At 46.2% G+C, this 288358-nt stretch overlaps 1 protein-coding gene across 2 annotated transcripts; it reads right to left on the bottom strand.

The window, feature by feature from the left end:
* Positions 1–144755: 144755 nt before the first annotated feature.
* TINAGL1 (tubulointerstitial nephritis antigen like 1) lies at positions 144756–265977 on the bottom strand. 2 transcript variants are annotated; one of them, XM_069223290.1, is made up of 13 exons: positions 265625–265977; positions 261871–261976; positions 254183–254522; positions 242793–242856; positions 198397–198489; positions 191592–191706; positions 181092–181215; positions 177143–177293; positions 171808–171997; positions 156381–156426; positions 154773–154896; positions 150962–151007; positions 144756–150081 (listed from the first exon to the last, which is right to left on the bottom strand). In XM_069223290.1, exons 3-13 carry the CDS (start codon positions 254493–254495, stop codon positions 149938–149940), a joined length of 1410 nt encoding a protein of 469 aa, XP_069079391.1. In that variant the 5' UTR covers positions 254496–254522; positions 261871–261976; positions 265625–265977; the 3' UTR covers positions 144756–149937. The 2 variants fall into 2 exon arrangements, with proteins under 2 accessions (XP_069079391.1, XP_069079390.1); XM_069223289.1 differs by lacking the exon at positions 261871–261976.
* Between the last annotated feature and the right edge of the window lie 22381 nt (positions 265978–288358).

Genomic DNA, 288358 nt, shown 5'->3' with positions numbered 1-288358 from the left:
CATTTGTTTATGCCCACAGCTGACGCAGCTTGTTTTACAGCAGCTACTTCATTGGTACGGTCTTGAAAAAGCACCAAGGCAGTCTCATGTGTGCTGGATGTTCCGAACAAAGAAGAGCTGTCTTCAAAATCAAAATTATCAAGAGCAGCAATTGTAAATCCTTTCCTGGTAAAGTGTCTTGGAAGTGATGTGCTGTTGGATTCACAAGATTTTACATCATGAGCTGCTAACAAGTTTCTACTCCATACTATGTCATTTTAACTTGTTGATACACCAATCCTATTCATTGAAGTGATTAGCTCTCTACTTTTGCACTTGTCATAGATTGCGTGGCCAGTGTAGTGGAGTTTTCTTTTCGCTGTGATGTAATTCATAAAACATGATATAGAAAAGGCAGTACATTTCCACAGCATAAGCCTGTCGGTTCATGGGATTGTCTTCCACTTCCTCACTTATATCTTCAAAGCCATCATCAATGTTGTCTGCTTCTGTTCCGAACTCAAGAACTTCAGAGGCATATTTTTAAGCCCCTTGCGCCACCTTACGCCACTTTAGCGTCATTTCTTTTTCACAATAATGTGACCCAACGAGGCCAAAATCCTAGCGCCATATTCACAAAGTGGCGCAATGCATGCATTGTGCCACTTTGTAACCCTTTGTGCTACATTATGCCTGCGGCAGGCATAATGTATGCGAAGGGGGTGTTCCCCCGTTAGGGGGGCTGAAAAAATGGCGCAAGGAAGTCATTTTGTACGGCACTTTTAATGCCTGCTCAGAGCAGTCGTTAAAAGGGGGCTTCCATTACTTATAGTGGGCCCTATGTACTCTGTGGGAGTAGTGCCAATCTTTTGGCGCTACTTCTGCAGAGTACATCAATAGCGTCATGAAAAATTACGCTATTACCTCCTACCCTGTGCCATGGTGAGCGGTATTTTATATACGGTGCACACACTGTGGCGATAGGGGGCGCTAAGGGGTGCAAGGAAAGTGGCTCTGCACTCGGTACAGCGCCACTTTCCATTAATCTGCCCCTTAGTTTGTAACAGTTTGTCTTTGCTGATATTAAACAATGATGTAAAAAAATTTAAGACTACATCAGGCATTCTTGTTGACTCTCATGATTTGCGGAGCGCTGGGGCATCACAAAATTTGTCATTAAGTCCAAAATCTAAATCTTTCAGGATAATTCTTAAAATGGTTCCTCCTGATTTTACTGCATCCTGTGATCTTATTCAGGCAGCAGGAACTTCAGGAGTCAAATAAGCTTAGAGCACCATAAGTGGCTCATTATTTTTGTTAGCCTGACAAAAATGAATTCTGTCATTGTACAGTCTCACCAGAATAATCTTAATTTCATTACTATGGGTCAATGCAGTTTCATCAATATTGATAGTTATTTTTCTGATCTCACTGAGTATGAACGCATAGCCAGCACTCAAGAGTGGTTTTAAAATGTAATTTGCTTTTGTAAAAAGTGCAAACTTAACTGAAGGTTGGCAGTTGCATTGCTACTGGGAACTCAGTGTACAGTCATATTTTCGGATGTATGCACGCCTGCAGTTCTAGTGGGCATACAAATCTGCTTCAGAGACATTCATCTAGCTGTTTAGATCAGCTACTCGGCTGAAAACTTCATCTTGGAAGAAACCAGCTGCAGATAAAAATATGTTTGCCCTTTGAGATGCACATACTCTGTACTTACTTCTTTCGTCAATCACTTTGGCCCTTATTCTGGCTAAACCACAGATAACACATAGAAGATCCTCTGCTTTCCGATCAGTTGTGGATGAGGGGTAGCCATCGATCTTTTAGGCGGATGGGCATTTGTTTTGATTGTCATCGTTGTCATCGCTTTCTCAGAAGACTTGGATTCTTGTTGTGTATCACTGGTTTCTGCTATTTTTTCCAATTTTTTTCCAGACTTTTTTCCATTGTATATGACTTGTAGCACTTGTTGTTACAATGATAAAATATTTGATTCTCTCCACCCATCAGTTTCAATCTTTTGTGAGCTTCTTCTTGCCATATTTCTGCAGCATCTCGAGCGCTCTTCTGTCCTGTCGCGGTTGATGTTCTCTTTTCTTTCAGATTAGTTTGGCATATGGCACATTTTTCTTTGTTGAAGGAGTCCTCAGATTTTGTAGTTAGCAACACTCTGTCAGGAGGTAAACATTCTCTGCTGCCACCTGTTTTGCTCATGTTTACTAATTTAATCAATGGAAAACCTCAAACAAAAACAATATTATAATAAATTACCAATGTGGTGGCTAAACACATCATTATAGAGCCACCGTTTTGGAAAATGGTGAAAAGGTTGCTCTGAGGAGTTATTCTCTGTCTCTAGAAGTCTACATGATCCCCAAAACCCATGCTTTGACACCAAAATGAAGTATATAGGGCTCATGGTTCCTGAAATATTACATCATCACTGCAACACATCCGCCATTTTTTAAAACGTAGTCCAGAAAAAATCAGCCCAGATTAGCAATGTATACCCAAGCCAAATTACTTCTCTAATTATACAAAAACACAAATCAAAAATGAAAATGTCTGGACAACATTTTTTTACTGAGGTATGTCAAGGGGCCAGTACCATACTACGAAGTCCGTTGTTGAACTGCAGTGGATGATCTTGCTCTAACTTGATGCCTGTTTTTGGAGAGTAGTGGCAACAATATGTCAAAAATTAGTGGCCATTCATTGATCAAAAATAGCAGGACTTCGCCTAGAACTAATGTCACTGCAAGAGACCAGTGTGAGGACCATGCACAAATCAGTGCCAGAATAAGTTTTGCAGTGATGCCCATTACTAAGTGCAGTGGTAGAACCATGTCCTTCAGAAATGTCCACCATTGTAAAGCATTGGCTGAAACATTGTTTAGAGAAATGCAAATAATCAGTTATTTGTGTCAGTCAACGGTCCATTCTGTTGCAATTGTGATTGTTATGAAGATTTGTTAATTCAGAGTAGTGGCTGGATCAAGCAGTGCAGCGATACCCATTAGATTGTTGGTGAATGTCCAGTGGCAAGAAGTGATTGCACTTCAGATATGTGTTGAAGAATGTATAGTAAAAAGGCACAAGAAAAATAATCAATGATCATTCTTTTCCCCAAAAGGGAATGGTGACTCATAAGACATTGCGAAGTCCCAAAGAAAGAGACTGTCCTCAGAGTCTAGAACTTGGGTGAGTCACTGAGCACCATGGATATGATATGGATTGACAACCACTTCTGTGCAAAACCTACTACATCAATATATCCTTACTGGATCCTTCAAATGTTGTGTGATTACATGTTCTATGGATGAGGATAGAGGTAGCCCTGTCCTTTTCACTGTCCGGACATTAGAGCCATCGCTCCAGACAGCGAAAGTCTTGTGAAGTTTTGCTTCTGGGCATGACAGGATTTTTCTCCTGTGAAGTTTTGCTTGTGGACATTGCAGGATTTTTCTCTGTCTCCAGAAGTCTGCAGGGAATGGCAGACAGGAAGGATCAGAGACAAACTACCTTTTTCTCTCTGCCAACATGAGATTCTGGATCCGAGGTCTGCCCTGGTCAACACTTTTTTGGTTTTCTCTACTCTCCAGTGGTAGCTGAAGTGCTTAATTTGAGGCAGTGGTTGCTGGTGGAGTCACCCCTGGCACTCGTTTTTGGTGACTTACTCTTATTTTTCTACATCAGATATTTACCAAGAGCAAGAGAGGGCCAAACAAGCAAAACGGAAAGGCGGAAAAAGAGAAAGACTGAAAAACTGTCATAAATGAAGAATGCAGGAACCTGCAAGAGTGATATAAAGGGATAGGGAGTGTTTGGTAGTGGATTATAGAGGCATGAGGTGGATTCAAGATTCAAGTCTACACAGTCTTGGCATAGAGCATGCCAACATTTAATTGTACTGTTGCAGGCTCCTGAGCAGAACTTTGTGCACCAGCATTCATTCTTTTACAAATTAAGCATTGGTGTAGCTGAGGTCGAGCAGTGAAGGCTTACTGTAGGAAGTAGGGTGCAGGCTGGGTCTGGATAAACATAACACTTAAGTTCTCAACTCCATGTGTTAAGGTTAAGCCCAGTTAGACATACTTCTTTATAGATGAATATGTCTTTATTATGCTGTAAAAAAAATAAAACAGTTAACATTGGTAACAGTGGTCAAAATTATAAGTGCCCAATGCCCTAATGTTCCCCTAACGTGCACCCTGAATAGACATGCCATAGCATAATGTAACATAGCATGATCAAAAGGGTGGCTAATGTCTTTACTTTGGGTTTATGTTCACTTATGGGAGGCTTTTCTTTCACTCATAAGCACTCTCAACGTTTTAGAAAAACTCTTACACTTTAGGGAATCACTGTTGTTGTGTACAAAGTTTCACATATTTAGTGACATTGTAGGGAATTAATCTCAAGCAATGTGTTTTTTATTTCAATAATGAGTGCTCACGATGCGCAATAGATCTAGCCCATGCGAGTGTCCAGCAACAACTAAACTACCCGTCATTGACCGAACCTCGAGTTTGATAGAGCGGAACGTGGTAATAATTTTACCTGTTTTGGACGCTCTTTAGGCCGATGAATCTTTTGACTTAGTGGGAACACTCTGTACTCTTAATCGATCAATCTCATCAAAATCAATAATCAATAACGAACATAAGCAACACCTTGAACAACATAACACTTAACAATTAATCCAGAATACATTTCGGCGAACCCTGACCTTTCAGTCAGGAATAACCACACCAGTTTATTGCGAAGTTAGTGAATTTATTTCCCTATATTAACAAAGCTAGCACAATGTAAATGTTTCTCAACACCAAATGATAAACATATATGAACATTAATAGCTGTCCATAACGTCGAAACAAGTGTAATCTATGTAGCATTTGAATCACAAGGCATTCGATAATAGCAATGCAAATCACTAATACTATAATCTGTAATGAACTAATGGCATACATTTAGCCAGCATAACAAGATCTCCAATTGCATCGTGCGACATATGGAATCCTCATCTAACCTCAAATTAGCATCAGCATGTGGGACTTCATGCAAAAACAATTTAGCAACATTAATTTAGAAAACTCCTAGCTAGGGATCTTATCAAAATCAGCAGTTGGTTACCTAAAAGAAACACAATGCAATTTTACAATTTCCTTTCATATTTACCAATTACGATCAGCATACAAGGAAGTCTTCGTCTCACAGGTACCGTTCTTCGGTCAGCGTGGGTACCGTTTCAATCGGCATAGGACGGGCAAAGGGGCAGGGGTGAACGGGGCAATTGCCTCACGGCGGCAAGGTAAAACTATTACTTCATGCAAAGGGATCAAATCAAAGTTACAGTCTCTAGGGCAAGAATCATTTAAAGTCTCTTTCTCCCGATTAGAGAAAGAATCAAAGTCTCTCAAAATGGCGTCACAGCAAAGTGGGCCATAATAGCTACGAAGTCAAAATGGCGTAGTGTCCGGGTAATGGCCGTAATGATCTGATCTCTTCTCGTGCACCTGGGTTTTATAGACAACAGTTCAAGTCCAGTAGGGTCTCCATTGGAGGGTTCATAGGTTAGCTTCAAATTGACCAATCAAAAACGACAGTTCTCAAGCTTTTACTTAAGCATACATTATCCTTGGAGATGGGTACGCAAATCGCAACATTGTTTCCCAATTAGCTTACTCTCTGAGCCTCCATTGTCCGCACCTGCAAGTCGACCTTGAATTAAAGAGATAATATGCCAGGCTGGCACTAACTTTAAGATAAGCATGTGAACAGTTTCTGTGGAAAAGTACAGCTTCAAGCAAAAATACACGTTTAATAGCACAGTGGAAAAATACGAGCATCTAAACCGTGAGACCAGGCAACCAGGCCAAAGCCTCCGCTAAAGTAATGCTAAGCTAAAACATTTCAAATAAGCAAATCGTAGCACACGTTTATGATTATGTCGGATTAGTGCAATTCTAATTCACCACGTTATATAAAGCACGCGTATAAATGATGGCAAACTACTCTGAGGGCACATTTTGTCCCCGTACAATCTTTATTAGTTCGGTTAATGTCACACATGATTATTCCAGCACTACGTTTAAGCATTAATAAATCAAAACCTTCATTTTCTGCTTCATCAATCCCTCCTCTGATGACTACTAGTCATCACACAAATCATCCCCACAAATTTTATTCCATTAAAATTCTGTCAGTTCCCTCTTCCTTTTAGTTCCCCTAGTTTGCGCTTTGTACTCCTCTGCCATTCTTTTCATTATTTTCTCTTCTTTTCTTCTTTTAATTCTTTCCATAATCATTATTATTCCCCTTTTTATTCCCCAAATTCCAAATACACAAATTATTACTATTAATATTCCTTCTATTATTTTCAATAGTATTCCATTCCAAATTCCCCCAAGCCAATGACCCACTGAAGCTATTCCCTTTCCAACCTTCTCCCACACTCCTGGTTCTTTCAATTCCTTCAAATCTGCACTTTCTTTTGTTAGATTAGCAAGCATAGTTTTAATCTTCACACTATTATCCGGTATATAGGTGCAACAGTGACGTGCACCAATCATTTTGCAAACACCTCCATCCTTTGCTAAAAGAATGTCTAAAGCAAGCCTATTTTGAAGAGTCATAGCTCTTTCCGCTGCAAGCTCAGCATCTATCAGGATTATAGCACCTGAAAACTTTGTCAACATGTTATCCACTATAGTAGACAACTTCCGTATCTTGATGGAATTCAGCACAACTCCCAATGAAGGAATCATGGCTCCAAATATATCACCTACCACAGCAGCTGCGGTCTCTCTTTTCTGGATACGATGGGATCCAGATGTCTTTTCAATCATCGATACGTCATCCAGTTGATAAACTTTTGGAAACACTATACCCAAATAACATCTCCCCCACCATCCCTTTGGGAGACGATAATAGGCGTTATGCCCACAAATGTAATATACACCTGGAATGACAGGGTCAAGTCCGTTCATCATGAATGTCCATTTGGCCTTAAAAATAAACGTATGTTTGCATTCACTCGCTCCTACAAAAATATTGTCATAATAAGATTCACCTCGATATATACAAAACTTCCCTACATGCCAAGCATCTAAAGCTATTTTCCCTTGTGTCTTTATAGCAGCAAAATCATAATTATCTACTGAAGTCCTCTTATGTAACTCTTTTTCTAATTTCGCCTTCATTTGTGCCCTTCTATCATCTGTGCGATCTAAAAAGCTTATTTCTACAGCAGAGACTGAACAAGTAAGGTTTTCCCTATGAGCATGAGCCGTTTCAAAAGGTTGCATTGGCTCGAAAAAGTCCCTCATAATTTTGTAATCCCAATATTTTGCAGTCTCGCTTAGCTGCGCTATTATAGGAACATAAGCAAAGGTTACATCATAATTCGAGTAAAAATACTGTATGTTAGATTGACCATAAAACCTAGACATTACTATACTACAGGTAATCCCATATGTAAGAGGCATGTGGTGATATGTTACCCCTTCCTTTACTGATGTCGGTATCTGGGTACACACATAACAATCTTTCGCATCCATAGTTTCAACATACTCTGTTAGTAAGCGATAGAAAACGTTATACGAAAGCTCTTTCTTATCGTGCAAGAGCCTCTCATCCATTGCTAGTCTTTTCAATGGTGTTAGTTTAGTGGCAGTAACAGGAGCAATAGTAGAAGCCTCGATATTCTCACTTTCACCCTTTCCATGCATTCCAAACACAATTGCCATTATTATTATTACACATGTTAATACCAAGCCTATACACACATATTTACAATATTTCTTTCTATTGTTTCGCGTCATGATCTGTATAGAATCAGAGAGCTAGAAGCACTTATAAATGAAACTATTTAGCAATTCAGTTACAAAGCTGAACAAGCGCAATGTTCACACCGTCTTCTTCAAAAGGCCAGTCACTTATCGGTTAGCAGCATTTGTCTCGATTCGGTAATAACACAGTCTTTATCAGTTTAGCAAATGTCTCATCTGGCTTAACAATGTCTCAGCTGGTTGTTTCTTTCACGTTATATTGTAGCAAGCAATATCATTTACTACTCTTTCAATCAACAGAGTCTATGAAACTTTTCTTTTCTATTGGTATCTCTTCTTCTTCTTCGTTCTCGATGCTTAGAGATACAAACTCATCAGTCCAATCATCATTGACTGCATATGCCCATTCAGGACCGGAATACCTCCTCTTCGGTATCCTTTTTCTTTTCAATTTTGCTTCTCTTTTCGACTCTGCTTCGCTGGTACTTTCCTCTTTTGTCAAGTCTTTTTCTTCACTTGACGATTGATCCACAACAGTCACTTCCTTTCTTTTCTCTTTCACTTTCGGTCTCCCTCTTTCGTTCAAACCTTCTTTGCCCTTTTCTTTTATTGGTGAGATACTTAGTCTTCTCTTTGCACCATGTCCATTTGATGGACCTGCGATCTTTTCTGTGGAAACTTGGACTCTTTCGTTCCGATCTGCCTTATCCCCTTCTTCCGGGGAATCGATCACGTTCTCCTTTTCTTTCTCGGTATCGTCTGCTTCTGGGAAAGCCCTCCTCTGATCAGGCTCTCCTGCCTTTTCACCTTTTTCGAGCCCTTCGTCACCGTTACTTTCTTCAGGCTCCTTATCACTTTCAGCTGCTTCAGGCTCCTTGTCACCTTCAGCTGCTTCAGGCTTTTTGCTACCCTCAGCTGCTTCAGGCTCTTTGTCACCTGCAGCTTCTTCGTCGCTGTCTGAACTTTCTCCTTGGTCTCCCCCAAGCGAGTTGGCGTCTTCGTTGTCGGAGAATATTTCCTTTTCTCCTGCTTCTGCCTGTTCGCTTTCAGTTCGCTTTTGTTCCGTATCAGCACTCGGCGCCGCTTTATCAGGCACTGGTACTTTCAGCGCTTCAACTTCCTCATCCGTGGGACACAGCACCTTCTTTGTGTGACTGGCGTGAATCCAGTTGGGAACCCCCGCACACTTCACAGCGGTAGTTGTCGTCAGGATCACTTGGAAAGGGCCTTTCCAACGGGGTTCCAGACACGACTTTCTCACGTGCTTCTTTACCACGACCCAGTCACCTGCTTTCAGTGCGTGTCCTGGACCTTGGATCGGTGGCAAGGTGGTCGCTTCCACCTGGTGAGAGAAAGAGCGAACCACATCAGCCAGTCCTTTGCAGTAGTCTAACACCATATCATCTGTAATATTCAAAAGCATGTTTGCGGGAACTGCAGGAAGTCTCATAGCTCTGCCCATGAGTATTTCATGCGGAGACAATCCAGTTTTTCTATCAGGAGTGTTTCTCATTGACATTAGCACTAAGGGCAATGCGTCAGGCCATTTCAAATTTGTCGATGCACATATTTTTGCCATTCTCGACTTCAGCGTACCATTCATCTGCTCCACCAGTCCTGATGCTTCAGGGCGATAGCTACAGTGCAGCTTTTGCTCAATGTTCAGTGCTTCGCAAAGTAACTTCATCACCTCGTTATTGAAGTGACTTCCCCTATCTGATTCTAAAGAGATCGGGAATCCGAAACGTGGTATTAACTCCCTCAACAATAGCTTGGCAACTGTAAGGCTGTCATTTCTACGTGTGGGGTATGCCTCAATCCAGTGACTAAAAATGCACACAATCACCAACACATATTTCAGACCCCCATGCACAGGCATCTCAATGAAGTCCATCTGCATTCGGCTAAAAGGACCGCTTGCCCTACCAATGTGACTCGCGCTCACAACTGTTCCCTTTCCTGGGTTCATCTGCTGGCAAGTGACACATCGATGGCAAACTGCTTCTGCAGCTTGACGAAATCTGGGGTTAAACCAATCAGTTTTGAACAATCTTATCATGGCATCTCTCCCTAGGTGAGCTTGCCCATGATAGAACCGCGCAAGCTGTGATAAGAGACTGTTTGGCAAAACAAATTTTCCCTCATGTGAAACCCATAACTCGTCTTGTCTCTTTATGCATTGTGATTTAATCCAGGAATCTCTTTCATCCTCCCTGACATTATTCTGTAATGCTTTTAGCTCTTCTATTGTATCTACAACCTTCAAGGCAAATGCTTCAGCTGGTTCGAGTTCTGGCTCACTTATTGTATTCCAATCATCCCTCAGTAATATACAGTTCAAGGCACAAAATCTTGCGACTTGATCCGCATATGCATTTCCCAGAGACACATAGTCCTGTCCTTTCGTATGAGCACTGCACTTTACCACTGCAACTTCAGCTGGCACTTGAATGGCATGTAACAATTCCCTTACTCTCTCCCCGTTCTTTACTGGGGATCCTGAAGAAGTCAGGAAACCTCTCTGCGACCATAATTGTCCAAAGTCATGCACAATCCCAAACCCGTATTGACTATCAGTGTAAATGGTGACTTTCATCAATGCAGACAGTTGACATGCTCTGGTAAGGGCTACAAGTTCTGCTACTTGTGCAGAATAGACTCCTTGAAGCCATCCCGCTTCCAAGACACCTGTTACAGTGCATACAGCATATCCTGCTTTCAAAATCCCCATCCCATCTCTTAGACATGAACCATCAACAAAAAGAATCTGGTCATTTTCCTCAAGCTTGGTATCTTTGATGTCCGGTCGAGGTTTTGTGCAAAATTCAGTCACCTGAAGGCAGTCATGCTCGACGTCTTCAGCGTTCTCAATTTCGGCATTTTCTCCAGGAAGCAAGGTTGCTGGATTCAACGTAGTGCACCTTTTCAGCTGCACATTCGGTGAGCCCAGAATAATCGTTTCATACCTTGTGAGTCTTGCTCCAGTCATGTGTTGCGTTCGGGAGCGGGTCAAAAGTATCTCAACTGAGTGAGGGACCATGACTGTTACTGGGTGTCCCATCACTATTCCTTCACTCTGAGTGAGGCTAATACCAACTGCTGCTACGGCGCGCAAACACCCTGGGAGTGCTGCTGCAACCGGATCCAAAGTAGCTGAAAAATACGCTACTGGTCTGTTCACGCCACCATGGGCTTGAGTCAAGACAGACAAAGAACATGCATCACGTTCATGGCAAAACAATGTGAAAGGCTTCGTGTAATCAGGCATACCTAAAGCTGGAGCCCTGCACATGCATTCTTTCAATTCAACAAAAGCATCCATCTCATCCCCTTTCAGCTCAATTTCATCCAAGGCATCCTTCTGGGTCAATTTCAGTAAGGGCTTCGCTAGGGACGAAAAGTTGGGAATCCACTGGCGACAATATCCCACCATTCCCAAAAACTTCCTCACCTCCTTCCTTGTCTTTGGTGGACTCATTTGGAGTATACTTGTAACTCTTTCCTTCATTATTCTCCGTGACCCTTTCTCTATTTGGTGACCCAAGTATTTCACTTTCTTCTGACAAAACTGTAATTTGGAAGGAGACACCTTATGTCCATTCCTTCCCAAATGATTCAACAGAGCAATGGTATCGGCTGTGCAGCCACTTTCTGTCTTTGATGCAACCAGTAAGTCATCAATGTACTGTACTAGAGTTGACTCGAAGGGCAGTTCTAATTCTTCCAGATCTTTCTTTAGAATCTGATTGAAGATTGACGGTGACTCAGAAAACCCTTGAGGAATTCGACACCAACTATACACTCTGTCTAGGAATTTGAAACAAAAGAGGAATTGACTGTCCTCGTGAAGAGGCACAGAAAAGAATGCTTGTGACAAATCGATGACTGAAAACCATTCAGCATCGCAAGGAACTTGAAACATTATCACGGCTGGATTCGGTACTACTGGGCAGCACTTTATTATGATGTCATTTATTTTCCTCAAATCCTGCACGAGTCGGACTTTCCCACTTGGCTTTATTAGTCCCATTATCGGTGAATTGCATGGGCTGCTTAACACTTCTTTCAGTACTCCCTGCTTTACAAATTCGTCAATGAGTTGGGCAACTTTCATGAGAGTATCTTGTGGCATGTGGTATTGTGGGGTCTGGGGAAAGATCGCATTGGGCTTTACCATCACTTTCACTGGTTCCACTCCTTTCATCAATCCCACCTCTTTCCCTGTCATGTCCCACACTTCCTTTCCAACTGTTTCTCGTACTCCGGCTGGGATATCTTCTTCAGTTATCATCGGGAAGAGACAAATCAGAGGATTCTCTACGTCGACTGTTTCTATCTCATCCCCCTCTACACTGTCCTCGTCTTCCCCATCATTGCTCGTCTCTATTGTTATTCCTTCATTTGAACACATTATCGAACAACCCAATTTACACAATAGGTCTCTTCCTAACAGTGCTATCGGGCTTGAGTCACACACCACAAACTGATGTACCCCTTGATAATTACCGATGCTGACTGGAACCGGATCTGTAATCGGGTTCGTCAGGTGTCTGTTTGCTACTCCCACCACTTGAACTGTCCTCCCTGAGAGTGGCAAATTTGGTACTTCACTGCTCTTAACAGTTGAACGTGTGGCTCCCGTGTCAACCAAGAATGAAACACGATGACCCATTACTCTTCCCTCTACGTACGGACCCCTTTGATCGACTTCCAAGGATGCCGCAAGCACACAGTCTCCTTCTTCTCCTGAACTTTCACTCTCCCATACGTTGTTTATTCCACTCTCACTGTGTAATGGGAACTGTTGTACGGTGCCATTTGTACTCATTACCTGACCTGTTACCTGCGGAGGAACCATCACTTGCTGCTGACTCATTGGTGCCAAGGGTATTTGCATTTGCTGATTAGGTACCATAGGTAACTGCTGTTGCATCGGCTGCATTTGCGTCATCTGCATACGAGGCATCTGCATCTGCTGCGGCTGCATAGGTTGCAATCCCTGTAATTGATTTATGGTCTGAAAATTTGGGTTCGGACCTCTCATTTTCGGTCCCCTCATTGTCTGAAATGCATTGACATCATTGTTTTGCTGACCAACACCTGCACCTACACCTACACCTGCACCTTCCTGCACCACCATCGGGCACTCGCGTTTCCAATGACCGACAATTCCGCACGCGTGACACGGCATCACCTTCTTCATTGCCTGCACACCCGTCACAACAGTGTTCAAATCCGGACCATTATTCGCAAAACCTCCTCTGCCTCTGCCTCTGGCCTGTGGCTGAAACGCCATGTTTCCCTGCAATTGTAACTGCGGCTGTGGTACCTGCTGTTGGAACCCTTGCATCCCTTGCAAGCCTTGCAGACCCTGCAGACCTTGCAAACCTGTTTGAGCTGCCTTGAGCTGCATCATCATCACCTTCTCCTTCAACCTTTTCTGTTTTACCTCAATTTCGTCGCTACAGTATTTCGCATAAGTCAAGACTTCGTCAATCGGTTTAGACTGCCAACAAATCAAATGCGACTTTATCATCTGACTTATCTCTGGCCTCAGCCCTTCCACAAATCTGAAGACAAAATGGAGCATGTCCTTCGCCTCTATGGTTTCCGTGCCACTGTAATTCTTGAACGCCTTCAACAACCTCTCATAGTAACTATGAATCGATTCCTTAGTCTCTTGGGCAGTTCGGTCAATCTTCTGCCAATCCACGTTTTTCGCAGGTACCTTCGTTTTCAAATGCTCAATCACCTTGTAGTACAAGCTCATCACCATAGGTGATGGTGCGCCCGTTTCCCTGTGTCTCTCCGGTTCACTGGTCGGCCAACCTACAGCTCTTTTGCAATCCTCCCACAAATCTGCCGGAACCACAATCTCAAACAGAGTATTCAGGTCTTCCCAGAGACATTTTGCAAGCTTCACAAACCTATCAGTCTGCTGATACCATTCAATTGGTTTCTCTCTCAGTTTGGGAAAATCGTCCGTAAAAGACTGAATGTCACTCCTGTGCCATGGTACATGTACTAATTTTCCCCCTGCTGCCTCCCTCATTGGTAACATTGTTACTGTATCACTACTCTGCGGTCTTTTCTCATTGTTCTCTGTAGCACTGTCCCTCCTCTTATCCTTCCTCTTTACCCACCTGCTTTCCCATTTGTCTAAGCACCTCCACACTTGTGCACTCTGCAACAATTCTCTAAGGTGCGTCTTCATGCCTGCTGACCTCATGTGTTCAAAATCTGTGGTCCCAAAATCTAACCTGTAGCTCCTGCTCAAGTGTTTCGTCTTGTCTATGTCAACCCCGTTTCTGTCAGCTGCTTCCTGCAAGCTCTTATGTATCTTGTTCACTTCCTTCGTAATCCTGGGACATAGATACCTCAGCTCTTCTTCCGTGTAGGACTCTAACCTGTTCACACCCATAGTCCCTTCCACCAATTCTTGTGCTTCCATGTTCAACCTGACCCTATTCATGTAGTCTTCTCCTTTCCCACTAGCTGGACTTTGTGTGGAATTCAGACTGTTGAACCACTGGGTCAACTGTTGCGCATTCACCCCCATCAAGGTAGCGTTTACATCAACTGCCATCGATGGCTGCGGCAGCTTTTCAGTGTTCGATGTGAGAGGTATTATCAGTGGGGGGCTCGACCTCACCAGTGTTGACTGAGCACATATGGGGCTAAACTCCATCAAAGACCCAGATCCAGTTGGCTGAGCCGCTATCGGAGTTATCCCTGGAATGTTTTCTATGCACCTTCTTTCTGTCCCATTCTGCAGCATTGATCCCTGACTGTTCAGACCCAAATTAGGCTGACTATACAGAGGTACCGCTGGACCTACAGTAATGGGTAAGGATATCCCGTCTGGGTTCTGTCCATTCCCCATGTTCTGAGGCATGTTCATTCCCACACCCTGGGTCATCATTGTTGGCATGCCCATCTGGCTCCCCATCATTTGAGCATGTGCGTTTCCTCCCTGCATCTGCTTTTGAGGCATCAAAAACTGAGTTGATTCCGCTTGTGCCATTGTTGGGTTGTAACCATTCTGTACTCCCATTGCGGCTGGGTCTAAAATCCTTCCTGCACTGTTATCGTTACTGTAGTACCCTGGCATCTGCGGCTGATAACTTTCTGCTGGTTTCAACACGGGCACATCTGGATATATTCTCCTAACCTGCGGTATCTGCGGGGTGAACAGCAGACTCGGGTCCTTTGATCCCGATGATGCTCCTGAACTCTGGGTTTCATTGTTCTGTACCGATGCCGGAGGGGCAGAACTGGTACTTGGACCTCGTCCATTCTCTGCATAAGGCGGTGGACGGTCGTTCAACAATTGCATTATCAACTCCTCATCCTCTAATTCCTCTTCTCTTCTCAACTTTTCCTCGTCCTCTCTATCCTTGGAACACTTTCTGTCCGTCTTACAGGTGGCTTTCTTACCTGTCTCCTCTCCTTCCTTAGTAATTGCGGGGAACAATTTTATCCCCTGCAATACATCTGACCTCCACACCTTCTGTGCATTATCCCACCTAGCATCCGCTAGTGTCTTTTCTACCTTCCTCATTCTGGTCTCGAACTTATTTTGCTGTTGCTGTCTGGCCATTAGTTCCCAAATTGCTAGAGCCTCAAACTGTGCTGGCCTTGGAGGCACCTTCATGTCATACATCGTGAATCTCAAATTCTCTAAAATCTTTATATTGAATGTCCCATATATCGGGAACGCTACGCTCCCATGTTTCTCTGTCAGTTTATGCCATTGCTTTAGCCAAAGACACGGAGCTACCCCCTTCTCTTCCATTACAATGTAAGCTGGTGTACCCTCGGGCGGCGTCTCTTCTCCTACGCTCGCTTTAATGTAAGACTCCCCTTTCATCGCGCTCCTGAATGCTTTAAGGAATTTCATTTTCTCGTCTTTTATTTCACAAAGTTTGTAATCAGTATGTGACCTTTATTCCACAAAATTTGTAATCAATAGGTGACTTTAATTCCCGGAATACTCTTCACCTGCCTTTCCCCTTCCAATCGAGTGCAACGGACTGCGTCCAATCCGTGTGCGACCCTTCTCTTCAACCAACCTATCCCAGCGCGGCTCTTAGTGACGTCACACTCACACACACTGCGGCTGACAAAGCCTCACGGCTAGTCCTCCTTCACTCACCTCTTCTCGTAACAACTTTTTGCATATATTGCGAGCTACCAAAAAATAAAACAGATCTGTCGGTTTACTACAGGACGGGTAACACAATCGCTTCAGGACCTTAGGGACTTTTCACCAGCCTCGGCCACTATTCGATCTCTTTCACCAGCCTCGGCCGCTATTCCGTCTTTCTCAGTCCCCACATTCGCAAGCAAATCTGACCCGCAGACTTACTCTCAACTTGTCAATGATCTGTTCTAGTGCACTTAGAATCTTGTCAAAGCCCGAAGTCGAAGTTTCTTTCACTCCCTAATCACACGTACCGACTTGTTGACCACGCCCGATCAACCTACTAAACCGCCCAGACCACAACATGGATCAACATACTCCGGAGTCTCTTGACCTCGCAGGGCCCGTCTCAACAACAACAACCACGTGGACCTTTTTATGCACAAAGCGCCAGACGCACATGAAGTTCGACGACTTCCCTACTCTCGTACTCGGAGCCGCACCTCCGATATCTCTATGAAGTTCGACGACTTCTCTACTTCTACACTCGGAGTCGCACCTCCGCTATCCTCAAAAAAGAAAAATCCTCGCAACCTTTTCACACACCCTGCGGCAATAAGCTGTGCAAGCGCAAAACCCTAACTTCACTCATACCATCACTAGTACCGCCAACGCTGATTCCACACCTCCGTTCTCTCCATTCGCAAGCTCCGAGATCCCGGGAAAGTCGCGGTGGACCTAGCCCATCATCATCTTGTCAATCCGTTCTACCCAAGAAAATCTAACTCAACTTTTCGAATGGGGTCTCAAAATGCGTAACCGTTAATTCGACACCATATACTCTATTAGTACAGGGTCCCAAAAGACGTAACCGTCCTCTGCTACCATCTACTGATAGAGCGGAACGTGGTAATAATTTTACCTGTTTTGGACGCTCTTTAGGCCGATGAATCTTTTGACTTAGTGGGAACACTCTGTACTTTTAATCGATCAATCTCATCAAAATCAATAATCAATAACGAACATAAGCAACACCTTGAACAACATAACACTTAACAATTAATCCAGAATACATTTCGGCGAACCCTGACCTTTCAGTCAGGAATAACCACACCAGTTTATTGCGAAGTTAGTGAATTTATTTCCCTATATTAACAAAGCTAGCACAATGTAAATGTTTCTCAACACCAAATGATAAACATATATGAACATTAATAGCTGTCCATAACGTCGAAACAAGTGTAATCTATGTAGCATTTGAATCATAAGGCATTCGATAATAGCAATGCAAATCACTAATACTATAATCTGTAATGAACTAATGGCATACATTTAGTCAGCATAACAAGATCTCCAATTGCATCGTGCGACATATGGAATCCTCATCTAACCTCAAATTAGCATCAGCATGTGGGACTTCATGCAAAAACAATTTAGCAACATTAATTTAGAAAACTCCTAGCTAGGGATCTTATCAAAATCAGCAGTTGGTTACCTAAAAGAAACACAATGCAATTTTACAATTTCCTTTCATATTTACCAATTACGATCAGCATACAAGGAAGTCTTCGTCTCACAGGTACCGTTCTTCGGTCAGCGTGGGTACCGTTTCAATCGGCATAGGACGGGCAAAGGGGCAGGGGTGAACGGGGCAATTGCCTCACGGCGGCAAGGTAAAACTATTACTTCATGCAAAGGGATCAAATCAAAGTTACAGTCTCTAGGGCAAGAATCATTTAAAGTCTCTTTCTCCCGATTAGAGAAAGAATCAAAGTCTCTCAAAATGGCGTCACAGCAAAGTGGGCCATAATAGCTACGAAGTCAAAATGGCGTAGTGTCCGGGTAATGGCCGTATTGATCTGATCTCTTCTCGTGCACCTGGGTTTTATAGACAACAGTTCAAGTCCAGTAGGGTCTCCATTGGAGGGTTCATAGGTTAGCTTCAAATTGACCAATCAAAAACGACAGTTCTCAAGCTTTTACTTAAGCATACATTATCCTTGGAGATGGGTACGCAAATCGCAACATTGTTTCCCAATTAGCTTACTCTCTGAGCCTCCATTGTCCGCACCTGCAAGTCGACCTTGAATTAAAGAGAAAATATGCCAGGCTGGCACTAACTTTAAGATAAGCATGTGAACAGTTTCTGTGGAAAAGTACAGCTTCAAGCAAAAATACACGTTTAATAGCACAGTGGAAAAATACGAGCATCTAAACCGTGAGACCAGGCAACCAGGCCAAAGCCTCCGCTAAAGTAATGCTAAGCTAAAACATTTCAAATAAGCAAATCGTAGCACATGTTTATGATTATGTCGGATTAGTGCAATTCTAATTCACCACGTTATATAAAGCACGCGTATAAATGATGGCAAACTACTCTGAGGGCACATTTTGTCCCCGTACAATCTTTATTAGTTCGGTTAATGTCACACATGATTATTCCAGCACTACGTTTAAGCGTTAATAAATCAAAACCTTCATTTTCTGCTTCATCAAGTTCTCATTCGAAACATTCTTAACAAAGAATGGAATTACCTCGTGGCTACAATTTTAAATGACAACATAACATACGTAAATAAAACATAACATACCCATTACAACATACATCTGCAGCATTGTATAGTATTGTTGAATTAACCAGCACTTGGTACTCCAGATGAGGCACTGAAGCACATTTGCAGACATGTAACACGCTGCTCAGTGGGAGTTCTGTGGATGGAAAGGTGTGTGTGTGTCATGTGGCCTATAGGGCTAGTGCATGATGTCATGCGTAAGGACCAGAGATGTGATCTTATCACGTTTTGGCATTGAATTTGAGGCAAAATGAGTGAGCGATATGAAGGTTAAGCTCAAGCATTAGATAATAATATACAGATGAAAAGGGTGTGTGTATGTGTATTTGAGCCTGGGTGGGAAGTCATTTTCTGTCATCCCTGCATACTCCAGCCGTGTAGCTGTGCCTACTCATAGGTGTAAGAGAAAATCTGAGAACTGAAGCAGTCATGCACGCATGTCCGCCCTCTGTGGAGTGGTCTGTGATTTACAGTTAAACCACATTTACTATGAAGCCTGGAGTAGTTCTGAGAGGTAAAAGGTATTACCATTAAAGACGCAGTTTTGGAACATCTATAGTCTCTGCTCTCGAGTCCACACTGGTGGAGTTAACGAGTAACACGTAGACCTGGGCATTATGTAATTCATCATAATCTGTGCTTCTAATGGGTCCATTGTAAGACCAGCCATAGTGCATGCTTAGAAGAATCCATCCAGCGTGGCAGGGAACAACCGATAGTAACTGGCACTCTGCACCGAGTCCACCGAGTATGGCAGGCACACAGAGATGCAGTTCACAATGGTGTTTACATAATCTTGTACTGTAGGCCTGCTGACATCAGAGTACAATGGGCCCTAATGTATGCAAGGAAAACAGCTCCTCCCTTTCATCTCCACGGTTTGTCAGTAAATTAGTCATTATTGGTTTGCAGGCCAAACACATCAACAGGTCCTGGTGCCACTACACATGTGGCACTACTGATATCTGTCCCCCCGTTGCTGCTGTTATTTTTTGCTTCTATGACGACCATCCGAACACCTCAATGTCAATGTTAATAAATCTAATTATTTTCATCTGATTACAGAACATTTCAAGGGAGGTGTTGAGATTCATAACAGATACTCAAACTCACGAAACCTTTAAACGAGGTGCTAGCAGGAAACTAAAATAACAGCAAAGTGAATCTAAGCTCAATATAAAGTTAATAAATCTTAAACCATTGGACATTCCAGGTGCCGACAGCTGTTTCTGCGAGAGTTCATGTAGGAACATCTCAAAGGGAAGCTATATAAGACAGGTAAATCTTGTACAGCAATCATATATCAATTAGTTATATGAGCGGGTAACGACGACAAGGCATGAGTGAGTAAGGGAATAAGTGTTCGGTATTCATTTCCAGAGAAATAAATCAGTCGAAAACATTATTCTAATGTTACCTTTCAGGAAGTTGCTAATTTTGCTAAACGGTAAAATGAGGCAAGCTCGCCACCTAGAGGGTTATAGGATTATTGCAATAATAAAAAAGTAAAAGCGAGACTTGTTTCTGAGACAAACTTGAAGAAAGCACATCCTGCAAGCCTCTCCGGTTAAGTTTCCTGCAAGGCTCATCTCTTTGGGCGCGCTGCTTTACAGGTTGCTGATAGCCCATACTTAAAATCGAAAATGGAGGGTGACGACGGCACTCATACTGCTCAACACTTAACGAACATTTTTCATGTGTAAAACCTGCAACGGGAAATCAAGCAATCAGTTATTTGTAAATCGTGGCAAATCATCCGTGAGGGTCTCAAGGCGCTGTAGTTGCTGGCTGCTGCGTGGTGATTAGTTCATTGGAACAGCCATGTCTTGAGTCCTTTCCTGAACTGCTGGAGCAATGAGGAGGTTCCGAGGTGAGGGGAAGGTTGTTGCAAGCTGTGGCCGCCAGATGAGTGAAGGAACATCCTCTGCTGTTGGCTCTGCGGATCCCGGGGGCATCTGCGAGGAATAGGGAGGCAGATCGTAGCTGTCTGTTTGGTCGGTGGACGGTCAGGTGCTTGTTGATGTATGTTGGTCCTAAGTTGTGAATAGCTTTTTATGTGAGGGTCAACATCTTGAACTGGAATCTTTTCTGGATCGAGAGCCAGTGCAGTTTCTTAAGGTGGGGTATGATATGCGTTCATCTGGGGATGTCGAGGATGAGTCTTGCCGCTGAGTTTTGTATTGTAGAACACGCCCACTGTAGAACTGTTTTGGGGGCGAGTTTTCCCTCCTTGACCCTGTTTCCACTTTGTCTGCAGTAATAAAAGGCATCCTGCTCAAGGGTGTTGGCGCTACTTCCCTCACATAGGCGGCTTCACCTTTGAAGCTCACCTTTTGGGCTAACACCCTGAGTGGCCATCCTGAGGGAGGAGATTATATCTCTCTCCATGGCAACTGCTTTTTTACTCTTGCTTGGGAGTGGTTCACACATCTCCGCAGTTGGTCAGAAAACTGTCTGTGTGCCGGGGCCTTTGTTATGCCACTTGGCTAGCTGGAGCACAGAGTAGCAACTTTCTAAAAGTTGCTTATCTTTAATAGTGCTATTAAATTCAACCTGAGCATCAGATCACATTTAATGACACAATTAATTTGATATCCTGCATAACCCAGTTAGGTAGTCCCATTCAGGAGTTAGCCAGGTTGGGATGCTATCTGGGTACCCTGTATTATCCAATGGGGCTACTAACTTAATGCACAGCAAAATAACATTTTGGAAGTGTTGCTGTTAAGACATATAAAAAATGTATGTCTTACCTAGTAAAATACAGCTGGCTGCCCTAAGGCCCTATAGACCTTCCGTAGGGAAAATTACATATAATGTTAAGGGAGGAGGTGGCTTTGCCTTTGGAGTGAATGACGAAGTTGAACTGGCAGTGAAAACACTGCCTTTCCAGTCTGCAGTGGTAGGTTGTGGGCTGTTATGTACTTTGTCACACACGGGGTGGCACAAACAGTGCTGAGCCCTGAGTGGACACTCTGCCTTACATGCCATGGGTACCAAATACCTGGACTTATAAGTAAGTCAGTCCATGCCAATTGGATGTATCCAATTTGATATGCAATTTGTATAGGGTAGAGCAGTGAGGTCTAGTTTGCAGGCCTCAGTGCACTCTCAGAGTTGGAAAAACCAGTAGCATCAGTCCAAAAATATGGAGGTGAACATGCAAAAAGAAGCATTTCCTTACATGCATATATCTCTGTCTCTCAAGACTACAAAACAGCCCCTGTTTAGCTTTGAATTAAGTAATTAAATTTAGCTCTATAACTGATAAGTAAGGCTATAATTTTTCAATTTTTACTGATCATTACTTATATTTAGAGGCCAAAAACAGTTTTTCTATCTGTGTTTGTTGTTTTAAATAAAAGAGGGAAAAATCCTGAAATTGGGTCTTCTCTCCAGTGTCTCTCTTTACTGCCAGCTATGACTTATGCGCCAATAGGTATGCTAACTGGAAGCACAGAGTGAGAGAAAGAAAGAAAAAATGGGATTTCCTAACAAAGATTACATTTATTTACATATGTTTCTGCTAAATTGATAATGTTTGCAAGTGTTATTGTATATGGTTCCTGTTAGAGATTTTGTACGTTTAAATCAAAATGTGCATTATGACCATTATGCAGAACACTGAATCTACACTTTAATTCACATGTCTATACTGACATAAAGCTATTACAAAGGAAACAAATGTGCTATGACATGTTGAAGTGTGTTTTCTGGCTTATGCTAACTAGGCCTCAGTTAGGCCTCAAATACCATTTTGTAAAAAAAATGTATTGGTATTTTTATCACATCTGGTATCAGTCATGATGTAACAACACAATAACACAAAGAACATAACAAGTAGTGCATGTCGGCAATTCAATAAAGGAGCAATCCCAGAGGCCTGAGCATGGGTAAGGGCAATACATACAATCTAGATCACATTTCCACCGGAGCTGGGCCCCCAGCTTCTCATGGCACATTAATTCCCAGGTGAACCAGTGACCACACACCTGAGGACCACCCGGCAATACTATGAGTCATCAAACGTCATGACTTCACTACAAAGGTGTCCACACATCACTCCCCCTCACTAGAGCCGTCTATAGAGTCATGTTCGTCCTCCTCTATAAAATTGTACAATTGGGACCCCCACAGCTTGATGACCTCCGAGGCCACCCCTGTCTCTCTGGGTATTATGCATATGCACCTCCTCCACTACTCCACATTCAAGGAGATCCCTCTGCCTCGATGCCTCCCAGGGAACCCGAGCACTCATCCAGCATATGGACACTCGTCTCTTGGCTAGAATCAATGCCAATTGGGCCATTTTATGATGTTTTTGTTGTCCCTTCCCAGAAGGCAGGCTTCTGGGTTAAGGGTATCGCTATGCCAATCCCCTCTGTTATCTTAGGAACTACTTTTTTCCAGTACCCCCAAATCCCCCTCATGTCCAGGCTAGATGGCGCTTAGCTCTCCACATCTCGTGCATCTCGCCTCCCACTCAGGAGTTATTCTATTAAGGCGCCCTGGGGTCACATATGTATGGTGCAGGAAGTTAAAATGAAGCAATTTAAATCTGTGATTGCAGGACGCTTTCTTCACGAGCAGACACACTTGTGCCCAATCAGCATCTGTTACCGGCTCCTCTAACTCCCTCGTCCATGCAGCATGTGCCACACACTGAGGTAACACCTGATCACCTCTAACAGCTATATAGAATAATGAGATGAGGTGTCCCCCCTCTCCCCAACGAAGCAAGCCGCCCAACACTTGGGATGGGTGTGGGGCAGCCAGGAACCCAACCAAAACCTCCTGTGCCACACTTTCCAGCTTGACATACTGCAAAAACTGGCCCAGCCCCACCTGCGGGAACTCAATGAATACCTCCCCGGGGAAATTTCCCTGCCAGTCTGACAGCCCCCGGCCCTCCAACGATCCACAGACATATCGGCGTAGATGGCCCTGAATGGGGCAAGGTCCCAAATGCGCAGCTCCCTGTCGAATGGCACCCTACTCAGCACTTTACCCACAAACGCCTCCCAGATTGCCGTGGTCTGCCTTACCAGATAGGGAACTCCCTCCGTCGACCTCCTTCCCCTCATCAATAGTTGTGCCAATGTGTAACCACCCAACACACCCAGGAACAATCTTTTCTCCCAATTGCCTGATATCCTCTGCCATCATGCAGCATGTTGTAAATGGGCTGCATAATGGTAATGCTGCATATCAGGTAGGGCGAGACCACCGTCCTCCATATATTATTTAAGAACCGACAAGGCCACCCTACTATGATGTCTGGCCCAGACCAGGGAGATAAGCAAACTGTCTAACTTCCGGAAAAAGGAGGAATGAACCGGGAACATGGCATTCTGAATCAGATGAAGGCAACGCAGAAGAAAAAGCGTCTTCACCACAGCCGCCCTACCCATCACAGACAGGGGGAGTCGACTCCAAAATGCCACTGACCCCTCAAGATTAGTCATAACTTTATCCTCGTTGAGGCGTCTATATGTTTCCCACGTATGGGCCACCCATATACGCACATATCTAAAGCCTTCTAATTCCCGGCAGAGGCCAAGCGAATGCAATCGATCAGCAGGAGCCCCCACTAAGCTGCCCATTGGAAACAGGAGCGACTTTCCAACATTAACTCAGAGGCCCGAGACCGCACCAAAAGTCTCAAGTAGCTCCATCAAGACAGGTACTCCCCAGGTAGGTGTATGGACATATATCAACGCATCATCCGCAAATAAAGAGAGAACATAGGCAGAGTCACTAGTCCTAATCCTCCATCACTCCATCTCCCCATGCAGCAGAATTGTCAGTGGTTCAATGGCAAGGGCGAATAGTAGCGGCGAGAGGGGGCAGCCCTGCCTGATACCCCTTCCCACCTCCCACTCCCCTGATAAGTCTCTCCCTATTCAAACCCAAACTGAAGGGCTAGTATGCAAAAGGTGCACCCAACTACAAAAGGCAGGACCAAATCCCATTTCTTGTAGCACAGCCATAAGGTATGCCACTCCACTGTATCAAACGCCTTTTCCCAGTCGAGCGACACTAAAGCCAAGTCAGAAGCGCAGTCCATCATTTCGTGCAATACATGTGTGAGTCTACGAATGTTAAGAGTGGTACTAGGTGCAGGCAGAAAACCACATTGATCTTCATGGACTAGTGTGTGGACCACCCTCGACATCCGCATTGCCAACACTTTGCACAATATTTTAACAGCAGTATTCAGCATCATGAGGGGCTTGTACGAAGGTCGGTCAGCCACATCCCTCCAAGGCTTGGGCAACAGACAGATAACATCCTCCTTCATTGTACGTGGTAGTATCCCCTATCCTGAACCTCTTTGAAAACCTCTAACAGCTTTCCTTCCAGAGTGGCAGAATAAGCTTGAAAAAATTCTGCAAGAAATCCATCCCCGCACGGGGATCTGAATCTGCTGAGGGCCTGAATAGCTACCCCCAGCTCCTCCAGTCTATCTCACTCTCCTATTCCTGTAGAAGTTCAGGGGCCAGCTTGGGAATTCCTCCAGGACATCTTGATGATTTGTTACAAGGTCCCCATTTAGAGTGCGGACCTGTAGAATAGGGGGGAATTCCTGTTCCCGTCTTAATATCCATGCAAGTAGCTTGCCTGATTTGTCCCCCTCTCTATGAAGTTACTGCTGATACACCCTAAGTGTGTACCTGTCCAATGAGTCCCATGCCAACTGGACTTCGCACCGCACCTGTAGCATCTCCTGTCGCACCTCCTGCGATGTCTCCCCAGAGCCCTGCAGAATTGCCAGCCTGCGTTGCTGAACACTCAAGGTCGCCTCTAGCTGACGCCGCACTCCATATTTCACACCCATACAAGCCCCACACATGACAGCCTTAAGTGCCTACCAGCCCAATGCTTTGGTAGTCACAGAATGCCAATTAAACGCCAGATAGTCCGCCAGCACACCCGCAATAGCCTCTCGGCATGCTGGATCTGCTAAAAGATTCGGAGGCATATGCCAACTGCGTACTCGCTGCCTAGGCAGACCCCACTGCAACACCAGTAACACCGGCGCAGGATCAGATAGGAACCGACCCAAATGAGTCACCTCCACTAAGGACTGCAGATCTATGTCACTCACTAATATATGATTTAAACGACTATAAGTATTATGCGTCAATGAATGACATGTAAATTCATGATCCTCCATATGTAAATCACATCAACTATCCCTGACCCCCAAATCACACATAACTGCTGTGAGCGAGGTCGACATCTGTGGTTTAGTGCCCAGTCATGGCAGTTGCCGATCCATTCGGCCATCCAGGATACAATTGTAGTCCCCTGCCCATATTATCAGTGTCCCTATACAGCCGTCCAATAACTCTCGTAAATGCATGAAGAATAATTTATCATCTATATTCGGTGTATAAGTGTTAAGCAGTATAACCTCTCTACCATCTGGCATCCCCTGGACCAACACATAGCATCCCTCCACATCTGCTTTGCTATACGTGTGTCTGAAGGATGCCCCAGGTGCTATCCAGATGGCAACCCCTCTCGCATAAGAGGAGTAAGTGGCAGAGTGCAGCTGCCCCCTCCATTTCTGTCCCAACCACTGAACCTCCTCCCTCACTAAGGGAGTCTCCTCTAGGTAAGCTATTTGTATCTTATTACGGCAGAGGAATGAATGAACCCTATAGCGTTTAGAATAGCCCTTTAATTCCCGGATGTTCCAGGTTAAGATGTTTGTATGCTCTGCCATAATGATCTATGATCTACTGTCAGCCCTGACAAGCCGTCCTACCTCCCTGACCAACCACCCTCCCATGCCCCTCCAGATATCAGGTTTGTGTCTGAATTCACGCATGCACTGTATGAACACAGCCCCTCCTTAAACCAAGAGTAGTATTAAACAAGTCAAAACCCTCAACATCCCCCTCCCCGGGTAGGCAGCATAACAATTGAAACAACAATCACTACGCATCCAGAAAGCACCATGCTGTCAGGACCCACAGCCTTATACCAACCCTCTGAAACATAGCCTAACACTTATAGTGGAAAGAGGCATTTCCGCCCCCAGATCATATAACTTCCCAACCAGTGACCCAGTGCTTAATTTGTAAATAAGAATGTGCCAGTGCCCAAGGTCCTCCTGTTAAAACACGTGGCTGCTGCAATTAAAAGTGCAAACATGGAATACTTAGGCAGCGTAATCCTGAAGTCATCTCGGGCCTCTTCAATCCATTTACAGCCACTCCCTGCCCCTTCAGCTGCAGCTTTCTGCTTTCTCCAATTGTGACGCTTTTTCGTGTGTTTCTCTTCCTCCGTCTTTCCCATATGTGTCTTTTGCTCGCAGCAAATGCTTGAGGCAGAAGAATAAGCCCCGGCCCTCAAAAAAATGTGTACCAGAAACAAAAAGCACGAATTAAGCACTGTGGTGACCAATTATTTCAAGTCGAAGCATCCATATCACCACCAGCCCCCCTCTCCGATGGAATCTGCGCTCCACCCCCCAAACGCCGGAGCAGGCAAGAGAGACTGGGCAGAAAGAAAAAAGAAAAAAAAGGGGAGAGCATATCAGAAACATAGCGTACACAGTACATCTAACAATTATACAATCAAGTTCCAGTTCCAACAACTTCCGCCTCCCCTGAATCAGCCATCTCCATTGATTCAATTGTCTCATACTGATGTGTCAGTGCCATCGTGCCATCTTCCTGAATTTCGACCCTGGTTCAACTTGCCCCCTCTCCTGGAGACAACTCCAACTGTCCAGCTGCCTCCCAAGACCTCCAATTCGACCTACAGGCCCCCGTGCAGCTCCATCTTCCTTCCTCTAGCTCCCCCACGAGGTACCTTGTCCCATATCTCCAGCCATTTCCACACATCTTCCGGCATGTCCCATATCCCCAGCCATTTCCACACATCTTCCGGCATGTCATGACTTGCCACCATGAAGGACCTTTAGCCAGGCAGGATACAGCAGCATGTAGCGTATGTTCATCGAGCCTAGCTTGGCCTTGACCTCCAAGAATCCATTCCTGGATCCCTGTACTTTGTTGGTGTAATCCAGATATATTGAAATCTTATGATTGTCAAAGTGAACTGACTCAATTTCTCGACTGGCCCGTAGGATGCAATCTCTGTCCTTATAGTTAAGTATGAGGGCTATGATGGCCCTCGGGAGCACCCCTGGCTGAGGGGGGCAACCAATGCATGGTGCGCCCTTTCAGTTGCAAATATTGGGGGACAGTCCAATGGGTATGAGTACCTCTTGAATCCAACGCTCCACAAAAGCCTCCATGGACGACCCCTCGGCCCGCTCCGGGAACCCAATAAGCTGAATATTATTGCAGCAGGACCTGCCCTCCAGGTCCTCCACCCTGTCCTCGAGGGTCCCGGCTCTGGATATAACCTCCACCATCTGTTTCTGTAGTACATCAATCTCCGTCCTGAGCTCGGAAATCGAGCCATCGGTGATTTGTACCCTGTCGGATACCTTCCGGAGGTCTAGCCGGAGGAGACTGCCCTCGATTGCCACTGATTCGATCTTCTTCTCCAGGGACTCCCTAGATCCCTGAATTGCCACCAAAAGTTCAGCTCTCGTGGGTTCCATGATAGGGGCATCCAACTCCTCTTTAGTCCTGTGCCCAGTCAGGCACTTCTCCCGCTGTACAGACAGGGCATGGGTGGTGTATAACTCCATAGTGTTGCCCTGCAGCGGGGCCGGTTGCTTGCTTTTACCCATCAGTGGGGCTCAAATGGGAAGAACCCTGAATTTCCCGCGTGGTGCCATAGCCAATATTTATTAGCAGGATAAGTCACAGGAGGTGAGAAGCAACCCCTGCCAGTCCAATGATTCCTGGCAACCACCAGTTGCCTCCGGTGACGTAGTTACACCCCTCTAATCCAACAACAGGGACTCTTCCACTTTTCACAGGGTCTATCGGGGACCCGGGTCCCAGCCCACCTTCAGGGCCCAATCTCCCCTCACTACTGTCAATGATGCCGCGCAACACAGGGACCCCAGCTTCAAATACAGTCATCTTCAGCGGCGCTCCTTGAAGCGCTCCAAACTCCAGATCCTGTGGGCCAGCCTGCCTTAGCTTAGGGCCCTTCTCAGTCTTCAGGCCCCACGGCCAGGGCCACCCCATCACACTCACCTCAGGAGCCCTGGCGTTGCTGCACCGCGACCTCCGCTGCAGAACACAGGCAGCTCCAAGCTTGGTCCGGCTCCCGTCTATCCCCCTCTGCTCTGCCGGTCCTCTGTACTTCATTGAACATGCGGGCGTGCCCACACACCATGCCCGATGCTCTGGGACCGGGCAGAGGAAGATGAGCTTCACCCACCTCTGCTGCCAGCCCCAGCCGCAACAGGCCGGACCAAGCCCGGCACCAGCGGACCGACACTCTATGCCCCGACTGCAGCCCTCAGCTTGGCCACGAGCACCAGCAAAGCGTTCACGGCCCTCCACCATCAGCAGGGAGCCCCAGACACCCCTAGAGCACTTGGAGGAGGATCCAGCTATCCGCTAGCCATCATGATATGCCCGGTTGGGCAGGATAACTTGTAGGATTTCGTTGGAGACGCGGTAGCCTCTCAAAGGCACGTCATGGCCATCTTGCAGGGCCACGCCACCCCTCAAATACCATTTTAATTAAGACTGATGCCACATCTGTCTATATTTCTGCTTGGCACTATGTGCAGCAAGATGTGAGTAATTACTTTTGAATGACACTGTTTTGTAGAGCCTGCTGGAAGAGAATTATTTTGCAACATTTTCCATGGACCCTCTGCTTGCACGTGGCATTGCATTCATTCACAATGGTTCATGGTGGCCATGTAGATCATTTGGGCCTGATTTATACTTTTTTAGCACCACATTTGCATCATTTTTTGATGCAAAAGTGGCGAAAACGTAGAAAATATAATTGAATTTTGTAAGTTTGCAGGGCTTTTGTTACAAAAAATGACGCAAATGCGGTGCTAAAAAAGTATAAATCAGGCCCTTTGTTCTAACACCTCTGGACAACATTAGGCATGAAGGGCCAAATCAATATTCATGCAATCGGTTAGTGCTAAGGATATACTCTGTGATGTTTTAAATTGTAAAATTGTGATTTGTTGGAGCAATGGTCATGCCATGCTGGCTTTTCAGATTGACTACTTTGCTATGCAAAAAAGATGTATATAAACACTTGTACTCAAGGGTGAGCTAAACGACATTCCCTGACCCCAGGGAGGCTGCCCAATTTTTCACAGATTTGTCTGAACATTTAAGACTGTCTATTTCAATATTGCCTATTATTCTGTATTATTTTTATTGCTATGAGGCTTCATGGCAGTGACTCTTTGCATGTAAATGTGACATTTGCTACGTCTGCATTTTACTATTTCTGTATTGTATCTCAGAATGTTTGTAATAAGCCTTCATGTTTTTCTCTAATTGTGCTCTAGAACTCAATTTTGCATCTTTTCTTTCCATATTGACTGCATTTTACATTACCTCGTGATTTGAGGTTAACACCATCCTGATCCACCCAACATTTGGAAGTGGTACTGAATTAGGAAATCTTTAGAAGAACAGCGTGCTTACAGTTTTTGGTAGCAGAGAATGGTTCAAGAGATAAGAGGTTGATTCAGAGACTATTTTTGACTGTATCCCTAGTCTGTATTTTTGTCTGCATTCGCAAGAGCTCACACGTGGAATAATTGCAAAGACCTGGTGTTCCAGTATTGTTCATAAACAGAAGGATTGTGAGTATTAATATGGCAGAATGATTGGAATGATTTTTGCAATTGAGAATGTTTAGCGTGCCAATGATGTATTGTGGAATTTGTAATTGAAAGTGTGGGTTTGTGTTGAGTCATGAATTGTTCCGGGCTTTATGAGATTTTTAGTTTTGCACTGTTGATTCCTTGTTCAGATGGTGGTTTAATCACTATGATTTTGTTGTATTTATCATATCTATGAAGTGTGTCAAAAAAGGTTTTAGTTTAGCTATTTGTTGGTTAAGGCAATCTAATTTCTCAAAATCTAAGATCTTGAGATAATATTGAACTTGTCTGCAAAATGGGAGTGTGATTTGCGTTGCGCACAGGATAGGGATTTTCTGACTTAACCAGTTCTCTTTAGGTTTCGTTTGTTTAACTTGGGTTAGTGATCTTCATTGCACCGAAGTAAATACACTAATGGGACGTGGATTTTCGCTGGACAGGAATCTGCTTTAGTGTGAATTTGTGTTTGAGAAGTGCTGTGAAGGTATTAGTCCTATTTCTATTGTTTATGAGATTATTTTCATTTAATTTTCTGATTTTCTCCTGTTTAGGTTGTGCAGACAAGAATTTATTTGTGTCTTGTGTGTGTGTGTATAGTGGTGAAAGGCATTGTGTTGTTTTTCCTATTCACGGAAAAGCTGTGCTGCAATTTGCTGACTAATGCTGAGAGCCGTGCTAGGATTGGTGAGACACCATCATGAGGTTCACTGTCATTGGTTGGTTACTGCTGCAGTGGTGCTGTAATGGGTTAATCTTTGCGCAAGCCGTGGCAGGATTGGTTGATTGCTTGTTTGTTTAGTTAGTGAGAGTTCTGGGTTATTTTGAATGAAAATAATGGCTGCTGAATTGAAATGCCTAAAGCCTAAATTGTATCTTTCATGGAGGGAGAGAAGATTCCTCCTGGAAGTTCTCCTGCATTTGAAATGTTTATGGATATCAGACCTTTAACAAGACCTTGGTCAAAAGATTGGCATGAATATTCTCATGGTGACAAGGACATGCAATTCCCTTTAGAGAGTACTTTTAATAGTAGAAAGCCTGATTTCTCGGGCCACACAATGTGTGAGAGAAAACCAAAAAACGCAAACAAGACCATCACAATTTGAAGCATTGAATGACTAGGACAGAATGGCCTTAGGGAAAGGAAGAAAGAAAGAAAGAGAGAAATAAATAAAGAAAGAAAGAAATTATAGAGGCAGTTCAAAGCTCAATGAGGCAGTGATGAAGATTCGGAAACTGACAAATGAAATAGAGTTAAAAAAGTTGATTCTGAGGAGGAGGATAAGTTCTTAAATGAGTAGTTGAATTCCAGGACTCCTTCTCCATACACAGATGGTGCAAAGACAGAGATTTAAAGACTGTCAGTACCTGATATGGGTATGAATGGCGAAGCAAGTAATAGTATGAAGGGAATAACAAAGATTGAATTTGGAGAAAATTTGTAAGGAACAATTGATTTGAGTAGGGTGCTGATAAATAATTCAGGTGAATTGAGATACATGGTTAAAGAAGCACCAATGTGTGAAAATGGAACACATTATAATCCTGAAGATTTAGCCGATGAATTGAGAGTTCATATAAGCAGAACAAAGGGCTTGCAGAAAAATTACAAAATAGAATTAAGTAAAGCACACATTAGGGACATAGGTCTAATGACTTTAAGAGCTCGTATAAAAGACTTAGTTGAGCACATAAAAAATAGGAGAGATTTGAGGATGTTTGGGTACAGGCAGTGCTTAATTTGTGCTTGTTGTTTCTGGTGCTGAGCACCGGCACCTATTTTTGAGGGCCGGCGCTTAGTCTCCTGCCTCAAGCATTTCCTGCGAGCAAAAGACATGTTTGGGAAAGACAGAGGAAGGGAAAAAAGAAAAAGCGCCACAATGAGAGAAAGCAGAAAGCTGCAGGTGTGAGCTGAAGTGGGAGGGAGTGGCTTTTAACTGGACTGAAGAGGTCCGAGATGGCTTTGGGTTTAGGCTGACTCAGTATTCTTTGTTCGCACATTTAATTGCAGCAGCCGCGTGTTTAAGAGGAGGGCTTTGGGCACTGGCACATTTTTATTTACAAATTAAACATTGGGTACAAGCATGAGAAGAAGGTGTCGCGTGGGCTCTCATTATCCTAAACGAGACTACTGGATTTCTAGGTAGCAGGATCGTTCCTGGTGTGGGGGACTGAGTCTGATCCACTTAGAAGGACCTCTGTCACCCTAAATCCGGTTTTGCTCCGGCTAACTAGCAGTGCCTCATCTCTCCCATGGGGGAGGGATGATTGGGCAGCCGAGCGCATGCCATCTTTGGAACTTCTCAGGGAAGTCGTGGTCATTCAGATCCAAACCAATTCTCTCATTTACAGTATGATCTCATATACAAATGACAAAGGCAGTTTGAGTTTTATATATTGTTTTAATAAAACGACTGCATTTGAGATATTAAGGCGTGAGCCTCAATAACCAGAACCATACAACACAGTAGGATTGAAATAGTCATGAGGAGAGTGAAACATAAGAATAACGCTATCATGGTGTTAATAAATTCTACTCTCTCTCAGTTAGTTATATTTCGAGCACAGCATGTTAAGCTCCTAACTTGCCTTTTAGATTCCCCGGGAAACCATCAACCCTCATACCTGAGCATAGACCTGTGATCTGGTTCAGCATCTGCAACGAGGCAGTCAGCATCTAGTTGTGGTTCCCTGGTCGGAATCTCCCTCTCCCTTGTACTAGGACTAGGAAGTGTTTTTATAACTAACACACCGGTGTTCTAAGAAACGTCCCTACGTAAGAATGTATACTTTCTACGAACCCTAAAGACTAAACTCCTACCACGTCTATTGGCAATGTACCAGACTGTATCCTTGACTGAAGCACAGAGCGAGCAAGAATGTATTGTTTGAGAACTCCGGTGCTGAAGTAAGCTAAACAGTGTGATGGAGAAAAATAAAACAAGAGCGTAGAACTGGTTTATTTTCAAAATAACAGTATGAAGCTGAATAAAAAGCATTTAGAGCAAAGTGCACAGAGGCTCTATGCTGCGAGCAAAGGAATAAAATATATCCAGGGCAAAGTGCATGAAGGCCTAAAGCCCAAAGCTAACGCGCAAAGGATACATGAAACTAACCATACTACAAAGGCTAGTTATAAAAAGAAGACTATTGACATAGAAAAGACATTTGATGTTGTCATGAGTGATCCTGAAGTAGAACCAGAGACAGAATTTCCTTTATGAGTAATACATGGAGGGAATGATGTGCATGTTCATTGGTTCAGTGGTGATCGCTGGGCTTTTATGACAAATGTTCAGAAACTAAGAGAGGAACCTATTAAGTGGTATAAAGAGGTTCACAGAAATGGTGACAATTTTAAAGGTGTTTTGACTTGATATCAATACATTATTTAAAATGTCTGTTCCTATGATTTGTGGGCAGAATACAAGGCTGCTGTCACCTGGCAGACAAAAGAATAAGCAAGGGTTATACCTAATGATGTGCTAGCAGATTTGCTTAAAAATACAAAACAGTGATAAAGCATTTGAAAAAGGAGATTTTGAAAAAAGAGATGAACTGGGCAAAAGTAATGACAGCCACACAAGAGCAGAAAGAGTCAGTGCATGCTTAATATGAGAGGTGTTAGACATGACAGCCTTAGGGAGGTCACCCCTAACTTTTTGCCTGCCTCCCTCCACTTTTTGGACACTGTTTTTGCTGGTTTTAGGACTCTGCACACTTTACCACAACTAACCAGTGCTAAAGTGCATATGCTCTCTCCCTTAAAACATGGTGACATTGGCTCATACCCAATTGGCTTATTTAATTTACTTATAAGTCCCTAGTAAATTGTACTACATGTGCCAGGGCCTGTAGATTACATGCTACTAGTGAGCCTACAGCACTGGTTGTGCCACCCTCATAAGTAGCCCTTTAACCATGTCTGCCATTGCAAGGCCTGAGTGTGCAGTTTCACTGCCAATTCGACTTGGCAGTTCTTGCCAAGCCTTAAACTCCAATTTTTCTACATATGTCACCCCTAAGGTAGACCTTAGGTAACCCATAGGGCAGGGTGCTATGTAAGGAAAACGCAGGACATGCACCTGTGTATGTTATATGTCCTGATAGTGTAAAACTCCTAAATTAGTTTTACACTACTGTGAGGCCGGCTCCTTTCATAGGCTAACATTAGGGCTACCCTCATATTCTGTTTAAGTGGTAGATTCTGATCTGAAAGGAGTAACCAGGTCATATTTAGTATGGCCAGAATGGTAATACAAAATCCTGCTGACTGGTGAAGTTTAATTTAATATTACTATTTTAGAAATGTCACTTTTAGCAAGTGAGCATTTCTCTGCACTTAAATCCTTCTTTGCCTTACAATACATGTCTGGCTGGGTTAGTTGACAGCTCCCTTGTGCATTTCACTCAGACAACCCCAAACACATGATGCTCAATCACACCTGCACACATCTGCATATTGAATGGATCTTCCTGGGCTGGGAGGGTGAAGGGCCTGACATTTACATGTCAAAGGACAATGGCCTGCTCTCACACAATGGACTGGCAAACCCCCTACTGGGACCATGGAAGACAGGATGGAACTGAAAGGGGACCTTGTGCACTTCTAAGCCACTCTTTGAAGTATCCCCCACTTCAAAGGCCCATTTGGGTATTTAAACAGGGCCTCTGACCCTACCACCTCAGACACTTGTGGACAAGGTCCTACTGGTGAAGAAACTCTGAACCACAACCTGCAATCTGCCAAGAGAAACTGCCTGGATGCCCAAAGGACTCACCTGACTGCTTTTCTGAAAATGACTTCTGCCCTGCTGTTGCTCTGCTGCCTTGTTGCCCTCTGGCTCTGCTGAGAAGTGCTCTCCAAGGGCTTGGATCAAGCTTGCCTCCTGTTTTCTGAAGTCTCAGGGCCAAAAAGAACTCATCTCTGCAAAGAACTCCTTGTGTGGTGAAATTTCAACGCACAGCCTGCCAGAAACGATGCACAGCCTGCATGAGAAAATCACAAAACCGGAACGACGCAGCCTGGCTCCCCGAGTGGAGATCGATGCAGTGCCAGTGTTGTGACCGGATCTTCGACGCACAGCCCACTGGATCGACGCATAGATGAGCTGGAACAACACAGCCATACTTCCTGCGGGAAGAATCGACACAGCACCTGCATGCAACAGAAATTTCCACGCATCGCACACCAGACCAACGCAGCTCCTGTGACTATGTCCTGCATGCCCAGGATTTCTGCGCATCATCCCCGGGGCATCCAAATACCCTGCAACCCGAAGAGGATCCAAGTCCACGCTCCGGAAACTGACGCAAGGCCCTGGCTGCGTGAAAAATATCAACTCATCATCTGTGTGCGCCCAGAGTAACTGGTGCACACCTCCCCGTTTTCTACAAATCTCCTCCTCTGCTGTCCCTTGCTGATAATTTAGATGCAAACCAGGTACTTTGTGCTTGCAAGAGACACTTATTGCTTTTAAGAACTTAAGACTCATTTTAACATTCCTAAAGTGATATTTAAATGTGTACATATCAAATCTTGATCATTTTGACCTTATTTTATCCGGATAAATATTCTATCTTTTTGTGGTGTTTATACTGTGTTATTGCATGATTTATTGCACAAATACTTTACACATTGCCTTCTAAGTTAAGTTTGACTCCTCAGTGCCAAGCTACCAGAGGGTGGGCACAGGATAATTTGGATTGTGTGTGACTTACCCTGACTAGAGTGAGGGTCATTGCTTGTACAGGGGGTAACCTGACTGCCAACCAAAGACTCCATTTCTAACAAGAGGCTTATCAAATCTACAGTAAGTAAAGTTTAAGATCCTAAAAGGGAAAGCATTAGTGGATTTATAGCAGCTTTTGTTTTGTGTTTGTCTCCGGAGGTTAGCTCTCAAATTCAGACAAGTGTACTGTGCTTGTAGACTAAGAGCATCAACAAGATATTGAAGTATGCCTAGTACTGTAGTGACTGTGTTATAACTTGGGTGCCATTGGCTCTACAGTGTTCCACTCGAGTCATGAGTCATGACTATGTTCTCTGGCAACAGTGGAACACTAAGGGGCAGTGAAAGTAGAGCTGTTGAACAAGGCTAAAGCTGTGATTTGAACTAAGCTGAAGCTGTACTGGGTTGGTGGATGGAATAAAGTTATAGAAGATCATACTGGCACCAGCATTGATCTTAACAGACTGCTTTGACGGGAAGGAGAAAAAGGTCAAGGGCAAGATGATGATTGCTCAGATGAAGCAGATTGGAAGGTACAACAAAAATCAGATTAGGAATTCTGATTGAGATTTTGTACAGCCTGAACATGCTAGTATGAGCAGGATGCAAAGAGTGCAGGCATGAAATGATGTGGTGCCAATGCAGGGCCAGAGTCAAGCTAGAGAGTTCATGAACATTTCTGGAATGAATGAGAATGTCAATTTGTTGGAGAAGAGCACTGCTTGTCACATCTGTGGGAACATTAGGCACTGGAGGCATATTAGAAAATACAGCCTCAGGGTGGTCATCCTCCAACTTTTTGGCTGCCTCCCTCCACTTTTGCAACACTGTTTTTGATGGTTTTAGGATTCTGCACACCTTACCACTGCTGTCCAGTGCTGAGGTGCATATGCTCTCTCATCTAAACATGGTAACATTGGTTCCTACCCAATTGGCATATTCAGTTTTAACCATTTCTCAAGCCTGCCTTTGCGAGGCCTGTGTGTGCAGTTTCACTGCCACTTCGACTTGGCATTTAAAACTACTTGACAAGCCTTAAACTCCCCTTTTTCTACATATAAGTCATCCCTAAGGTCGGCCCAAGGTAACCCATAGGGCAGGGTGCTATGTAAGTTAAAGGCAGGACATGTACTTATGTGTTTTACATGTCCTGGTAGTGAACAACTCTTAATAGACTCTCATAGACTAGCATTAGAATTGCCCTCATATACTCTTAAGTGGTAGATTCTGATCTGGAAGGAGTATTGATGTCTTGTTTGATATTTTCAGACTGGTGATAGAAAATCTTGCTAACTGGTGAAGTTGGATTTAATATTACTATTTTAGAAATGCAGTTTTAGACAGTGGGCATTTCTCAGCTCTTACTGCCATCTGAGTCTTTCAGCCTGTCTCCAATCCACGTCTGGTCTGTGCTGGTTGACAGCTCCCCTTGTGCATACCACCCAGACAACCATAAACACAGGACACTCAGTCACATCTGCATTCATCTGCATACTGAATGGGTCTTCCTGGGCATGAAGGGTGGAGGGACTCACACTTACATTTCAAAGGCCAGTGTCCTGCCCTCACACAAAAGACTGATAACCCCCCAAAGGGATCCCGACACACAGGACTGGGCTGAAAGGGGAACCTGTGCACTTCAAAACCACTTTTTGATGTTTCCCAACTTCAAAGGCATTTTTGGGTATATAAACTGGGTCTCTAACCCCACCAAATCAGACACTTCTGGACCTACACCTGCACTCTGTCACAGGAACTGCCTGGCTGCCCAAAGGACTCATCTGGACTGCTTTGCTGAGAAGGTCTGCTGGCATAGTTGTTGCCCTGCTGGCCTCTGAATCATTTGGAAGGACTCTGCCTTCCTCCTGAAGTGCTCTTCAGGTGCTTGGATTGAGCTTTCCTCCTGTTTCTGAAGTCTCAGGGCCAACAAAGACTTCACCGCTTTAAGAAACTTCTTGTGCGTCAAAAATCGAAGCAATGCCTGCAGAAATTGATGCAAAGCCTGCACCCTGGCTGGGAAATTGCTGCCCTGCCAACCAGAACGACACAGCCCCGACTTGGGAAACTCAATGCAGCGCATCGCCTACCGGATCAACACAGCTCCTGATCCTTCTAGGAGCGCCTCAAGGATTTTCAATGCATCGCCCCAGGGTGTCAAAATACCCTTGCATCGCAGTGAGGAACCAAGACTGTGCCCCAGAAAAAATGAAGCAAACGGTTGCAGCATGGAGAGAAACAATGCATCTTCTCTGCTGCATCGGAAAATCCGATGCAACACCGTATTTTTCCATGCATCTCCTCCTCTGCAGTCCCCGTGCTCCGTTATTTTCGACACATCCCAGGTACTGTGTATAACAAAGAAACAACTATTGATTTCTATGGATTGAGACTCTTTTAAACCTTTTAAAAGTGATATTTCAACTTGTGTTTATTTTATCTTTGTCGTTTTGACCTTTTATTCAGATAAATATTATGTATTTTTCTAAGCCTGTGTGGTGTATTTTTGTGGTGTTTTCACTGCTGTACTGTATGATTTATTGCACAAATACTTTACACATTGCTTTCTAAGTCTGACTGCTCCATGCCAAGCTACCAGAGGGTGGGCACATGATCATTTGGATTGTGTTGTGACTTACCCTGACTAGGATTGTGATCCCTACTTGACAAGGGTGCATACCTCTGCCAACTAGAGACCCCCTTTCTAACAAACCATGAGTGTAGAGAGAATCCAGATGAACTTCAAAATTATTTTGTTCCCATATGCAGCAGAATGCTAACCAGGTGCAGATGCAGTTTCTAATCCCAGCTCAACATAATCCTATGCAGAATGTGCAAAGTCAGGACATTTTCATAAGAATATGCTAATAACTCCAGTATGACAGTAACATATAAGAACAAGACGCCATATAATTCAGGGAATCAGGAGAATCCATTCTTTCTGAGCAATGATTTCCCCTAGTTTTCATCAGATGTGACGCATTTGCTTGAGGAGGAGGAGGATACTTTGTGCAGTCCTTTAGGTAGACCAGAGTAGGCCATGCATACATAATGAGGTGAATGGCCACACTTTATCATATTTGATGGATGTGTGGGCTACCTGCTCCATTGTTTGTTTCATGGAGGTCCCAAACCAGCCCCTCTCAGGAAGAGAAGTCCAAGTTGTAGGAATTAGTAATAAACAGATTGCGAATCAGGTTTCTGCAAATGTTGCAATTAAAATAGGGTCAATACAAAACAGTCACCAATTTATATTGTGTGTTTCAAGTCCTGTTAATTTATATCAAGAAGATACATTGCCTGAAGCAGTCAAAAGAACGAGTAAAAGGCAACACTGGATGAACCAGAGATAAGAGTCAATCAGAACCAGAGCCAATTGAAATTGATTCTGGAAATAGTATCAGTGTTGCTAAGAGACCAACAAGATGAATAGTCCCAAACAGATATTACACCTCACTTGAGTGGACCTATCTAGCATCTGTGTTGGAAAAAGAGATAGAGATAGAGATTTAGAGAAGATCCAGAAGAAGAAGAGTCACCGTTATTATTTTTTTGTTAAATCCTGATGAGTATGAAACTAAGAATTTCAACTTTACAAGAAACTACTGATTTTGTTTTGTTGAATCTAGATATATAGATGAAAAAAATAGATTCTTGAATTCAATTGAAGTTGGCAACAGCAAATATTGTAACATTTTTAGCCTGGTTTCATTAGTAGTGATATTGATAGCTTTGATTGTCTAATGTTGAGCCTAATTTTTCCAGTTGGATACGACCCTCCTTCACTAGTTCAATCAACTAAAATACATAACAAAGTGGAACAGATGACATTAACATGCAAGAACGGATGACTGAACAGTTATTAGGGCAATACCTGTGCTAATTTATTAAATGAATATGTGAAACTCATGGGTACAGAGAATTGTTTTGTGTGTACTTTCCACCCCTCTTCTGTAGGTGGAGGCACAACGTACTACCAACTATCGATGTCTTATAGACTGTTGTATAGTTTTTTATCAGTATATTTAGCAAGCAAAGGTTTTTATCACCATAGCTTCAGACTTTGGCGCTTCACTGGAGGAACTTCATGTTTCTAATGTTTTGGGAATTCTGTGCTTAATTCTAAATATTTCACGAAAATTGCATACCCTTACCTAAATATAAACAGACTAAACGGGAATACGTTTGCAGCTTGAGTAAAGAGGAGTGTGAATCTGTTAAAGAATATAGTGAGAGGAGAGTGAAGATATTAAGACATTGGAAAGACATTGGAAAAATTAGAACACAATTAGAGAACAGAATGATTCTGAACATACTTCCAAAATTGAGACTGAAGCATGGAAGAAATGGTGAAATATGTAAGGTGCATAATAAACTTACAGGAATTAAGCCAATATAATTTGTTGGAAAGAGTGAGTGTAAATGGAGTTATGTTCTTAGTAGTGAATTTTTGATTGGTGAAGAGCAAATATTTACGGGACATTATTATGTGTATGGTAAGACTGCTTATTTTAATCTACCCATAACTGGATGGAGAGAAGCTATCTTTCATTTGTATGCCTAATAGCTTTCTATGTGAATGTGATGAGTGATGCTGTTAATTTGAGGATAGTGAAGCGAGGATTTGGACAACTAGTATTAAATATGGGGGGAGATATGATCCTGTTGGAAGGTGGGTAATTAGTTGTGTGGCTTGCACAAGTAATGGGTGCAACCCATTGTAGTCGCCTGACTCTCACAGGGTAGCATTGCAGAGCAATCCAAGGCTTACTCAAGGGAGGTGGTGTGGGCTAGTAATCAACATTCAAAAGCACACATGAATAACGCTCAATAAATGTCAGTCTGTGCTTTTTCTTTTGATAAAGGAAAAGTACATTTATTACACACACACTACTCAATACTATGCAACAATTTACAAATATGCATAAGCTTATGGAACTACTTTTGGATGATACTGCATAAGCATTCTTGTCTATCCCAAAGGAACATATAAACCAGCAACCCACATGGTAAAACATTCACTTGTATTCCAGTGCAATATCTGACTGTACCTTGGAGTGCGAGCCCCTAATACTAGCCATAAAGTACATCTACTTTGATCACTAGTGGCTGTCAGTCTCATTACTCAAATAAAGCATTAAGAAGAAACATGTATAGGCATGTTGGAATGATTTGTGCTGTTACAATTACTCTCTGCATGATCTATGCAGTCTAACCACACCACTAAAGAGTTTTGGCAAAGATTCATCATATTTCACATTGAAGTATTCAACATGAAAATGATGCACAGTTGACAAAGTCCCTAAAGAACATCACTTGGTTGTTTTTAATTGCACAATACAATGATTCACCCCTAGGGGTTGCCGTTTCCTATGACCATAAACATGACACATTATTTGCCACAACACTGCAGCCATACATTGTTAATTACATTTAGCATAAAACACTACTATGTGACCATAGTCACTAAAGGACTCCGTTTCTGTAAATAACACATGTAATTACAGCCTTTCACACCTGGAGGGTGTTCACCATTATAACAATCCATTGTTAATCACATAAAGGCCACAAGGATTGCAGTCTTGATCTTCACCCTTAGGAGGGTGCAGTTCTACCACCAGCTGTGACCAAATTTAAAAACACATAGGGGCCCTTGAGGGGTGATCCTTTTCAAGTCCCCTGAAACTGATGGTGAGGACATTTGGAACTTTCTTGAGGGGAGGCTGCATTCCTCCTGCAGCTCCCCCACACGTTGGGATCAATTTGGTGGTGACCCTGCTCTCCTGGGGTCACCACCGCGCCAAAAACGAGGTATTTCCTGGCTTAAGTGATCTGCTTCACAAGGCATTATGGGGCATTAATGAGAGGCTGTCCCGCTGTGCCTGGGAGAGCCGCTCTGTTGTGGTCTTCATTGGTGGCCTTGCGCTGCAGTGGATTCACCTGCTTCACTCCACGTGAGATAAGGGTCGTTGGGGAGCAGCGTATGAAGCCTACCCCCAGCTGCTCCTAGCGTCTCCTGGCCCGCACAGTCATGCAGGTACTCATCTCCTGTTTTGAAAATCTGCCCGCTCTGGTGGGCAGATGCTGGGGAGGCAGCCTGGAAACAGGCCGCACTGGGGAGGTGCTGCAGCACCCCTGCCTCTTCTTTTGTGTCTGCAAGATGCTGCGGGCAGACGCAGTGTTGGTGGTGGCCCTCCTGGCCACTCCACTTCCAACCCTCTGGCCCAGGGATGGGGTCCTGATCCCCCGGTGAATCTTCACAGGGAGCGCAACGATGTTCCCCATCATTACTTTGGCGTGGGACCCAGGGATGGGGACCTGGCCCCTGCAGCATCCTTATGGGAAGCTCAAGGGCACTCCCTGACTTTACTTCAGTCTCATGGTTCAGGTATGAGGTCCTGGGCCCCTCCTCCTCTTCAGGGAGAAGCACAATGGCGCTTCCCCCAGAGAACTTCACATTTTCGTGGGTAGCCCCTAGGCCCTCACCCACCCCGAGGCCACGTGGAAATCAGCAGTGGAGCCCCATACGCTTTTTTGCTGGTCCTCCTTGGGGGTCAAATGTCATGTACCTTCCCTCAGGATTATCTCAGGCCCCTGTTGGCCAATTTGGGTGATCTTCATCTCCTTTTGTTCCTGGTGACAAGCCCTTGCCACCTGGAGCACTTTCTTCAGGCCTCCCGGCCTCAAAGGTCCCCAACTTGATAGGGAGCCCATCTCACTGACTCCCTGTGCTAGCTTTTCATTTGGATGCCTCTCTCTCTGTGGGCAGCACGCCCTCCTCGTGCAAAAGCCCAGGCTTTCCCCCAGCTGGCCCTCAGTGGGAGAAAGGGGTGGTCCACTGAGTCCTTGCCCCAGTGGGCCGTCAGGGGGTTCTTCTTTCCAGTTGCCCATGATGAACATCTTCAGTCCCAGTGTTCTGCAGAAAAGCACATCCAAGGGAGAGCTCTACTGTGCAAGACATTTTAAGTGGGGGAGGAAGTGTCTAGCGGGGCTGTGCCTCTGGTCTATCCTGATGTGCCACATCACTTCTCCATCCCTGTCCCAACCTTCCTGCACAGTCTTCTGGGATTCAAAATGGCCTCATGTGCTCTGAGGGTCTCATCTCACCTCCTCTCTGACATTTCTGCCAGGGCCTTTCCCAGAAATTCCTCCAAGGAGCCCCTCTTCACTGAGGGGCTGGGGGCAAGACTCCTTCCTGGCACAGAGTGACAGCTGGCTGATTGATGCAGGGCCCTGTTCCTGCAGCTGGATAGAACAGTAATTAATCCAGCCCAGCAGGGTCACAGGGGACTGGGCCCTGATCCTGAGCTGAGTCAGAGAAAGATGACATTCCTGGATGACCCATAAGCTGTACACATATACTTTTGTAACTTACTGCATTGTTCTTTTCATACAGGTTACAGTGTATATTGGTGCAACTCTGGAGTCAATTGACCCTAGAAAACTGGTGTTGCATCATAGGGCAGCCTTTCCGATTGGCATATAATGGAGTGTCACTACAATGAAGACGGTAAACACACTGACTATCCCTCACATGTGTAAACCCATCTCATAAAGCCTACTCCAGGTCACCACCCATTCTGCATGGTCCCTTCTGTGCCAGGCTACCTAGGTGCAGTCCTTGGGCTGCGCACAACAGGAATCCTCCTCTGCACAGCCCTCACAAGGGTACACATCTGTGTGCACACGTGATCATGTGTAATCAGCCCTGGGCCTCCTACCATTGCTACGTTGCAGCAGCCTTAGCTTAACAAGGCAGCACCGGCAGTAAACAAGTGCAGTACATTTTACCATGAGTTTACTGTGGGTGAGTCCCAAACTATGAGGCTCCCTCACAGTAAATTGTCAAAAATCAGGTGATCAAAAAGCAAAATATCTGGGCAGACCAGATTGTCAGAACCGCCCTCTCACAGATCCCATTAATTGAAGTGGCTCTGAATGGTGTAAAAATTAGAAGGTCATTTATACTTGTAGATTCTCTTGCTTCTAACACTACTGGTGCATTAAATCAGATCAATGATAAATTAATTGCAACGCATGCAATGACTGTGCAGATCCGCCTTGTGTTAGACATCCTTCTTGCAAAGGAGGGCATAGTCTGTTGGGGTTTAAAGGTAAGAGATTGCTGCTCCTTCATCCCAGATAACAGTAACAGCTTATTAATGCATAACTAAAATTTATGGTGAAGTCTAAGCTTTTGAAGAGTATGGTTTGTGTGAATCCACTGGCTCTTAGTTTGGTGAGATTAGAAAGGGCTTCAGAAAAGTTGGTGAATGAGTTGTTAGTTTAGGAAGTTGTGTGTCATGTTAACACCTATAATTATTATGTTAATTTGTGAAGTTGTTCTGTTTCTTTTGTTCAACTTTTCTGAAGTTATGATTTAAAAAGTGTATTCAAATTGTGGGTGTAAAAAAAAGGAGATGATGTTGTCCAAAAGGGAAAACGTGATCTAGAGATGAAAGATGCTGGAGGACGCTTTTATGAACAACGTAAGTTGTTTAAAATTGTGACACAAGATGCAAACTGTACTGTAAATAGTTTGAGGGGTTTAGTGGTGATACAATTGTCAGGGCAGGGAGTTTAAATCACATTTTGCGTTAATAATAGTGTGCAGAGCAACTTGTCTACACTTGAATTCACATGTGTATACTGACATGAAGCTATTACAATAGAAACAAATTTGCTAAGACATGTTGAAGTGTGTTTTCTGGCTTCGGCTCTCTATGCTTCAGTTAGAGCTTCACGCCATTTAATTAAGATGGAGGCTGATCAGACAGGATGAATCAATATTTATGTGGAGGATTAGTGGTAAGGTGATAAGCCTATGTAATGTTTCAAAATGGTAATTTGGATTTGTTGGCACAGTGATTATACCATGCTGTTTTGAAGGATTCTGTACTTTCCAAAGCAAGAAAACTGTATTTGGTGGTAAGCCAGAAGACTTTCCCTGACCCATTGGGTTGATGCCCCATTCTTCACAGATTTTGCAGCACATTTGAGACTTTGGCCCTCATTATGACATTGGTGAAAAATCCCACTTACCGCCACGGTGATGGCTGTCAACATACCGCTGTCGTGGCGAATATCCATTCGCCATATTATGACACACACACACCAATCCGACAGAATACTGCCACATACACAAATCCACCAGCCCACAGGTCAGTGTTAAACTGTTGGTACCAACACCTATACCGGTACGGCAACAAAACAACGCCCACCACCTCATGACCCACGAATCACCATGGAGGACATTCAACAGCAGTAAACCATTGGCAGTACATACCGCCACGCTCAGAATGGACACCCAAATACAAAACAACACTACATTGGCCAATACCAAAAACACACACCTGACAATCAGACACCCACCACACCCACCCACCCACAGCACCATAAAACACACATACACATTACCCACAACCCTTTACAAACAATTACTGCCAGGAGATTGACACGAACAGCACAGAGACAACTAGACACACACACCACATACACCCATACATCCCTCACGCGCCGCACATCACACACCCCACCACATTACTCAGCACACTCTCACCAACACACACCACACAACATCCATGTCCCCACTAAGGCACCCCCGTTTCACTGATGAGGAGTTAAGGGTCATGGTGGAGGAATTAGTCAGGGTAGAGCCACAGCTGTTTGGAGCACAGGTACAGCAGGTATCCATTGCCAGGAAGATGGAACTATGGCAGAGAATCGTAGACAGGGTGAACACTGTGGGACGGCACCCAAGAACAAGGGATGACATCAGGCAGAGATGGAATGACCTACGGGGAAAGGTACGTTTAATGGCAGCAATGCACCAGCTCGCCATACAGAGGACTGGCGGTGGACCCCCACCTCTTCCTCCACAGCTCACAGCATGGGAGGAGCAAGTCTTGGCATTACTGCATCCTGAGGGACTTGCTGGAGTAGCCGGAGGACTGCTCACTTGTAAGTCAACATTTACCATTTATCACCCCCCATACCTGCATGCCATCACACCCCCTCACCCTTCCTCCCATCACCCGACTCCATCCCACACACTGCACCTACACATATGACTAACCCCAATGCCAAATCCTGCATTCCATACCAATGCATGGACAGCCCTCCCAGCCCTGCATGGACACCCATCACTAAAGCATGCACAGCATAGGGAAACTAACAATCCCACAATACATCACCATACACAATTAAAGGTGGGAGGGCAACAGCAACAATAGAGGGGAAGCCAGGGATGTACAATATGTCACAGACATGAAGCATAATACATCACTTACATCCCCACAGGTGCCCCTGCCAATGTCAGTGGAGACGAGGTGCAACGACCATCCAGTCGCCCAACAGAAAATGCCCCCAGTGATGACAGTAAGTCTGGACTTCAGGATCTGGGTCAACAATCTGGCCCATCAGGGACCACTGGACCGTCAGTCACCCCAGCCCACTCACAGTCCACCACAGAGGCTCCCACCTCAGTATACAACACCACAGCTCCCACCCAGCGTACCCACACCTCTGTCCCCAGGACACGTCAATCAGCAGTGTGCTTTACAGGGACCACAGTCCACACCTCGCCCCCAAGACAATCAGGGACCAGGGGTCAGTGGCAGTGGGCATACCGTTCAGACGACAGAGGCACAGGGCAACAGGGCCACTGGGAGGACCGCTGTGCACCAGGGGTAGGACAGGCCCAGGGAACCGACTTTGCAGGAGGAACTCACCAATATCATGGGAGCCTACCAACATTCCCAGGACACAATGGGATAGATCCTTGACAACGTGGAGGGGAACAGGCGGCTGCAGGAGGAACAGTATCAGGGGATCAGGGAGGACTTGCAGGCCATCAACACCACCTTGATCTCCATTGCAGGGGTGCTGGCAGACATAGCCAACATAATGAGGGAAGCAACAGAACATCAGCGCGCCCCTACCACTAGCCAGTCTATTGACCTGCCCTCCACTTCCGCTGCAGCTAGTGGGCAGGAGGCCCAGCCACAGGACCCACAGGCCATCAGCACCCCTCCCCTACAGAAGGTGAACCACCCCGCAAACGTTCCATGCGACCCAGACAGAAGCAAGAGACAGTTGCCAAGACCACCTCCATGAAATAAGACTCTCCTGATTGTCCCCCTTGTGTCCCACCCTGTCACCTTGTCCACTTTGAACTGCCTTTGCTCCCCTTCCTATGGCCCCTTGGACACTGGACCTGTGCTACAAACAGACTGGAACAATACCCTGGACTTACCTCTAGCATCATACCATTCCATTGCACTTTTCCCTCAATTTGAGAGCACTACAATAAACATCCTTGAACACATCTTGACTACTAGTATTGTATGTGGTGAAAGTGTGCATTTATGGAAACAGCCACATATAGTGCAAATGATCTGAACACTGTGAGAGCATAGAAATAATGACCTGTAGCTGTCTGTAGTCATCACAACAGGAGACTGTTCTCATATCACCAATATCTGGCAGATGACAAGCCATAGGTGACAGTAAGTTGAGATGCAATGAAAGGTAATGCCATTATGCTACAGCCACACAGAAAACATAAAAGGAATGCTAAGTTGCACTGTCTCACCTGTGTGTCATTGGAAGTATTGACGTATAACTGATGTTCCGTTGTCCTCATCCTCTGCCTCCTCATCCTCACTGTCCACTGCTGCCATAGGGGCATCCTCAGTCTCCTCCTCCTGCAGAAAAGGTACATGCCATCTAAGTGCCAGGTTGTGCAACATGCAGCATGCCACTACTCTCTGGCAGACCCTCCTGGGTGAGTAGCACAGGGATCCACCTGTCAGATGGTGTAGACCGCAGCAGACTTGACTGCCATTTTCTATCTGATTCCTCACTTTTTTCCTGACCTTCAACAGGAGAACACCTACACTACGTGTGCTGCTGTGACCTGTGTCTGGAACCTACCATGGCCCGTGTGACTGGGGCAAGGGCCAGTGCCTTCACTGCGGAGGAGTTGGAGCGATTGGCAGATGGGGTCCTACCCCAGTACAGACTGCTTTGTGGGCCTCCAGACAAACAGGTGAGTACACCTTAGGCACGATGCCTGTGGGAAGGATACATGGAGATGTTTGTGCAAGAATCGTTGTCATCGGGGGGATGTCTTGTGGTGGTGTACATGGTGTACGCCGGGCGATGTGTGTGCCAATTGTGATGGAAACAGGATTTGTGGGCCATATGTGTGACAGGCTGGATTGTATGTTTAATGGTGTCCTCCTGTCTGTATTACCTCTGCAAGTCAGCGCCCATCAAAAGAAGGGATTATGGCATGCCATCACCAAGGACGTGTAGACCCTGGGGGTCTATGGCAGGCTGAGCACCCACTGTCGGAAACGGTGGGAGGACCTGAGACGCTGGGCACGGAAGACCATGGAGGCCCAGCTGTGGGTGGCCTCCCAGCGAGGAAGGGGTGCCCATCAGAACCTGCCCCACCTGATGGCCCGCCACCCCAGGCACCTCAGGCCCTGCCCCAGTGAGCCCTGCTGCCCTGAGTGAGGAGGCTATTGACCTCCTGCGATCCATCTCTGTAGGGGAGTCAACCATTGTGAATGCCATCCAGGGGCTGGCATCCCAGATGCAGCAATGCAGTGCAGTCCTGAAAGGCATCCTCGTTGGATTGACAGACCAACAGAGATCGATTCAGGCTCTGGCCTCTTTTCTGATGGCAGCCATTGTCCCTGTTCCTACCATCCCCCCTCCAACTACCACTTCCCAGTCCCAGTCTCCTCAACCCCAACCCATCCCATGCACACATACAGGCAAGCATGCACACAAGACAACACACATGAGTGGCACAGTCAAACACAGGCACCACACTTTATCCCACAAGCATTCACGCAAACACCAGACAGTTGCAGACACAACCACATCCACTGCCTCCACTGTCTCCCCCTCATCCTCCTCCTCCACCTCCCTCACAGTCACGTCCACACTCACACCTGCATGCACTCCATCAACAGCCACTACCAGCATCACCACACCAAGCAGCACACACACCTCACTAGCAGACACCTCCACTACATCCATCCACGCATCCCCTGTGTTATCTCCCACCCTATCTGCCCCCCCAAAGGACACAAACGCAAGCACTCAGACATCCAACAGCCATCCACCTCACATCAGCACACTGCCCATGCACCTGCACCCAAATTCAGCAGACATTCACCTCCAACAACCACTCCCTCAACCTCCACTCCCATCCCTCCTTCCTCATCCCATCCCACCGTCCCTAAGAAGCTTTTCCTTGCCCAACATGACCTCTTCCCTCCCCCTCACTCCGTCCTGCCCGTAAGAGCAGGGTCCCAACAACCCAGCCCAGCACCTCAGCCAAACAGTCCACGCGGACAGTGGAGGCACCTCCTAATCGTGGAGGCAAGACAGTGAAGGATCCCACGCTACCAGCCAGGAACGGTAAGGATCCCACACCTCCTGCCATTAAGGGGAAGAAGCCCTCAACTCCTGCCATGAAGGGGAAGGAGCTGCACCTCTGCCATGAAGGGGAAGAAGCCCTCAAGTCCTGCCAGGAAGGTGGCTGTTTCCCTTTCAATATTTTTCATCACTGCCTTCTTGTTGTCCTTGCATTATTATGCTGTGTGTCGTATGCCATTGTTTTTTTATCTGTAGCTGGTTGTGTGTATGGTGTGTGTGTGTCTGGTGTGTGCTGTGCGTGTGTGTGTGTGTGTCACTCTCCTTTTCCTCCCTCCCTCCCTTGTGTGCTAGGCGGCTCTACTCACTGTCATCGTCTTTGTTGGCGCTGGTGTTCCAGGTGGAGCATGGCGTAGATGAGCCTGGGGAAGACTTGCAGTTCCGGTTCCATGGCGGTTTTGTCCTTCTCTGTGTCTCCGATGGTGAGTCTTTGGTCTTCTGTGTTCTGTTTCCACCAGGCTTTTGATGGCATTGATACCGCCCCAGAAATCGTGGCGGTTTCCTGTGTCATGATATGGAGGGCGGTACTTTGTCTTCCGCCTGGCTGTTGGTGGCTACCGCGTGGTCAGTGGTGTTAACGCCCTGGCGGTTGGTGTGGTACATTGGCTGTCTATGGGAGCTCTCACCGCCAGGTCGTAATTTGGCGGTAGTTACCGCCAGCCTGTTGGCGGTATTACCGGCACTTTAATAGCACCGCCAATGTCATAATGAGGGCCTTTCCTCTTATTCTGCATTGTTTTCATAACTTAGAGCCTTCATAGCAGTGACTCTAAACATTTAAACAAGATTATTTCTGCAGCTGCATTTTACCATTTATGTACAGGTACCTTTGAATGTTTGTGATTAACCTTCATGGTTTTTTAAATTCTGCTCTAGAACTCACTTTTTTGAGTCAGTCCTTTTTCTTATTGACTGTATTTTAAAATGCTGTTTTGAACTTCTTCTCTATGACACATTACCTCATAATTTGAGGTTAACAATGTTCCAGATCCACCCAACATTTGGACGTGCTATTAAATTATAGATTTTCTAGATCAGTGGTTCCCAACCTGTGGTCTGGGGACCCTTGGGGGTCTGCGAAGCCTTCTCAAGGGGTCCGCGACTGCTTAAAAATGAAATAATATCAACATATTAGCTCCCCAGCTGTCACTAATGAGTCAGTTGGGGGTCCCTGGATTACAATTCTGATTTAGTGGGGTCCCCAGGTTCCAGTAATAATAAGGTGGGGGTCCACAGAAGTCAAAAGGTTGGGAACCACTGTTCTAGAGGTACAGTGTGCCTGAGTGTTCTAAAAGTCAACGAACATCAAAGTCTGACGATACGTTTAAATGTACGTGCAAAATAATTAGCTGAAAGTAAAATTTTCACAAATCAAGTAAATGAATATGTTTACATGATAATGATTTCAGAAAACATAAACGTAGGTAAGTACAGAAATGTAAATATATAAATCTCTAGTTAAAAAACATCAATAGGATATTTGAATGCAAAGAAGCACAGGAATACAGATGAGCAATTCAACTGAGCTACTGCTAAACTCCTGATAAATTCCTCTCACCTCGCTTCCCAAATTATTTAAAACACACAGGCCCAGATTTACAAGAATCTGGTGCATCAGTACTGATGTGCCTAATTTCTTGCACCCCCCACCGCCACCTAACGACACCATGGGTATGCCGTATTTACAGTACGATGCACCATGGCGCACATTAGGTCAATAGCATCAACATTTTTTGTGCTAGTGGAGCAAAGTGCAAGGAGCCCCATTGATTTCATTGGGTGTGTCCTTTTAACGCCTGCTTTGAGCATGCGTTAGAAATGACGCCAAAAATGGTGCATTGAAGTCTTCTAGATTTAATTGCGTCATTTCTGTGGGCCTCCTAATGCTGGAATGCCACCCTTGCATACATTATGCCTGGCACAGGCATAATGTGGCACAAGACGTTGCAAAGTGGCGCAATGCATGCATTGCACCACTTTGTAAATATGCCATGGGGATTTTTTGCCTAGCTGAGCCACATTAGTGTAAACAAATGACGCTATTGTGGCACGAGGAGGCTCTAGGGCCTTCTAAATCTGGCCCATGCTATTTGTCATTTTAATACATTAAACCACTGCCATTCCACCTCTCCTTTATCTATCTGTCCAAATCTTTCTTCACAGTTCTCTCCATCCTGCTTCTACTTTCATTGTATGAAAGTGCTTCTGTAAATGTTAAGACACACTCTATAGGCAATATGTGACGTATGAACGTGTCCCTGCACTTAAAAGATCCCTCTTTCGTCCCTATGTAAGATTGTTTTACTTTGCAAATCTTATGTAACAACTCAAAGTACTGTAAGTTGCTGTCTAAAATGCTCCAAGCCCTCTGGATAAAGTCCTGCTAAACAAAACTACAATTTGACTTGAAAAAAAAAACGAACATGGGGGTTCGGGGGCTTTTGTGGCAGGAAGGAGAGTGGAGCAGCTTCCGCTGCTGTCTTGCAACCACCTTTTCCATCACCGAACAGGTTTGGTAACTAGGACAGATGTGTGAAGGGCATGGTGTACACGACCAGACAGAGGCCCTCATTACAACCCTGGTGGTAAATCCCACTTTCCACCGTGCTGAAGACCGCCAACATACTGTTGCGGCGGTGGAATTCCGCTACAGGTATTATGACCCTCATTTCGGAATCCGCCACAATACAGACACCCACACAAGTCTGCCACACCAAAGGTCAGTGATAAACTGGCGATACCAAAACCTACACTGTCACGCCAACAAGAATACGCCCACACTATCACGACCCACGAATCAACGGGAGGTCTTACAACTGCGGTAATCCATTGGCGGTACACACCGCTGCGCTCAAAATACACACACATTTACAAAACACAACCACATTGGACAATTTAAAATACACATACCTGATACACATACACCCACCACACCCACACACACACAACACTATGAAACACACACCCACATTACCCACAACCCCTTACAACGAAATTTTTTGAAAAAGCAGAGAGAGAGAGAATAGCAAACACAACACCAGCATACACAGGCACACAACACCATCACTCATACAACATCCACGCACCTCAAACAACACACACCAACACAACACCTCACACAGCACAATAACCAGCACCTCACACATTACCCACACAACATCATGGCACCTCAAAGACACCCCACGTTTTCAGAGGAGGAGCTCAGGGTCATGGTGGAGGAAATCATCCACAGCTTTTCGGATTACAGGTGCAGCACACCTCCATTGCTAGGAAGATGGAGATATGGCAGAGAGTCGTGGACAGGGTCAACGCAGTGGGACAGCATCCAAGAACACAGGATGACATCAGGAAGAGGTGGAACGACCTACGGGGGAAGGTGCGTTCAGTGGTATCCAAACACCAGATTGCTGTACAGAGGACTGGCGGTGGACCCCCACCTCCTCCCCAACAACTAACAACATGGGAGGAGCAAGTCTTGGCAATACTGCATCCTGAGGGCCTTGCAGGAGTAGCAGGAGGACTGGACTCTGGTAAGTCATATCTTTACTACTATATCCCCCCCACCCCACCTGCATTCCATCACATACCCCCACCCTTACCCTCACTCCCATCACTCCATCATCTCAAATATGTCCCACTATCACAACTCACACATCCCAATACCAAGGCCCTGCATGCAACACCTATGCATGGACCACCATCACCAAAGCATGTCCAGTACAGATACCCACACAGACCCCAAACCAACTATCACAAAAGGGCAAACACAATGATGCAAGCCCAGGAGTAGAGGGTACCTCACCCAATGCACAAGATGGCACACACAGATACTAAAACTATGCATTTACACCCCAACAGGACCCATACCCAACGTCACAGGACAGGAGGTGCCAGACATATCCAGTCCCCCCACAGAAGAGGCCCACAGTGATGACAGCAGCTCTGCACGGTTGATTAAAATGGCCAGCCTGGCCCATCAGGGACCTCTGGACAGTCGGTTCCACTGCCACTGTCACAAGCCACCACTGAACCTCCCCCCTCAGGAAACACCACCACAGCACCCACCCTGCGGGCCCATCCCTCTGTCCCCAGGACACGTCAATCAGCAGTGTGTCCACCACTACAGGGAACCCAGGCAAACCCACCACCCCAAGACCATCAGGGACCTGGGGGCAGTGGCAGTGGGTACACGGTTCAGGGGACAGAGGCACAGGATAACAGGGAAGCTGGGAGGACTGCTGTATGATAGGGGGAGGACAGGCCCAGGGAACCCACTCTCCACGAGGCACTCTCAAACATCATTGTTGTTGCTCCCCCTGCCGCTGCAGCTCCACCAGCCCAGGCTCCTGACACCTCCCAGCAAGATCGCTAAAAACAGTAAGTACTCCCCCCGCCCAGCCCCTCGCCCAGCCCGCGCTACTCACCTCTCTTCTCCTGTACCTATGTCTTCTGCCTTCCGCTCCCTCCTCCAACCTCTCTCCGCACCTCTGCTGTCCTTCTTCCCTTCGCTCTCTGCTCCTCTTCTGCAGCCCTCTTGCTGCGTGTTCTGCTCTTCCTCGGCCCGCTCCTCTTCCTCACCGCGTTCTCTTCCTGCTTCTTTCTTCATCCTTGGTCTTCATCTGTGTTCTTCATCTGTGTTCTTCTCTCCCCTCTGCACCCCGTCCTGCGTGTTCTCTCTTCTTCTGTGTCCTCCTTCTGTATTCTTCATCTGTGTTCTTCATCTGTGTTCTTCTTTCTTCTCTGCACCCCATCCTGCGTGTTCTTCTCCTCCTCTGTACCTTTCTCTGCGTGTTCCTTCTCTTCCTCCGTGGTCTCCTCCCATCTTCTGGACGCTTCCCCTCTGCTTCTCAGGTCTCTCCTCTTCTGCCTGACTCCTCTCCTTGACTCTTCTCTCGTCCCTCCGGACTCTTCTCCTCCTCTTCTTCTTTACCCTTCTTCTTGACTCTTCTCTCTTCTGGTCTTGACTCTTCTCTCTTCTGGTCTTGACTCTTCTCTCTTCTGTTCTTCACTCTTCTCTCTTCTGTTCTTCACTCTTCTCTCTTCTGTTCTTCACTCTTCTCTCCTCTCCTCTTCTATTCTTCCTTACTCTCCTCCTCTTCTGCTCTTCCATACTCCCCTCCACCTCTGTTCTTCCTTACTCCCCTCCACCTCTGTAACCCCCCCTCCCCTATCTTTTCTCCCCTCCCCTCTACCTGACCCCCCCACCCTCTGCTTTCCCGCTGCCACCTCCTGCTCGGCCCCGTCCCCCCGCTCCCATTCGTCGCCCCTCTCCCGCCCCCCGCCCCCCGCCACCAGCTGACCCCTCCTCCCCCCCTCCTCCCTCGTATGGCGGCCGCTGCGCGGCAGAGTTAGCGACCCTTGACCCAAGGGTAGGTCGCTCCCCCTGCCGCTGCAGCTCCACCAGCCCAGGCTCCTGACACCTCCCAGCAAGACCTGCTAAAAACAGTAAGTACCCCCCCGCCCAGCCCCTCGCCCAGCCCTCGCTACTCACCTCTCTTCTCCTGTACCTCTGTCTTCTGCCTTCTGCTCCCTCCTCCAACCTCTCTCCGCACCTCTGCTGTCCTTCTTCCCTTCGCTCTCTGCTCCTCTTCTGCAGCCCTCTTGCTGCGTGTTCTGCTCTTCCTCGGCCCGCTCCTCTTCCTCACCGCGTTCTCTTCCTGCTTCTTTCTTCATCCTTGGTCTTCATCTGTGTTCTTCTCTCCCCTCTGCACCCCGTCCTGCGTGTTCTCTCTTCTTCTGTGTCCTCCTTCTGTATTCTTCATCTGTGATCTTCATCTGTGTCCTTCTTTCTCCCCTGCACCCTGACCTGCGTGTTCTTTCTTCTTCCTTCATCTGTGTTCTTCATCTATATTTCTTCTTTCTCCTCTGCACCCCGACCTGCGTGTTCTCTCTTCTTCTGTGTCCTTCTTCTGTGTTCTTCATCTGTGTTCTTCATCTGTGTTCTTCTTTCTTCTCTGCACCCCGTCCTGCGTGTTCTTCTCCTCCTCTGTACTTTTCTCTGAGTGTTCCTTCTCTTCCTCAGTGGTCTCCTCCCATCTTCTGGACGCTTCCCCTCTGCTTCTCAGATCTCTCCTCTTCTGTTCTTCCTTACTCCCCTCCTCTTCTGATCTTCCATACTCCCCTCCCCGCCACCTCTGTTCTTCCTTACTCCCCTCCACCTGTGTAATCCCCCCTCCCCTATCTTTTCTCCCCTCCCCTCTACCTGACCCCCCCACCCTCCGCTTTCCCGCCGCCACCTCCTGCTCGGCCCCGCCCCCCGCTCCCATTTGTCGCCTCCCTAAAGCCCCCTGCCCCCAGCTGACCCCTCCTCCCCCCCTCCTCCCTCTTATGGCGGCCGCTGCGCTGCCTCGCCACTGGCGCGCCAAAGGCAAGCCCGTCTGCGCCCGTCCGTGCCTGGACCGCGGCCAGCACCACGACCCCTGGCCCCCAGCACTCCCAAACCCTGCAGCACCGCTACGACCCCAACACCCTCCACGCCCTCAACCCAGGGCGCACCAGCACCTGCTTCCTAGCCAACCCGAAACGTACCCAGGGACCCTTCGCTTGCCACACCTGCAAACTCACCTTCCACCGCGAAATCCACCCCGGCCGCCAGCCCACGCGACAACAACCACCTCAAATGCAACCTGATCAACGCACGCTCCGTCCACAAGCACGCCATTGAACTATGGGACCTCCTGGACTCCACCGCACCGGACGTCGCCTTCATCATTGAGACCTGGATGAACGCCTCTTCGGCCCCCGACATCGCCATAGCCATCCCCGACGGCTACAAGATCTCCAGGAGAGACCGCACCAACCAAGTCGGTGGAGGAATCGCCATCGTCTTCAAGGACTCCATCAATGTCACCACCTCCACAGAAGACACCCCCCTCGCCGCCGAACACCTACACTTCCAGATCCACACAGACCCCAGGACCACCCTCAGAGGAACTCTCATCTACAGACCCCCTGGTCCTCGCGCCCTCTTCAGCGACTCTATCACTGACTTCATCTCCCCGCACGCCCTTGCCTCGCCGGACTACATCCTCCTCGGTGACCTCAACTTCCACCTGGAACAGAACAACGACCCCAACACCACCGCCCTGCTCGCCAACCTCACCAACCTCGGTCTCAAGCAACTGGTGAACACCCCCACCCACATTGCCGGACACACGCTCGACCCCATCTTCTCCGCCAGCAACCACGTATCCTTCAGCCACTCCTCCGTTATACACTGGACCGACCACAGATGTGTCCACTTCACCTTCCGACGCGGGAGTCGCCACCTCCGCACACAATCCATCCCACGCCGACATTGGAACAAAATCCCTGCGGAACAGCTTCTTTCCACTCTCAGCGACAACCAACCCACCTTCTCCACCGACCCCAACGACGCAGCCCTCAGCCTCACGCACTGGATCACCAACTGCGCAGACAACCTCGCTCCCCTCAGACACCTCCCAAGACAGACCAACACCAAGAAACCTCTCTGGTTCACAGACACCCTCAAGGAATCTAAAAAAAACAGCTGCACCCTCGAGAAAGCCTGGCGCAAGGACCACACCGCAGATAACATGTCTGCCCTCAAGAACGCCACCCGCGAACACCACCAACTGATCCGCGCCACCAAAAGAAATTCCTTCACAGACAGACTGGAAAAGAACACTCACAACAGCAAAGAACTCTTCAACATTGTCAAAGAGCTCTCCAACCCTAACGCCAACGTCAACGCCATCACGCCCTCACAAGACCTCTGCAACTCCCTCGCCACCTTCTTCCATCGTAAGATCACCGACCTACTCGACAGCTTCAGACACCAGACCCAGCCAACCACCACAGAACCTACAACCCCAGCCATCACCCTCAACGCCTGGACTCACATCAACACGGAAGAGACCAAAGCCACCATGAACACTATCCACTCCGGTGCCCCCTCGGACCCCTGCCCACACTTCATCTTCAACAAAGCCGACGACATCATCGCCCCGCATCTCCAGACCATCATCAACAGCTCGTTTGCTTCTGCCACCTTCCCCGAGAGCTGGAAACACACAGAAGTCAACACCCTACTAAAGAAACCTACGGCAGACCCCAGCGACCTGAAGAACTTCTGCCCCATCTCGCTCCTCCCCTTCCCCACCAAAGTCATAGAGAAGACCGTCAACAAGCAACTTACCAACTTCCTGGAAGACAACAACCTACTCGACCCCTCTCAGTCCGGATTCCGAGCCAATCAGAGCACAGAAACCGCCCTCATCTCAGTCACAGACGACATCAGAACTCTGATGGACAACGGAGAAACAGTCGCCCTCATCCTCCTCGACCTCTCGGCTGCCTTCGACACCGTCTGCCACCGAACGCTAATATCCCGCCTCCGCTCCACCGGGATTCAAGGACAGGCCCTGGACTGGATCACCTCCTTCCTCTCCAACCGCTCCCAAAGAGTCTACCTCCCACCTTTCCGCTCAGACCCCACAAGATCATCTGCGGCGTCCCACAAGGCTCCTCGCTCAGCCCGACTCTCTTCAATGTCTACATGAGCCCCCTCGCCGACATTGTACGCAAACACAACATCAACATCACCTCCTACGCCGACGACACTGAGCTGATACTTTCCCTCACCAAGGACCCCACCAGCGCCAAGACCAACCTGCAAGATGGAATGAGAGACGTCGCAGAATGGATGAAACTCAGCCGTCTGAAACTGAACTCAGACAAAACGGAAGTCCTCATCCTCAGAAACACCCCGTCCGCCTGGGACGACTCCTGGTGGCCCACGGCCCTTGGCACCGCACCAACCCCCTCAGACCACGCACGCAACCTCGGATTCATCCTGGACCCTCTTCTCGCCATGACCAAACAAGTCAACGTGGTATCTTTGTCCTGCTTCCTCACCCGCCGCATGCTCCGAAAGATCTTCCGTTGGATCCCCGCCGACACCAGAAAGACCGTGACCCACGCCCTCGTCACGAGCCTCCTGGACTACGGCAACACCCTATACGCAGGAACCACGGCTAAACTCCAGAAACACCTGCAGCGAATTCAAAACGCCTCCGCCCGCCTCGTCCTCGACATACCCCGCAACAGCCACATCTCCGCCCATCTGAGACACCTGCACTGGCTTCCCGTCAACAAAAGGATCACTTTCCGGCTCCTCACCCACGCACACAAAGCCCTCCACAACAAGGGACCCGAATACCTCAACCGTCGCCTCAGTTTCTACACGCCCACCCGTCAGCTTTGCTCCGCCAACCTCGCACTCGCCGCCGTCCCACGCATCCGCCGCACCACGGCAGGTGGGAAATCCTTCTCCTACTTGGCGGCCAAGACATGGAATTCCGTCCCCACCAACCTCAGGACCACCCAGGACCACCTCGCATTCCGGAGGCAACTCAAGACCTGGCTCTTCGAGCAGCAGTAACCCCTTCCCCTAGCGCCTTGAGACTCTCACGGGTGAGTAGCGCGCTTTATAAATGTTTTTGATTTGATTTGATTGGAGCATACCACCATTCCCAGGAGACCATGGGCACGGTACTGGGCAAGTTTCAGGAGACTTAGCGGCTGCAGGAGAAACACTACCTTGGGATCAGGGAGGACCTGAAGTCCATCAACAACACCCTGGTCACCATTTGCAGAGGTGCTGGCAGACCTTGTCAACACCATGAGGGACACAGTGTCACACAAACGGGCCCCTGACACTAGCCTGGACGATGAACAGCCCTCCACCTCCGCTGGCGCTAGTGGACAGGAGGCACCGCCACAGGACCAACAGGCCACCAGCACCCCACCCCCTGCAGAAGGAGAACCAGCCTGCAAACGGTCCCTGAGATCCAGGAACAAGACAGAGAACATTGCCAAGACCCCTGCCAGGAAATAAGACCCTCCTGAATGTCACCCTTCTGTCCCACTTTGTCACCCTGACCACCTTAAACTGCCATTGCTCCCCTTCCTATGCCCCATTGGACAATGCACCTGTGAGACCAAGAGACTGGACTCTACCATGGACATTCCTCCACCATCACCCCAGCCCATTGCACACCCCCCCTCCACTTATTGGCAGATAAATAAACACCCTTGAATCACCAAATAATCTGGAGTCAGTCTGTGCTTTCACAAATGTGTAATTGCAACATCTCTGAAATATAGCAATGTCAATGTACTTGTTCACATACCAATGTTACACAGTTGTAGGCCAGCAGTGAACATAGCAGAGGACACAAAGTGGGACCCAGATCTGTGAAATGGAAATCCAAAGTGATAAGTCAAGGACCATACACAGAGGTAAAAAGGCATATTTATGCTAGCTCCTACAATAGTATGAGATGTGTGAAGCAGTTCCATCCTCTTACCTGTGTCTCACTGGAAGTTATTGCATGATGATGTTGTTTCGGTTGTCTACATCTTCTTCTTCTGCCTCCTCTTCTTCACTGTCCACAGGCTCCACAGCTGCCACAAGACCACCATCAAGCCCATCCTCCGGCAGAAAAGGCACCTGGCATCGCAAAGCCAGGTTGTGCAACATACAGCAGGCCACGATGATCTGGCACACCTTCTTTGATGAGTAGTATAGGGAGCCACCTGTCAGATGGAGGCACTGGAACCTGGCCTTCAGGAGGCCGAAGGTGCGCTCTATTATCCTCCTAGTTCGCCCATGTGCCTCATTGTAGCGTTCCTCTGCCCTTGTCCTGGGATTATTCACTGGGGTCAGTAGCCATGACAGGTTGGGGTAACCAGAGTCACCTGCAAATATTGAGGGACAACTGTTCGACATCCTCCAAACATTAGGGAATCTCCCATACCCAGACAGCAAATGAAACTGTGTGGGGACTCTAAGCTCACCTATTAGCCACACACGGTGCCTCTGGAGTTGCCCCATCACATAAGGGATGCTGCTATTTCTCAAAATGTAAGCATCATGCACTGAGCCAGGATCCTTGGCATTCACATGGGAGATGTACTGGTCTGCCAAACACACCATCTGCACATTCATAGAATGGTACCCTTTGCGGTTTCTGTACACCTATTCATTCCTGCGGGGGGGGAAATGCCACATGTGTACCATCAATGGCACCAATGATGTTGGGGATATGTCCCAGGGCATAAAAGTCACCTTTCACTGTGGGCAGATCCTCCACCTGAAGGAAAATTATGTAACACTCTGGACAACACGTTAGAGAATATTGGCTGTGACATCCATGATGCCATGGCCACTGTTGTTTGAAAGGACCCACTTGCCAGGAAATGGAGTACTGACAGGACCTGCACTAGAGGAGGGATTCCTGTGGGATGGCGGATAGCTGACATCGGGTCTGGCTCCAACTGGGCACACAGTTCCTGGATTGTTGCACGAGTCTGTAAGTGAAAATGATGTGTCTGTCTTCCATTGTCGAGAGGTCCACTAGGGGTCTGTACACCGGAGGATGAAGCCATCTCATCACCTGCCCCAGCGGACGTGCCCTATGGAGGAGAACGGTGAGTAGAGGGTCATACACCACATAGGTTTCACAAGGCTGTTTAGCACAATCGTTAAATTTTCTCTATGTTCCTTCGTCTGTCTGTATTCCAGGCCTAAATAGGTGTGACGCAGTTAGTTGGCCTGCCATGTGGCCCCCTGAAATGGCGGCTGCCTGACCTGTAAGGTGGGACAAGGGGAAATGAGGTAACTGCGCTGGCATTGTACACCGTAGTGGTAGGCTGTCGAAGACCGCAGCGCAATTCAGCCTTGGTTATCATTGTGTCCTATGGGTTCCAGGAGCCAATGACGATGTACGCCGGTGGTGACGGTATGCACTGCCGCGGACGTGACCACCATTTTCTATCAGTTCCCTCACTTGATACCTGACCTTCAACAAGAGAGGACCTACACTGCAAGTGCTGCTGTGACCTGCATCTGGAAGCGACAATGGCTACAGTGTCTGGGGAAAGGGCCCCTGCCTTCACTGCGGAGGAGTTGGAGAAACCAGTGGATGGAGTCCTCCACCAGTACACGCAACTGTACGGTCATCCAGACAAACAGGTGAGAAAACTGTGTGCATGGTGGATGGCACATGATTGTATGGAGTGTCGTGGATGGAAGAGACGGGGGGACAGGCCAGCATGTGAGGATGGTGTGTGTATGTATTTCTGGGCCAGGGTGGGAGGTTTGTGGCCAATGTGTGAGGAAAAATGTACGGGGAGTAACATCCATTCTTACTTCACTTTTCCTCTAGGTCACCGCCCACCAGGAGAAGGGGATTTGGCGTGCCATTGCCAAGGAAGTGCGGATCCTGGGGGTCTACCATAGACGGAGCACCCACTGCCGGAAAAGATGGGAGGACCTGCGCCGCTGGACCAAGAAGACGGTGGAGGCCCAGCTGGGGATGGCCCCCCAATGCGGAAGGGGTGCCCATCGCACCATGACCCCCCTGATGTACCAGATCCTGGCAATGGCATATCCTGAGTTGGATGGGCTCTTGAGGGCATCACAGCAGCCACAAGGGGGTGAGTACACTCTCATTCAGCTGACTCTGCGCTCTTGACGGGGTCTCTGGGTGGGGGAGGTGGGCTGTGGGTTCCCATAGGCCAGGGCAGACGCTCAAAGGTAGATCATTGATTTCCAGCCTCATTCCCAGTCCAACCCCAAAGGTAGTATTTGCCCTCTACACCTAGTCAGGCTCCAATGGCTTCCAGCTGTGCATAAAATGGTTCTCGACAGAATCCCCTATGGGCATGTGCCTTTCCCCTGCCCTGTCAGTGCATGGCTTAGTGCATAGGGCTGCTCCCTGTGTGTTGTGTCCGCCAACAGTAGTGGTGTAGCAGGCCTTGACCATGTGTCTCTTCTGTCTCCCCCCCCCCTTTTGTTTTGTCACCCTGTTCTTGTGTGCATTAGCATCATCTGGCGGAGGAGCAGTGGCATCAGAGCAGGAGGGAGCTGCATCCCATATGGCCCTGGAGGGTGAAGTAACGGAGTCAGAAGGCACCAGTGGGACGGAGGTCTAGGGGAGCTCCACAACGTGGACAGGAGCAGACACCAGCGACTCCTCCTCTGATGGGAGCTCCCTTGCGGTGGCGGCCACCTCTGTGCCCATAGCATCAACAGGTACAGCCGCCATCCCCCTACCAGCAACGCCCTCCCAGCAGCCTCTAATCAAGTTTCCTGTGCCCGCTCACCCAGGAGGGTGGGCATCTCCTTCGCCCCAGGCACCTCAGGCCCTGTCCCAGTCAGTCCTGCTGCCCTCAGTGAGGAGGCTATTGACCTCCTGAGATCCCTCACTGTTGGGCAATCAACCATATTGAATGCCATCCAGGGTGTTGAGAGGCATTTGCCCCAAACAAATGCATACCTGGAGGGCATTCATTCTGGCGTGGCAGCCCAACAGAGAGCATTTCAGGCCATTGTCCCTGTGTCCAGACTCCAACTTCATCTGCCCAGACCCAATCCCCTGTACCTCAGCCTATCCCAAGCACACCATCAAACCAGCATGCACACTCATCAACACACAAGAGTGGACATGGCAAGCATAAGCACCACACATCCCACAGGCACTCACACAAGCACCATCCCCATGCAGACACATCAACATCCACTGCCTCCACTGTGTCCCCCTCCTCCACGTCCTCCTCCTCCCTCCCTGTCTCATCTCCACTCACACCTGTGTGCACTACATCTTCATCCACTACCTCCATCACCAGCACGCCCCTCAACACACATCGCTCACTTGCAATCACCACCCCCACTACCATTCACACATCCCCTGTGTCCTCTCCCAGTGTGTCTGTGAGCCCTCCTCCCAAAGTACACAAACGCAGGCACACACCCACCCAACAGCCATCCACCTCACAACAGCCTCTGGCCCATGCACCTTCACCCAGATTCAGCAGACGTACACCTCCTACAACCACTACCTCTTCCTCCACTCCCAAAGCCCCTCCATCTTCCCGTCCCAGTGTGTCTAAGAAACTCTTCCTCGCTAACTTTGACCTCTTCCCTACACCTCCCCCCGTCTTTCCCCTAGGGCCAGGCTGTCCAGGTCCCAGCCCAGCACCTCAGCCACCAAATCAACCAGCACAGTGGTCTCAGCAATTCCGGTCACATCGCGGGCGGCACCCATCAGGGCTGCCAGTGTGCCACCTAGCGAGGCCAAGGAGCAGGCCATTCCACCACCTGCCAAGGTGAAGAAGGTGCCCACATGCCAAGCAAGGGCTCCTCCAAGCCAAAAGGGGACAGTGGCAAGGCACCAGCAGCGACATCAAAGGTGGGTAAGGGACACAAGCTGAAGAGCAGGTCAGGGCAGGGCACAGAAGCTCTAGCTGAGGGACCAGAGTCAACCCTTCTGTCAACCAGAACAATAACCTGTACGGTTGTGGACACCACCACCTGCACCGCCACCTGCACGTCTGCTGCCTCAGCAACAGTCCCCAGCATCATCCCCAGTGGGCAGCCATTCGACGCTGCAGGAGACGTCCTGCTGTGTCCCTCAATAGGTGCAGACACATTCACCACCGCCAGCACCTCCGCCACAGACACTGCCGCAACCACCGCCAACAGCCCCACGACGTGCTCAGACAGTGCCACCACAGCTGACATGGCAATCATCCCCAGTGGCCAGCCATCCGAGGCTGCAGGAGACGTCCTGGACCATGCTCAGCATACATGAGGCATGACTCCCAGCACTGTTTGTACCTGCATGTGGCAGGCGAAGTCGCAGCAGGGTGGAGTGTGTCTCTGCCTCCATGGAGTATCATGCTACCTGTTCCCTGGCAATCTCGTGGCACACACACCCAGGTGAGGGAATGGGACCTTCCACACTGCATGTGAAGCACTCTGGGCACAGAGCCCCCTCCAGAACCAGTGGAGAAAGGCATCCACTACCCCAGTCCTTGGCAGGATGAAGCACTCTGGACACAAAGCCCCCACCAGAACCAGTGGAGAAATGCATCCACTACCCCAGTCCTTGGCAGGATGAAGCACTCTGGGCACAAAGCCCCCTACAGAACCAGTGGAGATTCACATCCACTACCCCAGTCGTTGGCAGGATGAAGCACTCTGGGCACAAAGCCCCCTCCAGAACCAGTGGAGATTCACATCCACTACCCCAGTCCTTAGCAGGATGAAGCACTCTGGGCACAAAGTCCCCTCCAGAACCAGTGGAGATTCACATCCACTACCCCAGTCCTTAGCATGATGAAGCACTCTGGGCACAAAGCCCCCTCCTGAACCAGTGGAGACTGACATCCACCTGAGAGACTGTGGCTTTGCACTCCCAGGATAAAGAAGTGGGCAAACCACCCACTGGAGATACTTGAGAGACTGTGGCTTTGCACTCCCCAGGATAAAGCAGTGGGCAAACCACCCACTGGAGAGACTTGAGAGACTGTGGCTTTGCACTCCACAGGACCAATCAGTGGGCATGGAGCCCCCTCATGGAGCAGTGGGGACGTCCGTTCATCCGGCTGAGGTGCCCCCCTTCCCCCTCCCCCTGAGGTGCCTGTTTATTTTCCATCTGATGCCCCTGCAGTGTTCTCTCCGTTTCGAGTCAGGTATCTTGTGTGGGCTTCGCCCATGCATTTTGGGACACTGATCCACGGACAATGATTTCATTCATATATGGACTTGTGTAGTTGGTGTACATATTTGTATATACTGATATTTGAATTTGGCCTATCTGATATTTCAATGATTACTCTCGTTACAATCATTTAATTTTGTCCTTGCGTTCTTCTAGGGGGTGACGGGGTGTATATGTAATGTTACTGCATGTATTTGTGTGTATGGTGTTGTGGATGAGGGTGGGGGTGGGGGTGTTGCATGTTGCGTGTGTGTGTCACTCTCTTTTACCTCCCCCCCTCCTCTGTGTGCTAGGTGCAGTACTCACCGTGGTCGTTGCTGGCGTCTTTGCTGCTCCTGATACAAGAGGAGGTAGACCAGCATGGGCAGGACCTGTAACTTGGGCTCCATGGTGTCCTGGTTGTTCCTAAAGTGTTGAAAGGTGAGTGGTTTCTGTTCCAAAGACTGTTTCCTGCCGTGCTTTTGATGGCGTTGGTACCGCCCCGGAAAAGGTGGCAGATAGGCGTGTTGTAATACAGTGGGCGGAACCTTGTCTTCCGTCTGTCTGTTGGCGGTGACCGCCGCGGTGTTTGTTTCTACCGCCGTGGCCGTCGGAGTGATAAAGTGGCTGTCTATGTTGGTTTCCGCCATGGTCGTGATTCCATTGTTTTTTTCCGCCGGCCTGTTAGCGATATTACCGCTGCTTTAACACCGACCACCAGGATTGTAATGAGGGCCAGAGTGTGGAGTTTGGGAAACTAGGAAAGAAAATATGAAAAGCTTGTTGCACATAATCAGAGTTTGGCCACAGACAGGCAGTGCTAGGCGTTTTGGAACCATGGCAAGACAACCTTGTTGTATCTGGTCAAACAGTGTGAAAAACGTGGTTACATGGACAGGCAGTGTTAGTTTGGGAACCAGGGACAGAAAACATGTGGAGCTTTTTGCACATGGCTGGGAAATGTAAGAATCTTGGCCACATGGACAAGCAGAGTTAGGTGTTTGGGAACCATGGGCAGAAAGTATGATAGGTTGGTTCACTTTGTGAGACCTGCTTAGACACCGTCTGTGGCAGAAACACATTTGGGCCCAGAGTTGAGAAGGCCTAGCACCTCCTTTGTGCCACATTAGCGTCATATCTTATGATGGTTATGTGGCCCAACAAGTCCAAATTTGCCACGTCATATTTACAAAGTGACACAATGCATGCATTGCGCCATTTTGTAACCCCTTGTGCCACAATATACCAGGCATAATGTATGTAAGGGGGGGCGTTCCCCCATTAGGGGGACTGCAAAAGTGGTGCAGTGGAATTTAAGAAATTCCACTGCACCATTTTTAGCAGCTATTTTTAACACCTACATAGAGCAGGCATTAAAAAAGGGCATACCATTGTTTTTAATAGGCCCCTATGTACTGTGCAGGATTAGCACCAAATTTTTATGCTATTGCCCCCGCCCTGCGCCATGGTGCACCGTGTATTTAATACGGCGAACACATGGTAGCGGTAGAGGGGCGCAAAGGGGTGCAAGAAAAGTGGCGCTGCATTGGATGTAGTGCCACTTTTTCTAAATTTGGGCCTTAGTGCCTTGAATGCTGCTGGTGAATAAAATGATCTAGTACCACCCCCCTTTTCCATCCCCTCCATGCTGTCAGTCCGGTCCCTGGCTGATTACATCAGAGCAGTGACTGGTCTTTAAAAACATACATTTCCACACCTCTCCTAATTCACCTAAATCACTAGCTGCTGAGCTCCATCACACTGCTGCCATGTTGTTTGTTTGGAGAATTTCTGCCCTATTATTTGGTGGCAGGGGTTGAGGGAGATAGGAGGGCGAAGAATGTTCTGAGGAAGTGGTAAAACACCACCTGTAGTGTATTGTCTCATTAGAGACAAGTGCTTCTCTGAAAATTGTTGCCCTGGGCCTAGGCCCAGTTCGACAATGCTGAAAGCCAGCCCTGCATGCAGGGTTAGAAACTGAGGAACTACGGCCAAGCTCCAGAAGAAGCTGCAATGCATCCAGAACGCCTCTGCATGCCTCATCCTGGACATACCCCGCCACTGCCACATCACAGACCATCTGAGAAACCTGCATTGGCTCCCAGTCAATAAGAGAATCACATTCAAACTCCTCACAAACGCTCAGAAAGCACTGCACAACACCGGACCGAAATACTGTAACAGACGGCTCTCCTTCTACACCCCGACCCAACATCTCTGCTCCGCTGACCCCGCCCTCGCAACCGTCCCACGCGTCCGCAGAACTACAACTGATGGTAGATCATTCTCGCACCTCGCTGCCAAAACGTGGAACACTCTTCCCACCCACCTGCGCCAGACCAAAGACCTCCTCACCTTCAGGAAACTTCTCAAGACCTGGCTGTTCGAGCAGTAGCAGCACCTCCCCCCCATCATCCCCCCCCCCACCCCCTTGAGACCCTCACAGGTGAGTAGTGCGCTTTACAAATTCCTGATTGATTGATGGACAGAAAACCTGAAAAATCTTGGTTCCGACAGATAATGAGATGAGTTTAGCTACATGGTCAGACAGTGTTATGAGTTTGGGAAACATGAGTTTGGGAACCATGGAAAGTAAGTCAGATAAACTTGTTGCACATGGTCAAAAAGTGTGAGAGGTTTTGCAGCATGGACTGGGAATGTTAGTAATCTGGAAGCCACAGACAGAAAACATTAAGAGCTGCTTGTTGCATGTGGTCAGAATGTAAGAGGGGCTTGACTACACAAACAAGTAATGTTAGGAGTTTGGGAACCATGAAAATGAAGTAGGACAAACTCAAATATTGTGAGGAGCGTGGTTACATGGACAGAAATGGACATGGGAAGAAAACATGAAGAGCTTTTTGCACATGGCTAGACAGTGGCCACATGAACAGGTAGTGTTAGGATTTAGGGATCCATGGGCAGAAAATATGAAGAGCTTTGTGCACTTGATCAGATAGTAGGAGGGAACTTAGGGGCCAGATGTATCGTTTTTTACAATAGCGATTACCTAATTGTGATTTTAAGCGAATCGCAATTAAGTAATCGCTATTGGAATGTATGAAACTCCAGGAGTTTCATACTGCGATTGGCAAAGGCTTGCAAATCGACCTACCTCATTAATATTGATGAGGTAGGTCGCAATTTGCGAGCCATTGCGAATGGCTACAATCACAGGGATGGTGCCCTGCTGGGCTCAGCAGACCACCATTTCTGTGATTGCTTTTCAATAAAGCAATCTTTTTTTTTTTTTTTAAATAAACGGGATGTATTTAAAAATGAAAAATGAAGTTTTATTTTCATTTTTTAAGAGTAGGCAGTGGTCCGTGGGACCACTACCTGCTCTTATAAACCGTTTTCGCATGCATTCACAAAGGGGAAGGGGTCCCATAGGGACCCCTTCCCCTTTGCGAATGGGTTATCACCTACTTGAAGTAGGTGGTGACTGTGATTGTTTTGCGACCGCATTCACGGTCACAAAACAATCATACATACCTCTGTGATTCGGTATTAGGAAGGGACGCCCTTGACACAACCCTTCCTAATACCGAATCAAGTTACCGAATCGCAAATTGGACTTGTTACATACCAAAACGCATTTTTGCAATCGCAAAAATGTTTGACACATCTGTCCCTTAGCCAGATGGACAGGCAGTGTTAGGAGTTTGGGACCCAAAGACAGAAAATATGACAGCTTAGTTTACATCTCATGTGTGGGATAGTGTGAGGAGATTGGCACATGGACAGACAGCGTTAAGATTTAAGGAACCGTGGACAGAGAGTCTGAACAGCGTGGTGCACTTTATTGAACATTTTAAGGAGTGTAACCACATGGGCATGCTGTGTTTGGAGTTTTGAGCACTGAGGGTGAGGACTACTGGGCACATTTACAGGCAGCTTGAAGACTGACAGTATAAGAAATGGAAGCACAGAGAGCACATGAGCAGGGTGAGGATCTAGCTTATGGGGCAGTGAGTAAGAGGCATGATTGTCAGATGGATAGTGATGACACTATGGAGCCATGTTTGTATTTTTCTTCTTCCAATCTTTTTAGGATGCTTGACAGGTAAAGGAGAGTTAAAATCAACTTTTCAATTCAATTAACAGTTTAACCTATTTGGTTACACATTAAATCCAGGAGGTGGAGGATAAAGTTCAAAAGTTTATTACAAATTAAGGGTCAAACTGATGTAAATGAATCTAAAAAGCATGCCATATAAGTACAAAATTACCAAAGGTGAAGTGTTGAAAGAAATTAAATTGCACAAGCATAAGGCATACGAGAATTTCAGTTGAATTTCAGTTGAAGCACTGCAAAAGATAAGAAACAGAGAGGCAAATTTATGGAACGTGGCGCTGCACACAGTGCAACATCACTTTCCCTGTGCCCCTTAGCACCCCCCTACCACCACGATGTGTGCCCCGTACTTAAAATAGAGGTGGGGGTAAGGGGCAATAGCATGATTTCTCATGACGCTATTGATGTACTCTGCAGGAGTAGTGCCAAAATATTGGCGCTGCTCCTGCAGAGTACATAGGGCCCTATTCTAAAGAATGGAAGCCCCCTTTTAACGCCTGCTCTTGACCAGGCGTTAAAAGTGCCATAAAAAATGGTGCAAGGAAATCTCATAGACTTCCTTACACCATTTTTCCAGCTTCCTTAATGGGGGAACGCCCCCTTTGCATACATTATGTCTGGCGCAGGCATAATGTAGCGCTAAGATTTACAGAGTGGCGCAATGCATGCATTGCGCCACTCTGTAAATACGGCACAGGGATTTAGGCCTTGTTGGGCCACATTAACGTAAAAAATTATTACGTTAATGTGGCGCAAGGTGGCGCTAGGGCATTATAAATATGCCCCAGAATTTGATGATCTGTATGTAAATTGTGGTCTTCTTGCCTAATGATTGGAGAATCTAAATTAAAGTAGGCACCTTAACTAGATTAAAGATAAATCCCAATTTAGCCTCAGGAAATATAGGAAAGTGTCAGCATAACAGAAACCTCAGCAGAAGGTCTAATAACAGAGGTGATGCATAGCATAAAGCCACACAAAGAAATAAAAAGTAGGGATGTATATATCCGTCCAAGTTTACAGGGAATCTGTCCTCGTTCAACTATGTGATTACCAAATAAACCTACAGAAGCTTACAGAGAGCTACGTCATCCATGCCAGTAATTCCTCCACTTTCCCTGCACAGTTGAAATTGGCGACTCCCCTCAAGTTCTCATCCCAAGAATCGAACAACAGGATGACCTTGGACATCTCCCAGTGCCTGGTACCCAAACAGGAGTCTTTTCTTCACAGTTCGCTAGCTCTCCCTGTCCTTCGCAAACTATCCTCCCGTATCCCACTTTCTTCAACACACAATGGCCCTCATTACAACCCTGGCGGTCCAAGACCGCCAGGGCTGTTTTGACGGAAGCACCGCCAACAGGCTGGCGGTGCTTCCTCGCGTATTACGACCGCGGCGGTAGTGCCGCGTTCGCACCGCCAGGGCCGGCGGTTTTCCGCCACAATAGCCCCGGCGGTTGTAATCCGCCAGGGCAGCGCTGCTTGCAGCGCTGCCCAGGGGATTACGAGTCCCCGACCGCCAGCCTTTTCTGGCGGTCTGAACCGCCAGGAAAAGGCTGGCGGTACAGGGAGACGCGGGGCCCCTGGGGGCCCCTGCACTGCCCATGTCACTGGCATGGGCAGTGCAGGGGCCCCCTGACAGGGCCCCATGCGGCTTTTCACTGTCTGCTATGCAGACAGTGAAAAGCGCGACGGGTGCAACTGCACCCGTCGCACGGCCGCAACACTGCCGGCTCCATTTGGAGCCGGCTCCCATGTTGCAGCCCACATCCCCGCTGGGCCGGCGGGCGGAAACTTAGTTTCCGCCGGCCGGCCCAGCGGGGATCTCCAAATGGGCACCGCGGGAGTGCGGCCGCACGGCGGTTACATCTTGGCGGGCGGCGGTAGCCGCCCGTCAAAGTTGTAATGACCCCCAATATGTCTTTCATTAACAGTAGAATCACATGGACATACCTGCAAAGAAAGAATATTGCAATACGAGCAAAACTTCATGTTGAAGGTTAAACATGAGAAACCAAATGTTTCAAGTCTGTGATTATGCTAACTTAATAAAACATTCAATGCACATTCAAAATACATGATTATAAGTGAATTTGCAATTATAAATGAAAACAAGAATTATAAATAAAACATGATTATATTCAGTTACATCATAGCACCACAATCAGAATACATACAATATAAATGTGCATGAGTACTACAATTTAGCATGTTAAAGTCAAACATTAGAATAAACATATACATGAACTTCTAGTCTTCTACTGTGAACGCACCTTCAATAATATGATTTAGGTGCCTCATCTTACATTGTTAACGTTAAGACACACAATTTATGTATTGTAGATTACATTGTCATGTCACTCCTGTAATACATGATATGCCACCAATCCCCCTTGTAATGATGCATTGTCATCACAATCATGATAAAATCTTTTAAAGAGACTGATCAAAACATTGTAGTTTTCATCAATTTCTGTCTAGACTCCTTCAGACACTTCATGCCATCATAATATTTACATTGATTCTCTTCCAGCTCCACATCCGCTCTCTAGGTCTTCATTGCCTGATTAGCTTTCATCCTCTGGAACATTCTGAAGCCCACCACTATAACTATTGCACAAATGACAAGAACTAACAATGGTTTCAGAATAAAACCCACAATTCCACTTCCTAAGTTTCCAAACCATTTGCCTACAGCAGCAAACTCATTTCCAATAGCTTCCCATGCACCCGTTGCTTCCAACTCTTCTAAATCCTTCTTCAAGCCAGTAATGTTCTGAATGTATTTCTCTAAATCCTTACTCTTGTGTTTGATGTAAGTACAACATTGCTGAAATTTTAGCATCCAACAGACTCTGCCCTCTTTTGTGAGAAGGTTGTGTAACGCAATTCTGTTCTGCAAACCCATAGTTGTTATTGCTACCATCTCAGTATTACAACCAATAAGGAACTTGCTGTACTCATTGCCAGTTTATCCACTATTGTAGATAGCTTTCTGATTTTTTAATCATTCAGAATCACAGCAATAGACAGAATCAATGCACCAAGAATAACCCCACTATTTCTCCAACCCTAAAACCTCGCTTAGTTCTAGGTTTTGTTTCCTATACAGGATCTTCAAAATGTTCCACATGATAAATCTATGGAAATACCATATCTAAATAGCATGCATCATACCATCCCTGGGGTAATTTGAACTAAGCATACTTTCTACAAATAAAGTATACTCCAAGAATCAAAGGACCTTTTCCATCTAAAATTGATTCTCATTTTCCTCTAACCTCAAAGGTGTGTTCACATTCACCCTTTCCAAAAATAATGTATCCAAATAACTTTGGTCAATTTGTATATACAACTTTCCCTTGTGCTGTCAATCTAAAGCTAATTCTGGTCAATTTCCCTTCACTCAATGTCAAATTTCTTCTCTATTCCAATTGTGTTGTCTCTTAAGATTGTTATCTTTTTCAGACTTAGGCTACATATCCCTCCTTGGGTCTTCCACTTGATTCATAAATGTATTTTCTATTTCTGTCATTACATGGGTCAAATTATGTCTATGTGCGCTGGCATTCTTTAGTGTTGTGAAGGATAGAAAATATTTACCTGTGATTTCTGAGCCTTTAAAATAAGTATTCTTATTCAGGTGTTTAAACAAGGGGACTTCTGGAAGAACTAAATCATAGTTTGAGAAGTGATATAGAAAGCTACCCTGTCCATAAAATATACTCAATAAAAAACTACAGGAAACTCCATAGCTTAAAGGAATGTGATGGTATGTGATGCCCTTTAAAACTGAAGCAGGTAATTGCCTACAAAAATAGCAATCCCTTGCATTCATATTGTCAATCTACTCACAAAGAAATCTAAAATATATACTTGCAGAATAATATCCTCTAGAATCATCTATGTGCAAAGCATTATCATCTAATGTGTGTAAGCCAATATTTATAGGACTCAGGGTCTCATCTACAAGAAAATGGCCCAGTGCAGTGCCGCAAGCAATATTGCTGCGCTGAGCTGCGTCATTTCCAAAGGACAGCAAAGTGCCATATTTAAAATAATATGGCACAATCCTGTGTTTCCCCTGCACAGATGCTAAATTAGCTGGCTAGTTCCAACCCAGCCACCCTTGCATGCTGCCGAACGCAGCATGCATACAAAGAGCAAAAAACAAGGAGAAATAAAACAGTTTCTCCTCTGTGCGCAACTCTAACGCCTCTGGTGGGGAGGCGTTAGTTTTTGGCGCTACCTCAGGTTTATGATTTCTCATTAAATTGAGTCAGTGTCAAAATGTAATGGGTGCTGCATGGGTACACCCACAGCAACACCCATTGCACACCCCTTAACTGCGGAAAACTGCACTGGGGCGGCTCAAATCTACAAGGCCGCATTAAGCCAGGAAAAGTGGCTTAACGTCACCTTGTAGATATGGTGCACTGCACAGCATAATTGGAGTGTCGCAAAAAGTGTTGCTTTGGTGGTGCTAGGGCCTCGTAAATGAGGCCCTCTGTGTTTGAGGGGGAACACTAGATTGTAACTCATTTATTACAGAAGTCATAGAACACAAATATCCTACCAATAAACCAATTACTATTACAAGAAAAACAATCAAAACTGCACCTAATAAATATTTGCAACTATGGATTTTGTTTTCATAACTTCTCCATAATCAGACCGTAAGGTGGACCTCAGCAGCAGCACAAAAGGTTCGCTTAAATCTCATTTGAAAAACATAGTCCATGTGATAAATGACAACAGATTTATTTACAGGGTCTTCACGACTCTTCCCTAGCCATACTCCATTTTTTTTCTAAATGGTAACCCTCACTTCTTCGGCAGACTCAGGCCTCTGTAATTCCCTAACAAAGCCAGTACAAAATCGCTACATAAGGCACAGTTCAAATTCACTAATAATTACATCCAAAGTTAAAATTCTCAGTCCATTCAACAGCACAGAGAACTCAAAGTAGAATCTGAGCACACTTTTCAGTTCAAGGAGGTTCAAATGGATATGCAGGATTATCCCAAAACTCTCCATATTTTCTCTTCCTGTCATCAGCAGAACAATATGTCCATTCAGGTGAAGAGTACCTCCGACGGGGTATTTAGTTCTTTTAGATATCCTCAGTGCCAATCCTTCATTTTCTCCTTCACTAAGATCAGAGTTCTCAGTGTCCTTTGGAATTGTTTGAAGCATATGCTCCTTGGGTAGATTCAGTTTCTCTCTTTCTTGCCTTCTAGGACAATGGTCCACAGCTTCCACTCACTTTCTCACAGCACTAGGCCTTTTGTCAGGGCTTGAATCTGAATTTGACTCATTCACCACTACAGAACGAGTCTCTTCTGTCTCAGCTTCAACTGACACCCCTCAGGCACCTCTGTGACCAAGCATGTGCTGTTTCAGACTCTCTTTGATTCCTGACTGCTTGACTAACCCACTCCCTTTGTCTCTATGTCACCACCAGTACTTCTGGGACAGGCGCTATCACATCATGGGGGCACTCAACTCTCTGAGTACGGGAAGCATTTATCCAGTTAGGGAGACCTCCAAATTTAACAGCTTTTGTTGTCACCAAGTTGACTTGATAAGGCCCACGCCAAAGAGGCTCCACACACATCTTCCTTATGTGTTTCTTTGCCAAAACCCAGTTGCCGGGACTGAGGTCATGGCATTGTTCCTGATGTGGTGGGGCTGTGGTAACTCTGACCCGATGAGACACAGAATGCACCACATCAGCCAGCCCTTTGCAGTAATCAAGGATCATATCATTTGTAATGGTCACACGTGCATTCTCAGTTATAGCTGGCAATCTCATAGCTCTGCCTATGATTCTCTCATGGGGATACAGTCCTGTCTTCTGCTCAGGCACACTGCGAAGACTCATCAGCACAAGGGGAAAGGCATCAGGCCATTTCAAAGATGTCTAAGCACACACTTTTGCCAATCTGGATTCCAGTATCCTATTAACCTCTTCGACAAAACCCGAAGCCTCAGGTCTATATCTGCAATGTAATCTCTGTTCCACTTGTAAAACTGCGCACAACAATCTCAAGACCTCATTATTAAAATGAGTTCCTCAGTCTGATTTTAGAGAAGTTGGTAAGCCAAACCTAGGAATGAGTTCTATAACACAATTTTGCTACAATGAGACTGTCATTTCTTCTGGTCGGGTAAGTTTCAACCCAATTCGAGAAGATGCACATGATCACCAGGACATTTCTCAGCCCATTATACACCTGCATCTCACTAAAGTCCAGCTGCATCCTGTTAAAGAGATTGCCTGTTCTTCCTATTTGGTCTCATCCATTCCCTCATTTATGTACTCTCCATTAATAGCACAGGTATTGTGAGCACAGTCATTTGCGACCTCATCAGCATATCCGTTGCCCATAGTTACATGATTGTCTCGACTACGGTATATAGGGCACTTGACCTCTACAACTTCTGCAGGCATCTGTAACACCTCAAAAAGATTCCTCACTTGTTCACGAGGTGATCCAGAAGATGTCATAAACCCCTTCTATGTCCATACCTGCCTGAAGTTATGCACAACCCCAAAGCCATACTGACTATCAGTGAAAATCTTCACTTTTAGCTGGTCTGAGACACAGCAATCAATTCAGCCACTTGTACAGAAAATGTTTCTTGAAGCCAGGAAGCTTCAACAGCTCCTGAAATTATGCAGACTGCATATGCAGCTCTTAAACCACCTCTATTGTCTCTTAAACATGAGCAATCCACATACATCACAGAATCAGTCCCAGGTAGTGGCTCATCTTGAATATCTGGTCTTGGCTTGGTGCATAGTTCAGTGACATCAAGACAGTCATGCTCCGCATCGCAACTATCCTTATTATTGTCTGGTACTGGTAACAAAATAGCAGGGTTTAGAACAGCATAGCATTTGGCAATCCCATTTTCAGCTGCGAGTATGGATTGTTCATACTTAGTAAGGCACCTACTTGTCAAATGCTGGGTTCTCGTCCTTGTCAATAACAACTCAACAGAATGGGGAACATAAACTGCCAATGGGTAACCCATAACTATTTTTTCACAGCTCTCCATTCTGGCACTAACAACCGCCACCACTGTAAGGCAGCCTTGCAGCGCTGATGCTACGGGATCAAGAGTAGCAGAAAAGTAGGTCACAGGCCTTCTGGTGTTTCTGTGTAACTGTGTAAGAACTGAGAGAGCGCAGCCATCCCTCTCATGCAAAAAAGTCCAAATGACTTATTGTAATTAGGTATTCCCAGTGCTGGGACACGACAGAGACTTTCTCTTAGCTCTAGGAAGATACTCAAGCAATAGTAATCTGAGGGTACCGGATCAGACACATCCTTGTGCGTAAGTTTCTGTAGAGGCTTGGCCACTAGAAAAAAGTTGGGTATCCACTGGCGACAGTAGCCCACCATTGCCAAAACTATCCTGAGTTCCCTCTGGGTAGCTATCAGATAAATTTTCAGAATTGTCGAAATCCTCTCTTGTAACACTTTCCTTGCGCCTTTCTCAATACAATGTCCAAGGCACTGGACCTCTTTTTGGCATTTTTCCAATTTTTTAGGGGACACTTTGGCCCTCATTATGTACATGGTGGTCGAGACCGCCACGCCGGCGGTGGCGGAAATTACTGCCACCGGCATTGGGGTCTCAACCGCCATATAAATAACAAGGGAAGACCGCCACAGGCGGTCCTCCGCCACCGCCAGGCTGCCGCCGACAGGCAGCCTGACGATGGCGGATTACATCATCCAACAGGTTTCCCTGGCGGGTTCCCCTGCCATGGAAAGGCTGGTGGAAGTGGTGCTTGGCATGGGCAGTGGAGGGGCCCCCGTGCAGTGCCCCGTTGCGTAGGTCACTGCCCGATATATGGGCAGTGATCTGCGCGACAGGTGCTGCTGCACCCGTCGCACACCAATATTGGCGGTGTTAAGGCCCTTTTCCCTGCTGGGAAAACATTGTTTTCGCCCGCCGGCCCAGCAGGGAAAACATTATACGGCCGGTGGGGGGTGGTCGCGCTGGCAGTCTTCTGTTGACCGCCAGCGCTGATCACAGCGGTTTTTACCGCCAAGATCATTATGAGGGCCTTTATGTCCATTCTTAGCCCGGTAGTTCAACAATGCGATAGTATCTTGTTTAAAGGCTTCTTGGGAATTCAACACCACCAGTAGCTTGTTGAAATATTGGACTAAAATTTAATTGCAAGGCGTGACCAGGGACTCCAGATTGTTCTTGAGAATCTGGTTAAAGATGGAGGTACTTTCAGTATACCCTTGTGGGACTTGGCACATGTCAAAACAGGATTACCGAACCAGAATGCAAAGAGGAGCTGACTGTCCTCATGCTACAGTACAGAATAGAAAGCCTGGCACAAATCATTAACAATGGACCACTTGGCCTCACAAGGAACCTAAAGCAAAATCACAGCTGGATTTGGTACAACAGGACAACAGAGAACAACAATGTTGTTCACTTTCCTCTACTATTGAATGATGCAATATTTACCAGTAGGCTTCTATAAGCCCATAATAGATGGAGTGAATGGACTCCCCATAATCTCTTTCAGAATACTTTGTTTGATCATAGATTCAATTACTGGGGTAATCCCAGCAATCGTCTCAGATGTCAAATTATATTGGGGTGTTCTTCGATATTCAGCATTTGGCTTCACTGTGATTCAAATAGGTTCAACACCAATGTCCTTTCCTGAAAAATCCCAAACCTCAGGCCTGACTGAATCTTTAAGGTCTGGCAGCAAGTCATCAATAGTCACCATCGTAAACAGTTCAACATAAGAACCATCATTTGCCAGTTTGAAAGCAACATCCTCATCATGAGTCTGCATTTCTACACCTTTCAGCATACAATAAATGACACAGTTGAGCTTGAAAAGGAGGTCTCTCCCCAGAGGACTCACTGGACTAGAATCACATACCACAAATCAGTCATTCTCCAAAAAGACCCTATTTTCACAGGTACTTCTGTCATTTTTGGGGCTGTTTGTTTATTGGCAACTGTTATAACTTGGATAATTTTTCCCGAGAGCAGTAGGTTTGGGACTTCTACTGTTCTCCGAGTAGGCTGGGAAGCACCAGTGTCAACCAAAAATGACACAGGCCATTCACTTCATCATCTATGAATTGGACTACTCTGGTCTATCTCCAAGACTGCGCCAAGTATGTAATCTTTCTCCCCCTCAGGCACTGTCAGGCTGACTGATCAAAGCCATAGTTCTCAGAGGACTCAAACACGAGACACTGTTGGAAGGGATTACTGTCTTGGAGTGCATTCAAATTCATGTTTGGAGCTTGATTAGAATTCAATCTAGGGCCATTCGCATTTTGCTGTGCTATCGGGGGATGTGGAACCTGCATCATTAGAGCTTATGGTACATTAAAATTCTGCACTCACTGTCTCTGCACATTTTTCATTTGTATGGGGTTGTTACTCTGGGGCTGTACAAACCCTGAATTCTGGAGCTGATTAGCTGGATGGACTACTCACATCCATCCCTGTACTGGAATCAATTGGAGCACCTCAACCTCTATTCTGCATTGTTTAGCTCCCTGCTGATACAATCCTTACATGGTACTGACATTGCTTCAAAAGGCTGGGTCTGACCACTTCTCTGAGCAGCCTTCATCTGTGCAACCATTAACTTCTCCTTCAGTTTCTACTGTTTCATCTCTATTTCATCACCGCAGTACTTCACATATCTCAAAATGTTATCAATTGATTCATACTGCCAACAAATCAAATGCTGCTGAATCATCTTGCTAATTTAAGGTATCAATCCTGTCACAGACCTCAACACAAAATGTCCCACGTCCATTCCACTATACCGCTTGAACGCCTGCAATAATCTCTCATAGTAAGTATGAATTGACTATCTGGGTTCCTGAATCATCCTGTCAATCTTAATCCAACTGATATCGTTGGGCAACACCTTCAAATTTAAAAATGTCATCACCTGCTGATAACTTCTCATCATCAATGGTGAAGGACCTTTTGTCACTGGGTCTTTCATCGGCTATCTTTCAGGCCATTCAATGGCTATCTTACATTCTGCCCACAAGTCACTCGGAATCACAATGTCTAACAGAATATTCAAATCAACCCACAATACTGCTCAACCTGCTTTTACTACTCTACTGAATTTTCCCTCAGCTTTGAAAAGTCGTTAGTGAATGATGTAAGATCACTTCTGCTCCAAGGCACATGAAAATTACCTCCTCTTGGCACTTCTGTCAACAGGAAATTTGATATGCTCGCTCCTCCTTCTACAAGAGGTTGTGGTTCCCTTATCTGACTTCTTGGTTCTTTCTTTCTCGACCATCGACTTTCTGATTTATCAAACTAATTTCATTTCCAAATGTGCTCAAAATAGCTCTTTAACTGTATTTTCATCACTGACGTTCTCATGCAGACTTTTGTCTTCTTCATTAAAACATACACGGTAACTCCTCTGCAAGTCTTTGACCTTATTCAAGTCTATCTCATATTTTTAAGCCAACACTGATAGTGTGTCATAAACTGGTCCTGCACATCTGGTAACATCCTTACACGAATACAAGCTCATTTTCTTGGTAAGATTCTAAACAAGTCATTTTAAGATTCCCACTAATCATCTCTTCCAATTGTAACTTTAGTTTATCCACATCTACCAAGTTCTCTCTCACAGGTGACTGAATCATTCCCTGACTCAACTCTGAGCTCCCGCCACCACTTGAAAGAGAATAAAAGCTTTCACCTACTCATCTATTTCCTCAGCACTGAGACTATGTGACACCACAAGGATACTAGACATATTCCCATCTCCATGGATACCGCTACTGGAATTTAAAGACGGCTCCCATACAGCTGTACCAGAAGTTGGCATTCTCTGAAGTTTACTTATGGGACACACTGTTAGATTAAAAGTTGAACCAGCACTCGCCACACCTGGGGAGCGAGTGTTTGTCAGGACTAGAGGAACAAATCCTCTCATATTGGGACTCAAAGCAGCATCACCTGAAGCACCTTCTGCGCTAGGGGCAGCCAAATTATAAGTTGTTTTTCCTAGGAATTCAGGCTTGTACAATGGAACCACAGGACCAATAGTAACTGGAACACTGAGAGTTTCAGCAGTATTTAAGATAGGGGGTTAGCAGGAACACTCATCCTCAGCTCCCTTCCATCAGCTTAAGATGTATATTCACTGGAGTAACCCCCACTGAACCATGATTCACGTTTATTGGGCAGTAGCTAATCCAAGATTCCTACCTCCGTTATTGCAATCTCCACCCTTCACTCGGGTCTCATTACATGGAGATGGGCATTCTGCCAATAATACATTTAGAAAGCTATCACCAAAATCATTATCACTGATCTCACTTATATCATCTGCCTTCTTTTGCTTTCCTTCCTTTGCTTTCTTGTCCTTTTTCTTTTCCTTCTCTCCCTTGAATGCTTCACTTGTTAAGGCTGGGTACAATCTGACTCCCTCTATCATATCAGTCCTCCACTGCTTTTGTTCAGCATCCCATCTAGCATGGACATAAGTATGCACTGCTTTTCTCTGATACTTCTCTTTCTCTCTAACTTGAACAGCATGTTCCCAAGAGTTTAGTGCCTCATACTGTGCAGTTTTAGGAGGTGGTTTCATCTCATATAATACCCTCCTCAAATTTTCAATAATTCTCAGATAAAATGTTCTGTAACGTTGAAACTTCAATGTACACTTCTTTTCTGTGATCTTGTGCCATTGACCAAGCCAAATACATATGTGGAACCCTACATTTATTGCCATATAATGTCCTGGTGGTATCTTCAGGTGGGTCTCTTCTCCCTCTCTAATAGGTACAGCTGCATCTCATCTAAACAACTCTTGTATGACCCTAAAACGATATATTTTTCAATCAAGTATCAATAAAAACAGGTAGAATTTTGTTCCGGAAACAACTCTTTTGTCCACAGTTCTCATTCACCAGCAACAATCGATCACAGCATGACCCCTTGTAACGTAAACAACTAATACCAGCGTAACACTACACCAACTGACCAATACCAGTGCAGCACACTGTGACGTCATGCTCACTCCTTGCAGCGGTTCACCCTCCTTTACATTCTGCACACATGCACTCTTCTCAATATCAAACATGCATAACAAAATACAATACAAATAACCTTTGTCTGCTCCTCTAAATATTTAATTGTATCCAACCATACAAGAGTCAAAGCAATCAAACACTCAAAAGAAACCTTGACCTGCTGGGTATCATTCAGATTGGTACAGATTCACCCTGCACATTAGGATCCACTATACCAAGCACACCTCACATTCATGCAAAGATAAATGTCTCTATCTCAATTGTTTCATCGACGACATCTCACGAAAAGCACCACCAAACTTAGCAATTACAATACAGTGTCTTCTACACTTTTTAATATAATCCCAGGATTGTTATGTCACTTCTGTAAGGCATGATGGTGCAACCAAAATTATGCATCACCAATAGACTGTGAGGAGCCTGAAAATTTAAATAGAACAATAACTTAAAACTTGAGGGCCTGAGGCACATGAAAAGTACATGGACCTACTGGGCACAGAACGTGTTAGAAATTGGGCTTCTGGTTTGCTGGGGTGTGCACCTAAGTTAGGCAGAACCCATCACTCTAGTCAGGGTAAGCTACTCACATAGGATAACCTGTGCTCACCCTCTGGTAGTTTGGTGCAGAACAAGCAGGCTTATCATAGGAGGTAATTTTAAAATATTTGTGCAACCCACACACACAGTAACTCCAGGAAAACACTACAAAAAGACTCCACACAGGTGTAGAAAAATAAGAAATATTTATATATATAAAATGCTACCAAAACAACAAAAATTCCAATCAGTAGATTCTGAGATATGACTTTTACAAAGCTAAATATCAGAGTAAAAGCAGTGCTTCAAGCATTTCCAGCAGGCATGTTGTACTGTGATCCTTGGAGAGCCAGCACGCTTCTTTTAGAACATTTACTCTATTACCTGCAGTTTAGTTGCACTCTACCCCATAGAGCGACTGGCTGGTAATAAGTTTACAGAATCCCAAAAGCGGCTGCGAGAAGCGCTGTATAGTGGGCAGGGACCACTCGGGTCCAGTTGCTTAGGTATTCGGAAGTAGGTGCTCTCTCAGCTGTGAGGAGCACAGATTCGTGACTCAGGGACCGCCCAGGTCCCGTTAGAACAAGAGAATAAAGTGTGCTGGCACTCCGCTGCAAGGAGCGCAACTCCATAACCCAGGGACCACCCAGGTCCGGCTGCACACAACAATTACCTGCAGTGAGGCAGGAGGAGAAGTTTCTGTCCATGCTGCACTCCAGCCATGGAGATGAAGTAGGGTTGAGATGCTCGGCTCTGCTGGGTGTGGCAGGGTGCAGCTTGGGGGGGCGATGACGTTGTCAAGGTCTTTCACAGTCTCATTGCCCTAGCAAACAATAGGGATGGCATTTTCAGTGCTCGGTGCTGGGACTGGATTTCTCATTAACACTCTGAAGCCCTCGAAATGTAGAGTGTGACTTTGGGGCACCAGTCAGCATAGAGCAAAAAAATGGCCTCAACTGTAAAAAAAAAGCCACAAGACCTGCCTGGGAAAACCACAGCACTCTGGGTCCACGGCAAGCCAATTGGGCAAGGCTGCAGTTTCATAAATGCATCTCTGGGTCGGTTGCAAAATCTTTGATGTCCCTGAGACCTTGGGGATAACAGGATGCAAATCAGCAAGCACTTGGAGTCACTCTGGGCTTTAGTCCTTGGTCCTCTTAGCAGGTCAGAGTTCAGCAGGCAGCAGGGCACTCAAGAAAGCAGGGATGCAATTCCTTAGAAGAGTCAGGCACATTGGAGTGGCAATCCTTCTACACTGCAGCCATTACTCCTGCAGGGTTTTTTCCATGTCCAGTAGTGTACTGATTTCATGGGGTCAGAGACCCAGTACTTATACCCAAAAATGCCTTTGAAGTGGGGAATGACTTCAATGGATCTCTCCGAAGTGCACTGGTTCCCATTTCATCCCTGCCGTGGCTCAAGACTATCAATTGGGGGTAATGAGCCCTTTGTAAGGGGCTCAAACCACTACACTTTGAAGTGTAAGTGTGAGCCCTCCCCATCCTCCCTGCCCAAGAAGACACATCACTATGTAGATAAATGCAGATGCAGTTGAGCGTCCTGTGTTGTGGGTGACTGAAGGGAATGAACAAATGTAGCTGTCACACAGCCCAGACTAGACGTGTATTGGCAATAGGCTGTACAGCACACAGAGCAGTAAGAGCAGAGAAATGCCCACTTCCTAAAAGTGTAATTTCTAAAATAGTAATAACAAATCCAACTTTACCAGTGAAGAAGATTTACTGTTACCTTTCCAATGATATGAAATATGCTATAGCTGCTCCTTTCAGATAAGGAATTACCGCTTAAAAGTATATTAAGGAATTCCCAATGCTGGCCTATGAGAGGAGCAGGCCTCACAGTAATGAAAAATGACTTTGGGACTTTTTCATTACCAGGAAATGTAAAACTAAAAGTACGTCCTGCCTTTTACTTACATGGCACCCTGTCCTATGGGCTACCTAGGTTCTACATTGGGGTCATTTAAATATAAGAAAAGGGGAGTTTAAGGCCTGCCAAGAAATTTGGAATGCCAAGTGGCACACACAGACTTCAATGGCAGGCCTGAGACATGTTTAAGGGCTACTGAAGTGGGAGGCACAATCAGTGCTGCAGGCTCACTAGTAGCATTTAATTTATAGGCCATATGTATGTGGTATAGCTCGTTACAAGGGACTTACAAGTAAATTAAATATGCCAAACAGGTGTAAGCCAATGCTACCATGTTTAGAGGAGCGAGCACATGCACTTTAACACTGATGAGTCAGAAAGAGAGGAGGAGGAAGGCAAAAAGTTTGGGGTAACCTGGCAAAAAGAGCCAGGTCCAACAGCACACCTGACACTTAAAGAGACTTTCTGAGGACCTAAGAGCCACATGCCCAGGTGGTTTGAGGAAATTAAGGACCGCTAGCATTGTGAGGAGTTTGCAGCACATGGACAAACAGTTAAGAAAACTTGGGTACATGGACGCGCAGTGTGAGGAGCATAAGGCACATGGACAGTTTGAGACACTAAAAGGAGATGGACAGATAATGCGAGGAGCTTCCGAGGGACAGACCGTCTAAGAACACTGAGGCGCCTCATCTGACAGTTGGGGAGCTTAAGCCACATGGACGTACAGTGCTTCGAATGTCAAGACAGTGTGGGGTGCTTAAATTACATGGACAAACAATGTGAGGCGCAGCTTTCCTGTGAAGGCCGGTCTTTATCTCTCTTTTTCTCAAACCATCAAACTTGCTCGTGATTCAGCTCAAATCGTATGCTTTTTTTAAATTATTTGAAAAGTGTAACATCAAACAAAGCGCACATAAAGAACAGGCTTAGACTGCATTCTTTATAAATTATACTTCCCCCATTATTTTTTTCAAAGAATGCATTTGTGATCACCGGTAGGCTGGCATAGCCAGAGGCTGGGGAGAGCTGTGCTGGTTAATGTACTTTGGTGCAGATTTAAGAGCCCCTAGTGACTCCTTGCTTCACATTAGCGTCATTTTTATTACGTTAATGTGGCCCAACGAGGTCAAAATTGCTGTGACAGATTTACAAAGTGGCACAATGCATGCATTGCACCACTTTGTAACCCCTTGTGCCACATTATGCCTGCACCAGGTATAATGTATGCAAGGGTGGTGTTTATCTGTTAGGAGGGCCCAAAAAATGACGCAAAGAAATCTAAAAGATTTTGTTGCGCCATTCTTTGGGGCATTTTGAACGATTGCTAATAGCTGGGGTTAACAGGGGGCGTGCCATTGTTCTCAATGGGCCCCATGTACTGTTCAGGGTTAGAGCCAAAATGTTGGCACTAACCCTAAACAGTACATCAATAGCGTCAGAAATTATGACGTTATTGCCACCTACCCTATGGTGCGCCGTATTTTAAATACGGGGCACACGTGGTGGTAGGGGGCGCAAGAAAATTGGTGCTACATGTACTGTAACGCCACTTTTCTTAAATCTGGCCCTTTGCGTCTCAATTCCCAGAGCACTGGCAGACCCGTGGTTGATGGGGGATCTGCCAACAGACGTGCTGCTGCAAAGACGGAAGGGTTGGGCAGAGAGTGGGGCTTTCACACATGCTGGCCATGGCCGTCAGAAAGAGCGCGGACTGGCAGGTGGCGCTGTGAGGGCTGCCCGTCTGCTTCCAAGCCACTTGTTTGTCATTGTGCCAGCCACGAGGAGGCGGCTGAAAACAACAGCTACGCGAGAGAGGAAGTGAGGGGCCCTACGGAAGGAAGGGGAAGCCCAGGAGATGTTGTTCTACACGAAAGAGTTGACCGGGACGCATGACTCATCCTCAAAGAATTTCCCATTGGGACATTATTTTGGACGCAGTATTTGGAAGGAACGTCCCTCAGTGGATGCCAAGAGTGTGTTGGTATGCGCGGTATCTGTGTACCTAGCTAATGGAAGCATCTTCCAATTGGCAGGACAGAGGCCTGTTCTCTGCCATCGGTCTGGGGCATATGAGATTTAACACTTGATGCTGAGTGAGAAATTCGGTGGCTGATTCAGGCTTGTGGGACCAATCTGTGGTTCTGCCCTTTCACCACTCTAGCCTTTCACAAATCCTCGAAGCCCTCCAGGATTATTAGGGTTGATGTGCAGCCATTGCTTAATTTGTAAAACAATCGGTGTTAGGGCCCTTGTCAGGAGACCACCGCATCTTGCGCAACCCATTGCCACTGCCAGCGCTGCCAATGACATACTTACACAGCTACTACAGCACACTGCTACAAGTGTGACAATTCCGAGCGTTTGGGGCCCCCAAAGCTATAAGAATCGCCTGGCAGCAGGTATTGGCGTTTTTTAATTGTAAGTGATTTAATAACTGATTGTTGGTCTGCTCATCTATAGAGTATACAAACAGTGCCACCACGTGGCAGCTGTCATAAGTATCGGTGCTGGAAATTAAGTGCTGAGCACCAGAAACCACAGGCTCAATTAAGCCCCTGGTATAACTACTACTTATTGTCAAACATATATTTCAAATCTTTTGTGGTGTATAGAATCTAACAGTGTTTGTCAAAATGTAAGTGCTAATTAACAGCAACATTCACAGTTAATTCTCATGTATTACTTCTAAATTTTATTGTGTGATTCAGATGAATCGTCTAATGCTCCCACTAATAATTTATGATAAGTGCCAAAGTGTGGGCCAGGACATTTCACTCTGTTTACTGGATGAATGTTATGCGAGGCTTATGTATTGCCAGTCCATCCTTTCAGAAAGTCAAGCCACAAGGTTTGAAGCAATGATCAGCATTTCTAGAGAAGACTGAGGTCGGATGTTTGGATCCATATTCAGATGCAGCTCATAGCCATCTTTCATTTCTCATATCTTTAGAAGTCAAGTGTTATTCATGGCAGAACATTTTCTTGATGAAAAACTGCCCCCTTTAAAAGCACCAGGCAAGTGCATCCTATGTTTTAAAATGTCTCTGACTCATTCATAAAGTCAACTCCTCAATACGTGAAAAATGCATGAGATTTACATTGGTAAATTACCTTACATTTTCTTTTCACAGTTCCATTACCTAGTAAATTTTTATTGGTCATACATTAAGTCTGCATCTTCAGTGCACCAATAAAAACAAAACTTGAAAATATTCACAGTAAATCATGTACGGTGCACATTGCTAAGTTTGTATCTCACATATGACTGTAAAGAGGTTGTAACATCCCTTTTTTGATGAAGTGACAGTTATTCTCGCGGCCTATGATAACTCCCCCCACCTAATTTTAATAGTGCTTGGACGCTGACTTTTGCGTGCAGGGGATGGCAAGGTTGTGTGTCCGGCAATGGTTTGTTGATGCTCGATAAAATGCATAAATACGTTGATTATTTATTGTTCATACATTAGGGCGGGCTATTTCATTCCGGAATTGTTTCCATGGACCATTATGTATTAAAGGACATCCTGCCGGGCACGTGCCTGTCTTCTTGAGTGACACTACTGGAACTACTCAATGATTTGGTGGACCCGGCTCTTATGGTCCGATGCACATCAAGAAACCAATAACCATAGAGTAACGGCATTAGTATACTATTAGCAAATTACCATAATTTATTTATATTAGGCGACTGGTGACATCGAAACGTCATGCATGCGTCATGAAAGGTGATATAAGCTCAAGTTAATATTATCATTGCTAATATTAATACACGTTACCTGTCTTTAGCTTAAAGTGCCTTAAATACCAGGGTTTCAAACGCTCCATATATGGTGGGGTGTCTCGAGAGGGGCCCACATTTTGTTCTTGTTCTCCCTGCACTCTTTTCTGTCCCTATACAAGGCCTACATTGTGCTCAACATAACGCGCCCTTTGAGGCGAGCTCCAGTGTTTCCGGAAGCTGCCTTCGGCGGATGGTTTTACAGCTCATCCTTAACCCTGATCTGCCCCACTGGCACTTTATCTCACTGCTGCGCTAGAGTCAATGCATGTGCCATGTGTTAGCACTGCCTGTCTACTCCGTGCTCACAAGTTGCTGTCACCCACTTCCTAACTTTTATACCTCTCCTTCATTGACATTGATGCCTCCAGCACACCCGTCAGGAGGGAAGTTTTGAACTGAGTTTTGTAAGATGCCTGACAATCGAACCATAGGTGGTATAGGAAGCCGAGCTGAAGGTGTGCATTTATAAAATGTCACAACACATGCACAGATCTTAGACATGACAGACGTATGACGGATGACCGTGTGATTTTTGTATGTACTGGTCCGATTGGGGGCCTGGAGGTGAGACAGACAGAATTCAGATGTTACTGGGCCAGGGATTTGACCTTACTCTTGGACCCAAAATTGATCATCAGGTAAACCCTTTACACTTTACTATCGGAGAAGCGTGTTGAGCAGTACAAGGCTTACTCAGGGACGCGATTGGGAAACGATATCCTGCAATCAGCAGAAACCAGGGAAAAAAATACCTCACTGTCCAGTCTGCACTTTGGTTTTAGACAAAAAAAAAACAACCATTGACAAACCCAATAGGTTGCGCCTATGCAAGAGTTACTAGCCTTTCCAATGTGTATTAGCCATTTTGTACACCAGCGTGGCTGATGTCCAGCATGGCTAAAGGTTGGTGGTGTAGAGGAGGGTCGCTTGGAATGATGAAGAGTGGAGTAGAGTGGCAGAGAGTGTTGTATATTGACATAGTGTGAAGTCACGTAGAGTGGCATACACTGAAGTGGCATAGAGTAGAATGGACTGGAGTAGGGTCCACCCATTGGTGTAGAGTTTTGCAGAGTATAATGGTGTAGAGTGCTGTGGCATCAAAATCAGTGGAATACAATGCAGCATGGTAGAATGTGGTGGCGCAGATTAGAGCGGTACATAGAAGAGTGAAGTGGTACAGAGTGGAGTTGTGTAGAGTGCAGTGGCGTAGAGTGGTGCAGAGTAGAGAGGCGTAGAGTTGAGCGATGTAGAGGGCAGTGGCCCAGGCAGGGTCAAGTGGCATAGAGTGCAGGTGGCATAGAGCATAGAGTAGAGTGGCATAGAGCTCAGTGATGCAGATTGGTACAGAATAGAGTAGCATAGAGTGGTGCAGAGTAGAATATAGTGCCATAGAGTGCAGTGGCATAGTGTGCAGTGGTGTAGAGTGGTGTAGTGTAGAGTGGAGTAATCTTTAGTAAAGTGACAGAGTTTATTGGCAGATAGTGCAGTGTTGCAGAGTAGAGTGTTAGAGTGCAGTGGTGTAGAGTGGAATGGAGTGGCGTAGAGAGCAGTGTAGAGTGCAGTATTGCAGAGTAGAGTGTCAGAGTGCAGTGGTGTAGAGTGGAGTAAAGTAGCATAGAGTGCAGTGGCATAGAGTAGATTGTTTCAGAGTAGAGTGAAGTGGCATAGAGTAGAACGGTGCAGGGTAGAGTGCAGTTGCATAGAGTGGCATAGAGTTTATTGCGTAGAGAAGTGGTCTAGAGTGCATAGAGTGCAGTGGTGCAGAGTAGATTAGAGAGGCATACAGTGGACTGGCACAGAGTGCAGGGGCATAGAGTTGAGTGTTACAGAGAAAAGTGCATTGGCCTAAAGTGTATTGGCATAGAGTGCAGTGGTGCAGAGTGCAGTGGTGTAGAGTAGCTTAGAGTGCAGTGGCATAGAGTGGAGTTGTGCAGTGTAGATTGGTGTGGCCTAGACTAGAGTGGTGTAGAGTGCAGTGGCGAAAAGTGTAGTGATTTAAAGTAGAGTGGCAAAGAGTGCATTGGCATAGAGTGGTACAGGGTAGAGTAGAGAGGCATAGCATGAAGTGGCATAGAGCACAGTGGTGTGGAGTGGAGCGGTGCAGAGTGCAGTGGAGTAGAGTAGTGTAAAGTGGAGTGGTGTCGAATAGAGTGCAGTGGTGTGGAGTGGTGCAGAGTAGATTGACGTGGTGTAGAGCAGAGTATGCATGGTATGATAGTGTACAGCCATTACAGACAACACATTTTCAATTGAAATTACTATTACTTTTGCACAGACATACAGTTTTACTAATGGCACTATACATTGCACAAATGAAAATGTGTGGAAATTGCAACACCTAGTGTAATGATTTTTTTGATCATATCAAAGTATTTGTTTCCACCGTACTTCAGAAATACCAAAAAATATGCTTAATTTGTGTTTCTAATTCCGATACATTCTGAAATACTTACACAGTTCATTTAAATGCTGTCTGTACCAGAAAAAACCTCTTTCCTAACCCCAGAAACCAGTAAAATTGCCACTTATATCCTCGGACATTGAAGCCAGAGAATGAAAATTAAACAAGCACCCTCGGAAGACAGCGTCTGACATTTGACCTCAGTCTTTGAATGCACAGCAAATGTGACAAGGTAAGCACAAGATGTACAGATCTGTTTACAGAAAGGGAGCACTCGGAAGGATACTGTAAACACATTTAGGCAATGGGAGGGATGAACTGAACCTGGAGCGCCTAAAGCAAATAAAGCCAGCAAATAGAAAACACCAGAAAACCTGAGATACAAACCACAGAGGCAATAGTAATCAATAGGCAGAATGCATTCCTAGGTTAACTTTCTAAAAGTCTCCCTGTTGGCTTTAGCTGCAACCTAAAAATACTTTGATTTTACCATACATAAAAATAGATTAATGCACAAAATTCAACAGAGGACAGTTATTCAAGCACTTACAGGATGACCCTCAGCTTTTGTAGAGCAGTGCCTGCTGCTCTGTCCACTTGCAGTCACAACCAAATAGTTTCTCAGATTTCACTTGTTTACACTGTAGGAAAGTGCCTCTTTTGGCATGGTTACCGCCCCACTTTTTGCCTATTATTGATGCTAACTTGACTGAGTGTGTGCTCGGATCCTGCTAACCAGGCCCCAGCACCGGTGTTCTTTCCCAAAACTGTACCATTGTTCCCACAATTGGCACACCTCTGGCACACATCTACGTCCATTGTAAATGGTATCAGTGGTGCCAAGGGCTCTGTGATAAGGGAGGGTCCATGAGGGCTGCAGCATGGATTGTGCCACCGTAAGGGACCCCTCACCAAACATGTGTACACTGCCATTGCAGATTGTGTGTGTTGGTGGTGAGAAAAAGGTAAAATCAACATGGCATCCCTCACAGGATGCACTGTCCACAACCCACTGCCTGTGGCATAAATAAGCCACCCCTCTAGCATACCTTACAGCCCTAAGGGTGGGTGCACTGTACCACAGGTGAGGGCATACCTGCATGAGCAATATGCCCCTACAGTGTCTAAGTCCATTCTTAGACATTGTACGTGCAGTCTTGCCATATTGAGTACATGGACTGGGTGTTTGTCATTGCGAACTCCACACCACCATGATGGCTTCACTGAAGACTGGGAACTTTGATATCAAACTTCTCAGCACAATCAACCCACAAGATGCCAGTGTTGCACAAAGAGGGCATCTTAGAAATACCCCCTGTATTTTACCCAACCCTTTAGTGCCGTTCTGATCAGTCTGTGCCATCCTGCCACTAAAAGACAAGTTTCTGACCGCATGGGGTGAGAGCCTTTGTGCTCTCTGGGATCAGAAGCAAAGCCTGCTCTGAATGAGGGTGCTTCATACCTCCCACTGCAGGAAATGTAGCACTTGGAAGTGAGCCTCAAAGGCTTAGGCCTCCTGTTACAATGCATCAGGGCACTCCAGCTAGTGGAGATTCCTGCTTCCCGGACCAAGACCCACTTTTGGTGACAGGTCCGGTGGGAAAATTAGGTAAAACTGGGAGGAGTGATCACTGCAGCTAGGACCACACCTAAGGTGTCCATAGCTGAAGTGACCCTCTCCTTCCGGAATCCTCCATCTTGGTTTGGAGGGTAGGGACCAATAGGGTTAGGAATGTGCCTTCCTCTCCAAAGGGAGTGGGTACCGGAAGGGTGTGGCCACCATCAGGGACAGTAGCCATTGGCTACTGCCCTCTGACCCTTGTAACATCCCTAAATCTAGTATTCAGGAGCTCCCATGAACCTTACTCACCAGATTCCTGGCGACATCAAGAAGATGAAAGAATAAAGAAGGACTGCTAAGCTGACCCCGGCACAGAAGACTCCAGACAACAACTGACTTGGCCCCAGCCCTTCGGCCTGTCTGCAGCTTCAACGACTTCTGCTCCAAAAAGGCGATGCATCCTGCAGGACCAGCAACCTCTCAAACCCCCAGAGGACTGCATGCCTAGCAGAGGACCAAAAACTCCTGAGGACAGCGGCCCTGCCCAGCAGTAATTTCCAAAAGTGCTCCAGAACCACCCTGGATCCTCGAGCCCTGTCCACTCTGCACCCGATGCCCACGGCCCGAGTCCCGGTGGCTCACTGGTCCAGAGAAGGTCCCCAGGTGAATCCAACCTCGACCTGGGTTGACCCCTCCTGGCCAACACTGTGACACCTGCAGCCTGAACGGGGAGGACTCCTCTGACCAGACCCATTGAGGATTCCCGACACCCAACGAGACCCCTGCATCCGCAGACCCCTAGCCCTGGGGAACCCGACAGGCGGTTCAGCAATGTCCAGCAGGCGATTCTCCTGCCTGTCCAGCCTTTGGTTTCCCTTAACCGACCCCCTGGACCCAGCCTGCAGCATCTTTTGTGACCCTTGGGGTCCCCCCTTTGAAAAGCATTGGACGCTCAGCTCTTTGTTTGCATCCTGCACCCGGTCGCCTCTGTGCTGCTGAGGGTGTGTGTTTGGTGTGATCCTGTCCTTCCCCCCCACTGCCGACCTAAAACCCCCAGGCCTGTGTCCTGAAACCACTGGTACTTACCTGCAATCTCTTTTTCTATCAATTCCCCCCAGTCCTTATAGGATTCCATTGCAAACCCGACGCCAACTTTGGTCTCTGCACCACACCCAGCCGGCCCCATGATGCTGGGGGTGCACTTTTGGGGTCAGCCTAAATTTTGATCAGTAGACATCCTAACCCCCAAAGACTGGAATTGTAAGTCGAGCACTTACCTGTTATCTGGGCTAACACTTGCCCCCCAGGACTTTACTGACTCCTATGAAGAATTGCACTCTCAACTTTTGAAATAGAGAAGTGTTAGTTACTTGTAAATTGCTTTATCTGCAAAAACCAAACTATGGGCCAGATGTAGGAAGCCGTTTGCATGGTGCAAACTGCGAAAATCGCAGTTTGCGCCATGCAAACAGCCTTCTGCGATGCACATTCACAATTTGCGAGTCGGTACCGACTCGCAAATTGTGAATGCGACTCGCAAATAGGAAGGGGTGTTCCCTTCCTATTTGCGACTCACATCACAATCCAGAATTGCTTTGTTACCGCGAATGCGGTCGCAAAGCAATTCGCAGTTACCACCAGTGTCACACTGGTGGTAACTCATTGAATGTGGGCAAAAAGGGTTTTTCAGAGCAGGCAGTGGTCCAATGGACCACTGCCTACACTGAAAAAATGAAACCAAATGGTTTCGTTATTTTTTTTATTTTGCAACTCGTTTTCCTTTAAGGAAAATGGGCTTCAAAATAAAAAACAAAACTGCTTTATTGAAAATGCAGTCACAGACATGGAGGTCTGCTGACTTCAGCAGGCCACCATCCCTGTGAGTGCAGGGACTTGCTATGGGGTCGCAAAATGCGACCCACCTCATTAATATTAATGAGGTGGGTCTTTGCGACCCCATAGCGAGTCACAGAACGGTGTCTGAGACACCGTTCTGCATCCGAATTTGCGATTCGGACCTTGCTACATCTGGCCCAAAGTACATTTGATGCATATGCTTGATACCTATTGACAACTGTATTTATCTGCAACAAAGTTCTTTTGGTTCTAGTAATAAAGTAACAAAATATATTTTTGCTATATAAAAACAATTGGCCTGGAGTTAGTCATTGAGTGTGGGCCTCATTTCTTGACTGTGTGTGTACAACAAATGCTTTGCAATATCCTCTGATGAGCCTAACTGCTACACTACCTCAAAAGAGAGCATTAGTATTATCTACTTTAGCTTTTGCTAAGCCTCTGTGGAACCCCTGGACTCTGTGCACTCTACACCTCAATTTGCTATAGTATATGTAGAGCCAGCTTCCTATATACACTTCAAGTTATGTTATGTTATGCTATGCTATGTTGTGTCATGTTATGTGTATTTGTAAAGTGCACAATCACTCATGAGGGTATCCTGACACTGAGCAGGTATACGTGCCTAGTCTTGCCTATGGCAGATTCGTTTTTTGAGAAGCCAGGTGTTTAGCTTCTTGCAGAAATCAAGAAGAGAGTAGGAGGAGACTCTGAAGTGGAGCAGGAGGCCATTCCACACTCTTTAGGAGTGAAACACATCTTCCTGATCTGGTTGTGTGCATGCATGGGATATGTGCAGTTAGGAGTTCTGCAGAGAAGAGGTGCCTTGGTGGTTGGTGGAAGGAGATGCAACTGTTCAGGTAGGTGGGGCCTAAGTTCTGTGGTGCCTTGAATGTGTGTGTGAGCAGTTTGAATTGAACACATTAGTGTATAGAGAGCCAGTGGAGCTCTCTGAGGTGTGTTGTGATGTGAGTTCTGTTTTGGATGTTGAGGATGAGTCTAGCTGACGAGTTCTAGATGGCCTGAAGTCCTCTACAGAGTTACTTGATGATCCCTGTGTTGAACTTGCTGGTAAGTAGGGTCTTAGTGACAGTTTACAGTTTTTCTAGTATAACTTGGGAGCCATTTGAAGATCTTCCTTAGTGTGGGAAAGTGGAGAACTATGCAGTGATGCTGGTTCGGCTTCACTATGTAATACCATCACAATACCCCAAAGATGGCCCTTAGATTCACAATAATAAATCCTTACCTCAACCTTGGTAGTGTGGCAAAGAGCAGTCAAGCTTTACTGGAAGAACATGAACATAAATGATAATGCCTACAACATCAAATTTTCTAGCCAACATAGTACTACCCGAGTTGACTATTTAAACATTACTTTGTATATAAATAACAACAAAATATGTTCCAAGATGTATAGGAAACCCACGGCCGGCAATTCCATACTGCACGCCAATAGTTCTCATCCTCATTCACAAATTAACGCTATCCCCTATGGAGAAACTACCAGAATCAGTCAGTACTGCAGTCAGGATAGTGAATTCCTAAGTGAGTTATACTTGATGGAACAGCCTTTCACAACAAGGGGTTATCCTAGGAGCCTCACAATTGGGGCCAGTAACAGGATAAAAAAAAACTAAACTGGATACTTTCCTCACTACCCCCAACAAGGACAAACATAGGGAACACATTAAATTGTCTCTCATTACCCCTTACAGTGCTCTCAGTCCCCAGATTGACAAAATTCTTCACAAACATTGGTCGTTTTTACTAGCTGACCACACCCTAAAAGGGGGAATTACAGCTAAACCGATTGTTACATATAGCAGAGGCCATACGCTACGGGACTTTCTGTCCTGCAGTTTTTTACCACCTGATACCACCAAAACCTGGTTACCCAAACCACCCTGTGGTTTTTATAAATGTGGGCATTTCAACATTTGTTGCTATGCCAAGGACAAGATTGTTGTGTTTCAGTACACCACTAAGGTTTCACACTAGATCTCGAAATTTATGAACTGTAACACCAGATATGTGGTTTACTGTTTAATATGTGTGTACAATTGTATCTATGTGGGCAGTACTATACGGCTATTTAACAAAAGAATCCAGGAACATATAAGGGCTATCAGACATAACAACACAAACTATCCCTTTGCAATGCATTACAATACCATTCATGGACAAAGAAAAATCTTGGGCATTACTGTCCATGGTATCGACACAGTAGGTGCTTTACCACGGGGAGGGGATAAGGCTCTGATGTTGAGATGTATGGAGAGTAAATGGATTATTAGACTCAGAGTGATGGAAGAGGGTCTGGTCTCAACATTGATAAAGACTTACATGTTTTCCTCTGAACACGTATGAACTACATGATCATTAATATAAGCTCTATGTCATATGCCATTTTAGTTTCAGTCCTCTATACTGTATTTGTATGCTATTTAAAAACAGTTACTGCAATGTGTTACAATCTATACCACATCTTCATCTGTCATTTATTTTGTGATTTGTCGTAATGAGGGCTCATAGTTTATTCATTGTTGAAGTACTATGCTTTGTGGGTCTACATGAATTTACTGTGTGATAGGCAATCTTTTCTGTAAGGTCGGTAATTCCAATCAGGACAACATTAGGCCCTTCTCTATGTCTGTGTCATTGTGCTATCACATGCATGTTTCACTATATCATTTTTTTAATTTAGATTTGTGACATGTTTTAATGAAGCTTACAGAGTTCTAAATATTGAATAATAACAATTTATGGATTAGATGCTATTCGACATTTTCTAAATATTCACAAATGTGTGTGCAGATGTAAAATTCTGTTCATTACTACATTAGGCCTTCTTCCATGTCGGTGACACAGTTCATTTACTTGTATGTTTATTGTACCAATTTCGAGCAATGTGGGCTTCAATTGATACTTAGCATTATATAAACAGAATATATTTGCTGTATGAATTTTATATTTTTACAACACCGGTTAAGAACAATAGTTTAATATGCTGTTTTTCATATTCTAAGATGGTGCCTCCGCTTTCCTTAACCCACCCTTTTATTCACACATGTAGACCGGCGTCTCTCACACGACCACTTATTTTTCCTTCACTCTTCACAGTACTAACATTCGAGGTGAGTCTGCGGGTTCCTCTTTTTATGGCTTTCAACTCAGTGGCTACTTGTTTCGGGGATAAGTTTCCTTACTTTACAAACACTCGGATTCTATCTGTTCCTGAGTGTCTATGTCTAATGAGTTGGTCTGTTTCTTGTAGTATTAGCAATGCTTGCAATTTCCATTTCATTGGATATTTCTTGCCCTGTTAGTTTTTGTTCCATTTTAGCGCTATTCGTACCTGTACGTTTGGCTTTATTGTGTAAACGCTACTTACCATAAGCGTTACAAGACGTGTTCAGAACTTTCATTGATATACTCTAATATAATATGGACTTTGTGGTCTTGTTTGGTGTGCTCGGGCAATTTAAAATAAACTAGAAAAACATGTGTTAAGCATTTCAGAGTACCAACATGGATCATAAGTAATTCACACGACTCGAAAGAAATCCAACACCAATTTATAAAAACAGAACAGATTTTTATATTAATTTAGACACCAAAACAAACAAAATCAGATGTGTATAACTGGGGTTATGGAATTTTAAGTGAAAAATAAATAAATACAGTTAAAGTTGTCAAAGTTTACCATTGCAAGCAATGGGTAAAATCACTAGTGAAACTCGTGGGGTGAGTTCAGGGGATCCCACTGGTTGTTAAGGTTGTGTGGGTCCCAGGACGAAGCTGCAGCTGTCAGACCAATTTTACCTGGCTTGTGGGGCCCAGATGCAGAGGTATCCTGGCTGTCCTTGGTGATAAAAAGGCTGAAAAAGGTACTTGTGACACTCAATCACTTGCAGGCCGAGATCAGTGGGAGCCCACTGGGGATTAAGCTTGTGTGGTCCCTTGGACCAGGATTCACCAAGCAGAACAACTCCACCTAGCTTGGGCATCTCAGGTGCATAGGTGTGCTTGGCTATCCGTGGTGCTGAACAGGAGCTGCAATTGCTGTGATGGTGCAGGTGAGTAAACAGATTTAAAAATGCTACAACAGAGCCACTCGTGATGGCGGATGCAGATGTTGTGGTCTGACCTCGGGGTTCAGCATCGAGTAAAGGTGGTGATGACTGGACTGGCCATCAACAAGCCTTGGCAGTGGTAAGGTGGAGGAGAAGCTATGTCCCCTTCTGGGGATATTGGTAGCTGGCTGTAACTTGGTGGGAAGCTGGACTACACTATCTAGAATGCACTGGACAACCTGCTTTTGGGTGATCCCTTGGAGGGTCCAATGGCCAGTGCTTCTTTGGTTCTGGTAGGTACTTTTTACTTGCAGCATGCAGGGAACTGGTGCCACTAGTCCAAGGGAATCTGGTCTTCCCTTTGGCTCCCAAAGGATTGCCTCTTGCTGGAGAAATTGGACTCTGGTCCAGGATGAGTCGCAATCAAGCAGTTCCAGAAAGGTTGCCACAGGTTCAAGTTATCTTGCCTTTGGTTTGTGAATGTTTCTTTTGTTTTTGATGCAGGTCTGCTTCAGTCACAGTTTGTTACAGATTTGAGATTCTGGTGCCAGGGGTGTCTGTTAAATCCTAGATTTAGGGGCATTGAAGGTGTAGGTGCAAGTAGTCAATGGCCTAAAAGGCTACTTCACCCCTGAGGTGACCACATCCGGTGGGTTGGGGTACCTTTTTGACCCAGAACCCTCTATTATGCCACTTTTCTAGATTGCAGAAGCTGTACAGAGCAGATAGCCCACTATAAAGATGTGGTTAGCCTTCTGGGGGTGTACGCCTCCTGATTAACTAATTTTCCTGTGTGCCTGAGGGAAATGTGCCTGGGGGCAGGGGGATTGATTTGTCCTCCAATGGGGTACAGGCTGCTTGCATATCAGAGGCAGTGTGCCCTATGAAGGCTTACATCGCAGATGTGCCACTTCACTAGGTTTCCTGGGAGGGAGGCAGGCAGGTGTGACCTCCTTTCTAACCACTCCTTTGTCCTGATTCCTGGCAGTGTTCACACTTCTGCCAGGGGGTCAGAATCCTGTCTTGCTGTGAGCTGGCAGCCAGAGCACAGGAAAACTGGGGCAACTAGGTGGGCAACCTGTAAGGTGCTCTCTGGGTCCATGCCACATCGCCCTCGACCTGAGATTCATGTCAGGGGCAAGAAGGCACTTTGTATGATACCAAACATGACCTAGGGAGGAGGAGCCAAAATGGCGGCCGGGAAGGACGCCTAGTTAGCGAGCTCCGTCCCGGACTTGCGATAAATATCCTGTAGGGTGCCCCCCCCCCCGGAATTTTACCGACGCCGCAGAGGTTGTGTGCTACCCCCCCCAGGTTGAGCGCGACCGGGGGGAGAGGACACCCAGTGGGACGAGCCGGAGCGGCCGAGGCTGGACCGGGATCTGAGGTGAGGAGCTGGGAGCTCCTAAAATGGCGCCGCCCAACGTGAGTTGAGCTGCGGCCGGCGGACCGGCTCTCCCTTTCCCCGTGGGGTGCTGAGCCGCCGCTCTGCTGCTGGAGTTGGGGCTCGCCCGAGTCTCCCGGGCAGCAGAGGGGCAAGGTGTGCCCCCTCTGCCCCGCCTCCCCTTCCTGGGCGAAGCTTCGCTGGCGGCCAGACTCGCCGGGCAGCCTGGAGGATCTCACTGCGCACCCGACAAGAGGGGCAGCGCCGCGAAAAAGAGGCGGCGGTGGCCCCGGACTGGGGCCCGGCATTAAACCACAAGGATTAAATTACAAGGTGACCTGCTGGAGGCCGACCAAACGCCGGGCTTTGGACGTGTAGGAGGTCCCGGCCCGACCTGTAGGCGGGAGAGGCGGCTCGGCCCCCGCCGTGAGGTAGGAGCTGTGACCTTGTCAGCCGCGGGGGGACCAAGATTACTGCAGCAGGAGAGGGGTGGCGGCTGGGAGCGGAGCGGGCCTCTCTCTCCTTCCCCCCTGCCCCCCCCCCTTGTTGGAGGCATTCACTGCGGCGCCGCTGCCTGGCTGTGGGGCGGGCCCGCGCTCCGCTGGGCACCGCGCTACGGTCTGGGAGGCCCCACCCGGGCGGGTGGGTGAGCGCAGGGGCGTACCCGGCCCGCGGGGGCCGAGAGGTCCCACGCCAGATTAATAAGATCCATGCTGGGACGGAGAACACTGGCGGATACCTACCCCTGGACCTGGGCCGTCGTGAGCGGGTTGGAGCGTGGGCCTGCCCCGGCCTGAACACTAGGCCGTCTCCCCCGTCCCCATCTGTGCTACTGAGGCCCGTCCCAGCAGTTGCCCCCTCCGGGTGACTGAACCACTAAAGTAGCAGGCGCGGAACCTTGGCCCTAAGGAGGACGCACCATCACATCCCGGGACTACTTGACCCTGGTCCTGTCGGATGTAACGACGGTCCCCAGCATTGGCCTGGGGACGGAGGCATGCTCTGATCAACGGAGGAGGGAAGAATAAGCCCCGCCCATACTCCACCAACTAACGTGGTGCCAGGAGAGCAAGTGAGCAAATTCGGTGCCCAGGGAGGACGGGACAGGGGAAAACCACTGCGAGGTCCAAACAAAACTGTACAGAGCGCCACCGCATCCCACATGGCTTCCTTCAGGCAGGCATAATGGCAGGCTGGCTCAAGTCGTCCAAGACCGGAACGCCCAAAGCGTAGCGCCTTGTGACCAACAACCAAATCCGTCTCTACAATCATTAGAAAGCACACTCTTGTCACACTCTGCACAATTTGAGAAAGTATTACAAGCGATCATGGACACTAAATCATCCCTGGAAAATAGAATAGATGCAGTCTCCCAAGATCTAAGCCTACTCCGAGTGGATCACTGCAATTTGTCGGAAAGAGTGAAATCGGCAGAGGAGGTGATATCCGAACTGGCCCCCACGGCCCAAGATAATCAAAAACAAATACAGCGCCTAGATGCTGAGGTGAAGGCGCTTCGGCGGCGATCGGAGGAAGCGGAGAGTAGATCGCGCCGCAACAACATTCGTTTTCTGGGGTTCCCTGAAAATATGAGGCAACCGACCTTGGAGCTATTCTTGGAGCAATGGCTCACCAAGGAAGTATTAGATGGGGCTCCGTACAAGTTATTCTCCATAGAAAGGGTGCACAGAATCCCGGGTAGACCCCCAGCCCCAGGTCAACCACCCAGACCATTGATTGTGAGATTTTTAAATCACAGGGATCGTGACGCAATCTTGCAACAGTTCCGCAATAAAGGCCCATACAGCTACGAGGACTCAACTATTAATGCATATCCAGACTTCACACAGGAGGTGCAAAATCAATGCAATACCTACGTCAAAATCAAACAGCGCCTGCGAGAACATGACATCAAATATGCTCTGTTGTTCCCCGCTAAACTACGAGTGGTCTCGGAGGATCACACCCACATCTTCACCTCCCCTGAGGACGCTTGGACATGGTTACACGCCAAGGGCCTGGTGCGCCCCCGGGAGGGCGCGGAGGAAGCAGAGGAATGGACAACCCCTGCATCGAGGAAACAATATAAGAGACGCACCAGGGGCCAACCTAACGATCGACAGGCTGCCAAAGAAAGGGCGAAAGTACTGAAGGAAACACCCCTGCTGATGCGGAGCATCTCCGGAGGACCCAGGTCGACCCCCGAGATCAACTTAGACTCCGACACGGCCAGCTCTGACTCTACACTAACAGCAGGGTGGAAAGGTCCGAGAGTTACCCCTAGATCAGCAGACGAACTTTAACCATACCCCACCGCTCCACCTTTTCACTAACACCAGCAGTGGCCGTGTTCGTGTGACACCAGGGCCCACCGAGGGGGGATGACCCTGGAGAACTGAACACTAACAACAGCGTGTATCTTTTGCATAATCACCCCAATCTCCTGGGGCGTGTGCATGTGGGGATGGGGGGGGACGGGCAAACTGGGGGGGGGGCAGGGGAGGCTCCCTCTCTCACTCTCCTTTACAACGGGGGGGGGCGCCCAGCGTTATTAGCAGATTAAGTCTGCGGATAGATGTGAGCCCCGTAAAAGAGCCACATCTGGTTGCTAACATTACACCACCACGGATATCCAGTCGGATACAGGTTTTTTCACACTGTTTTGGGTTAAGTAGTTTCACACAAATTTTTTGTAGGGTTAAGGTTGTAGCTGGGGTGGGAGGTAGTTGTAACTTAGTAGTAAAGCACACGACAGATCCACTTAGAAGGCAGGGCTCACTGCCGCAAACGGAATCTCTATTAAAAGTCACAGCGGAGGGGGTGACTGAGCACGGGAGGATGGCAATCGGCAGGCATGCACTACTAGGCGCATCTTATAAAACCACATGACACCCCCCACGAAATGTAACATAAATCAATACGACATTGCAACCTGGAATGTGAGGGGATTGGGAGCGCCGAGTAAACGGTCCCGGGTGTACACACGCCTCAAACGCATGAGAATACACATCGCTATTATACAAGAGACACATATGCTGGAGCCCGATCTGCAGGATCTGCGTATGAAGTGGGGTGGGCAGGTAATAGGCACAACATACTCGGCCTTCGCGAGGGGCGTTCTGATCTGGATAGCAGGCGGGGTCCCATTCCTCCAAACAGCGCACAGAATAGACCAATGCGGAAGATTTGTGGTGGTGGAAGGCCAATTAGATGGCAGACAGCTGACAGTAGTCGGCATATACGCCCCAAACTGTGGGATCGCAGGCTTCCTGAACACTCTCACACCGTCACTATTGGTCAACCTCTCGGCTCCGGCCATCTGGGGGGGAGACTTTAATAGCACACCAAATACAATATTAGACAGGTCTTGCGCCCCAACGAGCCCAACAGCAAAAAGAAACACCACAAGTTCATTACAGACATGGGCGGGGGATATGAGATTATGGGGGTCATTCCGACCCCGGCGGGCGGCGGAAGCCGCCCGCCTGGCGGGAACCGCCAAGAGACCTTACCGCGGTCAATTCTGACTTTCCCGCTGGGCCGGCGGGCGACCGCCAGAAGGCCGCCCGCCTGCCCAGCGGGAAAGCCCCTTCAACAATGAAGCCGGCTCCGAATGGAGCCGGCGGAGTTGAAGGGGTGCGACGGGTGCAGTGGCACCCGTCGCGATTTTCAGTGTCTGCACAGCAGACACTGAAAATCTTTATGGGGCCCTGTTAGGGGGCCCCTGCACTGCCCATGCCAGTGGCATGAGCAGTGCAGGTGCCCCCAGGGGCCCCACGACACCCGTTCCCGCCATCCTGTTCCTGGCGGTAAGAACCGCCAGGAACAGGATGGCGGGAAGGGGGTCAGAATCGCACGCAAGCAGCGCCGCCATGGAGGATTCCTTTGGCCAGGGGAAAACCGTTGGGAAACCGCCGGTTTCCCTTTTCTGACCGTGGCTTTACCGCCGCGGTCAGAATTGGCCAGGAAGCACCGCCAGCCTGTTGGCGGTGCTTCCGTGGTCGTTGGCCCTGGCGGTCGATGACCGCCAGGGTCAGAATGATCCCCTATATGACCTATGGCGCATGGGACACCCGCAACAGAGAGAATACTCATTCTACTCAGCACCACACAGAACTCACTCTAGAATAGATATAATATGGGGCACCCGGGACATAGGAGCATTGGTTAATGAGTCGGAATATCTAGCAAGGACACTGTCGGATCATTCACCAATGAAAGTGTCACTGGACTGGGGTAGGAGGCGACAGGCGATTCTAACGTGGCGCCTGCAGGTAGACGCTCTACAAGACCAGGCATTCGTGGACATTCTAAAAACCACACTGAATCAGTACTGGGAAACAAACGACTCAACAGTAAACTCACGGGCAGCCGAATGGGACGCCCACAAAGCGGTGGTACGAGGACAATGCATGTCCACCACATGGGGAGTAAGACGCTCCCTACAGGTGGAAGTCGGCAAATTAGAGCAGGTGCTCAGGGTAGCAGAAATAGCGGTGGCACGCAACGAAATCCCCCACTCAGCGTTAAAAGAAGCGCGCTCGAACTACAACGAAGTAGACAGCAGACTCCGATGTCACGACTATAATTACCACTTATCGCGCTTGCACACAGAAGGCGATAGATCGGGCAGATTGCTGGCGTGGCTGCTACGGGAGGATAAACAGCACTCCCCCATTGGGTCCATACGGGTAGACATACACACTACGGTAAACACGCAACACAAAATAAACGAAACGTTTCGTGAATATTATACAAAGCTGTACACTAAATGCACCTCGTGCACGCCACTGCAACTCGAGTCCTTCCTGGGAGACTCTCTGTTACCGCAACTATCCCCAGCAGACAGGGACTCTCTCTAAACCACCGTGACAGTGGGTGAAATAGACTTAGCCCTAACGCAAATGCCTAAGAACAAAGCACCTGGCACAGATTGCCTCCCGATAGAGTATTATGCCACCTACTCCTCCCGCCTAAAGCCCCAACTGCTGAAGGTGTTTGAGGAGGCGTAGGCCAACGAACAGCTTCCCCCATCTCAGAGGGAAGCTATGATAGTGGTTCTCCCCAAGCAGGGTCGTGATCCCACTGATGTTAAATCTTATAGACCGCTCTCGCTTCTAAACTTAGACTGCAAAATATTAGGTAAAATATTGGCTAACCGACTAGCTCCCATAATACACACCCTAATACATGATGATCAAAATGGCTTCATCCCGAAACGCAACACTTTCTTAAACATTCGCAGATTGCTGAGCATAATGGGCGATACCCCCCCGGAGGCACTTGATGAAATGGTGCTGTCACTGGACATTGAAAAAGCGTTTGACACGCTAGAGTGGGACTTCCTACTAGCCACAATGCGGAGAATGGGAATAGGCCCCAATTATATTCGGTGGGTCCGGACACTCTACTCTAACCCCCAAGCGAGAGTGAAAACGGGGGGAGTCATATCGGATAGCTTCCCAATCTCCAGAGGCACGAGGCAGGGATGCCCCCTATCCCCGTTATTGTTCGCTATAGCAATGGAACCACTAGCAGCAAGAATACGCTCGATGAAGGACGGCTGGGGGATAGTCAGGAATGGGCTCCACCACGCAATCTCGCTATATGCTGATGATGCCCTAATCTACATTCGTAAAAGTAGCGAGGTGCTGCCAGCAGCAATGTCACTGCTGGCCGAATTTGGAAGCATATCCGGCCTGGTGGTAAACTGGGATAAGTCGTGCGCATTCCTGCTGGCCAGGTGGCCACCGGCGAGACAGGAGACTGCCCCCCCGGGCCGACTGAAATGGTGCTTCGAAACGTTCAAATACCTCGGGGTAAACATATACCACAACACAGATGACTTGAGAGACGGGAACCTTGGGAGAGCACTAGCCTCCATAAAGGGCTCGTTACGATTCTGGAACAGACTACAACTCTCGCCCCCAGGCAGGGTGGCGGTCGCGAATATGCTAATACTACCGAGGCTATTATATTATTTTGCGGCTCTGCCGATTAATATCCCAAGGAGCTTTTTCAGGAATCTGAACACAGCGCTTCTACAACTCATATGGGGTGGGGGTGGAGCGCGGGTGGGAATAACCTCACTGCAATGCCCAGCGGACGCGGGCGGTCTGGGAGCTCCTAATTTTGAACTGTATTGTGCGGCTGCCCAACTGCAGTGGTTACAAAACTGGATCCACAGGCCAACACCAGCAGAATCCGAATGGCTGGAATCCTGGTTAAAGGGGACCCCACTGATAACGTGGCTGTCAATTAAACACCCTAAAAGTGAATTGGTTAACCCACTGCTGGCAGCGGCATACGCATGCTGGGGCAAATATGTCCAAAAAGACCACAAGACGCTCTCTTACTCCCCGCACATCCCACTGGATTTCCTCCCGGGATGGTATAAAGCTGCAACGCACCAGCCGTCTGTGTGGACAGAGGCGGGCATACAGTCAGTGGGTGATTGCTTCGAGGACGGCAAACTAATGTCATTTGAAGCCATGCAGGCTCTCACAGAAGTAAACCCCGGCCAATTCCTGTCATACCATGCCATATGCTTGGCAATAAAAAAAATGTGGGGCGCAGGAATTCTAGAACCAAAGATCTCCCCCATTATTCACCATATCCTACAATATGATGCCCATACAAAAGTAGTATCGAGCCTATACAAGCTCCTTAATAGTCCCCCTGAGCCGCATATGGTGAGGGCTAGGGAAAGGTGGAACTTGGTCCTCCCGGACCCAGTGACACAGGAAGATTGGCCGAAAGTCTTGCAACATGCTCGAGGAGTGTCGAGGAACCCCAGATTCCGCTACACCCAGTTTAACTATACACACCAAACATACTTATCCCCAGCCAGGGTGGGGCGAATGTTTCCCGGCTCGCTGCCGACATGTCCCAGATGCAAAGCCCCAAGGGCGCACTTCTACCACATGGTTTGGGAATGCCCTCAAGTACAAAAGGAATGGAGAGAGGTGGTGCTAGCGATCTCGGAATTGACAGGACTGGGGCTGACAGCTGATCCCAAGTCATGCCTCCTGGGGCTGAGGACAAGAACGAAAAGGCACAGACACTTACACAAATTTGCTGATCTAGCATGCGTGATGTATAAAAGACTAATAGCAATGCACTGGAAAGCGCCTAGAGCACCTGATCAGAAATCATGGCACACCCCCACATTGCGCTGGGCCCGCACAGAATATCAAGTACTGAGGAAACTAGCACGGGCGGGGAAACAACACACAGGCTGTGACACCTGGGAAGCATTGGTGTCCAAACTCGAAGCTAAAAACGATGACAAACCCCCATGAAGCGGGCGCCCTCCCCCGCACAACACACTGAGCAGTAACACGCCTGCGCACCCCACGACGGAGCGGCACCCTCTCCCCGGATGCGCAACTAATTATAGACTTACAAGCGCAAAGATTCATGCCCTTGCTCCCTAGCTGCCCACTGGTGCTAGCACTCCAGTACTTACATACGGTAAGCACATTACCACACACCCCGCTCATCACCACGGTATACACACATAGGCACCATTATTTATCACTAAGGGAGGACCCAGTGGTAAACAATCCATATCAGTGGGCGCATGCAGGGGTTTCCCAATTCCATAATACAGGCGCAGGAGCCCAACCACTGCGGAATGCATGAATATTGTTTTTCATAGGTGGATCTGAAGTGTGCACAAGTAGGGGGGGGGTTAGGTGTTTGAATGTTACCAACTCAGATAAATATGATCCTATTGCAAAACAGCACAAGTACATAATATGTATCTGGAATGCAAAACAATAAAAATTATTTAAAAAAAAAAAACATGACCTAGTACGGCGGTACAATGGTGGAACTGGCGACATCAGATTTGCCTTGTTCCCAGCCCATGTTATCCCATGGACGGACTGCCTTTTACTTATAGTAGCCTTTAATGGAAAAGGCCACTCTAGGGACATATAAGCATGCATTTATGTGTCCACACCGTTAATGTAATGCACTCTGCCTTCTGGGCTCAGGGGGCCTTTCTTAGGTGTGACTGACATATATTAAAGTTAGTGCCTTTTGCTGTGCCACACATGGTGTGGGCACAGTCAAGTTCGAGCAGTTTGCACTGCTCCTGCAGTCTGCAATGGTGACCTGCTTTCAGTAGTTTCCTTGGGTTACTCAGGCTGGAACAAACAGTCATTCAGACCCTGGCGCCCCTTTAACACCCATGCCCTGGGTACCACTGATACCATATACTAGGGACTTATAAAGGGGGTTAAAGTACTTGCCAACTGGGGAAATCAATTCACATATATCAATTTAGGGAGAGACCACTGGCACTGGGGCCTGGTTAGCAGGCTCCAGTGCACTTTCAGAGTCATAACTAACAGTGCCTAGAGCAAAAAGTGTGGGGTGATCATCCAAAAAGGGCACTTTCCTACACTCAGCATCTTCAGGGTGTGGAAACAGGATGCAGTAATGGCCTTGACTTATGTGGTCAATCCAATTTGCTGTCTATGATTATTCCGAGAATCCTGGTATGGGTGAGAGTTTGGCCAGCTAGCAGTTGGAGTCCCATGATGAGGCATTTTTGCCATTGATCACTAATTATGTCTTGTTCATGTTGAGCTTGAAACAGTTGGCTTTCATTCAGTTAGTGACTTTGGTCATGCAGGCAGAGAACTTGTTTCTTGTGATAGGGGTCTTGTCCGAGAGGGAGAGTATGAGTTGCTCATTATTGTCGGATGAGAAGATGTTGATTCCATGTGCACGGGTGACATTGGTCAAGGGATCATGTATGTGTTGAAGACGGTGGGGCTGAGCAATGAACCTGAGGCTCTCAGCACATAAGTTACAGGTTTTTGAGAAGTAAGGTACCAGGCTGACAGCTTGTGTTCTATCTATTAGGAAGAGCATATCCACTTGAGAGGGGGGCCTTGGATGCCAATCTCCTTCAGGCATCTGATGAGAATGGAGAGTGAGACCATGTCAAATGTTGCAGAAAGGTTCAGGAGAATGACAGTTGTTGTTTCTCCTCTGCCAAGGATCAGGCAGATGTCTGTGGCAGCAAGTGCCGTTTCTCCACTGTGGTTGGGTCTGAATCCGGTCTGTGTGGTGTCAAGCAGTGCTTAATTTGTGCTTGTTGTTTCCGGTGCACAGCACTGGCACGTCGATTTTTTCATGGCCAGCGCTTATTCTTCTGCCTCAAGCACTTACTGTGAGCAAAAGACACATAAGAGAAAGACGGAGGAAGACAAAAACGAAAAAGCGTCACAATGGGAGAAAGCAGAAAGCTGCAAGAGTGAGCTGAAGATGAGGGAGTGGCTGTAAATAATTAAAGAGGCCCGAGATGGCTTCCGGATTACACTGCCTCAGTATTCCGTGCTCTCACATTTAAATGCAGCAGCCGCGTGTTCAAGAGGAGAGCTCTGGGCACCGGCACGTTTTTATTTACAAATTAAGCACTGGTGTCAAGGAGACGGTAGTTGCTAAGTTGTTGGCTTAGGCATCAGGTGATTCATTTCTCTAAGACCCTTGCCAGGTATGGTAGGAGCAAGATGGGTTTTTGGTTGGTAAGTGTGGCTGGTTCAGCGGATGGTTTCTTGAACAAGGGTGGGATGGTGACATGTTTTAAAGTGCCCAGGAATGTGGCTGAGTCACTAGAGGCATTGAGGATGGTTATTAGTACTTCACCTATCAGTAGGAGTCCTTTTGTGAAGGTGTGGTGGGGCAATGGTCAGATCATGTGACACCTAAGAGGTTGGTCTTCATGGAAGGAGTGATTTTGATGGTGGTGACGACGGGTTATAATGTCAGGTTTCATTCTTCGGTCATGATAAGAAGTTGAGTTGCGATGGTGACTGAGTCGGGTTGAGGAGTAACATAGCCTATACATGGAGGTGATTTTGTTACAGAAAGATTGCGAGAGCATGTTGAAAAGGGTTTTGAGGGGATGATGTTGCTGGAGTCAGCAGGGGTCATGGTGAAATCTTTGATGATAGAGATTTGTTTGCTGCTGTTAGTGCCAGTGTCAATGCGATCTAGAAGAACTGCACGCTTGGTGTTCCATATCTGTTGTTGGTAGCATCAGAGGGATGATTTCAAGATCTCATTATCTGTGATGTCTTGACTCTCTCTCTCTCTATTTGTTCTTCAGTTGCTAGTCTGGCTGATGAGGGATGTTACCCCGAAACCGGTCCCAGGATGCTTGTTCCTGGTCCAGGGAGAACCTGGCATGGCAGTTCAGGCTGGACTGTTTCCATGGGCAGCAGGGTGAAGACTGATTTGCATATGGCTGGGCCCAAACTGGGGTGGCATGGTAGGAAAAAAAACAATGGATTAAACCCAGATCTCTGCGACTGGGGTAAAGGTTTGCATTGTTCAGCATTCCGTCCATCATCTGTTCTTTTTGTTTCAGTTGCTTGCAGTGGCGTTCCATCAGCCTGAGTTCCTCTGTGTAAAAGCTGGCTTGTGGTTGAGCTCTTGCTGTTGGGATTTGCCTGAGAGGAGGCAGGATGTCTGTACATGTGGTGATCCAGCTGTTCTTAATGGCTTTAAGCAAGTTGCTGGTGTGCTTGGGCCAATGCCCATAGAGGGCAAAAGCCCACTTCTCTTCTGTAATGCTTTTTCAGCTGTGGCCAGAGGTTCAGGTTGAATAGGTGCCAGGTAGTGTAAGTGGGTTTAGTAACCTGCTGGGTGAGACCAAGGTTTCTGAGGTTGTCTGGAAGAACCATTAAGTTTGGGTCAATGTGGTCTGCTAGGTGAGAGTTAAGCTCTCAGGGAAAGATGACGGTGCTGGCACTGATGTTGAGGGGTGTGTGGCTAAATTGGTGCTTGGTCCTGTATAGGAAGGTTCCACCCCAGAATAAATTGGCTGTGATAAGGATCTTGAACGAGAGGTGTTCCATGTAGCTAGTGGCGGTGTCCAAGTAGGTGGTGCAGCTAATGGTATCTTTGAATGTGTTGGCAATTCCACCTCCAGGCGTGTGTTGATGGTCTTGCTTGGTGGTCTTGTAGCCAGTGGGAATGGCTGTAGCGATTTCCAGTGCAGCTGGTTGGGTTTAGCCACATTTCCATGAGAAAGAGCAGGTCTGGAGTGTGGTTGTGCAGCTTGTCCCATAGCCCTGTGGTGTGTTTGGTGAGAAAGCGGATGTTGGACATGCATGTAAGTGTGGTGTGTTGTGTGAGTGGTGTTTGGTTTGTGTGAGTGGATGGCTGGTTTGAGTAAGTGTGTGCTAGTGGGGTCGTGTTAGGCCGGGAATGGTGTGTGTAGAGTGTGGGAGAGTGGATGAGAACTTGGAGAAATGATAGGTGAATGTTCTTTCTGCGTTGTGTGGCAGCAGTGCAGTGAGCACTGGCTGGATTTGAGAATACAGAGGAGAGCCACAAGGTAGCAGTAGGTAGGGGGAGCACTAGGGTTCCTGGTGCTGGGCAAGATCTAGGAAAGAATGGGTGCAGATGGGGTTACCTACATTACCCTCTCCAGGAATAATGTCAGATTATCTTTTCATGTCTGGATGTTGGAGGTTGTGTAACACACACACAGCTGCAGCCTCTGTGTGTCACTGTCAGATGGGCTGTCCCTGCTTTGGTTGTGTGCACCAGGCAGGGCTTATCATCAAAGATGTTTCATTCATGGTCCCAGGCCAGCCGACAGAGTTCATACTTCACATTGGCACACTGCCCGTAACCTAGGGTATGTCATGGCAGCCTCAGCGCAAGTCAGTCAGTGGTATGAATTTCGTTGCAGATCTCATGGTTGTTGAGATCTTGTTGCTAGTGTCTCCCTCAGACCCAATTACAAACCTTTTAACCAAGCAGGTGCCCTCCTTGGGTTGCAGTCGGGGCACTCCCCAGACTTTCTTGGCCTTCTCTTTGGTACTTGGAGCTTTCCAACTGTGCCGATGGTTGTAGCTGTCACACCAGATCATTACTTCTGGGTGCTAAACCTCATCTGGGATTTCTCTTTTAAATGAATTCCAGAACACCATCAGTGATGGCCGTTGATATCACCAATGCCAGCGAAACATGTCCATCTATGGATCCTGCTGACTGTCTCTTAATGTGGACTGTGACCCTTATCACAGTGTTAGTGTCGCTTAGTCTCTCTTGTACTGCTCGCAGTATTTCCTGTCCTTGAGAAAAACAGTTTTTTCCAACAACACATCTGATATCCTTCTTGAGCAGCCGACGAGCTCTCTCCCTTGAACCAGGATGCAAGCAGTCCTCCAGGCAAGATTAGTGAGCCAGTTCATGGTCTCAAATCTGACAAGGAAAGTTGGCGGTCAGTACTCCCACCCTGGAGCTCGAAGGAATCACCCAGTCACCTCTGGGGCAGGGTCCAGGTTTCTAGTTACGAAATCTTGCAACAATTATGAGATTTTCTGCCTTATCGTTATACCCAAAATGCAAACAGACTTTATGTAGTCCATGTAGGAAGGTAGCCTCTTTCTAGCCTTGTTACCCCCACTTTTGGCCTGTTTGTGACTATATGTCAGGGTGTTTTTATTGTCTCACTGGGATCCTGCTAGCCAGGGCCCAGTGCTCATAGAGAAAACCCTATGTTGTCAGTGTGTCTGATATGTGTCACTGCGATCCTGCTAGCCAGGACCCCAGTGCTCATAAGTTTGTGGCCTATATGTGTTCCCTGTGTGGTGCCTAACTGTATCACTGAGGCTCTGCCAACCAGAACCTCAGTGTTTATGCTCTCTCTTTGCTTTAGAATTGTCACTGCAGGCTAGTGACTAATTTTACCGATTCTCATTGGCACACTGGAACACCCTTATAATTCCCTTGTATATGGTAACTATGTACCCAGGGTATTGGGGTTTCAGGAGATCCCTATGGGCTGCAGCATTTTTTTTGCCACAAATACAGAGCTCAGACAATTCTTACACAGGACTGCCACTGCAGCCTGAGTGAAATAACGTCCACGTTATTTCACAGCCATTTTCACTGCACATAAGTAACTTATAAGTCACCTATATGTCTAACCCTCACTTGGTGAAGGTTAGGTGCCAAGTTACTTAGTGTGTGGGCACCCTGGCACTAGCCAAGGTGCCCCCACATTGTTCAGGGCAAATTCCCCGGACTTTGTGAGTGCGGGGACACCATTACACGTGTGCACTACATATAGGTCACTACCTATATGTAGCGTCACAATGGTAACTCCGCACATGGCCATGCAACATGTCTCGGATCATGGAATTGTCCCCCCAATACCAACCTGGGTACTGCCAAACTGCCTTTCTGGGGTCTCCACTGCAGCTGCTGCTGCTGCCAACCCCTCAGACAGGTTTCTACCCCCCTGGGGCCTGGGCAGCCCAGTCCCAGGAAGGCAGAACAAAGGATTTCCTCTGAGAGAGGGTGTTACACCCTCTCCCTTTGGAAATTGGTGTGAAGGGCTGGGGAGGAGCAGCCTCCCCCAGACTCTGGAAATGCTTTGATGGGCACAGATGGTGCCCATCTCTGCATAAGCCAGTCTACACCATTTCAGGGATCCCCCAGCCCTGCTCTGGCGCGAAACTGGACATAGGAAAGGGGAGTGACCACTCCCCTGACCAGCACCTCCCAGAGGAGGTGCCCAGAGCTCCTCCACTGTGTCCCAGACCTCTGCCATCTTGGATTCAGAGGTGTGAGGGCACATTGGACAGCTCTGAGTGGCCAGTGCCAGCAGGTGACGTCAGAGACCCCTCCTGATAGGTGCTTACCTCTCTTAGTAGCCAAGCCTCCTTTCTCAGTAGCCAAACCTCCTTTTTGGGCTATTTAGGGTCTCTCCTCTGGGCTATTCCTCAGATAACGAGTGCAAGAGCTCACCAGAGTTCCTCTTCACTTCTGGCAAGGATCGACCTCTGAATGCTCCAGGACACCTGCTAAACTGCAACAAAGTAGCAAGAAGACTACCAGCAACATTGTAGCGCCTCATCCTGCCGGCTTTCTCGACTGTTTCCTGGTGGTGCATGTTCTGAGGGCTGTCTGCCTTCACCCTGCACTGGAAGCCAAGAAGAAATCTCCTGTGCGTTGACGGAATCTTCCCCCTGCCAAAGCAAGCACCAAACTTCACCATCACCGGTCCTCTGGGTCCCCTCTCATCCTGACGAGTGTGGTCCCTGGAACACAGGAGCTGGGTCCAAGTGTCTCCCACAGTCCAGTGGCCCTTTTGTCCAAATTTGGTGGAGGTAAGTCCTTGCCTTCAGTGGTGCTTGTGGTTCTTGCAGAATCCCCTATCACGAATATTCTGTCTTTCTGGGGTAGCAGGGTAACTTTGGCCCGTATTTATACTTTTTTTAGCGCCGCATTTGTGCCGCTTTTTGACGCAAAACGGCGCAAACCTACAAAATACAATGGCATTTTGCAAGTTTGCGCCGTTTTTGCGTCAAAAAACGATGCAAATGCGGCACAAAAAAGTATAAATACGGGCCTTTACTCCTTACTTTTCAGGGTCTTGGGGTGGGGTATTTTGGACACCCTTACTGTTTTCTCACAGTCCCAGTGACCCTCTACAATCTTCCATAGGCCTGGGGTCCATCCGTGATTTGCATTCTACTTTTGGAGTGTATGGTTTGTGTTGGCCCTAGGCCTATGTCTACCTATTGCATCCTATTGTGATTCTACATTGTTTGTGCTACTTTTCTTACTGTTACTTACCTGTTTTGGGTTTGTGTACATATAATTTGTGTATATTACTTACCTCCTAAGTGAGGGTATCCTCTGAGATACTTTTGGCATATTGTCACTAAACTAAAGTACCTTTATTTTTAGTAACTCTGAGTATTGTGTTTTCTTATGATATTGTGCTATATGGTATAAGTGGTATAGTAGGAGCTTTGCATGTCTCCTAGTTCAGCCTAAGCTGCTTTGCCATAGCTACCTCTAACAGCCTAAGCTGCTAGAAACACCTCTATTCTACTAATAAGGGATAACTGGACCTGGCACAAGGTGTAAGTACCACAAGGTACCCACTATAAGCCAGACAAGGCTCCTACATTGGTGGTGCAGCAGTGGGATAAGTACTTGTAACTGCTTTACCACTTTGTCATTTGGTGCTTTTCATAAGAAAATCTTATACCAAATAGTCCAGTATATGAAAACACTTCTGCAACCTCCAGCACACCGTGGGACATCTTCCATCCAAAGGAGAAGTTCCTAGCCCTTTTCGTTGTTGCAGAATCTTTGGCTTCTTCCACCTGGAGGCAGCCCTTTTGCACCTTGATCCGGGGTTTAGTGGGCTCCTGCCCCCCCCTGGACACTTTCGTGACTCTTGGACTTGGTGCCCTTGCTTTACAGGTCCTCAGGTCCAGGAATCCGTCTTCAGTGTTTTGCTGGTGCTTGTGGTTCTTGCAGAATCCCCTATCACGTCTATTCTGTCTCTCTGGGGTAGTAACTTTACTCCTACTTTTCAGGGTCTTTGGGGTGGGGTATTTTGGACACCCTTACTGTTTTCTCACAGTCCCAGCGACTCTCTACAATCTCCCATAGGTCTGGGGTCCATCCATGATTCGCATTCCACTTTTGGAGTATATGGTTTGTGTTGCCCCTAGGCCTATGTCTACCTATTGCATCCTATTGTGATTCTACATTGTTTACACTACTTTTCTTACTGTTACTTACCTGCTTTGGGTTTTTGTACATATACTTTGTGTATATTACTTACCTCCTAAGTGAGGGTATCCTCTGAGATACTTTTGGCATATTGTCACTAAAATAAAGTACCTTTATTTTTAGTAACTCTGAGTATTGTGTTTTCTTATGATATTGTGCTATATGATATAAGTGGTATAGTAGGAGCTTTGCATGTCTCCTAGTTCAGCCTATGTTGCGTGCCATAGCTACCTCTAACAGCCTAAGCTGCTAGAAACACCTCTATTCTACTAATAAGGGATAACTGGACCTGGCACAAGGTGTAAGTATCACAAGGTACCCACTATAAGCCAGGCCAGCCTCCTACATTCCAGAAGTACAGTTCTGTGTCTGGGTATTTCTGGGAAAAACTCGCAGCCTGACCAGCCTTGTTTTTCATCACAGCTGTATGCAGGAAGCCAGGGAAGAGCTAAGAGTCTCCTTTCAGGAGCAACCCAAACAAGAGCACATGCAAAAATGAGGCTGTCCCACTTACTACCCATTAACCCGAGGGGTGGGAGAGGCATCTTCTCCTTGGTAACAGTGGGTCAGGAAGTGGAAGGTGAAACTCCCTAGGGCCAAAGGGGCAGTCTGTCTCCTTTTGGCAGCACTCCACTGTCCGATGTGCTAAAAGAGGTCCCTCAAATGTCTGGGGTGAAACCCTACAGTATATACTTACTGTCTGGGTCCCCCCTCCAAGTCTTCAACTTAGGTTCCATACAGAGCTTTCCTGATACAAAATGGAATCCCTTGTTTCTGTAGCCACATGCAAGCAGTCTTGCTCTCTATTTGAATTCTATACGTATAACACATGCAAAATCTACATACCTGTAGTACATGCACACAAAGTATTCATCTCTTTAATAGATGGCTGTTTGTAGTGACTGGGAGACCAGTTTCAAACGTGAGAGGCTGATTGGCTTCTCTTCTAAAGTTGGTAACAGGGCAAAGGGTCTGGCCTATACTACAACCATTTCACTGTCTTCATTGCCGGTCATTTACAGTAAGGCAGAGATTACTCTAGTCTCTCTCCAAAGAATGAGGGAGAGATGCACTTGGTGTACCCTTCCGACTACAGAGCCCCACTCTGGGTCTCATTAACTTTCAGGGACAGCCCCATGCTGTTCAATGCCTAAATTGTGTCACTCACCAAAATCATTCAAACCCACAGAATCACCACCATCTCCAACACCACTTCCATTACCTTGTCTATGTTCACGCCCTGCATGCATAAAGCCAACAGCTAGATGAAGACCCACTCTGTTACGCTCAACTCAGATTAGGCAGAGATGGTACTCTTTGTAAAATACACCTAATTGTTGATCTCAGCCTGGCAGCCAGATGAACTCAGATCAGCACCCATTTCAGCCAGCCAAGACAAGAACCAAGACACTCTCCATTACCAATTATATCAACACAGTTTCATCCTCCTACTTCTACATCTTCAAGAAGCTCAGGGAAATCTTCCAACAATCTTAGAACTGTTACTCAGGCTGTTATCACCAGCAAACTGGACTACAGCTACACACTCCATGTCAGCATCACCAGTCAGCTCACCAAAAGACTCAATTTCATTCAAAATGCAACAGCAAAACTCATACTCAACTCCCACCCCAAATGCACATCTCCACCTACCTCAAAGATTTCCACTGGCTCCACATCCATAAACATGCACTCTTCAAGCTTCTCACACACTCTTACAAAGCCATATACAATCTTGACCCCAGAGACTTCAACAACTGCATCAGTTGCCACCTGCTAACACATGTTCCTCACATCCGAGGAGCCAGAGCCGCCAGCCAAACTTATTGTACGTGGTTCTTAAAGCTTGGAACAACCTCATTCTGCACATCTGAGCCATCAGTTCAGCCCTTGAATTTTGTAAGAAACTGAAACCTGACTTTTCCGTTAGGCCTGGGTGAGATGTGTGCTATACAAATAAAAATATAATAACATAATATAATATGACATAAAATAACATAGTTTCACAAAAATGATCATCATGAGTGCTGCGGTGGGGTCAAAAACATTACAGATTGCTATGAGGACATCAAGGCAGAGACTCACATTTTCCAAAGCCATGCAATGGTCCTTTGGTCTTCCCAAAAAAGTGTGTGTTATTTTCTGAAAAGGTGTTCCTCTGATGGCGCTTCAGTGCCTGGTAGCTTGTTGATTACACACAGATACTGCTTATGCCCACAGGTAATGATCACAGATAAGTCCTTCACTATTTACCATCCCTCACATAACACATCATGGGCTATTATGGGAAGCAACTTCGGTGATTCATCTAGCTTGTGACAGACCTTTTACTGTTCGTGGTCTTAATATCATAGCACATGCCATGTCTCATCATGCAACATCTCTTGCACACATTCCTATCACTGACAATGATGTAGCATTAATTTATTCTTTGTACTACTGCTCCTGGACCTGTTCCTGTAACCAAGAGTGTTATCACATGCTGTGATACCTCAGATATAAAAACCTCGTGAATCTGTTGTTGCACTGAGAGTGATATAACAAACCCAGATTCCTCATATAACTTGCCATGGGTCTGTTGTCATTAGTGTTTGTGAACCACTGCTCACAAAACATTTCATGAACTTTTTCCCATCACTGCCAGAAATATGGCAAGACTAATTTCTTTGTATACATACCCAGGGTCTGTTGCTCTTAAGAAGAGTGATATCACATGCTTCCATTCCTCACCTAACATCTCAGGGCTATTTCTGTTACCAAGAGCACTTTTGTACTTACTTACTGGCCATTGTGCCAACTGGCATTTAATGCAGCAATGAAGCATTGCCAGTTCTGTCTGTCTTGGGCATGTTTCTGTATGGTGCTCCAACTGTGATTTAGGGTCTTCATTTCTGTTTCAACAGTTCTTTTCCAAGTGATATTTTGGTCTCTCTCTCTTTCATTTGCCTAATGGAGTTCAGTTTAGAGTTGTTCTTGTGGTGGAGTATTGTTCTCCTCTGATGGCATGTCCTATCCATCCATCTCCATCGTTTCCCTGTAATGATGGTGTCCATGCTTTATTGTTTGCATCAGGTAAGTAGTTCCTGCTTGGAGATGGATTGCAGCCAGAAAATTAACAAGATTCTCCTCAGATTACTGATGTGAAAAGCTGGCAATGTGGTGATGTATTTTTCCAGCATCCAGCAGCATTCTGATCTTTACAAGAGTAGACAGAACTCAACTCTGGTAATGCATCAGCTTGATGTTGATGCTGTATTGAGATGACCTCCAAAAATTGTTCACCATTCTGAACATCTGGTCTTGATGTCACAGACAGCCCCTCCATCATGTCTGATAGTACTTCCAAGTAAGGGTGTGCGTAGGAAAGTATCTGTTTTGACATGGTCACACACCCCTTTTTTCCTGGTTTCTGATGCAGTTTTGACTGAAAGTGAACTGGGTCCCTGCTTAACAGGTCCCCAGTGCCAGATCTCTTTCCCCCAAAACTGCACAGATGTTTTCCCAATGGGCAAACATTTAGCTACCACTGTAAGACCCTAGTAAATGGTACTCCTGGTACCTAGAGTATGGGTGTTGGACTTTTTTCCTTATGCAGGGTCATCCCCAGTCTTTTTGCCTCCTGTTTTTTCTGACCTGTTTTTGTTGGCATTAGAAGTCTGAGCACTTCACCACTGTTAACCAGTGCTAACGTGCATATGCTCTCTGTGTAAATTGTATTGTTGATTTGATTTCCATGATTGGCATATTTGATTTATTGGTAAGTCCCTAGTACAGTGCAATCGAGGTGCCCAAGGCCTGTAAATCAAATGCTACTAGTGGGACTGCAGCACTGGTTGTGCCACCCACATTAGTAGCCCAGTAAACATGGCTCAGACCTGCCACTGCAGTGTCTGTGTGCAGTTTTAAACTGCTGATTCGACCGGGCAAGTGTACCCACTTGCCAGGCCTAAACTTTCCCTTTTCTTACATGTAAGACACCCCTAAGGTAAGCCCTAGGTAGCCCCATGGGCAGGGTGCAGTGTATGGTTAAGGTAGGACATATACTAATGTGTTTTACATATCCTAACAGTGAAATACAGCCAGATTCGGTTTTCACTGTTGCAAGGCCTATCCCTCTCATAGGTTAACATGGGGACTGCCTTTAAATATGATTAAAGCGTAGATTCCCTTTGGGAGCGGATAGACATGTGGAGTTTGGGGTCTCTGAACTCACAATTTACAAATACATCTTTTAGTAAAGTTGCTTTTAAGATTGTGTGTTAGAAAATGCCGCTTTCAGAAAGTGGGCATTTTCTTGCTTAAACCATTCTGTGACTCTGCCTGTTTGTGGATTTCCTGTCTGGGTCAGTTTGACAGTTGGGCTGTTTGCATTGCTCTCTAGACAGTGACACAAAGGGAGCTGGGGTGTAAACCGCATATCCTGATGAGCCATCTGTACTAGGAGGGGGGGAGTGGTCACTCACACCTGGAAGGGCTGTGCCTGTCCTCACACAATGCAGTCTCCAACCCCCTGGTGTGTATCTGGGACCTGGCCTGGGCAAGGCAGGATTTCATGAACAAGAGAGACTTTCCTTTGAAGTAGGCCTCCTTCAAAGGCAGAACTGGGTATAAGAAGGGCACCCAAACCCCAAAAAATTAGATCACTTCTGGACATCAAGAGGAACCTCTGCCTGGAGAAGAGCTGAAGAGCTGAGGAGAAGTACTGCCCTGCCTGTGACTGTGCTTTGAGGAGCTATCCTGCAGTTGCTGCTTCTGCCTGTGCAAGAGGACAAAGACTGGACTTTGTTGTGCATTCCTGCTTTTGAAGAAATCTTCAAGGGCTTGTCCTGCCCTTGCCTCCTGTTGTTGAAGTCTCACGGCCATCAAAGACTTCTCCTGCCAGCACCTGGACTATCTGCTGAAACTCCTGCCCTGCCAAGTGGTGCCCTATCCAGTTCCTGGGCCCTTAACAGGTGAAGCTAGCAGACCAAGATTGAAAATCCACACGCAGACCGCAGTGCGGAGAAAATATCAATGAACCTCACAAGATGCGGCTAAAAAACGACACACCGGCTGCTTCGCAGCAGAAATCGATGCTCCACCGTCATCGCGGGTGGAAGATCGATGCACGCAGCTGGAGAAATGACGTGCAACACCCGCTGACGGAGGCTGATAACGTCACAACCCACATAGCGCGATTTTGCTGATACCCTGAGGCATGATTTTCAATGCAAACCTTGCTGGGCGCAGAAAAATGACTCAAAGCCTGCCCGGACCCGAGTGCTTGCCCGGATCGACGCATCGCTCCCCTGCAGAGAGGAAAAACAACGCAGGCCGACCCGACCGGAGAAGGAGAAACAACGCACAGTCTCGCGGGTGAGAAATCGATGCACGGATAACCTTTTTGAGGCACACTCGCCCGTGCGTGTTATTTTGAAGCTGCCCCGGTACTTTTCAATCCTAACAGTGTTTTTACTATCTTCTCAAGGATTTAAGTCTCTTTTTGCTTTTTAATTCCTAACTTGACTTGTGTACAGTGGATTTTTGCCATTTTGGTCTTGTTTTGTTTAAATAAATATTTTCTATTTTTCTAAATCTGTGTTGTGTCATTTTGTAGTGTTTACACTGAGTTACTCTGTGTGTTGGTACAAATACGTTACACCTAGACTCTGAAGTTAAGCCTACTTGTGCCAAGCTACCAAGGGGGTGAGCAGGAATTAGCTGAGGGTGATTCTCCTTTACCGTGACTAGAGTGAGGGTCCTTCCTTGGACAGGGGTTAACCTAACTGCCAACCAAAGACCCCATTTCTAACAATGGGGCACTAAAGGAAGACACCTGAGGGCTGCAGCACGAATTGTGCCACCCTGAGGGATCCTCTCACTAAGGGTACACAGTGCTGCTTTTGCAGGCTGCGTGTCTTGGTACAGAACTAAAATGAAAACACAACATGGCCCACAGCCTGTGTGCCCTGTCCCTTTAATACTGCATGCAATATATGTAAGTCACCGCTCTAGCAGGCCTTCCAGCCCTAAAGGCAAGGTGCATTATATTACATGTGAGGGCATGCCTGCATGAGCAGATATGCCCTCACAATGTCTTTGCGTATTCTCAGACATAATAAGTGGACAGGGAAGTCATTTTAAGTTTTAAGTACATGTGCTGGGCACTGGTCATTACAAGTTCCCCAGCTACATGATGGCTTCACTGGAGATAGGGATGTTTGGTATCAAACATCTTGCATAAATAAACCCTCACTGAATCCAGTGATGGATTTATTAATACATGCACTCGGAGGTGTCCCCTGCAAACCTACCAATTTCTAGCAAGGACACTGACTGGTCAAAACCAGTGAAGCCACGTTGGACAGAGTTCTTCCCCCCTGAGGTAAGAGCCAGTGCTCTCGAGGGCTCAGAACAAAATACTGCTCTCTACAGAGGTGTGACCTCCTCTCCCAGGGAGGATGGACATTCCAGGGCGAGGAGCTTCAAAGGTCTTGCCACCTTTGTAATGCAACCCGGGTCTTTCCAGATGGTGGAGATGACCCCACTTTTGGTGGAAGCACAGACAGGAAAATTAGTTAAATTAGGAGGAGTGCCCACGTCATGCCTGTTACCCCTGTACGGTGGACGAACTAAAGTGGACACTACATTTTAAATTCCTCCTTCTTGTTTGGAAGGAATTAGGCCACTAGGGTTAGGGTTCTGCACACTTCCCAACAGAAGTGGTCATCAAAAGGGTGTAATCCACCCCCCATTAAGGTGAGCAGCCCATTGGGTACCACCTGGCACTCCCTCTAATGCCCCTAAGTTCAGTATTTAGGTGTCACCCCTTAACCCTAGAACTGTGCACACAGGACAGGCCGGTGCACAAGAGGCCTCAAACAGCAGCTTTCACTGCCTATGGCCCTGGCCTGAATTCAGGCCAGGGCCATAGGCAGTGAAAGCTGCTGTTTCAGTCCTTGTTTGTGCACCGGTGTGCACAAATAATGACCAAGAGGAGAGGAGAGTAGAGGACTTACCTGGGTCTTCCTGGGGGGGTCCTCCTCTTCAGTGGCTGCCTCCTTTCTCTGCTCCAGTGCATGCTGCAATTCAGTTATGGGCTGCACAGCACAAGCGCAAACTGGGCTGCAGCATATACCGGGAGAGTGGAGTTCCAAAAACTCCATTAGCTCCACCAGCAGAGAGGACCACCTCGCACACCCCTAAACATAAGTTTCCCCTAAGGAGAGCCTCTGGGGAAGAGTGGAAGGGGGCTATATGTTATTAAGTTGGACATATGCTTTTAATCTGTCCTGACAGCAACACTTCGAAATTCTCGTTTTGAAGTGGAAAGGTTGGAAACCCCACTTAACCCCACTGGCTAACACACAGTTACTGCCTCTTCCCCCCCCCTCCAGCCCCAGTTAAGCTAACATCTGAATTTGCCTCACCTGACCTGTGCACTGATACGTAACCGCAAGGATACCTCTGCCGACCACACAACACCCAGAGCATCCTTGTATTTTCCCATCTCCTGCATCCCCACCATTAGGATGCCTATTAGGACCACCCCATTACATTCTATGGAGATCATGGTGTAAAAAGTATAATTTAGAGTTTGGCGGATGGGATTACTACATCACAAAAGTGACGGATATACCGTCCACCGTACTACGATCCCAATATATCCTATGGGAATCATAATACGCTGGACAGGATATTCATCACGTTTGTGACGGAGTAACCCGTCCATCAAACTCTAAATCAGGCCCTAAATGAACTGGGATTTATAATTTCTTTAAAAATCCATATTTTCAGAACTTTCCAGTGGATTTTGCTCATCTTGATCTCTAAAAATTCTTACAAATATAATCTATTTTATAAATTGGTATTGGATTTCTTTTGTATTGTGTGACTTTCTTATTTTGCTGTTTTGTGCTTCTAAATGCTTTACACTAGTTCCTTGGTTTAAGCCTGCAGCTCACCCTGGGTTGAGCTAATGATTTTGCAAATGAGCCTGACTGGACTCAAGACAACATTTGCGAGTGTATTACACAGTAAGTCTGTACAACCATACCACATAATGTACCCAAGACCCCACATTAACGGTTTTGGGATGATGAATGGCATGCCTTCTGATTTCCTTGTTTTTATCTTAAAGCCCACTTGCTGTGCGTGGATGTTTAGGAGAGACGTCTTTTTTCTGCATATACAGTTTTGTGTGACAGAGCAAAGATATTTCATCCACATAGTCAAGGTCCTACAGTGTAGAGAAAGAGGTCCATGTGATGCCTCTGACTTGGCCTTCAGTTGTGCATAACTTCACCCAGTCAATGACTAGATTGATGAGCAACGCTGACATCACACATTCCTGTCTCACACCATCTCGACTTTGAAGCTATAATTACTATTTTACACCATGCAGGTAAAAATATCATAGAAGCTCTTGATGAAGAAAACGATCTGCTTCAGTATGCTATAGGGCCCCAGTATGCACCAGAGGCTGTAATGGTGTATACTGTCAAAGGCTTTCTCATAATCAATGGAGTTGATCTATAGTTGTCTGTGCCGGCATAGAGGGTGTTGCCATATTCAAGTCTGCTGGTGACCAAGGCAAGGGTTATGGTTTTGTTTTACAGTTGTTAGGGATCCATTTGAAAATCTTCTGGAGAAGTCAGAGTGTGTGAAAACAGGAGGATATGACCGAGTTGACATGACGGGTCATGGTGAGCAATGAATCCAGGATGAAGCCAAGGTTCCCTCATCACCAGACACCTAAGGGACCTCCACTGGCTCCCCGTTGAAAAGAGGATAAACTTCAAACTCCTTGTCCACACACTTAGGACCCACCTGCCTCAACCAGCACTTTGCCTTCTTCTCCCCCGTCAGACCGCTTCATCCCTCTCAACAAGCACTAGCCACCATACCCCGCATACGGCAGACCTCGGTCGGAGGAAGATCCTTCACCTACCTCATGGCAAAGAGCTAGAACACCCGGCCTCTTCACCTCAGACAGTCACCATTGTTGCCTCAATTCAGGAAGGAACTTAACTGGCTCTTCAACTGAAGCACAGAGGAATGACTGCTTCAGCGCCCTGAGACCCTTATGGGTGAGTAGTTGCGCTCTATGAATATGGTTGATTGATTGTGAGTAGGTGTGTGGGTCTGTGATTGGGTGTATGTGTTTTTAATAGTGGTCTGTGTCGTGGATCCACCAGAACCCACCTGAATGCCTGAGGATCAGTGTGAATCGTGGTGAATCTGCGGGTCCTCGCACTCTAACCAAAACAAAATTGGGACAATTTCTGGCCCATGAGGGATCGCTCACAGACCACTCCATCAGTCACATGGGGTCAGGGTACTTCTACCCTGATCCCTTCTATCACTTTTAAATCCAATTTTCTCTGCTGGGAACCAAGGGCCAGATGTAGGAAACAAAATTTTTGCGACTCGCAAATTGAGAGTCGCAAAATAAAATGCAGGAACAATGTCAGTGTTGAAATAGCGACTCGCACCCGGAGTCGCAACACAGAGAGCGAGTCCGCTGATTGCGAGGTCGCTTTTTGCGACCGTGCAAAAAACGAACTCGCAATTTGCGAGTGGGTGTCGCAAATTGCGAGTACCTTGTAAATTGCTTACAGGTGCTGCAGAACACTCCAGAAACCACTCCAGAACACTCTGGAAACACTTCCTGGCACATGATGATGACATCACAGCCAGGAAGTTTACAAATACACCTGGGAGGAGGGAGGACCACACCCTTTTTAACTGCTGAACTGCACACAGGAGAAACAGCAGCTGCAATGGAAGGAACTCCTAGGAAGAGAAAACTTAAATTCTCAGAGAAGGAGCTGGAGGTGCTGACAGATGAATGCTGTCAGCACTATGACAAATTATTTGGAAAGGCAGCCCTCAATGTGCCAGAAGCCACCAAAAGGCAACTGTGTCAGGACATCCAGGAGAAAATCAACTCCCTGGGGGTGAGCCACAGGAGTGTTGACGAAATAAAAAAAAGGTGGTATGACCTCCGCTCCCGGACCAAGAAGAGGGTGGCTGAAAGGCTCTGGGAGATGAGAGGCACAGGAGGGGGACCATCTTCAGTACCACCACCCACACCCCTGGAAGAAAGGGTGGAGGAAACCCTGGAGCAGGAGGCAGTATCAGGATTTGGAGACCTGGACACCTCAGAGCCCACCACATCCACCGGTGAGTACCATGTGATATGCCTGTACCCCTATCAAAGCCATACCCCCACCCACCATGTAGACAGGGGCATGCTCAAACAAGATAGCTCCATTTCAGGGTAGCAAACACCAGAATGATGCATTATGGGAAATGTAGTCAAGTAGGCAGTTCATAGGCAATTGTTTATTAGGAAGTGTGCAACAGATAGTAGACACTGACAGTCTGTTCCCCATGTCCCACAGGTCTCCCATAAGAAACCATCACACCCCACAGCAGCCAGCCCCATGAGGACAGTGCAGGAGCCGCCAGCACTCCCACCTGCACAGCCAACATCATCCCTGAAATGTCAACACCTGCTGCAACTGTGTTCCAGGAGGCTGCGCCAGCAACAGGCAGGAGTGATACAGGTGAACACACAGGGCAGCCACCGCTGCGCAGGCGACGCAGGTACAGGAGATCAGGGCTGCAGGCTACATCCGGCCGTCAACCTCCCAGCCACAGTGAGGCACAGCTGCTGCGTGGTCAGCGCCTGCAAAATAACATATTAGGGAGGATTAGTAGTGTGCTGCACCGCTTTGTCCGCAATAATGAGGCCAGCATGCAGCATCTTAACTCCAGAATCAACCTGATTGCCACGAACACTGGGGACCTTGCCCTGTCCATGAGGGATCTGGCGGCCGAGGGTGGGCGGCGCAGGGACCGTCAGCTCCTACAAAGACTAGATAGGATGGCCACATCCATCGGCAGACTGGCTGTGAACACCACAGGCCTGTCGAGGAGGACAGTTGGCCTCCAGGTCGAAATGGGCCATTTTGCTGGAGATGTGGCTAGGGGCCTGGGACGTATCATACACATGATAGACTTAATGGAGGCACGGCATCTGTCCAGGGGCACAGGGGAAACACCCCAGGACAGTGAGGAGGGCTCTACAGTGAGCAGTGTCTCTGCCACTGACACTAGGGTGCTCCGGAGTACCAGGCAGAGCACAGCAGAAGCACCAGGGACCAGCCAGGCTGGCAGGAGCCGCAGAAGGACATAGACATTACCCTGGCCCTGTTGATGTGGCACATGACATCAATGTGCCCCATGCATAGTTTGCATTTACATGTCCATGAACAGTCATTATTTGTAAATAGTTCTATTTCTGCACAAATTAAATAGTTTTTTTATTCCACTTAACAAATGGAGTTTTTGGTCAATAGGTGAGTATGGTTGGAGTTGACACGTACCTTCCAAAGTATTGTGTTGCGATGTGTTCCCGTCTCAGTCTGCCTTGATTAGCTATACTCCGATCCCCATGATGGCGATGTGGTTGCTCTTGCTCTTCATCATCAGGATCTGGGTCTGCAGGGGTGAGAGGTTGCCCACGTCGAGTGGCTATGTTGTGGAGGATGGTGCATGCGACCACAATTTTGAATGCAGTAATGGGGGTATACTGGAGGGCACCTCCACTGCAGTGGAGGCATCTGAATCTTGCTTTCAGGAGTCCAAAGGTGCGTTCGATAAGGTTCCTGGTCCTCTTATGTGCATTGTTGTATCGCCTCTCACATTCATTGCTGGGTGTTAAAAACGGAGTCATAATCCATGGCCTTAGAGCATATGCACTGTCACCTGTTGGGCACAAACATTACACTGTTAGAAAGTTCTGGTTGGTGTGCACAGTGACCTGTCTGTATGTCTGCAAGGTGTATGCAGCTCTACCTAGGAGGTATCCGTCTCCAAACTCCCCACGTTCCAGGCGTTGATGTATCCCACTGTGCCTAAAAATGTAGGAGTCATGGGTACTGCCTGGAAACTTAGCTACAATGTCAGTGATGACATAATGGGCGTCACAAACAACCTGTATATTCAGTGAGTGGGTACACTTTCTGTTGCGGAAAAGATGTTCCAGGTTTGCAGGGGGGCATATTTGAATATGTGTCCCATCTACACACCCTATGACATGGGGAAAGTTGGCAATGCGGTAAAAGTCCAGCTTGGTGCTGTTAATTTCTGCCTCATTCCTTGGTAGCTATATGAAGTGAGACATGTGTGTGAGTAAGGCATCTAGGAATGCCCTGAGGAACCTTGACACTGCACTTTGAGATACCCCACCTGCCACAGCAATGACCCCCTGATAGCTCCCTGAGGCCAAGAGGTGCAGTGAGCATAGCACTTGCACATGCGTAGGGATGGCGCAGCCACGCAGAGTCTGGTGTTCTAGCTGTGGTTTCAGTAAATCAATTAATTCTAGTATGGCAGCGCTGCTAAGGCGATATTTGTCATAGATCTCTTCCTCAGTTTGCTGAAAAAGAGTCTACCTTGTTCTATATATCTTCTCCTGTCTGTGGCCCCCCCTCCTCCTCTGCTGTGCGGCGTGGACTCTCCTCCTCACTGCTATCAGGTATATCTCCGCCATCTTGAGTAACCCAGATGCCTTCTGGGTCTCCTTTTATACTTTGGTTATGGTTACCACCTGCTCTGAGATAGTGGTAAATTGCAAGTGCAAACTGGGCTTTTTGCGACCAGTCGCAATTTGCGAGTTGCAATTGCATAAGGTTTGCGACTCGCAAATTGCGACTTGCTATTTGCGGGTCGCAAAATGGGGTCGCAAATTTTGCGAGTCGCTAACGGCTCACACCGCTTTTTGCAAGTCGGAAATGGGGTTTTTGCATCCCATTTCCGATTTTGCACAGTCGCAAATAGCGATTCGGGCCATTTGCGACTCGCAAAACTTTGCTACATCTGGCCCCAAGTTCCAATGAACAAAAAGACGGTCGCAACTTTCCTTTCAGGTTGGGGGCAGCTAATCGCTGCATTTCTGTTGGTGTGTTGATACACAAATCAGCTGGGATACGAGGAGGCTCCGCCCCGGATCCACGTCTCTAGATATGCATAAATATTTGTATTTTAATAACTCCAAAACTGCTGAACAGTTAGCCTTCTGCCCATCTGGTGTATTCCGTTCACTGGTTCACGCTATAGTCGTGTCTAAAATCCCTACTGGAAGTCACAAGGGGAAAACGTCTTTTGGGACCCCCCCTTTTTTCAGCCCCACTTGAAATATATATATATATATATATATATATATACACATATATATTTACACAAATATATATTGATATATATATATATCTCTATATATATATGTATATATATATATATATTTCAATTCAAATAACTTTATTTCGGCCTAAGCCATAAAAGTAAACAATAAATAACATACAACACAAATAAATAACATCACTCCAACATTAAGAAACCACATTTCACAACATCAAAAGATTATGTTGAACAGCTTGTGAATTGGTCCAATTATTCGTAAAATTCCCCACAAAAAAATCATATACAATAACTACAATGTAACAGTCACATTAAAAAAGTCATTTTAAATAAATCCAAAAATATTTCAGAGTCTTAGAGCAATTGTAACATTGACAGCCCATCTTCTTACTCAGATCAGTCCAAAATAGAATTCACAAAAACGGGCTGTATAATTTATAATCACAATGAAAAAGTATTTCTAATTAAAAATCTTAAGATCGCATTACAACAATAACAACCCTTTTTTGCCCACATTAGGCCCAAACATTTAGCAACTATGCAGGCGTATAGAGGAGCTGGATCTGTTCTCAATATCCTTAATGCTACCCGAAGACTTAGGGTACCCAACTGCCCACACATGTAGCAATCCAAGAACAGTGAATCCTAGCATAAGCAGGGCATACAAAAAACACATGTGAAATTGACTCAATTAGACCTTCACATGATGGATAGTTCACTCCAGTTGTTCCCGGCCACCTTGTGGTGAATACCCTTACAGGAAGAGAGCCCATTCTAAACTCGTGGTATAGCTTCCTATAATGCAGGACAGTGATCAGGTCCCAATAGTGCTGTAGCCCATACGGGGAGCTTAAAATCAGGAAATTCCCAGGTTAGCTTAGGGCCCCTGGCTTTAAACTTCTCCCTCTGTAGGGTGTAAGCCCAATAATGTTTTTTCAGCACACCCACTGAGGGAGTTTTGGCACCTCTGAGTGAGGCCCAAGGTCACCCAAACAAGGTCCTTTAGTAACTGCTTGATAGATGACAACCGTGAGACTTTGTTGTATCTATCCATTTAATAATTTCACCTAAATCAAATCAAATCAAATCATTAACATTTATAAAGCGCGCTACTCACCCGTGCGGGTCTCAAGGCGCTAGGGGGGAAAGGGGGGGTTATCGCTGCTCGAACAGCCAAGTCTTTAGGAGTCTCCGGAAAGCGGAGTGGTCCTGGGTGGTCCTGAGGCTGGTGGGGAGGGAGTTCCAGGTCTTGGCCGCCAGGAAGGAGAAAGATCTCCCACCCGCCGTGGAGCGGCGGGTGCGAGGGACGGCAGCAAGTGCGAGGCCAGCGGAGCGGAGGGGGCGGGTGGGGACGTAGAAGCTGAGGCGTCTGTTGAGGTATTCCGGTCCCTTGTTGTGGAGGGCTTTGTGTGCGTGGGTGAGAAGACGGAAGGTGATCCTTTTGCTGACTGGGAGCCAATGCAGGTGTCTCAGGTGTGCGGAGATGTGGCTGTTGCGGGGTACGTCGAGGATGAGGCGGGCCGAGGCGTTTTGGATGCGTTGCAGGCGGTTTTGTAGTTTGGCGGTGGTCCCGGCGTAGAGGGTGTTGCCGTAGTCCAGGCGACTCGTGACAAGGGCGTGGGTCACGGTTTTTCTGGTGTCGGCGGGGATCCAGCGGAAGATCTTGCGGAGCATGCGGAGAGTGAGGAAGCAGGCGGAGGACACGGCGTTGACTTGCTTGGTCATGGTGAGAAGAGGGTCCAAGATGAAGCCGAGGTTGCGGGCGTGGTCTGCGGGGGTCGGTGCGGTGCCGAGGGCCGTGGGCCACCAGGAGTCGTCCCAGGCGGACGGGGTGTTGCCGAGGATGAGGACTTCCGTTTTTTCAGAGTTCAGCTTTAGGCGGCTGAGCCTCATCCAATCTGCGACGTCCTTCATACCCTCTTGTAGGTTGGTCTTGGCGCTGGCGGGGTCCTTGGTGAGGGAGAGTACAAGTTGGGTGTCGTCGGCGTAGGAGGTGATGATGATGTCGTGCTTGCGTACGATGTCGGCGAGGGGGCTCATGTAGACATTGAAGAGTGTCGGGCTGAGCGATGAGCCTTGAGGTACGCCGCAGATGATCTTGGTGGGTTCTGAGCGAAACGGAGGGAGGTAAACTCTTTGGGAGCGGTTAGCGAGGAAGGAGGCGATCCAGTCCAGGGCCTGGCCTTGGATCCCGGTGGAGCGTAGGCGGGTGATTAGGGTGCGGTGACAGACGGTGTCAAAGGCAGCCGAGAGGTCGAGGAGAATGAGGGCGACTGTTTCACTGTTGTCCATCAGGGTTCTGATGTCGTCTGTGACTGAGATGAGGGCGGTTTCCGTGCTGTGGTTGGTTCGGAATCCGGTTTGTGAAGGGTCGAGCAGGTTGTTGTCTTCCAGGAAGGTGGTCAGCTGTTTGTTGACGGTCTTTTCTATTACCTTGGCTGGGAAAGGTAGAAGAGAGATGGGGCGGAAGTTTTTCAGGTCGCTTGGGTCAGCCGTAGGTTTCTTTAGTAGGGCGTTGACTTCAGCGTGCTTCCAGTATTCGGGGAAGGTAGCAGAAGAAAAAGAAGAGTTGATGACGGTCTGGAGGTGCGGGGCGATGATGTCGTCGGCTTTGTTACCTAGTGCATCTGCATAATGGACCAACTTCAGGGCAGCGCAAATGATTTGCCAATAAAGGAGAGAGTGCAAGGGAGCTTAGAGAGCAACCCTTTTTAGACTTATATTCATGAATAAGAGTACTGGTTGGAATTGAAACCAATGCTCTCACAAATTTAGTCTCTGATTTCACAATATCCGTGAAGTTCCTAAAACTTATACTTCTTATGGTGGTTAAATGCCATAAATTTGGTTTTGTCAACATTGACTTCTAAACCTTCCCTGACTTCTAAAAGCTGCTAAAGCTAGTTAATAGTTTTTTGATAGTTTTTGCAGGCCACTTGGGGTTTTAGAAAGTAGCAAGGTGTCATCAGCCGACAACAATATAGGTCTATTGCCCTTGTTTGTAGAAGGGGCATCCGCCTCAACTTTAGAAAGATGGTGTACCAATCCATTTACATATAAGGAAAATAGGGTTGGTGCCAATACACAACCTTGTTGGATCCCCTTTAGTACTGGAATTTTATCATTGAATTGGCTCTGTAAGCTCCACCTTATCTGAGCAAGGTTCTTATCATATCATCTAATTAACAGAGACAGTATGTCAAAAGACATACCCATCTCTTTCAGGGCGAACCATAACCTTGGGTGTGGCACCAGATCAAAAGTGGATTTAAGACTGACAAAAGCATCATATCGGTCGCTCTTGTCAATCAAAACCATCTTTTAGTCAATTATGGCAAATATAAAGACCTGGTCTATGGTAGATGTGTTGCCTCCAAAATCTGCTTGTAGTGGGCTTAATATGTCATTCTTTTCCATTCACTCATGGATCTTTCTCAATACCATTCGATAAAAGACTCTCTGTAAACAGTTGATTAGGCTGATAGGCCTATAATTAACAGGGGGACTCTTATCCCCCTTCTTGTATACTGGCACCACCTCCGTTTCCTGCCATGATTCCGAAATAGGAGCACCCAATGCTTGCTATCTCGTTTGCAATGACTAATACAAACTTCATCCACATATCTAAATCATGAAGATAGACATCTACTGGAAGGCTAAAAGGACCAGAAAAAAATAAGCAGCTAACTTCTCAAAAAAAACATTGTGCATCTCAATGATCTCTTGTTTAGATATATTCATCTCCCTACAATGCAATAATTTAGGCGGCAAAATCTCTTGGACATCGGTTCTGATGTTTACTAAGAGTTCAGGTTTCCCCCTTACTTGCTGTCATTTAAGGTGACATATAACAGCTGTATACTCAGTATTCCAAGCACTACTAAGGTTTGAACAGTCAATCAAGTGCTTAGTGAAGAAATCGTCCATCAAGAGGCATAAGGGATGATGATCACTCTCCGCAATTTTGTGGACATGCATATCTTTTACTAAATGCCACAGTTTTCGGTCAATCATTATATTATGAATGTGACTTTTCAACATGTGGTTGTTGAAAGTGTATGCCCCATTTCAATCTGATTTAGTCCTGCCACTTGCAGCCCAAACACCCAGCTCAATAGTGAGCGCTTTCAGCTGTGAGGCAGCCCGCGTCCGTCTCTTTACAGGGGCAACCTCCAACTGCAGGATGGCACAAATGTCATCCTTTTCTGCCGTGACTTTAATGATGTCCATGTCAGGGGGACTCAAACGTAGTGTTAAAGTCCCTAAAAGGATCAAATTGGCACTTAACAGCTGCTTGTCCACGAAGGCCTCAAAAGATTGCATTGTTGGTGAAACAGCCCTACTCTTTTACCCTTCTGCATAAATGTTAAAAAGCAACACATTGAGCTCTTTACCCCCTTCTCATTTCAATGCCTAATATATCCTCACTGTTGATCTTTAATTGCCGTATTTCACAATTTAGGGAGGCTTTAACCCAAGTTATCAAGCCACCTGCTACCTCCCCTCCCCCCCAAAATACACACACACACACACTTGGCCTTGCTGGAATACAGTATGTCAAAAAGTCCAGTTTGTATACAGGACTCATACACCATGGTGGTCATTCTGACCCTGGCGGTCTTTGACCGCCAGGGCGGAGGACCGCGGGAGCACCGCCGACAGGCCGGCGGTGCTCCAATGGGGATTCCGACCGCGGCGGTAAAGCCGCGGTCGGACCGGCACCACTGGCGGGCTCCCGCCAGTGTACCGCCGCCCCATTGAATCCTCCACGGCGGCGCAGCTAGCTGCACCGCCGCGGGGATTCCGACCCCCCCTACCGCCATCCAGATCCCGGCGGTCCGACCGCCGGGATCCGGATGGCGGTAGGGGGGGTCGCGGGGCCCCTGGGGGCCCCTGCAGTGCCCATGCCACTGGCATGGGCATTGCAGGGGCCCCCGTAAGAGGGCCCCTACATGTATTTCACTGTCTGCTGCGCAGACAGTGAAATACGCGACGGGTGCAACTGCACCCGTCGCACAGCTTCCACTCCGCTGGCTCGATTCCGAGCCGGCTTCATCGTGGAAGCCTCTTTCCCGCTGGGCTGGCGGGCGGTCTGAAGGCGACCGCCCGCCAGCCCAGCGGGAAAGTCAGAATTACCGCCGCGGTCTTTCGACCGCGGAACGGTAACCTGACGGCGGGACTTTGGCAGGCGGCCTCCGCCGCCCGCCAAGGTCAGAATGAGGGCCCATGTTTCTTGAAGGAAGCATGTGTCGAATTTCTCAATAAAATCACACCAATGAGGTATGGACAACTTGGCTTTAAACCCTGCAATGTTCGAGGAAGCAACTGATGTTATAGAAGGGTAAAGGTTTGTACGGTTGTACAGGAGCTGCACAAATGGTGATTGTTGACCTTAACAGGGTTATCTAAATTGCTTGATGGAATGAATCCTGCCATATCATTACCAGGGTTTATTAAGGCGGTAATGCTTTGGTTCCTCCTTACTCAGGAGAGCCTACATTTATCAAGGAGAATCTGCATATGTATATGTCTTAAATTATTGGGATCTCCAAGAATGACTACCATACTATCTACTTCAAGGCGGTCATTGTGACCCACCTTCCGGCCTACTTTGGGACCCTCAACGTCACTGCCTGTGAGCCCCCCGACATCATTCCATATTGAATATCAAGGGCCCATTCTCTCACAATAGGCACATTTATCTGTGTTGGGAGTTCAATGGAAGCACCAGGTCCATCCTTGAGTCAATTGTTCCTATCCAGCCCAGATGTAGCAGCTGGTGGGTGCATAGATCTCCCGAATCCAATGATCCCCTGCTTCCTGCCCCCATATATTTAAATTGTATACTTGAATTGTTGTCAGGACAAAACCTAATATCCAAAGCAACAAGGCCATCGACAATGTGCCTATCCCTAAATGTAGCTCCATTATATCAAAAGGTGATGCTACATCAGAGCATTGTCTAGCTCCAATTATATCATCCCTGATGGCAGAATAGCAACCCCTAGTGTGTCTTATCCAGTGGGTTGCCTTATTCTTGATAGACATTTCGTCTTCAATTTTCTTTGCATCGGTCAGTGTTGGGAAATTAATGATAGCTACACTAAACACAGTTGTGATATAGCTGTTTAAACGATTGCTTTCCCCAGATTATGCCTCTTCTCTATTAGAAATAGAAGATGAATCACTGTTAATATTACTAGTGCTTGCCCTCAGGGTTTAAGGTTTAGTCATGGACCTATGGCTCTGTGGTTCACTGTGTGTTTCTTGGGTCGAATAGGTAGGTTTGAGCAAACTCTCATGTTGTATTTTTATAGGCACTGCTACTGCTTAGATGTCTGTTCGAGCAGCAACATTTCTGGGCATATATGATCCCCCTTGCTGAGTCAATAGTCCTTTTAAAGACAAGACCTCATCCTTATTCCTCATAAGGAAGCATCAGGTTAATTTTAGCGCTCCCCCTCAGCTTTTAAATCTGTGATGAGGGAGACGTAAGTGGCCATGTCAAGTATCATTGAGGTTGTGGGTGTTAGATTATGAACTTGAACACTCTTGTCATCAGTAACTTTAGGCCCATCATTATCTTCCATCAAGGGAAGGAATGGATTCTGGCACACTATTGATGGAGCTGTGGGAGAGGCTTTCGCCTTCCTCACTTCTTGATGTACAGGTCCCAGACATTGGGTAGTAGATGGTAATGCTTGTTTGTTAAAATAGCTAGAGATTTTTGGGGATGATTTTCTCTCGTTGGACTTGCCATCATTGTTAGCAGGAGTGACTGTACCTATAGTTGATTCCATTTCCTCGATTAGCTGATCTATCTCGGTTAAGGTATGTCTTCCAAGTCGCCAAATTGCCTTACTATATTTGGCTGTGCCCACTGCAGGATCTACCGCCTTACGTTTCCTCATGTTAGCAAGGTGTCCCTATCACTCAGAAAAAATACACAGATCTCTCAGGAACCAATAAGCTGTGACTCACCACTAATCCAACCTGTTTCAAACTCCGGCTACTTAACTTACTTACAAATCCTCCTAGGTCTTGTGAGGTCAGGGATTCTCCCCCTCACCCCTCCCACCTCACCCAGATGCCTTCCAAACTGGTATTCTTGCCTTAGAAAACTAGTAGGAAATGGTAAAGATGGTCCAACAAGCGGCAACAGCACCCCCGCAACAAAAGTGGGAATGTAACAATTAACAAGTATTCACTATTGTCTGCATCATTAATTGCAGAGCAGTTTCCATAAAAATTTCCATCCCGATATAATTTAAAGCATCTAACCACAAAACCAATTCAGTTAGGGAATCAATTTGGCTGCCATTTCGGCAACTGGAGCACACAGTGGGGCGGTTATATAGCTCATCAACACAGATTTCAAATAACACAACAGTTGTATAAGACACTGAGGCCCAGATGTAAGAAGGCCTAGAGCCTCCTTGTGCCACATTAGCATCATATTTCATGGTGCTAATGTGGCTTAACAAAGCCAAATTTGCTACGAAAGATCTACAAAGTGGTGCAATGCATGCATTGCACCAGTTTGTAACCCATTGTGCCACATTATGTCTGCGTCAGGCTTAATGTATGCAAGGGGGGTATTCCCCTGCTAGTGGGACCGCAAAAATGGTGCATTGGAATCTACGAGATTCCACTGCACCATTTTTAGCAGCTATTTTTAACACCTGCACAATGGCTGTGTTTACCAAATGTAAAACACAGCCATATAGTTTTCTGCACAGAGTGGCTGTGTTCTTCATTCTGTGTTTATCTGCATTCTGGGTTAGGGTCTTAGATATAACGTAAGAAGAAGGTTTTACTGTTGTTCCCTGCCTATTTACACTTTTTTAAAGAGTTAAAAAGTAGAGGAATTAATTTATAATTTTCTATATTTTTTACAGCAGTTTAGAGAGAACTGCACATTTTTTTTAAGTAGTGCAGTAATTCGTAGGTATTACTGTGGTATTCCATTGACATTGTTGGCAAGATTTAAATGTTAAAAATAGTAAATACACTGTACTACACTACATGTGTAAAATATAGGGTAGTAGAGTGTATTTTTAAACTTTTAACAGATTTAGTTTTGGTTTCGATGAACTCCTGAGGTAGTGCTGCAGTACTCTGTACATTTTTTAAAATATATAGAAACTTATAAAATGTTTTCCCTACCTATTATCACTTTAATAAAGTCCTAACAAGTAGGAGAAAAATATCACACCTAAAACGTACCTTTATTTAGGGTGAAAGGCGGAACACAGACAGAGTGTACCTAAAAACAACATGACTGCCTTTAACTTTTGTAACGACAGTCATTAGACAATCATATAATGCCTTGTCATCGCAATGCACACTACATTCGTTTTAAGTATGACACTCCACTCTACTTCACTCTAGGCCACTTCTCTCTACACCACTGCACTGTACACAATTACACTGTATGCCACTCCACTCTAAGTCACTCCACTATATGACGGTATACTGTAATCTAATCCACTGTATGCTGCCTCACCCTACCCCGTACCACTTCAAGCAACTTCACTCTACACCTCTCCAGTCTACGATATTACACTCTACACAACTACATTTTATGACATTCCAATCTACGCCACTCCAATGTACGTCCCTCCACTCAATATCATGCTACCACTCCTCTCTGAGGTATTCTACTGTGCACAACTTCACTGTACTACACTATACTTTACGATACCCCTCTTTATCCCACTTTACTCTATGCCACTCTAGTCTATACCACTGCATGGTAAATTATTCCACTGTCCGCCACTCCTCTCTATGCCATCCCCACTGTATGCCACTCGACTACACTCCACTACACTATGTCACTATACTCTGACATTCCACTGTATGCAATTGTACTGTACACCACTCACTCTACAGTACTCCACTGTATGTCACTCCAATGTACCTTGCTCCACTCTACGCTACAAAACTAGACACTATTCCACTTTTCTCCACTCCACTCTACACCATTTCACTCTATTCCACTCCACTCTGCACCACTCCACCATTCCTATTCTGCTGTGCACCATTCCCCTCTGTGCCCCTACCCCTTATGTTACTCTACTGTATGCCACTCCAATCTATGTCACTCCACTGTACATCACTACTGTATGCTACTCCCGCTATGCTATACCACTCTATGCCACTCTACTATACGCCACTGCACTGTACGCCACAACACTCTATGCCATGACACTCTATGCCATGATACTTTATGATACAACATTGTATGACACTGCACTCTATGCCACTTCAGTCTATACCACTCTACTCTATTCGCCTGTATGCCATTCCACTGTATGCTACTCCACTCTACTCTACACCACCTCACTGTATGCTATTCCACTGTACACCACTCTATGCCGTTCTACTCTACGCTTCTCTACTGTACACCAAACCACTACGATATTCCATTCTGTGCTACTCCACTCTACGGCAGCCTACTCTACAGAATTCCACTTTATGCCCCTCCACTGTATGCTGTTGCACTCTATGCTACTCCACTGTATGCTACTTTACTCTAACCCACTCCACTGCACACCACTCCAGTCATGGCCGCTCTATTGTATGCCACTCCACTGTTTGCTACTCCAATCTATGCAATTCCACTCTACGCTACTACACTGTATGCCATTCTACTCTACTACATAACATTCTAAGAGATGACACTCTAATCCACGATACTCTGACACAACACTGTACGACACAACACTGTATGACACTCCAATCTATGCCACTCAAGTGTACTCCACTCTACGACCATCTACTCCACTCTCGCCCCTTCACTCTACCAAACTCTACTACACTCTATTCTACTCCACTGTACAACAGTCTGTCACTGTACAACTCTGTAGTACATACACACCTCCCTCTATGACACTTCACCATAATTTACTCCACTCTATTCTATAACACACCAGTCCACTCTACTTCACTACCCCACTGTATGCCACTCAACGGCACTGTATGCCATTCGACTTTACAACATTCTGTGCAACTCCACTGTACCATACTCTATCACACTCTAAGGTACTCTAACTCACTCCTCTCTACCACACCTTATGCCATTCCACTTTACTCCATTCTACGACAGGTTCCTGCACTCTACAACTTGCCATACCACACCACTGCACAACACACCACTTCACTCTATGACACTTTACCCCAGTGTATGCTACACCACTGCACTCTATTCCACTCCACGCCCACCTCCGTACACAGTCCTCTTGCATCAATCACCACATTACATTAACTATAACTCGCCACTCTACCATACACTGGGCCTGATTCTAACTTTGGAGGACGGTGTTAAACCGTCCCAAAAGTGGCGGATATACCACCGACCGTATTACGAGTCCATTATATCCTATGGAACTCGTAATACGGTAGGTGGTATATCCGCCACTTTTGGGACGGTTTAACACCGTCCTCCAAAGTTAGAATCAGGCCCACTGTGTTTTCACAAATCATGTTGTTTGAGATATCATAAGTGTTTCTATAAATGCGATCATTTTACATGATATAAGTGATTAATATGCCAGGGTATAAGTAGTGTATGGAGAAGAAAGGAGTTATACTTAATGTAGCATGGCGATTAATGCAACAAGTCTGTTTATGGTGGTGGATGATTTATAATATCTTGAAGAAGGTGTCTAAATTCTAAATTTGTTACAAGTTTAGAATTTCTAATATTTGTCAAGTTTAGGTTGAATTTGTATAGACATAATAAGTAAAGTCTTCCTAGCTATAACTTAGCTTGAACCTTTGTTTTTATTCCATCCACCCAGCACCTCTTTTGATAACATGAAGGTGTCCATGCTGTAAAATTCTGGCACGACATTTTCTCCAGACTGCCATAATCCACACCCAAGTCCTTCCGCTCCTGAGGCAATATCCACGGTTAGCAGAGTGGGAGGCCAGTCCCTGGTGGTGTGAGCCGAACTTGGAAGTCTGCACGGACCTCGCCTCAGCCAGGCTTCCCGTTCCGTCTGTCACACTTCCCTAGGCCCCGAGGACCCTGCGCCATTGTTCGGTAGAGCCGTTAATCTTCCAAGTCGGAAATTCTTCGCATACGTGAACGAGGGAGCTTTGCCCCAGCACGCAAACCAGCCTAGAGCTGCGGGGCTGGTCTGTCCTTTTCTGTTTGGCTTTCATTCACGACCAGCAATTGATGTCCAACGATGCTGGACTCAGATGACCTACGCCAGCCTCTGGCATAGATAGCATGGGCACAATAGGACCTAATGCATGCGAATGAACGGGCTCTAGGGGGGTGGTAAAAAGAGCCACATACCCAGTGCTTAATTTGTAAATAAAAACGTGCCGGTGCCCAAAGCCCTCCTCTTAAACAGGCGGCTGCTGCAATTAAATGTGCCAACACGGAATACTGAGGCACCGTAATCCTGAAGCCATCTCGGGCCTCTTCAATCCATTTAAAGCCACTCCCTGCCCATTTAGCTCACTCTTGTAGCTTTCTCCTATTGCGATGCTTTTTCGTTTTACTCTTCCTCCGTCTTTTCCATGTGTCTTTTGCTCGCAGTAAATGCTTGAGGCAGAAACATAAGTGCCGGCCCTCAAAAATAAGAGCCAGGCTCCGCACTGGAAACAACAAGCACGAATTAAGCACTGCACATACCGGAAGCGTCGGACTCACATCCATGGCTCTGTTGCCACTGCACCTGCTACTGCCCCTGCTACTGCCCCATACCGCAGGCAATGGCACTGATAAAAAAAAGAACGTTCCTTCTGTAACTGCCCCGCACCACCTCTCTCGGCAGTTTGCCCATCGAAGACCAACCGTCGGTCCCTTGTTTCCATCTTTTGCCAATGATCTTGTGCTGCCATTTTTTATTTGACACAGTGTCTGTTTTGATTACGTCTCTTGTGACTGGTCCCACCCGATGTCCTTACCGTGACCGTCATCTCCGGTGTATCCATTTCCAAAAGGTCGTAGGTCACACGGTAACTCTGCAAACATGAAACATCTCCCATCACTTCTGCTTGTCTAGGGAGAGTTACACGAAACGTCCGCTCCACCTGACTTTAGAACATGTGTGTTGGGTACTCCTTATTTAGGAAAACTGAGTATTACATGCTAGGCCAGTTGGGCTGGGTAAAGCCACAGGCCCCGCGGGTTGTTTGACGGAACAACCCAGGTAGAAACATCACATTTTTTACCCGGTGGAGTTTGCTACCATACTGACACCGCCTCAGTCATCTCGGCTTTTTGGAGGGCACCAACACCAGTCTATCAGCTAGTCATATTTCCATCTCCCATCCGAGTTCCTTCGAGAGCGTTCAGTTCAAGAATGTGTTAGCAAAAGTTAACAAGCTGTGACATAGCCAAGCAAGGTGACCCTCTGAAGTTCTTCCAGAGCTAATCTTGAAGTGTGTCGTAAACGCCCTTGACCCCCTCATGGAAATCACAAAAACAGTCCGTGGAAATGTTCAAAATATGTCTGAAATGTTTACAGAAGACAGTACGTGAAATTTCCTAATGGATGCCCCCACAGTATGATTGTAAGCTGTGTGCTGCTGAGAATGCCCCATTCTCCCTCTACCAGAATCATGCTTCAGTACTTTTAACCAATGTCATATCTTTATTACTCTTCTTTGAGTACAAATGTGCAATCTTTTTGTCTAGCATTTGCACAAAAGGTGTTATTATGAGGCACATTGACTTCGACTTTAGAGCACTGGTGCTGACGGCATCCCACAGACACGGACAATGCATCAGTGATTATGACATATCTTTGAGGATTGGCTGCTTTAGTCGGAAAAGTGCATATTACAAAGATGCGGCGGTCTTTCCATCTTGGCATCATGTGAAGGGTTTGTTTTAAATAATAGAAGCTGAGAGTGGATTTGGACATGCCTCGCTGAGAAGCTGCTTGTGCCTTGGCCTGGGGTGGAAAACCTCCCAAACTCATTTGGCACATATTCAATATAACCTATTATTTGCCTTAGTCATAATGTCGTTATAGTGCATTATTCTTCCACGGGGTTGCTTAGAGCGCTGAGCACAGCCTTCCCAAGAGATGGGTATAATGAAGACCGCCTGCTCTACGCTTCTGTTGTTCCATCTGCTCTTTCAATAGGTTGAATTGTCGAGTTCTTTTAGAAGCTGATGTGCTGTTCAACACCTTGAAGGCCCCCAAAACATTCCACTGTGACCTTAAAGGTCCTTCCTGCTGCGCTCACTCCCTTCCTAATACTGTGTGGTCATTGCAGCTTCGTGCTGCTGCTTGATCCGGTTGGAAGGCCTCTTCAGTAAGGGCTATTGTCTCATTACCTCAGGAACTTGTTTTATGTGGCCCCATGAGCCAGCCAAAACACTGTGGATTCTGCTCCAGGTGTTACTGGCGGCAGCCTGTTGGTGGCCATTTCTTCAACTTGACAATGCATTTGTGAACACGTTCCTCTGTCTCCTGTAGCATCTTCAGGTTAGAGGCTGGCATACTCTCTATTGTCAAGTGATGTGGTAATTTATTCTGAGGAAACCATTGCTCTTAGCAGTGATGTTCTTTGAGGGTTTCCTACACATAGTGGTATATTCTTGGCCACTTTAGCTGAAAATTGAACCCTTGATCCTCATCTTCCTTTAAAGGTGTTTGCTTCCACACAAACTCCTGCCTGGGTATATCTGGCCATTGAAAGGCAAGAGGAGCCATGGGAGAGGCTTGGACACAAAGAACCCTGTCTTGTCGCTGTTGAGGGCTAGATAGCCTTCTTCTCTTCATCATACTTGGCCTGAACACTAAAGCTACCTGCACCACCAACTGGATATCATCACATAGATTAGGAAATGTTAACATTTATGTTTTGACCACTCTGCTTAGAGGCAGTTATTAGAGATGAGAGGGGACAGTGTTGAGCCATGGGTGACCTGCAGGCTCGAGTTTCAAACTTTGAGAGAAGAGGACCAATTTATTGACTGTGACTATTTTTCTAACCAGTATTAACACAGCAGGTTTGGATTTAAAGCGCTTAAAGGGGCACACAGGACTGAGCCAGCAGAAGACACATAGAACTGAAGTTGTAAAGAAGTCCCTTATGCAGTTCAATTCAACCACTAGAGTGAAAAGTAAGAATGTACCCAAATATTTGTTAGCACTAGGTGAGGGATGATTACTCCTCTGGGATGTGACATGATTGAGAGTCCCACACTAATGGTGAAAAAAAGGAAGTTTGAGGAAAGCCAGTGGAGGAATGGAGAAGACCAAAGCCCACTCCGTGTATATTGTTGACAATAGGTCTGTTTGACAACTGTGATTTTAAAAAGAAGACAAAAAACAGAAGTAAAGCATCTGTTAACCACCCTGATGAATGCTCTTCCTCTTTTCAATATAGCTAGAAGACACTTGTGACAAGGTGTCAAAAGCAGCTGACAAGTCCAATACTGGCCACACCCCCTGATCTACAGCATATTGTAGTTTTTCCTCAGATATCAACCACTGCTCTCTATTTCACAATACTGCATAACAGTTGTATGGTAATGTTTCCTCCCCCAAGAATGTTTATAACTTACGTTATTCCACTCTATAAAATTTGCCACTGTTGGAATTTTAAATGTTTTCTAAAGTAAAGTTGGCTGTCACTTCCTTTGATAAGTTAGGCTTCTAGGGTAAGTTGGTTGTCTCTGCATGCTTTACTGGAGACCAAACTTTCACTTTCCTAATGATTCATTAGCCATTTTTCCTAAGCTTGTTGGCCACGAGCAGCACTCGAGATTTACATGAGTGCAACTTACCTTGATGGAGGCACCTAGTCGATGTGGGATCCCATTATTCGCCACACTGTCGAAATGGTGGGTGGGACTGTGGGTGTGCAAATCCAGTCTTCATTTGTTTAATGAGTTTATCAGATGGAGAAGCCTCCACGTACTGTGTTTTTTTTTTTAGCTAGCCACGAGGTTCACTCTAAATAAATGATCATGTTTCTGCAATTGCACAGTAAGGATCCAGAGGCCTTGAGAGTACTCCTAACTCCCAGGAGCTGTTTGAACTGATTGCACATTGAACTGTGAGTTGTTTTAATACTTTCATCTTTGTCTCTGTGGTCCCTTCTGTGATCTACTTTTCTAGCAGCAGTTTATCATCTGGAGAAGGCCTAGTTTTCCTCTCAATGAAATCTTGTTCTTTGATAATCTTACATTTTTGAGGCGTAGTACTGAGATTGCCGTGAGTCTTGGTAGGAAGGGCCTCTCTACTCTCCTCTGATATCGTGAATGTCAGGCTCTTGTTCCTCTCATTCCCCTGGTCCGGTGCTGCCCCAGGTTCATGCCGTCCCTATAGGCAATGCAAGTGGCACCAAGTCAAGGCTTTGCTCCAGAGTGGTTAAATACTATCTGGTTTATTTCAGGTATTTCCTCAGTTGGGGTGGATCCTGAATGTTGACATGTGCTTTAGCATATCCCTAACAAGGGTTCCTTCCTGACTCCCACTTGCCCGGTGGTAGTGATGTCACTGCAGCACCTCCTCGCTCTCTGGTGTGCCATAGTAGGGGCTATGGGTTACCATACCAAGAGTATATGACGTATAATTACTTATCATAACCTGTACGTGCTCCTTAAACATAGCCACGTGTTTACAAGTACTATACAAAAAGTGGGATGCTCTGACTTCTTTCTCATGCCTTGCAAGCAGTGGTCCAGCGAGCAGTGATGTCAGCACACCAGCTCATTGTATCCCAAACAAGACAAAACAGGCTAGTCCCTTAGTGATATGCATCACGATGGCAAATATTTAGAATTGCTATGTCACAAATTCATTTGTAAGACTCCAAACAAAACAAAACATCGATCACTGCTTTGGGCCAGAGGAAATGTTTTTATATAGTGACAGTACTGGGACAGGCCTATGATCAATGTGCGACTCAATTCCTAATAATGTATATACAAGTGTCTGCCCTTGAAGGAGCTAGGGATTGGTTGTTTTATCCGTAGGCCTACGTCTTGGAGCTGTTTATCACTCATCCACAGTAACTTAACAGCAAGTCGTGTGCCCCCTACAGACTCTTTTCCATTCTGAAGAGCTTAAAAGAATGAAACGGGGGTGTCAATGGCTACAGCACTCCAGTGACAACAAAACTATGAGCTAGTGGACTACCTTGAACTGCATTCAGAATGGTCTGTGACATAGGTGCAAGTCCATCTTCCTTTGTGAAAGTTACTATAAACTGTCTATTTCTGCTTCATTCTATTGTACCCACTACAGATATAATTTGGAAAAAAAGAACTGTAAACTCCTCGCTCTATTAATGCGGGTAGAATGTGTGTCCTCCAGGTAACAAACATGACTAACATCAAGCTGCCCTTTCTGCTCCCAGAGACGGACAACTACACCCTTTACCTATAATGATGGGAGACTTGTCTTGTCCATAAATGAAGGTGACCTAATAGCGCTGTGGGTTGACTGTTGCTATGGAGAGCTGCATATAGTGTTGATGCCCGAAGATCCACACCCAGAGGCAGGCATACATGAAGACGCATATAAGTGAGGGGGGCAGAGGGTGAAGGGGAACTTTTGAGTTGGGAAATTACCAAAGCTAGTATTGTTTTAAGTACTAAACAGTAATTCAGTATACTTTGTGTATTACACTAAGGTTTCATAAAATCCCATTTTCACAATCAGTAAACTATAATCAGGGCATCTAGAATTATGTGGTTCTGCTGTTGCAGTGTTTTCCACATAATTGTAGATTTACTGAATGTGCCACATAATCCACCATCTTCTGAATATTTTGCAAGCTTTAACAAAAACTATAGTTTGTAGTTGCAACGGATTAAAGGTTACTAAGGGAAAAAAACACATGTGGTGCGGCACACTTTGCTAATGTTAACTGGTCATCTTTAATTGCTGACTGCTGTGTCTTCGGACGTTAAACAGGTATTAATGCAATAAACCCTATACCCAGACACCATTAGTGTATGCTAGCCTGCAAAATGGTGAAATAATACTTCCACAAGATGAGCCGCATTAGGCCGCATACTTTTCCTTTTCTTTGTTGAATTATTTAGTCCTGCCTAATTTCAGAGGCCCTGACTGTAATTCAAAATGAGATATGGTTTGAGAAACTCCTAATGTACTTCTGGTCCTGCACTAAAATGCAATTATGAGTTTGGGGTCACTTAGTTGAACGACTACTCACGGGAAAAGAAACTTATTTTACACTAGATACAGTATATTCTGGGAGGCACAGGCTTTTTATTACCACTAAACTGTGTTGGAATTGAGCCCGCATTCTGAAAACGAGAATGTACGTGCCTGGTGCCAAGTTGGTGCCCCATGTGTTATTCTTTCTCCTCCAGTAAGGGCCACCCGCCCCCCTCTGGCACAATGACACACTGTTCTCCTGGGACGCCCAGGGCAGCCATACAATAAATGACTCACGGATAACATCTCAAATCGTTAAATAGAAAATATTTATATCACTTAAATACAATCCGGATATATGCACAGTTTCCCAGGCAGTTTACGGGCCGCTGGTCCCTTCAGAAGGCGGTGAATGTCGTGTGGGTCTCAGGATGGTCGGGCTCCAGGAGACCTGCAAATGATAAACAGGGACTGCGACGACCCCGGGGCTTTTAACACCATACAGAGGAGAGGCTTGAAAGGGAAGCTAAGCGCTATGCAAAGAGGACAGGCACCTGTGACTTTACAGAACATATTTTCGCGCGGCCACGGGTATTTTGCAATAAGAGTGTAAGTATGGTGGAACAGGCAGTGCGCGTGGGAGTCTGCAGACAGGACAGGCAGGGCCGGCTCTAGGGCGGTGCGACCGGTGCCAACGCACCGGGTGCTGACTTCGGGTGGGAGCGCCTTGTTTGCAAACATATCATGATTTTAAAAGCACATGCTGCAGTGTTCCTTGCCTCCAGCAATTTTCAGGCAACAGTAAAAATGTCAAAGATAATCCTGCTGATTAATGTTCTGCATAGGAGAGATAGAAGTTTTGAGGGGCATTGTTAAAGGGTGTTAGTGAGGGAATAAGTGGCGGATGTGGTCACTGGGGGAGCGACAACAAATACTGTGGCACAAGGGGGTACCAGCGCCAAGACCGGCCCTGAAAACAGGGGTTCGGCTAGTAGGGCCAGCACCGAGTGCACTGGCGCCCCAAGTACGTCCCACAGACCTAGGTGGGATGTGCGTCCTGGTTCACACTGGGTGTGGTGAGGATGAGGGGCGTCTGTGAGGACCTCAGTCGGCAGACGGGCGATTCAAAGACACAGTCAGCTTCCATGGCAAGGGTTCGCCCCACTGACCAGGTCTTACACATCTGGAAGGAACCATCGAACGGGAAGGGGTGCGGCCCAGTCAGTGCGATGCTCCAGAGAGTGGGCGGGACAAGCAGCTCGTGCCCACTGGAACGACAAGTATTCCGCCGTCGAACACCCGCCTCCAGGGGGAATTCTCTGGCCAGGTGGGCCTTGAAGTTGCGATGTGAAGCGGAGTTATCAGGTGGAGGTCAGTGCGGCTCTCGGGGTGCACGGCTAGACCTGCCCCGCACTGCCCTAACACGACAGCTTTACACCCCTGCCTCGAGGACGTAGAGTGTGTGCAAATTACATTACAGAGGAAATCAGATATTCAGTGCCATTTTCAGAGGTTTTTGGCGTGTAGCAAACGATCGTCATCAAATGTTGCAAAAAGTCTGTTGCCATGTCCCTCACCCCGACCCCTTTCAGGCCGCCTCAAGTGTTGTGATAACAGTGCCATCCCCTCACAATAACAATTTCCAGACTTGACATGCAGCTGTCCTGTGTGGAACGGAGAGTCCGGTTCCTCCAGCCGAGCAAGAAGTGAATGGAACACGTCAAAGGACGTAGCACAAAGTACAGTGTGGCTTCCATACTTAGATGGACGTTGTAAAGGAGCTCTAGAAGTTTCTAGACAGAGGACGAGTGACCCTGTGTCTGACAGTGGCGAAACCAAAACAATTATGGCTGTCCCCTGCAGAATAAGATGAAGGGCCCCGAACCCCCCATATCTCACTGGTAGTCATTGGGCTAGGACCGAACAGGGTCCCCCTGATGAGTTTGGGGCCCCTTAGCGGGTCACCCCCCAGGCCTCGCACAGCAGGGGCTATAAGGGCCTGCGTTAACACCCGTGGTGTCTGGCACAAGCTGCGATAATAAACAAGAACAGCCTCTGTAGTTTTTCCCCTCACAGCGGACTAGGGACACGAAAATTAGATAAAGGACAGACGTGGAAGGAAGGGGCCACTGGTCTTCTGCGCTTGGAAAAATTATCTCACATGACATAACCTCTGTCATTTAGCAGTTTAGAAGCCCCATCTTCTAGCCCCTGGCTCAGGGTGATGACACGAGTCGCCTCCTCAGTCTGTTCACTATACCAATCTGGCAGTGGATTGTGGGACTTTATGTGCACGCAGAGGTAGGAGGGTGCTTAATTCTGTGTATCTTAAATTCAATGGCTGCAGCTTAGTGCTTCGCCCTCCTGTGCAAGATTCACAAGAAAAAAAAACACAACACTAAGCAAAAAATACTGACATTGCTCACCCATTAACAATGGGGGCCGGGGCCTAGCCGGGATTAGGGGGGAAACTGTCCAACACAAAGCCCAGAGAATGAAAACACGGCTGACCACGGCTGAGTAAGCCAGATCCTCTGGTGTCAGCAGAAGCCCATGGTGGGTACTAATAACATCTCTCCGCAGGCGCCAGTGCTTGGGAAGGGTATGGCGAGAGTTCATTGACTTTCAGCTGTCTAATGTACTTGTTGCTCAGCTCCTGTTTAATGCAATAAGGAACAAGTACCAGGTTCAAACCCTGCTTATGCAGCACTAGACTTGCTGCCAAATCTTCTGGCCCTGACAGCAGTAGAGTTGATAGGCTGTCTTACCTGCCTCCTCCCAGCGGGCGGCAAAGATACTGGTCACAGAAGGATACAGTCTGGCCTTTAAGTATTGACATCATGCAAGATGCTTATCCTCCCATAAACATGTCCAATGACAAATGGAGACAGTCAGTCTTCTCCTACCCTTTAGGCACTGACATCATTCAACAAGAGCACAACATGAAGGTCTTGGCCAAACAAAGATAGACAATCTTCTGCTGCCCTGTTGGCACTGACACCATTCAACAAGAGCACACACTGAAGACTTGGCCAAAGAAAGATAGTCTTCTACTTGCCCTGTGGGAACTGACACCATTCAGCAAAAGCACACCATGAATACCTTGGCCAAAGAAAGATAGCCAGTCAGTCTTTTGCTTGCCCTTTAGGCACTGACACCATTTAACAAGAGCACACCCTGAAGACCGTGACCAAAGAAGGCTTGCTAGTTAGTCTTCTGCTGTCCTATAGAAGCTGACATCATACAAGATGCACACCCAGAGAAACGTCTCCAACAAGTATGAAGTCAATATTCTGCTGCCCTCTCACGGCTGTCATCATAGAGCAGTCTTTTAGTGTCCAATACACAAGTGACCCATTCAAGTAAGGGTGCTTTGCTGATGACTGTCCAGGGCATATGAGGCCAATAGACCTCTTTCTACAGTGGTATCACAGTGATAGTCCTAGTTTTTTGCCCTGAGCTGCACCCTCATGGCAGCACTTTCTGCTATTTCGAATTACTAAATGCAGTTGAGGAATGTATAAAGTTCCTCAAAATATTGGCAGCCAGTCCAGGCTGGGGAGTACTTAATGTGCTGACAGTGGAAGCGGTTTTGCCTACACTGAGACCCTAATGTCCAGGTACACAATAAAGATCCCAGAGGAAAAACGTGGTAAGTAACACCTTGGCCATTGCACGAGCTCAGCTTCCCCTGAGAATAGTAATAGTGAACATGGGTGCCCGTGTTCACATACAATGAAATCTAAGATATTTTTACAGGCAGATGCTTTATAAAGAGGGTTCAATGACCTATGTGGTGGATCGGGAGTGTTTTAGGGTCAGAGTGCACTAGATCAAAGGTAGATGCTATTCTAACCATAATATAGGTTGGACTTGTCAAAGTAGCATTTGATGGCCAGCCAAATTCCAATAAACCCCTTCTTGCCGTGCATCACTTACTGGATTTACTTTTAGATCTAAGGCCCATACCTTTTTTCAATGGTGGAGAGTAGGGTATTAAGGGCAGAGAGGGATTCCTATCTGGGACAGGCATTTTCAACAGCAAAGAACAATGTATATCAGAAAAAGGGAATTGCTTGAATATTATTTCTAAGCAAGCAGACAGATTATTTCTAAGCAAGCAAGCTAGTGATATTACACAATTCAGACCAAAGTTATGAAAGCACAAGTATCATGTGGGTAAGCAATGCTTCAAAGATGGGGCTGCATGAGTAGTCAATAAACGAGGGCCTCTAGGATGATAATTAAGCTACCTACATCACAAGTATTGGAATGCAGGACAATTACATTACAGTTATAGGAATGCGGTTAATGGCATCATGATTGTAGGGAAGCAGGTCACGCTGATGACATCACTAATGTGTTATGGCAACACAATGACATCAAACTTATTCTTGGGCTGATGACATCAGAAGATCATACTTCAATTAATGGCATAAACGGTAGGGAAATGAAGGCTGTTGACAGTGTATGCATTGGAATAGGGAACGCAGGCTGAGAATATCACAAGTCTAGGGGTACAGGCTGAGGAGATCACTGATGTGTTAATGCAGGGAGGTGATTTCACAATAATCATACTTGGACTGATGAAATCCCAAATACTAGACTGCAGGATCACAACATCACAATAGTGATATTACTGCTACCATGAGCCCTACTGCAGGCAAGGAACATCACTGGTCTGTGTGGCTGAAGGCTAGTGACATCACTAGGATCCTACTTTGGCTGATGACATCGCAAGCATGGGAAAGCAACCTCATGACAGCATAAGCATTACGCGTGCAGTCTATAGGCCAACAAAATGACTAATGTGAGATTACAAGTTGATGACATCACAAATATAGTAAAGCATGCTGATAAGGTAAGTGGCATGGAACTGTCGAAAATCCACCACTTGTGTGGGACTAGCTAATGATACCACTAAGATGGGGCGTAATGCCGATGATATTATGGAAATCATAAATATGGTGATGGCTTCAAAAGGATATCTTGATATCACAAGTGTGAGAAACAAAGCTAAAGACATCACACATATTTGCTACAGCATTATTATATCCCTAGTGCTGTACTGTGAGCTGACAGCACGACATATGGAAGTTAGAGGATGATAACAGGAGTTTGGAATGGAGGCTGATGGCATCACAAATCTGGGTCTGTATGCAATGCCTTCACACATGTGGGATTGCAGACCGATGACATGACAAGGATCTGACTGTAGACTGAAGTCACGGAAGTGGAACTGCGAGCAGTCAGTGTCACAGTGCACACAGTTCATGTGTTCTAGCAGCTGCTTGTGGCTTTTCCGAGGGGAGACCTTCTTTTTTGAAGCTACAGAGTGTTAAAATTGCAGCCTTTGGTTCACAACATGCCACCTTTCATAAGACCCCATCAGTCATGTGCAGAGTGTCCAGTCACCATCACGGATCACAGTCTGTAGTGTGTAGAGTTCATGGGTGTTTCAAGGGAACACCATCCCACTGCATAGATGCTCACTTCTTGCGTTTCATGTCCTCCATGCTGACGTGTCCCCAAACACCAACCACAAATGCTTCAATGTCACACTCGTTACTGCCACGTGCGATGCGGAAGTATCCTCGCTCGCCCCAGTCTTTGCCCCAAGAGTTGGCTGCAAGCTGTTGGAAGGAACATCTTTGATTTAGTAACCAGGCACAGGCAACATGCACCCTAAATCTTGAGCCACGGTAGGTAACAGATGAATTCACAATGCAAACTAAATTACTTAATGAGGTTTAGCCTAGCTGCATTATTGGAATTAATAGTCACCGCATTGTATTAATAATATTAGATTTCAAATAGGTCCTCTATTATTAAAGTAGACTTACAGGCATGTATTAACACAGACTGATTTAGTACCCATGGGACTGTTACATCTTAATTTAACAGGCACTATATTCTTGAAGGTTGCTTTACTATGAACTATTATTAAATGTTATTTAACAGACAAGACATTGTTTAATAAAAGTGGATTTAACATAGGTACTAAATGATGAAAGTGGACTTAACACTGCTGTTCTATTAATAAAGGTGGACTTAACCAAGACCCTTCCTTATTAAAGGTGATCTTACCCTATGCATAGTTTTATTTTAAGATGGTTTTGCGTAAGGCACTCATAATATTTTGGGTGACTTTAACTTAAAACCGCAATAGTTAAGGTGGGTTGCACAAGTTCTATATTATCAAAGGTAGATTTAAAAAGCATTGGATAGATGAAAGGGGAGGTTTAAACTAGGTGCTCAATTGTTGAAGGTGGATTTAATGTAGATACAAAATTATTTATGGTGGATTAGAGGTGCTACGTTATTACAGATGGATTGTTAAGGATGAATTTAATATAGGTACTGTTCAATCAATATTGGATTTAACATAGAATACCTTTAGTGTAGGATTTAAACTTGATAAAGTGTAAAGGAATATGGATTTAGCATGAGTAATGGGTCAAAGGAAAATTTGATGTATGCACTTCATGATTTAACCATAAAAGCAAAACTCACCCAGTATTTCTGTGTCTGTCCATCACGACTGCGTTCTTCACCCCACCTTCACCAGAAAAGACAAATGAAAATTACATCAATGTATTCTTGTTTGATTAAAGGAAAAAAGAAGATGCACCCTGTAACTCTGTGATCAAATCTATGTGTTTGTACTAGAGCTACATAACCGTGATCAAATCTCCGAACCCATATGAGTGTCAGCAGATTGTCAAGCTCATAGTTATGTATAAAATACATGGCAGCATTATCGGATATAGTTCTCTGGGTCACATCTATAAATATCAGAGAACACGTATCAAATGTACACCTTTGTATAAAGGAGATCTATAACATGCACACCTGCGTTGAGAGCAATACAAAACACACATCCATAGAAAGGAGATATCAAATGCTTGACTTTCTACATGGAAGAAATTGAATCTTAGCCACTCCTAGAGGGGTATATTAATTCATTATTGCTCTAGAAGACAAACATCACGTCGATACAAATGTAGGAGGGACATTCAAGTCTACACACTTCTAAAAGGGAAATATCAAGTCTGCACCACTTTGTTAGGAATATGTCAAAATGACACCTCTGTCTGAGGGACACCTGAGAGCAACAAATCTATGCTTATGCACAAGGCTCACTCAGTTCCTGTGAATAAGGGGTAAGAGAGGATATTTATACTATGCCTCATTACAAACAATGGGGTAGAAGTCATATCTATCACAGTATTTAGCACACCATTTCTACACATTTGTATAAACGGCAAAGAGGATGCTAAATCTATACCTATGTATAAGGGATAGAGAGCGGATTATAGCAATACTTCTTTGAATAGTAATAGGGGGGCACAACAAAACAATACTTCTCTACAAGGAAAAGGTAGGGGTACCTGGTCTATAGCATTAGAAATATAGCAAAATGTACATCTCTTTATAAATAAGGGGTCATTGATATCAAACTACTCCCAGAAAGAAAGAAAAGACAAGCAATCACTAATGTTTCTGTAGGAAATGTAGGATAATCACTTATGTACAGATATACAAGGGAGAGTCTCTCTTTCACCTCAAGTGGAAAATCCTTGTTTGTCCCACTTCTGCCATTTTCTAGCTATCTCTCCTTTGTACCGTCTCTCACCACCACGCAGTGCCACCACTCAATGACAGATCTCAGATATCTTTCTGAGTAAGCAATATAAGTGCTATATTAAGTCTAAACTTCAGCATCAGAATGTAGGAGCACTGGTGGGAAGGCAGTGATTATTCCCAACATGCTTCACCTGGAAATGTGAACTTCCCACCCACTGACAGGAGAAGGAGGGTGAAAAAAGATGTCTGCTGCAATGGGGATTGAATATTCTTATCCAGATATCTGTTTTACCGAATCAGCTTTTCTGGAAAAATGAGAGCTCTGCTCTTCGTGTAGCATGGAAGGGGAGGTGTTAGTAAGGTGTTTATAAAGGGTAGAAGATTACTGTATACATGTGTGCCAAATAACTGCTGTGTCTTCAAGGTGCCAACCACAGGAACGCTCCCATGATGAAGCAAGTTGGCAGGCCTTCAACTTCAGCCAGGGGACCTCCATCTTGTGCTACAGTCACTGTGTCTCACAGAGGACATAATCTATGCAACGCGGATTACATACAACACGCGCACAACCGGGAGAAGTGAAAGGTCACATTTGTGGTGGACTGCAAGGATATAATGTGTCACTAGATTATTCTCTCAAGAAAGCAGGTAAAAATCCCTGTACTTCAAACACTGCCATCAACAGGCTGTCTCATAGAAGCCTCATAAGGAGGCAAGAAGGACTTGCCTTCTCTATCGGTGGGGATTCATTTTTAGTGCACCTCAAAGCCCAGCAGAATCAGTACTAGTTTGAAAGAGCACAACAAGCAGAGATCAGCACCACTCGTTATCTCTAAAATGTCAGGGTCACTGGAGAGAAACATACAGATTAAGTCAGAAAATTTAAAAAAGGAAAATATGTTACAGGCGTCCCTATAATGGCAATTTCATAAGACACCCATCAACGCTGCAAGATGAGAAGATGAAAGGGAAAGATATTTTCAATTAGTGTGGAGGCAGCTGAAGGCCACTGTTATCCTTTAGGTTGGCATTGGTTTATCTGAGCCAATATTGAGAATGGCGGGCCCTAAAATCACACTAAAACGTACATGATCGTCAGTTCCAGATTTCAGTACAGAGGTTTGATAAAAGGTTCACGGGGTGGGTAAAATTAGACATATATTCCACGCGTAACACGTGCCATTGTTTTGTACAAATTATGTGTATTACACAAAATACACTTTGACGTTTACCTGTGGGAAAACTATGCGAGGGACTCTCTGCATACAAAACTCACCCAAGATAATAGTGAGAGACTGATTTGAGTATAAAATGCCCCACGGCCACTACAAACACCAGCTGCACAATCCCATGCAGACATTTGCTGCGTAAAACTATTTTCTATGGTGACAAATTATGCAAAGAAGCATAACAAAAAACAAAATAACATGACACGTGCAAACATCAGCAGTAGGAATTTTGCGAGATGCCATCACAGGAATAAAAATGCTTGGGCTTTTATTTCAACAAGGCCCTCCTGTTTCGAGAGCAGGTGAACATATTAGAATGGGACGAGGCAGAAAGGGGCGCTACAAGATATCGTGTTCCATAAAGTAAGGTTTACTTTTACATCACAGACTAAACCTCTTCTGTAAAAGTCAGTGCTGCTATCTATTGTCACTGGAACTGAATTAATATGCCCCATGTTTGAAGCTATGTCCCCAATTTTTCCTAAACAGGAAATAATACAACAAACATTTCTCAAACAACACACTGTGAAAGGGTACCTGCAAAACTAATGCAAATCGCGGCGGTCTGTGGCCTTGTCTGGGGCGTGAATCACTCTTCGAACGCAGCGAATGTATCTACAAGTAGGTATGGAAGCAGGAGGCAGGACATGGAGGTTCCCTAGCCCTCTGATGCACCCAATTTTTATTCTCGAAATTGATTTATGCGGTAGCTGTATAATACAGCGCTTGCCACTACCATACCCACGATGAAGTGTTCAGAAATCTGTCTTTATCGAGGTGCTAGGCAGGGCAGGTGAGGAAATTCACCTGGAGAAGAGCTGGGAAATATAATGAGGAAAGGCATGACTGGTGAGAAGAACTGTGGTGGTGGTGGTGTGCCTGTGGGGGTGTGGGGCGGGGGAGCTGGCAGCCACCTCAGAGTATTTTGCTTGCTTTTCCATGTTGGAAATCGTTTCCAAGGCAACAACTTGTTGACTCCATCATACACAGCCAGCGATACCACGGCTCCAGGACAAAGGTCGCCTCAGTTATGCTAGTTTGTTATGAAAAAGCGCCAGAAGTCACCCTCGAACCCGGTATACGTCACATATTCCTATGGAATGCCACCATAAATACAAGCCACATACCCACCCCGCCTTGGTCTCAACACTAGCACTGTTGATATTCCTTAAGGGGACAACAGTAGCGCTACTCGGAAGGGCTGCCGTTCCCTATATGGGACACGTTTCAGCATGGCAGTTATCCATTAAATGGAGTGGTACCAGTGCTTCCCTGCAGGGCAGGTAAGACTCTGCAAGCACCCCCAACAGGCTGATTGCCTTTAATACCACAGTACTCACAGAAGTAACACGTGTCAGTATGACCACTACCTCTTAAGTGAATAGTAGTGTACAACCTGACCGCTATATTTTAATGAGAGAGAACCTGCCGCTCTCAGCAGTACTACCAGCCTGCACCTCCGTGGAAAGTGCATCTGACTTTAGCAACAATCAGCGCGCACAACTCACCCAGTGATCTTCACGGAGTGCGTGCCCTGCCGCCGGTAGCGTTCTGGTTTGGCGAGCCTCACTGGAGTGTGTCGGTAAATGCCGCTCTTGTACACGAAGAAGTCCTCGTGTACTTCCAAGATTGCTGCAAGAGAAAGGATAGGTGGTCAGAGATCACTCGTGGAGTCCGATCCAATCACATTCCAGATTGCTTATGACACTCAAATAATGACAAAGGCAGCTAGGGATAAAGAATAAAGGGGTGGGTTTCTGGGTAGTCATAAGTGCATATATATATAGCTGTCAATATATAAGATTTCTCCCCTTTTCCCAACATGCCTCTTCATGGCTTTGTGGCAACCATCCATCAGCTTGCCCAAAAGCAGCATCAATCACTGAGAGCACAGAGTAGTTAAATATCTTCCGATTATCTCATTTAAACCACACACATATGGCACTACAGCTTCTTATACATTGGCCCTCATTAAGATCTTGGCGGTCTGGGCCTCCATGCCGGCGGTGGCGGGAAATACCGCCATCCGGCATGGTGACCCAGACCGCCATATAATGTCCCGCCCAAAACCCCACAATGGGATACACTGCCACTGCCAGTGGTAATGCTGGCGGGGGCAGTGTATTCCTATCCGACAGGGCAGCTCTGCAAGCAGCGCTGCCCTCCACATAATGATACCCATTCCGCCAATCTTTCCCCAGCGGTTCACACTGCCAGGGAAAGGCTGGCGGAATTGGTATCTTGGGGCGATTTTGGGGCCCCCTGGCATGGGCAGTGCAGGGGCCCCTGTGCAGTGCCCCATCGCGCAGGTCACTGCCCGATTTACGGGCAGTGATCTGCGCGACGGGTGCAGCTGCACCTGCCGCACAGAGGCATTGATGGCGGGTCAATGTGGAGCCGCTGGCAATGTCCCGGCCAGGCATTCTGCTGGGCCGCTGGGCGGAAACAATGTTTCCACCCGCCGGCCCAGTGAAATGTTCTTTATGCGGCCGGCAGGGTCCCAGGGGGGCTGGCGGTCAGTTAAATGACCACCAGCCTGAACAAGGCGGCAAACACCGCCGTGTTCATAATGAGGGCCATAATGTTTGGAACCATACAGAATTTGGATCCCCAACATTTGCAATTGTCCTATTGACAAATTGTATCACTAGATGGCCAATAATGTGAGTTCTGAACACCCCACCACCCAGTCCCTACACCCAGCACTGTCCACCGAGACTATCCCTGGCATTCCTAACCTGGCCAAAGTGGGCACCATGGGTAGGGCTGAGGCTGACATGAGAATCCCTTGTCCCTAGATGTCGTACATGTGGAACACCCTGGAGTGTGAATGATAATTGGAGTAGGATCTATGCTTCAAAGTTCACATCAACGAATCAGTCAGGAAATTTCAGCTGAAGGCAAGGGGGGAGAAATGTCCTATCTTCACCCAGAGACGAAAGTGTATTAAAAATCATCATCTACACCTAGTGTGAGACATATTAACGTCAGCGGCACTCATGAATTTTTCTAGGTGTGGGACTCCAGGAATGTCTATGGGTCTATTGAACCTGCCTCTGTTTGGGGCTCCATTCTCTTGACTAGAATGTGAGACAGGCACGGAATTCGAGGCTCACCTTGCACAGGTCCATTCTCCATCACTTCCTTCATGATCTCTTTTTCCTGAAAAACAAATATATTGGTTTAGGTTTGAATAGGTCACGGAAGATAGTCTTTTGTTCTGTAAGCAAGTTGGCGATGTCCTTATAAGGAACAATCAAACCTCTGACTAGGCCAGCTGTGTCCTAAATACTTTTATCTGCATGGTAACATATCTAGGATGGACATTCTTGCTAAGCCCTGGTACTCTGTATCTGCATAGTAGCATGCCTTAGAGGGGCAGGTCTATTGAGCTCTGGCTCCCTTTATCTAGATAGTAACATGCCTTAGAGTGACTAGTCCGCTGAGCCCTGGCTCCTTGTACCTAGATAGTAATATGCGTTAGGGACAGGTCTGCTGAGCCCTGGCTCCCTGTATCTGGATAGTAGCATACCTTATGGACAGATCCAATGAGCTCTGGGTCTCTGTATCTGAATAGTAACATGCCTTGGAGGGACAGGTCCACTGAGCATTGTCTCCCTTCATCTAGATAGTAACATGCCTTAGAGTGACTAGTCCACTGAGCCCTGGCTCCTTGTACCTAGACAGTAACATGCATTAGGGGCAGGTCTGCTGAGCCCTGGCTCCTGTATCTGGATAGTAGTATGCCTTAGGGACAGGTCCAATGAGCCCTGGCTCCCAGTATCTGGATAGTACCATAACTTACAGGGACAAGTTTGGTGACCCCTTGCTTCCTGTATCTGTATGGTTTGGGAGGGACAGGACAGGCCAGTAGGGTCCTGATTATCCTGTATCTGAATAGTAAATAATAAAATGTCAAGGAGGGACAGGCCATCTGAGCCCCAACTCCTTTCTGCATGGTAAAATATCTGGGATGGATAGGCCTGAAAAACCCTGGTTTCCTAAATATGCATAGTACTTTGTCTGGGAGTATCAGGCCAGCTGAGCTCTGGCTCCCTGCATCTGCACAGTATGTGCGTGTTAACCTGTCTGGGAGAGACAGGCCTGCTGAGCACCAGCTCCCAGTATGTGAAAGGTGACATGCCTGTGAAAACAGGCCCACTGAGCCCCGGCTGAGCCCCGGCTCCCTGTATACATAAGTGCTCATCGCTTGGACAAACTGGCCTGTTGAGCCCTGGCTCCATGTATCCTCATTGTAACATGCCTGGTAGGGGTAAGCCCACTGAGCTCTGTCTTTCATATATGCATGATCTGGGAGGTACAGTCCAGAACAGGCTGTCAAGGTCCTGATGTCCTTGTATCTGAATAGCAAAATGCCTGCGAGGGGCAGGCCCGCTGAGCCTTGGATACCTTTATCTGAGTGATAACATGTCTGGGGGGGATATCTATCTATCTATCTATCTATCTATCTATCTATCTATCTATCTATCTATCTATCTATCTATCTATCTATCTATCTATCTATCTATCTATCTATCTATCTATCTATCTATCCCAAAGGTGAAGGTAATGTTATAGTTAAGTGAATATGTCAGTGACAACATTACATCCTGAACTAAAAAAATACAGGCATTTATCAGTTATAGTTACCAGAGCTACTATAACTAGCGACCCCGCCATGCACTGCTTATGATCTCAAATATTACATTACTCATGACATGTTCTATGACACTGTTTATGATATTCCTGATTGCATCTCAAATGGCATCATTGATAGCATCACTGATTGTGTTAGTTGTTAGCTTGTTCCATAGTTTAAATAGTTGCGGGTAACTACCACATTACATTTCTACTTCATTTTATACAACAGGAGTCTAGCTAATCAGTGCCAGTGTTTACAAAACAAATGTGCTCCTAATGCATCATAGGTGTGTAGTGGTATTGAACACATTGTAAATGTTTGTATTGGAGAGTAACTCTGTGTGCAGATGACCGTTGATGACTTGTGTCCAGTATGTTCCACACAACTTTTCTGTTTCTGCAGAAAATGTTTCTAGCAGGACAAATATTCTATGCAGTAGATACAAAGTATTGTAAGAAGCCTTGAATTATTAGACAGCATAATCTCAGTGTGTCAAACTCTACATACCATAAAAGGCTGCGTACACCAGGTACTAAACTGTGTACATGTGCTTCTTTTTCTGTAGAAGATGGGCTATTTGTGAAGTTTTCACCACAGTATGAAGGTTGAAGGTAATATGATCTTTAGCACCTTCAGTCATTGGTTATTTTAAGCAAATAGTGCCTTTTTTGACAAGTGCTCCATAGCATGAGCATGGTTTATAGCAGATACTTTTTTAGTACTCTGTGGTGTATTTCTCATAAGACTTTCGCTCTCTGCAAACAGTGTTGTACAGAGTAAACTCTCTTTATTGAGTAAACACTGTTTACACTACCCACTTTTCTACACATATCAACTTAATTTCTCAATGTAGGTTCAGTGACTCTGAGAGGTTTGATACAGATAAAAGCTGTCCATAGTAGGGCATTTTTTTGGGAGTAGATGTTGAGTATTTTGAGGAACCTGGCTTTCTCTGAATACATATTGAACAGAATGTGCAATGAGGATTTCCTGTGTATCTGTGGTTGATTGTTAATGTGAACTAGGCTGCCTGAGAATTGTATGATATACCGTCAAAATTGCAAATGACACTTGCTTGCAACAACTAAGGCAGTTGTATCTGTGATGGCATCAATGATGCTTCATATTATTCTGAGCTACTTTTTACTTACTTCCAGGCATCTAATGCCATAGTAGTTTGTGAGAAACTGGGTTGTTGGTTGACTGGGGTGTGAGCCCTAAAAAAGTCACTAAATTACCCTGTGCTTAACCCTGGGTAGCTTGGCACAAAAAAACTCAGGCTTAACTTAGAAGGAATGTGTAAAGTATTTATGCAGCACACAAACAGAAATAAAGTGAAAATACAACACAATAAAAATCCCAAACCAATTTAGAAAAAGAGAGTACATTTTAATAAGCTGTTTAGAGTTAGGAATTGTTAAAGTTTTAGGTTCAAAATAGCACCTAAAAGTCAAAAGCACCAACTGCCGACATCTGGTTGCGCTAGACCAGGGCAAAGTCAAAAGTTAAGGTCGAACGCAATGGAGTGTGGTTCAGATGCAACGTGGATTGGACCTGGTCAGTGCTTATCTTCGGACTAAGAAAATATTTGAAGTAAGAATGAGGGATGAGAGGTAAGGATGATGTATGATGGGTGAGAAGTAGGGATGATGGATGAGAAGTAGGGATGATGTATGATGGATGAGAAGTAGGGGCGATGGAAGAGAAGCAGGTATGATGAATGAGAAGTAGGGATGATGTATGATGGATGAGAAGTAGGGATGATGGATGAGAAGTAGGGATGAGACGCAGGGATGAGAAGGTAGGGATAATGGAAGAGAAGTAGGGATTATGTATGATGGATGAGAAGTAGATATGATGGAAGAGAAGTAGCTATGATGTATGATGGATGAGAAGTAGGGATGATGTCTGATGGATGAGAAGTAGGGATGAAGTAGGCATGATGGATGAGAAGCATGGATGAGAAGTAGGGATGATGGAAGATAAGTAGGGAAGATGTATGAGAAGTAGGGATGATGGAAGAGAATCAGGGATGAGATGCAGGGAAGAGAAGTAGGGATGATGGATGAGAAGTAGGGATGATGAATGAGAAGTAGGGATGATGTATGATGGAGGAGAAGTAGGGATGATGGATGAGAAGTAGGGATGATAAGCAGGAATGATAAGTAGGGATTGTGAGAAGGTAGCCTCTTTCTAGCCTTGTTACCCCCACTTTTGGCCTGTTTGTGAGTGTATGTCAGGGTGTTTGTCACTGTTTTCACTGTCTCACTGGGATCCTGATAGCCAGGCCTCAGTGCTCATAGTGAAAACACCATGTTTTCAGTATGGTTGTTATGTGTCACTGGGATCCTGCTAGTCAGGACCCCAGTGCTCATAGGTTTGTGGCCTATATGTATGTGTCACTGGGACCCTGTCACACAGGGCCCCAGTGCTCATAGGTGTGCATGTATATGTTTCCTGTGTGGTGCCTAACTGTCTCACTGAGGCTCTGCTAACCAGAACCTCAGTGGTTATGCTCTCTCATTACTTTTAAATTGTCACTAACAGGCTAGTGACCATTTTTACCAATTTACATTGGCTTACTGGAACACCCTTATAATTTCCTAGTATATGGTACTGAGGTACCCAGGGTATTGGGGTTCCAGGAGACCCCTATGGGCTGCAGCATTTCTTTTGCCACCCATAGGGAGCTCTGACAATTCTTACACAGGCCTGCCACTGCAGCCTGAGTGAAATAACGTCCACGTTATTTCACAGCCATTTTACACTGCACTTAAGTAACTTATAAGTCACCTATATGTCTAACCTTTACCTGGTAAAGGTTAGGTGCAAAGTTACTTAGTGTGAGGGCACCCTGGCACTAGCCAAGGTGCCCCCACATTGTTCAGAGCCAATTCCCTGAACTTTGTGAGTGCGGGGACACCATTACACGCGTGCACTACATATAGGTCACTACCTATATGTAGCTTCACCATGGTAACTCCGAATATGGCCATGTAACATGTCTATGATCATGGAATTGCCCCCTCTATACCATCCTGGCATAGTTGGCACAATCCCATGATCCCAGTGGTCTGTAGCACAGACCCTGGTACTGCCAAACTGCCCTTCCTGGGGTTTCACTGCAGCTGCTGCCAACCCCTCAGACAGGCAGCTGCCCTCCTGGGGTCCAGCCAGGCCTGGCCCAGGATGGCAGAACAAAGAACTTCCTCTGAGAGAGGGTGTGACACCCTCTCCCTTTGGAAAATGGTGTGAAGGCAGGGGAGGAGTAGCCTCCCCCAGCCTCTGGAAATGCTTTGTTGGGCACAGAGGTGCCCAATTCTGCATAAGCCAGTCTACACCGGTTCAGGGACCCCTTAGCCCCTGCTCTGGCGCGAAACTGGACAAAGGAAAGGGGAGTGACCACTCCCCTGACCTGCACCTCCCCTGGGAGGTGTCCAGAGCTCCTCCAGTGTGCTCCAGACCTCTGCCATCTTGGAAACAGAGGTGCTGCTGGCACACTGGACTGCTCTGAGTGGCCAGTGCCACCAGGTGACGTCAGAGACTCCTTGTGATAGGCTCCTTCAGGTGTTAGTAGCCTTTCCTCTCTCCTAGGTAGCCAAACCCTCTTTTCTGGCTATTTAGGGTCTCTGTCTCTGGGGAAACTGCAGATAACGAATGCATGAGCTCAGCCGAGTTCCTCTGCATCTCCCTCTTCACCTTCTGATAAGGAATCGACCGCTGACCGCGCTGGAAGCCTGCAAACCTGCAACATAGTAGCAAAGACGACTACTGCAACTCTGTAACGCTGATCCTGCCGCCTTCTCGACTGTTTTCCTGCTTGTGCATGCTGTGGGGTAGTCTGCCTCCTCTCTGCACCAGAAGCTCCGAAGAAATCTCCCGTGGGTCGACGGAATCTTCCCCCTGCAACCGCAGGCACCAAAAAGCTGCATCTCCGGTCCCTTGGGTCTCCTCTCAGCACGACGAGCGAGGTCCCTCGAATCCAGCGACACCGTCCAAGTGACTCCCACAGTCCAGTGACTCTTCAGCCCGAGTTTGGTGGAGGTAAGTCCTTGCCTCACCTCGCTGGGCTGCATTGCTGGGAACCGCGACTTTGCAAGCTTCTCCGGCCCCTGTGCACTTCCGGCGGAAATCCTGTGTGCACAGCCAAGCCTGGGTCCACGGCACTCTAACCTGCATTGCACGACTTTCTAAGTTGGTCTCCGGCGACGTGGGACTCCTTTGTGCAACTTCGGCGAGCACCGTTTCACGCATCCTCGTAGTGCCTGTTTCTGGCACTTCTCCGGGTGCTACCTGCTTCAGTGAGGGCTCTTTGTCTTGCTCGACGTCCCCTCTCTCTGAAGATCCAATTTGCGACCTCCTGGTCCCTCCTGGGCCCCAGCAGCGTCCAAAAACGCCAAACGCACGATTTGCGTGTAGCAAGGCTTGTTGGCGTCCATCCGGCGGGAAAGCACTTCTGCACGACTCTCCAAGGCGTGGGGGATCCATCCTCCAAAGGGGAAGTCTCTAGCCCTTGTCGTTCCTGCAGTATTCACAGTTCTTCAGCCTAGTAAGAGCTTCTTTGCACCAACCGCTGGCATTTCTTGGGCATCTGCCCATCTCCGAGCTGCTTGTGACTTTTGGACTTGGTCCCCTTGTTCCACAGGTACCCTCAGACAGGAATCCATCGTTGTTGCATTGCTGATTTGTGTTTTCCTTGCATTCTCCCTCTAACACGACTATTTTGTCCTTAGGGGAACTTTAGTGCACTTTGCACTCACTTTTCAGGGTCTTGGGGAGGGTTATTTTTCTAACTCTCACTATTTTCTAATAGTCCCAGCGACCCTCTACAAGGTCACATAGGTTTGGGGTCCATTCGTGGTTCGCATTCCACTTCTGGAGTATATGGTTTGTGTTGCCCCTATCCCTATGTTTCCCCATTGCATCCTATTGTAACTATACATTGTTTGCACTGTTTTCTAAGACTATACTGCATATTTTTGCTATTGTGTATATATATCTTGTGTATATTTCCTATCCTCTCACTGAGGGTACACTCTAAGATACTTTGGCATATTGTCATAAAAATAAAGTACCTTTATTTTTTGTATAACTGTGTATTGTGTTTTCTTATGATATTGTGCATATGACACTAAGTGGTACTGTAGTAGCTTCACACGTCTCCTAGTTCAGCCTAAGCTGCTCTGCTAAGCTACCATTATCTATCAGCCTAAGCTGCTAGACACCCTATACACTAATAAGGGATAACTGGGCCTGGTGCAAGGTGCAAGTACCCCTTGGTACTCACTACAAGCCAGTCCAGCCTCCTACAGGGATGAGGAGTGAGGATGTCCTAAAATGGATGCTGTACCTATGGGAAGGGTATTTCTCACAGTAGAGAACATTGAATTGGGGAGTTTTTCACTACTAGGACCTGAGAAACTAACTTTAAAGTACATGTCTTATATTTTAATTATACAGCATCCTGCCCTCAGGGCTACCCAGGGCCTAACTTAGGGGTGACCTAAATGTAATAAAAGCAGAGTTTAAGGCTAAGCAAGGGGTTTTACATGTCAAGTTGTTATGGCAGTGCAACACTGCATTCAGGCTGCAATGACAGGCCTGTAATGTTTTAAAGGGCTACGTAGGTGGGTGGCACAGTAAGTGCTGCAGGCCCACTTGTAGCATTCAATCTACATGTCCTGGGAATATTGTACACCACTCTTCAAGGGACTTACAAGTAAATTAAATATGCTCATTAGGTATTCATCGATTAAACCATGCTTTAGGGAGAGAACACAAACATTTCAGCACTGGGTAGCAGTAGTAAAGTGCTGAGATTCCTAAGGCCAACAAGAACAAAACTTCAGCATAAGTAGGAGGAGGAAGGCAAAACGTTTGCGGGTGACCCTGTATAGATGGCCATTTCCGTCATAGTTTATACAGTACTGTGTCAAAAGGAAGCTGGATGATGTCCTCAGTGAAATTATCAGTTATGTCATCAATGTAAATTTAGATATTATCACTGATGTCATAAATGATGTCATAGAACATGTATTGAGTGATGCAATAAGCAGTGCCTGGTGAGGGTACAAATCATAGTTAGCTCTGCTAACTATAACTGGTGAATTTCTGTGTTTTTTTTTAGTCTCACTGACATATTCACCTAAATACAATGTTACTTTAACCTTTTGTTTTTTTCAGTTGATTGCTAAGGTTTTTAAAATCAAAAACACATATTTTACCACACCTAACTATAACTTTACTTTAACCTTTGTTTTTTCAGTGAATTTCAGTTTTTTTAACATAAAGTAATATTTTATCACTATAAGTAAAGACAAATCACCACCTGATATGGCCTTTGGCCACAGGACCTAGACAAATCACAAAAAGCTCAATCTGAGTACCAAAATCTAGCATCCTGCCAAATTTGGTGTAAGTCTGCTCAGCAGTTTTTTCAGTAGTGCTTCTTAAAGAAGTCTATTGAAAAAGCCTTGGGATTTTGTGTGTTAGGACCCCCTTTTTTCTCAACCCCCCTTGAAGGATCACTCCGAAACTTTCCGTGCACAGACAAGTGAAATAGAAGCACCTTTTTGGAAAGCTTCGTAGGATTCATCCAATGAGGCCAAAGTTATTAGCAAAAAAAAGCATTTTCTATGGAAATGCTGATCTAACTAAACTACCCGTCACTATATGTAAATTCATTTAGAGAACTAAAGGTTAAAGGACATTATAGTTAGGCTCACAGTTCAAAAGTACAAAACCATAGAAATTCAGCAGCGGTTATAGTTAGAGAGAGGGAGATTTTAAATTAAATGCAGATAACTCATTAAAAGGGAGTGATTGCTACTCCAGAATTGATGATTTCAAAATCTCTTGACAACGGTTAAACATCCTATTCTTCCTAACTACGGGAATTACATCAATACCTCTGCAATGAAGTGAGTCAGTATTTTTAAGAATCAAATCTGTAATAATTTTAGAGTGGAACTGAACCCTTGTTTTTGATGCTGCTGGAAGATACTTTAAGGGTACCAAAAAATGTAATTGGATTGAATCATCTTAAAGTTTTCAATCTCAGCATAACAGGTTAATAAGAAAGAATGAGTCATATTTATTTCAAAATCAAAGAGGGCCACAAAATCTAGCACAGAGGTATCAACTGGAACATACGGAGGTAAATGTTCAGAACCCTTAGTCAGCGAAATGTTCTTAACTTCCTGTGAAGCTAAACAAAAACAAGCAACTAGTGAATCTAGGTCTACTATCTGTGATTCAGAAGGCCCTGAATTTATATCATGTACAACAGCTTCTCTACTAGCTGGCAAATTTATTATATTGCAATAATCCTTCCTTACAGCCAGACCTCCTTTGGCGCCAGATAGAGATCCGTTGCTGTGAAGATTAGTGGAGTTCTCCCCAGTTTTTAAGGATGTGGGCACCAGATTCACCCAGTTCTTGGAACTGAAAATTCCGTGCATTTTTCTTAGAGAGTCTCCTTTTATTCTTTTTTCACAAGACTTGTTTTTTTAGCTTGGATCTTCCCTTCATTTGTTTAGGAGCCTCAAGAGCTGCTGAGCCCACTGCGGATCGATCATAGGGTGTAAAAATAGGTGAAATCTCTGGGGCAGTAGTAGGAGGTATTCACTGAAGTACTTGGGCCCACTGGGCTAACAGGGTCAGGATCAAACAGATGTTTTAGTGAGTATATAGAACAATCTTCATTATGTTTCTTCTTTATAGATGCCACTGCCAGCTTAATTTGTGATTTGTTGGCTTGCGAGCCCTGATTATAAACTAACAGTAAGGAGGAATTGTTGTTGCTCTTCTGAGGCTGAGAGTGCTCTACTTGCAGGCTACAATCCAGAAGTCCCAGTCTATTACATGCCTCATTTGTAGCTTTTAGAAGTGCTTGATTAGAAAACACCCCTTCCTCCTTTGAACTCAACAACACCTTCAATATTACCAATAAGACATCTTGAATATGGTCCGAGTTATTCACTGACTTCTCCAAAAGAGATAATACTGATGACAAAACAGTTTCTATGCACAAAAGTGACTTCGAAACGTGTGTGTATTGTCCACGACGGGTACAAGGCAGGTTCTCAAGTATTCACAATTCAGGTGTTACAGAAGTTCGTAGAACTATAGATGATTGATCTGACGGAGTACTATTAAACAGATTAAGGCTGGTAGCTTGCCCCGGACACGAAGGATTCTTAGAAGAACACGTCATTATTAGGGAAGGGCATCTTGAATTTGAATTCAAGCCTGGTATCGTTCAGTCCTCATTATGAAAACTATCAGGCTTCTAAGGCACCGAGTTACCTCATTTGAAGCAGATGGTAGCTGAACAGAAGATTGAGACGAACTGACCTTTAATTCGGTTTTTGTGGTGATATTGCATGTCTCCAGATTAGAGGGGAGGGCATCATACTTAGTGATTGACAGAGTATTCTCTTTTTGGAAAAAGGAAAAGATCAAATTCGGACCTCTCAATAGAGTAGCATGTAGGAACTTATTTCTAAGGGGATTGGATTTTGATTTTTAACATGCTTTCATGGTATTCAGGCCCATATTTATTCTTTTTGCCACAAAACTGCGTTAACGCAGTTCTGAGGCAAAAAGTTTAGCGCCGGCTTGCGTCATTTAATAACGCCAGCTGGGCGCCGTGTGTGAGAAAGTAGCCTCTTTCTAGCCTTGTTACCCCCACTTTTGGCCTGTTTGCGAGTATATGTCAGGGTGTTTTCACTGTCTCACTGGGATCCTGCTAGCCAGGGCCCAGTGCTCATAGTGAAAACCCTATGTTGTCAGTATGTTTGTTATGTGTCACTGGGACCCTGCTAGCCAGGACCCCAGTGCTCATAAGTTTGTGGCCTATATGTATGTGTTCCCTGTGTGATGCCTAACTGTCTCACTGAGGCTCTGCTAACCAGAACCTCAGTGGTTATGCTCTCTCTGCTTTCCAAATTTGTCAATAACAGGCTAGTGACTAAATTTACCAATTCACATTGGCATACTGGTACACCCATATAATTCCCTAGTATATGGTACTGAGGTACCCAGGGTATTGGGGTTCCAGGAGATCCCTATGGGCTGCAGGATTTCTTTTGCCACCCATAGGGAGCTCTGACAATTCTTACACAGGCCTGCCAGTGCAGCCACGTTATTTCACAGCCATTTACCACTGCACTTAAGTAACTTATAAGTGACCTATATGTCTAACCTTCACCTGGTGAAGGTTGGGTGCAAAGTTACTTAGTGTGTGGGCACCCTGGCACTAGCCAAGGTGCCCCCACATCGTTCAGGGCAAATTCCCCGGACTTTGTGAGTGCGGGGACACCATTACACGCGTGCACTGTACATAGGTCACTACCTATGTACAGCGTCACAATGGTAACTCCGAACATGGCCATGTAACATGTCTAAGATCATGGAATTGTCCCCCCAATGCAATTCTGGCATTGGAGGGACAATTCCATGATCCCCCGGGTCTCTAGCACAGAACCCGGGTACTGACAAACTGCCTTTCCGGGGTCTCCACTGCGGCTGCTGCTGCTGCCAACCCCTCAGACAGGTTTCTGCCCTCCTGGGGTCCAGGCAGCCCTGGCCCAGGAAGGCAGAACAAAGGATTTCCTCTGAGAGAGGGTGTAACACCCTCTCCCTTTGGAAATAGGTGTGAAGGCTGGGGAGGAGTAGCCTCCCCCAGCCTCTGGAAATGCTTTGATGGGCACAGATGCTGCCCATCTCTGCATAAGCCAGCCTACACCGGTTCAGGGATCCCCCAGCCCTGCTCTGGTGCGAAACTGGACAAAGGAAAGGGGAGTGACCACTCCCATGACCTGCACCTCCCAGGGGAGGTGCCCAGAGCTCCTCCAGTGTGGCCCAGACCTCTGCCATCTTGGAAACAGAGGTGTTGCTGGCACACTGGACTGCTCTGAGTGGCCAGTGTCAGCAGGTGACGTCATAGACTCCTTCTGATAGGCTCTTAGTAGCCTCTCTTAGTAGCCAATCCTCCTTCCTAGCTAGCCAAACCTCCTTTTCTGGCTATTTAGGGTCTCTGCTTTGGGGAATTCTTCAGATAAGGAATGCAAGAGCTCACCAGAGTTCCTCTGCATCTCCCTCTTCACCTTCTGCCAAAGGATCGACCGCTGACTGCTCAGTACGCCTGCAAAACCGCAACAAAGTAGCCAGACGACTACCAGCACCCTTGTATCGCTTCATCCTGCCGGCTTTCTCAACTGTTTCCAGGGGGTGCATGCTCTGGGGGTAGCCTGCCTCCTTCTTGCACCAGGAGCTCTGAAGAAATCTCCCGTGGGTCGACGGAATCTTCCCCCTGCAACCGCAGGCAACAAAAGACTGCATCACCGGATCCTCTGGGTCCCCTCTCAGCACAACAAGCGTGGTCCCTGGAACTCAGCAGCTCTGTCCAAGTGACTCCCACAGTCAGGTGACTCTTCAGTCCAAGTTTGGTGGAGGTAAGCCCTTGCCTCCCCACGCTAGACTGCATTGCTGGGTACCGCGTGATTTGCAGCTGCTCTGGCTCCTGTGCACTCTTCCAGGATTTCCTTTGTGCACAGCCCAGCCTAGGTCCCCGACACTCTAACCTGCAGTGTACAACCTTCTGAGTTGTCCTCCGGTGTCTTGGGACTCCCTTTTGTGACTTCGCGTGGACTCCAGTTCACTCCTCTTCTAAGTGCCTGTTCTGGTACTTCTCCGGGTGCTGCCAGCTTCTGTGAGGGCTCCCTGACTTGCTGGGCGCCCCCTCTGTCTCCTCATCCAAGTGGCGACATCCTGGTCCCTCCTGGGCCACAGCAGTATCCAAAAACCCTAACCGCAACCCTTGCAGCTAGCAAGGCTTGTTTGCGGTCTTTCTGCGTGGGAACACCTCTGCAAGCTTCTTCATCACGTGGGAAATCCATTCTACAAAGGGGAAGTTCCTAGTCCTCTTCGTTCTTGCAAAACATCAAGCTTCTTCCATCCGGTGGCAGCTTCCTTGCACCCTCAGCTGGCATTTCCTGGGCTCCTGCCCTCTCTCGACACTGTCGCAACTCTTGGACTTGGTCCCCTTGTCTTACAGGTACTCAGGTCCGGAAATCCACTGTTGTTGCATTGCTGGTGTTGGTTTTCCTTGCAGAATCCCCCTATCACGACTTCTGTGCTCTCTGGGGGTTGTAGGTGCACTTTACACTTACCTTACAGGGTCTTGGATTGGGCTATTTTTCTAACCCTCACTGTTTTCTTACAGTCCCAGCGACCCTCTACAAGCTCACATAGGTTTGGGGTCCATTTGTGGTTCACATTTTACTTTTGGAGTATATGGTTTGTGTTGCCCCTATACCTATGTGCTCCTATTGCAATCTATTGTAACTTTACACTGCTTGCATTACTTCCTTTTGCTATTACTGCATAATTTTGGTATTGTGTACATATATCTTGTGTATATTTCTCATCCTCATACTGAGGGTACTCACTGAGATACTTTTGGCATATTGTCATAAAAATAAAGTACCTTTATTTTTAGTATATCTGTGTATTGTGCTTTCTTATGATATTGTGCATATGACACCAGTGGTATAGTAGGAGCTTTACATGTCTCCTAGTTCAGCCTAAGCTGCTTTGCCATAGCTACCTTCTATCAGCCTAAGCTGCTAGAAACACCTCTTCTACACTAATAAGGGATAACTGGACCTGGCACAAGGTGTAAGTACCTCTGGTACCCACTACAAGCCAGGCCAGCCTCCTACACCGTATTTATTGAATGGCGCAAGCCGGAGCAAATCATGGGCTAGCGTCTAAGAAGAAGAGGGGGAAGGAGGCGGTTGTGCATCAGAAAATGACACTAGCCTGGTTAGAGGCAAAAAAAAGCCTCTAACCAGACTAGTTCCATTTCCTGGTGCACAACCACCAAACACATGACTCCTGTCTTAGGAAAGACAGGAGTCACGCCCACCACCCCAATGGCCAGCACAGGGGACAAGTGTCCCCTGGGCATAACCATTGCACTCTCTGCCCACCACCCCAATGGCCAGCACAGGGGACCAGAGTCCCTTGGGCATTGCTATTGCACCTACTGCACCCAGTACCATGCAGGGGGGCCCTTGTTGGGCCCCTAATGGCACTTTAAAATAAATTACAAAATACTTTTCAATACTTATCTTACTTACCCAGGATGGGGTCCCCCATCCTCTGGTGCTCTTCTGGTGTGGATGGGGGTGTTCCTGGGGCGGGCACCTGTGGGCCCCTTCCATGGTGTATGATCATGGAAATGGGTCCACAGGTCCCCTAACACCTGGTCTGACCCAGGCGTGAAATAATGGCGCTAAGCAGGCACCACAAAAAATTACGTTCACGCCTATATTTTGACGCTAGAAGGGTCTAGCGTAAAAATATCAATATGGAGATAAGATTGCTCCGAATTAGCATAAAAAAATACACAGATTTGTTGCCAAACAGAGAATAAATATATCCCTCAGTCTGCCGGAGTATAGTTTTTGGACTGTCACCCTGGATAAAAAATATTTGGACACAACACCTGTTAGTAAATAAAGTGAAAAGAAAAAAAATAAGAGGGGTAGCATGAAGCTGAGAGCAAGCCTCTCCACAGACCTAGCTGGGCCGCTTCTGCACTTGGCCAACTCTACCCTCAAAGAAGAGCACTAGCCTCTCTACTTACACATTAATTGGCTTGGACTATTCAGATGTTAATATGAGCCAATCCGCATCAACCAAGAAGTGGCCCCTAGTCCAGAGTTAAGCACCACACTCCTTCTTTCTTCATAAGATATGTCAACTAAGTTATGGGAAGAAGCACACATATGCTACACAGCTAATATTTCACAGAAAATAGGCAGGGCTTATAGTAGGGCTTACTGCACCTGGGATCATTATTTCCCAGAGATTTACTTGGAGATGATCGCTGGTTTTCTTCAATTGACTAGAAGTGCAAATGCTCTTTCTGATTGTGCAAATGCCACTCAATGTGCCCGATTGGCCCAATCTGCATGAATTTAAGCCAGGTATCATGAATTTTAACTTCTCCTGAAGTTGAAACGGTGATGTGTTGAAATATCGTTACTTCAATCTGGGGGTATTAGACATTCAGGTTGAAATGTGCCATGCGGGAGTGGAGGTGCGGGGATCTCAAAGCGGAACGCAAACCACACCACGGACCTGGCCGGGCTGCCTCCGCGGTCTGATGGCTCTATCCTTAGGGGGAGCGCTAGCCTCCCCCCACACACAACAAGCCCAACCGCTGCAGGCACATCTTAAGTGTGCACAGAATTTCTTCTTGGTCTAAGGCTCCTGCTGGCATCAGTTAGAATGGTGCCAGTCACACAGCCCTTCAGGGAACACTAGACAAAACAAAGCAAAGGTGGCAAGGCAGAAGTTGTGCAGTTTTTACAAAGTCTCCAAGATTAGAGCGCAAACACCAGGTGCAGCAGCATACCTGTGGCTCACTCGGTGCTACAGGCAGAGGTGTATGGAGCGCTGAGGGCCAGCCATTCAAAGGCGTTCAATGGCACCATCACATTGCGGCTGGTACACCGCTAAGCCATTTGCTTACTGCCAGCAGTTCCACAAAAGTCAACTAAACCCTGTACCCCCAGGTCTCCCGGACTTTGGATGGTACTGCTCGGCATGGGATAACGTGTAGCTGCATTTCATGGCTCAGCTCATGCATGGGCTCTTAGAGCCTAGCCAGACCCTCAGCTCGGCTCTGGCTCGGCGCTTCCTGTTAATTTGTCGGCTCGCCCACCTCTGTTTAACACTACGCAGCATTAGTATTCAGCAGGTGACATTTAATAGTGTCGGCCACAGGCTTCTAATCAGAGCTTTGGGCACCAGCCCACTTTCTTTTACAAATTAAGCAATTCATGCAAATAGAGTTGTGTCACCTCCACCTTCCCACTGCTACTCACGTTGGATGCAAGCCTGTAGGCTGGGGTTGACTGGTAGATCTCATTGTCCTGGCTGTGGCTGTTGGGGCAGCGGGCTGTGGCTTGCCTTTTGCCACGGCCAGTGGGCCGGCTGTGCATCATGCAGGGGGCGCCGGTAGGGGGTCTCTCCTTCTCCTGGCTACTGAACGGGTAACATTCATCAGTCACCACTCTGGAAACAAAAGAAACAGTTATACAAGGCTTTTCACTTACAACATTTCTAGAACCCCCCGACTTGTGGACTTCTTCATATTTTAGGCATAGACCGCAAAGCTTTGGAAGGATAAAGTGTAAGCCAGGCCTGCAAATATTCAAACCTGTCCCACCGCAAGGAACACATTGTTATCTTTAGCAGGTGTTTAACCTCCATTACTACCTCAGGTTATACAAAGTTGATGGTCCTATGATGCAGTGGGCGGGGATCCCGTGGTTTGGTTGGGTGAGGTTGCTATCACCTACAGCAAAAGATCAGGGCCTGTATTATGTATGGTGCCCCGAGAGGCAACGGACATGTGAGCCTGCCTTGTGCGCCCCCGGGGCACAATAGTATTATATATGGGGTTGCAGACCCGTATGTGCCCCTCCTTAATAATGATAGCACTGGTGCACACGTACATCAGTGTTATCTTGAGAGAGAGTTCCCTCATTTGCTTCTATGCCTGCCTCTGCGCAGAGGCAGTGATGCCCTCATTTGCCTCTGCGTTGCATCCTACTATGGATGTGGGGGCATAGACAAACCGGCCTTAGAAGGAGAACTAACAGTGCACCACACCTGAGGGCAGCCCTCTCGAAGGATGGAAGGAGGTCCAATGGAAAATCTAGACATCCCCCTGAAGGTGAGTGCAGTTATTTTCTTCACCCACCTGCTGGGGTATCTCTTTTAAAGTGCAGGCAGTGCCGCCTGCACATAGAGAGCGGGAGCAGTTGCTTTATCAGCCGTTCTGTGTTTCACTGAATGTGCCTACAGGGAGTGCAGAATTATTAGGCAAGTTGTATTTTTGCGGATTAATTTTATTATTGAACAACAACCATGTTCTAAATGAACCCAAAAAACTCATTAATATCAAAGCTGAATATTTTTGGAAGTAGTTTTTAGTTTGTTTTTATTTTTAGCTATGTTAGGGGGATATCTGTGTGTGCAGGTGACTCTTACTGTGCATAATTATTAGGCAACTTAACAAAAAACAAATATATACCCATTTCAATTATTTATTATTACCAGTGAAACCAATATAACATCTCAACATTCACAAATATACATTTCTGACATTCAAAAACAAAACAAAAACAAATCAGTGACCAATATAGCCACCTTTCTTTGCAAGGACACTCAAAAGCCTGCCATCCATGGATTCTGTCAGTGTTTTGATCTGTTCACCATCAACATTGCGTGCAGCAGCAACCACAGCCTCCCAGACACTGTTCAGAGAGGTGTACTGTTTTCCCTCCTTGTAAATCTCACATTTGATGATGGACCACAGGTTCTCAATGGGGTTCAGATCAGGTGAACAAGGAGGCCATGTCATTAGATTTCCTTCTTTTATACCCTTTCTTGCCAGCCACGCTGTGGAGTACTTGGACGCGTGTGATGGAGCATTGTCCTGCATGAAAATCATGTTTTTCTTGAAGGATGCAGACTTCTTCCTGTACCACTGCTTGAAGAAGGTGTCTACCAGGAACTGGCAGTAGGACTGGGAGTTGAGCTTGACTCCATCCTCAACCCGAAAAGGCCCCACAAGCTCATCTTTGATGATACCAGCCCAAACCAGTACTCCACCTCCACCTTGCTGGCGTCTGAGTCGGACTGGAGCTCTCTGCTCTTTACCAATCCAGCCACGGGCCCATCCATCTGGCCCATCAAGACTCACTCTCATTTCATCAGTCCATAAAACCTTAGAAAAATCAGTCTTGAAATATTTCTTGGCCCAGTCTTGACGTTTCAGCTTGTGTGTCTTGTTCAGTGGTGGTCGTCTTTCAGCCTTTCTTACCTTGGCCATGTCTCTGAGTATTGCACACCTTGTGCTTTTGGGCACTCCAGTGATGTTGCAGCTCTGAAATATGGCCAAACTGGTGGCAAGTGGCATCGTGGCAGCTGCACGCTTGACTTTTCTCAGTTCATGGGCAGTTATTTTGCGCCTTGGTTTTTCCACACGCTTCTTGCGACCCTGTTGACTATTTTGAATGAAACGCGTGATTGTTCGATGATCACGCTTCAGAAGCTTTGCAATTTTAAGAGTGCTGCATCCCTCTGCAAGATATCTCACTATTTTTGACTTTTCTGAGCCTGTCAAGTCCTTCTTTTGACCCATTTTGCCAAAGGAAAGGAAGTTGCCTAATAATTATGCACACCTGATATAGGGTGTTGATGTCATTAGACCACACCCCTTCTCATTACAGAGATGCACATCACCTAATATGCTTAATTGGTAGTAGGCTTTCGAGCCTATACAGCTTGGAGTAAGACAACATGCATAAAGAGGATGATGTGGTCCAAATACTCATTTGCCTAATAATTCTGCACTCCCTGTAGAGGCCACCTATTCTTTTCACAGCCCTACGCTTCTTGTCTCTTTTTCTAATTCGTGTTGTTTCCTTTTTTCTATGTTTTTACTATGACACTTTTCTTTCTTATCTTTGTCTTCTTTTTCTGCTTTCTCCCTTCTGCCTTCATGCTTAAGTCTGATCTGGGGATGTGGTTCGAGGGCAATTCAGTCTATCTAAAGCACTAGGAAATGCTGTGAACACTGGCAGACACTGATCACTTATTATGAGCCACATTTTCTCCTTCCAGAGGGTGTGCAAACATTTTAAATGTATGTGCTGTGGAAATAAAAACACTGCAAATATATAAAACCAAACTGGTTTCTGTATTGTAGTCTAGCCACACACCACATCCCATACAGACCAATGCATAGCACCTGCGGAGTAACAAAGGCCCCCGTGGTGCGGGAGGGGGTGAGGTACGAGCTCCAGGGGGGACCCTCAGCACAGTACCCTGGCCAGAGAGCTCCTGGTTGAATTCAGAGGGGGCCCTCAAGGTTCCTTACACTACTGCATAGCACCATTTCTTTGCTGCACTAAAAATGTTTGTAATGCTTCCTCTAAGCCACGCTATATGAAATATTGCAAAATAAAATGAACAATAGAGAAAATAGACAACATCTTACTATGTTTGTGGCAGTTTACATCACCCCGGTAAGAGCGTTCATTTACTTTTTACTTTTTGTGTGTCCTGCAGTCGTAAAGATCACTTTACCAAAATCCCAGTGGTAGCAGAAGTGACACCACACACCCTTTGAAAGCAATCACGTCACAGAGAGTGACATCATATGACCTTTGACCACGAATCCCAGAAAGTGATGCCATGTGACCTTAATCCTCATAATATCACAATCATTTATGCCAAGGAAGCCTGCTGTAACTCAAACAGAAAGCCTATTGGTTCACAATAAAGAGGTTTAAAAGAATACAGTAGTGGTTATGCTCACCGCTATGAAGCCATATGGAACATATATTGATTATGAACTACGTTATTGACCTATTTACTCCTTCTCATTGATAACACTTCTTAATTCATGATCACTAGTAAGGAACTATTACACTGGCAAAGCATACAGATGACTGTTTTGTTCAAATTATTCAAAGGGTGTGGCCTAGAGACAGTTTTAGTTGTTTAGCCACCTTCATGTAATGGAAAAAAACGTAAACTAAAAAACAGACATATACCAATTTCGAGGTCTTTTGGGTCAGCTCTATTTATCCATTGGTCTATTCAATAGTTATTCACATTTGTCGTCCTCTCACTGCAGCATACAGGATGGAGCAATCGGTCAACCTTTTCATTCATTAGCTGCCTTGTGCTGTAAGTGGAAGCATTTTGCCTACTCACATATGCACATTTGTCTAAAAGAAATGGATGTCTGGGGTGGTGAGCTAACATTTACTTTTCCAATTATTATTTTCTTGTTTCCATTCTTTATTGTTATTTTGCCATCCTTCTTGTCTAATCTACGTCTCCAGGTTACAGTATTTCTTTGCACTCGCAAGAATTATATGTTTCTGTGACATAGATTTAAACTAAATAACACGTTTCCAAGTTGTTCTAAGTGCCCATGTTTGCTTGGACGGACCCTTACTGGTCTATTTTAGGCAATGTTGTTTAATTTAAAATTGCAATTCTAGGCATATGGTGCATCCCAAGGCCAGACACAGTGGTTTTGGCAGTGTTTGTTTTTCATGTATTCACTAAAATGAAGCATTACAATAAGTGTACAAAATGTGTACTTTTTGATTTGTCTCAGTTTATGATCTATTCTCAAGAGTGCTGCAATGATAAATGCCTTTATTTTACCAAACAGAAAGTGTAATCCACCTGTGGGAGTTGCAAAAACTAAACACTGCTCATCAGGACACTGTCTAACTTCTGTCCTTGACACTGCTTTTATTACCACTGAGGCTAGTTGTTACAATGGCAAGGAAACAAGCGAGTTACGTCAGAAAGAAAAAATGTTTATTTCTCATTCATGAAGGAACAACACGCAACATCTCCGTCAAAGGCTCCAACTGATCTCTACAGGAGTCTGGAACGCCACACAAGAGATGCCATCAATGACATCCGAAGGTTTAAAGAAACACAGCACAAGAACAAAATAATACAACACTAGTGAAACTAGCCCATAACACTAAGGTTGCAAAAGCAGCGTGGGGACCTCCAGTGGCAATCCCTAAATGATGTCTGTTTCTGCAGCTTGAACGCCTGGGACACATGGTTCTGTCTATCCCCCAAAGTGTGTGCATGGTGATTATGAGCGCACTACTTGGCTATCACCCATTTCATCCCAGCTACCCGGGGTTTCCATTACCTGGTACTTCTATGAATGCATTTAACTGTGTGATGTACCGTAAACTAGTGGCAATGTCCTTTGGAAAACAGATCCATGCACATGAAACTACAGACAGATCCATAAGACAATCTTGCTGCCCACTATCCGATGAAGTCCCTTGCCATACAATGCACTGATCTGTTCTAACCTCTACGGCCACTATCCATTAAGACTCTCTTCTAAGGATTGTGAAAAACAACCAAATGCAATTTCAAAAGATCACTTTGACTCAAGTCATCAAGTACAGTAGAATTATAAATGGCACCCAGATTCCAAAAGTACTACTGGGCCAAACAAATTGTATTAGACACTAGATAAAGGCACATAAATGCATTTGACATTAGAAAAAGTCAGAGTATTTTTAGATAAATTTCAACCTGAGTTGGTGCTAGGCCAGGAAGTCAAGATGTCTACTGTGATGTCTATTAGCTTACCCTCTACGGCGCAGGTACCACCAGGCCCCGTCCAGTCTGCCACCATGGCAGCCATGCTGGTTGCGGGTGTCACAGGAGATAAGGTTCTGTGGGGACAGTGCTGGTGTCAGGTGACCCATGGAGTGGATGGATATCCTGTCCGACGCCACCGCTGTCAGAAAAGGAGAGCTTTGTTAAAAGGAAGAAGCAAGTGCTGTACACTCTAGGGTTCAAAGGAGTGTCTGCCTTGCCCCTGGAATTTCAATGTATGGAGTGCTCTGAACGTATGCAATGAATTGGGTGGAAAAATTATGGATCCTCCATCGTTGTGTGAACTGGGTGAATGTGTTTGCTGGGTATGTCTACAGATGTGTGCTTATTTTGTCTATTCGTGCCTTTTTGTATTTTCATGTGATTTTTTGCTAATGTGTGTAGAGTGATTTGGTGTCAGTTTTGGCTTTGTGTGTGTGTGTGTCTTTGTAAGAGAGAGGTGGTGGAAACGGAATAGCTGCCACTAATCGAACATGTTGTTGATTATGAATGGTGTTCGATCTCAGAAATGTCCGAAGCCTCTCAGACTTCGTGTATTGTGAATGGAGATGCAGTTGTGATGTTGATTACCTATGTTCTGTAGGGATCTCAGTCACGTGGATGGCTGAAGTGTTCTAAGGGTATGTTACCTGGTTTCTACAGACAGTCCGGGATTTGTGTTATCTCGTAGGCAATAAGGGATAGCACTACTGGGGTCCTGCAGTGGGTTGGAAGTAGGGGGGCAGGGTGTTTTCTCTGTCTCAAACATAGAGGTACGGTGGGGGTGTGGAGCTATATGGAAGAATGTATTCGACCACTACGAGGGTGTTACCAGAGTACTGAAAAGACTTGAGCGTTTGAGTAGAGGAAGGGAACAATCACAATGTTACCAGAATCCGGCATATATTTGTGTCTTTGGGTAGTGGAATGATGGTGCTCCCTGAATCCTAAAGGGATTTGTGTATTTTCAGATAGGAAAGAGGTTTCAAGAGAATGTTAACTGAGCCAGCAGGTTTTCCTGTGTTTTGGTAGTGGAAGAATTTGCATGAGAGTGTATTGAGGGTTTGGAGAGAGAATGGGGTTTCAAGGAACTTTTACTGGACTCCTGCTGGGATTTGTGTACTGGAGTGATGTGAGGGTTGCATGGGAGTGTTACCAGAGCCAAGCTGGGATTTGTGGGTTGGTGTAAAGAAAGGGATTGCGGGAAATTGAGATTTGTATTTTTGGGTATAGTAGAGGAAGGGGATTCAGGACAGTGGTACCAGAGCCTTGTAAGTATTTGTGGGTTAAGGTAAAGGAAGATGTTGTTGAAAAGTTCTGTATTGGTGTAGAAGAAAGTGTTGCAGGGAAGTGCTACCTAGTTGTGGCATGGACTTGTCTATGGTGAGTTGAATGGGTGTTGTATAGTGTACTGGGAGGAGATTTATTCTATGCACGTGCGAAATTGGAGTAATTTGCTTCCATGTAATTATGCCAAATTTTGGTAAAATTATTTAACATTATGTATAACTGTGCAAAACGCAAATGTATCATTTAGCGCTAGATGTTAGGGCAAAATTAATTTTCACGTTAATTTTTGATGTGAGGACACTTTTGTGGTAAAATAATAGTGCAAAAAAAAATAAAAGCACATAGAACAACAGCCGCCTGCTTTCTGTTGTTCATGTGCTTTTGCTATAAATTGTTACTGTGGCTGGCATGTTTGTGGTAAATTTCAACGAGGAATAAATACTCCAAGTGTATTATTGGCATCATTTTCTGAATTTCACAATACAAACATGGCATGAAATTCTTTAAATTAATCAGACTAAGACAGCCTCATTTAATTTTCATCCAGGCCTAATTTTAATTCAGTGTTACCCACAGCTCTGCTTCATATTTCCACTTTTTTGCTTCACCACATTCTGGTCTATTTAGTTTATCTCGCAGACCCTCAAATTCTGAATATGAGTGATGTTACTGTGCTTTATTAAGTAATATACATGATATGTAAACGAAGAAAAAAAAACGATTTAGTATGCAGTCTAGAATTGTCCTAATAAAAGGTCCCTGCTATTTTTACTTTCATATCATGTATTTGATAGCTGGTGACAGCCAGACTCAAATACAAAATACTAGCTCTGTTGAGGTGCAGATTGGGATGTAACCTGAATGGAAACTGAAGGGGGGTTTTGACTTGTGAATGTAAATGGTGCAGATGTAGCGATTCAATGAATTGTAATTTTTCCAGAATCCACCTTTTTGTAAACGACCTTTGCTTTATATCCTTATGTTGTGTCTACGTACGTCCCTTGTTTTTAAAATACAAAATAAACATTTGTTCACAGGCTGTTCTACTATTTGGTCAAAATTAGCATGGCAAAGTAGCAATCAGCTTCAAACATTACTCAAATACTCTAGAACAGGAATCTCTACTCCTTTCATTAATGCATAACAGCACAGATGCAATGCTCTATCGCCGAGGTAATAATACCAAGGTAATAATATTGTTGATAAGTCGCCCAATGCTGCATGCTTTATATGTCAAATATCAGTTTTAAGCATATTTTGGTAAATATAGGCTCTGAAAATAAACACATTTTCATCTCTGATACACATTTTTGAATTGCGGTATACATATACTAATTTGACCAAGCAAAAACTTCTAATTTATTTGACTGGATACACAAAACATAGCTACTCACAGGCAGATGGAGAGCCACCAGTAGCTCACAAGCTTCTCGTTGAAGAAGCCTGGTCTTAAAAACTTTTCAATTGTTTATGTTCCTTCTCTGATTTAATTGTGTTGTTCCATACATTTGGTTCTTTTACACTAAAATTAAATGTTGTAAATGCGTATGAGGTTTCTGCCCAGAGAAATAATTAAATCATTATTGGACGTGTTCTATGTACAGCACTTTATGTCTGAGATGTTCCTTATACAATTAAAATGTTCTTTATAACGCTACCTATTGTTTTTTGGGCTTGGGCACTGTAACCTGAAAATAAATGTTTCCACATTAGTTATGTGATGGGGAGGAGCTTGAGCTGTTGCTTTTCCCGTGGGTACTGGAGGAAACAACTTGATAGGATGGAAGACAGTGTTACCGGGAGACTCTTACTAGGGCCCTGCAAGGACTTGAGAGTTAAATATTGAGAGGCAGTTGTGTTACAATATTACCTGGGCAAAGCAAGCTTTTGTGTTTTATGAAGTGAGGTAGACAGCTTTCGGTATATTACTGGGTTTGTGCATCTTTTAGCAGAGGTAGCTAAAAGTCTGTAGGTTCCTGCACACATTTGTACATTTAGAGTTGGGAGACGTTTGCATTAAAGTGTTACTATGGTCCTGCAAGGAGTGGTGTGCTGGGGGAGAGGGTTATTCAAAGAGATTTCAGAATCTTTGATGGGATTTGTGTGCTGAGAAAAAGGTTGGTTTGTGTATTAATATGACTGTGTAAGAGTTATCTGTTGATTTGGGAAAGATTCTAGGGTGTAACTATTAATAGTGCGGCAGGCACAGTGGCACGAGGTCCCAGAAGTCTGAGGGGATCACTGTACCCAAATTATAGCTATGTTTTACAACCAAACCACCAGTGAATAATATGCCCGTTTTCCTTCCTTGCATTGCAATCCATGGTATTCTTGCTTCGCACTGGGATGGTTTTGAGTACTTTCATGACCCGCAGGATTCCTGTGTTGGGATTGGAATGTTACTGTGATTTCAGAGCCCTGCAGGATTCTTGTGTTAGGATTAAAGTGTTTTCATGACTCTTCAAAATGTGTCTATTGGAGAGGCTTTTTCTGGGTGCTGTAGGATTTTGCATGTTGGAGGAGAAGAAAAGTATCAGGGACAATGTTAGCAAGGTCCTGCAGGAACTTGTATGTTGAGTGAGGGTTATTAAAGGGTTAGAGAGGTTGCCTTTGGGTAGTGGGTGGAGAAGAGAGTGCCAGAAAATGTTACCTGCAGTCGAGAAAGCCCAAGATCCAGCGCAGTTGCCTTGATCAAGAGGTTCATGGATCATACCCGGCCACTTGTCCGCTGCATTGAAAGAGACCGGAAGGACCTCATTGTTCCCTATTTTCACCTGCAGGAAAAAATGGACAGTTCACATAAGGCATCACAAGGGCTGGGTTGAGGCTAACAAAGCAAGAAAGAGCACGAGGGGAAGTGTTGCTCAAAACGAGTGAGGGGACCAACAAGGACTAGGGAGGACAGTAAGACTAAAGGTTTAAAGAAGCAAACCTTAGCGGCTTAGGTCCTCTGAGCAAGAAAACAGTTATAAATGCTGAAGAAAGATCCGAATGGCTAACAAGGTGTCAAGAGGGCGAGATACATCCACACAAGTAAATATGGCTCAGCGCATTCTAAGAGGTCAATTAGATGTAGCAAAAGGACTGTGCTGCCATTCCAGAATGACTGGTGGATGAAGGCTACCGTGCAATATAATTTCGGGATAAAGCTTTTCAATACAGAATCCTCCAACGGGGTTGATTCCATCAGTAACGATTGGTCATAAGTATCTGTTTTTGCACCCTTGAGATAAATGTAAACCTCGCCATGGCCCTTGAATGTGCATTACCTTAGCACTAGCCTGCTTTCCCAGTGGTAGAAGACAGAGAACGTGATATATTAAGCCACTTACCAGTTGCAAATCCTATGAGTCGCTAAATGACAGGGTTTGAGGCCACTAAATGGCTTCATACAATGGTTGCTTCTGTAAGTGTTTATGAAGTTGAAAAATGAATTTAGAAATGCACATCGAATCGCAATTTGGAATGGGCATGTTTAGGGCTTCTCTTCCAAATTGTCACTCGCAACGCTATGTACCAATTGTTTTGGACTGTAATTTCGGTGGCAAACCAATGATAGGTACCTAACTAAACCTAGTCGCTGTCATATAAAACTGGCACCCTTAGGGTCTCTCGCTCACACCACTGACATGCAGGACCCCAGAGATGCCTCTTCAGGCCCTGAGAACATACTTCTACTGGAAACAGCAAGGCCTTTGAGACTAAATGTGAGCCCGAGCCAGGAAAGCTCCGACCCGGTCTCTGCAGTACGTATTCCCACTTCGCCTTATCGGGAAAATGAGCATCTAATTTTTATGAAAATATTTATGTTCTTTTAGCTTTGTTTCCACAATTGGAAGCAACGTGGGCGCCAGCAGAGTGTTCAAAGTGCGTTTCCCACTGCGAGGGGGAAGGAAACATCTCGCTCATCGAGGCCTTGTGTTCACCCGCCCCCCTCTCCCCCCTCCCCGGAAGCTCAACCTCGCAGCCTCTTACTCTCTCTCCCCATCGTCTCCATTACCTTTTCTCATAGTATCCAGAGTCACCGTCGCACTCGTCACCACAGAACTCTTTCCCCTCAGCAATGAAAGAACCCTCCACAACCGCGCCGAGTTCTGAAGAGTGGTGACCTGGCTAAACGCAAACACCTTCCAGCTCTCAAACTTATCTCACCAGCTAACACCAATCACCCGCCACACTGCGTCCCCTACTGTCTCATACTGGCCTAAGCGGCCCCCATATCTCCGGATGCCGCTCCCTTAGGGTCTTCTACCACCCCAACCTTGTAATTTCACATCCCCCCTTTTCTGCACAGTGTCATATACGTTCTCCTTTGTTTTGAAGATATGGTTATGCTAGCTTCATTTCTGGCATTTCGTGTGCAATATAAGTCAAATAAGTGCATGTGCCACTAAAAAATAGGGTGTTAAGTTTGTAGCTAGCCCAATCTACCTCACAGCTTCCTACCTCCGGTCACAACAGGCACAACTACAAGTTCACAACATGGTTGAGGACAGAGACGTAACACAAAATGACAAAAAGGACAATGATCCATCCTCCCCCCGCAGAAGCCGATGAGGAGTCCCTGATTACCCTATATGTTAGACATATTCATTAACCTTCGGCCTAATAGGATGCCCCCTTGAAGAACTGGGGGTTCCTTGGAGGATTCCCTGCCCTGCACACCTTGTATCCTCATGATCCATTGGTATCCACTTCGGTTACATAACAAACATGCACTTTTCTACTCATATTCAACAAGTGAGGAATCCTTTAACACGGCCACCAAGACAGTGGTGTGCTCTGGGTAGAATTGATACAATACAAAACGATATTGTACACTCTCTCCCACAACTCTACTCCAATTGTAATCTATTCCATTACTCTTTCCCGGTCTCCTACCACCTCTCAGTCCTCCACATCACTCCATACAGACCCTCTTTTTTCTGTCTCCTCCACAGACCTGGTGACCCATGTAGGCAAGAGGAAGACATACCCATCTCGTGTCAAAATTGCATAGCATGAAACCTGAAAATCTGGGATCAATCCTGGCTTTCAACTTGACAACAATGTGCGCTGTTAGGCACAAACGAGCATTCTTTTATAAACATTGTACAAAAATCTCGTGTGTTTGATTTAATAGGCTATCAGGGCTATTCACAAAAGTAACTCACATTTATCAATAAATCTACATGTGCAATTTACTTTTACACTTTTGAGTAACTTTACTATTTTTGATTGCTCACATAATCCGAGTGCAAAGTAACTCAAAATGTGCAATTTACATGTCTCCACCCTCTGAAAAAGGGCTCAGGCCTAACTTACAAATGTTATTTACCACTGAAAAAATATTAGTAAGTCTAGCCCACACATGGCCAAACACTGATGGTGCAATATCTCCCATAGAAAATCATGGAGTTAGGGACTTAGGCCCAGTTGTAAGAGGGCCTAGTGCCAACTCAACGCCACATTAGTGTAATTTTTTTTACGCATATATGGCATTGGAAGGCCATAAACACTGCACCATATTTACAAAGTGGCGCAATGCTTGCATTGCACCACATTGCAACCCCTTTCGCCACATTACGCCTGCGCCAGGCATAATGTATGGTCCGGGGGGGGCGTTCCGGCACTGAAGGGTGGCGGGGTGGGGGGAGGAATGGTGCAAAGAAATCTAAGAGATTTCTTTGTGTCATTTTTATCTGCGTTTTAAACACCTGCTAAGAGCAGGTGTTAAAGGGAAGCTCCCATTGTTTTCAACGGACCTCTGGGTGCTTTGCAGGATTAGCGGCAACATTTTTGACGCTAATCCTGCCAACAGCCGGACTAGCATAAAAATTATGACATCAGTACCCCTGAATACCGCCATAGTGTGCTGTATTTTAAACACAGCGCACACATGGTGGCATTAGGGGGCGCTAAGGGGCACAAGAAAAGTGACACTGCACTTAGTGCAGCACCACTTTTCATAAATCTGCCCCTTACAATTTAAGGTTTAAATAAAGTCCTAAAATATTTTACATTTTTAATTTAACTACAAAATATTTTAATACATTTTCGACATAGAAAAATTAATGTAACAATAAATGTTATTAAAATATAATTAAATTACTTTTAGATACATTTTATATGTAACTTTTCAAAATTATTAATTCAGTATAAAATAAATCATTGTTTTACCCTACATGGGAATTTATATTTTACTTTAAACATCAGAAAATTATTTTATTTTAATTGATTATATTTAAATCAATCAAAAGGTTTAGTTCGAAATTGAGTTAATAGTGCTGTTGCATTTTTACTAGCGTCTATATTTAAACTAAATATATAAAATAATTAGCATAAATATTTATCACAAAAAATATTTCTAATACTTCATTTCGAGTTCCATACCGCATCAGTAAATGAATTGATATCAACCCTCTCATGCGAGCATCTTCATCAGTTTTCAATCAATCAATCAATCAATCACATTTATAAAGCGCGCTACTCACCCATAAGGGTCTCAAGGCGCTGGGGGGGAGGGGGTCAGTGCTCGAAGAGCCAGGTCTTGACCTGCCTTCTGAAGGGGAGGTGTTCGGGTATGGCGCGAAGGTGACTGGGCAGGGAGTTCCAGGTCTTCGCTGCCAGAAAAGAGAAGGATTTTCCTCCGGCGGTGGTTTTGCGGATGCGGGGAACGGCTGCCAAGGCCTGACCGGTGGAGCGCAGAGTGCGCGGAGGGGTGTAGAAGGAGACGCGGGAGTTGATGAGTTTGGGTCCGAGGTTGTAGAGGGCTTTGTGTGCGTGGGTGAGGAGTCTGAAGGTGATCCTCTTGTTGACCGGGAGCCAGTGGAGTTTTCTCAGGTGTCCGGAGATGTGGTGGTGGCGAGGTATGTCCAGGATGAGTCGTGCTGCGGCGTTCTGGATCCGTTGAAGTTTCCTCTGCAGCTTGGTGGTGATGCCGGCGTACAGAGTGTTCCCGTAGTCCAGGCGGCTGGTGACGAGGGCGTGGGTGACAGTCTTCCTGGTGTCGATGGGGATCCAGCGGAAGATCTTGCAGAGCATGCGGAGGGTGTTGAAGCACGCTGAGGTCACCGAGTTGACCTGTCTGGTCATCGAGAGGGAGGAGTCCAGGATGAAGCCGAGGTTGCGTGCGTGGTTGGTCGGTTGGGGAGTGCTGCCTAGGGCCGGGGGCCACCAGGAGTCGTCCCATGCGGAGGGGGTAGGGCCGAGGATGAGGACCTCCGTTTTATCTGTGTTCAGTTTCAGTCGGCTGTCTGTCATCCAGGTCGCTACTTCCTTCATGCCGTCGTGCAGTCTGGTCCTTGCTGATGTGGGGTTGTTGGTGAGGGATAAGATGAGCTGGGTGTCGTCGGCGTAGGATATGATGTCGAGTCCGTGTTTGCGTGCGATGTTTGCCAGGGGGGTCATGTAGACGTTGAATAGGGTGGGGCTGAGGGAGGATCCTTGGGGTACGCCGCAGATGATCTCCGTGGCTGCGGATCTGAAGGGGGGGAGGCGGACTCTCTGGGTCCTTCCGGAGAGGAAGGAGATGACCCATTCCAGGGCCTTGCCTCTGATGCCGGCGCTGCAGAGGCGGTCTATCAGGGTGCGGTGGCAGACCGTGTCGAAGGCTGCAGAGAGATCCAGGAGAATGAGGGCCACGGTTTCACCCTTGTCGGTCAGGGCTCGGATGTCGTCCGTGGCTGCGATGAGGGCGGTTTCGGTGCTGTGGTTGGCCCTGAATCCGAACTGAGTGGAGTCGAGGGAGTCGGAGGTTTCCAGGGCGGCGGTGAGTTGAGCGTTGACGATTTTCTCAATCACTTTGGCGGGGAACGGTAGGAGGGAGATAGGCCGGAAGTTTTTGAGTTCGGTGGGGTCTGCTGTAGGTTTCTTTAAGAGGGCGTTGAGTTCTGCGTGTTTCCAGCTTTCAGGGAAGGTAGCAGTGGTGAGGGAGGCGTTGATGACGTCTCGGAGGTGGGGTGCGATGATGTTGTCGGCCTTGTTGTAAATGTGGTGAGGACAGGGGTCGGAGGGTGATCCCGAGTGGATCGAGTTCATGACGCGGGTGGTTTCCTCGGTGGTGGTAGGGTTCCAGGCGAGGATGGTGGAGATGTCGTTTGCGGCTTCCGGGGGCGGGTTCATGTTGGTGGTCGTGAAGCTGTTGTAGATGTCGGCAATCTTACGGTGGAAGAAGGTCGCGAGGGAGTCGCAGAGGTCCTGTGAGGGAGGGATGGGGTTGGTTTCTGCGTCCGGGTTGGAGAGCTCTTTGACGATGCCAAATAGTTCCTTGCTGTTGTGGGCGTTGTTGTCAAGTCTGTTCTGGTAGGCTGTTTTTCGTGCGGTGCGGAGGCGTTGGTGGTGTTGGCGGGTGGTGTCCTTGAGAGCTGTCAGGTTTTCCTCTGTTGGGTTGAGGCGCCATGTCTTCTCGCGGAGGCGGCATTCTTTCTTGGAGTTTTTGAGTTTGGTGGTGAACCAGGAGTTTTTCTTGTGGTTGTTGGTGTTGGTTTGGGTCTTCAGAGGGGCCAGGAGGTTGGCGCAGTCGGAGATCCAGTTGGTGAGGTTGTTGGCGGCCTCGTTGGGGTTGCTGGTGCTGGTGGGTTGGTTCAGGGAGAGCGTTGCTGCGAGTTGTTCTGTGGTGATTCGGTTCCAGTATCTTTTTGGTGGTTGCCGGGTGTGGTGATGCACAGTGGTTTTCTTGAAGCTGAAGTGGACGCAGCTGTGGTCCGACCATGTGAGTTCGGTGGTGTGGCTGAAGGTGATGTGTTTGCTTGAGGAGAAGATGGGGTCGAGCGTGTGTCCGGCGTAGTGGGTGGGGGTGTTGACCAGTTGTTTCAGTCCCAGGTTGGCGAGGTTGTCTAGAACGGCGGTGGTGTTGTTGTCGGTGTGGTTCTCCAGGTGAAAGTTGAGGTCTCCTAGGAGGATGTAGTCGGTGGATGAGAGTGCGTGGGGGTTGACGAAGTCTGCGATGTCTTCGCTGAACTTGGTGCGGGGTCCTGGTGGTCTGTACATGAGGGTGCCTCTTAGGGTTGTCTTGGGGTCGATGTGGATCGCGAAGTGGAGGTGTTCGGCGTCGGGAAGTGAGTTGTCGGTGTGGGTCGAGATGCTGATGGAGCTTTTGTGTGCGATGGCGATGCCTCCTCCGGTGCGGTTGAAGCGGTCTCTCCGGATGATTTTGTAGCCGTCGTGGATGGCTATGGCGATGTCGGGTGCCGAGGAGGGGTTCATCCAGGTCTCGGTGAGGAAGGCGATGTCTGGGTTCGTTGAGTTGATGAGGTTCCACAGTTCGATGGCGTGCCTGTGGACGGAGCGGGTGTTGACCAGGATGCATTCGAGGTTGCTTCCGGGGGCGTCGTTCTTGGTGGTGGCGGTGTGGGTCCGTAGGCAGGTGAAGCGGCAGTTGCTGCAGGTGAAGGGTCCGTGGGTACGTTTGGGGGTGGCGCGGTAGCAGCCCGGCGCGTGGCCGGGGTTGAGGTTGGCGAGGGTGGCGGAGTCATAGGTCAAGCGGGGGGCGCGGGGGCCAGGGGTTCGGGCACTAGGCGCGGTCCAGGCGCGGACGGGCGCAGACGGGCTTGCCTTAGGCGCGCCTTCGGCGCGCCAGCGGCGCGGCCTCGCAGCGGCCGCCATTTAAGGGGTAGGTGGGGAGGCGGGGTCAGCTGGGAGGCGGGAGGTGGGCGGGCAGGGGAGCTGGAAGCGGCAAAAAAGAGCCGCAAAAAAGAGCGGCAAAAAAGAGCGGCAAAAAACGGCGGGAAACGCGCGGTAGGAGCGGCGGGAAAAGCGGCAAGACGGCGAAAAGGGAACAAGAGCCTACTAAAATCTACTAAAAAGGAGGGGCTGAGAGGGGAGGACGGCGCACGGCACTCGGGGGCACACGCACGGGATACAAGGAGAGAAAAGGGGAATTTCAGTCACTCGGGGGCACACGCATGGTATACAAGGAGAGAAAAGGGATTTCAGTCAGCACCAGCACAAGCTCAAGCACTCGGGGTACACGGGCAAGAAGGGGGGAGAACACTCACAGGAGAGGAAGGCAGTCAGGGACTGGAGGCGCTGCGTGAGCAGGGGAGCGACCTACCCGAGGGTCAGTGGTCGCTACCTCTGCCTCGCAGCGGCCGCCATTTAAGGGGTAGGTGGGGAGGCGGGGTCAGCTGGGAGGCGGGAGGTGGGCGGGCAGGGGAGCTGGAAGCGGCAAAAAAGAGCGGCAAAAAAGAGCGGCAACAAAAAACCTGGGAAAAGCGCGGTAGAAGCGGCCGGAAAAGCGGCAAGACGGCGAAAAGGGAACAAGAGCCTACTAAAATCTACTAAAAAGGAGGGGCTGAGAGGGGAGGACGGCGCACGGCACTCGGGGGCACACGCACGGGATACAAGGAGAGAAAAGGGGAATTTCAGTCACTCGGGGGCACACGCATGGGATACAAGGAGAGAAAAGGGATTTCAGTCAGCACCAGCACAAGCTCAAGCACTCGGGTTACACGGGCAAGAAGGGGGGAGCACACTCACAGGAGAGGAAGGCAGTCAGGGACTGGAGGCGCTGCGTGAGCAGGGGAGCGACCTACCCGAGGGTCAGTGGTCGCTACCTCTGCCTCGCAGCGGCCGCCATTTAAGGGGTAGGTGGGGAGGCGGGGTCAGCTGGGAGGCGGGATGTGGGCGGGCAGGGGAGCTGGAAGCGGCAAAAAAGAGCGGCAAAAAAGAGCGGCAAAAAACGGCGGGAAAAGCGCTGTAGGAGCGGCGGGAAAAGCGGCAAGACGGCGAAAAGGGAACAAGAACAAGTTTTGAAAGTGCTTTTCAAGATACTTTGTGAATTTATATCATGGTGGGTCCACGTGACCATGAAGCACAATCAGTGATCTAAGGCTGAGCACCGTGCGGCACACTGACTTGGGATTGTTTGTGCGGCTATATATAAACCCTGTTTGAGAGGTGGTGACCTAGTTTGCTGGCAGCCTGATGGTGATATACCTTCTTAGGCAAGCAGCTGCCCTGTTAGACAGACTACTTGTCACACTCTCCAACTAAGGATAGCACTTTAGGGACACTGTCAGCACCACAAGCACTCCTCCATTAGCAGCCAAAGTGTACTGCAGTGTATACATCATCATTTGAGCACTGCTTATCTTTCCAAGACTCGAGGTCCTATGCAGCCTGTAACTCAAATGACAAAGATGCTGAACCAAGAGAAGTTTGGGCAACAGAAGAAACCCCTAACTGAAAATATCCAGGGCAACAATACACAAAGATTATTGCCTCCTGAAGAGCTGACCGTTCTGTTCCACCTTTGTGCACTTCTAAAGAAGCTGAAAAACCCACACCACCCAGTGCACTCCTAAAGAAGCAGGCAGCACCCTAATATGAAATATGCTTGTGAGTAAGCAAGCCGGACACTATCACCATTGCGTATTCCTGAAGAAGATGGCATGACTCTCCCGCCCTTGTGCATTCGTGAAGAAGCTGGTAACATCCTGGCACCCCGTGCCTTCCTTAAGGAGCTGGCAATGTCCTATTACTGGTAGCCTGTTGCCACATCCTGGGAGGACATTAGCACCCAGTGTACCTGTGCAGAAGCTGTCAGCTCCTAACGAAACTGGCAGGACTCTGTCATCCTTGTATAATCCTGAAAACCTGACAGGAATTTACAAAACGTAGTGCCCGCATCTCTATTCCTCCCACCTGCTTTATTACCATGCTGAGGGTAAGGGATGTATTGTGTGTTCCATGCTCACAACCCTTAACATCTTCTCTTACAGTTCGGATGGAGGGTGAAATGTTAGAGCCCACTTGAGACTCTGCACAGCTCCTCACTGTGTGCATGTAAAAAAGATGGAAGGACCCTAGCACCATCCTCTGTTTCTGAAGAACCTAGAGGTACAATTTCATCCTTGTTCATCGCTGGCAGTGACTTGTTCTCCTGATGTTGCTGACAGTGCTGTAGCTCCCTTGTACATTCCTGAAGGAGTTAGCCATGTCCCATTGCCTTAATGTGCTCCCTGCCTCATGCTGGCAAAGTTGTCGTCATGTCTCCTGTAAAGAGAGGAAGAGGTGGAGGCCGAAGGAGAGCCTATAACAATATGTGCTCAAAGTTTCCTCCCCACGGTGGCGGGCTGGATTTCCTGGAGGAAATGAATTGATAAGGACCAGGCCGGCCTATCGCACAGATGTCTTTGTGCGCCTTCCAGCATCGTAACTCAGATTCTGCCTGGATGAAAGAACCATTATATTTTCAAAAAGGAGCATTCTTGGACCGTACCACGTGACAGGTGAGAGAGCTTTGAGGAACAATATAAAGATGTGAGAAGGTGTGAGGAGAGCATTCTTGTTGGCGTCTCAAGACCACTGGGGCACAGCTGACTCCTGCAAGGGTGGCAAACATAATGCATGAAAAACAGGTGACATAGATGATCAGCGAGGACCTGTGCGTAGGCTCAAGGGGGCGGTAGCATTTCACCGTCTATCTGGAGTGATGTGAGCAGTTGTGAGAATGGGACCCACACCGCATCCCTTAGTGAAGAGAGTGAAGGCATTACACCACCAACATGGAAGATAAAGTACTTGGGAGGAACAGAGATAGAGGTGCCAAATTTGAATGCAAAAGGGGAGAGAGGTTCAATAAGGATCTTGGAAGAGCTATGAAGAGATCATTCAGATCTTAGTCCTGTATGGGCAGATCAGGCTTAGGTATTTCTGTGATGCTCTGGCAAGGTACAGCTCTGTCTCTAGCCCAACCTGAGCATCAGTACAGCTGCCCCCAATAGCAGGATCTGAAACAGTGCATGTTTTGTGGTTTATGTTATTTCCTTACATGAGAGGTCTTTGAACAAGATTTATATTTTCTGAGCAGCCTCACACACATTTGTGTGCTTTTCTAAGAAATAAACCGGACCTACAGCTAGTTTTCACCCACGGAATAATGGTCTCGTAGAGCGCTGCAACTCTGAGATGAAGAGCACATTCATTATTTTGAGTGGCAGGATGTGCTGCAGTGGGAGAGATTCCACTATCTGCTATGTGTCTCTCGCAATGTTCTCAAGCAGAGCTCTTCTGTTTGTCAGGGGCTCTCTTTACTTGTTAGAGGATTTAGTGAAACTCACTAATCTGCAAATCTCTGTATTAATCCCCTGTGGATAACAGTAATGAAGTTGTTCTGCAATACTTCATCACTGTAGGTAAACCATCTGTATGACAGAAGTGCACTCACATGTAACTCATTCATGTTCATGACGGATGATGGAGGTTTACTCGTCCCCAGGCGGTAGCGGATACCCTCGTCCAGCGTCATCCCCCAAAACTGACTGTAGTTGGTGGCACGCCAGCTGCAGGGAGAAAAATGGAAACACTTCTATTGTAACACAGCTCAACTCTTAGCCATTCAGTTTTATCAGAACGGGTCAGTCATAGAAGGAGCCTGCAGCAGCAGAACTGGGTACATGTTTAGTTAAAGCACCCTCTGTGAATTTATTTTACACTTGTTTATATCTGTTTGCCTTGAGTCATACTCCTACCTACTTAACTCCTTATGTCACTCACCACATGAACACTGAATATAAAATCTCTGTCTCCATTAATATAGCCTCCCAACCCACTTTTCTGAGTTTTTCAGATTCTGAACCAAGCCGATAGATCTGAGATGTAGCGGGTTTGTACTTGATCTTTCCCCCTCTCTAATGACCCAACTCACCTGGCAGCTTAGCCATGACACAAGCGGATGAGTTTATCATTCTCTCTCTCTCTCTCTCTCTTTCGCTCTCTCACACACACACTCACACTCACATACATATTGCACACACATGCAGATGCACACACACATATTCCACACAGATGCACGCATACACACACACCCGTAAACACATGCAAACACACAAAACAGTTACGCACACACACCCAACCACATACACAAACATACACACACATGCATGCACACTTATTTGCCACCTGTTTCTGGGATCACTTTCTTCATGGTTACAAACATCTAAAACGAGGTTGGCATTTAGAAAAAAGGCCCTTAAATTAAAGAGCACCACATTTAAGGGTTGTGAAGGTAATCAGTTATAGCCGCCCTTCTCCCTCATCCTCATCACCTAACCCAGATTTGCAGGCTGGAGAGGAGACAGACATGCATTTGGCGACTTAATGTGATGCACGTTCCTTGAACCAAGTAAGAGTTACACGCAAAAGACATACACTGGGCAAGTGCTCTCCAAATCTGGAGCTGTCTCTCAAAGGTCAAAAAATGACTTGCAAGTGAGGTCCACTATAATGTAATGAAATGCTCAGCATCTTACAGACTAGCTAATTACAGTCCTGAGTTGTGACACGCTTGCCTGTCAACAGGGATAACATGGTATTACATCAAGCTGTGTGCAAAATGGGAGCGAATCCCACATTGTGTCGCAGTACTAGCAGAACAGTCAGAGGTAAACACTCTGCAGTGGTATACAATTATAACTTGATATATTGAATCAGGGCCAGTCTGAATACCAAAATGACCCCTTGTAAAAATGTTTAAAATAGATTCACAGTACAGGAGATCCCAGCTAAAGTGAGCATATTGGACTTTCATAGCAGGGTCATGGTAACCCATCCCTCTCTCAAATCAGTCACATGGCTAGCAGCCTGATGGAAAAATGCCAGATTCACTGAATGGCCTATTCAGTCCTAGAGTGAATCATAAATTCATAAGCCCACAATTCTTAGGAATGAGGATGGTTAAATATTTATGATCTCATCATTGTTGACACTTTTCAGTGCTACAAAGGAGAAATCATATTCGCCACACTTGTGCCCAAGTGTCACGACCAAAATGGTGGCTTGTGGAAAACTACTGACAATGTGGAATGTAGGAAAGTGCCTCTTTTGACATGGTCACCCCCCCTTTTTGCCTGGTTTCTGGTGCAATTTGGACTGAAAAGTGCATTGGGTCCCTGCTTAGCAGGGCCCCAGTGCCAGATCTCTTTCCCTAAAACTGCACAATCATTTTTTCCAATTGGCAAACTTTTAGCTACCACTGTAAGTCCCTAGTAAATAGTACCCCTGGTACCTAGGGCATGGGATACTAAAGGAGGGCCCCTGAGGGCTGCAGCACAAATTCAGGCTCTGTGTCTTGGTGCAGAGCTACACGACATGGCACACAGCCTGTGTGCTGTGTACCCTTTACACTGCATGTAATATATGTAAGTCACCCCTCTAGCAGGCCTTCCAGCCCTAAAGCCTGGGTCCATTATATTACATGTGCATATCTGTATAAGCAGATATTCCCCTGCTATGTCTTTGTCAATTCTCAGACATAAAAAGTGAACAGGGAAGCCATTCTAAGTACATATGCTGGCCCCTGGTCACTACGAGTTCCCCAGCTACATAATGGCTTCACTGAAAATAGAGATGTTTGGTATCAAACATCTCATATTAATAAACCCTCTTTGAATCCAGTGATGGATTTATTAATACATGCACTCAGAGGGCACCTTAGAGGTACCCACTGGAAACCTACCAACTCCTAGCGTGGGCACTGACTGGTCAATACCAGTGTAGCCCCTTAGAAAGAGTTCTGGTTCCCAGAGGTGAGAGCCAATGTTCTTGAGGGCTCAGAACAAAGGCCTGTGCTGGACAGAGGTGTGATGTCCTCTCCCAGACAGGATGGACACTCCAGGGTGGTGAGCTTCCAAGGCCTTGCTGCCTTTGAAATGCAACCAGACCCCTCCAACTGATATAGAAGGCTGACCTTCAGTTCCTGACCCCACTTTTGGAGTCAGGACTGGCAAGAAAATTAGTTAAATTAGGAGAAGTGCCCACTTCATGCCAGTCCGAGCCCTAGGGTGGATGAGCTGAAATGACCACTACTTTTTAAATTCCTCATATTGTTTGGAAGGAATTAGGGCAATAGGGTTAGGGCTATGCCCACTTCCCAATGTTACCCTAGAGGTGATCAGCCCCTGGCAGTCCCTGTAACGCCCCTAAACTCAGTATTTAGGTGGCACCCCTGAACCCTAGAACTCAGATTCCTGATGACCTAAGAAAAGACAGACACCACAGAAGTCGCACCAGCAGAGAAAACTGAAGACACCAACTGTCTTGTCCCCAGCCCTCCCGGCCTGTCTGGAGCCCTGAAAGAGCCTGCACCCAAAAGATGACTTGTCCTGCAGCCCAGCGACCTCCAAAGCCTTGGGAGGACCGCCTGCCTTTGACAAACGCTAAGAACTCCTGTGGAAAGCTGACCTGTCCAAAAGAAACCAACTCCAAAGAAGAAGTATGCCTGAGGATTAACGAAACCGCCGCTGGATCCACTTCTGCACCCAAAACCCACAGCCCGAGTCCAAGTGGCCCACCGGTCCAGTGAAGGTTCCCCAGCACTTCTGAACAAGAGTCCACCAATGACCAATGTTTAGGGCCGGGGTATTGCTGGTGACTAGCAGCAGGGGAGTGGTGCTCACTCCACCAGTTCACACTGTGCATGTCAGTTTGGCCAGCTGTCTTGAGATGGCCAGCGTGACATGCGCAGTGTAAACCTCTCCACCTACCTGTCTTAGATGGCTGTGTGGAGAGCAGACACAGGCCCCTGTGCCTTGCTAGAGCATCGAGGCAGCCCGCTCAAGGCAATCCAGCCACTGGTCTCATGCTGCTCATCTGCAGCATGAAAGCAGCATGAAGATTAAGAGAGAGAAGCTGGCTGAGGATCCATGGGGGGCTGTGGTGCTGACTGCACGAAGACGAAGACCGTGGGTAAGTACATTTTTAAAAATATGTTTAGCTTTTGGCCCACTGGCAGGCACTGTGAGAAACTTGCATTGCCTTCAGCCTTAATTTCAGAGCTCTCAGTCACAGCCTGTTATAATAACAAGCCATGATTAACAGCTTTGGAATGCGAGTCTAAAGGTATTGTGATTTTTTACCGTGCCTGGCACTGGACTGGCACTCTGCTCAATGACCCTCCCACTGTTGAGGATCACTGGCTGCCGTGGCCTGGATTTTACCAATAGTGAATAGGGAATAACTACTATCGCTAGCATGAGGAGGCAGTGGAACAGGGAATTGCAAAAGAAAGAAATGAGACCTCAGGGATTGTTTATGAATGTCATATGTTTCCTTTGTGCGGGTAGCGGTACATATAAAATACTTATCTTATTTCATACATGTGACTATTCGGCTGAACAATGATTTATTGCTGTTGTTGCAAGCATTTTGAGTTGTAAGCCTGCGTTCACTACCCTGTATCCACTCCTTTCCCCCGAGGGAGCCTTGGAGTGTTCGCACCATATCTACCCTGAGAGTCAGCTATAGAAGGGGTAATTGGCCATTTACTCAAAATGCATGATAAGTTGGGCCCTGGAACATCAGGAGTGAAAGCCCTCAACCCCTAAAGTTGGGCCCAGTATACCCTGCTTGTGTCGTGGCCCTCTGAAAGGAACTCTGACAAAAGCCCTTTCAATGTCTCCGGGGAACATAGACACACATTACCTTTCTTTTTTCACACTGGTTTGATGTACTACTCGCTAAATTATCAGACCAGTCCTCTGAGATTATCATTTCACTGAAAGACTTGCCTTAAATATCATAGCAAAACCAGTATATGGAGCCCTAATTTCATTGTCTATGTCATAAAAAAATATAGGTTCTCTAATCTCTGAAAGAAGCAGGGCAACCATGGATTTGGTGAAGAAAGAGCCCTACCAATTTACAATTTCCACTGATTTCTAAGCAAGGCCCTTAGAGTTACTTGTGACAGGACTAAATGCCACACTCATTGCTTTCGGGTGGTCTGCACATTTAAATGGAAATGGAATCAGAAAAAGAGAGCGAGACAGAGGGAGAGAGATAGAAAAAGAGGGCAACGGAATGGTATACAGTTGAGGGTAATTAAAAGAGAAACAAGCATTGGCAAAGCCAATACGTCACGCCTTTGGGAGAGCTACTAAGTTTGTCAGATTCTTTTAGCCAAGTGCAATATGGCTGGAAGTTACAAAAAAAAAAAAAAAGCTATGATCCAGCCAGTGCTGACCATGAAGGTATTTTCTGCCTTCAGAAAAAAAAAAGTTTAATTATTTTGTGTTTAAGCTGAAGTTCACAGTGTTAGTCTCACATGAAGATAGTGTCAAAAATGCCAGGTATAGCAGGGATTAAAGTGCTGTCTGCATCTTTGTAGCATTTTGAAACACTTTGGTGTGACTTCTGGGTGGTTTTTTTCTGCCAGCAGGAAAGAGAAGGGGCAGGCAGCAAAGAGGGAGTGGTGTAGGGGTTGGTGGGACAATCATCAATGGGGTAAGGGCGGGGTGGACCGAACAAGCAACAATTCAGGAGGAGGTTGGGAGGCAGGACAAGAAACAATGCAGGAGAGGAGGAATGGGGTGCAATTAAAAGGAAACAAAAGTACCCCTGAAAGCAGCGAGCAGTAGAAGGACACTGGGCAAGGGAAGCAATACTTGGGCCATGCTCCACGGTAGGGGAAAACACACAAAGATGAAGTAAAGCCAGCACGTGCTAACGAAAAAGGAGCAAGGAAATAAGAGTGATGATAAAGTCCACCTGTTGTAAGCAATGAGCTGGTTCTAAGCTCGCAGTAAATAAACAAAAACTCTTCCAGGTGGCAATGCATGTGTGTTCTCAGGCTAGACATAAAGTATAGTGCATGGTGGGGGGAGAAAACTGTCAAAGATGTTAAGATACCTGTAAAACACACTGAAGGGCATAAAACAACAAACAATGGCCCTCATTCCAACATTGACGGGCGGCGGAGGCCGCCCGTCAATGTTGCGCGTCAGGAATACCCCTCCGCGGTCCAGAGACCGCGGAGGGTATTCCAAGTTTTCCCCTGGGCTGGCGGGCGGCCGCCGAAAGGCCGCCCGCCAGCCCAGTGGAAAACGACCTTCCCACCATGAAGCCGGCTCGTAATCGAGCCGGCGGAGTGGGAAGGTGCGACGGGTGCTGTTGCACCCGTCGCGTATTTCACTGTCTGCAAGGCAGACAGTGAAATACATTTTGGGGCCCTCTTACGGGGGCCCCTGCAGTGCCCATGCCGTTGGCATGGGCACTGCAGGGGCCCCCAGGGGCCCCGCGACTCCCCCTCCCGCCATCCGGTTCCCGGCGGGAGAACCGCCAGGAACTGGATGGCGGGAGGGGGAGTCGGAATCCCCAAGCCGGCGCAGCAAGCTGCGCCGGCTTGGAGGATTCCTTGGGGGCTGCGGGAAACCGGCGGGAGACCGCCGGTTTCCCTTCTCTGACCGCGGCTAAGCCGCCGCAGTCAGAATGCCCCGCGGGGCACTGCCGGCCTGTCGGCGGTGCCACCGCGTCCCCCGGCCCTGGCGGAAGTAATCCGCCAGGGTCGTAATGACCACCAATGTCCCCAAACTTTTTAGAGGTGCAAGAATGAAGGCAGGTGAGTGTTTAAGGAAGGGACAGGATCTGGTCTGCCTCAGGGGAAGCAGCCTTTACCATGCAGAACCTTTACCATGCAGTTTTTACCGTGCAGGTAAGTCCCATGAAGGTACCTATTTGTACCTTTACCATGCATTTCTGTGTAACACACACACGCGCATTTTTTTTTAAATAACATACTTTTATGTTATTTAATAAAAGTGATTTTAGGATTTTGGGATGGATAGAATAAAGCAAGGTGAGGGTGACTTTAGGGTTCAGCGGTATGTGGAGGTAAAGGGAGGTAAGGGTGACTTGAGGGTTCAGGGGTAGGTAAAGGAAAAGGGAGTTAAGGGTGACTAGAGGGTTTAGGGTTGGGTAAAGGTAAAATGAAGTGAGGGTGACTTGAGGGTTCAGTGGTGGGAAGAGGTAAAAGAAAGCAAGGGTGTCTTTAGTGTTAAGTGGTGGGTAGTGGTAAACGGAGGTGGGGTGAATTGAAGGTTCTTGGGTGGGTAGAGATAAAGGTGGGATAGGGTGACCTGGGTTATGGGATGGGTAGAGGTAAAGAGATGTGAGGGTCCAGGGGTGGGTCGAGGTAAAGGGAGGCAAGGGTGACTTGAGTACTCAAGGGTGGGTAGAGGTAAGGTGGACATATTTACCCGTAATTCCCTCTGTTGACTGCATCGATCATCTGTTCATCGATCAGGCACACATGTTCCTCGCAGTTCCATGCTCCGTTCGCACTGCAGGTGCTACATTGAAAATAAAAATGACGTTAATATAACCTATTCATCTTTCTTGGGACACCCGTGGGCAAAGATCACAAGTTCAGTAGAGCCAATAATCTCAAGAATGCGCAAATAAATGGCATAGAATAAACGTTTACCACTGGCACTGTTGCCACCTCAGCAACCTTGGCTCTCATTTTCTGGTTTAAAGGAAGTTCTAGGGCAGTCTTTTATTTTTCATTAATTCATTCACTTGCAAAATATAACGTCCTTACTTTTTTTCCAGATTAGCTTTATTGTGCCAAGATGTCATGAAAATGTTGCCCTTAATACTAGCGTCTTGGAAAGGCCTAACAGGCTCTAGGAGCTCGTTATGCATTTGTCCCAACAAAACACCCCTTGACGATGCCAAACAAAATGTTGTACCCTGTAGCTGTGCAAGTTTAATTTGCTATGCGTACTGGGGACAAGTCTGATTCTAAACCCATAGACCCTTGTGACCTACATGAGAACTTAGAAAGAGGAAGACAGGGGCACCGATCTCAAAGCTTTGACGCAGTGCAGGGCATCAAGCAATACTAGAGGCAACAGAACTGCCATATCTATAAAGAAGTGGCTCAGTTCTGCCCTCTTCCTACGCTGGTGCACTTACTGCAGTCATGTGCCAACACATGGCAGTCATGTGCCAAAGTGTAAGGGTGTGTGCTCTGTGGTCAGCATATTACTGGGCACGAAGGGGTGTCTTCCTGCACCAAACTATGCTGAAAGGCAATTTCCTCTTTGTGCAAAAGGAAAGAAATAAGGTTAAATACAAATGTTTCTCCTCTTTACGCCAACCACAACAGGCGCAGGATTTTGGCACAAATCCACATCTAAAATTATTTGTAGATATGGATTTGAATCCAAATTCGTGGGTTAATTCACGGGAACGCCCTGCCACCATGTATGGAATGCCTCCTTTATTTAAAAGAACGCAAGGCAGCGCACTGGGTTGCACTAAGTTACCTCTGGTTACAAATCAACACAAATTGCCATTTGCACGGGTTTGTAACTGCCAATCCGGACTTTGCATCAAGTCTGCAAAAAAAAAAAAAAACGCAAACCTAACACATTTTTTTTTTGTAAATCCTGTTCAAAGTGTTTCTCCTGTGATCCAACATTCTGTCAAGTGGGAAAGTTGAGATTAAAACCAAGACAAGGAGTGTTGTCTTTTTAAAAACTACTTCATGAATCGGGAAACATGGGCTAATTCTGCAATTATATTTCTCAGGGGGTGCATTTGCTGAGATTTGGCAGATGAGGAAAAAAACCTTGTAAAACAGCTTTTTTTACTCACAGTAATGTACTTCCATACTGTTTACAAGCTATTTTCATCTTTTTAATCACCAAGGAATCATTACACTTTTTACAAGCAAATCAACACTTTTTTCTTATTTTTAACAGTTACATTGGATGTTAAAATGTAATCAAAGTTGAGATTGTTTTAAACGGTTAGTGCTGGCTGAAATGTTTCCACAAATTGTTTCCCACCATGCAGTCAAAACTTTTCTCAGATCTGGGAACAGTCAGGGAGATGGTACAGAACGCTGTCCGTTAGCTTAAATGCTAGGCACTGGGCTTGTATAGGTTAAGTTAACCCTAGCTAGTTTCCTTGTCTTACCATTGATAATGGATCGACAGGTGAAAGTTTGAGAGAGTGCACCAGCTGCGGTATAACACACTTATTACAGTAAATGTGAAGATGTAATTGAAGCTTTGGCTTACACCGGTAATATCTTGCTTATCCCACAGCATACACAACAGTATAATGTACATCAGGGGCCAAAGCTAGAAGTCTTTAGCTCTAACTAGTTCAAACAAATTGCTTGAAACAAAAGCGGGGGCTACGCCAGCTATAAAAACACAACAGGGCGAAAGTTATCCTATGCAGTCAATGTTCACCTTCAGAAGGTCAACGTTTTTGAGAGGGATTTAACTGTCCAAGGTCAGATGACTCTATGTTTTGGGGGCATGTATCTCTACATTTTACCCTGTTTTATGTGGTTTAATCTTTTGTGTTTAACATTTGCGGAGAGTGAGTCGGAAGAGTGCGGTAGCAATTGATGGCCTTCGATAGAAGGGTCCACACACAGCTGTGTTATTGGGGTAAGGCTTCCCCACAACACACAGGCCACTCTCTTTCTAACCACTTTTCCAGATCCAATGGCTCACAGACTCCTCCTGGGATTGTGGCAGGAGGTTGCTGTTTGACTTGCGTTGCCTTCTATTGAGTTTACATCTTTGTGTGTCTCACAAGTAGAGTAGAGAGTTGCGCTGCGCCATGGGTGTGGGCAAAACTAGTTTCTCCAGCAGAATCCTGCCTCTGCTCATCAGAATGAGAGGAAGAAGCCAAGATATGTGACATGGATGCTTGTTTATAGGGGTGCGGGTAAATCACAAGGCTTTTTGAAGGAAGTTTTCACTTTGTATTAGCTGGTGGTGACCCTCTGAGGGAGATGTACCCTTGCAGCACAGACTGTTATTTGACCTTAGCAAAATGCTTCATGAATCATTTTAATTGCTTACAACCCGGCACCACGTTTTTAGTGTGCCCACAACGTAGTTTTTCTGCGATATTTGTTTTAAAGAAAACATCAACAAAAACATCAGCTAAATCCTAAATAAATTCATTTTTTTTACCCGATGAGAAAACCAACCCAATTTTTGAAAAAAACACCAGTATAAATATTTTTATAACTATACATATGTAGGCATTTGAGTGTAGGAACCTAAAGAAAAGAGAAACGAAGGCTAATAATTTGCTTAGGGCTTTCCTTAAGGTTTTCACTGATACCGCCAGTAGAAAAACATTCGAATTTAGTTCTAACGACGTTTACATTTTAGAACTGCAAAAAAGTTGTTATCAGTTTTTTTCCTGACCAAAAATTCCGTAAAAAGACGCCCAATGCCGATTCACGATTTCTTTTTTTTTTAATTAATAAAAAATTGCACAGCATGCAGAAAATGAATCAAGGCACATCGACCAGAAGGAACCAAAATCAGCCATTCCAAAAATGATGAAACTGGCCTCACATGACTTCAGGTAAGTGAGCTTAGCGAGTAGCCCTGTCTCTAGGGTTTGTATGTGTGTGTATGAAAAGGGTGTTCTCCACCAATCAGTCCAAATCGTGCAAATCTAGGCAAATATTTTACTAAGAACATTCAGGATTGGATCACGCCAGCCCACTGGTCCCCAGCCTTGCGGTCCACCGGAGAAATGCCAAAGTGCTCGACTTGCTATGTGATTTCCAGTTACAACCCTAACCTCAGTGGGCACTGTAGGGTAGACTTGCGGCTGAATATACCCCAGCCGTGCTGCCTGGTCCTAACGTGTGACCAGTTTTAAACTCTCCCAAATTCCACAGGTGCCAGTTCACCCCCGCTCAATGCATCCAGGCACTATGCAGTGGGAACATCGACTGGACACACAGAGGCACCCTTCCACAAGGGGGGCACGTGAACAGCTTTTGTCCTCACTGGCCACAAAACATGAAAGTGAAAATGAGTTTATCAGCAGCAGGATGGAGCAATCCTTGGACTTCCTCCCGGATCTAATCTCAGTTCCTCAGACTCGTGCGGTGCTATTTTGGTGGAATGTTTGCTAGTTTAGATTATTCCTCGTACACAACTAGTGGAAACTTCCAGTGCGCACAACGGCTGGCTGACATCCGAGTACTGCAGCGTTAGCAGCTTTTCCCTCGCTCGAACCTGACTGAGCTCTGACGGTACGAGAGTCCTATGGGCCCTTCACTCACTCACTCACTCACTCACTCACTCACTCACTCACTCACTCACTCACTCACTCACAGTACTACAGTCTTAGAGTACGGCACTGCCTGACATAAAACTGAGGTCTCTCACTTCTCAAGCCCCTGAGGCTACTCACTGATTAACAGCAAACTGAGCTCTCCCAGTACTACAACTGTCTGTGCCCTACTCTCACTGACGACAAACTGAGTTCTGCCAGTACTACGTCATTTTTACCTTACGCTCACTGACAGTAAGCGCAGCTCTTCCCAGTACCATACGTGTAAGAGCCTCACTGTCATGGGCACCAAACAGAGCCCTCCCTGTACTCTAGCCTTACGTGCTTCACACTCACTGGCACCAAGGTGAGTTCACCCACTGCCATCGCATCAGGACTTCATGCTCACTTGCACCAAGTTCAGCTCTCCCAGTACTACAGACTCAAGACTACACACCCACTTGGGCCCAGCTCAACTCTCTAGCATCAGTACCCCACAGTCCACACTCATTGGCTCAAATTAGGCCTCACAACTCCACACTCACGGGAGCCAAGCTCAGCCCTCCCAGTAGTAGAGCCTCTAGACTCCATACTCACTTGCGTCGCGGCCTCAGCTATCCCAGTCCCACAGCCTCAAGACTCCACACTCACTGACACCAAACTACATTTTCTACAGCACTGTGACATCAGTAACTTTACACACATCAACATCAGGCAGGCCTATTCTCTGTACTAAATATTCATTTATTCTGAGCTGCGTTCTGAGACCAATTCTTTGGGAATTCTGAACACGAACAGCAAATAGCAAGCACTGTTGAAGCCTCCACCAAACCGTAACCATTTTATTCACAAGTTACACACAGAAGACTCTTAGGGCTACATAACCCTACTCAGCTTTCACACAATTGTAACTATGTACAACTGAAGTATCATTTTGTAGAGTCGCAACATCCACCATTGGTCGAGGCATTCCTTCATTTCATCTTGAAATGCTTGCATATCCTATGGGAAAGTACGCTTTTGGGAGATTTACATCTGGACGAAAAGAAAAGCGTTTGAAGAGATCCATTAAACCATTGCAGAGGTTGGGGCTGTATGCTAATAGCGCCCTATTCTCTGACTTTAGATATGAACCTCTGATGGATGTTAATGCTCATAGTATTTTTTTCTTTAATTCTGTTTTTTATGTTTGTAGACCTTGGTCCCTTAAAAATTATTGGTGGATTATGCACAATGTTTTCAACTCACTTCCACTTTCTACTGGAAGCCAACAGAGATAATGCAGGCCATGTTTGATCTGGTGTCTCAGGCCCAAAAAACAAAGCAGGCAGCTTTATCCTGGAAGACTGGTAGCTTTAGGGGAGTTTTCTGTGGTGGTTAAAGGTGCATTCAGTCACAGTTGTCTGTTGAAAAGCGAACATTGTCACTAAGAAGTGTCAATTAGGCACTGGCAAGTGTTAGTTGTGAGCAAACTGGAGATGGCTGTCCAAGGATATTGCTGAATACATCTCATCTTCAAAGTCTGCCTTCTGGTGGAAGATAAGGCTTGCACTCTGACACCGATGACTTCTGCTGAAAGAGGGGCTCTTGGACAATACAGCGTCGGCCGCGGAAATAGTTACTAACACCCTGGTGTCATAGACACGTAGGGCTTTCTAATGTGTGGACACCCAAATATACAAACATAATCACTGACAGGTTCTTTTTGAGTATTTTAAAGTTTAATTTTGTTAATTGTTGCTCCGCTCCTCCATCTCAGAACCATTTCATGGCAGGGAATTTACACTGGTGAGAAGTTGTTTGTTAACGTTTTCCCTACAACGAAAGACCAATTGCTAGCTGGCAATTTCGAGGTAATGGGGAGATGGGCGGAGGCCCAGCCGCCGTCCGTGTAGTATCAGCCACGGCCTCCTAGGTCCTTAACACCCATGCCAGCACCAGTCCATCCACACACATTGGCAGGGTGTCCTACCTCATCTACCTCGCTGTCCCGAGCTCCTTGACAGACATGGCCTGCCTCTGCCCCCTAGCACGACTTTGTCTGTGTTTCTCAGTTCATGTATGAGATGCATAGCACCTTGTACAGACATGCCACACAAAATAACAATATATATACATAGGGCAATAGTGAGAGAATGAGGCATGACCTTTCATAAACATTTATAACTCCTTACACCACTTTTAGAGTCAGGGTGTGTGAGTAGGAGGGCCAAATAGACGTGATGTTCTGGTGGGATTGCTGATTTAGTAAAGTTTAGATGAGTTGGATACAGTATGAATAACAAAAACTAAAGTTTCTACGTGACAGCTACCATAAGACAAGCTTTTGCAATGCTGTGGGTCTCACATTTTCTCGAGTTAGGGCTATTAGCGTTGTAAATTCCTACGTGGATTTTTCTTGCCACTTAAATTCAAAATAAAAAGTAAAACAGGTGACATAAGCGAACCGACTCAAAGCGCCATGGCCTCCATGAGAAGGAGAGACACAAAAAGAAAAATACATTTGCTCGCAGTCAAACGTATCAGCAGTCATGCAATTACCCATGTAACAGGGGCAGTCTGCAAGGTGGTAACAAAACCACCCCAAGGAGGGACAGACGTAAAGCATTTACCAATAATAACAAAGGATTTTTTATAGGAACGCCCACGAACGAGTGAAAGTGATGGGCTTGCAGTGGGTGTGGTTAAAAGCCCACAATTCTTACAAAAGGTCAAAGTGCTCAACCTAAAAAATGAAAACAGGAGACTTTATGTTTAGAATGGTGACTGTAGAAGGTAAGGATAGCCTGCATTTGCTTTGATCATTTGTGTTTTGCTTTCCTGCAGTAAGAGGTGATTCTAAAGACCTGCTCTGAACATATGGAGTGAGGGACTCACTACATGTTAGGCAGAAGGGAGTGTGTACCCCCCTAATGTGAGCCAGTGGTTGCTGGTGTGGCCAACCGGGACTCAATTTTGGGGACAGGCATTTATTTCTCCTCCTCGGAAATTTCCAGAGAGCAAGAGAGGGAGAAACAAATCAGGGCCAGACTGGGAACCCAAAGCGGATCCAAATCGACCCTGTCGTATTATGCCAGAACAGCCTGTAGGGTGGATAGCCAGCAAGCGTGACCACTACAATGGGACTTCTGGGGGGAGGAGAGGTTCAACAAGACAATTTGGGAATAATGGCAAAATATGTGCATTTTACAACACATTTATCGTTATATATTCAGTTGTAGGAGTTTGTGTATCATAGTAAATGATTACCTTACAGTGCATCAGGATATGACATTTTTTGCTTGGACCCTTCAATGATTCCCTCAACATCATCATCTAACAGTGCCTCTTATCTCTCCATAGTCTGTCTCACATGTATTTAATTTGTTTTATACCACCTCTCTTACCAGCGTATGATGTTGGAGAACCTTATGTCACACACACATACAAAGACAATGAATCATACTTGTGTAAATCAGCATATAGAAAATGTTACATAAGACAAAGGGGACTACAGCGTGTAGGATTCACACGTAATCCATACTAGTAGGTATTTTTTAAGAGTGCTTGGTCTGGGGGAAGCATAAACCCAGGATTCAGATTATAACACAGTGGTTAGGGTTGACTTTCCTAATAACAATTTATTTCTACCGTAATAAACCCTTTTTTGATCAAAATTAGGATAATCAAGCCCAAACTCTCTGGGAATCATTTAAGACAGTGATAAGAGGGCAGGGACTATCTAAACTATCCTAAAACACAAAAAGGTACAGATGGAGACACTAGAGAAAGACATGACTAAACTGGAGTCCAAATTTGTGTCAAATCAGATCAAACTATCCAACATACACTTAGTCTGAAGCAATGGGAGTATAAAGACCTAGCGACCAATGCAGCCAAAAATGAACACAACGCAATCCAACATTGTCTTTATGAAGCTGGTGACAAAGCCAGAAAACTCCTAACGTGGCTAGATAAACACAACAAAGCCAGCCAATGGGTCTCCACGATCCTGACTGAGGCGAACAAGCACATACAGGTTAAATAGACAGTGGGAGAAACATTCTCTACCTACTATTCTAAGTTATACTCTCCTGTAACAACAGCTACAATTGACAAATCCAAATGTTAGAAGGGGACCTTACGGAAGCAGAAATAGCTAAAGTTATCAGAGAACTGCACTAGGGCAAGGTGGTGGGTCCCAATGGGATCCCCATAGAACTGTATAAAATCATGGTGGTGAAGATAACCCCACACCTGCTCAAAATGTTTCTGGAAAGTTATGCATTGGGTTTCCTTCCAGAAGACGAACAGATAGGTAATATAGTAGTCATCCATAAAAAGGGTAAACCACCAGATAAATGCACATCCTACAGACCCATATCACTTTTAAATGCTGAAGTAAAGATCCTTTCAAAAGTATTTGCCTCATGACTGGTGCAAGTAATAACGACCCTTGACCACCCTGACTAAACTGACTTTATGTCGTCAGAAACACAGCCCGCAACCTGCGACAGCTCCAGGAGGTGCTTGGGTGGATCACCTCCATACATGAGGGTGCCTTGGTCTTTTCCTTAGATGCCAAAATGGCTTTCAGTAGTATAGAATGGCCCTACATGCTTGCAGTGCTGCAAAAGATGGGCCCTGGCCCGTGTTACACTCACTGGATCAAGCTTCTGTATACTGAACCCCTGGCCCAAGTTGTGGTCAACAGTGCGGTTGCACATACATTTTGGCTCCAACGAGGCACCCGTCAAGGTTGACCTTTCTCACCACTCATATTTGCTCTCGCCTTGGAGCCCCTAGTGGCTTAGATTAGGCAGGACCTCTTGATCCGGTGCCTACGTTGGTCAGAAGACTGGGAGGCCAGAATCTCACTCTACGCAGACGACGTTCTACTCTATGTCTCCGACTCATCATCATCAGTTGACAGGATAATGCACATATTCATTCAATTTGGAACCTATTCAGTCTATACCATTAACTGGCAAAAAAGTACACTCTACCTACTCCATGGGGACAAACCGAGACTACCGCGAGAGTGTGGGGCAAAGATAACACAAGATGGATTCCACTATTTGGGAATGTATGTCACTCGTGACCCCAATATTTTCTACCCCAATAAACCCTTACATGCTTCAAAAGAGATGTGCAGCACTGCAGGACATTGGCCCTCACCTTACTGGGCTGGGCGGCCATATTTAAAATGATGTCCTTGCTTTGCTTCCTCTATGTGTTACAGAACAACCCATACCCAATCCAAGAATCCTATTTCAAAGATATTGAAAGGGAGATGAGAGCACTGCTCTGGGATGGAGCATAGCTGTGCATCGCCATTCGCAAACTTACAAACTCTTGATATGAGGGGGGAACTGCCCTTCCAGACATTCAGAAATACTACTGGGCTGCCCAGCTGACAACAATGCATTACTGAATACACCTTCCAGAGACAGAACCTGCCCTCCACATGGACAGATGGATAATGCACCCTAGGGGCTACCTACGTGCCTAATGTGGCGGTAAGCATCCTTCAGCCTACAGGGGCCCCACTGCCATAACCTTAGCAACCTGGCATGCATGCCATGTGGTGGCATATTAAAATAACTCTGGCCACCCCCCTTTGGGACACAGCTGGTGTGGGAAACCTTCAGACACAACCCTGGTTTGCAAAATGGAACCTTATAGGCCTGTCTAAAGTGGGGGACTCATGAGCACATGGCAAAATGATCTATTTTCCCGACCTGCTAACAGATTACTAATTAGCACCTACAGAAATTTATCGATACCTCCAGATACACCACACATTAAACCAAGCCTTAGCCTCAGGCACCATACTCCAGGAGGCATCACCTTTGGAAATTATACTGCTTGATGGATACATGCCCCATAAAGCCATATCACTGACATATCAAACTAATCAGCAACATGCCAGGGACTCTGACAAACCTACAAACACAATGGAAAAAAGACCTAGACACCTTGGAGGATGACGAATGGCAAGAGGCCCTAGCATCCCCCATAGAAGTAGCTGTAAGAATGCATTTTCATTTAATACAATTAAAAATTCTGCACAGGGCATATTATCCCCTTTCTGTGCTGATGAAATGGGGATGTCTCAAGACAATACTTTCAGAAGGCACATTGGTCAGTTAGGAACCTTTTGTCACACCTTGTGGGATTGTACTGTGGTGCAACAATACCGGCGAAAAGTAATAGATTATGTGGGTCTTTACAACCCTGGCGGTCCAAGACCTCCAGGGCTGTTCTGGAGGAAGCAGCGCCAACAGGCTGGCGGTGCTTCAAAGGGAATTACGACCACCGCGTTCGCACCGCTGGGACTGGCGGTTTCCCGCCAAAATGGTCCCGGTGGTTTCCCGCCACAGTGGTCCCGGCAGTTTCCCGTCACAGTGGTCCCGGCGGTTTCCCGCCACAGTGGTCCCGGCGGTTTTAACCCTCTGTGCGACCATAGATGAGTCAAAACTGCCAGTAGACAAAACTCCGATCTCTCTCCAGCAGGTACATTAATCACGAGAGTTATATTGACAATTTTAATTGGTGCCTGAAAACGTTTAGATACACAAGGAACACTGCAGTGCTTTTAAAACTGCTGCACTGCTACAAAACCAGCCCCCAGAGACAAAAGTGGATCCCCAACCTTCCAGCCTACCGGGGAAATGCCCGATGTCCGATATGGCCTGTCTGGCCGTGAAACAAATCAAGGGGGAAATAAGGAGAAATAGAAAGACTGAAAACTGTTACAAAAGAAGGAAGCAAGATCCTCCAAGAGTTAGACAAAGAGACAGGGAGTGTCTGGTGGTGGATTAAAGAGGCATGAGGTTCATTCCACACTATGCAGCCGTGTAATCGGTGCACCAACAGATAATGGGGAGTTTTAAGCAGAGCTTTGGACACTGGCACTTATTCTTTCACAAATGAAGCACTGGCCCTCGTAAGCTAAAAGACCATAAATGTGATGCAGCACATGGGGTGGTTTACGTGAGACCAGAAGCTTCTGATTGGCAGATTGAAGGATAAGGGGTGATAGCATGAGAGATACAGGGAACGTAATCCCTTCACATGCTTACCTGGTTATCAGCTTACTTGCTGACATTATATACATTCTTATTAGTGTATCCTACTGACCAAATTAATGTAAGCTATGTCTTCAGTACTAATTTACAAGTCCAGGTACCTACATACAGTGACAACCATGAATATTAAACATAAACTGCTGAGCCATGTTAGCATTTTATTTACAATGTCTACATTTGTATTTTCATTGTATGTGCTTCGTGGAGTGTGAGTGATGTCTTCATATGTATATATCCCTCTTATTTTTTTCTATGGTAGAATGATTTTATGTCTACTGAACATGTACTACAAAGTGTTCTGTCACTCTTGCGGTGTACAGAACCACAATATCGAAAAACGTAAGTAAAGCGTATATGGCCCTGCCTAGCTGATGGTAATAGAAAAATAAATGGTGTACATAATTAGAATGTATAAGGTTTTTGTAACAAAGTTTTAGACTTTGGGTCAATTTAGATCTTGAAAACACTGTCAAGTTGACCGTGTTCCGCCTGCCGTATTTAGGTGTATTTCAATTGGACCACAGACCGCCACAGGGGAGTGCTCTACATAGCCATCAGGCTGGTGAGTTCCAACCAAACCCAATTTAGATGTTACAGTCCTGTAGGTAGTGTACTAGCGGCGGATTGCTGACTGAGGGAGACCATAGTAGGAGCCACTAGGCATGGTCCAATGGCAGCGGCTATCGCATAGAGGTAAGTGACAGTCACACACTGTACCTTAGCTATATGTATCCACCTGCACAACACAACACACAACATATAAACTATTATCCATTGCCATTCTACCACAACACAACATCTACAAGTAGAAAACACACATTGCATACATCCATGACATAACATAAACACAGTATTGATACTACACACACATACAACACAACCACAACAACCAACACAATGACACACCCATCTACACAAGCACATGCATACAAAAGCACAATTGCACACATCACAATTACAGCCACCACACAACGCACACCTGAATGTTGCACATGGCAACACAACACACAACCCAAAACACACAACAGACATCAGACCCACATGCATGTGGCACACATACAGACACAACCACATCACCCACTCCAGCTCCCTCCACCTCAATCAGCCAATCCAATTTCACACACACACACACACACACACATACACCTACTGACTCACATACACAACTAGCCTCACAAAATCACATGTACTGAATCACTTGCAATGTGCACACTTAGACAAGGTGATAAGGGTGATGCCATAATTTTTTTTTTTATGGATAGCATTTAATTGGCAACGAATACTGACACTACAATAACAATTGCGCATGTGTGAGATAAATGACCTGTACAACTGTGTTCCAATCAATCACTGACACAAATATGTTCATGACAAATGCATGTCAGAGGTGTTTAAAAAAATACCTGTGGCATGTATATTACTGCAGAGGCCCGAGCTCATGTGCAGTGCCCACACAATGTACACAGTACATGCAGTGTCCCTACCTTCGAGTCTGGTGATGCAGGGTCGTATGTGCTCCGTGGTCTAGTGGCAGCAGCAATGGCAGGAGATGTCCATTTGGGTCCAGTCAAAAATTGAAGTGGAAATGTGGAAAAGGTAGGATTTGTGCCCCTATCCCCTCCAATACACCAACTCAGGTGTGGAGGTCAGACCGCCACAGTTGTCTTGGTGGTAAGGAACATCCAAATCTGCTCGGTGATAAAGGAAGCTGGAGTCCCGTCACTAGCCCTTATTCTCAATGCTGCCTTAAAGGTAGCTGGAGATGCTAGGCAGAGTCGGTGGGACTCGGGTGCTCTTTCTCCTTTGGTCCTGCCAACATTTAATTCAGAAGGCAGACTGCCTAGTAGGTGGACAGGTTTTCCACTGAAAAATCAACATTACCGCCAAGATCTAAATCATGCCCTTAGTCCGCAGTAACGAACCACCAGCAGGATCCTGCATTAATCTGGTCAGCAGAGTGCTAGTGAATTGATTAATGTTTTGGCCTTGCGGGAAGGGATATTCGTACAGATGTGCCATGTATTTAGTACTTGAAACCTGGATGCAGTGGATGTGGTTGTAATGAAGTACTGAATTTGCATGGAGAAGATACACAGAGCACTACAGTTTCTAGCACAGGAGGCATTGCTGAGAGAGTCAGAGACTTTAGAAAGGGTTAAGTCGTGATGCAGGAATAGATGTGGTGGTACAATCTATTACCTCACTTTTGAATGAGTACAACCCGAGGGAGCAAAGATCCATTTAGTGGTGAATTGCTAGAAGACAGTTGGATATTCAGCATTGAAGGAGAGACATGAAGGTCGTAAATGAGAAGTGGATTTGGTTATCATCTGCGAATTGATGATAGGAGAAATCAAAATGAGAGACAATATCACCAAAGGAAAAGGTGTAAAATGAAAATAGGAGAGGTCGCAGTTGTGAACTTTGGGAGACAACAGCCAAACAACCAGTAAAAAACTGGGTGAGGGAGAGCCTCGATCCCCAAGTGGCAAAAAAAGAAACAGTTAATCCAGGTCTAGTTATGGAGGAAGTAGGACGAGTTGCTTGACAGCACTGACTGCTGCAAAGAGATTGAGGGGTATAGGATAGTTGAGAGGTAACCGAGATACCGTGGTAAACCAGGACACCAAACTGGGAGGTTATTCCAGGAGCACCCCAATTTGCTTACTTGCAGAAAGTATTAGACCACTTTGGAGTGCATCCACTAAGGGCCTTCCCTCACGACATGCTACACATGCCTTGTCATCCTTTTCCTAGCTCATTATCTTTTGTACTACACTTCCCTCCAGGCTCCTCCCTTTCTTCCTCCTTCTTTTTCCAGACTCTGCCTCCTTCCCCTTGACAGGGATGGGATTTAAAGAGCAGCTCAGCACTAAAGAAGAGCGCTCGCAAAAGCAGCTCAGTGACAAAAATGGGAAAATCACTGCAAATAAGAAATGGAAAGTTCCGATTCATTATCTACCTGAAAAACAATGAACTGCCATGTTCAGTAAAATAATAACATAAGGTGCAGGGATTTCGGCACGATATAGAGACTGTCCTCAGAAGAGAACATGACAGCAGCAGCAAGAAAGCATATTTGGCCAGGGTTGAAAAATGTATTTTCCAGTGAACACCCTTCCAGATAAGCAGAAGCAATGCAAATACCCTACGTTTTCAGAAAAACGAATGAACCTTAATTCTTGGTTGCAGAGTTCTCACCACACCTTCACAATAAATGTGTTTGATGAAGTAGATAGAAGAGGTACCAAAGCGGAGTAGCTCTGCAGAGATGGCGGCCAAGAGTCACATGCCTTGTAGTTGAAACTAACGCCCATTAGAGAATATGCACGGCTGGAAATAGGAAGAGAAGAGAAACTCCACGTGAAGATGTGGTCTTCTGATGGACTTGAGTCGGTAACGTTCTAATAACAACCAATTGAATCAGCAATGTAATGAATAAACAACCTCACTTTCAGAAACTCAGTACTCACTGATCCACGCTGGCACCCGTGATCAGCATTCAGCAACATCTACACCAAAGTGGGGCAGCAAAACAGCGACTGAAGTATTAGTGAAGCTCACAAGAGACTTGTCTCCAGTCAAAACGCAAATCCATTGAAGTCACATGCTAAATAAAGGAGGACCACAGCCTTTGCTATGGTCTTTCCTTTATTTATGTGACATCTTCTGGGAGATTACAAAGGCCACCACATGGACTCCGGGGCAGCACATTGTACAATATGAAAAAAATCAATGAAAGGGAGAACCTACATGTCAACCTGCATATGAACAAAGAGAGGGTAAAATGTTTGCTGCTATTATAAAATACACTCCACTCTGACTGGCCCTTCTGAGACTCAGCAGCACACCACGGTCCCCCTAAAACTGGTCCCTCAAAGAGAAAAGAACAGATACTCAAACAGACGTGGGATCAGCTATGGCATCACGAGAGAAGAGGAGCAAGAAGGATGCCAACGCAAACACAGAAAAAGCAAGTGAACAAAATGCAACATATTCTTTCCTGATCAAGCTCTCAGAGCAACAATGACTAACCATATTTTCTTACTTTCTAGTATAGACAAAGAATACGAATTATATATTGGAGAGACTAAAAATCACGCTTCACACACAAAATCAACTTAAGCAAAACATTTCCAACATTCAGAAGTACACATTTCAAAAGGAGAGAAAAACACTTAAATAGAGCATGAAGACGGAGAGTAGCAGCTTAGCAGTGAAATAGTTAAACATCAGCAATTGTAACGAAATAGGACAGGAGAAAAGTATTACCGAGGCAACATATAGCGTAATGATGCAAAGCAAATGAAACATTGATTAAAGATGTTTGTAGTAACCCCATACAGCAATCATACCTTGAAGAACGAAAAGTTTCCAACACAAACACCACCAATAACAAACCTAGATTACACACAGTATAAAGAGCATAAGCACATGTAAATAAAAGCACTGCTCAAAATGAAGGGACCCTGTTGTTTGCCCCATATACAGAGGGCAAAGAACAGATGCCAAAGACAGCCTCTTAGTCAAAGATCAGCATCTTCTAGCCCTACTGCTATCCACTAGTATTTTATTTTGAGTCCTTTCATAGTCTGTGAACCCTAAGTGTAAAGCCCCTCGCACTTCCAAGTTGCAATGTACCTGGTGCATCCTTTTCTTCTATTAGGAAAGAAACATAAACATACTTCCTGTACAGTGTGCTCACCAATGACACAGGCGTTCCTCTGAAAGCCTTGATTTTTAAGAACATTCATTCCATGACTGTCCACAGGGTAGTGGGAGTTCAGTGTCCCTGTCAGAGAAGATTTATGACACGTTCAGTCACATATCTGCCTCTGTACAATCTGCGCGCCCTCTGACAATAGTTTCTTTGGCCCAGGTGACATTATGAACCTACAGTCGGAAGATGTAAGTCATCTTCGTTCACGAAACGATGCACTTTATGTACATGAATTATTCTATTGGGCAGTCAAATAGAGACGAGTGACTATTAGAACTGTTGCACTCCAGGATAACTCATTCACCCCCACAAGGTTCTTTTCTCCTTAAAACAGTGGAAACAGACTTGAGATTTACAACAATTATGTTTAAACACAAGTAAATGTGTGAAGGAAGGGAGAGTGACTGAATCTTCAAATCACACTGTCCACATCATTGGATCAGTTTTGTCTTAAGTGTGATGACTCCCCACAGTATCCCAGCCAGGCTTCATTGTAAAGTAGAAATACACATTTATATTGTCATGGCTCCTACCTTGCACAGCCACCTGATAGCTAACTGGATGCCAAACAGCAACAGCTGATACAAAGGCCTCTAAGAAGTGGCATTAAGACACTGACAAGTAATAGTCGTTACCGAATGATATATTGAAAGGTGACAGGGTACTCTTTTAAAATGTGTTGTGGTGCGATGTGATGCTGTGTGTGAAACATGCATTGTGTCAAGTAGTAGGGTGAAATATATTTTTGGGTGTTGTCGCGTGGCAGATGCAGAATAATATATGTTATGTCCAGTGAGTGGGAGGTGTGTGGTGGGGCAAGTGTGGTGTACTGTGACATGCTGTAGAGTGCAGTGGAAAGATGGGTTGTTGTTCTGTGCAGTGTAGTATTTTATGGAGTGTTGCAATGTGGTTTGTCAGATAGCGTGTTGTGATATTCTGTGTAGTGAGCAATGGTGTCATGTGATGGTGGTCTGTTGTGATATGATCAGGTGTTTTATGGTAGTCTAGAGGTATGCCGTCGTTTGGGTTATTGTGAAGTGGTACCTCGTCGTGGTTTGTGAGTAAGGTGTCGTGTTGGGGGTGGAGTGGGGATGGTGTGGGGTGGTTTGATGTAGTGTGGTGCTGGATGGTATGTAACATCATGTGGTATACAGTCATAAGGGTAGTATGTCATGAAATTACTTCAAACCTAACATCTAAATGGGACTCTTGTATGAAGTGAACTGTTCTGTCTTAAGCACACTTTCTGCAGAAATATAAGCAAAATATTACTAGAGGTTCTAATTTACAGTAATGCTTTGCATTGAAGGCAATATGAGATTCGAATACATGGGAAGAGCATGGAAAAACGCAATGAGCATGTGCGGGACATGCTGACGGTGCTGTGAGACAGGCGTTAGACAAAGAGGTAGTACAAACCTAAATTTATGATTAGGTCGATAAGATATTTGCTTCATTTCATTATGGGTAGGGGAATCAAGCCCAACGATGAGTTGATGAAGGCCATAGTGGTGCACTGATGGCAAAACGCAAGTAATAGGTTTCAGCTTTTCTTAACATGGCTGAATTCTTGAAGGGATTTGTTCATTACAGTGTAAACGTAAGACAGTTACATAAGAAAATAGCAACGTTTCTATGAAATGAATCATGACAAAAGTAGTCTGAGGAACTATAGAGAGGGATAGTGGTGACACCTGTTCTTAAAAGTTAGCGGCCAAAGGCCAGGATGATAGTAACAATCGATACCTGCGAGAGGGGAATGTGAGACGTACTATCACAATGCATAAATGGCATGAAGAGGTCACGAGCTTTCATCCAGGTTTCTCAAAGGGATGGAGATATGATATTCTGTCATAGAAAGGAGGCACTTATTGTATGGGCTGTCAAATTTTTAAAAATCTTGTGGCCTGGATGGCTTCTGGAATGAATGGATTCCACTCCTTTGAAGGATTGTTCATTGTAAATGACTTGATGCCGTGTCCGCTAAAATACTCAAGCGAGTTACAAGTATGTAAGTTCATGCCCTCGACATGAATTTCCGCCAGGGGCAAGTTACATGACAGCTAACTCTCACTCCAGGTTACTCCTGTCAAAGAAGGACAAATTGATAGAGGAGGTAGAAGGATAAGAAGTGCTTGAGGTGGGAGAGGAGATAAGTGATGGAGAGCAAGAGTTTGAACAGAATGAGTTTCTTAGGCAAATAAAATAAATTCTATAACTCATTCACTGGAAAAAACAATAGTTAAAGGTTTGTTACAGTGATGTGTTGGAATGACACAAAAGCTAAAAACCCAAAATACACTGAAATACACCCGTTATTATTCAGGGAATTAACTATAACGTGCGTTCCTAACATGCATTGTGGGGTGAGAGTAAGTTGTGCAATTTGATGTAGCTTAATTATGCAAACTTGCAGCAAAGTTATGTGACATTACACAGAAATACGTGAGGAGCCTAACTCAGCATTTAGCGGTTATTTTATTTTTTTCCTAAGTATATCTTTATTGAAATTTAAGTAGAAGTGCAAACGTCACCATCAGTACAGTAGCTTTAGACAATATACATTATCATACAGTATGTCCGCAACGCAGTTCTAAGCGTCGTGGTGTTATCCATACCCAATTTAGCTTCACACAGTATCCCATCCATAATCACTAGTGCACGGTACACAACTGCATAACCTAGCCTGCACAACGAAAGCAACAATGAATGTACCGTCCTCTCCTCCCTTCAAGCCCAAAAGTAAGCTCGATGGAAGGGGGCCTGCACGAGGACTCTGGGAGAGGCTATGTGTGTATCAGATGGAGCTGTAATATGGTAGAATAGACAACCTGTGTCCATGTGGTCAGCCTGGGGAGGCAGTGAAATGCATTGCACTGCAGTGGACAGCCCATAATGTCCATCAGGGCCCGAGTAACGTCCCACCAGTACCGAGCAATCTCAAGTCATTTCCACAGCATGTGGGAAAAATCGGCTTCAGGACATGTGCATCAGGGGCACCCCGGTGGGACAGTTGTAAAGATGCAGTGCAAGCACTTAGGGTCAACTATGTTCGATAAACGTAGCTAAACTGAATGTATTTCAGATGAGAGTTCCTGGGGACACCCTACACCTGCTCCAACACAACCTCCCATTGTGCATCCATCAACTGATGGCCCAGGGACCGAATCCATCCATCCCTGAGAGCCTGGACAGACTGGAAACAGAGTTCAAGCAATCCTCTGTATAGTAGCGTGATTGTACCCCTACCACTTTCATGTCCTAAACACACCTGAAGTAATGAGGACACGGCCGGTTCAGCACTATCCTGCCCCCACACCATCCCAATCGCTACCAACCAAGGTGTTGTAAGTCAGGAATTGGCCTTCATGAATCTCAGGTGTCTCCCATATCTTGGAAGGTCATCATGAGCTGATGTTCATACAGATCCCTGAGTGAGAGAACGGCCTCCGTCCACAAGCTCGTGTCATGCCGAACTGCAATCTAATGAAACACCAGGGGCCAGATGTAGCAAAGTTTAGCGAGTCGCAAATGGCCCGATTCGCTATTTGCGACAATGCAAAATTGGAAATGGGATTCAAAAACCCCATTTCCGACTTGCAAAAAGCGATGCGAGCCGTTTGCGACTCGCAAAAATTGCGACCCCATTTTGCGATCCGCAAATAGCAAGTCGCAATTTGCGAGTCGCAAAGCTTATGCAATTGCAACTTGCAAATTGCGACTAGTCGCAAAAAGCCCAGTTTGCATGTCCCATTTACCACTAACTCAGAGCAGGTGGTAACCATAACCAAAGCATAAAAGGAGACCCAGAAAGCATCTGGGTTACTCAAGATGGCGGAGATATACCTGATAGCAGTGAGGAGGAGAGTCCACGCCGCACAGCAGAGGAGGAGGAGGGGCCACAGACAGGAGAAGATATATAGAACAAGGCAGACTCTTTTTCAGCAAACTGAGGATGAGATATACGATAAATATCGCCTTAGCAGCGCAGCCATACTAGAATTAATTGATTTACTGAAACCACAGCTAGAACACCAGACTCTGCGTGGCTGCGCCATCCCTACACATGTGCAAGTGCTATGCTCACTGCACCTCTTGGCCTCAGGGAGCTATCAGGGGGTCTTTGCTGTGGCAGGTGGGGTATCCCAAAGTGCAGTGCCAAGGTTCCTCAGGGCATTCCTAGATGCCTTAGTCACACACTTGGCACGCTTCATATACCTACCAAGGAATGAGGCAGAAATAAACAGCACCAAGCTGGACTTTTACAGGATTGCAAACTTCCCCCATGTCATAGGGTGTGTAGATGGGACACATATTCAAATATGCCCCCCTGCAAACCTGGAACATATTTTCCGCTACAGAAAGTGTACCCACTCACTGAATATTCAGGTTGTTTGTGACGCCCATTATATCATCACTGACATTGTAGCTAAGTTTCCAGGCAGTACCCATGACTCATACATTTTTAGGCATAGTGGGATACATCAACGCCTGGAACGTGGGGAATTTGGAGACAAATACCTCCTAAGTAGAGCTACAGACACCTTGAAGACATACACACAGGTCACTGTGCACACCAATCAGGACTTCCTAACAGTGTACTTTTTGTGCCCAACAGGTGACAGTGCATATGCTCTAAGGCCATGGATTATGACTCCGTTTTTAACACCCAGCAATGAATGTGAGAGGCGATACAACAATGCACATAAGAGGACCAGGAACATCATAGAGCGCACCTTTGGACTCCTGAAAGCAAGATTCTGACGCCTCCACCGCAGTGGAGGTGCCCTCCAGTATACTCCCATTACAGCATTCAAAAATGTGGTCGCATGCGCCATCCTCCACAATATAGCCACCCGACGTGGGCTACCTCTCACCCCTGCAGACCCAGATCCTGATGATGAAGAGCAAGAACAACCACATCGCCATCATGGGGATCGGAGTATAGCTAATCAAGGCAGACTGAGACAGGAACACATCGCAAACCAATACTTTGGAAGGTACGTGTCAACTCCAACCATACTCACCTATTGACCAAAAACACCATTTGTTAAGTGGAACAAATAAACTATTTAATTAGTGCAGAAATTGAACTATATACAAGTAATGAATGTCCATGGGCATGAAAATGCAAACCAGGCATGTGGCACATTGACGTCATGTGCCACTTCAACAGGACCAGGGTAATCTCTATGACCTTCTGCCCCTCCTGCCAGCCTTGCTGGTCCCTGGTGCTTCCGCTGTGCTTTGCGTGGTACTCCTGAGCACCCTACTGTCAGTGGCAGAGACACTGCTCGCTGCAGAGCCCTCCTCACTGTCCTGGGGTGTTTACCCTGTGCCCCTAGACAGATGCCGTGCCTCCATCAAGCCAATGACGTGGGTGAGACGTCCCAGGCCCCTAGCCACATCCCCTGCGAAATGGCCCATTTCCACCTGCAGCCCAACTGTCCTCCTCGACAGGCCTGTGGTGTTCATAGCCAGCCTGCCGATGGATGTGGCCATCCTGTCTAGTCTGTGCAGGAGCTGACGGTCCCTGCGCCGCCCACCCTCGGCCTGGGCCAGTAGTCCTCCCGCCAGTTCCCTCATGGCTAGGGCAAGGTCCCCAGTGTTCGTGCATATCATGTCCATCCTGGAGTTCAGTTGCTCCATGCTGGCCGCGTTATTGCGCACGAAGCGGTGCAGCACACCACTAATCCTCCCTAAAATTCTATTTTGTAGGCGCTGATCATGCAGCAGCTGTGCCTCACTGGTGCTGGGAGGTTGTTGGCCGGACTGCAGCCCTGATGTCCTGGACCTGCGTCGCCTGCGCAGCGGTGGCTGCCCTGTGTGTTCCACTTTCACACTCCTGCCTGTTGCTGGCGCAGCCTTTTGGGATACAGTTGCAGCAGGTGTGGATACTGCAGGGATGATGTTGGCCGTGCAGGTGGGAGTGCTGGCGGGTCCTGAGGTGTCCTCATGGGGCTGGCTGATTTGAGTAGTGGTGGTGTCTTGTGGGAGACCTGTGGGACATGGGGAACAGACTGTCAGTGTCTACTATCTGTTGCACACTTCCTAATAAACATTTGCCTATGAACTGCCTACTTGACTACATTTCCCATAATGCATCATTCTGGTGTTTGCTACCCTGAAATGGAGCTATCTTGGTTGAGCATGCCCCTGTGTACATGGTGGGTGGGGGTATGGCATTGATAGGGGTACAGGCATGTCACATGGTACTCACCGGTTGATGTGCTGGGCTCTGAGGTGTCCAGGTCCCCAAATCCGGATACTGCCTCCTGCTCCAGGGTTTCCTCCACCCTTTCTTCCAGGGGTGTGGGTGGTGGCACTGACGATGGTCCCCCTCCTGTGCCTCTCATCTCCCGTAGCCTTTCAGCCACCCTCTCCTTGGTCCGGGAGCAGAGGTCATACCACCTTTTTTTGATGTCATCAATGCTCCTGTGGCTCACCCCCAGGGAATTTATTTTGTCCTGGATGTCCTGCCACAGCTGTTTCTTGGTGGCTTCAGGCACATTTAGGGCTGCCTTGCCAAATAATTCGTCATAGTGCTGACAGCATTCGTCTGTCAGCTCCTCCAGCTCCCTCTCTGAGAACTTCAGCTTTCTCTTCCTTGGAGTTCCTTCCATGGCAGCTGCTGTTTCTCCTGTGTGCAGTTCAGCAGTTTTAAAAGGGTGTGGTCCTCCCTCCTCCCAGGTGTATTAGTAAACTTCCTGGCTGTGATGTCATCATCATGTGCCAGGAAGTGTTTCCAGAGTGTTCTGGAGTGGTTTCTGGAGTGTTCTGCAGCACCTGTAATCAATTTACACGCAACTCGCAATTTGCGACACCCACTCGCAAATTGCGAGTTCGTTTTTTGCACGGTCGAAAAAAGCGACCTCGCAATCGGGGGACTCGCACACTGCGTTGTGACTCCGGGTGCGAGTCGCTATTTCGGCACTGTTGTTTTGCCTGCATTTCGATTTGCTACTCACATTTTGCGAGTCGCACAAACTCGCAAATTGCGAGTCACAAAATGTTATTTTCCTACATCTGGCCCCAGGAGCACCCATAATAGCAATGCGAGTGTGCAAAGTACTGGTTCCTAGTGTGGAGTCACATGTTTATTCCATCAGGATTTAGCCACTCTAGAAAGACACGCCTCGCGTTGAACCCCATGTCACTGGCTCATCAGCCAGTCCAGAATGTCCACTCACCCTACATCCCTGAGGACACAAACATGCTCCAGACTGGATCCTGCCCCAAGCCACTGCATGGACTACTGCAGTTGGGAGGCAGTATGGTGGGTCTCATTGTGCAGGCCACCCAGACCCCTATCTCTAGAGGAGCAAATAGGTTATGTAAGGCCACACGTTTCCTTCCTGCGCCCCATATCAAGCCAGAAAGACAGGAATTCATTTCCTTTAAGAAACACAGGGGCAGACAGACAGGTAAGGCTGAGAAATAGTATAACACCCGGAGCAGTATCAGCATCTTGGTGATGGAGACTCTGCCCATCGGGGAAAGTGGCAAAGTGGACCAGAAAGCCAGTGAGTGGCGTGCCCCTGCTAGGGCCCTGCCCAAGTCACCATCCTCCAAATCCCGATCTGCATTAAAAATATTCACTCCGACGTAGCGAAAGGTGTCATAGTGCCATATGAGACCAGAGCACTGGGGGCCCTCCCACTTCTCTTCAGTAATCTTGTGAAGCAGGAAAAGAGAGGACTTTGCCCAGTTCAACTGGAAACCAGACAACCCGTCGAGGACATCTAGTATCTCCATCACCTCGTGGAGATCCCTACAATAACCTCGAAGGGAAACCAACGTGTCATGGGCATCATTTGACATCACCTCCCAACTATGAATGCTCCTCACTCACCACTGTGGTCCTTGGTGGCAGAAAAAGCCCTCCAGCTGTTCCGAGGTAAGCACGAATATGAGGGGAGAGAGGGGACACACCTGCCTGGTGCCCCTGCATACTTTGAAGGCAGCTGGGATTTTCCTGCTGTTACATACTCTAACTACTGGTTCTGTGTATAGAAGAGCAATTCATTTCAGCATCTCCAGGCCTAGGCCCTTACATCACAGCACCCTTCACATATAGGGCCATCTCAGGGAGTCAAAGGTCTTTTCAATGTCCAATGACTGTGGCTGCTCGTTCATAAGATGGAATAAGCAACACATATTTAGAAAGGTATTCCTCCCAGGGATAAAGCCACTCTGATCAGAGTGGACCAAACCAGAGAGGTGTGGCAACAGATAGTTTGCAATGATCTTACCCAGGACTTTTCAGACTGAGTTGAGAAAGGAAAAGGGCTGATATGATTGCAGCTCCAACACATTTTTATCAGGCTTTTGTAGCACCATGATCAGCGCCTCTCATGTAGATGGTGGAAATACGGCAGCAGACTTGGCAGACTGGAACATATGCAGGAGCATCAGAGCGAGTGCAGCTTGGTACTTGGAGTAAAACTCTACCAGGAGCCATCTGTACCTCGTGTTTCGGACCTCTGTGAGTGTCAGAGGTGGATTGAGAGCTCATCAGTGGACAGGGACAAAACAAGGAATTGGTAGGCCATTTAAATACGCTGATAAGGCTGGCTCCCCAATCCCACCATCCTCCTGATACAAAGAACTATAATAGTTAAAGAAGGCCTCGTTAATGGCCAATGGCAACATGAGTTTGTCTTCTGTCAGGGACTTAATGGCTGTCAGATGGGGCCCCTCATTTTTGGAGCATAGCAGCCAAGCCAGAACACATCTCGCCTTGTCTCCCAATGTGTGTTGTTTGGCAGTGTATTCGGCATAATCCAGCCTCCCAAGTCTGTCCGCCAGAGCCCTGTGATCTGCCCGAGGGAGGACAAATCCTTGAGACACCCTCCTCCAGCCCAATCTCGATTTCAGCCGATCGGATAGCATTTGTGGCTTCCATTAGTTTGTGCCTCAAGGAAACTTTCACACCATACACTGTCTTGATACAGATGTCACTCAGAACCACTTTGAAGGTGTCCTATTCCATGTCCTATTTGGTGGTGTCCTTTAGTTTAAAGTACTGGGTAACATGGTTACCTACTGTCTCATAAAGCATTGCATCCTGCATTGCGGGAGGGAGCAGGTTACAGGAGGGAATTGGGGGCCGACATCTACCTCAGGCCAGTGCCACCAGGAGAGGATTATGGTCCGACAGAGTGGGGCCCAGGCATTCAGCTGTCCAGACAAAGGGGATTATCGTGGAATTACAGAAGAAGATATCAATTCTGGTGTGGAGTTCATGAACGTTAGAGAAGTGGGAGTATTCCCGCGCCACTGGATTTAAGTAGGGCTACATATCATGGAGTCTGTTGTGTGACAAGCAATTAGTAAGGTAGCCCACCTTGCAAATTGCCTGTGTACCTGTGTGGGGAGTGGAAGGCCTGTCCATGTCTGTGTTATGAACTCAATTCATATCACCCCCTCGCCCCCATAGGCTCAGTGCATGCAGATCTTGGAGCATGCCTGGAGTGAGGGGCACAAAGAGATGGGATTGCCCCACATTGGGCGCATAGAGCGCTACTAGGGTGATAGGCCGTCCAGCTGCCCCTTTACTATCACATGTCTTCCCTCCAGGTCTACCATTTGACACACAACCTTTAGGCGTACCATTGGTGCCACCCATATCAACACCCCTGTGCATAAGCCGAGTAAACAGTTGCCACTATTTGACCCATCTAGCGGCGTTGTGCTTGTAGTAACTTTGCCACTGTCATGTGTGTTTCCTGGAGGTATGCTATGTGTATGTGTCTGCATTTCAGGTAGGAATAAATCTGATGGCATATCTTACGTATCCCCATCTCTCGCACATTGCAGGATAATAAGTTATATTGAGGGGGAGAACCGACATTTCCTGACGCCATTACAAGAGATCACAACTCTCCCTCCCCATAGCTCACATACAAAACGCTGCCCACCGCTTCCCAACCCAATTCCCACCACACACTCACATTTGCACAAAGATGGGAAGGAAAAAACAATAATGAAAACAAGAACAATATCTTCAGCTCAGCAGCAAGCCTAATTCCCTTCCCCAGGTTGAAGTAGGAATGAGCCCCAGACCAAGTACCTACCAAGAAACAAATCCAATCAAATGAAGACCCCCAAGTTCAGGGGGAAATCCGCAGACATACGTAGTCAAGCGTGCCCACCACACTCTAACTCCATATAGGACAAGGTCCCACACCACCCTCCCAAGTACAGCAGTGTAGAATATAGAGACAGCACTCAGATCACTTGATACTAGGGCGAAAATGGAGTGAGTGCTGGGGCCAGCCCATAGCCAGTTGGTGGTCAGCCAGTATGCACATCCAGTCATTGACCAGAGAGGACATGGAGCAGGCCAGCAAGTCCATGGTATGGCTATGGCAGGACTCCAGTTCAGCTGCAGCAGGACCAACTCCCTCTTGCAGCCTGCTCCTCAGTGAGCCCGCCCTTGGGAAAACCCTGGCACAGTTGCCATCGAGGGATGCATCTGTGCTGTCCTCCACCAGCGCCTGCCAACTCTCACGTTGAAAGTGGAACCCCTTTAGACTCCAACTATTCCCAAGGCTTGGCCTGTGTGACAAAGAAATGAGAGGTGCCAAAATGAAGTACTCGCAGTTTAGCAGGGAACATCAAGGAGTATTGCAGACCCATTTGGTGAAGCTGTTGTTTGACCTGTATGATTGAGTTGTGCTGAGATTGTACCTCTGATGTGAAGTTTGGGTACATATTCAGTTAACTGTTCTCCACCTGCCAGGGGCCCTTGGTGCAGGATACCTGCACAATGTGGTCACAGTCACTGTAGTTGAAAAACCGTGCCACTACTGTGCGAGAGAGAGGCCCAGGCAGGTACTCAACATGAGTGCTCCACTGAATAGCTAATCTTCAAGAATGAGATCTATACTGTCCCCATAGGAATGGCATTATAATGCTTCATTTGCTCAGATACATATGAAGGCCACCTCTTCTTGAGGGGCTTTCAGCTGAGATTGCATATCCACTGTAGAAGGGCATAGTCCATCAATAGCAGATTCATTGATCTCTACCCTGTCCCTCAGTTTGCCCTGGTCAGCCCTAGCAGGCTCATCTCTACTGTCAAGACATCCAACTTAGGGTTCAGAATGACCTTTACGTCCCCGATGGCCCCCAACAGTTCATCAAACCAGTCCATGGGGGCAGCCCCTCCATCTGGCCCTGGGACCCTCCAACCCGCAGCTCCTGGCTCAGGGAGCTCCCCTTCATGCAGGGCTGTTTGACACCGGTGACAGGTTAAGGCTCCCGCACAGCACAGCTGTGAAGCGTCCCAAACACTCTTCTAGTATGGAGCTACCAGGGACCAGCACAACTGAGACAAACACCACTCACCAGCAGTTCTCAAAGGAGAGGGACAGCCTAGCCAGTTGAGCTGGCAGGAGGCTGTGTCAATCAATCCCCACTATGTTATGCCGAGTCTCCACTGATGGTAGTGGAAGAAGGCCCCCCAATTCCCTCAGCAAGCCAAAATAGTAATGGTGACAGCACTTTTTCCAGTGGCACACATATACGTCCCCCAGTCATGCCAGGACATATGCAACGGAAAGCCCCTGTGTAGCTGGTAGTCCTGTCTTTCGATGGTGGTGTCCCACAAAAGGCCACCTACAGTAAATGTGCCCCCCCGTGACCACCAAGTATCGACTCCCCTCAGCCAGTACCACAAAGCCAGAAGGGGAATCTCCAACCAGTCACTGCCAATCAGGGACCCCCCTTGTCCTGCAATCTCAGCCAAACCAAGATGAGGCCCCTTTAGGTGTTGTCCAGCAGTGAATGATGGCTGCTCAAGGTCTGCAGGTGGGCACCCACCAGCTAGCAGGTCCAAGATAAGGGGGCGAGTGTGCTGTCTTGCGTCCCCCCATCAAAGAGCTCTAATACTGTCTGCAGCTGGAGTTACCTTCCCTGTGACTAACGCCCACATCAATGGACCGAATAAGGCCCTGGGTGCACTCAGACTGGTGTCTCAGGGAGCTGCTGCCCACTGTTATCCTGCCTCCTGTGCTCAGCACTCAGGTCAGTTCATGTGGATGTTCATGCAGCCTTGATTTTGCCTCAGATGAGGCTCAGAGCCATCTCTCCCAGGAGAGAATATGGGGGCCTCCAAAGTATTTGGATGCTGAGTGGCAAGTGAGCCGCACAGAGCTCCTCTACCAAACATCTGTCCTCATCACCATCTTTGCACGCCCCCCTTTAGCACTAGTTTCTTAACGCAAAATACATCCTCACATCCAAATTAACACTAAATGCAACTAAACGTAGGCAGTAGCAGCCAGCAACTGCGTGTTAAGTTCTCTGTTCCAGAGGTTTTGCTGTAGGATTTTTGTGTCAGATTACTCACAATTAGGAGAAAAGGCATAATTTAATATTTTTTGTTAGTTTTGCATCTAAAGAGTAATTCATAATTACTCCGCTTACTCTGGCGTAATGAAGACTTTTCCCAGGCCTAATGCACTGCTTGTGACCTAACTCATTACATCACTCATGACATGTTAAATTACATCATTGATGATATCACTCATGCCATCTCAGTTATAGCCTCAGACTCTGCATCTCATCCACATCAAGACCTGGATCTACCTCACACTTGTAATCTGGTGGATTTATACCTGCATTAACATCTCAATCCTCATTTACTTCAGCCTGCTTCTAAGGAAAGATTTTAAATTCAACAGATTCCATTCCAAAGAATGGTGTCCAGGAGTGCCTCACTATGGCTTCAATAAAAAAATGTTAGTGCTCTAATTTTACATTAGAACTTTGTGATGATGATGCAATTCATTACTAGGTATGTAACTGACAGACTGCTTCTCGTGTTTAAAGTTTTGGGAGCACGTTTCAGTCTGCATGTCAGAATGTTTTACTGAAATGGATGGGGAAGATATTTGATAACTCACAGAAAATGTGTCCTTATTTTACATTTCTAAAGCGATAACCATAATTTCTATTAAAAGAAACCCCCTTATTTTGTTCATATTTTGTAGTATTCGCTGTATTAAATTCCTTTCTGATTCCAGTTTTGGTTCCAACAAGATGGTGTTCAGGTGTGCCACGTTTATGTCATAAATTCAGAATGTGAGAGCTCTTGTTCATTGGAACTCTGTGGTGAAGCTGCAGTTGTTCTATGAAAGTTAAATGGCAGACTACTGCTGGTGTTAGAAGTACATGTTTTGTCTGCATTTCAGAATGTTTTACTTACATGTATGAGGAAGATATTTGAGAACTTTTCCTTGTTTTATCTTTCTGGAGCAATAACCATAATTTCTGTGACAAAATGACATTTCAATGGGGATCATGCTCTGAGTCCTTTAATTGTTGGGACAGCATGCTGTAGCCAGCCAATATGGGCTGGGATTCCTCTGGGACTCCCCTTCCCCAGTAGCCTAGGGGTCAAGGTGTGCTCATTCTGCTCCTTAGATATTTTTAAATAATGTTCAGGATGCAGGGACTATATCCCTGACTCCTACAATGGCTGCCACAGCATATTGTGACCAGCCAGTAAAGATTGAATAGACCTCTTTAATTTGGCCAATCAGATTGTTTTACAACACAAAAGTTTCCAGAAATACCTAACTTTTAAACCCCTTCATGCCCAAACCAAGCCCCTCTTTAAATGCCGGTTTCTCCAAAATGACTGAATGAATTTACACCATATAACAAAACGCATGATTTCTGAGTAAGTTTCTAACTTTTGCCATATTTGGTGTCATTCTGTTCAGCCATTTTTTCTGAATCAGGATGGGATTAACTGGGAAATCCTGCTTTTGCCCCCCACCCCCATATTTTTTTGGCCCCTGCTTGACGAATCAGCGCAAACCTTTACATAAAGGAGCCAAAGCGCGTTGGTGTCAAACCCCTGTGTGCAGCAGGGGGTTGGTTGTAGGCTCTGCCCACACCCAGACCCTGAGCCAAACTGACATAGAAGGCTAACCCCCACTACACAGGAAATTGGGCTCTGGCACAGGACATTGGCAGCAGCACATGTTCTTCGGCCAGGGCTTGCTTTCAAGCAGCTGTGGCCAACTAATCCCTGCAGAACACTAAATTTGGCTTAGAGTTTCTAGGGGAGAAATCCCTTTTTAATGGAAACCTTAATGTACTTTGGTGTAACATATATATAAATAAATATTTTTTTCATGGTTCACTATGAAATACGGATTTCATCATCTTAATGACATCCCTCAAACCAATCTACAGAGGTGTAACATTTCCAGGGTTTGTCAGGGATTGTCAGCAGGGAGGACCAAATTATGTGGCAAGGTTAAATAAATTATGCAAAAAAAATGGAAATTACGCAGCATGTTCTTTCTCCACTATTATTTTCATATTTCTAGGTTGCCATTGATTGGTTGCTGAATGAAGTGGGAAATGTCAGAAGGACGTATCTGTCAGAGAAGGACTGCTGACAGACAATAAATAACAGTTGAATTTTTGAGGAACAATTGGAGAAACTGCAGAACCCTTGTTCTTTATCAACTGAGGCCAATGGGATTGAAGGGTTCAGTCATACAATCAATGAGTGTAAGAAGAAGACAGAGAGTAGATAATGGGTCGGTTGTAGGCCAAAATAGCCATGGTGTTTTCTGTACTAGGATCCTCTTTTCAGTGGAGGGAGAACACTGCTGAGGCTGTTACACGGTCACAAGTTCTGTGAGTGAACAGGTCAGCAAGAGTTTCAATTCATGAAGTTATGCAGGATATGACTGGAAGTAAACAGGAATATATTATTTTATCAACACATGGACTTGAAAGATTTGAATTTGGTTGATAATGACTGTGTGAGTGTGAAAACGCCAGATAGACCAGCCTGACATTGAAACCTGTTTGTATTCTTTGTGAAGAAAGGGATTACTAAAGTCCAGAATCCTATTAGATAAGAGGACAGTTTATGTGGAAGAACAGGCATATTGGCAGGTGTGTAAGAGAAGACCATGTTAGGTGAACGGTGTGGTGGCTGGTGAGGAGCTGGGAATATAAACCTCGGAAAGAGTGACCAGGACACTGGTTGCCATTTATCCGTGACTCAGATTTTTAGGTTGAGCATAGTAGCGTGCATGCGCTGCTTTTCTGACATGTTGGTATGTATCTGTGCTTTTAACAACGCCCACCTCACGCCCATCACTATCACTCGTTCGTGGGCTTGCCCTTCAAAAATTATTTGATGCCATTGGTAAAAGGTTTACGCTTGTCCCTCCTTGGGGAGGTTTTGTTACCACCTTGGCTATCGCCCCTGTTACATGGCTAGTTGATTTTTGCCAATAAGTTGGACTGCAAGCGAGCTTCTTTTTCCTTTTGTGTCTCTCCTTATCGCTGATACTCATGGCGGCCATGGCGCTGTGATTCGGCTCGCTTATGTGAAACTGTTTTACTTTTGATTTTCAAGTTATGTGGCAAGAAAAGTCCGGGTAAGAGTTTACAACGCTAATAGCTCTAACGCGAGCAAAGGCCAGACCTTATGCATTGCAAATGCTTGTTATACTTTTCTTTCTCTGTCCATCTGGTGTTTGGGCCATAAGTTGTTGTGTGTTGTATTTTTTCTGTAACGTGCTAGGGGAGAGGACATGCCCTATCTTGTCCTGTTGGGTTGGTTTCTGATGTTGGTATTTGATGGTTTTTTACTCAGTATTCTTCGGGTCCAGTCAGTTGTGTTGGGTATTCCCTGAGTCAGGCCGACAGGCCAAGTCTGGCGGTGGAGGAGAAGGTTGTGTCTCTGGTGTGTGTTAATTTCAGTCTTCCGGTGGCGTGCCTGCTTCAGCTTTCTACTCAGTTACTGAACAACAGACTGTCTTCGCCTCACATAATCAGGTTAGTAAATATATTAAGAACAAGAGCAGCAGGAAAGTATTCGCTTGCTTCGTTGACTCTTGACAAACATCTGCCTCAATCATTCTACAGTTTCTTTCTAAACATTAAACTACAGGAGCCCGAAGTAGGGAGGAAAACATAACAATAAAACACCAAGGCCGACCTCAATCAGCTGTGAACTTAAAATAAGGAAAATGCAACCTGGAGACCTCTGGGCTGTGTGGAGAGTCGGGCAGCAAAGCGACCTTAACCCAATGTTCTTTCACTTCCATGTGAATGACTTGCTATGGCTGCTAGACAAATTCCTGGCTAAATAAAGTGCTTCTTGTCTGCAGACGCCTAGTCACCTGACATTCACAAAAATTCCTATGAGAGCACCATAAATGTAGAACCTGGGGCTAAGCCTAAAAAAGAAAAACTGAGAGCCTTTTTGGAAAAAAATCAAAGAACAGAAACAAGTCGGAAATCGTTCTGTAAAAGGCTGGCACGCCAAAGACTTACCTGGAGCTCAGAATAGGAGTGTCTGGGAGCTTTAAATCCACAAAACAAATGGTTAAAGAAAAAGTCTCTTGTGCATTATAGAAGCACTTAACACACTTCACTTCACCAAAGAAATGCTAAACATCTCTGGAACCTTAATCACCCAGATCTTATTTTATGGAAATTAAGCGTGATGTATATAAAATGAGCACAGAGAATGGGCATCAGATTATGTGCTGTACAGATGCTAAACTACAATGACAACAGCAAACTGACCTAGAAACTCTACGCCTTTAGTTCTGTAAAAGAGGTACTGTGTGTGCAGAAGGTACCGAAGTCCAGAGAAGAGATCAGAACTTAGTATAGTCCCTTGCTGCTTACTGCATGAATTAGTGCCACACACATCCCACAATACACAGACATTAAAGGACTAAAGAAACACTTGAATACTGCCACACCACTCTACTGTACGCTTGCAGCAGGACCCGAAAGTAAACTAGCAGTAAAGGACAAAGAAAGGACTGCCTAGCAACTTGGAAAAATCATCAGAAAAGCCCCATACAGCACAAGGGAAAAGTATACTTGTGGACACGTGCCAGTGGTCACTGGGGAAAACCTTAACCATGCACAGTCCCTTAACTTGGTCAAACTTAGAAGAGAAAGACACACGTAATAAACACAAACTGGAAATAAAAACCTGCTGACACAGATCAAAGCTTAAACCTACAGTGGTTACAATACCCCCAACAATATGTCCTTGAAGAAGTAGAGACTGGGAGACACTTAAGCACAGATTTATACTTTTTTTGCACCCCATGTGTGCCATTTTTTACGCAAAAGAGGCGCAAACCTACAAAAAAAACAATTTGATTTTGTACGTTTATGCCCGTTTTTGTCAAAAAATGGTGCAAAAAAAGTATCATAAATTTGGGCCTTAATCCTATACTGTCCTGCTTGCAATGACGTTCTGAACACTAAGGGGAAGATTTATGGAAAGTGGCGCTGCACTGAGTGCAGCGCCACTTACCCTGCGCCCCTTAGCAACCCCCCAGTGCCACCATGTATGCGCCGTATTTAAAATACGGCACACCATGGCGCAGGATAGGGGGCACTATTGTAATTTTTTAATGACGCTATTGATGTACTCTGCAGGAGTAGCACCAAAATATTGGTGCTACTCCTGCAGATTTCCTTGCGCCATTTATTACGGCACTTTTAACGCCTGCTCAAGAGCAGTCATTAAAAGGGGTCTTCCGTTCTTTAGTAGGTGTTAAAAGTGCCGTAATAAATGGCGGGGAACGCCCCCTTTGCACGCATTATACCTGGCGCAGACATAATGGAGTGCAAAGGGTTACAGAGTGGCGCAATGCACGCATTGCGCCACTCCGTAAATACAGCACGGGGGTTGGCCTCAAAATAAATGACGTTAATGTGGCACAAGGTGGTGCTAGGTGCTTATAAATATGACCCTTAGATCCTAATTACAATAGGTCGAGTAGTGGCGAGGTATTTACCATACCTGTAGTGCAATGGATGTTTTTAGATGTGATGGGGGATTTAGATGCAATGAATGGTTTTTAATGCAACTGAAGATTTCAGAGTCGTATGGAGAAAATATTGTATTATGTTAAGAGACTTTGTGTTAACTCTGCATATTTAAGTAATGAATTATAGCAATTTAATGTTGAGAATCGTCATTTATTTTTTAGTTTTGAAACGTTTGATGAATTTAAACACATTTTAGACAATGATTTTTAACACTTGTTTTTTGGATAAGGATGAAGTTGCATGTGCATATATCTATAAGATGAATGTCGTTGAAAGAATAAATTGTTACTACTACTTACTACTATACCTTGTAAATACCATTAACATGTGAGAGGTATTTACTGGGTGTGGTAAATATCTCCTACTCCAAGTGTTTCACTTGGAAATAAGACATAACATGTGAGATGTTGTTTAAAGCTCAAAATTCCACGTTTTGCCTTTTTTTCCACTCACCCTCCCCAGTACTTTAAATAGGCAGGTACTGTCTGGTACTGAGTACCCGCACTTCTTTAATTTGAAGGGAAGAGACCCTGCACTTCTCGCCACTGTTGCAATACATTACAATGCACAAGTACCTGTACCTCTCAGGAGCAAATCGGTACTCTAAATAGATTGTACCTGCACTTTTATATTTCCATTAAACCACTGCCCCTCCAGAAAATAAAGTTGACAGGTCTGACCTGCAGATATCTGTCAGAGGGAAGCAATGTAGATGTATAATTGATTGCACCATTTGGAATTCCGATTTCTACTTAAACTCCAGTTTACATAAGGAACAGAATTTAATCCTGTCCTTGCAATCATGACCTTTGTGCCATATAATCTGTGGTGAAAATGAGGTTTGTACTCGTAAAATCAAAGAACACCCACCAGGAGCAGCGGCAGGAAAACCAAAATGTATCTATGCATTGAAATAAAGAGAAAAGGTGCATAACAACGTGACCTTTTATAATCTGGAAACCAGTGATCACCGGCAGAGAGACTCTAAATATGCTACATTCTATGCAGAAAAATATTTACTTAGGAAATGCACGTCTAAACTTGTATGGTATTTGTTGGACCTGGCTTTTTGACAGGGTCATCCCCAAACTTTTTGCCTTCCTCCTTCTCTTTTTCTGACCTCATTTTTGCTGGTTTTTAGACTCTGCGCACTTTACCACTGCTAACCAGTGCTAAAGCTCTCTCCCTTAAAACATGGTAACCTTGAATCATACCTGATTGGACTATTAATTTACTTATAAGTCCCTAGTAAGGTGCACTTTATGTGCATAGGGCTGGTAAATTAAATGCTACTAGTGGGCCTGCAGCACTGGTTGTGCCACCCACTTAAGTAGCCCCTTTTCCTTGTCTCAGGCCTGCCATTGCAAGGCCTGTGTGTGCAGTTTCACTGCCACCTCGACTTGGCATTTAAAAGTACTTGCCAAGCCTAGAACTCCCCTTTTTCTACATATAAGTCACCCTTAATGTGTGCCCTAGGTAACCCCTAGAGCAGGGTGCTGTGTAGATAAAAGGCAGGACATATACCTGTGTAGTTATATGTCCTGGTAGTGTAAAACTCCTAAATTCGTTTTTACACTACTGTGGGGCCTGCTTCCTTCATAGGCTAACATTGGGGCTGCCCTCATACACTGTTGAAGTGGCAGCTGCTGATCTGAAAGGAGCAGGAAGGTCATATTTAGTATGGCCAGAATGGTAATACAAAATCCTGCTGACTGGTGAAGTCGGATTTAATATTACTATTCTAGAAATGCCACTTTTAGAAAGTGAGCATTTCTTTGCACTTAAATCTTTCTGTGCCTTACAATCCACGTCTGGCTGGGCTTGGTTGACAGCTCCTTGTGCATTCACTCAGACACACCCCAAACACAGGGTACTCAGCCTCACTTGCATACATCTGCATTTTGAATGGGTCTTCCTGGGCTGGGAGGGTGGAGGGCCTGCTCTCACACAAAGGACTGCCACACCCCCTACTGGGACCCTGGCAGACAGGATTGAACTGAAAGGGGACCTGGTGCACTTCTTAGCCACTCTTTGAAGTCTCCCCCACTTCAAAGGCACATTTGGGTATAAAACAGGGCCTCTGCCCTACCTCATCAGACACTTGCTGGAGAAGAAACCTGAACCAGAAACTACACCCTGCCAAGAAGAACTGCCTGGCTGCTCAAAGGACTCACCTGTCTGCTTTCTACAAAGGACTGCTGCCTTGCTGTTGCCCTGCTGCCTTGCTGAACTCTTGTCTGGCTGTGAAAGTGCTCTCCAAGGGCTTGGATAGAGCTTGCCTCCTGTTCCTTGAAGTCTCAGGACCAAAAAGACTTCTTCCTTTCACTTGGACGCTCCGTGCGCCGAAAAATTTCGACGCACAGCTTATTTCGCGGCGAGAAAAACGCCGCACACTGATGCTCATTGACGCGACGCCCTCGGGACGATCGAGACTTCGACGCACAACCTCGCAAGGACAAAGCCGCCCGACTTTCCAGGAGAAATCGACGCGACGCCTACCGTGAGCGCGAAACTTTGACGCACGGCCTCGCAAGGACAACGCCGCGCGACTTCCAAGGAGAAATCGACGCGACGCCTGCCGTGAGACCAAAATTTCGACGCACGGCCTCGCAAGGACAACGCCGCCCGACTTCCAAGGAGAAATCGACGCGATGCCTACCGTGAGATCGAAACTTCGACGCGCAGCCCCGCAGAACGACGCGGAGCCGGAAAACAAGCAGGAGAATCCACGCACAGACCCGGGACATCTGGTAATCCCCGCGACCCACAAAAAGAGACTGTCTGCGCGCCGGAAAACGACGCCCGACTTCCCCGCGTGGAAAAGAACGACGCAAGTCTGTGTGTGCTGAGGAGAAATCGACGCACACACCCCTTTTTCCACGCATCTCTTCTCCTGTGGCCCTCTGAGGAGATTTCCCACCAGAAACCAGGTACTCTGTGCTTGAAAGACACTTTATAGCTTTTTAAAGACTTAAAGACACTTAATATCACTCTTCAGTGATATCTTTACAAATTCGTATTGCAACTTTGATCGTTTTGACCTACAATTACCCAGATAAATATTCTATATTTTTCTAAACCCTGTGTGGTGTATTTTTGTGGTGCTATATGGTGGTATTGTATGATTTATTGCACAAATACTTTACACATTGCCTTCTAAGTTAAGCCTGACTGCTCGTGCCAAGCTACCAGAGGGTGGGCACAGGATAATCTTGGATAGTGTGTGACTTACCCTGACTAGAGTGAGGGCTTTTGCTTGGACAGAGGGTAACCTGACTGCCAACCAAAAACCCCATTTCTAACATTGGTGATCAGCGGTGAGGATAGGACTTGTATTTGTGCAGTGACATACAGTAGCTAAGTATTTCACTACCTACCCACAGTTGAAGGTCAACTTGGTTTTTATCTCTTTTTGCAAATCCGTTTTTTTTTCCTGACAATTTTCAAAAACTAAATCCTCACTCAACATGTCTCTGACTGGGTCTCAGACAGTGGACTTTGACCTAGTCCAGTTGGATACATATATGGTCAAACAACTAAGAGGATTCTGCAGGGCATTGAGGGTACCCACCCAAGGGGCCTCCAGAAAGGAGGACTTTCAAGTGGCGCTGAGGGCCTGGGCAGAAGCCCATTTAGAGGATGATGAGGAAGAGGAGCCAGAAAATGGCCCCTCAGAGGAATTTTCACTATCTGTGGATGGTGTTACCACTGCAATTGTGCACCCTTCCAGACCAGGGAGCAGTGTCTCTGTGCAAAGCCTGACCGCAGAGGAAAGGAGAGAAGAAAGGGAGTTCCAATTGCAAATGGCAAAATTGAAAATTGAGGCTCAACAGGAGGAGAGAAGGGCAGAAAGAGAAGCCAAACAAGCTGAGGCTGAAAGAGCAGCCAAACAGATTGAAGCTGAAAGAACAGCCAAACAGATTCAAGCAGAAGCTGAAAGGGCAGCCAAACAAGCGGAAGCTGAAAGAGCAGCCAAACAGGTGGAAGCTGAAAGAGCTCTGGCTGAAAAGAAACTATTGTTGGCTCATGAACTGAGTCTCAAGGAGCTGGAGATCAAGGCAAGACAGTCTGAATCCAGCAATAATGGTGGCAGCATACTGACAGGACCTGCTGGAGAAAAGAAGGTTCGTATACCCAAAAATGTGGTGCCCAGTTTTGTGGTGGGAGATGACATAGATAAATGGTTAGCTGCTTATGAAGTTGCACTAAGGGCTCATGAGGTTCCTGAAGGGCAATGGGGGGTAGCTATGTGGGGTTATGTACCGCCATTGGGGAGGGATACACTCCTCACATTGGATCAACCTGATCAAAACACATACCCACTTCAGAGAGCCATTTTACTTGCCAAGTTTGGGCTGACCCCTGAGGGATACCGTCAGAGGTTCAGGGACAGCACCAAACAAACCACACAAACATGGGTAGATTTCTTTGACTTCTCCAGTAAGGCACTGAATGGATGGGTGCGGGGCAACAAAGTAACTGATTATAAAGGTTTATATGACTTGATTCTGAGAGAGCATATGCTTAATACTACTTTTACAGAGTTGCGCCAGCACTTAGTGGATAGTAAGCTGACTGATCCCAGGGAGCTTGCTGAGGAGGCGGACCTCTGGGCAAGCACCAGAGTGTCCAAAAAGGTATCTGGGAGTGACCCAGAGAAGGGTAGTTCCGGTTCCCCCCAACAAAGTGAGGGGGATGTTAGAGATGACCCAGACGAGTTCCAGAGTAAGGGGGGAAGACAGGGTTCCCATACCCCCTCTGAGAAACAGGGTGGGGGTTCTGATGGGCAGTGGCCCAAAGCATCCCATTCCCAACTCCGCTGCTTTGAGTGTTCCCAGATAGGACACAGGAAGGGGGACTCTGTCTGTCCAAAGAACTCACCCAATATTGGGACCTCTACAGGGGTGGCCAATGTGGCCTTAGGGGAATGTCGTCCCCAGGGGCAGGTCGTAGACCATGCCTTCATCTCCTTCAGTTGGGAGGTGGACTCAGAGGGTAAACTGGTGATCCCTGAGGGTGGGAGTCGTCACTTCCACCAGGTGGGAGTGAATGGCATCCCAGTCATCGCTCTGAGAGACACGGGGGCTAGTCTTGCCATGATTGTGGAGAGACTAGTGTCACCAGAGCAGTACACCGGACAGGTGTGTAGAGTGACTCCAGCCATTGGGGAAGATTTCTTCCGCCCCATGGCCCGGGTGTCCCTAGAGTGGGGTGGGGAGGTGACCCAGAGGCGGGTCATAGTTAGTCCCCAGCTGCCCATTGACTGCATTCTGGGGAATGAGTTTCCCTTAGTGTCAGGAGAGCTGAGAGGGCCGACCCCCAAGGGTGCCCTAACAGTTCAGATATCTGGCGGTACCACTCCCCAGAGGAGGGTATGGAAGTCCAGATGGGGAGGCACGGGGAAAAAGGACTCACCCCTGTCCTCTGTTCAGCCTCAGAGTACAGACCCTGGGCTGAGGGACCAGTATCAGGGACCCACCCCTGACCTGGTGAGAGTGGAGAAGGGGTGCCAGACCCCTGGGGTTACTACCCCCCATTCTGGGATGCTACAGGAATCCCTTGGGAGCTCCCTACCAGCCCCCCAGCTGGAGGAGAAACTCAGCCAACGGCCCCCCTCCGGGTCTCCCCCTAGCAGTGGATGGTCAGGGGCCTGGCTCATAACACTGACAGCTGTCAGTGGCATCTATTGGTTTCTGTCCTTGTGGGCAGAGTTTTCCCTGGGTTGGGGACAGAAGTCAGACCCAAGGAATGGAATGGGCCACATCACTTTGTTGGCCATGGTGATACTGTCTGCATACTGGGATACATCTGTAAGCAAATTAAAGTTAGGAGCTGTACAGATGGGGTCCTCAGGTGATGAGAAGGGTTCCCCATGGGCCAGATCAGTGGCCCCAGAGAGTATAGACAAAGAAGCCTCACTGAGTTCGGAAAGGCGTAGAACTGGCGAGTGCCCCTGCAGTAGTGGGCCATTGTCCATGTTCTATCGCCTTAAGCAGGGAAGTCCATCAGAGTGTTGATTAGTCTACCCTGGGTTTAGGCTGGGAGGGGGTCATGTTGGACCTGGCTTTTTGACAGGGTCATCCCCAAACTTTTTGCCTTCCTCCTTCTCTTTTTCTGACCTCATTTTTGCTGGTTTTTAGACTCTGCGCACTTTACCACTGCTAACCAGTGCTAAAGTGCATATGCTCTCTCCCTTAAAACATGGTAACCTTGAATCATACCTGATTGGACTATTAATTTACTTATAAGTCCCTAGTAAGGTGCACTTTATGTGCATAGGGCTGGTAAATTAAATGCTACTAGTGGGCCTGCTGCACTGGTTGTGCCACCCACTTAAGTAGCCCCTTTTCCTTGTCTCAGGCCTGCCATTGCAAGGCCTGTGTGTGCAGTTTCACTGCCACCTCGACTTGGCATTTAAAAGTACTTGCCAAGCCTAGAACTCCCCTTTTTCTACATATAAGTCACCCTTAATGTGTGCCCTAGGTAACCCCTAGAGCAGGGTGCTGTGTAGATAAAAGGCAGGACATATACCTGTGTAGTTATATGTCCTGGTAGTGTAAAACTCCTAAATTCGTTTTTACACTACTGTGGGGCCTGCTTCCTTCATAGGCTAACATTGGGGCTGCCCTCATACACTGTTGAAGTGGCAGCTGCTGATCTGAAAGGAGCAGGAAAGTCATATTTAGTATGGCCAGAATGGTAATACAAAATCCTGCTGACTGGTGAAGTCGGATTTAATATTACTATTCTAGAAATGCCACTTTTAGAAAGTGAGCATTTCTTTGCACTTAAATCTTTCTGTGCCTTACAATCCACGTCTGGCTGGGCTTGGTTGACAGCTCCTTGTGCATTCACTCAGACACACCCCAAACACAGGGTACTCAGCCTCACTTGCATACATCTGCATTTTGAATGGGTCTTCCTGGGCTGGGAGGGTGGAGGGCCTGCTCTCACACAAAGGACTGCCACACCCCCTACTGGGACCCTGGCAGACAGGATTGAACTGAAAGGGGACCTGGTGCACTTCTTAGCCACTCTTTGAAGTCTCCCCCACTTCAAAGGCACATTTGGGTATAAAACAGGGCCTCTGCCCTACCTCATCAGACACTTGCTGGAGAAGAAACCTGAACCAGAAACTACACCCTGCCAAGAAGAACTGCCTGGCTGCTCAAAGGACTCACCTGTCTGCTTTCTACAAAGGACTGCTGCCTTGCTGTTGCCCTGCTGCCTTGCTGAACTCTTGTCTGGCTGTGAAAGTGCTCTCCAAGGGCTTGGATAGAGCTTGCCTCCTGTTCCTTGAAGTCTCAGGACCAAAAAGACTTCTTCCTTTCACTTGGACGCTCCGTGCGCCGAAAAATTTTGACGCACAGCTTGTTTCGCGGCGAGAAAAACGCCGCACACCGACGCTGATTGACGCGACGCCCTTGGGACGATCGAGACTTCGACGCACAACCTCGCAAGGACAAAGCCGCCTGACTTTCCAGGAGAAATCGACGCGACGCCTACCGTGAGCGCGAAACTTTGACGCACGGCCTCACAAGGACAACGCCGCCCGACTTCCAAGGAGAAATCGACGCGACGCCTGCCGTGAGACCAAAATTTCGACGCACGGCCTCGCAAGGACAACGCCGCCCGACTTCCAAGGAGAAATCGACGCGACGCCTACCGTGAGATCGAAACTTCGACGCGCAGCCCCGCAGAACGACCCGCAGCCGGAAAACAAGCAGGAGAATCCACGCACAGACCCGGGACATCTGGTAATCCCCGCGACCCACAAAAAGAGACTGTCTGCGCGCCGGAAAACGACGCCCGACTTCCCCGCGTGGAAAAGAACGACACAAGTCTGTGTGTGCTGAGGAGAAATCGACGCACACACCCCTTTTTCCGCGCATCTCTTCTCCTGTGGCCCTCTGAGGAGATTTCCCACCAGAAACCAGGTACTCTGTGCTTGAAAGACACTTTATAGCTTTTTAAAGACTTAAAGACACTTAATATCACTCTTCAGTGATATCTTTACAAATTCGTATTGCAACTTTGATCGTTTTGACCTACAATTACCCAGATAAATATTCTATATTTTTCTAAACCCTGTGTGGTGTATTTTTGTGGGGCTATATGGTCGTATTGTATGATTTATTGCACAAATACTTTACACATTGCCTTCTAAGTTAAGCCTGACTGCTCGTGCCAAGCTACCAGAGGGTGGGCACAGGATAATCTTGAATAGTGTGTGACTTACCCTGACTAGAGTGAGGGCTTTTGCTTGGACAGAGGGTAACCTGACTGCCAACCAAAAACCCCATTTCTAACAGTATTGTACCTCATGACCATCCTCCTCCTTAACTTCTGGAGAGGCGTGCTATTCACCTCCCCAATTCATCCCGGGTTCTTGTGGCCAGCTTTATTCTCAGCTCATTTACAGCCATGCTTCACCTCTACATTTCAGCTGCTTCATTATGGTGCTGGATTTCCCTCTTAGCTCTTTGACTGACAGATTCCAACCCCCTCCTTTCGTGGCCATTGTTTGTTGTGCTTAGTCACACTCACAGCACCTTGACAGACATGCCCTGCCCCATCTTGCCAATCGAATCCACTAGACCATTTTGTTCCTTTGCTGTCAAGTCCGGCATCAATGTTCCATCCACTCGAGGAGACCTGTTTGAACTATTTGATCAGCTCCATTGTATTTCTGATGTCAACTGCAACCCATTGACCCGGCTATTTCCAATCCATTCATCTGACCATCTCGTCCTATCCTCCCAACTAGTTTCTTCCCATCTACCCATTTAGTTTAATGCTATTCACCCAGCCGTCTCCAGTCAATCCACCTGGCCACTTTCCCATCTATTTGTTAGCTCCTCCCTATCCCCTTGGCAATCTCGGTACTATTCATCAGGCAATGCCCATTGTGTCTACTTTCCCACTTCATCCAGTCCACTTGGCCACCTCCATTCGATCCATGTGGCCAAAGCATCTGATCCACTAGGCCACCTCTGTTCCATCCCCCTGGCAACCTTCCTCCCATCACCTGACCATCCCATCGTGTCTACCTGACTATGTCATCCCAGCCATCCAGGCCACCCCTCCCCCATTTGCTTGTCCACACCCATTCTATTCTCTTGAATACCTCGTCCCATCCACCTATGTCAATCCTAGCCAACCTACCAACTCTCACCTGCCAACTTGTCAGCCTTGGCTGTATCTGGCTGTCCAACTGTATGGTTACACATGACCACCTCCTTCCTATCCATTTGGTCACTGACCACCAGATATTATTCACTAGGCAACCTCGATCCCATCTGCGTTGCTACTAGCAACCCATGTACCTGACTGTCTTTCTTATCAGACTTTGTCTCACCAACTTGCCCATCTCGATTCCATCTGCCTTGCCAGCTTCTTTTCTTTCACCTAGTTACCTCCTTCTACCTGGCTAATGGCCACTTCATCCCATCAACTATGCCACTTCCAATCCTAGCCACCTTCACTCCATCCATCTGTTTACTCCCACTGAATCGACTTAGTCAGAGCCATCATATTCACTTACTCAGGTCGGTCCCATCAAATTGGCTATATCTGTCCTGTTCACCCTACCAACTCTGTCTCACCAATCTGCCTAGTTCATCCCATCCAATGGTCACCCCTGTTCCACCCATGTCGCCACCTCCATCTATCCACCTAGCCACCTCTATCCCATTCACATGTGTGTCTCAATCCAATCCCTGAGGGCCATCTTATTCCACCCATTTAGCACCTCTGTACCATGAAATGGCTCATCGCCATGTCCACATTCCCATGCCACATACATCCCATTAACAAATATCTTAAGTCCATCAACGCATGGCAACATTACCCCATCTCACCCACCCCCAACCTATCAGATTTAACAACTCAGCCTCATCTCTGCACTCGGCTCCGTCCCCTTCACCAGGCTACTTGTGCCCAATTAGCTGATCATGCCTGTCCGAACTCCATGGTTTCCCCCTCCATGTCCATATTGCCTAATTATTCATTTCTATCCAGCCACTTTCATTTCATCCACCAAGCCACCACCCCTCTACCCAAACAACAACCCTTCCCCATTCACCAAGTCACTTGTATCCTATCCACCTGACTAGCTCCATTATGGCCACCTACTCCCATCGATCCTGGCACTTATGTTTCATGTCTCCAGTCACACCTAACTCGTGATTTTCGTTAGCTTTTCCAAACGTGAGCAAACGTTAGAGATACGTGTTTTGTTTTTGTCAGTTTAACTATAATCCAAACTAGAGGGTAAAGGCCAAACGGTAGAAAATCGTCAACAGCGAAACAAGTGTGAATAGGTGCAACAATCATAAAACATCAAGTACTAGCACTGAGGAATTTAATGACCATCATTTAAGGGTGGCCTAAAGCAAAGTGCAACTGCAGTCACAAATTAGTTCAGACAATGTAGACAACCACTCGGTGGCTCGTTCCTGTCAGAATCCAGGTATCATAGTTATCTGATCAGCGGTAGCAACAGAGTCAAGATCTGGTGAGTCTTGCACTGGGCTGTACCAAAATAGGGAAAATCTGCGACAGAGAGGTGCCTATGAAAGACAGCAATGCATTTGAAGAAGACTTTATATCCCTGTGCAATTGACAATGCATACAGTAGTATGATGGTAAACAGTACGTTTCATGATGTAAGCCCATGGTTTTGCGGCAAAAGTTATGTATTTGCATGAAAACAGACTGGATCTGTCTCAAAATGCTGTCAATTGCATTGCATAATTCGGGCGTCTTATAGTATGGAGATGACCACAAGGTGACACCGTCAAGGTCCCACACAAAGCAGGGAAAAGTGACAAGGTATCACACATACTAATGCTGGGCCAGGGCGTTTTTGCCTAGTATGAAGGATGTGAGACTGGGCGTGACTTACCAGAGGTTGCAGTTCTCACGATATGTTACCCCAGGTGGGTATTTCTTGCCATTCTGGACACAAGCTGGAAAACAGAAAACCAGTGTGAAATGAGAAGGAATGAACTAAGATGCAGAAAGATGCAGTTGTTGGACATGTATCCAACGATCGGCTGTAGTGTAACTGCAGGCTCCCACCATGATTCATGACCCATATGTACAGGCACCTACAGGTACTGAGTACATCTGAACACAACAATTGATGAAGGGTGATACCCTGAAACCGGTCCCAGGATGCTTGTTTCCAGTCCAGGGAGAACCTGGTTTGGCAGTTCGGGCTGGGCTGTTCCCATGAGGAACAGGGTCAAGACTGATTTGCATATGGCTGGGTCCAAACTGGGGTGGCATGGCGAGCAAGAGAACAATGGATTAAACCCAGATCTGTGACTGGGGATGAGTGTTTGCATTGTTCAACACTCCGTCCATCATCGTTTTGTGTTACTGAGTACATCTCACCTGACTCTCAATATACCGCTGGCTACATCGGTGCAGTTATCAGCTCCTCTGCACCAGGTGCAAGTCTTGTCATTGCCTGCCCCATCTATACTAACGCTATCTCTAATCTCTCTGGCACACGCTTGCCTACCTCCTTCAGGGACCTTGCCAGTTCTAAAGCTGGGCCTAATGTGCCCTGTGCTGCTTCTGCCTCCCACCACTCTAAACCATCAGTAACCCAGTGGTGGCTCCTCCGCAGTGGCAGAGGGGCGTCACCCACTTGGCTGAACCAGCAGATGAAAAATAATCAATAGCTTGCTATCATTTTATTGTTCATAATGTTTCATCTGCTGGCTCAGCCAGCAGAGCGTACAGGGAGGGGCGGGACTGGGCCATAGGAGGTGGGAGTGGGGAAGAGGGGAGAGTGCACTAAGTGTGCATGTCTGTTTGGCTAACCGTCTAAGGCCGGCCAAACACACATGGGCACTTAGGTCTCTCAAACCCGGCTGTATACACAGCCGGGCTGGAGAAACAGCACAGACCCCAGGCTTGCGTCTGAGCAGCAGTGACTGCCGCTCAGACCAATCCTGATGCTGCTTACATGCTAGTTTTAGCATGTGAGCAGCACCAGGATTGCTGGGGAGCCTGTGCTGGTGTCCCAGCGAATGCTGGGACACCACAAGAGGAGTGAGGTGGCAGGAGACAGCGGCGGGAGACGGGCAGCGCGAAGTAAGTGTTTTCTTTTTAATTTATTTTTTAGTGTTGTTTCCCCAGTCATCCCCCTCACCCGCCACCTTGACATATTCATCATATTTGATGCTTTCTTTGTCTTGTTCGATTTACACCATTTAGTTGATTTAACCACTTTAAATGGTTTCATTTATTGTGATATTGACTTGGATATTTTGATTTTTTTTTTCAGTTTGTTTATTTGTGTTTATTATATTGTACTGCTATCTGTTACTATCAGGGCTACGTTTGCGCTATATACCACCTTTCAATAAAGTAAATACATTCCATTAAAAAGGTGTGGAGAGATGTCTTGTGTTGAGGTGAGGGAAGCCAGGAGGCTCTCAAAATATAGTTACTAGCGGGATTTAAAAACCACAAGAGAAGCAGAAATTAGGAGGAACATAACAACAAGTTAATACGTTTAATATTACAACTGCCATAATAGCACGTCCCTGATTGGGAGCCGGCCAGGGAAATGGAGTGGTATTTGCCGAACCTGGTAAAAACCGGTACCAAAGGGTGACATATATGCCAGGTGCAGTAAATCCCTCGTGTTGCCAGTTTTAAACTTGGAAATGAGGCATAACACGCAGGATCAGTATGTAAAACAGAGCATTCTGAATGTTTTGCATTTTTCTGCTAATTTTCACAGGATAAATTGTAGCATGTTTGACCTGCTGAAATCTGCCAAAGAACAAATGGAAGATTTTGCCGCATTATTTAGAATTCCAATCGTAAGGCACAAATCCTTTTTGATTTTAGATTGGAATTCTCCAAACTCTGAAACGGGGCCGAAGAAGTGAGAGCAGAACATTTCCAGTTTCATCTGCGAGTGCTGACGCTGTTGGTGAGATGGATCTCGGAGAGTCCAGATTTGAGATTGTTGTGTCATGAATGTGGATTGGGAAGGAGTGACTGCAAACAGAGTCCATGCAGTGCAAACAGTGCCAGCCTGGTGTGGGCACATTGCCGCCTCCACCCTCCTTCCTGTTCAGCAAACAGGCCTGCACCTCGCCTGGCACGAGCCTGAAAGATCTAGTTAGCTGCATTTCCAGCATGACTTTCCTAAAGGTCACAGGCGGCCTGACATGGCAACGTGCCACCCTGCAGGCCCTCCAGACAGGTCACGTGCTGTCAGTGGCACACGCTGCTGCCAGCAGACTCTTACCTCTGCCCCAGCAGCACCTTTGATATGTCGCACACTTACTCAGTTGTTCAAAGATCACCGCCTGACATCGATCCACAAATATTTACTCCTCTTAACATCGGGCAATCGGGTGAAAGTGAGAGGAGGACCTACAGACCTATGACTAACTTGTTTCTTCGCTGCTTTTATAGTTTGGTTGTGAGATATTAGTAACAGCTCTTACTGGTACTCAACACATTATAACTCACTGAAATAACCTCAAAAGCACGTGTCCGCCTCTGGTATGCACATCTGTAGCCGGCAGGGTGCTTAGAGTCTTCAACTGCAGGTGCATGAATTTAATGAGCTAACTAACTTGTGTGTTATAATTCATCCCCTATCGTCACATCCTCTTTCAAGCTGCCTGTGTTACGTGTGTGAGTTTTCTGGCGCTGGATTCCTTTGTAAACGGACAGCATGGAGAAATCTCACTTCGGTGCGGAATACAACCCCAGAGAGATTTGTAATTTGAGAATGGGCGACCAAATATCTGGATTATCTCTCATCACGCCTGGGGTAGTTTCCTTAATTAAGGATGAGAGATCACAAGCCTGCCCTTGGAACTCATCACAGCATGGGAAAGGGGGTACTTAATTCTTAGGTCAAGCGCGCAAGCGCTCTGACGTGTTGTAATCTCACTGTGGTCTCTTAACCACGCCCATCACTATCATTCGTTCATGGGCTTGCCTTTCAAAAATCCTTAATCATCATTGGTAAATGCTTTACGTTTGTCCCTCCCTGGGGAAATTTTGTTACGCCTTGGCCATTGACCCTGTTACATGGATAATTACACCTTTGCCGATATGTTTGACTGAGAGCGAACTACTTTTTCATTTTGTGTCTCTCTGTCGCACTGATGCTCATGGCGCCCATAGCACATTGAATTGGCTCACTTATGTTAGCTGTTTTGCTTTTCACTTTCAGTTTATGTGGCAAGAAAAGTCTAGTTAGAAATTTACCACGCTAATAGCTCTAACTCGAGCAAACGTGAGACTCATTGCATTGCAAATGCTTGTGAATCAATAGGGTGTGTGTGTGTTTGTGCGCGTGCATGTGTGTGTCTGTTATAGAAGCATCCTTCAATGTTTTCACAATAGTACTTCAGCGACCATGAGCAGTGCCAACATTTAGCCCTATTGTTGTCCTGGGATTTTGTTCTTAAAATATGGTCACCCTAATACAATGCCGATTTAAAGATTAATGGATGTGGTTGCCAGCCTGATGTGTTGACTAGTCACATATCTACATTCAGACCCAATCATTATTTCCAAAATGTAATCAATGCTCCATCTCTTTACAAATGTTAATATATTCAGTCTTTACTTACATAATATATGCAGTGTATATAGAGTAACATATTACTAAAACTACTGGTAAAGCTAATAGGTCCTAAAGGCAAGACCTATTAGCTTTGCTAATGCTTGTTTGTTTTGGAGGAAGATTTATTGGACATAAATTATTATTTACTTTTTGTGCTCATTCAATTGCAATCTTTGACCCGTAGCCCCCTCTTCAGGAAAGACTATAATGCAGCCGGTATAGTACTACAGGGGCCATTTACCATTGCTTATGCAGGGCTATAAGTTCTGGTTGGGTGAACGATAACGCCAAGTTATGTCCAGGGTTTTACTCATGGACGTCTTTTAGGGATCGCCAGTGTGTATTTGAGTATGTGTGTGAGTGAAAGTGACAGTCAGTGATAGGAGTGATAATAAATTAGATTATGTGTCAGAAAGTGAGAATGAGAGAGTCAGGGTGAGTGAGAATGATGGAGTGAGGGTAAGAGTGAGTGCAAGTCAGTGTGAACAAGTAGCTGTGTGTTAATCAATGCAAGAATGAGAAACAAACCATGAGTGAGGGTAAGAATGAGTGCAAGAGAGTGAGAATAAATGACTGCAAGTGAGTGAGAATGGTTGAGTAGGAGTGAAAATGTGAGAATGAGAGTGAGTTAGTGAATATACATTAGCATAAATGGCAATGTGGTATGCTTGTGAGCTTGTTCTTGGCCCTTGCAAAATAATAGTTTTGGCATGGTGGAGGCAAATAGCAAAATAACGGTACTTGGCATACTAGAAATAATATATGATATATTAGACATTCATGGAAAATGGATCGGATGCAAGCATACTGGACGTAATTCTTGTTATGAACCCATAGCCAAAATGCTCGTGCTAGCACACTGGATGTGATTCTTGGCTTAATGGATGATAGCTGTGGCATATAGGAGGGGGGCAAACATGACGACATGCACACCATATCATGCTGGAGGTAAATTTTGACATACAGGTCACCCATAGTACATGGATTACGCTAATAGCAAAATTGCGGGACATGCATATTATATGTAATTGTTGACATAAGGGAGCCCCGATGGCTTATAGGGGGCACCCTTGGCAAAATGATGGCCCTGGCACACTGGAAGGTTACTGTCAGAATACGGGAGTACCCACAACACATTTTGAAAAAAAAGGAGTCCAGCCTGACCTTCGTTTCCCTAGAGCTGTTCACATCCACAGCCTCGTTCTTTGAATCGATACAACATTGCAAAGAATTCTCCCGTTATACTTAAGCCCTGCACATATTTTGACAGAACTATTTGTAAACCGTTCTTGATGTTTCTGATTCCCTGCACTAGTAAATTACTGAATGAAGGTGTGTCCTATGACCCTTAGAAAAGCCCTTTTACCTTGTGGTCTGTTTTGTGCTACAGTAAACACTCAAAATGAAAGAAATACTCAGACGGACAATGGTGCTTTGCATAGTGCTAGAACAGAATTTGCAATCTTTTCTGTAATAAGAGCTACTTATGTTTAATGAAAATCATCACAAACTACACACATTGTTTGTGTTGTTAATGAAAATCATTACAAGCTATATAATTGTTATTGTTAGTGTTGTTCATGAAAATCATTACAAGCTATCAATACTGTTAGTGTTGTAATAGTGACTGTAACGACAAGATTACTTTAGAAGCCACAGTATACAAAGATTACCAGCAGTGATCACCTCATTTAATCAGGCACGTTTGCCAGCAGTATTATAAAAACAAAAAGGTCGGTCAAGGTAGAATGTTACAGAACAGCCATAGCTACAACGGCCCACGCACCAGTATCCCCATGCCTCATTTTTAGTTACCCAACTGCCAGCATTAATTGCATTTGGACACGTAATCACTTTTCCCCAAACATCAGTTTACGAGTTCTGAAAATAACACACATTTTCGTCTCTAATTTACACTCTCAGTTTTGATATACATGCATTAATTCAACCAAACAAAAAGCAAAAACGTATAACTTATTCTCCAGGGCTACACACAGAAGAGCTTCATTTAGTTGAGCCACCAGTAGCTCGTGAGCTACTAGCTTGAGAAGCCTGTGTTAGAACGTGCAGATTGCTCTGGTAAGGGTGTCCGTTCTTCGACCAGATAACCCCCTCTGATGCACTCGCAGGATTAGGCACATTTTGCTTGTACACCTTGAAGTCTCTCAGGCACAGATCCCATGCCAGCTCTCATTTTTGAAGTAATGGTTGCCAGGGCTGATGCCCCTGTGCCCTTGTGAATGTGAAAGACATACACTGCAGGCGCCAGAAAGATACTCCTCAAACACAATCTTATTATTGGAAAACTGACAGCTTTGCATCCCAGATGAATCCAGGGCTTGCCAACAGGAAACCACTTTACAGTCAAATAGGAAGCCCGGAAAATGCTGAGACACCAGACAGAGAATGTCCGGAGTTCCTCTTCGGTAAGGTCATGGAGAACAAACCTGCTACAACCAGCAAACCTTCAAAGCCGAGAAGCTGACTCCCTCACTGGGCTCACTCGCTTGTTAAGGCTATATCACTTGCTTGGTTAGGCAAAGCAGAGTTAATTGTCCCAAATTCTAGGAAACCTCAGCTCCTTCTGAGAGAAGAAGTACAGTAGGACTAGTGATATTTACAAAAAGTTTCAATTCATCTCAGCCACTGATAAAACAGTCACTCTGGGACTCGTTCCAGTCTGTCATTTTTTACTCACTGCGGCAATATAGACAGGGACAAATGTACCGGAAGTCATGCAGCGCCAGATAACAGGACTTTTTCCTGTTCATAAAGGATGAGAAAGGGTCGTGACCCCGTAAGTCTAACCGTATGCCAGGGTTGTCCATCCTGAGACCAAGCCCTGGAGCAGACGCAGAGACTGCTTCTTGCATCTTAGGGTTAAGAGGAAAACTGAGAACCAGGATTGTTGGGAGAGAGTTGGCTTACTCTCTAAAACAAAGACTCGATGAGCAGACACCGGTTCCTTATAGAAAAGCAATGTGTAGCTCAGCATTGCCTACCTAAGAAGTGGATGCTGTCCCAAAAGGATAGGAACATATTCAGGGCAACTCTCTTTGATTCCTTTGCTTTAGCTCCTGGGAACTGACTCCAATATGAGCTTTTACATTTTGGGAGAAATACGTCAGCCATGCCCTACGTTGAAAACCAATGAACTCACTATGCCATGTGGACGGCCTTCAGCCTTGCACACCAATTTTCGGTGATGAGTAGCAGGGACTGCTCACAGGGCATTGACCAATGGGAGTGCCTCCACTGCCATTGGCCATAGTGCTCACAACGTATACTTTGTTCGCGCGCAATAGTCTCGTTACACAGACACAGAGCTGCTGAGTGAGGACAGGGAGTGGCAAGAGGTGAAGCAAGGGGAGAGAGAGAGAAGAGGAGAAAGAGAGAGGAGCAAGGAAGGGGAGAGAGGGGCAGGAATCCTAAAGACGAGGCTCTGGGTGCAGAAGGGGATGAAGGAAGAGGTTTAGGGGAGACGGAGAAGAGGGAATCGGCAGAAATGGATACTCTAGAAGGGTCAGTTAAAGGAGATAGGACATTTATTAAAAATTGGAAAATGTGTCTATCAAGCTTAAAGGGCGAGGGTCGTTCTGCCTGTCTACCTCCTGCCGCTCCTCCACGCCCAACCCATCTACAGACATCCCCTACTCCATGTACATTGCACACTGCACTGTGCAAAACAGGATATGGCAAGATATTTCTGGTGAGTTAAGGGACAATAGAGATGTCGGATGTTTCCATTATTCACCATTGAGATGTGGCTCTAGGAATTGTAACACGTTGGAGTTTTAACATTTAGCTCTCCTTAGCTGCGCCTATACCTGTGCAGGTGCCATGTCCTAGCAGGTTACATTGATGCTGTGAAAATGGCCTTTTGATTCACTCCTGAGGCACTCTAGAGGTGGCTGAACCAACAAATTAACATAGAGAGCTTAGCCAGAGCTAGTCAGAGGGCCTCTATGGGCTCTAAGAAGCAATGATGGGTTAGGTTTGAGTGTTGGTAGCAGGTAGAAGCCACATGAAAGCTTGGCTCATTTAGGGCTCGAGGGTCCAAGAGGACCTCGAGCAGAGCCAGAGACACGCTCCTGGCTCGATCTTTCAGTGCATGCCTTCCTCTGGGACAGTCAGGATCCGAGCCATAAACCCTCATCTTTTGCCACAAGTTCTATCTTTGGGATCTATCTGTGCTTTGGGCACATTGACTGACCAGGCCTTTTTCTCTGTTAAGAGGTTGAAAATGAGAGCTGGCAAGTTGTGGGCTGGGAGACCCCGATGGGGACAGCCTGGCACTTCCTGCACTACAGAGCTAAAGGAATGTGGCTGCCATACCTTGGTGCCCTCCTCCTCCTCTGGGCAGACAGTTCAGAGGCTGAGTCTGACGAGCTAGTACCAGCAGAATTGAGACTGGGCAGCTGAAAACAGCATCTCATCATGATAATTGGTTACATGCAATGTTCCCTCTAATTTTTTTCCACTGTGTGCGGCAGTGTGCGGTCTCTGTGCGCTGCAGCCAAGGATACATGCGCCAAGAAATTGACCATTCACGCGCGCGCAGCGCATAACTAGCCAAGATCTTTGGCATTAGCCTCTCCATACCACTAAAGCAAAAAAGGGATATCATTGCTCCATGCAATAGGGTATCAAGGCAGTTTTGTGACCTGGTTGCACACCCCAAGGACATGACCTGTTAGGGGAGCACGTATATTGCTCTAAAAGGCTTATTTAGGCTTAGAAAGTGATAACGCATATAAACTACCACAAAGTATAGGAATGGTGGAACATTTGATAACAGCACATTTTCTACTGTTCTGAAGCATTTCCTAGCTCATAAACCATTGATTTTCAAGACAAATATCACTTTCCGGCTTGTATGCTAAAGCACGCCAAATGATGTTTAAAACACTCCCCGCGGTATTTAAAAGCTGTTTTCATTGACTTTAATCCAGATTCAAATATAAGCATTATCTGCCTTAGGGGAGCACGTATATCGCTCAAAAAGGCTTATTTAAGCTTAGAAAGTGATAAAGCATATAAACTACCACAAAGTATAGGAATGGTGGAACATTTGATAACAGCACATTTTCTACTGTTCTGAAGCATTTCCTAGCTCATTAACCATTAATTTCCAAGACAAATATCACTTGCTTGCTTGTATGCTAAAGTACGCCAAATGATGTTTAAAATACTCCCCGCGGCATTTAAACGCTGTTTTCATTGACTTCAATCCAGATTCAAATATGTGCATTATCTGCCTTAGGGGAGCACGTATATCGCTCTAAAAGGCTTATTTAGGCTTAGAAAGTGATAACGCATATAAACTACCACAAAGTATAGGAATGGTGGAACATTTGATAACAGCACAACGTGCGCGCTTGCCAAAGGGGCCTACGCGATGGGGGAAGGAAAGGTGTGCGCACGCTCGCGCGTGCGCCTTACAGAGAACATTGGTGACATGTATGAGTTTTGCAGTTTTAAAGTAGAAGTATTGCTAATAATCAAAGGAAAAACATGCGGTAAAAACGCTGGGAGAATATATTGCACATTGCTCTATAAAAGAATGTGTAAATTATATATGGAATAAGGACTTTGTATTTTAACGATGTGGACCAAAAATACCCACACCCTTTCGCCTCTCCCCCAGAGGTTGCAGCCCCGCCCGCATTCCCTGTGGTGCAGCGCAGTGAGGGAATCTTAAAATCTGTGCCTTAAATGGGCAGGTACTGTCCGAAAATGAGTACCTGCACTTTCTTTAACTTAAAAGGTAGAGTACCTGCACTTCTCCGCAATCCTGCTATACTTTTAATAGGAGAGTACCGGCGCCTCTCAGGAGCCCACCGGTACTCTGAATAGCAACTAACTGCACTTCTATATTTCCATCTAAAGCACTGAATAAAATCCTGATTCCCCAGCCTGGGGTTACCAGATAACGTCACTGGGACACCTTACCTTCCGTCCCGGGAATGGTTTGTAATAGGAGAGCTCAGAACTGGAAAACATGTGCCCCACACGACAGGTAATTCTACCTCATAAGAACAAGTCTGTTTTAACTAATATGTGGAGGAAAATATTACTCGAACCCTGCCTATAACCCCCCCCCCCAAAAAAAAGCCTCTCCTCTGGGCCTTCAGCACTGCTCAGGAGGGAACCATAAAACTACTAGGGCCCATATTTATGGGCTTTGTGGAGCACATGCCCTGTGTCACCTGGAAAGGGCAGGAGTGCGCAGTATTAATCCAATACAGCACATTCCATTCTTGTCCTTTCCCTCTGCGCTGGCGCCCTCCATGGTGCGAGGGTGCCTGCTTTGCATGCAGGATTGCTTTTGTGCAGGAAGGGACACCTTCCTGCACAAAAACGGTCCTGAGAGTCTTTCTTCTCTAAGTGTGCTTCAGAACGCACACATAGAAAGAGGAAAAAACAGGGATAAATGAAAATATTTCCCCTTGTTACCTCTATCTTGGGAGGCATATCTTTTTTGGAGCATTTCCAGATTTACAAGAACTTGTAAATCTGGGAATGCCTCAAAATCCATGGGTGTTTCCACGCTTGTCAATTCACCAAAATGCCAGAGGTAGCGAAAGTGACATCACACACCACTTGACCTTTACTTTCACTCACACACACACTTACATATACCCACACATTCACACACAATGTTGCTCAGATAAACACACTCTCCCCTGCAAGCACGCACACAACATACATTTATACATGCTTACCTGAGCTGCTAGGAATGGTCATATTCCAGCTAATTGTACTCCATTCTCTATTACACTAATAGTGAATAATGTAGCATTATTTAGTATTAGTGCAATACAAAAATTGACAAAAAACAAGGAAAGTAGAGCTCCAACAGAAGTCCACAAGCAGGAGATGCCCATGTGTTCCTGGAATTGATTTAGCCAACTCTGAGGCCAGGGTCACAAAGATAGTGCCAGGTAGTCGCAAGGGGCTAGCCAGTGCCAGGTAGTCGCAAGGGGCTAGCCAGGTGACCCCTAATTGACGTCCATGGGTGTTGCATGGGAGAATCCATGCAACACCTCCCTGCCGCAGAGTATTGTAATGCAACAATTTGTAATGCTTTACATTACTCGAGATTTATGAAGCCACACTGGGCCACACGAGGTGGCCTTGAGTGGCTTCATGAATCTCACTTAACGTTTGCGTCGCTCTTGCACCGTGTTGCGTAGTGCATGAGCAACACAAACCAGGCCATAACTATGGCCCTAAGTCCTCTGCTGACCTGCTCTGGTTTGCAACACTTTGCTCAACCCCCTCCTTGTTCTCGCTTGTGCTCGAAGTCATGTGTGATCTGTCTCCGTACATTGGACAAATGGCTGGATGCAGCAGCCCGCAGCTGCCCACTGCCACACTGGCCCACTTCCCCATGTTCAGTGGGAGCCTGTGTGGTAGGCGGTGAGCTATTTACCACACAGGAGCCACAGAGTGGTTTTGCAGGTCTGCAATAAAGTTCTTGATGATATCAACATATTTCGCCTCTTGTAGGTTGAAGCAAGTTGGGATGGCTGAATGTAACTCTTGTTAACAGGGAGGGGAAATTAAATATTTTTACTAGACTGCATAAACCGCACCTCCTGGTTTGCCTTATCTGCAGACAGACAGACAAAAGAGCCCAAAGGTACTTTGTAAAAAGGATTATTTAGATTACGAACCTTTCTGGATGGGCAGTGGGGGATCAATTCCTAGGCAGTACTCCCAGAAATCGGGGCAGCAGTCTGACACAGTTCGATTGCAGAAGAGGTCACAATAGCAGATGGTATCCAGGTAGGGCACCGTGCAGGCGTCATCTCGGCCAGGACAGCAGGCATCCTTCTGTTGGCAATATGACCCACCCGCGTCCCGGATCCCGCGGGTGTGAAGGCCTGGCGACAGCTCCCTGCGTGTGCGAATACGGGTGCCACGGGCTGAAAAACCTTCATCGACGGTCAGGCACACCACTAGGACACCAAGGATGAGGTACTTCATTCTGATCAAAGTGGATGATCCAAGTACCTGCAAAAGATGAGCCATGAAAATGTTCAATATTTCCATGAAATCTGACACACTGTACTATTTCCCGCCTAATCATCTGCAGTGATAACCTCATTCACAACACTGCTCTCCTCACTGGCTGACACAATGACCTTGCCTTCAAGAAATGAGGGGATGGCTGTTGCAGAAGTTGACTGCCGACAGTACAAGAACCACAGGATACTGGGTGCGTGTCAAAAAGCCATATCAGCATCAAAACTCCAATACTTTCAATCATAAGAAATGTGAACAAAATACTTTAGACATAAAGAGAAAGAAGCCACAAACTTTGCGTACAGAGGTCTCGTAATAAGACATTTAGCCACTAGATATAACAACACAATATATCTGAGTGTCTCCAATGCCTTTTTAAAGAGTTTTTTTAGAGCACTTGATTGCCAGCTTAGTATGACTAATCTCGAGAACTAACCTAAAGATCTTGTTTTTAACACCAACGTCATCAGTGTGTCTGCAATGCACTTGCAGACAATATTCTGTAAAAATATTCTTAAAAGAGAGAACTTCTCATTGCTTTGATAAGTTTCGTGGATGTGATCAGTATTGAATGAAACCCTCATGTAATCTTGACCACTCTAGAAATAATGTCTGGGTCTTCCACTGTTACCAGATAACATGTTGGACCTGATCTCATCCCCAACAGTGTGAAGTTCCAGCCTGGCTGATGATCTTGTTATTTTAGTTTGGTGGTGAGCCTCGTGGACATGGACATGTGTGCTGGTCTGAACTTGTCTTTCGTCAGTGTCCAATGTGCCTCCCAAGCTAGTAGTTTCCCTCATCTCACATTGTAAGCGAAGAATTCTGTTTGAGGCCTTTGTGAGTGTAGGGATGGAAGCCAAGACAAGCGATCCATGGGCCTGATGGGAGAGTGAAGGAGCACAGGCATCGCCAGTGCTGCTAGGACTGAGATATCTGCTTCGTCTTCCACAAACTCTACATTGGAATGTAAGGGACACTAGTATGAGAAACCAAGGGTTTAACTGTCAAGTAACCTTGTGTAGAACTTCCTACTTTCGCGAACAACCTCTAACTTTTTGTGTGCCGTCCACAAAGGGCTTTGTAGTCTTGTGCTGCACTAAAATGTCCTGCAGAGGAGCAGAGTTAAAGATGGGACTATAGTCCATATAGGTTTGACTGAGCTAAAACCCAGAGCCTGTCTTCTCGTGCCTGCAATGGCTTGGCTGTAGTTTTTGATTATTTGCTTTAAAAATACATCAATATTCATATGTGTGAATTCAGAAAAATGTCAGGGGTAGCGGATGTGGCATTACTTACCCTTTAACCTCGTAATCAGGCTACGGAGTTTACCTGTGTTTACCTGTTCTTACACTCTTGGCCCCTCAATTGCCTCCTATTTGTTTGCAAAGGTGTAAATGAAAGGTACCAGTGGAACCAAAGAAAGCAGCAATTCGCTTAGAGTTCTGTCTATTTTCTTTCCCTCCTCTTGATTTTATAAATCTTGAGACCAAGTGTAGCAAGAAACATACAAGTGGTACCAAAAGCAAGACAGTAGTAGTGGCCCCTGCCACTGGATGCCTCTAGGTGACGACCATGGCCAAATAGCTCCTGGTAGCTTGTCGACTCATTTCACACATGAAAGTGCTAAACCCAGCAGAATGAACAATATTCTTTCAATTGAAACACATGCGTACACTTTTGGATGACCTTGGGATAATGTGATTACCAGGTGGATTGCAATCCAGTTAGCTTGATTCGTTTGAAGGCCTAAAGACATGTTGTATTTCATAGTGTTCAGCAGCCCCTTCCTTTAATGAGCAACCCCATCACTCTATTGCAAATTGATCCTCTCTTGGTGTGGTGAAAAGTTACTTTATGAAAAATATGTTGTGACATTCATCCTTTAAAAGGATCAATGAAATACACACTGGACTTTTAGGGATAGAATACTGCAAGGGTCAGCGAGCTCAAATCAAGTAGGAGTACAGATGCAGCAGTACCAGTTGAGGATAAGGATTGTGGGACCTGATGGCCCATATAAAAACACTTTACTTGGGTCTACCATTCATCAGGCTTTTAAAACAGCAGCATGGGGTCATTAGTCAACGTGAAAGATATTCTACGTAAAAGTGTCATATGATAACATTATGTAACATAAGGTAACAGAGCACAACATAACAATGGGAAATGTCCGGAACAACAATTACGTGTAGCTGACGCATGCGGAACCACGCTTGCCTTAACAACTACTCTCTTTTTCTCTGCCTTAGCCACTCATTTGCTGAACAATGCCTATGCATTGTTAAGGCAGAGAAAAAAGGTAGAGTGCACCGGGAGAGGATGCTGTCAGGTAAGTGGGGGTGGGGGCAGGGTTGGGGGTAGTTTTTAGGTGTGGGGGTGGACTGAGGACTTGGGGGAGGTGTGGGTCGGGGGTCGGGTAGTTTGGTTCTTTTGGGGCGGGGTGGGGGGATCGGGGTAGTTCTGATATTCATGGGCAGAGGATCAGAGCTGTTCTGTTTTTAGGGGTGGAATGGGGTTTGGGTACTTTTGTTTTTGGGGGTGGGGTAATTTGGTTTTTGGGGGTGGGGGATCGGAGTAGTTTGTTTTTTTGGTGGTGGGAGGGTCGGGGCACTTTTTTTTTGGGGTGGGGCAGGGTAATTTGGTTTTTGGGGGTGGGGTAATTTGGTTTTTGGGGGTGGGGGATCGGAGTAGTTTGTTTTTTTGGTGGTGGGAGGGTCGGGGCACTTTTTTTTTGGGGTGGGGCAGGGTAATTTGGTTTTTGGGGGTGGGGGGAATCGGGGTAGTTTGGTTTTTCGGGGTGGAGGTAGGGGGGGTTGGGGTAGTTTGGTTTTTAGGAGGTGGATTTGGGGGATCAGGGTACTTTTGTTTTTCAGGTGGAGGGGTCGGGGTATTTTGATTTGTGGGGATGGGTGATCAGGGTAGTTAGTTTTTTTGGGGTGGGGGATCGGGGTAGCTAGGTTTTTATGGGTGGGGGTTCAGGGTACTTTTGTTTTTAGAGGCGGGTGGGGGGATCGAGGTAGTTTGGTTTTCGGGGGTGGGTGATCAGGGTAGTTTTGTTTTTAGGGGCAGGGTGGGGGGGTCGGTTGTTTTTAGGGTGGGTTGGGGGAGGTCGGGAAGGGTTTAGGGTTCAGGGTGAGTGGGAGGTATCCAGGGTAGTTCGGTTTAGGGGTGGGGGTTAGGGGTAGTTTGGTTTTTGGGGGTGGAGGGTGGGGGGATTGGGTACTTTTGTTTTTGGGGGTGGAGGGTCGGGGTAGTTTGGTTTTTGGAGGGGGGGGTTGGGGTAGATTGGTTTTTGGGGGTGGGGGTGGGGGTGAGGGGTGAGGAGTAGCTAGGTTTTTGTGGGTCGGGGTAGTTTGGTTTTTGGGGGTCAGGAAGATCAGGGTACTTTGTTTTTTTGGGGTGGGGGATCAGGGTAGCTAGGTTTTTAGGGGCGGGTGGGGGGATCGGAGTACTTTTGTTTTTGGAGGCAGGGTGGGGGGATCGGGTAGTTTGGTTTTTGTGGATGGAGGTTTGGGGTAGTTTGGTTTTGGATGTGGGGGCTGTGGGGTCGGGCTAGTTTGGTTTTGGGGGTTGTGGGTGAGGGGGTCAGGGTAGTTAGGTTTTTAGGAGTGGGGGTTGGGGTCGTTTGGTTTTTGGGGTGAGGGGGATCAGGGTAGTTTGGTTTTTGGGGGTGGGGGATTGGGGTAGCTAGGTTTTTAGGGGTGGGGTGGGGGATCAGGGTACTTTTGTTTTTAGAGGCGGGTGGGGGGATCGGGGTAGTTTGGTTTTTGGGGTGGGTGATCAGGGTAGTTTTGTTTTTAGGGGCAGGGTGGGGGGGTCGGTTGTTTTTAGGGTGGGTGTGGGAGGTCGGGGAACGGTTTAGGGTTCAGGGTGAGTGGGAGGTATCCAGGGTAGTTCGGTTTAGGGGCGGGATTAGGGGTAGTTTGGTTTTTGGGGTGGAGGGTGGGGGGATTGGGTACATTTGTTTTTGGGGGTGGAGGGTCGGGGTAGTTTGGTTTCTGGAGGTGGGGGCTAGGGGGTTGGGGTAGTTTGGTTTTTGGGGGTGGGGGTGAGGGGTGAGGAGTAGCTAGGTTTTTGGGGGTCGGGTAGTTTGGTTTTTGGGGGTCAGGGAGATCAGGGTACTTTGGTTTTTTGGGGTGGGGGATCAGGGTAGCTAGGTTTTTAGGGGCGGGGTGGGGGATCGGAGTACTTTTGTTTTTGGAGGCGGGTGGGGGGATTGGGGTAGTTTGGTTTTTGGGGAAGGAGGGTCGGGTAGTTTGGTTTTTGGATGTGGGGGCTGTGGGGTCGGGCTAGTTTGGTTTTGGGGGGTGTGGGTGAGGGGATCAGGGTAGTTAGGTTTTTAGGGGTGGGGGTTGGGATTGTTTGGTTTTTGGGGTGAGGGGGATCAGGGTAGTTTGGTTTTTGGGGGTGGGGGATTGGGGATGCTAGGTTTTTAGGGGTGGGGGGACCAGGGTACATTTGTTTTTGGAGGTGGGGTGGGGGGATCGGGGTAGGTTTTTTTGGGGGGTGAGGGTGGGGAATCACTGTAGTTTTGATTTTAGGGGTGGGGTGGGGGGGTCGGTTGTTTTTAGGGCAGGTGGGAGAGGTCAGGGAAGGGTTTAGGGCTCAGGGTGAGTGGGAGGTATCCGGGGTAGTTTTGTTTTAGGGGTGGGGGCGTCAGGTAGTATAAGTATTAGGGGTAGGGTACTTCTGGGTCTTAGGGCAGGTGGGGGGTCGCATGCTAGAACCACGCATGCCGTTCCCACACAGGCCTTACTAGGCATGCTTTTACAACGAAAAATCATTGTAAAGGCATATGTGGTAAAGGTATTCGTGATAACAACGAGGTTGTTGTTCTGACAGCGTTGTTGACGCATGCGTGGTTCCAGCATTCGTTGTTCCGTCATACATTCCATAACAATATATCATAACTCAATATATCCTTATGAAGATCTTTTCAAAAGCATCTAGTGGTTCAAAACATGTTACTTTCATGATAAACCCTGGTAGATGAAGCCAGGTGTGGGTGAAAACATAATAAACGCCATTAGATAGTAGACAGTACAAACCTTTTCAACAGAAGTCGATGATAGGAAAGCAGACAGGAACGTTTCAGGGTTGTTGTTTTTGCACATTTAAGTCCCAGAGATAAGGTATTTTGTTTGAGCCCTTCTGTTAACACATAGTTACCCGCAGTTGAGTTCACCTTCTTGCTGTGGTAGGCCTTCTTGCACTCTCCCTCTGGAAACGTTTCCATTGCCAAGAGAGTGATTTTGAGCCATCGCTGTATTGACCTACTCACAACCGAGGTCTGGGTGAATGTGAAAAAGATCAGGAAGCGAAATCAAGTGACATATCAGTGCTTTAAATGGGCAGGTACTGTCTGCTACTGAGGACCCACTCTTCTTTAATTTGATAGGTAGAGTACCTGCACTTCTCAGCGATGCTGCGATACATTTAATGGGAGAGTACCGGCACTTATCAGAAACCAAACAGGCACTCTCTGAATAGTGAGTACGTGCACATCTATTTTTCCATTTAAAACACTGGGTACAGCACACAGCACCTGATTTATTATATGTACACCTTTTCTTGTCTTCTCTCTTTGTTGGGAGGGTGTGTGTGTTTTGTAAAAACTTATATTTCGCATGAAAAATAAGGAGTCGTCGTTTCACACGCGGACTTTAAAACTAGCCTGCGGAAGCCTTGGAGCAGCAGGTCAGCCGCTACGTGTCTCGATGTCCCCTCGAGGCGGCTGTGGGCCTGGCCTGCCTTGGCTCGTAGGAGGTGAGGTCAGCCCCTGTGAGTTATACTGGGGTCACTGTAACCCCTGGCCTGCCCTTGGGGGACATCAGGAGCTGGGTGATGGGGTCAAGGGGGAGAGGCGGTGTGGGGGTACAAGAACCAGTCAGAAGATGAAGCGGGGGGAGGGGGCATTGGAAGAGCTGGTGAAGGCGATGTAATGGAGCCAATCATCGCAAGGGTGATGAGTCAAACAGCGGAGGGGCATCTGGAAGGGTTGGGGGGCAATGGCAAGCAGTGGAGAGGTGGGAAGGGCAGAGGGGCATGAAGGAGGGGCAGTATAGGGCGGAGTCTGGGTGTGAGGGTGATGGAGTCTAGCAGGAAAAGTGACTGAACAAGCTGCGGAAGGATATATGTGTCTATCGGAACCTGGCAGTAGGGGTATGTGAGTGTAGTGGAGAGTAGGCCTGGGAGTCATTTTAATTACTCCAAAGTAATCGAAGTAATTTTTGGTTACTCTGCATTACTGCTTGATGCAGAATTACAGATAATAATGTGACTTTGCTCGCTTGCATATTAAGAGTAATTTTAATGGAAAAATCCTACTGCAAGACCGCATTTAATAGGCACAAAGGGCTGCTCGCACTGCTTTTCGTGTTCTCTGCACTCGGCGCTATTTCGCAGCACAAAATGCATCCTCACACCCAGTTTGGATGCAAGGGGGCATTGTTATGCTAAAGAAATGGTACTAGATGCTGAATTATTTCTCTTTCATAATTCCAAAGAATCTTGTGGAATTTTTAGGCAATTCTGTGTGATTACTCTATACAGGATTATACGAGTTACGCCCACGCTTGAGGAAACAGGCATTTTGCGGGCATGAGGGTGATGGTGTGGTTGGCAGTGCATGTGAGAGTGGTGGAATGCGTCAGTCAGGACAGGATTTTGGGTAGAAAAGGTGCATGTGAGCGTAGTGGAAAAAACACACTGAAGGATTGTGAGGTAAGTGTGAGGATGAGCTGTGGATGTGAGTGGAGGAGCTGTAAAGTGAAGGCCTTTGAGCGAGATAGAGCTGAGCGATGGTTGTGAGTATGGTGAAGTTCAGAGGTGGAGATGAAAAAAGTGGAGCAGGACAACGCATGTTAGGGTGCTGAAACTGGGCTTTGGGGTGGTGTGGCCGGTCAGTGGATGTGTGAGAGGTAGGTTGGGCAGTGGTTGGAAAGGCAGTGGAGATGGGAAGTGGATATGAGAGTGGTGGATCCGGGCAGTGGATGATAGGATGCTGAAGCTGGGAGATGGAGAGTGGCAGCCGGGCGCTCAAGGGGAGGAGCTGGGCTTGCATTGTGAAGGTGAGTCACTGTGAACGACTCGAAAAATTAAACATATGTCATTTACGCTACAGGTAGAGCGGGATTGATAGGTCTCACCTCCCTCAGCCCATTCCAATCAAACTGTGGCAGCCAGGCACTGACCCGTTGTCCCCATGGGAAAGTGCCCCCTTGAGACAAAATCGAGAACGCGTTGGCTGTTGCTTGGCCCCTGCCTGGTGGCACTTTTCAGTGGTGTCGTTTTCAGAAACCACCAGATAACAATGGAATCGGTTGGAGCTTACCTGTGCGAAGGTAAAATGCTTCAGGGTGGTACTGCTGCGACAGGGAGCTGCTGTTGGGGGTGGCGGAGCTGGGCTGGAGGATGGTGGAGAACTCCTGTGAGGTGCGCTGTGAGGGAGAGGAAACATGCGTAGCGCTTCACTATCAAACATCCCAGCGGGTGGAATCTCTCCAGAGAGGCGGAGGAGAACGCGATTTTGTTTACTTCACACACAAGAACTGCTGCTTCCAAGGTGAGCTTGCTGATGGGAAGGGAGGGGCTCTTCCGGGGAGAAAGAACTAGAATTGGCAGACTTGGCTTTTTCTCACGAATGAGCTCTGGAATGAAGGCTGTGTTTGGGGGTGCAGCTGATCTCACAGGGAACCCCTCAGCGCCAGAACCACTGACTGCACGGCAGAGCAGGACCGCACATAGAGAGTAGGGAAGTCTGGTGAGTCGGGGATGGAGGACAGGGAGAGCACGGTCTGAATTATGGGTCGCTGGTAGGGTTGGGACGGGTGTAGACGGGTGAGTGGTATGAACTGCTGACAGACAGCGCAAAGAGAACAGGAGCGGCAAAAGGCAGATGTTCAAGTAGAGAAGAGAAACTGTTTAGAAGAAGTGAGACTGTGGACATAAATGATAAACCTTCCCAGAAGAGGAATCAGGTCTGAATAGAAGGGTCTTTCCAAACATACACTGGCCTTCTTTACCAGTAAACACCCTGCGCGCTTCTATAATTCACACCACATAAAACCCTTAACATCTCTAGTGTGCGCATATGCAGGGTTTTAAGTGGGCCAGGCCCCCCCCAGGTCTAAGACACGGTAATATTCTAGAACGGATACTAAAATGTGTCCTTATCCGGAACTATATTCGTGTTCTTAACTTTACTGGGAAAATACTGACGATTTCTGAACAATTAATGTAATAAATATTCAGGTAAGCCATGTCAGTGATTTAATTCCAGTTTATATTTCACAAGTTTTATTGAATCTTGCACTAAATGAGAGTGTTAGATATTCCTACCATGTTGTGGGTTTGTGTATTTTACTTCATTCAGCATATTACTCTTACATGTCGCAAGCTTTGAAAAGAGGTTTAGAGTTGAGGCTGAAGGCAGTGTGAGTTTCTCACAGTACCTGTTAGTGGGCCAAAAAGGTGTTCACAATACATGGGCATCCAATCCTTGGCCTCTCTGCAGAGCACACACAGACAACCATTATTAAAGGCAATAGTCCTGGCTGGTTTTAGGTGTACGTCAATTGTTATGTTGCCATATTTGGGTTTAATACCAGAAAGCTCATAGAGACAACAAAATACTGGTTGGGGGGCACACTATGAGAATCAAAGAAATTTAGTTTATGCGGTTAAGACACCCCTATCACTACAGAGGCCATGCTCCTTTTAGAGACTCCCTACTTTTTTCATTCCACTTAAAGCTCTGTGCATATGTGCATTGTCCTGTGCTCCCAATTTTCACATGACCAATTACAAAAGAAGCACACTTGAAAAGTTTGTGGTATTGAATGGTAGGGCGTAGCTTACATTTACATCCAAACGTATACATTTGCAGGTTACACATAGTACAGGTTATTTATAAATGCAGACACTGAAAAACATGTTACATATCTTGACATTTATATTTTCAACAGAAATATCTGTCTTCTGTTATGTCCTGGGATTTTATCCCAAAAAGGGACCTTCTGAAAGCTCTATAGTAGTACTTAGCCTATTTCCGGAGTCTACCTCCAAAACATGCACCTCCGCCATTGTTTCATGTTGATTTCATGGGGTAAAACTGTGGATCTTGAGACCTTTCTAGAGAAGGCTTGTGCTGAGACCATCTTCAAAAAAGGCTTCCTTCTGAGACCGTTTCCGTAAAAAAGTGGCACACCTCCAGAAACCTGTCTTGAAACCATCTTCAGAAGAATATGTTTCTTACCCCTTCTCTAGAAGAAGTTTCCCTAGAGAAGTTGTGCAGGAGATTCCAAGCTTCCTTAGACTTTCTTCCTAAGGCGTATCTCTCAAGATCTTCTCCAGATTGCACCTCCTTCTGAAACCATTTCTGGAAGAAGCTTCCTCGGTCATTTGAAGAAGGTGCTCCAGCTCTTCCTAAAAGCAGAACTGGCTTCTGTGCCTGAGACCTTTTCCAGGATTTATTGTCAATCATAACCTTGTCCAGAAGAGACTGTTGTGCATCCGTAGGGCTTCTTTTTTATATTTTTAGAAGAGACTACTTATAAATATCTCCTACATAAAAGGCTACCACCATATCCCCTAAAACCTTCCCCAGAAAAGGCTATCAGGTATAGTGAGACTGGAACAAAGCCGCTTCCTACTATCTTCTCCAGACGAGGATGCTATACTTTTTTTAAATGCACCAGAAGAGGATGCTTTGTCTCTACATAGGGCACACATGCCTCCTGAGTCCTGTCTTCCAAAAGAGTTGTGTATTCTCTCCTGTAGTCTCTCTCAATGTCATTGTGTGGCTGTGAGCCTCTATAGTTCAAGAGGGATGTTCGTGAAGTCTTTTCTTTTCGATACCTTCTCCAGAACGGCCTTCTGGGACTCCCTTCTGAGACCTTCTGCACAAGAGACTGGCTTCTTGTACATTCTCAAGAAGAAATCATGTGCCTTCTGATTTCATCTGAGGCTTTTTCCACAAAGGTGCTTTGTGTGACCACCTCCAGAAGTAAACCTCCTGAGGCTGCTGCTAGGAGAAGCTGCAATAGTCTACAAGGCATTCTACAAAAAAGGCTATCAGGTCCTGCGAAACTGGAACAAGACTACTTCCTAAGATCTTCTTCAGAAGAGGCAACTATACTTCTTTAAAAATGTACCAGAAGAGGTTGCTGTGCCTCCAGACAAAGCACCCATGCCTCTCGAGTCCTGTGTTCCAAAAGAGCTGTCTGTGCTCTATGCACCAAAGGATACCAACTTCAGAAGGTGGAACATAGATAGATAGATAGATAGATAGCTAGAAAGATAGCTAGCTAGCTAGATAGATAGATAGATAGATAGATAGATAGATAGATAGATAGATAGATAGATAGATAGATAGATAGATACCATCTGCAGAAGAGTCTTGTGTTTTGACCTCTTTCTGGAAATACTGTTATGCCTACACAGTTCTTTTCCAGGACAGGCTCTCTTCGTACCGGAAATTTCTCTAGGAAAGAAAAACAAACTTAATTTATCATCCAAGAACTGTTCGAACGTTTTTTGTGAGACAATCTGAACATCTCAGAAAGAGACTGCAAGGCCTCGAAAGGCCACATCGAGAAATTGTGTTTCTTCAGATCTTCTCCTGAAAAATATACCTCCTGAGACATTTCCCAGAAGATGACAGTGTGTCTCAGGAAACATTTTTTACAAGTGTCTGCCTCCTAGTGTTTCTGCCAGAAGATGCTGCTGTGTCTGCTGGTACCAGAAGACACCATCATGCTTTCTGACACTGGCTGTAGTGGTAAATCCAGGTGCCTCCTTGGGTCTTTTCCAGAAGAAGTTGTAGTTCTTCCTGAAATTGTTGCCAGAAGAGGCTTTCCCCGGATACATTTTCCAGAACAAACAACCAAGTCACCTGAGAATAGATGAGGCTGCCACTTGAGACCAGAGGATGCTGTCTTGTGGGACATTCCCCAGAATAGACTGCTGTGCCCCGTGTGTCCTGCTATTAGAAGTGCCTTTTGTGCTCGCTTATCGAGACCTTAATGAAACAAGGCTGCTTGCCATGGCTGTAGCTCCGCCCACCCCTCTTCGTCTCAGCTCCTTACCTGTGGCTGTAGCAATAAGACACTTCCAAGGTTGCCGCCTCAGGTTCTGAGCGCTTCTCCCAAGGTCCTCTGTCTTCAAAAGGTGCGAGGGTTTGTCCTGCCTCTCTTGACACTGTCACCCAAACAGTTTGTTCTGCTTCTGAAGTTTCTTGTGCGTCCCGAGACTCGCAAGGTGTCTCTTCTTTCCCAAGAGACGTTCTCTCCTCCTGTGGTCTCTGCTGTTAGGAAGAGGTCACCTGTCTACAGACTCTTGTTAGCCCCTTGCGTTTATCCTCGCTGACGTCTCGTGTGTAGTAGTGCTTGCCGTGGTCTCTGCTGTCCCTCACACCGACACTCGCTGGCTGCCCCGCCTGGCACGGGCTTATGTACAGCGCGAGCTCACACCCACAGCGTCAGAAATCATTAGCTCATTGTGAGCCAGCCTCCTCCACACGGGCGGGGGGTGGGACCCGCTCTCAGAGGGCAGCTTCTGCCCGGGAATTTACAATGATCATTTCGAAGGAATTTGTATTTTCTTGCGATGTGCTTTGTTATCTATTCTATCACACGTACTTTATTCCAGCCTGTTTTTAATGTTCACGCGCCCTATTTTACCTGTTGTGTTAATACTATGCAGGAAGAGTGTACAGAAGATAAACCAAGAGTGAAAGATACTGGGATGAAACGTAGAAGGTGAAAAGAAGTGAAAGTGGAGTAGGATCGAAAGAATGAAACTAAGCGAGAGATATGAGATACATGTTACAAAGTGACACAAATAGAAACTCAATTTTCCAACTACAATAGTTTCGGTTTTTGTGTAGTGCATGGACGCAACGTTCATTATGGGGGCCAACTAGAGGTGAGCGAAAAAACACATTAACAAGGAGAGTCGAGCTAAGCCAAAGGTTTGGCTCGTATCTTAGAGCCCGTGCCTGAGCCAAGCCCTGAGAATACGTGCTATGTAAACCATACAACAAAACACCAGAAATATGATAAAGTCTCTTCAAAGTCCAAAAAGGTCTATTTATTTAAAGTGTACAAGCTTTGACATTAACATGACACATTATTGCACTGCACTGAGAAGTACTTATTAAACGTTTTTGTACAACTGGTAGTCTGAACTCACATATTTGAAAGTGCTTTCATACGTGATAATTAGGAAAAAGAGTAAAATATTTTTTTTTGCCTGAGATCACACAGTTTAAGGTGGGAAGCCGCTATTTATACAGGTTTTCTAGTTTTGCTCTGTAGAAATCAGTCAGTAAATGGGTATTTGTCTTTCCTTATGTTAAGGCTTTGTTTTTATGTTTCAGTGCATTCTTCTGTAGTTTTTAAAATATACTGCAAACTCAACCTAAAGGTATTGGAACACTTTACATGAGCATCAGTTACATTACACAAGGTAACATGCAATGTTTATAGGCATGGGGAGATTAAACGATTTGCACAGAATCACATGATGGTGAGCGATGCCAAGACTTGAATCTGGTTCCTAAGTTCCATAGTCAGCAGCTCTAAGTGGCTTGCTGACTTCTAAGGCTAACCACACACACAGGGTCCCATGCAAGCAGATCCAAGGAACACAAAGGCACTGATGCACACAGACCAAGATAAAACACAGGTTCTTATGCACACGGTGTAATAGACATGCAGGCACAAAGACGACACACACTGTAGTGTCAATCCATGGCTCGCGTCAGAGAAATCACATCTACCAGATGATGGAACTCTTCATTCTTCTCACTTTGGAAATATCACCTGTAATTAACAGTGCTGTATGCATGACCATTCCATCCTTGACTTCTTTGGTATAATCATATATTTGTAGCACTGCAATTCCTCCCTGTGTCAATATAATGCTAACATGTCTGTTGCATATTAAGGGTTGTCAAAAACAATGAACTATATGCTGGGCTTTACTAAATATTTATGGAAGGTTTATTAGACCAATTTGATCAAATGAAGTAAATGAAGGGCTTGATTCATATATTGGCGGACGGAGTAATATCTATTAGCATGGAGGAGTACTTTACTGCAGCCATGCTGTGGATGCTCTGCCCGCATACTTTTGATATATCAGTTGGGCCAGTGGACATATCTACCATTCGCTGTGATGGCAGTTCCTGGAAATGCCTTGAAAGTTCAGGGACAGCTCCGTCAACATGACAGAGCTGTACATCAAACTTTAAAAAAAACACAATGCCCCTTTCACCATGGGTGTTATCTCCCATGATGAGGGGTGTATTTTGCAGGTTTCAATGCCCCTTACCGTCACGGTTTTCCTGTCAGTAAGAGGCAGTGAACAATGGCAGCTGGTGACTTTTGAAAGTGGTGGGGTGTGAAGGTTCTTTCCAGCTTTCATACTGTGGCAGAGTGAAGCGATTGACACAGACAGTCACAAGGACCCAAGGTCTGAATTGCACAATGTGAAAGCAGAAAGCCTGGTGCCAATATTTGCTTCCCTCATTGACCAAAGTGTGTAATTCTGGGCAAATCTTTTGTTTCACCAAGCCTTGTTTTGTTTTATTCTCACACTTAGAGTAGGAAATGTCTTGTACAAAAACGAATTCTGTTCGATTTAATAAAATATACTATTGCTTCATGTGTAATGATAATCTAAGCCACCTATATGGAGGACATGACAAGTGACTTCCCCTTTAATTAATGGCATTGTTCCCAGAGTGGAGGCAATAATGTTTCTATGCTCAATAATGCTTCCACAAATTAAAAATATAATGTGTTTCATTTTGAAGAGAATTGATCATATTTTAACATTATGACCCCCATTATGAGGTTGGCTGGTGGCGGAGGCCTCCCGCCAAACTCGTACTACCATCTGACTGCCAGTGCGGCCAGAACACCGCAAGCCCTATTCCAAGTTTCAGCCAGGCCGGCGGGCAGAAACATCATTTCCGCCCGACAGTCAAGCGGGAAACAGGGCCATAGCATTGATGCTGGCTCATAATTGAGCAGGCGGCAATGTGGCAGTGCGACGGGTGCAGCAGCACCCGCCGCGCCTTCCACTGGTCGTAATTCAGGCAGTGAAAATCGCAAAGGGGCTGTCCATGGGGGCCCCTGCACTGCCCATGCTAAGTGCATGGGCAGTGCAGGGGCTCCCAGGGGGCCCGACGCCCCCATTCTGTCAGCCTTTCCATGTCGGTCCAACCACCATGAAAAGGCTGGTGGATTGGGGAGTCGTAATACCCAGGGCAGTGCTGCATGCAGATGGCGGATAATCACCGACGAGACCACCAGGCTGTCGACTGGCGGCAACCTGGCGGTGTCGGCAGTCAAACCATGGCCGCTCCGCCACGGTTGTAATGTGACGTTCGCACGCCACGACCGCAGCAGTCCGACCCCCACCGTAATGAGGGCCCATGTCTGCAGCATGTATTTACATGGGAAACATTTTCATGCTATAGATTGTGCAGGGGTTTTAGAGCTGAGGGTGCCTGTTTCCGGTCCAAAGAGGACCTGGCTTGGCAGTTCGGGCTGGACTGTTCCCAGTGGAGCAGGATAAAGACTGATTTGCATACGGCTGGTTCGAAACTGGGATGGCATGGTGAGCAAAAGAACAATGGATTTAACCCATATCTGTGACAGGGGGGAGTGTTTGAAAAGTTTCAGCACTCCGTCCGTCATTCTTTTGTGTTGCACATGTTTATGTAGCAGGTTTTGCCAATTACCTGTCCTCCTGTTGATGGATGTCAATTCACCGAAGCACCAGGGGTAGCGGAAGTGACATCACATGCCCCTTGACCTCCACTTTCACTCACACAAATTCACACATACATAAACTCTTTCTCACATAAACACACACTCATCCTCAAGCACGCACACAACATACATTTAAAAGCATTTTCTTACTTACCTCACCTGCCATGGAAAGGCATATTCCAGCTAACAGTACTTCATTTTTATTACACTGACAGTGACTAATATATTATTATTCACTGTCAGTGTAAAAAAAATGACATAAAACAAAGAGAGCGAAGCCCTCAACTGAGGTCCGTAAGGACGAGCGGCCACTGTGTTCCAGGCACGGAATTTGTCACCTCTGTAGCATCTGTGACCCCTGGCAACCCCTAAATGACGTCATGCTCCTGTTGCTTTTAGATGCAGAAGTATGTGTTTGTGATTGTTAGCCCTCAGAAGAACCAGCATGGGTGTCTATGGACAGTCCCTACCCCGTCTAGAGCGAACGGTGTCCTGTTGAATGGCAAAGGCAGGGGAGCAACCACGCAATCTGTGACCATAAAGTGTGAAAATGGCCTGTATATCAGTGGGGTAAACCTCTTTGACCCCTGGCTTTATAGTGTCAGCAATGTGTTGAAATTTGAGGTTCTAGGGTATCATATTGTATGGTGGATTTTTTGCACTTTCTTAGATGCTTGTGAGAGCACTTAAGTGATTAAACAGGATGAGTGTATGTGTGGTCTGTTGTCTTGATGGATGTATTGCAGTTTCTGTGCTGATTCCTGTTCTCTTCGTTGAAAAAATATATACTCAAATTATTTTTTTTATTCCGATGAGTGCTCAACTCACTTTTACATTTCACTGTAGAAACAAACATTTCCATCCAATACAGTGCTGAATTGTGAAATGAGAAAGCTACAACTCACTCAAGCACTTGGCAACTAACAACCTTCTTCATCCGGTAACATACACAGACGCAAGTACAGCCAATGCCTGTTTCAACATGGTTTCCGTGAGAAAAGGACCTCTTTTTACATCTGGCTGAGGGACAGCTTTAGCGTGTCGCTAGCCTTGGGGTGTCCAAAGCTAGTGAAGTTAAGGTGTCATCAAATTGCAGTCCGGAAGGAGGATTCGAAGGATAAGACCCGTGATAAGCATCCCTCCCACTGGGAGATACTTGTATCTTGTTTTTAAAACCTGACTTTTGTTATTTTGCTTTTCCCATAATAGACTGGACTACAAGTTCCGGAATGCAATTCATTAACTACTCATAGCTGAAACGGAAAAACGCGAGGTCACTGTGTAAGGTCTAATTAATAATTTCCTGTACACATTTGGAGCATGTAAGCCTTTTCCTTCATTGTTTCCACAAAGTATGTTTGTGTTTTCATACTGGTAGTTTCCATAGCCTGAACGTACAGCAGCATTGGTTATTTTAGTTTCCAAAATAAAATCTTTCTTTGTGTATAATAAGGCAGTAACTGACACCAAGACAGTGTCTAAGGGGCTTCCAGGAAGAGGATCAAGCACATGATTTTATTTGGCAGGTGATGATAGTAACAGGCAGCCTTAAGAGGTTCATTGCTGAAAGGGGAATCATGATATCGTGAGAGGTCCAAATGAAGTCAATTTGTATTGGTAGGTACAATTTATTTTAAACCAGTGAGATGTATTGAAAAGTGGACCTATCTCTTACACTGAATGTGAACCCCCTCAGCAAGTAACTTAAGCTGCTACCAGGGATTTAGGAAATATGTGGCCTTGAAGGACCAACATATGTGGCAGGGTTGACTAAATTATGCAGCACGAAAAATGCAAGTTATGTGACATAATGTGTCACATTTTGTGATACTATTACTTAATAATTTTGTAATTTTTTAACAAGTTAACACTGCATGTCTCAAAGGAGGACCTAATTGGTACTAGTCTAGCATACAAAAACAGTAAAAAGCAACAAAAAGTTGGCTGGTCAACTTTTGCATAGGGTCTTCTTATGCCCAGCAAAACGTCACTTAGATTTTAGTAACTTTTGATCCATTTGAGTTTGAAACACGTTGTTTTGCTAAAATCTGTAGCTTATGCAGCAGATGATAAGTTTTGTAGTGAATGCATAATTGTGGGGAAAAGGATGCAGCCACAGAATCACACAATACCATTAGCCCTGTCTGTTACCTAAAACAGCAATTACCCATATTACCTATACCTGCGTGGGCCATTACATGCATTATATTCTCTATGCATTTTATTATATACAATGTTTAAAATACCACTAGCCAGACTATCATTAGTGCCGAGAAGTGAACTTCAGGAGGGGCACACATTAAGTCACTGATAAACTGGTACTACACCTGGGAACTCAGAATAAGGCATTAAATGGAAAGGGGATCTGTTGGTTTTATAGGATGGGAACTCCACAGATTTACAGTAGATTAACTTCTCTGCCAAAATAGAAATAACTTAATCTTCACATGTTGGTTTCTGGATCTAATTTACATTTGTATATCCCTTACAAACCTACTCCCCTATTTAGACATCAGTGAGCGAAACGCTCACTTAGCCCCTAAAGTAAAATGTTGTTAATAAAATTTATAATATTAGAGCATGGTCATCCTACAAGGATAACTTTTTTTTCTCTTTGACGCCATCCATATCATTGAAACTCCTGCTGAATTTATGTGGATGCAAGAGGCAAAGGTGACTGCAAGGGAATGGGCATTGTGGAGGGGGTGGTCTCACGCTTCCTTGGGGACACGGGGCACTAAAGCTTAGTTATGCCACTGGACTTAAGAGCACTTTAATCAAGTTATTTCAGATGCCATTCCGGTAAGAATGAACTTAATTTCCCATTGCTGTATGGAGCAAAGGTGCTTTTTTCTGAATACTGATTGTTTTATTACTCATTGCTGCTGCCAGGTTATTGTACCCGTGAGTACACATTTTTATATACACTGAGGTGATTAACTCTTATTGCACCTTGCACGCTGGATTTTGCAGCCTTGCCCAAGGGTTCCCACTCACAGCAGGTAGATTAAATTCACCTGTGTTTATACTGCAATTTCCCTTTGGATCACATTGTAACTACTGTTGTAAATTCCCTATAGGTGTTCCCTAGGTATATTTACGTCCTGATATAACTCTTGGATACAAAGCAGGCCAAATGTCGTTGACATTTGATAAAAAAAAAACACATTTATTGCTATCCCATGAATCACATGGCAACTGTGGGCCTGCTTTAATAGATCAGGAATTGTTCAGTTGTTTGTAAACCAACAACTAACGGGGGACATGCCCTCACAAGATTGCAGAGTCAAGGAAGAGCGTGATAGCTCTGTTGGCCTCACTTGAAATTTTGTGGAATGCTTCCGGGTAACAGGCCCTTACAGTCTGTGGCAGCTGCATCCTGCTCACCTGATGTGGTGTCTGACACCTGAAGGCGGGGGGGGTACAGAGAAACCATCAATGCTGCTTCACGACATGTGAACGGGGTGCGCCGGTGGCCATTGTCTGGCTGATGCTGGTGCGCTCTGAGTCCCTGGCAGGGGGTGAGGCGTGGCAGCGGACGTAGTGAGAATAGCAGATAACTGTATCGGACCTCTGAGCCAGCTCAGGGGAGCAACGGAGTACACTGCTGTGGCCACGAGGTGGACAAGATGGGTTGCCCGCTATGACCTTAAACTCAAAGAGTTTGTGGCGGCCTGGACCTGGAACCTGGATGGCTGATTGACATGTCCTGTGAAGTCAGTGGAGGGGCCCCTTGATACAGCACCACAGTGAAAGAGAAGGTGAATCAGACACACCAGGAGAACATTATTACATATCACACCACAACACAGGCCATCCACAAAGGACTACAAGGTTGACAGAGTCTAAAGGACACAAGAGCAGGAGGTGCTACTTGAGAAACAGTCAAGAGCAAAACTCTTGCAGGCTATTTAGGGCAGCCACACAACTCGGAAGGCAAAATAGAGGCATTATCAGAGGATGTTAATCCATTGAGAGCTGACGTGCGTAAGGTGACTGAGAGAGTTCAGACCATGGAAGGTATCTAAAAGACACCACAGAAGTGCTAGCACTACTAAGCACTCTTGAATTCAACAAGGAAGAGGAACAACTGATGACCCTGGATGTGGAGTCATTGTATACCAATATCCCACAGGAGGCAACTCTAGAAGTGATCAGCGATTTACTGAACAAGAGTGCCTGGAACTACATTACCCCACCAGAATTTATCCTAGATCTAGCCCATTTGGCCCTTACCAGAAATTTCTTTGAATTCGACAACAATTTCTTCCTACAGATCCAGGGTACCTCAATTGGGGAGTACTTTCGCACCGAGTCTGGCATGCCTATATGTGGACCATTTTGAAAAAGAAATGGTACTCACAGAAGATAATCCTTATGTCAATAACATCAAGTTATGGAAAAGATATATTGATGATATCTTGATCATTTGGAAAGGTACAAGGGAAGAAGCAACCACTTTTGTCACATGGTTAAATGCCCTAAACCCCTTTCTAGGATTCACAGCTACCCTGGGAGACCCGGAAGTCTCTTTTCTTGATCTCTTAATAACTGAAAGGAATGGCTCCCTCGTAACAGAGGTGTACTACAAACCTACTGACCGAAATACCCTTCTTCAGTTCCAGAGTTTCCACCCACGCTCCCTCAGAGAGAACCTTCCAGTGGGCCAATTCCTCCGGCTCCGACGGAACTGTACCGAAATAATGGACTACAAAAGACATGCACAGCAACTCACGAACAAACTCCGAGCAGAGGGTACCCAGATCACCTCCTTTGGAGAGCCGATAAACGTGCCTGTGTCAGCCCAAGGGAAACGCTACTTCAACCCACCACCAGAACCAACAAGGGAGACACACTGATCTGTGTGACCACTTTTAACCCAGCATCCAATATGATCAAAAAGATAATAAGCGAGGACTGGAAAATCCTTACCTCTGGAGGTCTTCCCTTTCAGGCACCTATGAATGCCTACAGAAAGGCCAAGAGCATCCGGAATATGATCATACATACCCGTCCGCGGGCGGTCCCCGCTGGGAGCAGACAAAAGACCCTGTGGGATCTCCCTCCCCCAAAGGACACTTCCCATGTGGCAATTGTAGTGTATGTGCATTCACCAAAAAAAAACTTACAGTGGATTTGGGCCTACAAACACCATGGGAACTAAGACAACTGACAAATTGCAATAGCAAAAATGTCGTCTATATGACCACTTGCCCCTGTGGTTTAAAATATATTGGGATGACAACGAGAAGAGTGGGTACACGCATCTGCGAACACAGAAGCACCATTCGCTGCAAAAGAGATGCCACGAGACTCACAGAGCACTACGTCACCAACAATCACCATCCCGACCACATGCAATGGGTGGTATTGGACCAACTAAAATCTACAGCGACTAATGCAAAACAGAAACTCTTACTATACGAACAGAGATGGGTATGGAGACTGCGGACCGATACCATTGGACTCAATGACAATATCCAGTGGTCAGCCCTAGGCTAATGGCTTTATCTTAAACAAAAAGATGTATCCTTATTGAGATATACCATGCACAGACCTAACCTCCATCCAGCAGATTACCATCTTGTCCACTGACAATATCCAAACGACCTCTTACTGTCCTCAATTTCGGAACGATAAAACCTTCCTTGCTATGACAACCACCCATTGTCATCGAGCATCTTACTGTCCTCGGTTCAATCGAACCAACCCTCTTGGCTTGGTCAACTACCTATTGTCATTTTGTCATTTTCTTTCTTTCTTTCTTCTCCTTCTCTCCTCTATCTTTTCTTTCCCTATTAGTCTTCTCCCTCTTTGTTCCCTTTCTCCCCCTTTTTTGCTGTCCTGCCCTCGCGTGGTATTTCCTTCTGCTCATTGTCCTCTGCTTTTCTTTCCTTGTTCCCTCTCTTTCCGTCTGTCCCCAATTTGATTCTTTTTTTACTCTTCCCTGCAATCCCCCTCTTTTATCGCCTCCACCTTCCCATTTGTACTTTTCATATTTTCCCTTTGTTTCCTTTCCCCCGCCCCCCTTTCTCTGCCTCCTCCCCCACTCTATGCCTGTTTTTCCCTTTCTTTTCCTTTTGTTCCCCTTTCCCTGTTTTGTCCCCTCTTTTGTTCTTTCTTTCCCCCCCTTATCCCCCCCTCCCCCTTTCTTCCTCCATGTTTCCCACGAGATTTCCCATTTGGCAATCACGGTGCGTGCCGCGCATCACACGGTGTGCTGTTTTTCAACTCTGCACCGCGTCTGTCCATATGGACGCGGCCCCCTTGAGCCGCAGGACTCCTTTCTCAGAGTCCCGCGGCCTAGCATTGCACGCTGCGCCCCTCGCGGCGCATCATCATTAGGTGCCCGGTCGCGCCCTACATACAGGACGTGATCGGAGCGCCGGCTTTTTTCACCAAACTAGACGCTCAGCGATCGTCGGTGCTAGCCATACCTCACCGGAACTTCCGGTCTCTCAATTTTGACGTTTATCGCACACCGGAACTTGCCGGCCCTGCATTCATTGGCTCTGACTCCACCCACATCACCATAAATACCGGGCCAGCCCTCCACTTGACACAAGAGCGGTCTGGCACCGGCATGTAGGTACTCTCCACGGTAACCCCTTTGGAGTGGTAAGTTTGATCTTCACGGCGATTTGGATCTTCCATTTACCCTGTCCCAGAGACAACCCCTCTGGCCACTAGCCCTTCTTTTCCTTCTTTTTCCTTATTTCTCCACTCTCTCTTATTTGTTTACCCTCTCTCTTCATTCCACCTATATCTTTACATCCACCACCCTTCCCCTTTGTCTACCCAGACCTTCTTCTTTTTTCTTTTATTTTCCCCTTTCTGCTCCCCCCGCCCAATCCTTAACCTCCCTTTCTTCCCTACTCCTAAGAGTGTGACTACAAGGGAATACCCCTCCCCCTGCGCTACCCAGACCAGAGGCCATCCGCCCCTTATTCCGGGGTAAGTCAATAGTGCATGTGTGTTCAAGTGTTTTTTTTTCACCTTTATCCATACATTGTCACTCTATTTTTGCTGTGTTGTGTGCAGTGGTGTGCCACCTCTCACCCTTCTAAATCTGTGGTTTATTTATTAGCCATTACAGACCTACCACACCATGAACCACCTGTTCAGGTAGGCTCTTTATGATTCACTTTTTAGCACTTCACTTATTGTTAGTGCTCCGGGATCCTAGACCCTGACGAATGCCCCTGACCTACCAGCACTTCGAGAGGGCAGAAACATATTGGTCATACATATTCCTTTTTAAGACTCTAAGAGACATTATTCTCTAGTGAGCCTCCTTCCCCGTTCTTAATCTTACCAACATGCACCCCCATTAAAATTTAACTAATAGTAATTGGTGACATGTATGGTAATTTTATCTCCACCTCATCTGGATCCCTGTAATTTATCCAGCCAGTTTAATTTCAGCACTCCCTCTTGTTCTTTTAACTAAGAGGTTGAGTCCGCCCAAGCAGTACCATCTTACTTGGGTGGGGCTAGGTGGTCAAATGATGAAGCAAGACACTATTATGTGTGTGAGACCACCTAGTCCGTAAGGGAACTCCCCCCCTCCCCTCCTAGGACAACCCAGTCTCTCACTCCTGAGACACTCTCCACACATGCTTTCCCCATCTCATACTTTAAGGCGACCTAATCGATACCGCCGATTGAGGGAACACTGGTCCAATTCCACCCTCAACCCCTACTACCCCACACCCTTAGTGGTTATATAGATTATATAGATTGCAATATATGCTCCTTGTTCCTGCCCACTTGAAGATCTTAGTGTCGGGCAAGAGTCACTTCTTTGATAGCCTGTAGGAGGTGTTGGCATGGCTAGAAATGTAGAACAAAGTCGGGACCTATTCAAGGGGGACCTCTGGGACACATAAGACTGGTTCTTTACGGTGCAGCAGTGGAAGAGACGGCCTGTGAAGGGCCATGGTGTTGATCCTGAGGAGCAAGAAGGATTGTGATTGGAACTGATGGGACAATGATACAGCAGACAAGTCCTCCTCCTCTGATAAGTCTGAGACCCCGACTACTGGCCCAGAACCAGCCCAGAGGGTTGGCACAGGCATGGAGGAAGACGATACCCCCAGCATGAGCTGAGTAATGGAGGCATGGAAGTTTGGTTATCACATTTGGAACTGCCTGCAGGAACAGTACTGTTCACTTTTATTGGCTTTGGTGAGGCCGCCCGGATGATGGGAGTAAATGTTCACCTAAGCTTTGTGTTTTTCAGTCTCCCTGGTCCGTGACCGGTTCTGCATTTGACATGCCCACTTGGGGGTTGGAGCTGGCGGAGCTGCCTTATCAGACTATCTGTATTTGTTAAGTCTCTGACTGCAACTTTGTTTCCCTTTTTTAACTCACCTCACTCCTATTTTTGTTTCAGGGCGGGGAGGGCTAAAAAAAAGTACATGTTTTATTTGATGGTTTGGTAGAGAAGGTTAGTCTGCAGTGGGTCAGACTTGTTAGGTCACCAGCACTACACTTGGGTAAACCATCAGTTGGAGGTCAGGATATGTTTTTACTTAGGGTGGGAGTGACAGGGGCAGAGTTCAGCATATAACTTGATCTGAAGAGAATGCTAGTGATACAAAATATCCGGGGGCTAAACAGCTGTCCCAAGCTCGAAGGTATAATATACAGGTAGCATTATTACAGGAAACTAATTTTTCTGAACTGAGGTTGATAAGATACAGGCAAAACGGAAGGAATATGTGTTTGTGGCCATGTACTCTAATTATGCCAGGAGGGTCATGATGTGGATTGCTGCTGGAGTCCTCTTTTATTGAGATGGTGGTGATCGCGGACTCGAAAGAAGGCAGGTTTAATTGGAATTTTAGATGGGTTTGACGCCTGCTTGGTTAACACTAATGCTCCTGATGTAGATGAGAAAAACTTATACCCAGACATATTGAGTAACCCTGTATATGCATGCATAGCTCACCTGGGCAGGAAACGTAAACTGTATGATGTTTTGGCTGATGGATAAGCACCCACCTTGACTGAGCCTCAAGATACACAACATACACATGGAACTGTTCTTGAAGAAAGACAGAGCGGACCTTCACCTGTTCAACATTTGGCACCATAACCATCCGACACACCACTTATACTCATACTACTCACATGTTCATGGGGGGGGCACAGCAGGTTAGACTATGACCTGGAATGGAGGGAAGACTGGGAAATATATCAGCACTATGTATCCTTGTACCGTTACCTGTCAGACCACTCCCTGCTTTTGGTTACTATGCTCCAGTGGGGCAGGAGGCCCAGGGTTCTACAAAGATCTCTGCAGGCAGAGGTATTGACAGATGAGGTATTCAGTGGTCACATAAAAGACTTCACCTCCCAATTTTTCCAGGTTAAACAGAGAACCACACACGGTAGAGCAGCAGAGAGGGAGGCATACAAGGTGATGCTGGGAGTTGAGAGTTTGTTCCGTGTCTTTGGGTGCAGAAACAATTGTAGCAGGAATTACTCTGCCTGGAGCAGACTCAGGCACAGTTGGACGGGTGCTGGACTTGGGACCTGAAGATTTCCGCTAATTGACCACAAGTAAGCAACAGGTGGGAGAGATGTGGAACTAATTGGATAAATAAATGTGTATGAAACATAGGCAAAGGCTGGTTTGCAAGGGGTATATATCTGGGAGAATGCTAGCATGGCTGCTCAAAAGAGAACGCCCACATACACATATCCTGCATGTGAGGGAGGATGATGGTGGAGATGTGGTGGATAGAGCCCAGATCAACCTACCTTGTACGACCTATTTGCAGAAGGGGCTTGACTAGGCTCATACATCTTCAGAGGAGGAGCTAGGTTGGTATTAATCAAAGAACTAGGTTGCAGAGGCTGACTGCAGACCAGCTCCAGATGCCTGAGGTGCTACTGGAACTGACAGAAATGAAAGAGGCTCTTGAGAGCCTGGAGCAGGGGAAAACCTTGGGAGCCCATCGTCTTCCAGTGGAGTTAAATCAAATTATGCCATTTTACATCTTGAAGAAATAGGTGGGAGTCTAAATGGAGTCAAGTGAAAAGAGGTTCTCCCTTAGAGTATGCGTCAGACAATGATGGTCCTGATCCCCAAGAAGGGGCGAGATCCCACCTACCTGTCTTCTTACCGGCCACTGTCCATGTTTAACACAGGCTTATAATTGTTATGTAAGGTACTACAAATGCTTAGAGTCATTGGCACGTTCATACACCGAGACCAAACATGGTTTATTCTGGTGAAGAGCACAATGTTCAGCCTTAGCAGACTCACCACATAGGACACTCACTGGAGAATTTGCCTGACCAGGTTGTGATAGTCGCTTTTGACCTACAGCGGGCATTTGACACAGTGGGATGGCCATATGTGTGGGTGGTTCTGCTGAGCATGGGGTTTTGTCCTACTCAATTTAAATGGGTGCAATTGACATGGATCCTGTAGCCAGTGTGCGCTCGGGGCCCAGTGTTAGTCTGAGAAGGGAGACCAGGCAGGGATGTCTGCTGTCCCCGTGCTGTTTACACTGGCAGTGTAACTGTTAGTGTGAAATCTGCAGATGCTGTTGGAGCCCTGGGGTATTGCACTCAATGGCAAAAGGCACACCGTATCTCTTCATGCAGATAATATTCTAGTTTATCATAAGGGCTCGAGATCAGTGTCCCTGCTTCTGGACAAACTGGACAAGGTTGCAGCAATGTCTTGCTTCCTCACAAACAAGGCGAAAGGATGTTAGTTCCCCTTGGGAACATTAAGACAATCAGGAACAGTTCTCCCGAGGGAGACCTAGCTGACCTGGGAAGAGGATAAATGTAGCTACCGAGGCATCTAGATTACACTTTAAACTAGGGCACACTATGACCTTAATAAAGAGACTTTGTTGATGAGTCTGGACCGCTCCATTGAGTTCTGGCCACTAACTCTTTTATGCTGCATTTATGTGGCAAATATGGTGTTCCACCTCAGATGTTCACATGTTTTGCAGAATGTGATGTGCCCGATACCGATGGCCGCATTTCACCGACTTGGACAACAGTCGGCTAAGGAGCGCTTTGAACAAGACTTTCAGACGAACTGATGCCACGCAACTCGACCAAGACCTGCGAGCAGGTAACGCGGGTTTCTAATAACGTCAGATTTAAACCGAGTCAGTTCATTTTTTTCCGCATCAGACGTACCTAGCCCCTGCAAACTTACTAACTTTTCTCTTGGTCACTCAGTGACTTGCAGCAGATGCAGGCCGCGGGCTGTCGACTTCCTACCTATGACCTGGACCTGCCCTGCTGTGATAGGATTCTGGGCGGCAGTAGTGGAGGACCTGTCGCGGACGGCAGCGCCGTCGGTGAAACACGTCCTACTAAAGGGCTGAAAGTGCTGCACGATGTGAACCCGCATGGCGGCGCTTGGGCTGATGTTGGCCAGACAGTGAATAGATAACACTGGACAGCCTCACAGGTCCCACAACTTCTGACTTGAAAAAGGGATCTCTTGGAATGGGCGGTTGCTGATGAAGAACATATAAAGCAAACACAAGGAGATGACAAAGCGGAGGAGGATCTTGCTGAGTGGGGCGACCTGATTGGGAACATTATGAAACAGCCTGGGGCTGAGACTCCTTGACTGACAACTGAGGGAACTCTGGGGTGCAAAAGGGGCGGGGTTGAGAATAGCTGGTACTGGAGATCGCATGCTATGCATCTTCGGCATTGCTGTCAGTCTGTACTGCATACATTTAATGGTAGGTGTACAATATGTATTACGAACTGGTAAAGAACAACGAGTTTCTAGGGATTTGTAAACTGCATTGCAAAATATCAATAAACATGTGAAACAAAAAAACCTGACACACAGTTGTATACTCTTGCGTTATTGGTTCAATAAGGTTTGGCTGTGTTGTTTTGCATTTCGGTCACTTTACATTTGTATATTTGTAATATCTACAAAGTAATGTGGTTTATGCTGTTAATAGGCTGAATGGTATAACTGGAACCCGTCTAATGCTTTTTTGTGCATTCGCTGCTTAGTAATCTTGTTGCATTGCGTACATATTTTTATTTTGAATGAGATCCGTGCAAACCACCATTCCTCATACAACTGGTACACAGCGGAGAGCAGGATGGGAGAGGAAGCAAAAGCTGCATCCACAGCACTCTATCGGGGAAGATCTGTCCATGAGGATGTATACAAGGATGGAGAAACAGAATCATAAGAGACACTTACTGGGCCGTGGGAACTCCACTCTTTGGACATTATGGTGTGCATTCGTAGTGTCAAGAACTCTAGTCCATGTGGATATGGCCCAACGCTATTGGTCTCTGTTATACGAATAGCCTCCGAGGACTGGTGTTGCAGATGTTCGGACTAGGATGGTCAGTAGGTGCTGGGTGGGCCGGGTTGAAAAGCTCGCCTGTAATAAGTAGTAGATGCGCTGGTTAATTATTAACTTAAGTTACCCTTGACTTGAGTATGATATATTGTTTTTTAGTTTTGAGTTTACGTATTCATATCTCATGGGATTATATTTCTAAGGCTTACTGAAAGTGGTCAGTTACTGACCTTGACCTGTGATTTACAGACTGTACCTGTGACTTTAGAGACTGTACCAGCAAAGAGTGATTGACAAATGGTGTCTCATTTGTTCAGTGCTCCTGGTGCCACTGTTTGACATACTATATCTTATTCTTACTCTCGCTGAATACACAAATAGTTGGAGATACACTAATGACCCCACCACAAGAATCTCTGCATACTACTGTTAAATGTGAGCGGCCTGACACATTATATCAAACATAAGAAAAACCTCACCTAAAAACAGACATAGCTTTACTTCAAGAGACAAGCTAAAAATGGATTGGGTTGACAAGATAATTAGAAGTAGTCTATCCGGGGGCAGGGCAGCTACCCCACAACTTCAAACTCATCATTCCCCTGAAAAATTGTAACATTGAAATACTTAAAAAAATAATCACTCCAATACACAATACAAAAAACATGGACATGCCCGAGAAGCAGATATGCCTTTCCTAAAAGAAAAATGATGGACATGACATTGGCAATCATGATAGGGCGGCTTCATATTATAAGACTACAGACTTCTTGAGTAGTTTGGGTGCACAAAACTTGTAATGAGTGGCGATTGGAATCCAGTCCTAGACCCCTTTGTACACTGGTCAGGCTCACCCGATAAAGTCAATGACAAAGACCAAGCAATACTGATGGCCATAGCGCAAATTAACAGCTTGCAAGACCCATAGACCCATATTTATACTTTCATGCAAAAACGGCTCAAACTTACAAAATACAGGCCCATATTTATACTTTTTGACGCAAAACTGCATCGGCACAGTTTTGTGTCAAAAATTGTAACGCCGGCTAATGCCATTTCTTAGCGCCGCTCGGGCGTCAAATTTATACTTTGATACACAGCGGCGCAAACCACTGGTGTGAGTCATTTTTTTTACTCAAACCAATACGCCATGTCGTAAAGAAAAAAGATGTTAATGCAGCGAAAATGACTTTGATACGGTTTACGACGTCACAAACCGGATAGGAGCCATTTTTTGACGCAATTTGGTCAAAAAGCGCTGCAAACACAGCAGAATGTGCAAAGGAGAGCCAAAATGGATCCCAGAAGCTTTGAGAGACCCCAGGAAGAAGACAACCAACCAGGAGCCAGCCAGGAGGACCCACACAAGACCCAGGAGAGGGAGAAGAAGAAAAGGACGTGTCGGTTCAGTGCAGAGGAGCAGGAAATACTGGTGGCAGAGGTGAGAGAACACCAGCACCAACTTTTTATCACCTCTGAATTGCCAATTAGTAGGAGAGAGGCAATTTGGCAACAAATTGTTGGCAAGATAAACAGTGTGTCAGAAGTACGGAGAACAGTCACCAAGTGCAAGAAACGCTGGCACGACTGCAAGTGCAGGACCAAGGAAAAGATGGCCAGGAACAGGAAGACTGCAGACTGGAGGTGGGAGTCCAGCACCGCAGGAGGCCCTGGACCATATGGAGGACATGGTGGCAGCCGTCATCCCTGAGGAGATCGTCACAGGGATTCAAGGACAGGACAGCGCAGACTACCAGGAGAAAACACAGATGCAGGGTAAGTGGCATGGGAAACTAAAATGCCTATTTGTAAACTGTAAGCAGGGGGGCGACATACCTACTACACAATGCATGGAAGTAATGATATTCAGGGAGTGGAATGGGCAAAGGAGCACAGCACGGGGGCATGGGCTGTGCAGGGCAAATCTGAGGCATAGTACTACACTACACCAACAACCTTTGCATTGGGGTATGCTGCCATGCCGAGGATAATGGAAAGGTAAAGCCAGTCCAGGAGGGTAGGGTACAAAGTAAAACTGGCCTGCTGTCACACGACAGCTGGTATTCTCCCTACATAAACTCGGGCTCAATTAACAGTCTCCGGCCATATCCGCAAGTGGAATTTAACATTGACAACAGTTGCCACTACCACCTCTGCTGTGTGTGCAGGTCAAGTAGCTAATGGCAGTTACGTGCCCATGGACAAACACACCCAAGTTAGAGGGTTCAGGAAGACAACGTTATCAATCCTCTGTAATCAATAAAAATGTGCTAAACCTGTCAAATGTGAATGTCCATAGTCGCTACAAACATCAGCCATTGTCATAAACATTATGAGGTACACAGCAGTAATGTCATACCCATGCTGCATATGTCAGAGTCCACCCTGTGCCTGGGTCACAATAGCTGCAATGACACTATGTAACATCCCAACTGTTATACTGCTCAGACAACAGCATTGAGGGGGAGGACATATGTTACTGGCTAGTGAAATACACCCGCACAGTCAGACAACGAAATGGAACACTGCTAGGACCATCAGTGCAATCCAATGTAGCATACATTCCCCAACATCAACATTACACACTACCAATGCTGACGTCTTTAGTGTGCCATGCCAATGCTGTACATAGTATATGCTAGGTCTCAGCAACATATAGCTGGATGTGAAATATCAGAGACTGGGGCAGTTCCACATTGTTAAGTGTGGTGCAAGTGCCATCAGAACACCCACAGCCAGTGCAAGGCCACAACATGAGAATGAAAGTAGAAGGATGGTTGAGTAGGACAAGAAGGTGGCAACATACAATTTGGGCAGAACCTACACCTAGAGGATGTGATGCAGACAATTCCCCAAACTGCCCACACTACATGTGACATGCAGGTGGGGCATAGATCTGGGAGAATGCTAATATTAAAGACAGCAACAATGAACAGGAACCAATATCACAATGTGCAACTAATATGAAGTCAGGCACATCACATTACAAATGCCACAACACCGACACACTAATTGTACTATATCTCATTGCAGAGGACGATGGCTCTCCTGTGGATATGCCTGTCCTGGACTTCCCTGATGACATAGATGATGAGCTGATAAACATCAGCCAGCAGACCCTCCAAGATGTCCTTGAAACCCTCCAGACCCCATCTTCAGTTGCAAGGAGGAGCACAGATACAGCAGCCCTCACAGAGGACCCACCCACCACCCCAATTGTACGACCAGCCAGCTCCAACCTAGCTGAGAACTCTGACGACACTGGCACCAGCTTTGAGAGGACTGTAGTTGGAGTACAGCGGGAGCTGGCCAAGGAGGTGCAGGTGGGGATGCAAAATATGGCAGTCAGCCTAGAGGGGGTGCGTTCGTGCATGATGTCAACTGCAGAACAGGCAGCAGCCATGCAAGGGCGAACATCGATCTTGCAAGAACTTCAACAAAGTGTGAAGGAAATCAGCACAGCAGTAAGAGAGTTGACACAACACCTCCAACAACAAACCTTTCAACGTGTGCACAAATGCAATATTGACCCCCTCAGGACTGACCTGGCTGCCTACCACAGTGATGTAGCTGCTAGCCTTAAGAACCAGCAGCTCCTCCTTGCTGCAGTACTGCCCTTAATAGCCCCACAGTTGGCAGCTACCGGGATTTCTGACTCCACATCTTCAAACACTGAAGTGTGTGTTGCTCCTTCAAACCCACCACCACCTAGGACAGAGTAGACAACACACACATCAGAAGATGAAGACGTGGAACAGATCACCTTCACCCGTAAGAGTACCCGGTAGCACTTGTTCCTGCCACATGGGCACTTATAACCAAGGTCCTGTGCTTTGTAACATGCCAGTCTTGCAGCTGATGCTCACAAGCACTGTTCTCCAGCCCCCACTGTTTACCTTGTCACTATGCCCTGTGATTGTCTCTCACTACCTCATTGGCAATTCATGTCCCTCTGCACTGTATGACACTTTACCCCAGCATGGCCAATCACATGTCCTTTTGCACTTGTGTAGGAACACAATGGAAGGTGTCACACTAATGGACTCACAATCCTGGACTATGTAAATATAGCACTACAGCACTTTAAAATAAATAGCACTTACACAACCACTTTCTCTCTGTGTAATGTGACACATCAACTGTGAGGGAGATTAGTGATGTTTGCCTCATGTCAATGCCCATAGAATGTCAGTACAACTGCCCTGAAAGATTGTGGGCTGATAACTATGCACTGTGGTCTGGATTGTGCCATCATCTGCCCTTCCTGAGGGTTAATTCTGAGGTAATTAGAAACATTACAGCATAATGCTGTATTGGACAGAATAAGTCTTCTTCTAGGGATGACTAAGCAGAAAATCATTGTCTTCAAATTTCCCTTCCAGACAATCTTTACGTATGTGACATTTGACTAAAATTTTTCATCACACACACCATACAGCAGGAATGGATGTGTATGTACAAATAAGTAAACTGGCTGTACAATGTAACAAATGATAGGTGTGAGTTATGTATACTATACTACATGAGATTATACCATAACTCACCTTATCAGGGTTCACATGAACATTAGGCTGCAGGCAGATGTAACACAGTGTCCTCAATACCAAATCTGGTCTCAAAGTATGTCAGATTGAAAACATACATCCAAACTTAACAACACACTGGGGACCATAGTAACCTTGAGTGGTGGGTGCAATGGATGGCAGATTCCTAGCGAAGTAGCTTTGGTGTAGCTGCTAATGTGACAGTTCAATTGGGATTTGGATGCAGGAAGGAACACAAATGAAAATACTAAATTGACACTGTTCACCCATGCCAATGCCCTGATCCCCAAGCATATGACACATACTGTAAAGGAGTACCTACGTATTTATCAAAATGTAGAAACAGGATGCGAAAACTAGGGGAAACACCTTAACTAACCTAACCTATCCTAACTACACATTACCCACAACTGGACCTAACTACCTTAAGCTAAACGTACTTATCATACTTAACTAAACACTCTAAACATCAACCACCCACCCCCCTTATATGACGGGACACATGGAGGACAACATATACTAACCTAAACACATACTATCTTATACTAAACAAATATATATATATATATATATATTTTTTTTATTTAATACAAAAAAAAAAAACATTATCCCCCATACCACCCACCCACATAAAAAAAACATGTAAAAATATCATACCCTCCACCCCCAACCCACTACTACTAACTAAACTAACCGCTTATTCTAACCTAACACTAAGCCACCTAAACCCACTAATTAAAAGAACCAGGATAGAGGAGGGAGGAGAGGGAATCATGGGTGAGGGTATCAAATTCACATGTTCACCCTCTGCATGGTCTTCTTAAAAGCACGCACTCTCTTATTTATCTGTGACACCTCCTGCTGCAGCCGTTCCAGTCTGCGCAACATCCGTTGCATGTCACGTTGCAAAGCATGAAAATCACCAGTGTCAATGACAGCAGCAGTGGTGGTCTGGGTGCCAGTTGTCGAGAGTTGTCCAGTTGGTGGTGGTGCCATGCTTGGAGGGGGAGGTGCAGGTGCTGCTGTCAGTGGTCCAGGAGATGAGGAAGTTGATGGACCTGCAGTGGTGGCTATCATCCTTGGTGCCACCTGGGTCGTAGTGGTGGTGCTGGTGGGGGCGGCTGTTGTGGACACAGAAGGGCCCCTTTGGGCAAATGCCCTCCACACCCCTAAGGCTCTTTCATGGCGATAACGCTGTGCCATGTGGCGGAACCCAGACTGTACATCCAGAATGTGACGGTAATGCATCGCCCTCCGCTGAAGTTCACGGATCTGGTTGGCATCCATATTGGCTGCTGTTAAAAAAGATAAAGCCAAACATTAGGTACATCATTGTGTGTTACAGCTACTGATGAGAATCAGACAATACATCTAATGTAGCTGAAACAGGCCATATCACCATACAGATCACAGATTCTCCCTGAGGAAGTACATGCCAACACAGCCTACACATGCCCTATCTAACAGCACAGCAATGCTCTAAAAGATGTGTACTAAATTAAATGATCTAAGCATCATTGTTCTGCCATTAGTCACATACCAAATGCTGCAAGTCCTCCACATGTGACAGGCCAACTAATGACTATCTTCTGGATGACAATCAAGGGCCACAAGATGTGTGATTTGTAAATGGAATTGCCAGGATGGTATGCAGTTGATAATCAAGAGAGGGTATCCTAGGTTGGGACAAACGATTTACAGATTTCCATGTCTGTGTACTACACTTGGATCATCACACCTAGGTACACATATTGCATAACCCTAAGCCTGTGCCTCGGGGGGAATGGACAAGTAACACATACTTTCAAACATCAAGGACACCCAGGAAGCTTTGGACAGCTGTACATGGGTTTAGTCAGTCCACCACAGGTAAGGAGGCTGTCCAACTAGGATAGACACAAACCTTGGACAGTCCCATCCACATTTATGTTTGTAATTGCAGACAATTGTCAACATCATTTGATACCACCAATACCTGTCCTACAACAAGCAGATAGATGCAAGCACACATCTGGGCATGAGTTGCATGCACACCTATGACATTGTACTCAAGTGACACATACATGTAGCACAACATGTGGAGCTAGATGCTGCTAGGAAGTCAAACATACAGTGGAACATGTTCATTAGTGAACAGGGAGGCTCAAGTCTGTGGGTAATACTTTGGCATC

The sequence above is a fragment of the Pleurodeles waltl genome, chromosome 3_1, assembly GCF_031143425.1.
Source record: "Pleurodeles waltl isolate 20211129_DDA chromosome 3_1, aPleWal1.hap1.20221129, whole genome shotgun sequence".
In the NCBI taxonomy this organism is placed as follows: Eukaryota; Metazoa; Chordata; class Amphibia; order Caudata; family Salamandridae; genus Pleurodeles; species Pleurodeles waltl.
Note: the sequence above shows the minus strand (reverse complement) of the source record. Positions and strands in the feature narration are given on the sequence as shown.

Bases quoted from the DNA above. Each gene is read 5' to 3' on its own strand.
- TINAGL1 (XM_069223290.1), bottom strand. From the start codon at position 254,495: ATGAAGTACCTCATCCTTGGTGTCCTAGTGGTGTGCCTGACCGTCGAT. The intron at 177,294-181,091 runs GTAACATTTTCT...CTTTTCTGACAG, and splicing joins TTGGGCTTTCTCGACTGCAG to CGGTGGCGTCGGACAGGATA. The intron at 156,427-171,807 runs GTGAGTAGCAGT...TTTGTTTTTCAG, and splicing joins CCTACAGGCTTGCATCCAAC to GAAAAAGAGATCATGAAGGA.